The sequence below is a fragment of the Polypterus senegalus genome, chromosome 4 (genome assembly GCF_016835505.1).
Source record: "Polypterus senegalus isolate Bchr_013 chromosome 4, ASM1683550v1, whole genome shotgun sequence".
Lineage (NCBI taxonomy): Eukaryota > Metazoa > Chordata > Cladistia > Polypteriformes > Polypteridae > Polypterus > Polypterus senegalus.
In genome coordinates this window covers 55,925,036-56,213,393 of record NC_053157.1, presented here as the reverse complement: position 1 = coordinate 56,213,393, position 288,358 = coordinate 55,925,036, and the positions used below count along the sequence as shown (strand labels likewise).

Genomic DNA, 288,358 nt, shown 5'->3' with positions numbered 1-288,358 from the left:
ACTAAGGGTAAAGTGAGTACAGTAAGTGAAGTACTCTCAGTTGCTTCTGTGGAAGAAAGACGCCGAGGAAGACAGGACTGCAATTAATCAATGTTAGTTTAATAAAAAATTAATAAACAGGTGAGTAGCGAGTATGGAGCTTTCTGCTTGCAAGTCAGAAAACTTCAACTTCCCCATCCATCTTCAGGCTGCTTATATAGTTTTTTTACCTCTCTATGCCGTTTTCCAAAATGCTGTTACATTTGCTTTAGTGCTTGCATGTTTTTTTCTAGGTCATCACATTTTTATTTTTATTCCTAGACACAGAACAGTCTTTTGCTAATGGTTGCTTTTAGGAAATTACATAACATTCTTTTGTTAACAGTTGTTGTCACCCTGCTTTAAATATTCTTTCATACACACACACTTATATTAGTAAATTGCTTATATCAGTATATCAATATCAGTACACTAATAATACATATATTGTAGCATTGTATTATTTATTTTAGCTTCCACACTTCTCTATGACTAGGTTTTATCAGAGAACATTTAAAAGCTCTGGGGCCTGGAATCTGCTGCTGTCCTGAACTTTTATTTTAACATGGCCTTCTCATAACTGTAATTAAAATCCTGATACTCTGTATATCTAACTCATTATAATAACTATTCATGGTGGCTGTAAAATCTGTACTAACCCCTACTCTCTCTTCTGTTTCCTTTTCTGGTGTCCTCTTGGTGGTGGCTTGTGCCACCACCATCTACTCAAAGCACCGTGATGTTCCAACAATGATGGATGGATTAAAAGCCAGAAGTCTGTTTGACCATCAACATCAAGTGACTCCGTGAGAACCCTAACTACAAAGAGGACTATTTCATTTATGTTAGGTAGAATGCCCAGAGGGGACTGGGCGGTCCTGCGGCCTGGAACCCCTGCAGATTTTATTTTTTTCTCCAGCCGTCTGGAGTTTTTTTTTTGTTTTTTCTGTCCACCCTGGCCATCAGACCTTACTCCTTTTCTATGTTAACTAATGTTGTCTTATTTTAATTTCTTATTTTGTCTTTTATTTTTATTTTCTTCATTATGTAAAGCACTTTGAGCTACTTTTTGTATGAAAATGTGCTATATAAATAAATGTTGTTGTTGCTGTTGAAGATTCTAACAAAGAAGAATATCCACGATTAACCTCATTCTAGTCTGGGTAACTTTGCCTCTTCTAATACACATAGAGAGTATTAGGGACATTACCGGGGATACAATTATCAACACTGAAAGCACTTTTACCTTGTTGAAACACAGCTTTTGGGTCCATATAAAACAGGGGTGCCCAATGCGTCAAACGCAATTGACCAGTAGATCGCAAAGGTAGTGCAGATAGATCGAGTTGCATTCAAATAAAATTTTGTTTTAAACGTTAGTCTATATATCCTCCCTATGGCATTTGCCACTTGATTGATATACAGGACGGCCAGCATGAGATCTCTTTTCTTCTAACACACTGGTCATCCCGCATGCACGATCAAATGCGTTAGTTACTGCAAAACTCTGGCTGTGATTTAGTTAGCCTTCCAATTTATATCGACTAAAGAAGGGATTTTAAAAAAAAATTGTTTGGGGAGGGTATGGGCTGGATGTGGAATTGGAAGAGGATTTTTTTCTCACAATGTCACAATCGAAGTGCGTTTGTCTGATCTGTCAATCTATCATTGCTATTCCAAAGAAGGAAAATGTGGAAAGGCACTTTCGAACTGTTCATAAAAACTATGAAACTGACTACCTTCCGAAAAACGATATGAGAAAGAGAAAGGAGAGGGAACTAAAATCGCAGTTAATAGGACAGCCGTCATTTTTCTCTTGGCTGAATTCAAAAGCAAAGGCAGACACACTGAAGCATCGTTCCGGGTGAGTCACTCGATCACTATGCATAACAAGTCCTTCCAAAATGGAGAGATGATAAAAAGAGGCCTTCGTTGAGACAGATGGCTAGGGAGAAATTCCTGCTGAGATTTCAAGACCCCTGGCCGGAGAAAAAGGAGTTTCTCTTTGTCATTAAATATGCAGACTACAAGCAACTTAATAACGATCAATGGCCGGTAGGCTTGCCATTTTTTTTCCGATCTGACCAACATGTTGAATGAGCTTAATTTACAGCTGCAAGGAAAAGAGAACTGCATGGTCAATATGATTAGCTCAGTTAATGCTTTCAAATAAAAAATACAACAACCTCAAAGCTGCAGCGCCTTGATTTGGGGAACATCCAAAACCTCACGTCAGAGCTGGAGATGCAATGGAAGGCGTGAGCGCAAATTGACAGCATACGCTACACAGAGCAGATTGAAAATTGCCTGTCAGACTTTGACAGACGGTTTCAAGACTCAGCTTTACTTGAGCCAATCGGTACATTTAAGTGCTATTGATTTAGGGAAGATGTTGAGAGTAATTCACCCGCATCAAAAATTGCAACACTGTTTCACCTAAAACTCCTCTACAGTGGAGGATGAGATTTTGACATTACAGGATGACATTCAGCTGAAGTCTGGGGCTCTTGGACATTTTTGGAACTTACTCACAGAGGAAAAGTACCCAAACATGTGCTACCTCCTTGACTGCATTACTTGGCTCTACTTATTTATGCGAGTCAGCTTTTTCCCACATGAAGATTATTAAATCCAAATACTATAGTGACCATAAATGTATTGAATTGTTATTGTGTCATAAAGTTATTTAGTTATGCAAGGTATGACAACATATATATATGTGTATATGTATATATATTGTGGTCCCCGGCCGGGCTCCAGTTTGTGCCTCCTCCAGACCTGAAAGGGGGCGTCCGTCCTGGTTATGTTGGGAGTCTCGGGTACAGGGCTTGGAAGCCCAGCCCTGTAGGGACCCGTGGCCGCGCCCCAATGCCAGAGTATCCCGGTTTAGTGCCTAAATATCCCGAGAGCCCAACACTTCCGCCACACCAGGAAGTGCAGGGGGGAAGACTTTGGGAGACACCCGAAGAGCTGCCGGGAGGACAGCCGGCACTTCTGCCACGCTGGGGTGGCCAAGGGAGGAATGCCGGGAACACCTGGTGCTCATCCGGGTTCCCATATAAGGGGCCGCCTCCCTCCAGTCATTGGCGAGAGTCGGGTGGAAGAGGACGGAGCTGAGAGAGAGAGGGGACGGGAGGCGGCCAGGAAGGCATTTTGATTGTGAGGCCTGGACATTGGGGGAACGGTGCAAGAGGCACTGGGGAGTGCACTGTAAATAATTGAAGTGTAAATAAAGGGTGTGTGGTGAACTTAAGATGTCTGTCTGCCTGTGTCTGGGTTCAAGTTCACAATATATATATACTCCTTTATAGGGAGTATAAAGGACTGTGGGAGCTCCCAGATGGCAAGCTGAGCTGGGTGGTAGGAGGGCAACGCGTCTGGGAGTGGAGGATTGTGGTTTATTATTATTATTGTTACTGTATTTGGTTTATGAGTAGTGTGGAGTGGAGGGTGCTTAGTACACATTATTATAATAAAAGTAATTATTGTAGCACTTTTACCTGGCGTTTGGCATGGTACCCTGAGGGTTCAAGGGAGCGATAGCGCCCCCTACTGCTACAATATATATATATATATCTATACTAATAAAAGGCAAAGCCCTCACTCACTCACTCACTCACTGACTCATCACTAATTCTCCAACTTCCCGTGTGGGTGGAAGGCTGAAATTTGGCAGGTTCATTCCTTACAGCTTCCTTACAAAAGTTGGGCAGGTTTTATATCGAAATTCTACGCGTAATGGTCATAACTGGAAGCAGTTTTCTCCATTTACTGTAATGGAGATGAGCTTCAACGCCGTGGGGGCGGAGTTTCGTGTGACATCATCACGCCTCCCACGTAATCATGCAGTACATAGAAAACCAGGAAGACCTCAAAAAAGCGCTGAAGAAAACATGCATTATATAATTGAGAAGGCAGCGAAACAATAAGAAGCGAGCGAGTGACATATACAACCATATTCATGAGTTCTGCTACTTCGGAAACAAAGCACGATGTAAACCTACACTTTAAATTAAGTTCATAGACAGGCTGCCGCTGGCGTTTGTAATTTAGTGCCTGCCCATATAAGGCCGTCCGTCAGCGGCAATCCAATAGCAAACTGCCACGGGTAAATATTCACGGGTGAAGGACTGTGCTTATGGAGAGGAAGATGAGATGGTCAGGGTGGTGTTTGACACAAACTCAGCGAAACTGCAAGAGAAAGTTTTAAGTGCCAGGACTAAGGTAACATTAAATAAAGCAATGGACATAGCACGAGATGGCACCAGCACAGCTGGGAACCTTCGATGCAAGTACACTGAGCGGCTCACGTGAACTGACGCAGTGCACAGATAAAAGCAACAGTTCCAAAGAGCGCTGAACAAAACCGAATTACACAATTGAAAAGGCAGCAAAAATATGAAGCGCCTGATAAGCATATTCATAAATGCAGCTACTGTGGAAACAAAGCACACGGTGGAAAAAGTCAATGTCCCGCTAAAGGAAGACAGTGTAAAAAACCCGTGCATGCAGTGTGTCAGGTCTCAGATAAAGAAGAAGACGAGCTGTTTATTGATGCAGTAAGAAACGAATCGATGAATGAAACCTGTCATCTTTACAACGATTGACAAACACGGAATGTAACTTGAACACAACACATCCTACAAATACGAACCTGATTGAAAGAAATAATGATAATCAAATCCTTGATGACAGCAACACTCAGTAACACTCACAAAACAAATACTGTATATTGACAGTCATGTTACGTTATTTTTAAAATGTTCCCTTTTCTTTTCTACCTTTTTAACACACTACTTCTCGCTGCGATACGCGGGTATATATATATGTATATATATATATCCCGCTCTACATACTCGAATAATGGATACTTTATTCGCCATCAATGATTGTTTTGGTAAAGCCATACTCAGTGTATTCATTAGATGAACGGTAAAAAGTAAGAGCGAGGGAGGATGACTCATTGAGGCATGCAGGCTGTAGTCTTGGCGTCAACTCTATCTGAATTGCGCGATCACATTTGAAAAAATATATCTTTTCAAGTTCTATTTAGTCCATATGTGTCAAACTCAAGGGCGGGCCACATCCGCCCGGCGTGTAATTATATCCGCCCGCAAGATCATTTTATATACTGTATTATTGTTATTAATGGCCGGGTATATGAAGCGCTGGTAACACAATAAACTACAGATCCCATAATGCAGCGCTTCAGCTGCCTTGCAACACTTACGCGTTAATCAAGTCTACCTTATGATGCTGCAAGTTATTGCGAAGCTAGAGTTATTGCGCACTGAGTTTGCACGGCGCTTTGGTGACTTTGAAGAACAAAAAAAGTCCGTCTACATGCGGCTCGAACCTTGTGCATGTTTGGTAGCACATATTTGTGTGAGAAGCTCTTCTCAGTGATAAAGACTAACAAAACAGCACACAGGAGTCGCCTCACTGATGAACACCTGCAATCCATCCTGAGAATCTCCACAACACAGAACCTCACACCAAACAGAAACAAACTTGTGGCCAAAAAAAGATGCCAGGCATCCAGCTCTAAAATGACATATGAGCAAAGACAACTGAATGATTTGATTTGTTATTGCACGTAAGAGCGGAGTCAACCGTTTTAACAAACAGCGTATTGCACTGATCTGAAATAGCTGTGTGTGTATATATGTAGATATGTATGTATATGTATATATATGTTTATATATGTGTGTGTATGTATGTATATATGTATTTGTGTGTATATATGTGTGTGTATGTATGTATATGTGTGTATATATGTGTGTGTATATATGTAGATATATATGTATGTATATATGTGTATATGTATAGATATGTATATATATATATATATGTTTATGTGTGTGTGTGTAAATATATATATATATATATATATATATATATATATATATATACAGTATATGACAACAACACTCATCACTCACAACAGTGACAAAACAATTACATTGACAATCAGGTTACGTTATTTTCAAAATGTTTCCTTTTCTTTTCATTGCTTCTTTAACACACTACTTCTCCGCTGCGAAGCGCGGGTATTTTGCTAGTATATAAATATATATACAGTGCATCTGGAAAGTATTCACAGCGCATCACTTTTTACACATTTTGTTATGTTACAGCCTTATTCCAAAATGGATTTAATTAATTTTTTCCCTCATAATTCTACACACAACTAACACGTGAAAAAAAATTTACTTCAGATTTTTGCAAATTTATTAAAAATAAAAAAATTGAGAAAGCACATGTACATAAGTATTCACAGCCTTTGCCATGAAGCTCAAAATTGAGCTCAGGTACATCCTGTTTCCCCTGATTATCCTTGAGATGTTTCTGTAGCTTAATTGGAGTCCACCTGTGGTAAATTCAGTTGATTGGACATGATTTGGAAAGGCACACACCTGTCTGCATAAGGTCCCACAGTTGACAGTTGATGTCAGAGCACAAACCAAGCATGAAGTCAAAGGAATTGTTTGTAGACCTCTGAGACAGGATTGTCTCGAGGCACCAATCTGGGGAAGGTTACAGAAACATTTCTGCTGCTTTGAAGGTCCCCATGAGCACAGTGGCCTCCATCATCCGTAAGTGGAAGAAGTTCGAAAACCACCAGGACTCCTGGAGCTGGCCAGCTATCTAAACTGAGTGATCGGGGGAGAAGGGCCTTAGTCAGGGAGGTGGCCAAGAACCCGACGGTCACTCTGTCAGAGCTCCAGAGGTCCTCTGTGGAGAGAGGAGAACCTTCCAGAAAGACAACCATCTATGCAGCAATCCAGCAATCAGGCCTGCATGGTAGAGTGGCCAGACGGTAGCCACTCCTTAGTAAAAAGGCACATGGCAGCCCACCTGGAGTTTGCCAAGGCACCTGAAGGACTCTCAGACCATGAGAAACAAAATTCTCCGGTCTGATGAGACAAAGATTGAACTCTTTGGTGTGAATGCCAGGCGTCACATTTGGAGGAAACCAGGCACCGCTCATCACCAGGCCAATACCATCCCTACAGTAAAGGATGGTGGTGGCAGCATCATTCTGTGGGGATGTTTTTCAGTGGCAGGAACTGGGAGACTAGTCAGGATAAAGGGAAAGATGACTGCAGCAATGTACAGAGACATCCTGGATGAAAACCTGCTCCAGAGTCCTCTTGACCTCAGACTGAGGCGACGGTTCATCTTTCAGCAGGACAACGACCCTAAGCACACAGCCAAGATATCAAAGGAATGGCTTCAGGACAATTCTGTGAATGTCCTTGAGTGGCCCAGCCAGAGCCCAGACTTGAATCTGATTGAACATCTCTGGAGAGATCTTAAAATGGCTGTGAATTGACGCTTCCCATCCAACCTGATGGAGCTGGAGAGGTGATGCAAAGAGGAATGAGTGAAACTGGCCAAGGATAGGTGTGCCAAGCTTGTGGCATCATATTCAAAAAGACTTGAGGCTGTAATTGATGCCAAAGGTGCATTGACAAATATTGTTTTCTTTATTTTCATGACCATTTACAGCACTCCATCACTCTCCTTCTTGGTCAAATAGCCCTTACAGAGCCTGGAGGTGTGTTTGGGGTCATTGTCCTGTTGACAAATAAATGATCGTCCAACTAACCTGACTTCTGCACAACACAACTGCTGGTCCCAATCCCATTGATAAAGCAAGAAATTCCACTAAATAAACCTGATAAGGCACACCTGTGAAGTGAAAACCATTTCAGGTGACTACCTGTTGAAGCTAATCGAGAGAATGCCAAGAGTGTGCAAAGCAGTAATCAGAGCAAAGGGTGGCTATTTTGAAGAAACTAGAATATAAAACATGTTTTCAGTTATTTCACCTTTTTTTGTTAAGTACATAACTCCACATGTGTTCATTCATAGTTTTAATGCCTTCAGTGAGAATCTACCAATGTAAATGGTCATGAAAATAAAGAAAACACATTGAATGAGGAGGTGTCCCCAAACGTTTGGCCTGTACTGTATATATATATATATATATATATATATATATATATATATATATATATATATATATATATATATATATATATATACTGTGGAGGACTGCCGGCTTCTGATGCCGGTCAGCACCCCCAGGCCGCCAGGAGGAGCTCTCCCGACAGCAAGATCGTGCCCCGAGTTCCAGCAGGGCCTTATGGACTTTGTAGTGTCTTTACACAGCCCTGCTGGATACCTTGGGGACCACCAGGAGTCGCTGTGTGGGGGCTTATGGGCCCTGTGAGGCCGTATGACCCGGGAGTACGTCACAGTCACGTGACGGGAAGAAATGTCGTGCTCCCGGGTTGAGTAAAAGGACTGATTGCCCTGACCCGGAAGGAATTAGGAACTATGGATTGATGGGACAGGAACACCTCCGGGTCAGGGGCTATAAAAGGACGGTGCCTCAGTCCAGACACTGAGCTGTGCTGGGTGGGAGAGGAGCAAAGTGTCTGGGCGAGGAGGAGAGAATATAATTGTGTTTATTGATTATTATTGAATACTTTATGAGTAGTGTGGAAGGTGCTTGGTGCATTTCTGTGGGAAAAGAAAATAAAGAGTCTTGGACTTTTACCTGGTGTTTGGAGTCATCCCTGAGGGTTCAAGGGAGCACTAGCGCCCCCTACTGCCACACTGGCGTAGTCGGCAGGATTCTCTGGCCGTCTGTTGGCAGGGGACCTGCGTTAAAAATAAATATTGTGTGGGCAGACAACCCTAGGGAAGACCCTCATCACTTCACGGAGGTACAAACACCACCCATCCCGTTCTGCAGGACCATGGGAAAGAAGACTGGAAAAAAGAAGGTCGGTTCCAGCGGGCTGCAGGGCCTGACAGACGCCGAGAGGACCTGGACCTACCTGACGGGAAGCGAGGAGGACCAAGCGCTGCTTCGGGCCGAGTTAACCCGGGGAGCGCATCAATCGGGACACGGACCGCTGTCGAGAGCGTCGGCCTCTCTAGACAGTCCGGGGGTTCCGCCATCTGCTACGGAGGGAGCTGCAGGTAAAACGTCCGACATTTCGGGCATATTTCTTTCATGTTTTGCAGACGCCCGCCGAGAGACTTGCAGCGGTGCCTCGACTGACTACCTCATGCTTCGGCAAAATGGCCGCGGCTCCCAGAAGGCAGGCCAGGACACGAGACGGCTACCGACAGCTCCAGTCGACAACAGACTGGTCACCCGCGGTGGATGCCGGGATGGTGAAGGTATCCCAGAGTCCTCCGATGAGGCCGGTCGTTCCCTGATGGGTCCGAGCCTCCTGGAAGGGGAGGGGGAGGCGTGCAAAGCAATGCCGATACAAGCCGCCACCGACAAAGAGGGACGGGTTGTGGCTGAAGGGTCTGCCGGGGAAAAGAAAAAGGCAGATCTCAGCCAGTTTGTAGTAGCCAGCCGTCCCTCTGAGGACTCCAAGTCCCAGGAGCCTTTGCGCGATCCAGCTGAACACGTGCCAGGAGGGGACGTGCTCATTGCTTCCCGGCCGGAGGGTAAGCGAAACGCGGAAGCGCAAACAACTCCAGCTGTAAACATTAACTGTTTGGACTTGTGGGGGCTCGAGGAGTACCTCGAGCCCCTACGCCGTTTCTTACAGGACTTACAACAGCTGAAGGAACGTGTGGAGGACTTGGGAGCGACGACCGCAGCCCCGTTAAAGGCTCTGCAGGACTACGTGCAGCGGTTGGGCCGGGAAGCCCCGGAGATGATCGATGCGGGAGTACAGGTGAGTCCGTCCCGCGTCGTAGAGTGTAAGGGGACACAGTGCGATCGGGCACCGCAGATGATGAGTAGCGGTTGTCAAAGCACCGTGTGCCCGACAAGAGATGGGAGCACGATGACCGAATGGTTGGGGAACGGAGCAAACAGCCCAAGGCATGCGTTTGACGTGGCTTTCCGGGGATGTGCAACTCTCCAGAACCCGACCGGTATGGCATGCGGGGTAGCGCCGCTGATAGGAGCGCCTGGGGAAGGGCTGCTCGTGCCGGTGCAGCTGAATGGTGCTGTACATCGGGCGAGTCGGTACTAATGACGCCGGCACCTAATAAGCGTAGGACAACGGTTGTGCAGACAGCAAAGAGGCTCTCTTCTTTCCATAGAGAGCCTCAAGCTGAGCACAAGCCCCAGATGAAACAGGAGGTCCCCAAACCAAAGCGTGGGTCTCCTGACATATCTGAGAGAAGGCTAGCGGGCAGCCTAGTGGCCGTAATGCCCTCCTTGGCAGATGATGGGGCGGAGACGACACTGACGGAGTTCCCGAGATGTTTTTGGTCCCACAGAGGGAAGCAACCAGGAGGGCTTCGTCGGTGCTACAATTGCCGGCGACTGGGCCACGAGTGGCGCCATTGTCCCCGGGCAGACAGGAGATACACTGTCCCTCCAAGGTTCGCTCGAAGACCAAGGCAACGCAGCCAAAGCCCGGATAACGCGTCCTCCTGGAGGAGGACGTCCCTTGAGGGGCTGGACGCTTCGCCCCAGAAGTCGTCGCTAAGGGGGAGGAACTGTGGAGGACTGCCGGCTTCTCATGCCGGTCAGCACCCCCAGGCCACCAGGAGGAGCTCTCCCGACAGCAGGATCGTGCCCCGAGGTCCAGCAGGGTCTTATGGACTTTGTAGTGTCTATACACAGCCCTGCTGAATACCTTGGGAACCACCAGGAGTCGCTGTGGGGGGGCTTATGGGCCCTGTGAGGCCGTATGATCCGGGAGTACGTCACGGTCCGCGGACGGGAAGAAATGTCGTGCTCCCGGGTTGAGTAAAAGGACTGATTGCCCTGACCCGGAAGGAATTAGGAACTATGGATTGATGGGACAGGAACATCTCCGGGTCAGGGGCTATAAAAGGGCGGTGCCTCAGTCCAGACACTGAGCTGTGCTGGATGGGAGAAGAGCAAAGTGTCTGGGCAAGGAGGAGAGAATATAATTGTGTTTATTGATTAATATTGAATACTTTATGAGTAGTGTGGAAGGTGCTTGGTGCACTTCTATGGGAAAAGAAAATAAAGAGTCTTGGACTTTTACCTGGTGTTTGGAGTCATCCCTGAGGGTTCAAGGGAGCACTAGCCACCCCTACTGCCACAATATATATGTATGTGTTGTGAAAGCCGGCCCGGGCACAGACAGACGGACAGCATATTTCACCCAACACACGTTTATTTACACTATATATAAAGTCTTTTTCGTGCACTCACAAAACCCCAGTGCCTCCAGCACCGATTCCCCCAAGTCCAGGCCACATAGTTCCTTTGCCTTTCTCCTGGCCGCCTCCAGTCCTTCCGCTAGCTCCGTCCTCTTCCACCCGACTTCCGCTCTGACTGAAGGGAGGCGGCCCCTTATATAGTACTCCTGGATGAGCACCAGGTGTTCCCAGCATTCCTTCCTTGGCCACGCCCCAGCGTGGCGGAAGTGCTGGCTGTCCTCCCGGCAACTCTCCAGGTGACACGTAAAGTCTTCCCGTGGCGGAAGTGCTGGGCTCCAGGGTTCCTCAGGCACCGAGGCCCCCAACATAACCAGGATGGACGCTCCTGCCACGGCCGGGGACCACGCGGGGTATTCCGGCATCGGGGCGCCGCCTGCCGGTGGCCACGGGTCCCTACAGGGCTGGGCTTCCAAGCCCTGTACCCGAGGCCCCCAACATAACCAGGACGGACGCCTCATGGTCTGGAGGAGGCACAAGCCCTCCTCTGGTCCTCCTGGGCGTCCCGGTCGGGGACCACAGTGTATATGTGCATATATATATGTATATATATGTTGTGGAGCCGATCCGGACACAGACAGGCGGACATGTTGTTCTTCACCACCACACGTTTTATTTACAATAATATTTACAATAAATGGTCACTAAGACCCAGTCCAAAAGTGCACAAACCCCAACACACAGTCCTGGCCACACAAATGCCTCTTCTCGGGCCACCTCCACACCTCTGTCGTACCTTCTCCTTCTTCTACCCGACTCCAGCCTCGAATGAAGGGAGACGGCCCCTTTTGTTCTCTCCCGGATGAGCTCCAGGTGGCTCCCGGCATTCCCTTGTTGGCCACGCCCCAGCGTGGCGGAAGTGCCGGCTTTTCTCCTGACAGCTCTCCGGGTGTCCTTCCTAATCTTCCCCCCAGCACTTCCTGGTGTGGCGGAAGTGCTGAGGGAACAGGTCCCCAAAGCATTGGGGCGCCTCCTGGCGGTGACCACGGGCCCCTGCAGGGCGAGGCTTCCATGCCCTTAACCCGTGGCCCCCAGAGGACCCAGGAAGGTGGCCCCCACATGATCCAGGGTGGGCGCAGACCCACATCCGGTCCCTCATGGCTTTCCGGCCGGGTCGTTGCCCCTGGCATCCCTGACAATGTGTATATATATATGTATGTATACGTATACATATGTATGTATGTATGTATGTATGTATATATATATATGTATATACTAGCAAAATACCTGCGCTTCTTAGCGGCGAAGTACTGCCTAAAAATTTTTATTAAGAAGAAAATTAAACCTTTTTATATACCAATAATTATTTGTTATGGATCTCTTTGTATACCACATTGTGAGTTCGGCCCTCTGATTATAGTATGACCAAGCTGTGCGCTGAGCTTACTCTTGAGCATGCAATGTACAGTTGCCCATGTGAAAAGTAATCTTGTTTCAAATCTCACAGCTTGGATTGCTGCTGTCATAATCGGTTTGAGTTTCATTGTTTGTTTCAATTACGACAGTATTTGTAGGACTTGTGTTGAAGAGACATTCGGCATCTGTCAAGCGTTGTAAGTATACAACAGGTTTCATCGATAACTTCACATCCAGCTTTTGAGAGTTTAAACATTCATAAAAATCAAAGTGCCAACTACTGAAATCGTCACCTGTGAGTCCAAGATGTTTAAAAGGCATTGGCGGTTGTCGAAAGGTGTAAAATATTTGGCCATTTCGGTACACTTGAAAGCAACAAACAAACAATTCAGCGGCAGCCATCAACTCAGATGCAGATCCATAGGTGAAGGGCTTAAGCATTTCACTCTTATAGTGCTCCTGTGTAATATAATTCTCTCTTGTACCGTCATCAGTCCACACCTTGAACCTGTCCCAGTCAATCAATACATAAGACACAATGTTCCTCCAGATATCAAGAGTGAGCCTGATACGGCCATGCAATATGTAACAAAGAGAATGGAAAAGGGAGGTGCCATCTCCGGGCATGGAAACCACTCGGTAAGTGACAGTTCTTTGATCGATGGTGATCACCCCGATAGACATGTTAATGGGGGTACGGTTGGAATGATAAAGGAAATGGGTACCTGAACAATGTAAAGTAAGTCTAAAATAACTACACAATAACTATAATCATAATAAATGGACAATAAAACAGCGCAGAAGCCGTGGATTGAATTAAAAGGCTGTAGTTATCAGCAGGGAGACGTGAATCCCGTGGTGTAGCAAGGAAGGGAATGTAGAGACTGGAGCGATGAACGGCCTTATATAGGCAGGCAGCCAACAACGTGGGAGGCGTTGGGATAGGGGACCCAACGCCGCCTCACACGGTGACCGAGCTGCAGGCTATGGACGTATATATGTACGTAAGTAGGAATCAGTTAGCGTTGGGAACTCGCGTACCAAATTTCTTGAAGATGGGCCCATAAGTAACAAAGACCGTTGAAAAGTTCAATATGGCATCATACCACCGAAATAAGTACGTACATTGGTTTCGGTTAGCGCAGGGAAGCCACCTACCAAATTTCGTGAAGATGGGGCCATAAATAAGACAGTTCAACATGGCGAACACTGTCAACTGTTATGACCGTATGACCGTTATTACATGTAGAATTTCGAAATGAAACCTGCTTAACTTTTGTAAGTAAGCTGTAAGGAATAAGCCTGCCAAATTTCAGCCTTCTACCTACACAGGAAGTTGGAGAATTAGTGATGAGTGAGTGAGTGAGTGAGTGAGAGCTTTGCCTTTTATCAGTATAGATATATATGTTTATCCCGGCCAATACTCCCAAGCTGCCAGGTGGAGCCCTCCTTGCAGTATGGAGGTCCCCAGAAGACCAGCAGGGCATCATGGACAATGTAGTTTTTATACGCAGCCCTGCTGGATGCCATGGGGGCCACTAGGGGATGCTGCAGGGAGGAATAATGAGTATTTTCCCTACGCCCCGGAAGCACACGTAGACAGGAGGAATGACGTGCTTCCAGGGTGAAGAAAAGAATTTGTACCTGACCTGGAAGTGATTGAGAGTCACATGGACTGGGGATGGAGAATACTTCCAGGTCAGGAGATATTAAAGGACTATGGAAGTGGAGGATTGTTTATTGTTTGTGATTAGTGATTATTGTATGAGTATTGTGGAGGAGAGGGTGCTTTGTGCACTGCGGAGATTAAATAAAGTCAACAATTGGACTTTTACCTGGTATCTGGAGTCGTGGACAGGGGTTCAAGGGAGCGAGAGCGTCCCCTATCTGTCACAATATATAATGTCAATATCAATTTATTTATATAGCACATTTAAAACAACATAGTAATGCTGCGGCCAAAGTGCTTTACAATAATAGAATAAAATAAAAAACAAAAACAATAAAACATAAACAGTAATAAAATATATGAACATAAAATAAGATAGATAATAAATAGAAATAATATTATATGATCATAAAGAGGAAACCATCAGTATTACTGAAGGTCACGGAATGCAAGTGAAAATAAGTGAGTTTTTAATCTTGTTTTGAACAGTTCAATTGTAGATGACTCCTTAATATGATGAGGTAGAGAGTTCCACAGGTGAGGGGCAGCAGCTGCAAGCCCTGTCCCCTTGGTTGTACATCTGGTACGATGGACAACAAGAGACAGCTGACCAGAAGATCTAAGCACTCTGGATGGCTGGTGTAAAACACACAGTTCAGATAAATAGGCAGGAGCAAGCCCATGTAAAGATTTAAAAACTAGCAGCAAGATTTTAAAATCAATTCGAAAACTGACAGGCAGCCAGTGTAAAGAAGCTAAAATAGGAGAAACAGAGTCATACTTCCTTGCCCCAACCAGAAAGCGAGCGGCAGCATTTTGGACCAGCTGTAACCTGTGTATCAGAGATTTGCTAATCCCAGAATACAGCGAATTGCAATAATCAAGGCGAGAAAAAATAAAAGCATGAGTAGCTTTCTCAAGATCTTTAGAAGATAAAAAAGGCTTTATCTTACCTAATAGACGAAGTTGGAAAAAGCAACTCTTGACTACAGAATTTACTTGTTTCTCAAAAGAGAGGTTACTATCAAAGGTAACACCAAGATTGCATACTTGAGGTTTGGAAAAGACAGAGAAAGAGCCGAGAAGTCCAAGACCAATTTGGGCTTTAGCTGGTGGACCCACTATAAGCACCTCCGTTTTATTTTGATTTAGATCAAGAAAATTATTAGCCATCCAGGATCTTAGTTCAGACAGACAGTTGTGGAGTTGATTTGTTGCAGAGTTGCAGACGGGAATATCATCATCAACATAGCAGTGAAAAGAAATGTTAAATTTCCTAAAAATCGCTCCAATAGGGTGAAGGTATATAGAGAATAAAATAGGACCCAAAATGGATCCCTGAGGAACACCATATTTAAGAGGAGCAGTAGATGAAAAGAGGAATTTAAAGTCACTGAAAAGTGTCTACCAGTTAAATATGACCTGAACCAGTTAAGAGCAGCCCCTTTAATCCCAACAAGTTGTTCAAGTCGCATCAGCAATATTTCATGGTCAATGGTGTCAAAGGCAGCGGACAGGTCAAGGAGGACAAGGACTGCCACATCACCTGAGTCAGTAATAAGAGATGTCGTTGAACACATTCAGGAGTGCCATTTCAACACCATGATAATGCATAAAACCAGATTGGTAGGTCTCAAATAAATTATTGGAGTTAAGGTGATTAACCGATTGATTATAAATAATTTTTTCTAGAATTTTAGCCACAAATGGCAGCTGGGAAATTGGACGAAAGTTGGTTAAAACTCCAGGATCTAATCTTGCTTTTTTTAGATGGGGACGGACTGCAGCATGTTTAAAAAATGAGGGCACAACCCCCGAACTAATAGAATCATTTATAATGGCTAGTAAAGATGGGCCCAACACATCAAAGGCTTCCAGTAAGAGACGTGGTGGTACAATATCGAGGGGGCTGGAAGCTGGTTTAAGGGTGTCAGTAGATCTTTTAGCATTGAAAGTGAGACTTGATCAAAGGAATCTAGAACAATGTCATGATTAACAGTAGGAAGTTCATAGCCAGTTTGAACAATGCCACGGCGGATAGTATCAATTTTGCTGACAAAGAATGATAGAAACTGCTCACATGAATGAACAGTGCTATTTAATCCCATCATAGAATGAGGGTGAATGGCCGCATTAATTGAATTAAATAAAACCCTAGGATAGTTGGCAAAATACTAAATCGGCAAAGAAGTCATGTTTCGATTTCTTAACTTCAGCCTGGAAATTGAAAAGAGAAGTCCTGAAAATCTGTTTAGAGATAGTCAGTCCATCTTTTTTCGAACGCCGCTCAGCAGTTCGACAGGCGCAGCGCAGTAATCGCATAGTTTCATTTAGCTAGGGAGCAGGTCTTACCTTATTACTGCGTATCTTGGGCGGAGCAATTGCGTCTAAAACCGTTTCACAGGAGGAATTAAATTTGACGACAGAGTCATCGATATCATTATTTTGGTCATGCATATAAAGACTAGAGAAAATGCTTTTAAAATCAGATATAATGGAAGAATTTAAACAGCACGAGCAGTGTGGTGGACTGTTATTAGTCGGGAGATCAACAGTAATATGCAGATTCATCATTACAGAAAAGTGATCAGTGAAAGAAACATCACATAAATCAATACTATTCACTGAAATATCATGAGTAAGATGAAGGGTGTGACCGAGAGAGTGAGTTGGCGTATTAATATGCTGTATAAAATCAAATGAGTCCAATAGTGATAAAAAGTCTTTGACCAAAGGTTTCGATTGACAACAAACGTGAATGTTGAAATCACCAACAATAAATATTTTGTCATGGAAAAGGGTGATATCAGCCAGGAGATCAGAGAATTCAGAAATGAAAGTATCATTAATTACAGGAGGTCTATAAACCACGGCAAACAACAAAGAAGGGGAGCTGCACACTTTGAAAAGTTGAAGTTCAAAACTGCTAAACGGACCCCTTGTAAGGCTCCGACACAAGAGCATACTTTTAAAAACAGTGGCAATGCCCCCGAAAACCACCACGACGAGTCAAACGAGGAGAGTTTAAAAATGAATAACCTGATGGAACCAAGTCAGTAAAACATGAAGAGTCACCATTTAAAATCCAAGTCTCAGTGATGAAGAAGAAATCCAGATTATTTGATGTAATAAAGTCTTGCAGAATAAAAGTTTTATTAGACAATGATCTCAAGTTCAGGAGCTAGCCTTGATAGAAGTAGAAGAGCTTGTTACAGGATGAGCACGGGTGAGTGTGCAAAGATTAGCAGCGTTTACTGCCCGATTGCTCACCAAGGAAAAGTGATGCTGTCTTGAAGTGGACAAATTAAATCTGGTGTCCAGCGCCCATGAATCAGTGATGGATTCCTGAGCGGGAGAAGATGGGTCATAGACAACTCGCAGGCATCGGGAAACAAAGCTCTGGGACTTGAGTCGGCGTTGTTTAACAGCAATTCCGGCTCTTTTGTCAGAGGGGGACATTTTTTGTACACTGAGTCATTCCATTTCTCTCTTAGGAAAGAAACATGTCAATATTACATTTAAAACCCAGGAGATGAACAGGCAATAGGCACCCATTGTTGGCACTGAGGGTGAGAAGTTAAAAGGCTGTTTGCAGATTATAGGTATTTTCTGTATTGCAAAGGAGTCACCACTTTGAAGGTTTTGGCTAGTTCAGATTACAAACAATGCAAAGTTGTGATAACAGAACTGTCTCCTTCCTTGGAGGATTTCTGTATTTAACTGACTTGGCAATTAACATGTTTGACAATATTGGTTTCTAAATAGCAGATCTGTACTCATTAATGGTGGGTAACAATACATTTCGTTAACTTGTGTTTTCATTATTTGTTAAACCCAGGAAATTTAGATGTGCCATTGTTTAATCTGGTTGTCCAGAACTGATAATTGCAGGGACTGAAGGGGATTTAATCTCTGGCCAGGAGAAGGCAAAGAGGGGGGACGGTCCACTGAGAACGCTGCCAAGACACTCGGACAGAGCACAGGGGCTTGTAGGCAGACGAGGGTACCTGGCTGGCACGACGTGAGACACCAGGACAGCAACACTTACTTCCAGGGAGGAAAAGACAGCTTCACAAGGAGACACCAGTGGTAGGTCCAGCGAGAGAGGGAAGCCGCATGAAAGGATCGAGCAAAGCTGGCATACAAGAAACAAGGGGTGCCTAGGTCACAGCAATACAAGGAGCCCAGAGTGGAAAAAAGGAATGACAAAGAGACGCAGACAGGGATTCCACGATTTTGACACAATGACTCTTGGAAACGAGTGTCCGGTGAACAGAGTGCATCCATGGACAGTTGAACAATTAAGTGTACTCTGCACCACTAAAGGTTGTATCATCCAATTCTTGTTTTTAATGGACTTTTAGAGTGTGGACTGTGTGCCTTCCTTTCTAATAAAAAGAACTTTTCTTCCTGATACTGTTGGATTTTGTTTATGTTCATTTATCTTTTTAATGTACTTTATATTATATTGTGTAATAGAAGTTACTGTTGCTTTTCCTGAAATTACTGTTGTGTCTTTCATTGTGTGTTTACTCACCGCCCAATTTAATGAAACCTGTGTGCTATTATTGGTAAATTTCAGGAGTTCCCAGTCTCTTAATAAAACTGGGTGGCGTAATCGGATGTTTTAATGGTGTCTAGGTTAGATTACCTGTTAAGTGTGACCAGACACCTGTCACACTTTTCCCACAACGGCGGCGGGTGCGTTTGCGTCTCCGAGGAGCATTCAACTCACTGATACAGGTGAACACCGGCGTCCAGGTGAAGAAGTCAGGAGATGAATAAAACAAAGGTGGAGATTCACAAAAAATCCAATCAGAAGATGAAAATTGAGAGGAAAGTAGTCCAGAAAATATTTTTAGTAAAGACTCCCGATCATAGGACAGTGATCGTTGGGATGAAATAAAACATAAAAACAAAGCTAAAACATAGAATAGAGAGACGAGCAGACGGCCAGCCACACCAGTCGGCGCCATCTTCCATCTACTTTTATTGAATAGTATTTTTATATATAAAAGTACTTTTATATATAGCAGGAGTACCCGGCATTGCTTGGGAATCTATAACAGGTGAATTTCCCAAATGAAAGAAACAGAACATAGAAATAGAACAAACAGTTTTGTGATTGACATTTTATTGTAAGTTCCTCCACTCTGGATTCTGTCTGCTGTGGCATTTCAGACGCCCTTGAAATAAACTTTGTTGTGGCATCTGAAGTAGACCTTCCAATTCTAGGTCTTTTTTTGGTGGCATGGGTATATTAGCGAAAAGCAGGACAATTATAATGTGTTACATGGTATTATGTATGGAATAAGCACCACAGTGAGATGAATATAAGTTATTTACAATACGTTGGAAAGCAAACAAATAGCACCAGTCAGTCAGAAAGAGCAACACTGAAATCGTACTGTGAGTCGAAGGGGTGCTGCGTTTGGGGAAAATGGTGGGGGAAGGATGCTGTCTTTTTAAGGTGAGTCTCTGTTCAAATGTGCTTGCATATAACGGATGTTGGCGAAAGAAATACAGCACTATCAGTGTGTGTTGGTGTGTGACGTGTGGAAACGCGGATGTGTCAGCTGGTCACGCACACTGGGTCGTTCACGTTTTACATCAATACGGCAGTTCCCCTTCACCAGATCAAAGCAGTTGGCCTTCTCATACCTGGACAATTCTGCCATCTCTTGGCAATTTAAAGAAACATAGGTAAAGAGCGACGCACAGATACCAAAGCTGTCGCTAGATGGTGCAGCGGTGAACGTCTGTTGCAATGTGCGGCCATCTCAATTGTATCCGGCTGCAGGTTGCAGACTCGGCCCTCCACGCCCGCAGCCTTCCGCGCCTCCTGCCTTCCACGCCATGCCCCGAGCATTCCATCCTCAGTCACATCGCTTTCGTTGAAAACTAGTAACAATAACTTACCATGTAACCCTGAAAGCCGATATTAATATGACTTCCTGCAATCACAAGGCAAGAATCCAAGTTTCTCTTTATGGTATTACTCTTGTATTTACTTTTAAGAACAAAAAACAGTTTTATAATTTATGAGTCAGGATTCGATATACTGTAGTTAAAAGAAACAAGGCATAACATATTTTTAGATTAAGGAAACACCGTACTAAATATGAATGTGGTGGCTCTAACTGCTATTATAGTGCATTCTATCATTTAAAATATTTGAAATTATTTTTATGGTACTTTTGTACTAAATGGCAATAAAGGGAAATTCCGTTAATGACATTAATTTATTATGTTACAAAATAAGTGATGATCAATAACACAACATAACAATCAACAGGTATGAAAATGAAGGTCTAAACTTTCGAGTTCTCAGTAAAAGAAACTTTTGAACTTGTATTGAACAATTTTTTAAATGATCCAGCTTATTATATAGTTCATACCTTCATTTCCATTGTCTGTCTTGAATTGTGTTTTCTTAATTTTGTTCTACGCTGCTGCTATAATGTTGATAAATTTCAAGTGGAGTTATTAAACTTTCAAACGTTTAAATGATTTTTAATGTTAACACATAATTGTTCTCCCTGGGAGCCTAACTTATAAGTATGTACTTATCAAAAAAAGTGAAGCAAATCTCTTAAATTGCTTAATAGATATTATATCGGTTGTTTTTCTAAAGAAATGTAAAATTTAGCATTATTGAAAGTTGCACTTCCATAAACCGTCTTTTTTATTTATTTTGGAACTGAACTAATACATTTTAAACTTAATTTTAAAAATGTTTTGTTTGGGTCGATGCAATAATTACAAATCCATTTTTTAGTGATTTTAAATCCTTTAATCGCCATATACCATTTCTTGTATTAGGAATTTGTCATTTGTCGCATACCCCAACTTACTCTCCAAACAGAGATATACTTTTTTGTAAATAAGATTACCGTCATTAGGTCATCGATTTCACTGCTTGCTAAGGATTCATCTCTTCCCATAGTGTGTTCAGCTGTCTTTGACCACTTTGTGCCTGTGTGTGTCATCGTCTGTTTTGTCTGATTTGGTGCAATGCCTGAATCCTACAAATTGCCCCCTGGACAGCAGTGTCCCCTCTTGATTAGTTAAGGGTTTTTTTTGATTCTGCGAGACCAAGTATTGTTACTTTAATAAATGCTAGCTTGATTTCTGGTTGTGTTCCTGCTGCCTTGAAACATGCTGTGGTGCAGAAACATATTACAAAAAACAAAATAAGGACCCTCTAATGTGTCAAGTTTCAGGCCAATTTCTAAACTGCCTTTTTTTATCTAAAGTCTTAGAAAAGGTTGTCATAACTCAAACATTTCTAGATGAAAATAGTATTCTGGAAAAATTCCAATCCAGATACAGATGTTCTTGAAGCACTAAAACATCCTTGTTAAAGGTTAACAGTGACCTCTTCCCAATTACTAATGCTGGAGATTCTGCCATTCTTGTACTGATAGATCTTACCTCAGCTTTTGATGCAGTGGATCTTATGATTCTTATATCTTGCCGTGAACAGCATGTGGGCATCCAAGGTAATGCCCTGAAATGGTTTAAATCTTATCTAAGAAATAGGAGCGTTTCTATTTATTTGGGTGAGTTCTCATCCTCTGTAGCTCCTCTTACTTGTGGGGTTCCGCAGGGTTCCATCGTTGGACCAGCTACATGTATCTTTTTGATAGGCATTATTACCTTTAGGCTCCATTGTTAACGAGTATGGCTTCTCTATACTGATGACACTTAAATATGTTTGCCACTAAAATCAAAGCGAGAAAATACAGACCCTTCATGCATGTTTGAAGGATATTAAAACCTGGATGGCAATGCATCTTCTTAAACTAAATGATAATAAAACTGTGATCATGGTGTCCAAAAGTTAAGAAAGTTTGAGTGTCTCTGATGTTGCTCTTGGACCCCTTGCTATATACGTATCATAAAGCTTCAGTTAGCCCAGGTATGAAAACATAAACTTGACAAACAGATAAATTGTGAGGTTAAATGAAGCTTTATCCAGCTGAGACTTTAAGGTAAAGGCTTTTCTTTCTTTCAGTGATCTTGAAAAGGCCATCTGAGCTTTTCTAACATCTCATTTAGACTATTGCAGTTCTTTGTATGTAAGTGTTGGTCAGGCCCTGTTACAACACCTACAACTATTCCACAACTTTGTTGTTCGCTTATTGAAGGCTCTTGTAAGTGTGGCCATATTTCACCAATACTGACCTCACTTCATTGGCTTCTGGTCCGCTTCAGAATTGATTTTAAAATTCTATTTCATGTTGTTAATTGTTTGAATGGATCAGCCCCATCTTGCCTCTTGGAACCTCTTCACTTGTATATGCCAACAAGAACCCTGCAATCTACTAGCCAGAGGTTCTTAGTTGTGTCGAGGTCGAGGCTGATGCAATGTAGGAATCAGGTGTTTGCTGTGGATGCTGCTTTTCTCTGGAATGGCTCACCTTATTATGTTAGGTCTGCTACAGCACAGGCCATTCTTGCTGCCATTTGACCCTGAAAGAGGTTGACATTGTTTATACAGTATATGTTGGCTCACGTACATTCATAATTAGAAATATGTATGTATGGGTATTTTAAGTTTATCTTTTATATAATGCTTGGTTATTCTTGTAGTTTTGTGCTGTGTACATATGGTATATTTGAACTGCTTCTTTTACCGTTTCTTGTACAGCACTTTGGTTCAGTTCTGGCTGCTGTTGGAAATGTGCTTTATAAATAAAAATTGCCTTGCCCTGCTTTATAAAGCATTATTTTAATACATAACACTAAGAAGTGCAGATCTGGACTGTAAAGATGAAGTTGGTTTGCAACATTTATTACAAAAAAGTTAAAGAATATATAAAATATAGAACAAGAATTGTGGGTTGTAACTGAACAATGAGGGACATGTATATTTGTTACATTTTCTCACAAAACATAGTCATTTTCCTTTTTCCTCTCACATTATCTAAAAACAGATGTATGTCTTCCATATGTGAAAAAAATATGTCTAAAGACATATTCCCTCTCGTCTTCTTCTGGAAATTCAGATAGCAAATCAAATTTCTGAAGGGCCTCCTCAATGTCGTCTTTGTCCATTGACAGTAATGAAGGGAGTGAGATGTGCCCCCCTGAACACAGAAATGTTCTCAGCACACCACTTCTCTGCCTCGGTAAGATGCTGAAGGATTTCATGTTGCTGCAATACGTTTTATTTAAAAAAAAAAAAGAAAATTCTTTAAATGGTCATCATAGCCTTTTCCTCCACATTTACAAGGAATGTAAGTAAAAAAATAATGTACAGTATATTTAATTTGTTATACATTATTAACATTACTGCTTTCGATCACAGATGCTACAAGTCTTCAATGTTTCTTACCATACACTATTATTAACACAACACACAATACATTTCAAATGTTTTAAGGCCTTTAAGAGTTGTACTAGCACTCCAGTTTGTCAGAAGATGTAAAACAGGCTGTTAGTCTTTTGGGCTTTGACTCCTACTGCTTAACGATTAACAGTCGGCATCTGAGATAAGCATTAAGTCTTTTTGTACATTTTATTCACTATACCATAGGCATTGTAAGCCAGCATCAACAAAATTTAATTTATCTTTCTTATGGAGGTTTATAAAATGAGGTGTCTGTTCCTGCGCATCAGTGCCCTGTGCTGGATGTTAGAGAAGGGTGGCTGACGTTTCTTCTAAAAGAAAAGATCTGAAACCTGCAGAACGCAGTGCTATGGAACAGAATAGCAAGACATTTTTTTTTTTCATTTCATATGTAGTGCCAAGTGTTTACTCTGTCTTCTCATTAATGGCTCAATACGGCTTCGAGGAGATTCTGGTCCACCGTCCGACGTCTCAGGAGGGGGAAGCAGTGCACCGTATATGGTGGGGATGGTGCGCTGCTGACCTCGACTCGGACGTTGTGGGTCGGTGGGAGGAGTACTTCGAAGACCTCCTCAATCCCACTAACATGCCTTCCAATGAGGAAGCAGAGCCTGGGGACTCTGAGGTGAGCTGTCCCATCTCTGGGACTGAGGTCACCGAGGTGGTCAAAAAGCTCCTTGTTGGCAGAGCCCCGGGGGTGGATGAGATACGCCCGGAGTTCCTCAAGGCTCTGGATGTTGTAGGACTGTCTTGGTTGACATGTCTCTGTAACATCGCATGAACATCAGGGACAGTGCCTCTGGATTGGCAGACCGGGGTGGTGGTCCCCCTCTTTAAAAAGGGGGACCGGAGGGTGTGTTCCAACTACAGAGGGATCACACTTCTCAGCCTCCCTGGAAAAGTCTATTCGGGGGTTCTGGAGAGGAGGGTCCGTCGGACAGTCGAACCTCGGATTCTGGAGGAACAGTGTGGTTTTTGTCCTGGTCGCGGAACAGTGGACCAGCTCTACACCCTTAGCAGAATCCTGGAGGGTGCATGGGAGTTTGCCCAACCAGTCTACATGTGTTTTGTGGACTTGGAAAAGACGTTCGACCATGTCCCTCGGGGAATCCTGTGGGGGGTGCTCCGGGAGTATGGGGTACCGTACCCCCTGATAAGAGCTGTTCGGTCCCTGTACAACCGGTGTCAAAGTTTGGTCCGCATTGCCGGCAGTAAGTCGAGCCCGTTTCCAGTGAGACTTGGACTCCGCCAGTGCTGCCCTTTGTCACCGATTCTGTTCATAACTTTTATGGACATAATTTTTTAGGTGCAGCCAGGGTGCTGAAGGTGTCCGGTTTGGTGGACTCAGGATTGGGTCACTGCATTTTGCAGATGATGTAGTCCTGTTTGCTTCATCAGGCCGTGATCTTCAGCTCTCTCTGGAACGGTTCGCAGCTGAGTGTAAAGCGGCTGGGATGAGAATTAGCACCTCCAAATCCGAGAGCATGGTCCTCAGCCGGAAAAGGGTGGAGTGCCCTCTCAGGGTTAGGGGAGAGATCCTGCCCCAAGTGGAGGAGTTCAAGTATCTCGGGGTCTTGTTCATGAGTGAGAGAAGAATGGACCGTGAGATCGACAGGCAGATCGGTGCGGCATCCGCAGTGATGAGGGCTCTGCATCGGTCTGTCATGGTGAAAAAATAGCTGAGCCGTAAGGCAAAACTCTCAATTTACCAGTCGATCTACGTTCCTACCCTCACCTATGGTCATGAGCTATGGGTAGTGACCGAAAGAACGAGATTGCAAATACAAGCAGCTGAAATGAGTTTCCTCCGCAGGGTGTCTGGGCTTTCCCTTAAAGATAGGGTGAGAAGCTCAGTCATCCAGGAGGGGCTTAGAGTAGATGAGATGGCTCGGGCATCTGATCAGAATGCTGGACACCTCCCTGGTGAGGTGTTCCGGGCACGTCCAACCGGGAGGAGGCCCTGGGGAAGACCCAGGACACACTGTAGAGACTATGTCTCCCGGCTGGCCTGGGAACGCCTTGGGATTCTCCCGGAAGAGCTGGAAGAAGTGGCTGGGGAGAGGGAAGTCTGGGCCTCTCTGCTTAAGCTGCTGCCCCTGTGACCCGACCCCGGATAAGCAGAAGAGGATGGATAGATGGATAAAGTCTAAACCTGAAAACAGAGAAAATAATATTTACCTAAGGAAATGTTAAAAAAAGAACCAAAAGAATTAGCACAATAAATGACCCTGTCCTGGCTGTCCATTATTTCTGTACCTTCTAATTTTTTCTTTGGTTCTTGGCCTTCATTTAGAAGGACGTTTGGTCTCTCAGTCCGATGTGAGCAGTTACTTCAGTGACTAAGTTTATAATGGTAAACATTTTGACTATTTGTCTTTGATTTACAATATGGCTAAGTTTATTTGCCACATTACCGCAGAAGTGAATAAAAGTTATTAAAGGAAATTAAAATTTAATTTACCCCTTGGGGCTGGAGTTCTCAGGTAACATTCTACACCAGCACTTCCTCCAACCCGGCACGTCATTCTAAAGAGGACTGAGCAAAGTCACATTGTTAAAAGGAGTTTAATGTTACAAAAATATTTATGCAAACCATTATAAACATACATTTAAAATATCTGGATTTTGAAAGGTAGGCTTTTCTGGAACTTCAAAACCACTATGGACAGTATGCTGAAATAAAAAAAAAACAAATATAATAAAATAAGTTAAACATAACAGAAATATCCAACACAAATTGTAGAAGGTGACAAAAATGGGAACCAGCAACCAGATATAATCCTTCCTCTACAAATACTACAATAAAAGAAGAGAGTACTAAAGTTGAGACACACCTTGTTAAAACTGAAGGGGGCCTTGAGGATGAAATACAGAGACACCACAAAATGGTTCTTTGGAAACCTGGACACAACATTAAATACAGACAAACACAAAAAGATAGTTATAATATGAAATGGTCATACCATCAGCATGGAAATTCCATAGTCATGGCTATTCATCTGACTTTGAAGGCCCTAATACATCCATCCATCCATCCATTATCCAACCCTCTACATCCTAACTACAGGGTCAACCAACACAGGGCTCAAGGCAGGAAACAAACCTCGGGCAGGGCGTCGGCCCACCGCAGGGCGCACACACACTCACACCAAGCACACACTAGGGAGGACTTAATACAAGGGGTAAAAAAAATTCATCAAAAAAAAATATTAAATACTGACATACAGTAAACTGTTGACAATGACTTTTAAACAAAAACAACAATGGAACTGCCCACTTGTTACACACCCTGTGTTACATTTGTAAATAGTAAAACCTGCCAAACAACGGAAAATGCTCAGCTTTTTAATCTGTATTTAAAAAAGTTCCAGTTCAGAAATTTAAACGTCAGCATTGTTTGCAAACACACTCCTGGCATACATACACTGCCTTCATACTTGACAATGTGGTCTTCATGACAATGAAGGCAGGCAGCAGGATGCTGTATAGTCTCTTTGCTTTTTACAAAGAGGGCACTTGGATTCATTCAATGTAATTAAAGTTGTTTTTATATTCTCTGCCTTTATGGAGAAATGTGACTGTGGAAATCAAGACAAAAATAATATGTAATACTAATTTGGCAGAAAGCACTAATGTGCTTTTATAAGTAGCTAACTTAACTACAGAAAAATCAAGTTAAATAAGATATTTAACACACGTTAATGACGACGATAAGCATAAATACCTTTCATATTGTACACTAACATTGCAGATTCTCTACATAACATCTCATAAATAAGTGAAAAAGTTAATATAAATGAAATAATATGGCAAATATTAAAAAGAAATAATACAAGAGGTAAAAAATAATTAAAACGATATGCTTAAAAATAGGATATGTCAGTAATGACGATAAACAGAGAACACTTGGATTCGCTATATAATATATAATCGTACATCTCATTAGTTTTGTTTAATGAATCTAAAGTTTCTTTAAATATACTGAGCTTTTTGTTCTGTGAGTCCATACCTGGTTCTGTTGTGCCATTGTTCCGTGTCGGAAAACGTTTTCAGCTCCCTTTCTTTTTCGAATTGGAAAAACTGTACAGCAGCTCTTCTCATCTCTTTCTACGAACTGTGGGCGGTTGTGGAGCGGACTGTGCAAGGCAGGAGGCGTGGAAGGCCAGGAGTGTGGAAGGCCAAGTCTGCGACCTGCAGCCGGACCCTTCTCAGCCATCTTGTCAATGATTAGTACGGGGACGTGTGGTGAACATTGTGTCGGTGAAAAGGTGCCCTGCGGGTCACCACGAACATTTTTCCCAATGAAACATACCCCATGACCTTCTCCTGGTCACAAAGGAGCCCCATCCCCAGTTTGGTGCCAATCGAATGCCTGGTGCAGATTTGTATGGCGGACAAACAAACATACATACATATACATATAGCATTTTTAATGTAGGGTGGCGCGGTGGGTAGCGCTGCTGCCTCGCAGTTAGGAGACCCGGGTTCGCTTCCCGGGTCCTCCCTGCGTAGAGTTTGCATGTTCTCCCCGTGTCTGCGTGGGTTTCCTCCCACAGTCCAAACACATGCAGGTTAGGTGGATTGGCAATTCTAAATTGACCCGTTTGTGTGTGTCCTGTGGGTGGGTTGGCACCCTGCCCAGGATTGGTTCCTGCCTTGTGCCCTGTGTTGGCTGGGATTGGCTCCAGCAGACCCCTGTGACCCTGTAGTTAGGATTCAGCGGGTTGGAAAATGGATGGATGGATTTTTAATGTAGGTAGATCAATTCGACCTGGCCATTTTAAAAGTAGCTTGCAAGCCAAAAAAGTGTGGGCACCCCAATATAAAACTACTTTACAAGCTGTTTCAGCATGGTAAGACAATATAATACTTCCGAGTAGATGGGAGTACATATGGAGCCAGCAGCAAGGCCTCACTACAAATGAGATGTAATTTTGCAAACTGGTGCAGGAGAATGTATACATTCTGCAGGATGAGCACCAGTCAATGCCACTGCTTCTGATCCTCAACTCCATTGCAGCAGCAAGGATGATGATGCCATATCAGCTCAAGTATTTTCTGTCAGGAGATGGATTTTTTTAGGTTTGGGACAATGGAACATAAAGTTCTTAGTCAGTCTGAGATATGCTATAATTTTGCAGTGATGCACTCCTTGTTGAGGAGGTGTCTAGACTGACAAACTTGGGCATACAGATGTGGTTCATTGCTAGACCCATGCCACAATATATTTTCCTGTCCACTACAGAGGTTACTATGTTTCCCTTATAAAAAGGAAGATAAATAAGGACTGTGTGGTTCTTAAAGACAGCTTCATAGTGCCTTCTTCACCTTCCTGAGTTTCTCTTGTGGCATTGATTCTTAAGTCTAATGGGGCATATCACTTCTGTGCCAACTATCGGGTCGAAATGCCAAGATGAAAATGCCTATAATGCAAGGGATTTGAATCCTTGTAAACTGCATGGGTCTTCAGCATGTTAGATTTATGGTCTGAATAGTGACAGGTGGGGTGGCACAGTGGCGCAGTGGTAGCGCTGCTGCCTCGAAGTTAGGAGACCTGGGTTTGCTTCCCGGGTCCCCCCTGCATGGAGTTTGCATGTTCTCCCCGTGTCTGCGTGGGGTTTCCTCCCACAGTCCAAAGACATGCCGGTTAGGTGGATTGGCGATTCTAAATTGGCCAGCCTGTGTGTGTCCTGTGGTGGGTTGGCACCCTGCCCAGGATTGGTTCCTGCCCTGTGTTGGCTGGGATTGGCTCCAGCAGACCCCTGTGTTCAGATTCAGCAGGTTGGAAAATGGATGGATGGATAGTGACAGGTGTGCACACAGAAACATGGTGTTGTGAAGACAGCATTCATCACTTCTGAATACTTGTTCCAGTTCAAGGCTATGCTTTTTGCATTTAAAAAAACAAAACAGGTCACATTTAAGTACCTTATAGAGCAAGTCCTGATAGGGTTGATAAGAAAAAAACGTTATGCATATATTAATGATATCATTGTCTTCTAGCTGACCTGGGGCCTCATGTATAAACGGTGCGTACGCACAGAAATGTTGCGTAAGAACTTTTCCACGTTCAAATCGCGATGTATAAAACCTACACTTGGCGTAAAGCCACGCACTTTTCCACGGTACCTCATACCTTGTCGTACGCAAATTCTGCGCTTGGTTTTGCAGACTGGCGGCACCCAGCGTCAAAGCAGTGCTACTGTTCCTGTGTGGTTACTCATTATTTTCCTGACGCGCTTTATAAATACACCGAAACTAACCGCATATTGTTTATTAGTGTAATGCATCTGATTGTAATTAACTTGTAACAATATAATGGTAGAGGGAACAGCCATAGTATTCCAAATACCATAACTGCTTTAGTGTTGTTACTCTCACTTCTTCTTCTTCTTCTTCTTCTTTCAGCTCCTCCCGTTAGGAGTTGCCACAGCGGATCATCTTTTTCCATATTACTCTCACTGCACGACTCGGAGTATTTATATCACTGTATCTGAGTGTGAATCACAGCAGCAGCTGATCGGAAAGAGAATTATCGGTATACAGCTTTAAGGACACGCTGTCTCAGCCACTGCAAAATGTTTTAAAGCCTTTCCTGTACAGACCTCGCGGTTCAGAAACAGTTTAATCCCAAGAACTTTAAATGCATTCAATCAATTGCACCTTGTAGAACTGTTTGTACTTATAAGTACAATCACCCCACTGTAAACTTGCACTACAGTTATAATATCTCACAACCTGGGCCACTTTACATATGATGACAATATCATTTTTAAGGTGAAATGCAGCAAAATATGTTTGTTAAATTATACAGATAAAACTTTAACTTCATTTAAATAATCTATATTCTTCACTGGGAGTGTCGTGAAGGATAGAATAATTAAACATGTACTACGAAGATATTTCAATGTTCTTTAAGCGTTTTGAAGAATCGGCTAAGCTTACAGATGGCTTAACGTCTATTACAGAGCTGATTGTATGGCGATCGGTTACTTGGGGAAAGAAAAGCAAGGACTCTTGGGCAGCACGCCAATATATATTGAATATAAAACAGAAAGAGAAAATAACAACACAGCTAAAAAGCAGCGACAAATTTGACAAAAGATAAATGCTTGTCATGAGCACGAGGCTCATGAAACACATGTTTAATAATGTGCTTTAGCTCCTATCATCATGAAAATGACATCACGTATACATCTCAGTATTTTAGTTATTCAGAGAACTGTAATATCACAAATGTAATGGATTCTGTGTCCAGTTGGAGGAAGAGAGCCAGTTTAAGAAGCAAGTAGTGATTCACACACATAGATCACATACGAGTAGAAGATCAAATACAAAACAAAGCATTTAACGTGCTATACTTTAATTACGATGTGATTTGAGAAACTGGTTGATTAAACGATTTTAAGATGAAGTTTATAATGTTCTACTAAATGACAAAATAAACTACGTGATTAAAGTGGAAATGTCGAGATTGAAGTTGACATTTCGTGCTTTTTCCCCACCGTGTGCCATTTTTCTCTGTACCCTAATAAACTTTCATATGACACTCAGACAGTGGGCTTACAACTCTTCTTTTCACGGCAACTTTGATATGTGACTTCTTTTTTATTTCTGGCACTGTGCGATTTTGTGAATGTGAGCTTTCAAGTTTCTCCAACACGCTATGTCACTCGATCAACTTCCTTTTGTTGATTATACCACGGTTTATTTGAACAAATAGTATGTTTTTCCTTTGCCTCCACTTGGTATTCGCTGAAATTCTTATATTTTCCCCGTGCTTTTCCCATTGTCTTTTCACAGAAGGCTGCGCTTAAGGGCGATTTATATTGATTTGCATATTCAAATAGGCATAATTCTGGGAGGATTTGGGCGTTACATAATGCGTGCGGCGTTAGTTTTCACGCTGATCGGGATTTATGTAACGGAAGAACGTGGAAGTTGGAGTACGCACAGATTCCTGCATCTGGATTTTTCTGTGCGTAAACACATTTCGGCTTTTGTGCTTACGCCATGTTATAGTGCGAGTTCTACGCACGTCGTTATACATGAGGCCCCTGGTGGTTAGAGAGTGACGCAGTGATAAGCAAAACTGCTTCTTTCATACTGCAACAGCAATATCAGGCTTAATAAAATACAACCTGGTTCGAACATGCTTGCTAAGAAAAAGATCTGCTGGAGACTGACCTGTTGTACAGTTAGGAGTAGTGCGATATTGCATTAAGAATAATGACACTGTCTTCAATATCTAGTAATAAATGTACCAGCTTTTTTATGCCTAGTTTGAAAGTCTGTACATACCTTGCAGCTAGTCCATTGGTGGCCGGGTGGCTGGGTATCCAGGAGCACCACTGATGTGTATGATTCCATTTTGTTTCACAAAAGTTTGAAACTCCTCTGAAGTGAATTGCATGCCATTGTCTGCAACTATGTGTTCTGACAGATCATATGATGCAAACAACAGTCTCAATCTGGAAATTGTTGGTTTAGAGGTAATATTTGGCATCCTAAATACTTCTATCCATTTAGAATAGGCATCCACAATTATCATAAACATGTTATTTAAAAATGGACCTGCAAATTCAAGGTGTAACCTTTTCCAACAAGCACCAGGGAATTCCCATGGGTGAAGTGGAACTTAACGTGGCATCTTTTGTTCAACCTGACAACTACAACACTGCTTGCAGACCTGCTCAATGTCGCAGTCTATTTTTGGCCACCGTACATATTTACGAGCCAGGGATTTCATTTTTACTATTCCTGGGTGTCCATACTGCTTCTCTCAGTTTCAAGGGCACTACTACCCTCATTCCCCATGAGATGCAACCTTGCTCAAGTGAAAGTTCATCATTTTGAATGTAATATGATTTTAAATTTTCATCTGTTACTTTAGGCCAACCTTCCATAATAAATCTGAAAACCTTGGACAACTCACGGTCTGTATGCAATGCTCTTGCAACTTGATGTGCCTTTAATGGAGCATCTTGTAAATGCTCAACTAATAGGGAGCAAATCTCTTCAGACAAGCCCCTAGTTGCAGGATCATACATTTCTGGAAGGGGAAATCGTGAAAGTCCATTGGCATTGCCGTGTACCTCCGAGGATTGATACTGAATTTGGTAATCATATGCTGACAGAATGATGGCCCATCTCTGCATACGTGCAGCAGCCATTGAAGGTAATCCTTTGTGTTCTCCAAATAAAGGTAGAAGCGGTTTATGATCTGTAACCAATTTAAATTTTCTCCCCCATAAATACTGGTGAAATTTCTTGATTCTGAAAATTAAGGTTAAATCCTCTTTTTCGATTTGTGTGTATTTTTTTTCTGCTGGAGCCAATGTGCAAGATGTATATGCAATAGAGCGCTCTTCTTCGGATGGTATAGTGTGCAGAAGTGTCAGAAGCTAGGATGAGGGGCAGGCTTGGGTCATAATGCACAAGGACTTTATCACATGTCAGCAACTCTTGACATTTACTAAAAGCATTTTGTTCCCGTCGGTTCCACCTCCAGAACACATTTTCTTTTATTAGTTCATACAAAGGAGCTAGTACTGTACTTTGATATGGCACAAATTTGCCATAGTAGTTTACTAGTCCTAAGAATGCCCTCAATTCCTTCTGACAAGTGGGAGCTGGGGCTTCCTGTATGGTTTTAACTTTGTCTGCTGATGGATAAATCCCCTTACTGCTTAACATATGACCCAGATACTGAATTTGCATCTTGCAAAAATCACATTTTGTCTTTTTCACCCTTAAACCACTCTCCTGGAGACGCCCCAATACCTTCTGAAGGTTTACTAGGTGCTCTTTTTTTCCCTGTAACCAACAAGTCGACCAGATATACCACAGCCTTCATGTCTGTCATGAGATTCACCATTATTCCTTGAAAAATTGAAAGCACAAATTGAAACTGACCCCATACGGTAACCTATTCTAAACAAACAATCCCTTGTGTGTATTAATGGTTACATATTTTTTGACTCTTCATCCAATAGCACCTATTGATAAGCTGAGGCTAAGTCAATTTTTGAGAAAATAGTCTGACCACTAAGCGTGTCCATTAGTTCCTCTATACTAGGCAGAATATAAATCTCTGTGGTGCATTCCTGATTTACGGTTAAATTATAATCTTCACACAAGCAAATTGAATTGCCCTTTTTTAAAACTGGAATCACTGGAGCTGCCCATTCACTATGTTTCACCGGTGAAATGATGTTGGCTTTCTCTAACCTCTCCAACTCCTCCTTTACTCTCTTCTTCATGGCAAAGGGAAGTGGGCGATTTTTATAAAACTTAGGTGGAACTTCAGGGTTTACTATTATTGCAGCCTTAATACCTTGCGAAGTTCTCAACTGCTCCTTGAAAACATCTTTATAACATTCCAACACTGCCTCAATCGATTCAAGATGTGGTTTATCATTTTGACTTATAATTTTAATTTGCCTCCAATTTAATGTAAGTTTGTGGAGCCAGTTTCTCCCACATAAGGCAGCACCCTCGCCCCTAAATACAATGAGTGGTAGTTTTTCATTTTGTTCTTCATAATGTACAATTGCTTCCCATTTTCCAAGAACAATATTTTCCCCTGTATAAGATTTTAGTTTTACATTAGTAACTTCCAAAGTCTTTCCAGGGAACATTTCCTTAAATACCTGATCAGGCACAATTGACACAGCAGCCCCAGTGTCTATTTCCATATCTATAACCTTACTATCAATCATAAAGGTTGCTTTGAACGGTTGTTTCTCTTGGTTTGTTTGTATTGTGAACATAGCGTACTCACTCTGTTCCATTTCCACATATTTTGTACTTTTTCCAGCTTTCTGACATTTATTTTGCTGGTATGGCTGCGTCACCCTGCAGGCTCTTTTAATATGACCGATTTTCCCACAACTATGACATTTTGCATCTTTAAAATTGCATTCATACGAACTGTGGTTTTTACCGTTGCAACAATGACACTGCCTCTTCCCCATATGACCCAGAAACTGCACGCCAACTTTATGCACTGTACTCAAAGGGGCTTCCTGTCGCCTTAGCTGCTGTGTGTCTTTATCTGCCGTGTCCATGCCGAGTTCAATCTCAAACGCTCCCGCAAATGTCAGATTCGTTTCTGATAACAGCTGACGCTGACAAGCCTCACTCCAAATCCCACTCACAAATCAGTCTCTCAGTGCCTTGTCCAAATTCACCCCAAACTCACAATTTACAGCAAATTGCTTCAGCTCTGCCGTATAATGAGTTACCGTCTCACTGGCCTTTTGACTGCAGTGATTAAAACTGAATCTTTCCGCAATTATCAGTGGTTTGTGCTCAAAATGATCCTTTAGTATTTCTACAATTTTCACAAAAGTTTTGTCCTTGGGCTTCAAAGGGTTCACTAAATTCCTCAGTAGCCCATAAGTGCTAGCGCCCATTACACTTAAGAGAATAGCAACCTGTTTATCTTGTGCTATGCTGTTAGCAACAAAAAACTGCTCCATGCGTTCTACATATGCCGACCATGATTCGGTGTCAGGCTTAAATTTGTCAGTTCTACCAAGATGAGCCATTTTACTCAATCTGTCATATCTTCGTTATGACTCTTTAAATCCTCGTTGCCAATTTTTGTGATGTATCAATTCAGTATCACAAAGATAGTCAGACACGCTTCTGTTTCTAACTTAAGTTCTCCCCAAAACACCTTTTTGTTACTTTTTAGCTTCCAACTAGAGCAACACCAAAAAACACAAACATACTATCTTAATACACCACATCATGTGAAAAACTCAACAAAGTTTTACTTTTCTTTCTTGTATAACTGTACAATTAAATAATTTACTAATTTGACTGAGTATGCACTTTTAATGTGATGTGTTGCTTTACCTAGAATATTGATTCATTTTATTTTTCCAAACAAAAAGGTTACCTTGACTTTTTAAAACACATACACAAACATTTATCACTAAAAACAAAAGACACAGCCATTCTGTGGTTTTGCTCCAGATGCTTAACTGAGAGGCCCCGATAGTTAAGAAGTTTAATAAATAATGAATGCACAGGCCTCGAAACTACAGAGTCCAGTGGTTTGAGAGCACTAACTAAAACAAACTGAAATCTTTATCTTCTTCCAGGTATTGGAAGGCTCTTCTTCTTCTTCTTTCGGCTGCTCCCATTAGGGGTTGCCACAGCAGATCATCTTCTTCCATATCTTTCTGTTCTCTGCATCTTGTTCTGTTATGCCCATCACCTGCATGTCCTCTCTCACCACATCCATAAACCTTTGCTTAGGCCTTCCTCTTTTCCTCTTCCCTGGCAGCTCTATCCTTAGCATCCTTCTCCCAATATACCCAGCATCTCTCCTTTGTAAATGTCCAAACCAATGCAATCTTGCCTCTCTGGCTTTGTCTCCCAACTTGAGCTGACCCTCTAATGTACTCATTTCTAATCCTATTCATCCTCGTCACACCCAATGCAAATCTTATCATCTTTAACTCTGCCACCTCCAGCTCTGGCTCCTGCTTTCTGGTCAGTGCCACCGTCTCCAACCCATATAACATAGCTGGTCTCACTATTGTCCTGTAGACCTTCCCTTTCACTCTTGCTGATACCCGTCTATCACAAATCACTCCTGACACTCTTCTCCACCCACTCCACTCTGCCTGCACTCTCTTTATCACCTCTCTTCCACAATCCCCATTACTCTGTACTGTTGATCCCAAGTATTTAAACTCATCCACATTCGCCAACTCTACTCCCTGCATCCTCACCATTCCACTGACCCCTCTCACATTTACACACATGTATTCTGTCTTGTTCCTACTGACCTTCATTCCTCTCCCCTTTAGAGCATATCTCCACCTCTCCAGGGTCTCCTCAACCTGCTCCCTACTATCTCTACAGATCACAATGTCATCAGCAAACATCATAGTCCACAGGCACTCCTGTCAAATCTCGTCTGTCAACCTGTCCATCACCATTGCAAATAAGTAAGGGCTCAGAGCTGATCCCTGATGTAATCCCATCCTCAACTTGAATGCATCCATCACTCCTACCGCAGACCTCACCCCTGTCACACTTCCCTCGTACATATCCTGTACAACTGTTACGTACTTCTCTGCCACTCCTGACTTCCTCATACAATACCACAGCTTCTCTTGAGGCACCCTGTCATATGCTTTCTTCAGGTCCACAAAGACGCAATGCAACTCCTTCTGGCCTTCTCTAAACTTCTCCATCAGCATCCTCAGAGCAAACATTGCATCTGTGGTGCTCTTTCTTGGCATGAAACCATACTGCTGCTCACTAATCATCACCTCACTTCTTAACCAAGCTTCCACTACTCTTTCCCATAACTTCATGCTGTGGCTCATCAGTTTTATTCCCCTGTAGTTACTGCAGTCCTGCATGTAATATAGCGGGTCTGCGGCTTCCGAAAAAAAGTCAGGTTTTTTTTAAATCCGTATAGCCATGTCGTTCTCCGTGGGCGCGATTGCACAACCGCGGGGAGTTAATGGGGTGATTGGAGCGAGTCGCACCTGCACGTGAGGGTGCGGTCGTTCTTGTTTGCCTCATTGGCTTCCTGCGGTGTGTAATTAAGACGTTGTGCTCACGGAAGCAGAGAGGGGATATGTGTATATATAAACGGAGGTAGACCAGAGTGAAAAAAAAAAAAAAAGGAAAAGAAAAAAAAACTGTGGAAAAAAAAGATAAGATAAATCGCAGATAAATCGTGGAAAAAGAGAGGATATAAAATCGTGGAGAAAGATAAGAGAAATCGTGAAGGAAGAGAGGGAAAGGCAAAAGGCTGATGAAGAGAGAAAAGCGGATGCAGTAAGAGGTCGGAAAACAGCAGTCAGGTGGTGACGATCCGGCCACCTGGAAGGTGGAAACGCCATGAGCTGGGGTCCTGTGAAGGAGCGTTATTCTGTTGCGCTCTAGGGGCTAGTTCACCCCACTGAATGTACCAGTGAGTGGGGTGAGCAGGAGAGGTACCGTCCCGAAGGATCTGAGGAGCGACTGTGGGTGTGCGAAGGATCGAGGGCGGAGAGTTGACCTCGGCGGTCTGGCAGTGACTTCCTGATGGATGCCAAGATGGAGGTTAACTGAAGGAGCTCGTGGTTGTTGGTCTCCGCTGGCCGTGAGTAATGGAGAGCCGGGGAGAAAGAGACAGAGGTGGGCTGGAGAGTAAACGGAGAGAAAGATACTGCGCTTTAATTGCTGCATATATTAACCTTGCGTTTTAAAGGATTTATTGTTGATTTTAATCCCACTGGACACTTGATTTTATGGATTTATTTATTGAACTTTGACATTGCATTTTTGCACTTTTTGGTTTTTGATTGTTTTGAATAAAAGCACTTTATGGAATATTCCCAGGCCTTGAGAGATTTGTCCCTATGTGTCGGCTCATCTCGGTGACATTATCGACGGTGTTGGGTTCAAGTGCTCCTGAACAGCAATAGGAGCATGGAGTCGAACCCGCATCGTCACACTGCACATCCCCCTTATTCTTAAATATCGGCACCAGTACACTTCTTCTCCACTCCTCAGGCATCCTCTCACTTTCCAAGATTCCATTAAACAATCTGGTTAAAAACGCCACTGCCATCTCTCCTAAACACCTCCATGCTTCCACAGGTATGTCATCTGGACCAATGGCCTTTCCATTTTTCATCCTCTTCATAGCTGTCCTTACTTCCTCCTTGCTAATCTGTTGCACTTCCTGATTCACTATCTCCACATCACTCAACCTCTTCTCTCTCTTGTTCTCTTCATTCATCAACCTCTCAAAGTACTCTTTCCATCTTCTCAACACACTCTCCTCACTTGTGAGTATGTTTCCATCTTTATCCTTTATCACCCTAACATGCTGCACATTTTTCCCAGCTTGGTCCCTCTGTCTAGCCAATCGGTACAGGTCCTTTTCTCCCTCCTTAGTGTCCAACCTGTCATACAACTCATCATACACCTTTTCTTTAGCCTTCACCACCTCCCTCTTCACCTTACGCCTTATCTCCTTGTACTCTTGTCTACTTTCTGCATCTCTTTGACTATCCCACTTCTTCTTTGCCATCCTCTTCCTCTGTATACTCTCCTGTATTTCCTCATTCCACCACCAGGTTTCCTTTTCCTCCTTCCTCTTTCCAGATATCACGCCAAGCACCCCTATTGCCGTCACCCTTACTACATCAGCTGTAGTTTCCCAGCTGTCTGGTAACTCTTCACTGCCACCCAGTGCCTGTCTCACCTCCTCCCTAAACTCAACCTTGCAGTCTTCCTTTTTCAACTTCCACCATTTGATCCTTGGCTCTGCCCTCACTCTCTTCCTCTTCTTGATCTCCAATGTCATCCTACAGACCACCATCCTATGCTGCTTAACTACACTTTCCCCTGCCACCACTTTGCAGTCTTCAATTTCCTTCAGATCAACCCTACTGCATAGGATGTAATCTACCTGTGTGCATCTTCCTCCACTCTTGTACATAACCCTATGTTCCTCCCTCTTCTTAAAATACGTATTCACCACAGCCATGTCCATCCTTTTGGCAAAATCCACTATCCTCTGACCTTCTTCATTCCTCTCCTTGACACCATACCTACCCATCACCTCCTCGTCTCCACTGTTCCCTTCACCAACATGCCCATTGAAATCTGCTCCAATCACCACTTTCTGTCCCTTGGGTACACTGTTCATCACTTCATTCAACTCACTCCAAAAATCTTCTTTCTCACCCATTGCACACCCAACTTGTGGGGCATATGCACTAACAACATTCATCATCACACCTCCAATTTCCAGCTTCATAATCATTACTCTGTCTGACACTCTTTTCACCTCTAGAACACTCTTGACATACTGTTGCTTCAGAATAACCCCTACTCCATTTCCCCTCCCATCCACACCATGATAGAACAATTTGAATCTACCACCGATCCACCTGGCCTTACTCCCCTTCCATTTAGTCTCTTGCACGCACAATATATCAACCTTTCTTCTCTCCATCATATCTGAAATCTACATGAGGGGCGTGTAATATAGGGGTTACCAGCGAAACATGGGAGTGGCTGCTGGAAAGTGGGTGTCATCCTACGGGCCTCAGAACGTCACAGGTCGCTGAAGCCTGTCTCGCCTGCAGGGGACTCTATGCGTCACTTTTTCTGATGGATTCGTGCTCGCACAACTTTGTGCACCGTTTGGCCGCTCGATATCACGCATGCTCCTTGGCCAACGCCCTCCCGTGTGCAACCTCTTGTTCAGCTTTTGACGCTAAACAGCGTCAGGTGAGCTTTCTGTAGGTGTATTAAGTGTATTTTCGTTTTAGCGCGGTGCTCTTTCAATGAATGCTGACAGTAAACTGTTAAAAAAGTTATAAAAGATTTCAGTTTTTAAAATATGTTCAGTTTTATCTCCAACCATCAAGCGCATCATATACTACCTTACATTCCGTTACCAATAAATTAACATGTTTATTTCATCAGCAAAGAAAACGGATATAAACGTAGTAAAATAGCAACACTACATAAAGACGTTAAATAGTCAAGCCATTTAAACAAAAACATTCATCAGGTCTCACTCTGCCTGTGAAACAATTATCTTGGACATATACTCATGTTTTTTTGTATTCTCCGGCCTTTTCCAGTTGTTGATTTTATGATTACGTTTTTAAACAAATGTTTTGTTTATTGAAACCCTATATTTTTTCTATAACAAACATTTCTGGAGCTGAGGACTCCTTTGCCGTTTCGTACATGGTAAAATCTGTTCATATATACATTAGATACATATATATATATATATATATATATATATATATATATATATATATATATATATATATATGAAGAGACCAAACGACGCCCGATGCACGAAGCACTAATAGTTCACACACAATGAAGCCTTAGTAGGTCTGCGCTAAATCAAAGAGTTTGAATTTCTGAATTCTACTGCACGCCGTTATCTTCATAACAATCTAGTACTGCTTTGCATTACACCTCCAGTGTTCGCATAGGCTTTCTCCTACAGTCCAAAGACATGCCGGTTTTGTGACTAGGAGATACTAATGTTGGCCCGTGCGTGTGTGGTCCTCTTGATATGGACTGGCACCCTGTTCATGTGTTATTTCGGCCTTGCGCAGTACGATCGCTAAAACTGGCTCCAGCTGCCCCGGCACTCTGCCCCGAATAAGCGGGTTAAGAAGGTGGATGGATAAACACGTAGTATGCAATAGACTTTGTCGTGTAGATGGCGTTTTTGAGTAGTGGAAAAAGCTGACAAATCGCGGCTTCGGTAGGCTGCACTTTTAATACTGACTATGCACTTTCCCGCTAAGTGAGAGATGAAATTCTGGTGAAATGTCGACCCTTTGACACAATTTCATTTTCAAATAAATAAATCGGCACCCCCCACGTTGTTGTGCATTAATGCTATAACCCCGACGTTAAATAAAAAGTAAATAACCGCTGAAAATGTGTCCCTCCCGAGAACGGCTCTCTTGCTTCAGAGCTTCCTGCCGCAGGTCACTTCGCACTTATCTCAAAAGAGCAGATTTTCTTTTTCAAACAGATAACTTGCTTGCGCATAATTCATTGTTCCAATAACAGTATTCTAGTGGCGCATTTAAGTCTATTCATTAGAGTGACGCTTTGACTCACAGAGCTTAAAGTCTGGCTTGATTTCACGCTAATGTGGAGCTTTTAAGACTTCGAAAGTTTAATCCGCAATTTATTGACAAGCTGATCTGAGACCATAGGATGGCCAAACATACTGACGTCTGCTGACCGAGCAGGGCTCGGTGTATCTTAAATCAAGGGCGTATTGATATAAACTCTCTAGTTTTCTTATTTCGTAATCTTGGACTGGAAAAACAGGTTTAGAAATAGGATAAAACGAGAGTTTCTGGAAACCGAAAACAACTATACTTTTTGAGAACGTTTTAAGCATTCATACAGTTTATATTGAAATGAATACATTGGCAGATGTTACACAAATTTTTAAATTATGCTCATTTTATTTTTATTGATTTTACTACAATCCATACAAAGCAATCAAGTTTTTACAAAAAGAAGAATTGAGTTAAGAACAGATCAATCCCCACCCCTGAGAGAGAGAGCAAGCCAAACGGCGTAAAATTTAAGGCTTGTAAACATACCTAAATTAATAAATTCTCTGTGCTTTATAAACTTATTTTAAAATATTACTGATTAGATCCTGCCATGTTTTGAAAAATGTCTGTACGGATCCTCTGAGTATTTGATTTTTTCCAATTTCAAATAATAGAACACATCGGTTTCCCACTGACTTAAAAGAGGAGAGTTTGGGTTCTTCCAGTTTATCAGAATGAGTCTGCGTGCCAAGAGTGTAGTGAATGCAATCACAATTTGTTTGTCTTTCTCCACTTTAAGCCCCTCTGAAAGAACCCCAAACAGAGCTGTTAATGGGTTAGGAGGGATTGTGAGTTCAAGGCTGTTTGAGAGATAATTAAGATTTTTTGTCCAGAATAATGTTAATTTGGTGCAGGCCCAGAACATGTGACCCAGTGAGGCGGGGGCTTGGTTGCAACGTTCGCAGGTTGGATCAAGCCCTGGAAAATGATCCTCATTTTAAACTGAAAAAATGAATGGCGTGAATGCAGTGACTGCATATAGAAATGTATATCGCGCATACGAAGTCTATTTAAAATTTAAAAGCAGTTTTGATAAAGTAATAGATTGATTCCTACCTTCAGCCCGATACTGTACGCTTAAAAAATATTGGTTCTTTAATAACACTGTGGTTCTTTACTGGGTTACGTGGTTCCTCATTGAAATATTGTTTGACAAAGCACCATTCCATTCTGGGGAAGGTTCTTTGTGCTTTGAAGAAAATTCGTAATATGTAAAAAAAAAAATGAAATATTTAATGTTTGGTATGCTATCTAGCAGGACAGTAACAACGAAAATCTGAATTTAGACTGTGTTACTGTACGTATGCAGCCGGAGTCCTTTTAAAAATCAACAACCCAAAGGTATTTCACAAATCTGTTACCAGCTATTCATAGTTATTTACCGTATAGAGACTGTTATAGGTCTAAATAAACTGAGGTTATTTATGGAACCTTCATGTGGATTGGTCTTTCTGGAACCAAAATTTGTTCATCTATGGCATCTCTCTGATGAACTGCTCAGATATTTTTATTTTTAGCAGTGTGCGATAGGCAACAGGCAAAGCACAACGCGAACATGAATTGTAGTAAAAATGTTTGAGAGTGGAGTGGCAGAATATTAAATGTGTTGTAAATCCTCATTTCACTGAATCTAACATGAGGAGGAGCGTATTCTGTGTGACACTTCGCATGTGCGGAGTCCTCCTTGGATAATATCTGGGCAGTGCCAGTAAGAGCACACCTCCGCACGGCTAGATGCTAAAAACGTAACAGAACTGTAAATGCAAATTCACCATCTCCATGACTCCCCGCTGTTACTTTATTGTATATAGCTGGAAAATGAAGTAAGTTTAAGTACATTACATTTGAGTAATATATTGGCTTAAAATGTTTGAACGAAAAAAAAAATCGAGTGCATTGTACACGTTTCAGTTTATCTTGTGCTTCAGCATATCGTGCACGTAACCGTTAAAAAGGAATCAACTCCTACACGGCGCCTCCAGGGACAGAGCGCCGAGACGCATCCCTAGGCGGGCTGAGCTACAGCAGCGAGACCGAAATGATGGTAATCTAGAACAGAAGATCCGGAAGGGGGCGTTCGACGGTATATCAAGTGAAGGCGCTACGCAACTGATAAACAAACGGAGTTGTGCCGCCCTTTACTCTTGTATTTGAAGTGTAGATTTGTCAAAGTTTCCCTGCCGCTCTCTAACTGTAACAACCTGCTCTCCGTGTCTACGTTATTCAGTGTTAAGCCGACTGACTACTTTCTGCGTGCCATTGACAGAATAATCTCTTATATTTATAACCCGTCTGTGTAGCGTTACATGAGATCTGTTCGAACGACATGTGTAAGTATTAAATTTTTTTATATATATTAACTAAGCTTTTGTTAAAAATACTTCATTTAATGACAAAGGTTGGTAATTATTCCATGTTATATAATTTTATCACTGATTGCTAACAGTAGCTAACAGCAATACGACTCAAGCAGCAACAGGTACAAGACAGGGCTGATTCTTCTTTTTTTTTAAATACTGGTCTTGAGCACAGGTATACAATATGTAGTTCAGGTAAAATTCTAAAATGTATGTCAAAGTTAAAACATCGCTTTTAAAAAAGAGTTAACTGATTTCAAATGCCTTCAAGTGCGCTAATTTAACACAGGCTGAAGGCAGTCATCTATGGGTGGCGCTCCTCTCGTCTTAACCTGCCGCTGCATTTTCTCGGTATACGAAACTTAATCAGGTGCATCAGGTAACAACTCTAATTAGATTACTGGATGTGTCTGAGGCCAAATGACTTTAATATCAAACAGGTAATGTTAACTGATATGAATAAATAAAATGGAAACGTGGACTGATTATTAGGGATGGGTACAGAGAAGTGCTTCCTTTATCACCACGTTCACCGTTGTTATCCATCAGACCTAGAGAGCTCGCTTCAGCAATCGGCTCAACGCTGGTCTCTTGGCACTTCCGGTTACCCCTCAAGCTTTTAGCCTCTGCTGATTGGTGCCTCTTAATCGGTCTCGTGTATGTCCTGCGGTGAATTGACGTCCCGACTAGGGCCGGTCTCTGATTTAACGTCCGGGGGTAGCGAAGTAGGCTACAATTCCTCGTGAACCGTGAATACAAAAGGTGGGTTAAGAAAGGGGAAAAAAGGGGATGCTCGTTTTGTAATATGTTTGGAGTGTTTGCGTTTTAAACAAAAGTATCAAATGCCATTCCCGGATTTAGAATAGCACTTATTATTTTTCCAGCTCTTGTTCGTGAAGCGGACGCCAATTCTTTTTAAGATTAGGCACCTACTCTAAATTTTTAAGATTAGGGACCCTGACGTACCTGGCCTTGCCCCCACGAACCTTAAATTCAGGATAAGTAGACCCATTTTTCCAAGTATTGTATTCAGATTTTATTAAAAGTTTATTTTAGTTCGGCTGGGATGAGAAATATTTTCGGTTTCTTCCTTGCTATGCCTCATCACACCAGGATAACATTTCCTAGACGTCAAGCACTCGCTTTCCATTTAATAATTAACTCATCATGTATCCAGAGTCAAAATATCTAGTATGTTTAAGCAAAATACTATCAAGGTGAATGTATTTACATATTTTCCTAAAGCGCAGAAAAAAAAACTTTTTTAAGCAAAGTGCACATTAAAAAGTGCATAACACCTATTGACAATTGATTTATATCATCAAAATATTCACATCTTTATTTTTTAAGAGTAAAAGGTACCTGGTAATTGTCGGTGCATTTAATGATTATAAAGGGGTGAATTAATGCAAAAAAAAACACCGGCAAAATTCTTGTCAGTGTTCCGTAGCCATTTTTGCGTGTTTTCTGTGTTAATAAAACGTTGGAAAATGACGTTCTAGCCACACGGGTAGACGGATTCTTTCACATGCAGTATTAAGGGTTTTGATCTCAAACCAAAATTATAGACGACTTATACTGTGCATACATTTTTTACAGCATCAGATAATACATGTAAAATATGCACAGGGACGAGACAGAATTTCAACGTTAAACTATCGTATTTAATATTACACGGCGTCGAAGAATAAAACTTTATCAATCTGCTTGTCACAATTAAATGTAGTACAAAACTGGTCTGGGTACATGAGGATTATGCGTGGATGGGTATAACCTTGTATTCAGTGAGGATAGTATTGAACCAGGGAGAGGAAACGGGTGGTCTGTGAAAGTGAGGGTACCTGATACTGCATCTGTTGTACTCTTTTTGCCCCATGTTTATTATTCGATTTTCATTTAAGATTTTAGACTTTTACCATCTCTAAGCCCAAAAAATATCTCCCAATTTCGCTGTTAGGCACGCACATGTTAATTTCGGTAATTTTCTTGTTTTGCCGTGACGCCGTGCTTTGTTGTTGTTGCCCCGCAATTACAGCATTAATATACGACGCTATGTGGATTTGCAGGGTTTCTTATGCGCTTCACATTCCAGCGAAAGGAGTGTTGAATTCTGTGATGACTCCAATTTGGTTGCCTATATGCGCGTGCGCCCCCTCCGAATTTGCTAGAGTAGTTTCCAGCTCCTGTCACTCAGAATTGAGCATTATAGCAGAATTGAGTACTTTTTAAAAACAAAACACCTCCTAGCTAAAAAGAATAGGAAAAGTAAACCTGATAGGTTTGCTGATTTGAATAGAATGTGGGATCAGTTGTACAATACAAAAGTGTGGATTGTTTCCAGTGTAACCTGGCACTTTTGGTTAATTTGCACTATAGTCTTGTTCTTCCTGAAGGAGTACATCTTGAAAAGATTCTTAACCAATTCACTTCCTTAATGTATTAGTTCCTGTTCCACTTATGTACTTTTGTTTTGTCCAGTATGTGAACATTGTGAAATTTCAGTGACATGTGAATCATCAGATAGCATTACAACTTTGGGTTGCTTCCTGTGTCAAGTTTGCAGATACTGTACGTATTTTTCATCGGTGGACGCATTTTTTGTGTCAGTTTAAACAAATGCTGTTAGACTTGTTTAAGAGTAAATTTGCTCCCTGTATTCAGTTTTATGCACCATGAGAATACAGAGAGTACAAGATATTGGTTATCTTGTGGGTTTAGGAGCTCTGTGTGGTTTTCCTGTAGTTATTAATTGCATGCATTGTAATTCTACATTTTTCACAGAAATTGGGTTGAGGGTGAAGTGGTTTTGCAGTGATCTATTGCTACTGGTACCTCAACAGCCCCAGCAATTTACATGTAGAGTTTTCATGTTCTCCCTGTTTTTTGTTTTTTTTTGTTTTTTTGTTTTTTTTTACCACATCTCTAAGAGTAAGTTAGGTTGACTTTTTAACTCTTTATTAGTCCAGTGTAAAACGCCTGCCTTCCTGCTTTGTCGCTATTGCGGCTTGGATAGGCATTACCTGTATGTGACCCTGCAAAAGAATAAGGGTGTTCTAAGTTGAGTGGTTGCATTTTTTGGGTACAGTTTTTATTAAATATTTTTTTTTAATTAGATGATTTAAATGTGTTTGAGTTTGAAGAACAAGGCAAAAACACATTAACTAGGGGGCTCTTGAAAACTCTAAACTGACCCTACGCTTGTGTCAGGTAAAAGCAGCATAATGAATTAGCATCCAAAATTACAGCTAGGGGTAGGCTGTTTTTTGGGTTCAACTAACTTTTTTGTGTAAAATGGCTTTGAATTACCAATTTTTTATTGAATACTAGGGGGCTTCGCCCCCTGCTCGCTTCACTCGCCAACCTCTGTGTTTGGTTAATCGGATATACAATTTTTTTTTTGTTTTTTCTTTGGAATTGTTTCAATTTCATTATTTGCACTTTTACTTTAAAGCTTCATTAAAAACAATATTTTTTGGAGACACATTGTGACAATGCAAGTATAACTGCCCATGAGTGAATATTGTTTGTTTCTCTAATAAATAACCTGACTTTTTCTAATGTTTGTCCCTGTGATTTATTGATTGTCATAACAAAAGCTATTCTCACAGTGAACTGTAAACATTTTAATATGAATGGCATATCACGATCTCCTTTGGTGTGTAATGTTATTCACGGAATATATACATTGCCTTTCTTTTTGCCTGTTAAAATTTGCATCGCTTCTCCATGATCATAAATATAAACCTGACCGAATTGTGTATTCTTTAAAATTCAACTTGTTGTTGCTTTAACTGTTGTGGGACCACAGATTCTCATAGCGTATGGTCTATTATTGTGTGAATCCACGTTTTGTGCATAAGAATGATGTGAATGCAAAAAGACTCTACTCTTTGCCTTTTATTTCTGACCTTGATTTGTCCTGCTCTTTTTTCAGTTACACTTGGTTCCGATGATTAATCACCTTTTGTTTTGCGATAATGCTCTTTTTTTTTTTGATACTGTAGCGACTGACATGATAGTGACACAAAAGTTTTACTTGAACAATCGCTGACTTCGCAACCCCAAACACAACTTTCTAGCACCCTCTCCAATCCCTCATCCCCCGCGTCTCGCCCCCCCTTACCACATCAATCAATACCCCACTATCAGTGTTCCGTGCTGTACTTCACCCTCCCTAAATTGGACCGAACAGTCACTTTAAACCCAAAAAGGCCGCAACATACCTGGGATGCTACAATACTTTAGAATTTTACTGGTTTCATAATCTATCTGCCTTTTTTTCTGTCCAACGCCTTTGGGTGTCTATTCTCTGTATTAGCCTTATACGCTTTATATGTGTTGAGAGCACAGTATGTGTATGCACTTCGTGCTTTTACACAACTGATTGTTTTTGATGCATGTGCTCCTGTATGATATCTGTTGTAAGTAGGGCGTGTCTTGCAAGAATGTCATGTTCGATGGCCCTGGGACAATCTCTTGGCACCAAGCCTCATATGGGCGACTTTCTCATTCCCTATCACCTTCGGTAATCATTCTTGAGGCAGATTGAAGACTTAAGTGCCAGCGTAAGTAAAAAATTAAAGAAAACGTACTAAGTAATTGCAACACAAAAACTAACGTAATTAGATGACGACGAATGAAGAGAAGCGACGGCCGCTAGGGTGGAGAAAAGAAGTGCTGCTCAGGAAGTATCAAGCACATCAACTTCTGAGCAAACGAATGCTAAACGTACAGAGAAAGAGGATGAAAACTAGGAATGCTCAAGTCAAGTGTATTCCCTGCATGTTATCATGCAGTATGCCATTACTGATATATACCGAAAAGAAGTTTGCATATTGTATTTCTTGTAAATTTTGATTTTATTTTTCAGTTTTTTGCTCATAAGATAAAAGATTTTTGACCAAGACTCAAGTTCTCCTCCTGTTAGTGGAGATAATCATGCTGTAGATTAAACATTGCCTCCTAATCTCTTCTCTGCATGCCTGGAGCAGAGAAGCATAACTTGGGTGTTCCTCTGCACCCCACCCTGTCCCTCCAAAAGCTTTCTGCCAGTCAATCTATATGTGCATTTTAATTGTATGACTTGTAAAAACTGGAAGCTTGAAACAATTTTGTATTTTCAAACCCCTGCCATCCTTGCCTGTCAGTAAACCATTTTTTAAAGTACAGTTTTCCAGTGTTTAGGTTCATCGTAATTGAAAGTGGTATGCAAAATTCTAGACTTTCGGCGAATAGATATCAAGATGATGTTTAAAGTAGATTTGGTCCAGGTGTGAAATTGTCCCGGAAGTACTCTCTCCCCCAGCCCTTTCATAATTGGGACATCCCGACCGGGTAAGGGCCCCGACCATATGCCACAATATATATAGACAGATATAGCCTTATTGCTACTCTTATTGTTCAATCAAACTTTTTGTGTTGTTGCATGTTGACTGAGAAGGTTCAGCATCTTCCAATAATCTTAATTGACATATGAATTGGGGTCGGCTGTGTATCTGGTTTGTTCTCAGATAAAATACATGGTTATTATAATTCAATAGTCTATTATAAATAAAAGCTAGTTTGCTACTTTTTCACAATTCTGTTAAAACATTGCAAAAAGCAACAAGCAAACTCTAATGACACTTGGTTCTGTTACACCCTAGATAAGACATTCTTGAATTGAACACATAGCTGTATGGTCTGTTGTCTGCAAGAAGCACAAATCTATACACTGTATGGTTTAGTCTATTTATATTTAACAAAACACTAAAGATTTGTATCAGCAATTATATATTCATATTTGGTGAAGTGGAGACAATATTTATTTTGTTTACTGATCTCTGCCTTTTTTTTTGGTTGCAATTTTTTTTTTTTTTTGCAGATTTCTTTGTGCTTTACATGTTGGAACATAATATATAGAAGTAAATAGATTTGTGTTTTTCTGTGTGTCCTTTTATGAGTAGGAAGTAAAAAAAAAAAAATATGCTGGAGGTATTTTTCCTTCACAAAAATCACATTTTTTCAGACAGTTTGACAACCACTCCTTCAATGTGCCATCATCAAGCTGCAAAGTAAACATGCAGGAGTCAATCTCACTCTTTTAAAGCATCCCAGCAGTGAAATAGTCAAAATTAAAAAAAACCCAAACATTTCAGGAAGCAATATAAATACTATTCAAAAAGTCTTTTCAGATTGTAATTTTTTGCAAGTAAAATGTGTACACTGGGTTTGCAAATAGTAATAACATAATTATAAGCATGTTAAGAACAAAATTGCGACACATTTGCTAATTTTGCTGCAGAGCTGTTTTTGGCGGAATGCAAGAAGACCATTAAATTGCTATTTTTGACAGGGGTTTATGTTAATGGTTAGTACAGACATCTGTTAATACACATTTTCTACTTGCATTCAATGAAACTTTAAAGGGTATGGGGGATTGGGAGGGGAGATGAATGCATGATTAACTTTTCTACAGACTCAAAAATGGAAGTACATTTCTTGCCTAAACACTGCACATTCCATAACTAGCGATTATAACTAAGACAAATGTGAATGTTTTACGATCTCCTGTCCCTAGGTGATTACTCTGTACTTGCTGTATTTAAAGAGTTTGGATCTACTCTTGAAGCACAAGAGCTGCTTGAATGTAGACAGGGATGGACACCTTCATTCTTGTGCTCATAACTTCACTGTGGACCACACATCTGAACATGCCTGTAACATATGGCTTTTCTTGTTTTCCATACAATTTCAAAGGTGGAAAGTGATTTTCCTTGAATCATGAATAATATGCAGTATGCAAGAGTCAAGAAATTTATTAAATACTTTCCAATGAAAAACAAAACAAAGACTATATTCCTGAGTCACCTGTTCAGTGACCCTAACTATCCCATGTGCACATCTCTTTAACATGATAATGAGTTTTCACCTTTCTAACCCCTGACTTTCTGGTCTAGTGCCATTTAATTTAGGTTAGGGTGTTATAAGGACATTATTACTCTTAACATTGTAAGATTGTTTGTACTTGTAGTAGATAAGGTTGATTAATTAGAAAACTTTTCAATAATTTGATTGCATTTTGCAGGGGAATTATGGCGGGGTTGAAGTTTGTGCTGTGTCACATAGGTTCAGAAGCTTTGTGTGAATCTGCTTTCAGTCGCTATTTGCTCTTTGTCTTTGTAAGATCTTTCTGAAGCTGCTGTACCTTCTTCCTATATCCCAAAGCTAACTTGACCACACATGTGTGAGTCTGTCAATGAGTGCTAACTGTAATCAATGGGTTCCTCTTTTAGGGTAAGCCTTTCTTTTACCGCTGTGCTACTAGGAAAAGAAGCAACTTCCTGGAGCCCTGTAATGGAGGAAAAAAAGAGATCCACAACGTGGCAGAATAGCTGGATACATTCTTTAAGATCCGAGCAAGTTTGCTTGTGTTTTAAATGAAATGTTCATGAAAAGCCCTTATGATTCTAAAAAAGATTGTCACCAAAGTTTTTTAAAAAAAAAAAAAAAAAGGATCATGGCTTATTGTCTCCACAAGAATCTTTCTTTGGGGCCAGGGGGCAAGGGTTCTAGGGTTGTTGCTGAGTGTATTAACATTATAAATTAAGAATAATTCTTATTCAATAAAGCACATAATTTTCTTTAGATTTAGATTACAATAGTTAGACTTAAACCAGTTAAAACTTACTTTTTATCAAACTCTTTTTAAATAAACTTAATTAAAGTAAGATAATTGTTTACATGTATCAAAAGCTAATGTATTTGGTGTTCCATCCTTGTGAAACTGTAAAAACTGCACATGGGAATGCATCAGTTTAGAGATTAGGAGTCTCGTTTTAACTGATGTGTCAATACCCAGTAAATAATTACCTAAACTTTGAATATGTCAGTGTCCGCCTGCACGCTTACAACCTCCTAAGATTAGCTGATTACTTATTTTCAACCCTTTTGCTGTTCAAGTCTGTTATAATCATGTGATTTAAGATGACAGCTGCAGTGGGACTGCCCTATAAAAACCAAGAGGTTATCATTGATTGTGGCCCACTCGCAATCACATGTAGGGGTAGTGAAGTCGTAGGGAAGCCTCACATGTCTTGCGGTCCCACTTTAATTCCAGATTCCTTTGACACACTTGAGCTTTTTGTGTCAGATTCATTAGAAGATGAATGTCCAAAATGTTTTGCCCTTGAAACATTGTTGGGTGTTAATTATTGACTACGCTGCTCTCATTAGAAATTTATTCCCTTCAGATTGACGGGATGAAATTTAAACCATCTGAGATCGGGGGCAGTGTAACTTACTATGAAACTGTATACTGGATATCCTTACAGTGTGGTAAGATGGGTAAGGAAAGCATCTTTTTATACTGTCTTGTCCCCATAACTGTGCAGCAAAAATAAGGTAACACCTATCACAGTCAAATTTACTAAGAATGAAAATTATGATAACCAGGAGAGAAGCAGATTTAAACTTGTCCTGAGTGGATTTGGGCATTAGCTATGAAGTTAGAAGTGAGAGACAGAACTTCATTAAGGTCAGCAATAATACACTCATACAAGAGATTAGTCATTTTCAGTTCCTGAGCATTGACTTCTTCTAACTCCACAATAAGTTGGTAACAGGGTGAAAAGCACAAAAGGTTTTCACTTTCTGAGGCAAATGGAGTTGTCGTGGTCTGCGGATAGTCTGTCAAATCCTGTATTTTTATTGCTGAACTATATGTTAACCTGATTAATGCCATCACAGCAAGGTATTATACAGTATTTCAGAAAGAGACCGTCTACACAAATTGGGACCGGACTGCCTGTTATTTGAAGGGAGCTACACTGTCCACTAACGTAATAAAGCCTCTGTTGTTCTTTTGGACTCAACTGTCCCAACAGAAACATTTACAATCCATCCAACACCAGGTTAAGAAAGAAATCGGAATAGGATTTTTGATGCGCCGCTGGTATACATTTCCCCCTCCCCCCTACCCCCAGTCCAACCCCACCATTGACACACTGTCCTTTGAAACTGTTAAGTCATTCTTATGCACACAGTGTTCTTTGTTGGTTGTCAGATATGGGTTATTTGAAATGTTTGATTGTAATTCCATTTTGTATTTATCCTTTTAACAAGTTCAGAATGTTATTCTTATCGACCATACACCAATGCAACTACCCAATGCCATAGATAGAGGCTGTTTTATCTCTTTTATGAAAGCACACCAACATCCCTAATATCCTACAGTCTACCACCCTACTTGATAACTTACTCTGTGCGTAAAGAAACACTTTCTAACATTTGTGCAAAACCTACAGTTAACAACTGTGTCCCCATGTTCTTGTTAAACTCCTTTTTAAAGTAACAATCTCAGTTCACTGTACTAATTCCCTTCATAATTTTAAACGTTTCAATCATGTCACCTCTTAATCTTCTTTGCCTAACCTGAAAAGACTCTGCTCTTTTAATCTTTCCTCATAATTCTTCCCCTGTAGCCCTGGAATCAGCCTAGCCATTTTTCTCTGGACATTTTCCAGCACTGTTCTGTCCTCCTTTTTGAAGCCTGGAGACCAAAACTGCACACTGTACACAGAAAGCAGAGCAACACCGTCCTACTGATTGAAAGAAAATTCCCTTCCTTCTGCTGTGGATGTTTTTTTTTTTAAATATGATTTTTAGCATTTGAGCCTTTAAACATTTTTATTGTAGACCTTAGCACCAAGCTAATGTTCATTCCAAAAAGTGTAAAGTTGGGGGAAAACACAGTAGTAACTTAAATTGTTCTATGCCATTGAAGTGTCGAGTACTTTCACTCTTGGCTTCTTGATGCACAGTTTCATTTAATATAGTAAACTTCTATTCATTAGCATCTGCCCTGATGGAGAAACATATCAAATTTCTATTCATGACAATCATGCTCATAACCCTGTAAAATTCTAAAATGAGGCAGCTATCTTCTACAAAGTGTATTTTAATTAAAAATGCAGTTTTGCAGGCAAATTTTACTTTAACCAATGCCTAAATAGTAGTTGAACAGTTTCCCATTTTGGTTTTATGCCTTCATGTGTTTCTTTGTAGCCTTTGCCAGTAAATGTTTGTAATTTCGGTGCTATTGTGTGTTTTCCTGCCTTGCATTTTTTTCTGCATAGTAACAAAACAGGTTTGGTTGAGAGAATATCTTCATAGTTAAATACTCCATGTCATGTATTGGTTGGTTTGTAGAGAACCAAAAAAAAAGTATGAGATTTTCTTGCAATGAATTCATCCATCCATTCATCGTTTTTCAGTAATACTTACTTCAGTATTTCTGGTACCCAGAAGTTATCATCTCATCACTTACCTGCTTGAGTCCACCAATATAACTGACTGACCTATCACTAACCACATTCAATGTGTGGACATTGGTATTTGAGGTGGACAGGTTGATCTCAACAGAATATCCAATTCACAGAAAGTAAATCTTGGAAATACTAAATATATAAGTGACTTTCATAAATGCTAATGTCTTCGGTGTTTAAAAATGTATCACAGCTCAAACCTCCTGTGGTGGTCTTCTGTTTTGGAAATGGACCTTCAATGAAAGAGGTTGGCACACTGCATTACAAGTCTATATAGTTGGCCTGCTGAGAGTGGCAGTGTTGCCAAAAGAACCCTATCAAAATACACAATTTGGTGTAACTTGTCATGGATGGCTTATAAGGTCAGCTGGCAAAACGCTTCTGTCAGCTTTTTTTTTTTAAATTGAGAATTGGCCCTGTGTGTGTGTATGTATATATATGTATGTAAATCAATCAATCAATCAATCAACATTTATTTATATAGCACATATTCATACAAAAAAATGTAGCTCAAAGTGCTTTACAAAATGAATAGAAAAATAGAAGACACAATAAAAAATAAACATAAGTCAACATTAATTAATGGCCAGGGTGGACAGAAAAAACAAAAAAAAACTCCAAAAGCTGGAGAAAAAAAATAAAATCTGTAGGGGTTCCAGACCACGAGACCGACCAGTCCCCTCTGGGCAATCTACCTAACATAAGTCTACATATATATACACATACATACACACATATATAATTTCCCCCTCGCTATAACTTTTTTTTGTTTTGCTAGTTTGATGTTTGTCAGCTGGCCTACATTTTCTTTGCAAGACTTTGACACTCTCTCTTTAGAGCCTCACCTCAGATGCAGAGTTTTGAAGGATTTACAAAGCCATATTTTTCCTGCATCTACCAGATTTTTTTGGATATTTGGTCATTTTTGGCAAAAAAAAAAAATATCCTTTGTAATATGTACTGGGGGACTTTGATGATTCTGAAATTCCTGTAGCCATCTCTGTCTCTTTTAGAGGACTTGTTTTCAGCTTTATTATATAATGAAAATACATGCATGGCTTAAGCTTTTACCTTCATCAGTCATCCTTCCTAAGAATCTTATGAATTTTGCATTCTTGAAAAATGCAGTGTGGATTAGTGGCTAATGAATTAGCTCTTAAACCGCAGAGTTTTCAGTAAGTATCTTGAGAAGAGTTTCCTTAATGAATAACTTATATACATACTTAAATACAGTTGAAGAGCTGACAGGATATTTACTTAAATGATAATATCTCTCTGTTCTTGTAAAACACCCCAGGGCAGTGATCGCTAGAAAAAGGTGGTTGATTTACTTTTTTCATTTCGTCATCCATTTTCTCATTTCCCAGCTTATTAATTCAAATGTCACCAAATTCTTATGGTGATACATTGTACAGCCTAAAGTTTTAGATTAGACAAGTTATTAATCCAAAGCAAAAATTTAAATGTATACAGCAATAGAAACATAAAAATAACAATACATACTCATAGGATAAATCAATTTATTCAGTTGGTAGAAAAATGTGTCTAGATAAATGAAGATGTACTGTGCAGAAATAGCAAAATTAACTTGGAGTATAGGCATTTAGTTTATGACGTTGGAAGCAAGAATGAATTTGCATGATAGCAGCAGGCAGAAAAGACCCCCAGAGGCGCTTTTTAGCAGCGCATGGTGGAAAAAGATTGCCGCTACAAGTGCTCCCATAGAGCTCCTCCTGGAAGAGCTGGAGAGGGTTTTTTTTTTCACAATCTCTCCAATTTTCACTACCTTTCACTTTTCCACAGCAGCTTTCAGTGTATCCAAGATCATCTCTGTAATGGAGCAGGCTTTATAAGTTTGTCCAGATATTGTGTGACTTGAACACCAGTTGCTTCCCCAGGAGATCACAGCATAGAGCAATACACTGGCAACTACAGACAGCTAAAACATTTTGAGCAGCTTTCTGCATATGTCAACATAAAATTAAGTGTACATTATGAAGCTGCCTAGCATTCTGAAATGATTATATACATATTTTGTACATAACCTTAGTCTATTGTTGTTAAAATACAACACTTTAGAATTATGTGATACTGGAAAATGTGTATTACAAGTGACTTCCAGGACCACTGAAATGTTGCTGCTGAAACGCACTCAGTTATATCCTCAAGTAAAGGCCATGCCAGCATTTTAAATGCGGAAGTGGTTGTAACCAGGCACTATGGTTGGGAGAGCCTTTTTTGTTGCTATTTTTCTATATTTTTACAGTATTTGTGTTGGTAACAGACTGGTTTTCAAGATGTAGGCACGTGTGTGAACCTACTGTATTTTAATGGATAGTTTTACTTATGGGATGCACAAGGTATCCCTAAACACCTCTAATATCAAAATTGTGCTGGTCTGTAATGCGACTTGCTGATTACTATGTTATTAATCCAGAAAAATTATCTGTGGACTGACGGAAAATTGGATTATTTATATATTATTACCTAAATGATTATCAGGTGAACTTTTTTTTTTCTTTTTTCTTTGCATTCATAAGTAGGAATTCAATTGTATGGTCGGATCAAGTCCTTGAGTTGACAAATGTATATTTTAATTTGTGAGCTTGTCATGATGCTAAAGCTAGCCTGTAGCTGACTTTGCAATTCAAATAAATACAAATGTTGAACTTTTGTGAGGATTTAACTTGTTGTTGCATGACAGCTTTATTGCTAAAGGAAGTGATCAGCTTCTGAGAAAATCTCCAAAACCTGTTTAGATTGCACCACATTTTTTTAGAATGATATAGTAAATGTTTATGTGGATTTGTAGCAGATGATGGTGCCATTGACCTTTTTTCTATTTTTCATTTTCTTTTAAACTTTGGAAACTTCAATCATCATAATTATTCTATTGTGAAAATATGCTTTGGCTACGTATGTTGCTATATGCTTGTATTTTTGGCATGTGATTTTAATTTGCAGGTTTGGCCACACAATTTTAATTACTTTCTGACAGTTGACAGCCTGGTATGGGGTGGGTTATAGTGGTTAATACAGGATTTTCAGTACATGTGATATGGAGATGAAATATGAATAATTATGTGCTGTGTTTTCTATTTCTTATTCATGTATTGAATAGATCCAATAATTATAAAAAGTATGTGTAAATGGGTAGAGATTAAAATGAGAATATTATAGGTTGAGTGGGGTCCATATGTGACGTCCTCGCATCAAAGCAGCATGTTACAGGGAACGATCCAATGGGACTCCTTTAAAAACGGAAGCTGTCTTTGGTAAATGAAGAGACCGTTCAACTACTAATGTGGATAGACAATCTGCCTTACCAGTCTTTGGTGGCACCTGTTCGAAATGGTGCTCTGAAAGTGCTTTTACAATAGGCAGTAGAGTGTGAGAGAGAAAGAAGGAGCTGAATCTGAAAAAATGAAAGCAAACAAGGTTTCTCAACCTGTGTTCCTGCAGGTGGTTAAGGGAACAGTTAGTTAGGATGCTGTGAGGGCTGTCTGGTAAATTTCTGGAGACATAGGAGAAAGCTCTGGTAAGATGGTCCTAGCCATTTGTAAGACTATTTTTGATCTAAAAGAGATTGGTCCTGAAGTAATATATGAGGTGGGTCTGCTGCACAACACATCTTGGAGTTTGAAAGTAAATTGGAGAAATGATCATATGGTGTAGGAAAACTGTGTGGTTGCAGATTGAAGTGTTAAGGAATTGTGCTTCTAGAACTTCATCTGATAGTCAAAATATAATTATAGTTATATATGGATAAGTTATAAACCATCAACCTCAAATTAAAAGTCTAGTAATAGTTTGGTCTAATTGGGCAATTTGAGTTTTTTTGACATCTACAACCCTTCTACTTTGAGTGATTGAAGAGTTAATCCATCCTGCAGTGTTTTTGGTTTGAACATGTTATAGTTTTGTGGATATTATTGGCTTTTGTCATCGTCATTTCTAGGATAGGGTGGTATACAGAGATGCTGCTGTCACATCAGTTGCTGTTAAGTAAAATGTGATTTGTTTCTTTCATCTCATTTAATCTTAATGAGGATTTTTATCGATGACCTGTTGAGGATTAGTACTCAGTTTGTTTTTTTTTGTTTTGTTTTGTTTAGGTGTGTCCTTGTTCTATACACACTAACATCTTCAGGCAGTGGTTTTGCTATTTTAACAAAATATTAAAATTGTTGTTGGTTATATATATATATATATATATATATATATATATATATTTATATATATATATATATTTATATATTTTATCCCTTGACTGAACACTGTCAAATTTTAATACAATACAGTTTATTTTTGTATAGCCCCAAATCACACAGGAAGTGCCACAATGGGCTTTAACAGGCCCTGCCTCTTGACAGCCCCCCAGCCTTGACTCTCTAAGAAGACAAGGAAAAACTCCCAAAAAAATCCTGTAGGGAAAAATGGAAGAAACCTTGGGAAAGGCAGTTCAAAGAGAGACCCCTTTCCAGGTAGGCTGGGCATGCAATGGGTGTCAAAAGAAGGGACTCAATACAATACAATACACAGAACAGAACAAATCCTCAATACAGTATAAAAATAAAAATTTTAGAAGTACGGAGCAGAATTTAACAGTAGATGATATCACATAGTATGATTTGGATTTGTTTAGAGTCCTGGAGACCTCATCCATCAAGCTGCCTCCCCCATTTGGCCATTCCTCTGCTGAAACAGTGCTTGGCCAGCCAGTCTGATGAAAGGACCCCTCTTTCCCACGATTCCTGCGATCCTCCATCAGGGATGACTTTACCTTAGGCAGTAATAGTGTGCCCTTGGTGTGAGAGACCTATGAACTCTTTGTTGTATGCATATGCATAAGTAAACATGAAATATTAGTTTGTGCTTAGAAATTTGTATGCATGTTTATATATGTTTATGATTTATGTTGCCGTTTTTTCTATGTACATATTACATAGTGCCTCAGAGCCCCTTGACTTTTACTGCTGTTTTGAATCTGAAATCAGCTAATGGTGCGGGACAGCAGTTCCAATTCTTATCTGTAATTATGCTCTGAGCTTTTTTTTTCTGGTTAGAAAGTCAGAAAAAATATTCTTTAAGTTGTAAAAGGCTATTTGCACTTTATTGACAGTGTTCCAGTATGAGAAAATTGAAGACCTGACCCAGCAGTGAAGGGTGTGTGTAGTGTTAATCCCATTGCCACTAACTAATAATTGACAAAAGCAAGTCCAGCTTGTGTTTTGGTAAGTGGGGATTTTTTTTTTTTGGTAATGTTTTAATTGTAGTGTGAAAGATGGTCTGTGATGTCTGGTAAATTTTAAATAAATAATCACACTCCAAGAAAGGGCACTCAGAAAAAGAGAAAGAGGCTGAGGTTTAATGAAAGGATGGAGGAGAAAGTCAGGAGCATGAGAGAGCCAGTGCATGAGTGAGAAAGGGGGAGAAAAAGCAGACATCAGATAGGTGAGCCCTTTGAAGGGAGTGTGCAGCTGATGCTCATGGGCTGGAGGAGGCTACTTCAGCTGTGCAAACATGGAGCTGGCGTAACCTGTTGGTTGGGACTCGCTGTGTAAGTCCAGGTAGGCAGCGGGAGTTGTGGAGGCTTGGATTAGGAGCCCTGTTAGGGTCATGGATGACTGGAGGGACCCGAGTCTTGGTTAGGGAAGGTTTGGATGGGGAACACTGCTGAGAGCCATGGTCCAGCAGGGACCTGGAGCTGTAGAAGCTGGGTAGCTGTAACTGCCAGTTGAAGGTCTCCTCCTCCTCCTCCTCCTGTAATGTCCAGACAGGATAAGGGGAGGAGAGGCCAGGATAAAAGGTATACACCAGGGACATGGATTTTAAAGGACAGCTTCCTGCCTAGGATTTTTAACATCGATTTTAAAGAATTTATTTATTGAATTTAACCTCCATGACCATGGACTTATAAGGGATTATTTCAATTTTGATTTAAGATTGCACTGCACTTTAATTTGGACACTTTTGTTTTTGGAGTATTAATAAAAGCACTGTTCACTTTTTCACACCTACCCCTTGCCATGTATGTTTGCTCATCTCTGTTACAATATTGGAGGTGGCGTGTTCAAGAGGCTCCCAAACAAGAGCGAGAGCTTTGAGCCAACCCGCACCTCCCCATGTGGGTTTAAGATTTTTTTTTTTTTTTTACATTTGGTTACTGATCCAATACTTATTGAGCAAATAAAAATAAATCCCTGAGTTTACAAGACTAAGACATGAAACTTAGTCCTAAGTCATAAGCCTTATCAGAAACTACTAAAAGGCATGCAGCTGGAGAGCTGAAATTAATGGTTACCATGCATTGTCAGTTACTCTAAAGACCTTTTTGAGGATAGTGCGGTGAGGCCAAAGCCTGATAATTCCCCCACTTTTATAGTATGTCCTGAAAGAAACAAAACTCCTCTAAATAAATGGAGTGGATGGAATTAAATAGATTACAGAAATTCAACTTAATTTTCATTTAAGCAAACCATGTTCAAAATTCCTGTAAAAATCGATACTTTCAGTTGCCCACTGTGAGTTGATTAACCATTACAAAATGGAAATCGGCAGTACATGCAAGATTGTTAAACTTCTTTAAGACCCACATCTGTAAGGTTATTAACGTTTAAAGACTTGTCACAAATTTCTTTAGACATGCATGGTGGACTAGGCAGTTCTTTTAAGCCCTTATTTGTTCTGAATCCAAAAGGATGATACATTTTGAGTCTTTGAGTGCATTTACATGCATGTTAACTTGGTTATTCACAGAAACCCAGTTTCAAAAATGGCATGTATACCTCTCTTCTGGTTAGAGAAATTGGATTAACACACAGAGATTTCTCCTCAAGTAACCCAGTTATGTGATCATGCAAACCTTTACCCCGGTTGCAGTTAAGAATTTTGTAGTCGGCCCATGTCATTTGCACTCTGTTGGCCTGTGCAAATGGCAGAGGTGCACACACGGTCACTGGATCCAAGCTCATCACATCAATCAACTTTCTGTATACTTTTACAAATGCACTTCTTGATAACTTGATTCTTTCCCTTCACTCTTTAAAACAACTCTGTGTCACCAGTCTTTGCTTTGCGCACACACATTCAGCAGCAAAGGGCAGAAAACAGTGGAAGCGTCTATAAAGAAATTTCCTGAGGCAAATGTTCAGGTTATGCTCAGTTGCACAATTTCAAGAGCCATGTTGGGAGTAACGGTTACTTTTTAAAAGTAATATGTAACCTGACACGGTACTTTTATTGGAGAACACCTTTGTTATCATTCAGGCAGCACTAGGTGTAAGACGGGAGGCAAATGTACCTTTGCAGGGCTCAATTGCACAGCCAAGCAGAAAAGAGCGTGTTGTATTCAATCCAGTAACAGAAGCATATTAATAAAGTGTTTAGTTTTCATTCAGTTATCAGCTACATGGAGTGATTCAGTTTGCAGTGACTAGTGTTCATTTTGAGAATCTTCTGGTGCTTAGGAGTAAAAAGGGATGGATGTTATTCACTTCATACCACATGAAGGAATAAATATACAGACATTGACACATTTGTTGATAACGTTACAGCTCATTGAAAACACATTATGTCTCCTGAAAGGTGATATAAGTGAAAAGTAACTACCCCATGTATACCTGCATGCATTTGATATGTCATCAAGTAAGGCAAGTATGAAAAGGAGATAAATTATTGCTTATTCTGGAATTCTAAAATGACCTGGACACATTTGTTGATACTTCTAGAAAAGATCATAAATAGTTATTTATTTGTTATTAAGCAAATTCTTTTGTTAGCATCAAACGTCTCCAATCATGCAATCTGTTATTCAGCCTATTTAAATGGTGAAAAGTAGTCACTCTTCAGTTTGGTATAGTCTTGTGTCCCACACTAAACATGGACTAGAGAAAGCAAAGGATATAGCTGTCTGAGCAGATCAGAAAGAAAATCATAGACGAGCATGTTGAAGGCAAAGTCTGTAAGACCGTATTAAAGCAGCTTGATGTTCCTGTGGCAATCTTTGCAAATATTAAGAAGTTTAAGATCCATGAGACTGTAGGCAACATCCCTGGACATGGCCACAAGAGCAAACTCTACCCCAGAATGGTTGGAAAGATAGCAAGAATGGCAGACAAAAAGCAAAGGAAAACATCCACAGAGATACAAGCTGAGCTCCAAGGTCAAGGTCCATCACAGTGTGTCGGCACTATCTATCACTTTTTGAGTGACCATGGGCTTAATGGAAGAAGACCTTAGGGGGACTCCACTGTTAAAAGAAAAACATAAAAAAAGCAAGACTGAAATTGTCCAAAATGCATATCGACAAGCCACAATGCTTCTGGGAGATTGTCCTTTAGACAGATGAGAGAAAACTGGAGTTTTTTTGTTGTCAAGTCACAACCACACTATGCCCACAGACAAAAAATGAATCTTTCAAAGGAAAGAACATCATGTCTACTATGAAACATGGAGGGGTTTGGTTATGTTTTAGGGCTGCTGTTCTATGTCTGGCACGGGGTTCCTTGAGTCTGTGTGAGGAACTGTAAAATCTCAAGACTATCAAGACATTCTGGAGTGAAACGTACTGCCCAGTTTCAGAAAGCTTTGTTTCAGTTGCAGGTGAAAGATTCTACAACAGGATAGTGTCCCGAAATACACGGCTAAGTGCACCCATGAATGGCTAAGAAGAAAATATTGAACTATTCTGAAGTGGCCTTCTATGAGGCCTCATTTGAATCCTGCTGAGCATCTATGGAAAGAACAGAAATGTGCAGTCTGGAGAAGGCGCCCTCAAACATGACACAACTGGAGCTGTATGTTCAGGAAGCGTTGGCCAGACTACCTGTGGGGCAGGTGCAGAAGTCTATTGAGAGCTCCAGGAATTGCTTGATTGCAGTGATTGTCTTTAAAAGCTTGTGCAACAAAATTAGTTTAAGTGTCTCATCATTTTTGTTCGTGCCATTTTCATTTGTGTTATTTGAAATATTCTGTTGAATCAAATCACTAAAGCAAAGTCTGATTTTTATTAAATACAGAATACACAGTGATAGGTGCCAATTACTTTTGTCAGCTTCAGGTTATTTCAGAGACAATTGTGGGTACTTATTTTTCATGGAGAGGTACCAACAAATTTGTCCTCACGAAAATGACCATATTTGGCTTTGTTTCTGGTCAGTTTCATGAACGTCCCTATATGGGGTTAGGAATTAATAACAAATGCTGGCCGGTCAAATGTGCCGCTTAATACACAAAGAAGAAAAAAAGTTGCACAAAAGTAGTGCACTGCTTGTAATGCATTTACATTTTATAATAAGTAGCTGTATATTACCTTATTGTGTAAGTGATGAATAATGTAACTAAATTACTTTTAAAAGTAACATTCCCTACAGTGCTTGCGAAATTTGTGCTTTAACATCGGTAGAATGGCTGTGTACAAGAAAACTTAGACCATTCTGACTTTAGTGCAGTTGAGTGATGTGTCTCTTTGATGTTAGGCCTTGTTTTGTCTTGGTATAGAGAGATATTACTCTACTTTCCCCTTTTGTATTGTTATGTAGCCTTTGTCAGAATGCCTCCAATCTCAGACTTACCACTGTTTATAAAGTATTGTATAATATAACATCTCCCCACCTTCCCTTCTACATTTATAACCTCAAGCAATTAGGTGTAGTCAAAGACAAGCAGGAGTTAAGTTACACTTTAAACAATGTATTATTGATAATATTCATAAATAATAATATGCAAAGAACATTTTGAATATTGGCAGCCATACAACCTGATAAATATTGATGTGTAGTTTCAGGTGGCACACAGACTTAAAGTCTCTAGTTAAGGCATCATTTTGTGGTGAGTTTTCTTCAGAACAGTCTGCATGCCTGTCTCAATATGGCTGCTGAGCTGCGCTCTTCATTGTGTTGTCCTTTTCAGTTCATGGTGTGTGAGAGCCTTTCATCAGTTTGATAAGAGAGGGAGAGGCAGTGAGGTAAAGCAAGCAAATTTATAGGTTTTCTGTCCAACCCCTAGAGCCAATATGGCGTCATGGTACTTAACACTAGAATTACCAGAGCCTACGAAAAAACTTGTAAATCCGTCCCACCTTAAATTGCTTCTTAAAACCGTTCTCACCTCTCCGCCAGCGACTTTTGTTAATCTAAATGTGCTGATAAAAGAAAAGCTGCAAGTAGCCGGCTATTCCATCCCCCCACCAACTTAGAACGTGCAAAAACTTCTCCCAGCTCATGCCTTGATTGATTTTTCTTTAGAGTGAAAATAATAGATCGTTGTTTGGAACACACGCATTTCATGTCTGTTCCATTTCTACAGTAATCTGTGTAAACACATTGTTAAAACAGAAACGTTTTTTATATTCTAGTAGTAGATGACAAAATGTAGGCATAAACTATATAATGTATGAAGCTTGAAGTCCAAATATCAAACAAATACTTTCACAAAAGGTATAAATCTAACACAACAATTGCGCTTTTATTCAAAAATATAACTGCAGAAACAAAAAGCCGCCTTAACAAGCGACATTGACACCTGTTTATTATGACTGCCTCCGTGGCGCAATAGAATCAGCTGCCGACTGGGAATCAAAAGGTCGCGAGTTCGATCCTGCACCACTGTTTTGAGAAGTAAACTGCTCTTAGTCTTACTATTTTAGAATAAAAACATACGTTTGATTTCAGTCTGTAACAGCTGGCGTTATTTATGATACTTGTAAAGGTTAGCTTTGGGTTTTTTTTTTTTTTTGTCAGCTTTATTATCTCGACTGCGTTCACGAGCCCAAACACGCACATTTTAAAAAAGAGAGAGACAAATATATGTGACGTTTTGAAGAAATCATTTTATGACACGATTTACCTTTATTTTATTTACTTACTTCCTAAAGTCAGAAGTAGTGTGCAGAGGGCATGGTCAAAAATGTGTGTAATGCCACGAAAAGTGCCTTCTGACACTTAAGTATGCAAGCAATGGTATGTGCATTCTTGCTCCGATGTAGAAGGGAGCTGAGTTTACCTCTGTTATAGCGCATCTATTTGAAAACAGCAGTGTCAGATGCGGGGGTGGGGTGTGTTTGGGCTTGTGAACGTGGCCGAGATAATAAAACTGACTAAAAAAAAAAGCAAAGCTAACCTTTACTAGTATCATAAATTACACTGGCTGTTACAGACTAAAATCAAATGTATGTTTTTATTCTAAAATAGTAAGACTAAGAGCAGTTTACTTCTCAAAACAGAGTGGTGCAGGATTAAACTTGCGACCTTTTGATTCCCAGTCGGCAGCTGATTCTATTGCACCACGGAGGCAGTCATAATAAACAGGTGTCAATGTCGCTTGTTAAAGCGGCTTTTTGTTTCTGCAGTTATATTTTTGAATAAAAGCGCAATAGTTGTGTTACATTTGTACCTTCTGTGAAAGTATTTGTTTGATATTTGGACTTCAGGCTTCATACATTATATAGTTTATGCCTACATTTTGTCATCTACTACTAGAATATAAAAAAACGTTTCTGTTTTAACAATGTGTTTACACAGATTACTGTAGAAACGGAACAGACACGAAATTCGTGTGTTCCAAACAACAATCTATTATTTCCACTCTAAAACTCCACTCCCAGAAAATAAATCAAGGCATGAGCTGGGAGAAGTTTGTGCACGTTCTAAGTCGGTGGGGGGATGGAATAGCCGGCTACTTGCAGCTTTTCTTTTATCAGCACATTTAGATTAACAAAAGACGCTGGCGGAGAGGTGAGAACGGTTTTAAGAAGCGATTTAAGGTGGGACGGATTTACAAGTTTTTTCGTAGGCTCTGGTAATTCTAGTGTTTTTAAATGCTTCTGATACAACCCAATTCCAAACAGCCATACTTCAGACCGGGGAGGGGGGGTTTAGAAAACCTTCACACCTGCCCTCCAAACCATATGTTAAGGTAAAGCTTAGCAGTTAGGCAGCCTGGCTTTCCTGTGGGGGTTGACTGAGAGACTTTAGCCTTGAAATATTGGCCAAACCTGTCGTAAAATTACAAAGAGACTCAGTCCTAAAAGGGGGGAAGGGGTTCTTAAACCATCAAACCATTACTGTTATTATCAATAATGTAACACTAATATTACATTGCTTTGTCTAAGTTACAAATAAAAACATACAAAATATTTATCAACGTGTTTGCAAAATTTCACATCACAACAGCCTTTTTGTGTTTTGTTTTTTTCCCCTTAAAAGATCAGTTAATAACAAACACACCCAATTGTAACTCTTGCTAGTAACGATAATAAAAATTCCCATATCAAGATGTCGATCTTGTTTTAAGTGCAGATCAATAATGCGGTTGAAATTTTTGTCTTTCAGTTTTTGCTAGATTCCTTTTTTCTTTCCACCAGGGTGATCTGACTATTTTCCTAGTAGAGATGAACTGTTTTTGATGTCATCCAATTTATGATGGCAGCAGCACATTACTTGTCTAAGTCTAAGCCATCCAACTGTCATCTGGACCCCCTCCCTACAGTTCTGGTCAAAGCCTGCCTCCCTTCTCTGGTCCCTCTTATTTCTGCTATAATCCACTCTTCTCTCACTACTGGTACTGTTCCTTCATCTTTTAAAACTCCTGCAATAACCCCAATACTGAAAAAACCTGGTACCGATCCGACTAATTTCAGTAATTTTCGTCCTATTTGTAATCTGCCCTTCATTTCCAAAATTCTTGAAAAAATAGTAAGCATTCAACTTCATTCTCATTTATCTCAAAATAATCTGTATGAACAGTTCCAGTCTGGTTTTCATCCCCTCCACAGTACAGAAACTGCACTTATAAAAATTACTAATGACCTCTTATGGCAACTGATTCTGGTTTAATTAATGTTCTCATCCTCCTTGATCTGAGTGCAGCCTTTGACACTATTTGTCACACTACTCTTCGCAATAGATTATCTTTGATTGGCATTACCCACACACCACTAGATTGGTTCAAATCCTACCTCTCAGTCCGCACTCCGTTTGTTTAGCTTAAAACTTTCACATCCCAACCCACCGCTGTTACTTCAGGTGTGCCCTAGGGCTCTGTCCTGGGGCCCCTCCTTTTCATTATTTACCTCCTTCCCCTTGGCAATATCTTTCATAAATATAACATTAGCTTCCACTGTTATGCTGATGACACCCAGCTCTGTCTCACTAGCAAACCTACTGTTTCCTTTCCACCCTCCTTGCTTACTGATTGCATAGCAGAAATCAAATCCTGATTTTCTTAAATAGTGATAAAACTGAGGTCCTCCTCATTGGTACAAAATCAACATTATCCAAAACTGATAATTTTTTCATTTGTTATTGATAATTCCTCTGTCTCCCCTTCCCCTCAGGTTAACAGTCAGGGTGTCATCCTTGACAGTACTTTATCCTTTCAGTTCCACATCAATAACATCTCCCGGTCTGCACATTTCCACCTGCGTAACATTAATCGTATTTGCCCCTCCTTCACTCCCCACACCACTGCTGTCCTTGTTCATAGCCTTGTCACTTCTCGTCTGGATTATTGCAATTCCCTTTTCTTTGGTCTTTCTTGCAGATCTCTTTATAAGCTTCAACTGGTCCACAATTCAGCTGTCCGCATCATTACTAGAACCCCCTCTATTCACCATATCACTCGTCTTGCAGCGGCTTCACTGGCTTCCAGTTCAGTTCCACATTCAGTTCAAAATTCTTCTGTTTAACTTTTAAGGCTATCCACAACCTTGCCCCTCAATATCTGTCTGACCTCCTCCATGTTGCCATTCCCTCCCGCACCCTCCGATCCTCTTCCTCCATCCACTTGACTGTCCTCTTTGTCCGTCTTACCACCATGGGAACTGAATGCTCTGCTCTCATTACCATCTGAGCTTAGAAATAGTGAATCATTTTCACTTTTCAAATCTAAACTTAAAACATTTGTTTTAAGACTGCTTTTTCTCTTTGATTACCATTGCTCTGTCTGATTTTAATTTTTGTATTTTAGTTTTGTTAATAATCTGTGTTGTATCTATTGTTCGGTGTTGTTGCGTGTTTAGAAAGGCGCCTACAAATAAATAAAATGCAGTATTATTATTGTTGTTTAAAGGGGTGGCCAATTTAAAAAACGGGTAACGAAGGATTTAATGTGCTAATGTAGTTACGGTTGGTTATGGAGAAACCCTCCTAAATTAATGGTCAGTCTCTGCTGCCATTTTTCTATTTTTGTCAATTGCATTCTGTGCTGCCATTCACAAAGAGGAAGGTTTTCTCAGTCATTGTTTATGAAAACCTAATATAACCAGTTTTTATTCCATGTTACAGTAAATGTAATAAGACTGTTGCATTCAATATATTAAAAATTTAAACTTGGTGTTAATTCTTCAGTCAGTAAGGCGTACTGAAGCTCACTAAAGATGGTGCTCATATTAGGATGACAGAATTGAAATGGGAACTGAAAGGCACATTACCAGTTGCCCATACAGTTGCATGTGTTTTGGTGATTCAACTTTACTGTCATTGTACAGGTACATCAAAATGTAGTTATCACATACCCTTTGGGGTCAGAGCGCAGAGTCAACTATTGTACAGCGCCCCTGAAGCAGTTGCAGGTTAAGGACTTGCTCAATGGCCCAACAGAATAGACTCCCATCTGGCAGTAGCAGGATTCAAACTGGCAAGCTATCGAACACCAACACAGATCCTTAGCCTCACGGCTACAAGCTGACCAAGTGCTGAGCTGTGCGACTTCACTGCTTCAAGACCCAAGTCCGATTCCTGGCTTGTTGTGGTGCTTTGCCACATGTACCAATGTTGGTGGTGATGGTGATGCATCTTCTTTCTCCACATTATCTGGGTTTTCCCCACATACAGTCCATGATATAGTTTGACAATTATCAAATGTTCATATGAGCAAATATGGGTGGTTGATTGTGTTCTGCAAGAGAATGGTAGGGCAGTATTTGAAATGATAACTTGTTTGGAAAGTTTAATGTGGTTAGTTTAACATACAAACTAAAGTTGATAGGCTTGCATATACTGTATACTGTGATTGGAAATAAAATAGTTGCATTTAATGCAGTACATACAGTACATAGAGCATGTGCTTCTGCATTATGCTGCATATTTATGTGTTGATGTGGATATTGCAATAAAATTATGCAATTAGGGGGATGTCCTCTGACAGTGTGGATAAGATGTCAGTGGCAAAGCCCCTCGGAAGTTAATTGGGGTGCTTGGCTGATCATGCAATCCCATGCAAATGTGAGAAGGGCAGTCAGTTGCTTCATTAACACCTTGGGGGAAGGTGGAGGAGAGCAGCAGCACCCAATTGGGGCTTTAAAGAGAACCTGTATGGCAGAGAATGAAAAAGAAAGAAAGAGAATGGAGGTTAAGGGACAAGAAAAATCAGGATCAGTAGAGCCTGTGCCATAAGGGAAAGAGGTAGGTGGTTGGGAGTATACTCCGGAGAAGCGAGTGGCAAGGCCAGGGCAGGGCACACAGGGCAGTAGGAACGGCCCCATTGTGCAGTGTTAAAGGATTGGCTGAGGACTTGAGCAGAGTTTGGAGTGGTGTCCTGCAGACGCCAATGCACTGGCAGTGAGACCCCGAACCTGGGATTAAGGTATGACTGCACCTATCGGCAGGCATCTCCTCTTGCTGCAAGGTAATGATTGGATATGCTGAGGAGACTCCAGATTTTAGAAAAAAGGCGATAGGGAAGAATATTCTGCCTGCATTTTAACCTCTATTTTATTGGGTTACGTATTGAATATTAACCTCCATCTTGCATATCCATTTAATGGAGTATTTATTTATTGTATTGAAGAATGTGTACTGCACTGTTGGACTATTTCTAAATAAAAGCACTAGACACTTGCACCAACCCTTAGTTTGACTGCATGTGTCATTATTTGCCTGGCTGTTCCTCAAGTATGTAATTGGCAGTTCAGGATTCAAGAGCCTCCTGGAAGCAACAGTGGAGTGTGGAGCCCACCCAGACTATCACAAGTGGACATAAATAAAGGATTATTTGCTGGGTGTGGATTGTGTATTGATATGGGTTCCCAGCATGTGGCCCGAGCTTAATTATGCTGGGATCCATAAAACTGTAATGTGTATACAGGCTGCAACAAAACAAACGCCTATGAGTTTATGGAAAGCCAGCAATAAGAAAGAGAACCATTCTCAGTATAAGCTGGGGACCCCTTTATTTATTACTCAGTTATAAAGATGGGCATTATGTAGAAACGGACCACCAAACTTTTCTTCCCTTTTATATGATAAAAAGAATATGAACATTCTTAGTGTGGTAATGACAAGAAACAGTCTTGGTGCTACCTTATTAAAATGTGATTGATATAAATATTATAGTGGTCCCCTGCCAGTATGTTTTGATTAAAGGCGGCCACACATTGGTATTGAGGAAAATTGTGGACCAGTAAAACATAAGTGTCAAACCACATTGGAGCTTAAAGCCGCAAGTAAGCTGAGGCTGATGTTGGACTGTGGTGGTTTTGTTTTACTCCCTTTGGCCCTCCTCATTTTAAAATATCAGTTTTTTAATGGCAAATGCAATTGTATGGCAGGTTTGACATTTTTAAAAGGCCGCAATCTCCCCACCCACTTGCATGTTTAATTAAAAATCTAAAAAACTCCTGCCTTGTTGTTTTTAGCCTGCAAAGTTCAGTTTTGAGTTAAAAAGAACCCTGCGCACGTGCGGACGGTATCAGGTTTGCACACGCACCCCCAAGACTATTTGAGTCTTCAATTTGCTTAACTTGCATATCTTGGGATTACCCAGGAGAAGAAGAAAAAATGGGGATAGATTCCTTTTTATTTTTTGCTTTGTTGTTCAATATAATGGACATCTATTTAGTTTTGTATTCTTTCTTTTCTTCACAGAACAAAAAGTCTACCTTGTTTGAAGAGGAGCAGCTTAAATTGTCAAGAGAATTCAGTTGTACAATGCCTTTGAAAAAGACCTTACTTTGTTTTAATATCTTGTTGACTGTTGCAGTTGTTGCTACATTATTGTCCATCAACATCATGTTGCCTTACAAGAACAATTTTGCTGAACAGCACAAACTTGAGATTACAGATGAGTATCTGGACAGAGAGATTAACTGCAGTAAAATAATTGGAAGGGATACTGAAGAATTAGAAAAGGCGAAAATCCTCTCAATCACTGTTGAATATAAAAAGAGACGTCGGCTTACGAATGAAGATTATGCTAATGTCTCACAGAACTGTGAAGAATTCATTAAGGGTCACAAGTACATAAAGTCCCCTCTGAGTGAAGAAGAAAGGGAGTTTCCCATTGCATACTCACTTGTTGTGCATCATAAGATTGACGTGCTTGAAAGGCTCTTAAGATCGATATATGCTCCTCAAAACTTTTACTGCATACATGTTGACAAAAAGTCACCAGAGTCTTTTTTGAAAGCCGTAAGTGCAATTGCGGACTGCTTTGACAATGTTTTTGTTGCCAGCAAACTGGAAAATGTCATCTATGCAACCTGGTACCGAGTCCAAGCTGATATCAACTGCATGAAAGATCTATACGCAATGAGCACAAGCTGGAAGTACTTCATTAATTTGTGTGGCCAGGACTTTCCAATAAAAACCAATCTGGAGATTGTAAAAACACTGAAAGCACTTAATGGTAAAAACAGTATGGAAACTGAAAAAATGCCACCCAATAAAGAGGTTCGCTGGAAAATGCATCATGACATTGAGGATAATTCAATCAGGAGGAGTAGTACGAAGAAATCTGATCCACCAATAGACTCTCCAGTCTTCTCTGGGGGGGCATACATTGTGGCTTCCCGAGGTTTTATTAAATATGTTTTAGAAGATGAAAAAATCCTTAACCTCTCGGAATGGTCCAAAGACACGTACAGTCCAGATGAATTCTTCTGGGCAACGCTGCAAAGATTGCCTGATGTCCCTGGTTCTTTACTACCCAATTCTAAATATGACATCTCAGACATGAACTCTATCTCAAGATTTGTGAAGTGGAGCTATTTAGAAGGGGACGTTAGGAAAGGAGCTCCATACCCTCCTTGTACAGGCCAGCATGTACGTGCTGTGTGTGTGTTTGGATCGGGGGACTTGGTATGGTTACTTAAGCAGCAGCATTTGTTTGCTAATAAATTTGATATAGATGTTGATCCGTTTGCTATCCATTGTTTAGATAAACATTTAAGGCACAAAGCACTGTTTTTGAAAGAGCCAGGTTTATTGTAGGCTCATTTGACAAATATTGGCCATCAAGTTGAATTAATGGTATCGATAGTGGGTTGCATATTTGATTCATCAATTTGAAGTAAAATGAAATAATCATTAACTATTTTTTTTTTTTTATGCTAGTAAATCATTAATATAAATGTAAAAGAAATATGTGATGGAAAATCAGGAAACCTTTCCAAGGTGTTGACACCCAAACTCCTGCTTATCTAGAAATGGTGAGGTAGTACTTGATAATGGTGTACATTTCTGCAGTATATCTACACATTTCACGTTGTCTCAAGGATAGTACCTGGCAGTGAACCATAGTTTACAACTGGAAATGGGTATTGCATCTTGTGATACTCCAGTTCAATATCCAGTTTTCCAGTTTCTCAACTGTTTTTTTATCTTGTGTAGTAGGCACTCGAATATTTCCTAAACAAAATGAGTAATCCAACATTTGAAGGATACTTCTAACTCTGGGCTCTTAAAGATGACCAATAAAATCAGTTTATTTGAGGAAGTTAAGTGACCCTGAACCTGTGACCAAAGAAGTAAACCATTATGGAAAATGCAAGACCTCAACCTGTTTAAGGGGGGATTGCAAATAAACTTTTCAGACAAGTGCAAGAAGAACTTTATTGAGAGTAAGTACAAACCAGCCTGTGTGTGTGTATGTATATGTATATGTATAATACACAAATTTATTTATTTATTACTGGATATAGTTAACCATGCAGCTACCCTAAAAATAACCGGAGAGAGTTCAGTGCAATATGGAAAAATTATATTTTTATAAAAATGTGAATTTGTTTGCAATCCACAGTTTCATATCAGTATTTATTATTACTCATTTTTTGTACAAATATTCTACAGTAAAATTTAGTAACCTATTAGTTTGTTTTATTGTTTTTGGGAACAAGGTTGGACAAGTAAGTTGTAGTTGTAAGGAAATATCCTTCATGGTGCATTCCTCAGCTGTGCCCGATGGGTGCGGGCGATGTTAAACTATGCACGTCATCTGCAGATAGTGTGCAGAGCTCTGGTTTGAGTTGATGACTATTGTTTGGCAGGATTTGTTGTCACTTTATTTTTTTAAGGTGTTTCAGAGCTTTAGTGGTACGCCGGAATCTTGGAATGTGAAGTCCAATTAATGAATAGTTATTGAAATGTGCATCAGTGGTTTAAATAATGGCCTCCAGCCATCAAAATGGAAAGGCACATGAAAGTAGTCTCTGTATAATAAGTATTGAATGTGGCCATGTTAATTGTTTAGGGGCTTAAGTGCATGATTGGTGAATAGTGATATAAATGTTCTGCACAAGTTAATACTGATTTGTCAATATTCAAAAAACAGGGAGCAGAGATCCAATTTGGGAAGCATCAACAAAGGGCCTGTTTTTAACAAGCCTGCCCTCGGTTTGTGGGAGTTCTGTGTGTGTTGTGAGGGCTGCTGTGGTAAGCAACTAACTAAAGAAGCGCTGCTATGCACTCCGGCAAGAAATGCCTCTTCCTATTTATTTATTAAATTTATTCAAATTTATAGATGCCTCTTATTTTCATTCCAAATCTTTAATCAAACAAAATGCAAAACCACACTACCTTATGCAAGTAACAGCTTCCCTTGTAATGTTCAGCACCAACTCCTATGTGTTAAATTGTTTAAAAAAATTGTAGGACATTTATAAACTGTTTTTTTCCTCGAATTTGTAAGGTTTTATCCATCAGTCAACATTAACTTCAAGGTAACTGATCAGTTGTGTGATTTGGGAGCTACATGACCAAATATACTGCAAGTGCACTTAGTGAGATCTGTGGCAGCTCAGGGTTTAGTGAATTATTTATATACAGTAACTCTATTTAACTTTATTGTGTTAGAAAGAATCGTATGTCTCAAAGACAAGTGTGTGCCTTATTTCTTGGGGTATGTTTAAAAAAAAAAAAAAAAATATGTGAAATTAGTTAATGATACAAAAGTTTTCCAATTCCACAGTTTTTATATGAATGTATACATTTTGTTTTGCACTTTATCAGATTAATCGGGCAGGAGACTACTTTGTTTCTTCTTCTCTCTGTCTTTCTAATCTCCAAAAGCTTCTTGAACATGCAACTATAATACATGTTTATGTTAAGAAAAAATAAAAGATTTGTTCGAACTTCCTTTTGTGTTTGCCCTTTTTTCACTTCAGCAACAATTTAAACTGAGTGCCAGCAATGTAAGGCAGTGAGTGAGGAATGTTTTCGTTTGTCAGAATTTGCTCCTCTCCTTACCTCAACTTTATTTTTTTTTAGCAAATAAAATGCTAAAAATGTAGTCTTTAGAAAAATAGAAATAATGCAAACTGTATTTTAGAACATTAAATTGTCATTGCATTTTTAATGTAACACATGACATTGCCAGTGAGTGAGTGGTCAAGCAGTTGAGAGCTCCAGAGTCTTCTCCTCAACTCGCAGCCCTCTCATCGTCTCTGTAGCATTTGCACTTTGTCACTGTGCCCGTGTTGTAGTCTTCCACATTCCAGACGTGTGAAGGTGGGTTTAACTGGCACCTCTGACTTAGACCAGTGTATGTGTATGCACTTCTGCTGGTTTGTGAAAGTTTTTTTCCACCCAGTAAGTGAGAGGAGGAAGTAGCTAATGGAGTAAGAAATGGAGTTTTAGCTGCAGTAGGGCAGTATGATGGTGAACTTTGCTTTAAGCTGCTGCCTCACAGCACTGGCCCGAACAACAATTTTACTCTTCTCTGCTCTCGCCTAAGTTTTTCTCTGGATTCTCAGATTTTTCCTTCCACATCTCTAAGACGCGTGGAATTGCCGACTGGACATTGGGAATTGCGTCTGTGCATTTATTAGTGTGCCCGAGTATGGACTGGTGTCGCCTCCAGAGTTATTGGACTTTAGCTGGGTGCTGCAGAGAGATGACCATGAAGTGGATGAAGCTACTTAGATTATTGAACTGGAGCCCTTAGAAACTTTCTGAAAATTTTTATTGGTATTAGTAGCATATGGAAGTGTTTTTAACAAAGCACAGTAATTCATGACGCTGCACTACAGTAAAATGCATGTTTTGAATACCATTTGTATCAGGCTTCTTGAACAAGGCACCAGCTGTTTAATTTGAAGATATCTGTTAGTGTCTCACACACATTTAGACACACACACACACACACTGTCTGTCTACCTTATGAAATGTCTCCATCGGTCTTATGAAGCCACCTACTCAATTTTGTAAGGAATTTGCTCTAAATGAGACGCCACTCACTTTGCACCCTCTCTCATTTGTACCTCATTGACCTGTGAAAGAAAATGTAAGAACTTGATCGAGAGTCAGGATAAACACCACATCCAATTTACAATCGCTGACGTCGCCAGTATTCGAACCCAGGCCCACAAAGCTGAAAGCCGCACTGGCCGATGCACCACCCTTATCTGCTGTTTGTTAGTTTTTTGCAAATATCTGTAAGTAAAATATTGTATACCCTGTGAAAGCAATGGAAACAACACCCTGTCCCTGTCAGGTACCAAGACGGTGTACCGTATGTCACTTTAAGGAGGGCTGCTGTGTGATTATTATGGGATGTAGTGATGGGTACCCTGGAAGAGTTTAAAGAAAGGCGTTGAAGTAGTCTGAGAAGCACACTGTGTGCGTGAAGCGGGTTTAATTAAAACGCCCAACTCCTGTATTAAGGTCAAACTGCACTGGTCCATTCTGATGTCAAAGTCGGTGGAAAAAACAAAAATGGAAAAGCAGGCAACTTGATGGAATAATTGAAAGCAACACCAAAACCTGTAAAACAGCAACTAAGTTTTCACAGAGGGACTCGATACAGAAATAAATTCACTACAACTAAAAAAAAAAAAAAAATCAATAATTTGGCCCTAGATTTTCAACGCCTTAATGTCATGGGGCAGCCATTTGTGAAATAATCACATGCAACATAATCAAGTCAATAAATTGAGAAATAAATGTGGTAATTAATCTGTCTTGTTATGATATTTTAATAGTTGTGAAGTTTAAATTTTATATCTTAAAGTAATGAAGCACATTTAGCAAAGTTTATGATGTAATGGTTGCATTTACAGAAATCTCTTTATAAATGGTTTGTTTTGCCTTGTCCTTCCTAAACAAAGGTTTTCCAGTTCTCTTCAGAAGGGCATTTATGTGTATGTTTGGTATATTTTGTAAATCTTAAAGGATTATTTTGACCCTTACAACTCGGAGACCCTTTTAGGCTTCAGAAGTTGTGGTCAGGCTGCCCGGACAAGGCCTTGTTTGTAAATTCTTTGGTGGTCTACGCCATTTTCACTATTTAAAGTGCTCTCAATTCATAACCATTACACTGACTACTTATTGATTAAAATTAAAAAATGAATGTTCCTGTCTTAAATTTATTATAAAATTTAATTGTTCCAATATATACAAAAAAACTGTTCTTTTACAGTATTGCATGGGAAAAATAAACAATTGTATAATTTTCACAGTACATATTGTGGAAATCCAATACCTTTTGAAGTATTAAAAAGGTAACTGATCTGTGAAACATTTTATAATAATTAATGTAAGGATCATAGATGTGAGGGCTGACTGATCTCTACAATGCATTTTTGGTAATTAATGTTATACAAATCTATGAAAAGACAGGAACATTTTGACGAGAACATGCCATTTAGCCCAGAATATCTCGTCAGTCTCTGTTCACTTAACTGTTGCAAACCTGTTTGCAGTTGTTTGATGTGTGGATTCAACAAAACTCTGGAACCATCAACTGGAAAACTTGAAAGCATCACATGGGTTCTGGAGATTTTTTTTCAACCACTCATTCAAGCTGCCAGTTTCCGTTTCTACCTCATCACAAAAGAGCTCTACTTGAGAAAAGACAAGCTGGAGACGGTGCAGGCCAGTGGATTGTTGTGTTCAGGGTCCCAGCATGAGACGATATCAGCTTTGTGACGTGGTGTGTTCTCAAAAAGGGATGACCATGGCCATTCAGATACTCATCAAGAACAAAGCTTTGGTATGATATGGAATTCATATCAGGTTGTATTAAATAAAGAAAACATTAAATTACCAGACCATTAAACTACCACCATTAGCCTGAACCATTCACACAAAGTATGACAAATCCATAGAGTTATTTATGCCAAAAATCAGTAAATGTAAGTTATATGCTGCTTGTTATTGTTGCAGACGACACCATCATTGTAGACCTCTCTAACAACGATGATCTAATGGCTTAGAGGTGCCGGTCATAAAATTAGAATATCATGACAAAGTTGATTTATTTCAGTAATTCCATTCAAAAAGTGAAACTTGTATATTAGATTCTTTCATTACACACAGACTGATGTATTTTAAATGTTTATTTCTTTTAATTTTGATGATTATAACTGACAACTAATGAAAGTCCCAAATTCAGTATCTCGGAAAATTAGAATATACATTAAGACCAATGCAAAAAAAGGATTTTTAGAAATGTTGGCCAACTGAAAGGTATGAGCATGAAAAGTATGAGCATGTACAGCACTCAATATTTAGTTGGGGCTCCTTTGGCCTGGATTACTGCAGCAATGCGGCGTGGCATGGAGTCGATCAGTCTGTGGCACTGCTCAGGTGTTATGTTGCTCTGATAGTGGCCTTCAGCTCTTCTGAATTGTTGGGTCTGGCGTATTGCATCTTCCTCTTCACAATACCCCATAGATTTTCTATGGGGTTAAGGTCAGGCGAGTTTGCTGGCCAATCAAGAACAGGGATACCATAGTCCTTAAACCAGGTACTGGTAGTTTTGGCACGGTGCCAGGCCCTGTTGGAAAATGAAATCTGCATCTCCATAAAGTTCGTCAGCAGCAGGAAGCATGAAGTGCTCTAAAACTTCCTGGTAGATGGCTGCTTTGACCTTGGACCTCAGAAAACACAATGGACCAACACCAGCAGATGACATGGCACCCCAAACCATCACTGACTGTGGAAACTTTACACTGGACCTCAAGCAATGTGAATTCTGTGCCTCTCCTCTCTTCCTCCAGACTCTGGGACCTTGATTTCCAAAGGAAATGCAAAATTTACTTTCATCAGAGAACATAACTTTGGACCACTCAGCAGCAGTTTTGTCTTTAGCCCAGGCGAGACGCTTCTGACGCTGTCTCTTGTTCAAGAGTGGCTTGACACAAAGAATGCGACAGCTGAAACCCATGTCTTGCATACGTCTGTATGGTTCTTGAAGCACTGACTCCAGCTGCAGTCCACTCTTTGTGAATCTCCCCCACAGTTTTGAATGGGTTTTGTTTCACAATCCTCTCCAGGGTGTGGTTATTCCTATTGCTTGTACACTTTTTTCTACCACATCTTGTCCTTCCCTTCGCCTCTCTATTAATGTGCTTGGACACTGAGCTCTCTGAACAGCCAGCCTCTTTAGGAATGACCTTTTGTGTCTTGCCCTCCTTGGGCAAGGTGTCAATGGTCGTCTTTTGGACAACTGTCAAGTCAGCAGTCTTCCCCATGATTGTGTAGCCTACAGAACTAGACTGAGAGACCATTTAAAGGCTTTTGCAGGTGTTTTGAGTTAATTAGCTGATTAGAGTGTGGCACCAGGTGTCTTCAATATTGAACTTTTTCACAATATTCTAATTTTCCGAGATACTGAATTTGGGACTTTCATTAGTTGTCAGTTATAATCATCAAAATTAAAAGAAATAAACATTTGAAATACATCAGTGTGTGTGTAATGAATGAATTTAATATACAAGTTTCACTTTTTGAATGGAATTACTGAAATAAATCAACTTTGTCATGATATTCTAATGTTATGACCGGAACCTGTATGAAGAGATTTTCCTTTGGACACTGGTGCCATGACAATAGTCTTTCTCTTAATGTCTACAAAACCAAGTAGCTGGTCATAGGCTTAAGGAAGCAGAAGGCAGACCACACTCCCATCTGTATCAGAAGGAATGCTATCAGGAGGGTCAGTAGCTTTAAATTTTTTGTACTCGCCATCCTTGATGGCTTTAAGTAGGAATAACACATCTCTGCTATAATCAAGAAGGGTCACTAATGCCTTTACGTTCTAAGATGTCTGTGGAAATCCAGGATGTGTCATCTGTGCTCACTTGCGTTATGTGTTCTTGTCACACTTGCTGTTCTCGGCTCCACTGAGTTAATGACTAGTAGTGTTTGCATTACGTAGAAGTTTAATAAGTCACTGTACTCTGTGCAAATATAGTTTATAAATCTGCTTTTTTCTACTCACATGCACAGTTGACACAGAGCCAGATTTAGCACAGGGGTTCACCATATAAGAACTGCTAGGCAAGCATCATAAGACAAGACAGTTAGGGACAACTGCGAAATGGGCAGTCAGACTGATGACCATTGTATACTGTTTTTGTGTGCCAATGTCAGCATGAAACTGTATCCTCTTTTGCTTTGTTTGGAATGGCATGATTTACCTAAATGGGGGCCAGCACATAAGGAAAGAATATAAAGCCTTGGAATATTGCCCGGCACACCTTTGAAGCCAACGGACGGATGGGAGATAACGTCATCCGATCCTGAAAATCCTTCCACTGCAAGGTGAAACGGCAGACTGTATACATCGGGCCCCCACTCCTGAACTGGGTTCTTGCCATTGGCTTCCTTTGTCTGATATGCAGTGTAAGTTATCATTAAAGAAAGATGTTATTTCTCCTATGTGATTTCTTACTGCCGTATCACTAAGGGAGGCGTATCACCTTTTTATATTATATCTACTGTATATACACTGCTCACAAAAATTAAAGGAACACTTTTATTATTGGGGCTGGCATGAAATCAATTAAACCTGTCTGATAATTTTCTGGTTGGTTAAGCAGCTGAGGTCATTGTTAATCACTTTCAGCTGTATTGGTGTTCATGGACTTAACGACAGGTGCACTAAAGTGGCAACAATTAGAAAACCCTCAAAACAGGACTGGTTTTACATGTGGAGGTCATTTCAAGTTTCTCCCTCTTGATCTTTTTTGTCTGGTTTTCCACTTGTGCTAGTTTTGGCTTGAGTAATTATCTCTACTGGCAGTATGAGGCGATTCCTTAACCCTACAGAAGTTGCACAGGTTGTCCAACTTCTCCAGGATGGCACATCCACACGTGCTGCAGCAAGAAGGTTTAATGTGTCTCCCAGCACAATCTCCAGAACATGGAGGAGATTTCAGGAGACTGGCTGTTATTCTCGGAGAGCTGGACAGGGCCGTAGAAGGTCCTCAACCCATCAGCAGGACCGATACCTGCTCCTTTGTGCAAGGCGGAACAGGCTGAGCACTGCTCGTGCCCTACAGAATGACCTCCAGAGGGCCACTGGTGTGAATGTCTCTACCCAAACAATCAGGAACAGACTTCATGAAGATGGCCTGAGGGCCCGACGTCCTGTAGTGGGCCCTGTGCTCACTGCCCAGCACCGTGGAGCTCGACTGGCATTTGCTCAAGAACACCAGAAGTGGCAAGTCCGCCACTGCGCCCTGTACTTTTACAGACGAGCAGGTTCACCCTGAGCAGCTGTGATACATGAAAGAGTCTGGAGAAGACAAGGAGAACGATATGCTGCCTGCAACGTCGTTCAACATGACAGGTTTGGTGGTGGGTCAGTGATGGTCTGGGGAGGCATATCCATGGAGGGACGCACAGACATCTACTGCGTAGGAAATGGTGCTCTGACTGCCATAAGGTATCGAGATGAAATCCTTGAACCCATTGTCAGACCCTACGCTGGTGCAGTAGGTCCTGGTTTCCTCCTAATGCACGACAATGCCCGGCCTCATGTGGCAAGAGTATGCAGGCAGTACCTGGAGGATGAAGGAATTGAAACAATTGAATGGCCTTCACGATCCCCTGACTTAAACCCAATCGAACATCTGTGGGACATTATGTTTCGGTCGCCGCCAGGTTGCTCCTCAGACTGTACAACAGCTCAGGGATGCCCTCATACTGATCTGGGAGGAAATGCCACAAGACACCATCCGTCGTCTCATTAGGAGCATGCCCCGACGTTGTCAAGCATGCATACAAGCTCGTGGGGGCCACACAAGATACTGAAAAGCATTTTGAGTAGCAGAAATTAAGTTTTTGAAAAAATGGACTAGCCTGCCACATCTTCATTTCACTCTGATTTTAGGGTGTCTACACAATTGAGCCCTCTGTAGGCAGAAAAATTTTATTTCCATTAAAAGACTTGGCATCCTTTTGTTCCTAAGACATTGCCCTGTCGTTATTTGTATAGATATCCAACTTCATATTGAGATCTGATGTATCTAATGTGTTTCTTTAAAGTGTTCCTTTAATTTTTGTGAGCAGTGTAGATTCGGGTTCAGTAACACACTGCAATTACAAAAGAACTCTTTCCTAGGAAGCTGACGCCCCCTGTTGGATACAGTGTTAATGAGCAAAATTCCCCAAAGTGTTTTTCACGGCAGATCCGCAGTGTTTGTCGGTGACCGTGTTTACTCAATATTTTCATTGCAGTCTGCCATGTGACTGTCTTAGACAAACTTTTTTAATTTCTTCCCCAATCTCTCCATGAGGTTTTCCATCACATCACAAAGTTGTTGCAGCCAATGTTAAATGAGACAGCCCCCCAAGTATATAACGCTGATCCTAGTAGTGAGCTAACCTGCAAATATATTTAATCACAAAACACACACACTAAAGAAAACTGGAAATATGTCGATGTATAACAGTGATATCTTTTTAAATTGACTTGTATGTGACCTGTGCACAATACATGAGGCTGCCCCTTTAATAATATTACCCAGAGTGCTGCACACGTTATGCAGTCAGGCAATAGTGAAGAATCTGTGTGCTTTAGTGTTGTGTTTATTTGGTAGCAGCAGCAAAGAGCGAGTAAGCATCCAGGGAAAATGCAAAACAAAATTGTACTTATTTGCTCGGTATGAGAGTACCTGCTATCAAATATACAGCGGGCAAGCGTTAGTGAATTTCTGTGGCTGCAAGAGATTTTACTGTTCTGATATCTACTCAATACTGTATATATAAAAAAATCCTAAGCCTAAAAGTGCAATGATTTTGTGCAGCGTTTTTATGTGACATTTTTTGTCACGCATTAAATCTGGCTTATTTTAAAACCTACATATATATGTTTGGTATCGTTCTTTTCAGAATTTATCGAACTTTAATGTGATGTTGTTAGATTTTCAGATTATTACTCTGTTTTTAAATTGTAAATTAAAAAATATCAAGAACTTGCGTCCCACGAGACCAGATTTTGTGGCAAAAGATTTAACCACTGCAGGGCTGGAAATAAAAGACAAAGAGGAGGACAGCTGCTGTACAGGCTTTTATATGTTCGAAGCACCGCGTGAGATGCAGATCACATGGCACAGCAGTAGAAGCAAGCCAGCAGCTGATCGAGCAAAGAGGTGTAAAAAAAAAACTATTTGTTTCCCATTGTATAACCATTTAAGAGGGGGTTTCGGAGGAACAACCGCATTTCCTTGGGGTGGGTTCAGCCCCCGTCTTCACAATGCGAGCGGCAGAGACGTGAAGTGGCTGGCGTGTAGCGCAGGCTGGGGGGGAATCCCCTAGTTTTATTCTATAAATTTTATTGCAGGGTTAGCACTGCAGCCTCACTGCTCGGGTCACTTTTTTGGCCACAATAATCAGTCCAGGCACTTCCCTAACCCTCAGGGACACTTAACAGACCATTGCATCATTGGAATTCAGTCAAAACAATGTCAAATTCTTCTTTGCTGTTGACTTAATTTTTTCCTATTTCATTGAAGTTGATTTTCTGCAATTTCACTGACCTCACTGTGGAGCGATTTCAGTGAGGGTTGTTCACTACTAGTGAGCAAAATTGATAGTACAATTCAGTTTGCATGCTAAAAAGAATGTTTGAGGTTTTGAAAGTTTTTCAAGGATATAGTCTTGGACACACTTTTGTGTTTACGTGTGGTTTTCCTGCAGATAATCTGCTGCATAGCAGTAAACTCACTGAAATTGTATAGGGCTTGTTCACAGTGTCATAAAGGAGTGAAATGTCTTTTTAAAAATTTAAGATATGTATTTTTCACTCGAAGATTCACCAAAATGCACATTACTTCTTTTTCTTTGCAGGACTTTGCCTTTTGTCATTACCTAGCAACTACCCTTTCCAGGTTCTTAATTTCTGTAGAAGAGGCTGACGATAGGCACATTCCAGGTGCCATGGAGAAATATGTAGAGTATTATTTCTGTCTCTAATCTTCAGGGTTTGGATTGCCAAGATTGTCATTGTAATCGGAAAAGTGGGCATTATATTACCAGAACACCATAACATGTCTCAGGGCTCAACACAACACCTGTAACTGACAAGGGGTGGTGGTGTTGTTTTTTTAAAAAAAAAAAAAACTTTACATGGGAGTCGGACGCATGTGGAATAACTCATATGAAATGCTTCCATACAACGACTAAACATCTTTCTTCCTGTGTCCCTATTATGAATTTTGTTGATGTTTCATGAATTTATTTGCCAAATGAAACTCTTTAAATTTCACTGCAAATTTTGTTTATTGTGAATTGCAGGATCCTCGGTATTGGCAACACCTCAGGCAGCCTGATCCCTAAATCAACAGGCTGGCTTTAGCCCAACAATGGAGGGGTGGCTGCCTTTTACATTTTAAAAATATACTTTAAATGTCCCCAATGCACAAAACACTACTCCTCAAAAAAGACAAGATGAAACCATCAAACTTCTGGCTTCAGAAAAGGCCAACAAATCTTTATAAATTGAGAATGTATTAAATACACAAAAGAACAAAAATGTCAAAGCAAAGAAGAAAAAATAAGACAAAAGGGGTTTCCTTAAAAGGGTATCCCAAGGCTGACAAGTCCAGTCCATAACCCAAAATCAGAATCCAAAGACAGGCCAAAATAATCAAAAGCCAAAAGTCCAAATCGTACACAAGTGGACACTCAAACAGTTAATGAGCATCTGAATTATCTACAGCCCACTCTGAAATATATGGGCTGAGGACCGTGATGTCTGGGTGGCCCAACCACTTTAGGTGCTACCCACAAAACCTAAGAAAATACACAATACAGAAATTCTGAATAATAAATAAACAGAAATGTTAACAAGATTTACAGAATAAAAATAACTGAAAATCGGTGAAAGTAACTATGGAATGGAAAAAACAAGCGTAAGGCAGGGAATAAACCTTGGCTGTAACATGAGTCTGCCATTTGCCAAGGCTTCTCTCAGCTTGGCCAATTTCTACACAAGTGGAATGCTGGGAAATTAAACAGGTGATATTGTCATTTTGTCATTTACCTGTGTGACAGTCACCATTCAGAGCGTGGGTTTCTGGTATTTACTTTTTCATCTGTCTTTTGACTCTTGGTACCTAATGCTATATTTGAGGGTTTTCATGTTTATAGATTTGTCTTTTCAATAAAATATTGAAAAGTATCTGCACAAAAGTCTTTAAGCAGGTTATCGTCTTTCCCTCAGCCTTAACTCTCTGCTGCAGCATAATGTTACCACCACAATGCTCCACTTTTGGAATGGCATTTTTCTCCAAATGTGATGTTTAGGATTGAGACCACACAGGTCGACCTTAGTTTAATTAGACCAGGGAATCTTGTGTCTCATTTAGCTGCCTTTTTGAAAAGTCCAAGTGGGCTTCCCTGTGTCATTTGGCCACCCTGCCATAAAGCCCAGATTAGTGCAGTGTTACAGTGGTGAATTTCCTTCTGGAAGTTTCCCTGGAGCTCAGCCAGAGTGACTGACCATGAAGCTTCTGACCACCACTTTTACTAATGCCCTTCTACCCCAATTGCTCAGTATGCCAGGGCATCCAGCTCTAGTCTTGGTTGTTCCAAACTTAATACATTTAAGAATTATGGAGGCCAATGTGCTCTTGGGAACTTTTCAGTGTTGCTGATTTTTTTTCACCTCCCTAAGACCTGTGCATTGACACAATCCTTTCTCTAAGCTCTGCAGGTTATTCCTTTGACCTCATGGCAGATGGACTCCAAACAAGTTGCAGAAACATTTTGCATGCTAAGGAAGTGGTGCTTACCCTGTAAGGTTGCATGGCATGGCCGAAATTATCAGCACCCCTGGAATTTTCCCAGAAAATGCACCATTTCTCCCAGAAATTTGTTGCAATTACAAATGTTTTGGTATACACATGTTTATTTCTTTTCTATGCATTGGAACAACACAAAAAAACAGAGAAAAAGCCAAATTTGACATCATTTCACACAAAACTTAAAAACCGGGCTAGGCAAAATTATTGGGACCCTCAACTTAATATTTAGTTGCACGCCCTTTGGAAAAAATAACTGAAATGAAGCGCTTCCTATAACTATCAACAAGCTTGTTGCACCTTTTAACTGGAATTTCCGACCACTCTTCTTTTGCAAACTACTCAAGGTCTCTCAGATTTGAAGGGCGCCGTCTCCCAACAGCAATTTTGAGATCTCTCCATAAGTGTTCAATCGGATTTAGATCCGGACTCATTGCTGGCCACTTCAGAACTCTCCAGCGCTTCGTCTTCAACCATTTCTGGGTGCTTTTAGAGGTATGTTTTGGGGTCATTGTCCTGCTGGAACACCCATGACCTCTGACGCAGACCCAGCTTTCTAACACTGGGCCCTACATTGCGCCCCAATATCTCCTGGCAGTCTTCAGATTTCATGATGCCTTGCATACAGTCAAGGCATCCAGTGCCAGAGGCAGGAAAACATCTCCAAAACATCTTAGAACCTCCACCATGTTTGACTGTAAGGTACTGTGTTCTTTTCTTCGTAGGCCTCGTTCCGTTTTCTGTAAACAGTAGAATGATGAGCTTTACCAAAAAGCTCTACTTTCGTCTCTTCTGTCCACAAGACGTTCACCCAGAAGGATTTTGGCTTCCTCAGGTACATTTTGGCAAACTCCAGTCTGGCTTTTTTGTGTTTCTGTGTCAGCAGTGGTTGTCCTCCTGGCTCTCCTACCGTAGCGTTTCATTTCGTTCAGATGTCAACGGATAGTTCGAGCTGACACTGTTGCACCCTGAGTCTGCAGAGTAGCTTAAATATGTTTTGAAGTTGATTGGGGCTGTTTATCCACCATTTGGACTCTCCTTCATTACAGTCTTTCATCAATTTTTCTTTTCCGTCCACATCCAGGGAGATTAGCTACAGTGCCATGTGTTGTGAACTTCTTGATTATGTAGCGCACAGTGGACAAAGCAACACGAAGATCTCTGGAGATGGACTTGTAGCCTTGAGATTGTTGATATTTTTCCACAATTTTTGTTCTCAAATCCTCAGACAATTCTCTGCTCTTCTTTCTGTTCTCCATGCTTAGTGTGGCACTCAGACACACAATAGAAAGGTTGAGTCAACTTTTCTCCATTTTAACTGGACCAGGTGTGATTGCTACATTGCCAGCACCTGTTTCTTGTCACAGGTGAGTTCAAACGAGCATCATATGCTAGAAATAAAACGATTTACCCACAGTTTTGAAAAGGTGCCAAATAATTTTGTCTGGCCCATTTTTGGAGTTCTGTGTGACATTGTTTTAATTTGGGAAAATGGTTCAAGGGGTTAAAGAGTAAGTAGGCAAGAATCAGAGAGAGAAGGTCCGATATTTTAGTAAAATTTACTTATTTAATTATAGCAACATTCAAATACTTATTCAATTATAGCAACATTCAAATACATATAATGCAGTGACAATAGACATACAGAAACAAGATTATGCTTACAATAATATCAAAAGACCCAGAGCCATCATCCTAGACCAGTAGACTGAGGGAGCCCACTTGTCAGTCTCGTCAGAGGATCAACTCGTAAGCCCAGTCCAGTACCGTGCGGTGTGCACATTCCCCACGGTTGAGCTTCCAAAGAAACTGAGGGCGGAACCTTCCCTTATATACTAATTGAGTGTCCTTGCCCAAAAGCGGCTTACGTGCAAGCAGTGTATACAGAAGTGATCAGTTTCAGTACACACCCTTCCACGGGACACAGTGTTGTTTTTCCTCTACTTGGCCTTGACCGAGACGGTGCCTAGTACCAGAAGACACACAATAATAAGCGTTGCGTGCAATGAGGCCCCTCGAAGTGAAAAACAACTCCTTACATAGCCTTGGCTGTATCTTTAGAACATTCCTGGCTGTTTTCGAAAAACAAATCCTTGCAGCTGGTTTTGCACTGAAGCGACCAACACCCATCTGCACTCTTTATTCCCTCCTCCCGTCATAGAGAAAATTACCTTCCATTACAATCGGTCCCTCGCTCAGTGCAAAACCAGCGACCTTGCTCGTCTTGTCCTGATGGCAATTCTTCGTAAAGCGCAAAATACATAACAGTTGAATATAGTCATTAAAGCAATAATAATAAAACAATTGTCCATAATAAGTGCTTTTTCTTCGCTTGGAGAAATATTTTTTCCAGTGAAATTAAATTTTTTTCTTCAACTCAGGTACTTTGCGCACCGTAGAGGGTCACCTCCCTGGGGAGTGGTTACTAGCACTTCACCCAAGGAGTTTCTTCTGATTTGGTATTTCATCATCCACATTGTCATCAAGAAAAGAATAAAAATCTTTAACTGAAGATGTCCATGGTTCAAGAAATTGGATGCACACCTGTTTGACAGCAACTCTAGTAATAACTAATTAGGAAACTGGTAATAAGCAACAAAATACCATTCAAATATATGACAATACCATTAAGAGAGTAATTTCTGCTTCACTAACATGAACCCCCATGATTCCCAGGTTCAAATAAAGCTAATACTAATTATATTGGTTTTACCTTTCCTTTCTAAGATGGATTTACACTAAGCACATAATGTATGTCCTAATTCCTAAATATGTTGAAATAACTATTTAATGCACCTAGTTCTTTGTGTTCATCTACAATCAGACCTATAAATAATATTGTTGGCGATGATACAGATGGCATAAATATTTATCTTAAATAACTCAAAAGTTCTCAGTTTTAGGTTGCCACCGCTGTGCACAATGATAATCAGAGATAAAGTCCTTACACACCTCACCATGCTCACATCTTAACACACTCATTCATAAAATTGCCCAAATATACACCCAGCTGTGGTCTCAATCTTGAGCCACCTTTATCACATTAATGCAGCCATTTTGTGGACAGTAGGTGTCAATCCTCCCTTCGGAAGATGTCAGCACTACCTTCCAAAATGCAAATCACTGGGTCATTTTTGAGGTCACATTCATTTCAATTTCAAGGGTTATACCCAAGCTTCTTATTAAGGATTCATATCTTCAGAGATCTTCAGACTTCATCTGGGCTTTTTAATTCACAGACCACACACTCACCACTGTATGTATAAGACACTCCATCTCCTAAGGGCCAAATTATTACTTCATTTCACTGATTTCCATAACATATATACTCATCAAGCCATGATGTTAATCATTTGACCTGTATCACCATCAACATGCTAGCCTAAACTGTTTTATCCTATTCTAAAGTTATGGAGGTCCTGACCTATAGTAGGTGTCCCTTATCCCCAAAATACTAGTAATGTGTGTCATCCCATATTCTTACTATTATTCTTTTCAATTAATTAAATGTACCTAAATGTAAAGCTCTACATTATTTGCTATAATACTACAATCAATAACCTAGAATATCTAAACTGGACTGACCCTAACTAGTAATAGCGGAATGCCACTGCAATGACAATCACTTAACAATCTCTAATAGATCCCTTATGTTAGATTAGATTTGATTCTGATTAACTTTACAAATAACAAAATCATTGGTCCTTAAAGGTGACTTATTATCTCATACAAAATATCAGAAGGCATATCAAAACATTTATCTAAAAATATCTATTCTTAACCACTATGAATTCATAATAATTATGTAGTATTCCCATTAATACAAACATTCATTAAATACATATTATTTAGGAATCCCTATATTCTGCTTTGTTTACAAATAATTAGCTTTCCCTTCTATACCTTTCATAACTTTACAGTTCAAATATTTTTAATTTAAAAGATGTTGCCATTTGTCAAACAAGTGGACAGTCAAAGCAGACTCCAGCAAGAACATTAAGCCCTGCAGAGTAAAAGTGTGACAGATTTTCTTCTCTGATAAGGATTAAAGCAGGTGTTGGGGTCCAATATCCCAGGTAAAAAGGACCCAAGTAGGCAGATGTCATCTATGATTCGAATCCACGATGATCTTTTGGGCTCAAACATCACCAGCATAGTTGAGCTCTTGGCAGCAGGTATCCATGATGCCTGGAACTGGAATCAAGGTGCGTTGTCCAGTAGTCAGCTGATCGATGGCCTGATTCATGACTTGATTCCCTCTTTGGTATGGCTGGGTTCTCCTTGGAGTCAGATAATTAGTTTATCTGCAGACCTTTATCACAGCCCAATCTCTGGTTCAACTTCAAATGCTGTCATCTACGATGCACTAGGAAAAAACAGCTTTCACCTGCAGATGTAAAGACTTAAAAACGCTCATTTAAATAGTCAGCATATTAATTCTTCATTGGTAGCTACTTATGGATCCAAAAAAAAAAAAAATATGTCATAAGATGTCAGATCTGTTTCGTTGGGGGTACCCCTATTAAAAATATTGCTAACAGTAAAACAAACGGTCATTTCAATCCAGTCTGTGCTTGTCTAAATCAATTTGTCTTTAAACAGTCAGAGTAAAAGTTTAAATTGATAAGCACAATGTTCAAGTCCTCCTTTATAGCTGTTTCCAGTTTGGCTGCGGTTGCAATTTCCACTCAATTAAAAACATGTCCCAAGTCATTATTAAAATAAAGTCAATCAATGTATTACAAAGGGAAATGTACTCAATAATAAATCATTACAAAAATTGGTCCCAATAATATTGACATAATATTCAAATTATCTGCATTTGTTCCATAATAATTAAAAATAGTTCCAAATTTTAAACTGGTTTCAAAATGTAAAATTTAAACAAAATAAACATACTTATACCAATACTTATTATACCAACCCTTCCCCCCTTATTGACACTTGTGTCAATATTGCTGTTTTTATTTTTACAAGTAGAGGAGATGTGGAGCAAGAGGGTAACTAAAACTGATCCCATTAAAAGCCAAATTTTATAGCTCCCTTACAAGGAAGACTAATACGTCCAGGGATAGAGAACAAACAAAACCTAAGAGAAGGTTGAGTATTTATTAGTTAAAGAGCCATGCTCCGTGGTGGTTGGTGTAAAAATCAGGAAGACTTCAGTCAATTATAATAAATTTATCATACTGTTCATTGTACCCCTCCCTTATATGATCGTCAAGTATACCAGCAACCTCCAGAGAACATCTCATAGTTAGCATAGCAAGTAGAGTCAAGAAAGAAATCCACAATCTGGACGGGTAAATTCTTAATCTTTTCCTTTTTGACATTAAATATATATATAAAAAAAAAATTAGGCTCCATATTTCCTCTCTCATGTATCTAATTATAAAGCATTGATCAAATGTATAAAGTCCTAAAACATTTTTCATTTTACACAAGGTGTTCACATTTGAGTATATTTGTACCATATCTAAGATTAACAAGGTCAGTGAAGTAAAATATTTTATCCCTTCCCACTATTTAGCAGCAAAAAAATAATCTTGGACTTCATCTCTAACCCCTTATAAAAAGCTTAAGGTTTCTATACATGTATCCCAAATAATATTACTGTCCCATCTTTCAGGATCCCACTCGTGGACGTTAGCTGCAGCTACAAACGCTTTAATCTTGGCAACATCCGGTCTACGCTTCTTTTTCGCATTCACTTTGGCTATGCATAAGGCTGCCTTTTCCACCATCTCCTCGGCTCTCTGTACCCGCGGCAATAATACAGCTACCTGGGATTCGGCCATTGAGGCCCGCCCTAATGCATCCGCCAAGTCCATTTGCATTTTCTTAATCTCCCTTTCTTTTTCGTCTACCAGACTGTCCAGACTCTTAACCGCAGTTAGCAAAACCCACCCCCGCATCTGCAAGCCCGTTATGGGTTCCTTTGCAGACACCTGACATTTCTTAAGTGCGGCTAGTACATTCACTGGCGTTGGGGGATCCAAGCTCTGCCAATATTGTGCTAACCCCCCCCCACATCTCAATTCTCTAGCGCAGTCTTCCCATACCGTTTCCTCCCAGCCTAGGAGAGGTAAAGGAGCTGCGCCAGGGTTTTTATCCTTTTTCTTAAACATCTCTGATTTCCTTTGCCTCACTTAATAGTTCAATATTTTACCAGATTCCCCAGCAATCCTGCCCGACTACGGCAAAATGTTTTAATTTGGGAAAATCATTTAAGGGGTTAAAGAGTAAGTAGGCAAGAATCAGAGAGAGAAGGTCCGATATTTTAGTAAAATTTACTTATTCAATTATAGCAGCATTCAAATACATATAATGCAGTGACAATAGACATACAGAAACAAGATTATGCTTACAATAATATCAAAAGACCCAGAGCCATCATCCTAGACCAGTAGACTGAGGGAGCCCACTTGTCAGTCTTGTCAGAGGATCAACTCGTAAGCCCAGTCCAGTACCGGGAGGTGTGCACGTTGCCCACGGTTGAGCTTCCAAAGAAACTGAGGGCGGAACCTTCCCTTATATACTAATTGAGTGTCCTTCCCCAAAAGCGGCTTACGTGCAAGCAGTGTATACAGAAGTGATCAGTTTCAGTACACACCCTTCCACGGGACACGGTGTTGTTTTTCCTCTACTTGGCCTTGACCAAGACAGTGCCTAGTACCAGAAGACACACAATAATAAGCGTTGCGTGCAATGAGGCCCCTCGAAGTAAAAAACAACTCCTTACATAGCCTTGGCTGTATCTTTAAAACATTCCTGGCTGTTTTCGAAAAACAAATCCTTGCAGCTGGTTTTGCACTGAAGCGACCAACACCCATCTGCACTCTTTATTCCCTCCTCCCGTCATAGAGAAAATTACCTTCCATTATAGACATGATGTCAAACTTGGCTTTTTTTCTCTGTTTTTTGTGTTGTTCCAATGCACATAATGGAAATAAACATGTGTATACCAAAACATTTGTAATTGCAACAATTTTCTGGGAGAAATTGTGCATTTTCTGGGAAAATTCCAGGGGTGCCGATAATTTCGGCCATGACTGTTGTGAATAAAGCACAAAGATACGCATAAAGGGTTTGGGGATTTGAGCCCAGTATACTGTAACACAAAAAAGGCCTTTCTCTCAGACAAAAAATGCATGACAGACAAAATGGAGGGTTTGGAGGGACAATATAAAGGGGCGGACCGGAAATCAGACGTGATGGTTGCTGGGAAGGCCTGGTGGTGTATGGGAGTTTGACGTCATCATAGGGGGACCTGAAGAAAGAAAGGAACCCGGAAGTGCAGTCCTTTGTTTACTCTGGGTTGGTTTATGGCGGCGTTGCTTCGTCTTTTATACGGAACGAGAGAGAGAGGTTAGTACGCTGCCTTCGTCCCCTGACCGGCTTTATTGCGGTGCGCGTCGGGTCCTTCAACAACTCCTGATGCGCTCGTGCGTGACACTGTACATAACACAGGCTGTTACCTTTTTAACCTATGAGATTTTATCACATAGCGTATGCTAGTTGACATAAGCTAGCATAAGAAAACGCACCTGTTGACCACAGATTGTTTTCTAGGCACGGTCACATATATGCCTGGGGACCACCTTCCTGGTTTCCAGCACACGACCAGAGGGGGCACTGATGCTAACAGTATTCTCTTTTCCTCCAGTAGAATTGAAAGGCCACCACACCTCCAAGATTTCCTCCAATTCCATTGCAGCTGCTATAAAGACCAGAAGACCAGGGAGTCGGTTGTCAGATGTTGACTGTTGAGAGAGTAGGATGGAGATCCCAAGCCACAGCCTTAATTATAGCTATGAAGGGCCATTTTGTATGATTTTGTTTTTCCGTCTCTCGGCGGTGCTTGTGTTACAAATAAACAGCTTAACCCGACCCGCACATCAGTGTTTAGTCTGTCTATGACAATCTGTTCCTAGCCATGTTACAGGGCATATTAAAGCACTGGTGAGGCCAGCAGGGGATGCTTGACCTGTGGTCCTTCAGGTGAGATATAAAATTGAGGTCCCTCCTTTCTATGGTCGTAAAAGGTCTGTGGGCATCCTTCATAAAGAGCAGTGTGTACCCCGATGTCCTGGCTAAATTGCCCATCATCATTCTGGCCCCCTAATCAACCCCCATCTCTACTTGGCTAGCTGTTTCTCACCACTTCACCACCTAATAGCTAATGTGTGGTGAGTGTACTGGCCCAAAATGTCTGCCATCATGTCAATCAGATGGATGCTTAGTGGTAATTGAAGTGGCTCCCCACTTGCTATGAAAAAGAGCTTTATTATTATTATTATTACTATTCAGTCATTGCCAACAAGATGAGCTATCTCTGAGTCTTTTAGACCAAAAGCAATAATCTGTCTGATTAATGGGCCACACTCCTTGGGCTCCTTATCCTCTACGAACCTAAGAAATTTGATGAACTACTGGAGACCATTTAGTCTGCCAAGCCCGTTTGTTTAGCTAATAGCTAAGCGGCCCCAGTATCTGAACGAGATTCTTCTTAATGGCTCTCAAGGGTTCTGCTTCAACTACAGTCCATGTCTCGTTTAGTTTGTTCCACAGTCTCACAAATCTTTATGTAAAGAAGAGCTTCCAGGCTTCAGTTTTAAATGCACTTCCCCTTTATTTTCACTGATGTCCTCAAGTACGTGATTCACCACTAAGCTGAAACAATGTGGCTGGATCTACTTCATCAATGCCTTTGAGGAGACCACACAGTCTCCTCTGCCCGAGACTAATTAAGTTTAACTCTCCGAGTCTGTCAGAGTAGGACATGTCCTTACGTACTGGGATGCACTTGGTTGCTCTCCTCTGCACAGCTTCAAGTGCTGCTCTGTCTTTCCTGTACTGTGGTGACCAGAATTGCCCAGATATAGTCTTACTAGTGCGTTATATAGTCTGAGTATGTCATCTCTTGACTTACATTCAACAGTTTTTATGATATGAGCTAACATTTTATTTATCTTGTTAATTGTGGCTGTGCATTACTTTGTTGATGAAAACATTGCATCAACATAAACCCCTAAATCGTTTTCAGAGGTTGCTCCCCATCTTGTATTTATCATTGACATTCCTGTTGCCCACGTGTGGCATTTTGCACTTTACTACTTTAAACTGCATTTTACAGGTGTTTGCCAAGTTCTGAAGGTTGTTCAGATTTTTTGGAATTCTTTTTCTACCTCCTCAGTGTCTGCCGTCCCCCCAGTTTAAGTGTCATCTGTCAATTTGACAAATATACTAACTACACCATAATCAATGTCATTAATATAAATCAGACAAAGTAAAGACAGAGCCCTGTGTCAGTTCATAACCTGGTAAAGCACCTCCACTTGCTCTCCAGGCAATATTCACTTGTTGGTGAGTCAGCGCTGGCTTCAACGGTACTATGGAAATGCAATCATCTCAGCTCACCTTCCTGTCTTCTTTTTACTGGTGAGGGTTGCAGTGAACAGTAATGGAAATGCTGGAGAAATGGCATAAAAGGAATCTGTGGGAGAAGTGGAGCCTCACCTTCTAAGACCCACTTAATTCAATCTTATGGGCACAAAGTGAAACACCATGCAGAAAGGAGCAGAGTTAGGGCCGCTTCAGAAGAAGAAGAAGCTTTAGAATTACTCTCTGCACACAGAGAGTTACATTTTGGTGTTACACCAAAGAGAGTTCATAGTTTGGGAGAATGACGTTCCCTTTACTTGACCCTCAATTCATCTTTTAGAATAGAAGACAAAAAATCTTTTATTGTGAAATGTGCCATGGAGTTAGTTTTATGGGTGTAGTGAGTAGTAAATAGAAGGAAAACAAACCCAATTCTTGATGAACTATTATATTCAATATGCTTTATTAGTTAGCAAAGGCTTTTATTACTATTGTTGTTGGAACGTCAATAGAGCTACATGATGCGACTGTAGTAGTAGTGACCCAAGATCGGGTTGCTAAGTTTGTCTGGAAATCTCAGTGTAAATAAAAGCACGGCAGTGTGGATCACCCGAAGCAATGATAGCTGGATCAGTGGAAAATAAAAGAAAGGCTGCAGGATTTCATCGACAAGACGTTAACCACAATATTAGATTACACAAATGACTTTCAAAATATATATGCTTTGTATTTCATAAGAATAAAGCTAGACAAGTAAAATGCATGGCTTCACTTTGATTGGCGCCGCTTTTGTCAAGCAATTTCAGATCTTTCAAAGCAGGCATTTACTTGTAAAAGTTGTGACTTGCACATTTCCAATGATAGGCTAGGAAAAATATTTGTGATGTGATATTGTGATATTCCTGTGAGTCTACATTGAACGAAGAGCATGAAGAAAATAGATGGGCAGATATAGAGGTACATCTTCAATAAAAGAGGTGAAATCCAATGGCAAAGTTTGAAGGACTGAGTAGAGATAAGCTGCCACTTAAAGAGTGCTACATATTTTTACAATGAACACAGGAGACATTTTGACTTAATACAGTAATTCCTCGCTATATCGCGCTTCAAATTTCGTGGTTTCACTCTATCACGGATTTTATATGTAAGCATATCTAAATATATAACGCGGATTTTTCGCTGCTTCACGGGTTTCTGTGGACAATGGGTCTTTTTATTTCTGGTACATGCTTCCTCAGTTGCTTTTCCCAGTTGATTTCATGCAAGGGACCCTATTGGCGGATGGCTGAGAAACTACCCAATCAGAGCACGCAGTTAAGTTCCTGTCTGCTGATTGGCTCAACGACGGAGCGCCGAATTCGATTGTGCTGCGTTAACCAGGAAGTCTCGTCTCGCTCATTCAGCATCAACGTGTTTCACTGTGTAAAAAGTTAACTTTTGTGCTCTTTTGTGTTTATCTTTGTGCATAGTCAAGCCCTTCGTTATGGCTCCAAAACAATCTGTCTATCGTAATGGCTGTAACATATGTGATATCGGAGACGCTCGATATCTTTAAAATAATATTTCGGTATTACTGTATATAAACAGTGTGTTTACATACATAATTTCAACGAATCTTACCTAATATCTAAGAGAATACAAAGGGTTTATGCTGTATAACTGTGCGGGAAATGTTTATGAGTGTGGGAGAGTTTATGAGGGCTTAAAATATATAAAAATAACCATATAAACATATGGTTTTTACTTTGCAGATTTTCACCTTTCGCTGGGTTTTCTGGAACGCAACCCCCACAATAAAGAAGGGACCACTGTGCACAGGTTAGCTGACACGCGCGCATCATGGCTGCCATGTGTTCCAGGCATTTTTTTTGACCCATCCTCTGAGCACATTGTCAGAAATTAACGCAACACGTGCATGAGTTGCAGTACCAGCAGGATTATCATCGTTGTTTACTATCAACATGTGACGGCAGGCTTGCAGCTCCAACAGGATCAATTTGCGTGCTTTGATGTTTGATGGATGGTTCAATGCGGTGAAGCAAATCATCAATCTTAAATGCTGACATGCGAATGTCTTCATGGTGTTGTCTTCATCCATTCAAGTGTCACATATTTCCATTTTCATTTATAGGTCTCTTCTGTGTCGCTGTTGCCATCTTTTTTTTTTTTTTTGCACCTTCATAACAGCATCAGATGAAGATTTTTATTTTGAACATCTTTCTTCCTTCAACTCGTAACAAAGTGAAGCCAGACATTGTTTGCTCACCGTGATAATTTCTCACACTGCCACCAGGTGGAATGCTCCAGATTTACTTAAAGTACATGCGCAAGTATAGTCAGCAAACGGCTTGCCTAGCAATGGCATCCTCAAGCTCACGCATCATTTAGCGTTAAGTATATCATCGGCTTTACACAGCTTCTCACAAAGGTGCTGTTGCAATCTGTAGCTCCACTTACTGTATGTACACTATCAGGGTTGACAGGTACTGTGACTAACATACTGCCCGCTTTCCCTTATCTGTGACCTTAGGTGACATGATACGAGCACCAATACAAACAGAAGAGGTGCTTTACACTTTTATTCAGGCATTTTAGAATAACTTTGAAGCAGACACAGATTAAAAAGAAGGGAACACTTAAGTTTTACTCTCTTGGCCATGCTGTCTCTCTCAGGGATGGGGGTCGACTTGTTCTCAATCCTACTTTTTCTAAAAATTGATTGATTTGTATGGAATGATTGCAATAAAATGAATAAAATTTCAAAAAAAAAAAAAGAAGGTAACAAATGTCCAATACATCCTGATTGGATAGCAGCTCATCTCACTAGGCGTCCAATATGCCTAAACTGGGTGGCACTTTTCCTTAATAATCTGACTGGTTTCTGATCCAGCATGGTTTCTACTAAGATGGAATGAGTGAGACACTTAGGCTTTTCTATAGGCCCTGAAATTTTGCCGGTTTTGTGCTTCCTTAACTCATCTCTCTGACCTATGGGACATCATAGTGTCATGTTCAGGCCTCCTGCCCTTTGACCAGTCCTGTCCAGACACATCTTATGCCCTTAAAACTTCTACCAACTCAGCTGTAGACCAAGGGTCAAACTTTTTTTTTTTTTTACCTTGCATGTTTTCAACTTCCGAGTTGAGGCCCCTACTTCTCAGCTTATACTATTTGTGATCTGGCATTCATTAAAGATCTTATTTTTTGTCAGCTATATGGAGTATCAGAAGATGCTTTATCACATGCTTTATCACTTGTGAGGGATGGCTGGCATCTTTACCAGGCTGGGCTGCCTCCTTAAAGGAAGGACAGGGGGAGATGGCTTTTGAAGGGTGCTATCTCCCTAGAATTCCTACTTGGCAGCCCCCCAGGTTGCAACGGTACCTCAGGTTCCCACAGGGCTGTATGGGAATTATTATTTGTCGGCAGAGCCCTGTTAGGTTAGGTTAGGCCAAGGGGAGCTGTGGGAGCTGTAGAGCCCTACTTTGGGCTTTTATACCACATTGCCGACTAGAACATCACATAAAGAGATCATTTTCCTGTAGATCATCTAATGTGGTCTACCTAATTCTCTGCATGAAATGTCCTGACACTGCACTCTATGTGGGAGAAACTGGACAAACACTCCGCCACAGAATGAATTTACAGAGGTTCCATATTAAACGTGGCAACACAGATGTTCCTGTAGTGGCCCACTTCAACAGCCATGGACACTGTGAGAGGGACTTTAAAGTCACAGTGCTTATGGGCAACTTCAAAAAACAGTAAGTGAGAAAAGAATGGAAAGTTAAACTCATGCTAAAATTGAATACATCACAACATGGTTTGAATAGAGACAAGAGTTTTATGGCCAGATATGAGGATTGTTTGCATCTCTCAGACTGACACAGACAACCTGACTACAGACCCATATTGTTTTGAAAAACTCATCAGAAACTTCAAAAGATTTTGTTGGACAGTTATCTTATCCAAAGATCTTGAAATTACATTGTTCACCTCTCTTGCTTAATGAAACTTAGCCTGAAGGAGTCTATAAATTTTTTACGTTTAAGATTTCTCACTTAAAAGGTTTTCTAATGTTGTTTCTTGTCCTAGAGTGTATATAAACACAGGGAACTCCAGTTTCTGTATTACATCTTGCCTGAAGAAGGGGCCCGAGTTGCCTCGAAAGCTTGCATATTGTAATCTTTTTAGTTAACTAATAAAAGGTGTCATTTTGCTTGACTACTCACTACATCCATAATAGCTAACACGGTACAACACCCTAGTACTACAGCCACACCTGGTAGTAATTTCAGACCTCCCTACTGAGCCACCTGGACTGCCATTTAAAAAGACACCAGCAGCCTCTCAGAGACGAGCCAGAGTTGGGAGGACGAGGGATGAAGCTTTTCAGTGGAGGAGTTGAGGTTGAGGGAAAGAAGGAAGGAGGGAAAGAGAGAAAAGAAGAAGTGCTGTATGCTGTACTCTTGGACTGTACTGTAATTAGTGCTAGTGGGAATCTCGGGTGAAAAATGTTTCCCACTGAATAAAAGCCTTTTATTTTATGGCAGTTGTGTCTGTCGTGTCGGGTGTTTGGGCAGCTAGTGTGCCTCCTGGTTGTTCACAAGTGGCATCCCAGACAGGACTTCCTAGCCATTGGTTGGCAGCAGACCCACATTAACAAAAATTCTTGTGGCTAACCCGACACACAGCATGCACAGAGCTTATTGACAGAGCATTCGGCTCCACTGTGATAGGAAGAAAAAGGTGCAGGGGGTCTGAATGCAGCAAGGAGCCAAGCGCATATCATCACTATCGGTGAGGAAGCTAACACAGGGGAGCTACCTGGCCACCTAGGAGAATAGCAAACTGGAGAGCGGAGCCCACGCCAAGGTATGTGTTGAACCCAGGGACAAACTACCATAGAACTCTTTATCTTGTTTGCCAAGCTTGTACCTTTTAGAGGTGGAATACCCGGGCGTCTGTTTATGGCCACTATACATCTCAGAGAGTGATGACAAAGGAACAGATGCAGAGCTGACAAGTGAAGAAGATCTTGCCCCAAGGTTTCACGTAGAAGGCCCCAAGACTGACCCGGAAGAAATTGGGAAAGACTGGAGCAGTAGACAGCCCCCATACTGCCTGCCACCCAATCCGACAGACAACAGTCCCCCGAAGGGGAAGGGGGAGGTGAATGAAGGACTTGCCACCTCCGATACAGGTAAGGAGGTTATGGGGGCTATCTGCAATCACCTCCGATACAGGTAAGGAGGTTATGGGGGCTATCTGCAATCTCCACCACTAATCTAAAAGAGGTGGAGCCCAGTCAGCAATTAGCCAGCCCCCAGAACTCGATTTCCCATGAACCTCCAGTAAACCCAAAGCATAAGCAGAGGTGGCACATGCTCCCTGGCTCACAGCTGGCAGGGGGTTGTGATCAATGCTCGAGTCCACTGCCAGCCGAGTTAACGGTCTTTTTGCTTTATGTGAGCTGGAAAGGGTACTGCAGCCCATATGGAATGTTGACAGTTGATCAGGACTCTACAGGAGGTGCTTGTGGGGCTGGAGGAGGCCAGGATGCCACTGAAGACAGTGCAAGAGTGGCTGAGGCGACTCATCAGGGAACTCACCCGGCAAGTAGATGAGGTGATAGAGGTGAATATCACCGGTACCACACATAATAAAGGAGACCTGACTGAATTGACTCCGGGAATGACTCGTGAAGGATGTCGAGTAGCCAGGTCTCCCAACAGTTGACCGGGATGTGATGACCGATCACGTGGTGGGGTGCTAGAGGGACCAGCTCAACAGTGCTTGTGCACAAAATGTCCAAAACACTAAATCTGTGATGGTCACACACAAGACAAAAGGTGAGCAGACAGTATAGAGTCTCTTATTGCCATAAAGCAGGGGTTTCCAACACGTCACTCGCTAGCTACCAGTGGCTCACAACCCCTTTCCAAGTAGCTCGCCAAAGGGTTAATGAATCCTACATAAATTTGAAAACTTCTTGATTAGTCAAATTAGAGGTGGGCGATCTTTCCAAAAAATCAAATCATGATCCACAATCTGAATTGCAATCTATCTTTTCAATATGGCATACACTTAAGGGAATATCCAGACTCAAACTCATCAAGACCTAAGTAACACTTTATTTTAAATATCAAACAAAGTTGAATTCAATTGTTCTCTAGTTTGCTAGCTAAGTGGAGTTAAGGAACACACCCCGAAGCTGGTGAGTGAGTGAGTAAGGCCTCTCACTTCGGCCAGTTGCGTGCTTCTTGGATTTGTACAAATAAATCGGTACCGCAAGCGAACTATGATACATAGCGAAATGAGAGAAATCGCAAAATCATCCGGAATGTTCAAGCAAATTATAGAAAAAAAACAGATCTAAAACTGTTAAGTAGCTCTCTTGTGAAAAGCGGACAGACATACAGACAGTAAGACATTGAATTTTATATATTATATATTAGTAAACCTTCAAAATAATGTACAGTTAAAGTCTCAACAGCATTCTCAGCATTTCTGGAGCTTAGTAGAGCCAGATAACTATAAGAATCTTCACCAAGCAGCTCTGAAAATGTCTGCTTTGTTTGGATCTACATACTTCTGTGAATCTGCCTTTTCTGACACGAATGTCATGAAATCAAAGTTCAGAACAAGGCTGACAGATGAACATTTAAATGACTCCATAAGAGTGAACCTAAGTAGCTACACTCCACCATACACCTCTCTTGTTGACTCCATGCAGTGCCAGTCATCTGACTAACTAAAAAGAACATGACACATGCAACTGGACATGGGAATACTCTTGTGAAGTGAAACAGTGACATGTAACAAAATGACAAATGAATAAGTAATATCTGTGTATTTGTAATTGCATTGTTTTGTTTTGACAGCATTCATGTTTTAATTCAATAATGTGAGATACTCTAGAAAATGAATACAGACATACAAAATCCACTTGCAGGTGAACAAATATTTTTTTGTGATGTTTTAATGCAAAATGTGAGTTCTGGACTCCAACATTTTGTAAATGTTCAGGCAATACAAGCTTATTCGGTTTGTTTGGGTTGAAATAAGCTATGAGAATACACATTAGAAAACATGAGTAGCTCTCGGCCATTTTCATTTTGTAAACTTAGCTCTCAGGGGAAAAAAAGGTTGGAGACCCCTGCCATAAAGAGTCACAGACTGTCACTACACCCCAGAGCAGAAAGAAAATCCATGAGAGAAACTCCGGGTCTCCTGACAGTGTTTTATGTGAGCTTGTGCACTCACGTGTGCCCAAAAGCCAAAGCTGACTTTGGCTGAGCTGAAGGAGATGCAGGAATACCCAAGCGAATAATGTGAGCACCAGGAGAGGATGATTGTGGTATGAATGGTCATAGACTGACCAGTACTAACAGCCCCCTGAGAGACAAATAACCCTCACGGGACAGGGCACCTCGCCCTATTAGGCTCTGCTGAGGGAGGGGCAATGTGAGGGAATGCCAACGTCTTTATCAGGCTGGGAAGTCTCCTTAAAGGAAGTCAGGGGGAAATGGCTTTTGAAGGGCGCCATCTCCCCAAAACTGTTACTTGCCTGTCCCCCTGGCTTGCAATGGCACCTCAGATTCGCACAGGGCTGTATGGGAATTACCATTCGTCGGCACAGTTGTGACCCGCTGGGCTGGCTACTTTGAGCAGTTGTTCAAAGCGGATCCTCCGGCTAGGATGTTGGATATCTCTGGGTCCACGGTTCTTAAGGCTGAACCTCCAATTAGCTGTGAACCACCCAATCTCACTGAGATTGCACAGGTGGTGAACCAGCTGAGGGGAGGAAAGGCTGCTGGGATCTGTGGTATCTGGGATGAACTTCTCCAGGCTGGTGGTAAGGCTGTCGTCCTGGAATTGCAAGCAATCTTTGCTTCCATTTGGGAGACTGGCAACATCGTAACTAACTGGAAAATGGGGCTTGTCGTCCCTATCTGAAAAGAGAAGGGTGGTCGCCTGGATTGCAAAAACTTAAGGGGGATAACTCTGCTCTCGGTGCCGGGTAAGGTCCTTGTTAGGGATGTCCTTAAAAGGATCACTTGCTCTCCTACCAGCGACCGGCTTTACGCCTAAGAAGTCTATCATTGACCGCATGCTGGCACTGAGGGTTCTCATGTATTGCAAACGCGAATATTAGCAGTTTCTTTGCAGCCTTTGTAGATTTTCATAAAGTATTCGATCCCCTCAAGGTTGCTACATATTATGGCCTCGCCTGTTTACTGGTACTGTGAGTGCTGTGCAGAGTGGAGGCAGGACCTCTGCGTTTTTTCCCAGTTGATTCTGGGGTTCGTCAGGGGTGTGTTCCTGCTCCTACTCTGTTCAGTGCTTGCATGGACTGGGTGTTTTGCAAGGTCGTGGGGTCCAACGGCTCTGATCGGGGCACTCGAGCGACTGAGCGAGAAGTGTCTGGGCTTGCGAATGTCCTAGCTACAATACAAAATCCAGGCCTTTAATGACCTCTTGGGCACGGCCATCAGCAGTGTGTCTGTTTGCGGAGTGTGTGTTGATCTTGTTGAGAGGTTTACTTACCTTGGCAGTGACATTCATGTCTCTGGTGACTCTTCCTATGAAGTCAGCAGACGGATTGGGAGAGGTGACTCTTCCTATGAAGTCAGCAGACGGATTGGGAGAGCATGGGGGGTCATGAGGTCGCTGGAACGGGGTGTGTGGCGCTCCCGATATCTATGTAAAAGGACGAAGGTCCAATTCTTTAGAGTCCTGGTGCTTATTGTCTTAAGTATGGTTGCGAAACATGGATGCTATCCAGTGACCTAAGATGAAGACTGGACTCCTTTGGTGCTGTGTCTCTCCGGAAAATCCTTGGGTATTGTTGGTTTGACTTTGTGTCAAATGAGAGGTTGCTCATGGAGTCCCGATTGAGGCACATTACCTGCATTTTGAGGGAGCGTCAGTTACGGCACTACGGCCATGTGGCGCGTTTACCCGAGGGTGATCCAGCTCATAGGATCCTCACTGTTGGAGACCCGAGTGGCTGGACCAGGCCAAGGGGTCACCCACATAACACCAGACTGCGGTAGATAGAGGGTCATTTCTGGAGAGTGGGACTGGACCGCGCATCTGCCTGGGGGGTTGCAAACCGGGGCCCTGAGTTTTTTCGTTGTGTAGTGGGTGTGGCAACGCACTGTACCAGTGCATGCTCCCCAACTTGACTTGACTTGCTCTGTTGGGTTCCATGGATGCCGCCAGGGGAGCCGCAGAGTCCTACTTTAGGCTTCCGCCACAACTGGGAGTAATTCCAGACTTCCCTAAAGAGCCACCTGGAATGCTCCTGGCTTCAGAAGGATCCTGCTGAGTCACAGAGATGAGCCAGAGTCGGGAAGAAGAAGGATGAAGCTTGTCAGTGGAGGTGGAAAGAAGGAAAGGGAGAGAGAGAGAGAGAAGAAAAAGTGCGTGTGCTATATTCTTGGGCTTCTCTGTAATTGGTGTTAGTGGGAAAAGGGTGGAAAGCGTTTCCCACTGAATTAAAAGCCTTTAATTTTTTGGCACTTGTGTCTGTCGTGTCGGGTTTTTTGGGTGGCTGGTGTGTCCCCTGGTAATTCACACACTACATCTTAAATCTGAACCCACACCAACCCATTGTTTAAAAGTTCATCCCCTTATGTCAAACGTGCTTGTCTGCTACAGTGCCTTAGTACACATTGTGCAACTTCCTTAAGACAGAATAGTCTTTGATATGTTGTATAAGTTATTATATGTGAGTGCTTGATTATTTCAAATGTACTATATATTTATTAACTTTTTATAAAGTAATATAATTTTCACATTATTTCACAAAAGATTTTAAGCAATAGCTTTAGAAACTAAAATGCAAATTCTAAAAAGGTAAGAAGATGGAGAAAAGAAATATCATGTAGCACCCGACCATGAAAGATGCCAGTTCATTAAGTTTAGACCTGTCAACAGTGTAAGTTCTTCAACAAAAACATGAAGACACAGATTGAAACGTGTTACTTTAGAGAGACCTATAGACACATTGGATAAGTAGTGTGGTGGACAGTCACACTTTTGGGACCTTCATAACTCAACTTGACATTATTTTGGATAAGATATGCATATTAGATTGACAAATTTTGTTTGGCTAGATAGACAGTTCTAGTCAAAGACTTTCTGATGTTCTATAGCAGCTACAGAGACTATTGAACAATTATGTTTTAGGTAGCTCTCTGTACTTAAGTCTATTCTTGGTGTGCTTAGATTTATAAAAGTAAAGCTACATATAAATGAAAGAGTATGACCAGAATTCAGTAAACCACTCACAGTTCCCTAAAGATGCTCTGATTAGAGAGCCGTCTAAACTGACTACTTGTTCTCCTACTAGTTTGAGTAAATGGACTGTTCCTAATGTATGCATCCTCAAAACAAGATCAGCCTAGGGACATGATGGGGCTGGACATTAGTTTAATGTAGAACTCAAGACTTATTTGCAAGATTATTTGGTGGTGAAGAGTTTACAAAACTTTACTTGTCACATATTTAGCAGTTTGTAAAGCTTAGACAGAAGAAGGTTCAAAGTGCAGCCTGAAACAAAAACAGGAACAAAATGTTGTTTATATGTAACAGATTACCTTTATTATAGTAATTTCCTGTGCTACAGATCAGTAAATATCTAATCAGGTACAATCTGAACACAGCATTGGTAAAACTGAAATAGTAAAATCTCATTCTTGGAGATGATTGAACATGTTATTAAAGAAAAAAAGAGAAGTAAAAAATAGCCTTTTCCCAATATTTGGCTAGTGGCACTTTTGTGTGTCATATGATATTTAAAAGGAATGATCAGCAAAATATCCAAGTCTCATTTGAGAATTCTAAACACCACTAGCAAATTAAGTTTAGTTTATTATAACCCTCCGCTAGTGAAAGATCCAAGCCTTTGATTTCAGAATGTCAGCAAAAACAAAGCATATTACTTAAAGAAAGAAAATGAAGGACTTGGATTTGTGTTTGCAATCACAAAACATTCTGAAGAGTTTTGTGCTAGAAAGATTACCTTGATAATGGGTTGCAAACATCTGGTTAAACTTCTGACTGCTAGAATTTGGAGTCTATGATTTTAATTGCATATAGTCAGATCATCAATACATTACCTAGATTTGAAGTTTCAGAGGTGGTATCATGTCAGACCCAGTTTTAAGTGTCATATATTTCTTAAAGAAGCACTTTGATATCATAAATAGCAAGAGATACCTGCAATGCTTGTGATGAAATTAACATTGTGTTCTGCTCTTGGGCTGAACTTGCTGGGACAGCCTGGCCTGAACAATTTGGAAGTTATTTGGAACTTCTCTACTTGCAGATGATCTTCTGGACAGTAAAAGGTTGTTTTCCAGTGTTGTTTGGAGACTTGTAGACATCTCTGATGGCCTCGGGGAGCTCTTTTGATCTCATCAGCGTGACAACACATGCTTCAGCAACAAACAGCAAACCAATCTAAATGTCTGAGGTTCAAGTAAGCCAGGTTCAACAAAGTTCCTCTCTAATGATGTTCTAGTCATTTGCTTCTGATATGGTGCACCGGATTCTAATTTAAGTATTTCAGATAGTGATAAGTGTAGGAGTTTACTTAGTTCTTCCACAGGTGAAATTTGCATTTATGTTTATTTAAATTATTCAATAAGACTATGAAATGTAAATGTGGCATAATGTTTGTTATCTCAGTTTTATCTAAAGATTCAGTTTAAATGATGATTATTATGTCCACATACACTCACCTAAAGGATTATTAGGAACACCTGTTCAGTTTCTCATTAATGCAATTATCTAATCAACCAATCACAGTTGCTTCAGTGCATTTAGGGGTGTGGTCCTGGTCAAGACAATCTCCTGAACTCCAAACTGAATGTCAGAATGGGAAAGAAAGGTGATTTAAGCAATTTTGAGCGTGGCATGGTTGTTGGTGCCAGATGGGCCAGTTTGAGTATTTCACAATCTGCTCAGTTACTGGGATTTTCACACACAACCATTTCTAGGGTTTACAAAGAATGGTGTGAAAAGGGAAAAACATCCAGTATGCGGCAGTCCTGTGGGTGAAAATGCCTTGTTGATGCTAGAGGTCAGAGGAGAATGGGCCGACTGATTCAAGCTGATAGAAGAGCAACTTTGACTTAAATAACCACTCGTTACAACCGAGGTATGCAGCAAAGCATTTGTGAAGCCACCACACGCACAACCTTGAGGCGGATGGGCTACAACAGCAGAAGACCCCACCGGGTACCACTCATCTCCACTACAAATAGGAAAAAGAGGCTACAATTTGCACAAGCTCGCCAAAATTGAACAGTTGAAGACTGGAAAAATGTTGCCTGGTCTGATGAATCTCGATTTCTGTTGAGACATATAAATGGTAGAGTCAGAATTTGGCGTAAACAGAATGAGAACATGCCTTGTTACCACTGTGCAGGCTGGTGGTGGTGGTATAATGGTGTGGGGGATGTTTTCTTGGCACACTTTAGGCCCCTTAGTGCCAATTGGGCATCGTTTAAATGCCACGGGCTACCTGAGCATTGTTTCTGACCATGTCCATCCCTTCATGACCACCATGTACCCATCCTCTGATGGCTACTTCCAGCAGGATAATGCACCATGTCACAAAGCTCGAATCATTTCAAATTGGTTTCTTGAACATGACAATGAGTTCACTGTACTAAAATGGCCCCCACAGTCACCAGATCTCAACCAAATAGAGCATCTTTGGGATGTGGTGGAACGGGAGCTTCGTGCCCTGGATGTGCTTCCCACAAATCTCCATCAACTGCAAGATGCTATCCTATCAATATGGGCCAACATTTATAAAGAATGCTTTCAGCACCTTGTTGAATCAATGTCACGTAGAATTAAGGCAGTTCTGAAGGCGAAAGGGGGTCAAACACCGTATTAGTATGGTGTTCCTAATAATCCTTTAGGTGAGTGTATGTTAACAAGGAAAAACACTGAATTCGATGTATTCCTGACATTACCATAGAAAGGGTCAGATACAATTCTTAAAATTCTTTGTTTGACATCACAGTAATTACCCATCCATTTAGGCCAACTGCTATTTCCCAGTACAGGATAATGGGGGGCCAATGCCTATCCTAGAAGCCTCAGTCACAAGTCATGAAAGGACACATTAACTCATACCAGATCCAATTAGAGTCAAGGCCAAGGGGAGTTTTATTATAGGAAATTCAATTAGTCAAGTGTATTATAATACCAGAAAAGCAGCAGTGAAAAAATGGAAGATAAAAAGATAAAACTGGATTATAAAAACAAACTGTTTTATTATAACTACTGCGCTTTGTGATCACTGAACCTGTCTTCTTCAAGGTGAACATGATCTCTTTAATTCTCTTTTTTTTTATTTCCAGGATGGTATCGCTTTACAGAAACTTTCCATTTATAGAAAGGACGAACAGGATCATTAAGGATTTCATGCAGACTTTGTATGGCAAAGTCTGCATGCATGTACTTCACAAAAGACTGCTCAATGCTAATAATAACTCTGCTTGACAGATTCATTTGAGTTATCTTGAATTTACACATTTCCAAAAACTCAGAACAAAGAACGAAACACTGTAAGCTGTGTCTTGCTCAGTCAGTATTCCACTTAAGCCGGCATTACATTATGTGACTTTACAAGTGATGTTTAGTAGCAGCCTTCATTTACATGGTCTTAGTGAGTTGCGGTGCGTGCCCACTGTGACGTACTGAGCAAATCAGTCATTGAATCAAGCAGGTTTGATTTTGTCTTATATTATAGCGGTCAACTTTTGTGTGTGTGAGAATTGATAACCAATGGTCACTCAGCCAGAAGTACGCTGCAGACAGAGGAAGACTCTTCCATCCACTGTCACTTGTTTTGTCATTATATGACAGAATGGAAAAAGTAAGAAGATGGGCTGAAACTATAGTTGAACTCACCATACCTGGAAAATATTCATTGAGCTAACGACGCTGTCAGGCAGCATGTTAACTGTCAAAATGAAAAGTCTTTATCGTGAGCTGCAGCCCATATTTGAGAAAAGTGTCACTACCGTCATGTTCCTTCCTTTGTCTTTTACAAATTGCTCTCAAGAAATTTAATACATTCTGAGGTGTCATTTTTAGAAGACTCCTGGGATAAAGCAAACAGACTATAAAAGCTCCACCACTGTACTGTGGCACATTTAAATAATTTGTGCTTCTCAGATTTTTGAAGCTTGGATCTTTCTTCTTGTTCTCTTTTGCTTGGGTGGGGGCTGAATTTTGCCTTTTTTTCCTATGTATTTTAATCTGGATTAATTCTGAAGTTAAATCTAGAGCTAAATGAGTAGTAAAGCAGTAAGTACTATGCTGTTTTAATGTTCTGCGTTTTTAAAATAAGATTAAAAAAAGAGATATAAAGATCAGCCCTTATATGTGCATACAATTGCATTGCGAGTAACTTGGTTTGCAAGACGAGTTAAAATTTGTAATAAATTTTAACTTGATAAATGAGCGAGGTCTTGCAATACGAATAGTACATATACGCTTTGTCCGCCGAGCGTCACGTGGGGATTCTGGGTAATCGTCTCCCATGCTCGTTCTCAGTCGGTGTGCCTCACTGAAATAGTCAACATCCGTACGGGCGTATACTGTTTACTATAGTATTGTGATCACGTGTGTGTGTGTTGTAACATGTGAGTCCCTGTCATGCACCCCAAAACACGAGGCTGAGTCTCAGTACTTTAGCAAAGTCAGCTTTATTCAGCATGAAACAGGAAAAGCACGGTTATTGATTGTAGCAGGATCTACCGCACTCCTATACACAGACACAGTAGTTAGGCAAGGTCCGGGCCAGGTTAGTGGCCAAGTAATACTGTGCAGTGTGCATTTATAATGTTCCTTCCATCACCCATCAACGGCAGGCGCTTATAGCTTGACCGTGATCTTTTCTGATTCTCTTTTACGGCAACCTGCTACAGCACTGGGAGCCTGCGGTTGCTTTGGGACGCTCTTCTGCGTATCGTCCCATTGGGATCGCAAAAGAGCTTAGAAACCTTACAGTGCGTAACGCATTTTTTTTTATTTTGTGTCCAAGTGTAGTGACTCTTCAGGCAAAAGCAACTGGCACTGGACAGGATGCCTGTTAAAAGTCACAAAAAAGAAAAAAGATTCCAGTGAGCCAACAGACGGCAGGGATTCCGTTAGTTAGAGTGAAGATTTTGTATTAATCATCCATCCATCCATCCATTTTCCAACCCGCTGAATCCGAACACAGGGTCACGGGGGTCTGCTGGAGCCAATCCCAGCAAACACAGGGCACAAGGCAGGAACCAATCCCGGGCAGGGTGCCAACCCACCGCAGGACACACACAAGCACACCCACACACCAAGGCCAATTTAGAATCGCTAATCCACCTAACCTGCATGTCTTTGGACTGTGGGAGGAAACCGGAGCGCCCGGAGGAAACCCACGCAGACACGGGGAGAACATGCAAACTCCACGCAGGGAGGACCTGGAAAACGAACCTGGGTCTCCTAACTGCGAGGCAGCAGCGCTACCCACTGCGCCACCATGCCGCCCTTATATTAATCATTTTAATATAAATATTTGTGGGTTGTAAAACAAATTATCTGAGTTTCCATTATTTCTTATGGGGAAATTCGCTTTGGGAAAGTGCATATGAACTTCGCTCGGAGACCAAGTAGGCTGTGATTCAAAAATAGGTGCAAAGAGTCAATATACAACTAGCTGGGCAAGTTTAAAACACGAAACAACACATAACAAGCGCATGTGCTAAAAGTTTTTAATAGTGTCATTAAACATTAGGGTTTTGTATATTATACAACACATTTGCAAAGAGATTTTCAGAACTTCAAATGCAGCATCCTGTCCTAAAATCAATAATTTTGTGTGTGACTCCACCAGCCCAAGTGAATGCTGCTTGTTTAGTAACATAACAAGAGACGTTTACAGAACAAAACCTACTTACACATGCCCCTCTCCACTCTCATAATGCTAAGGTTGGTAAATGGACTTGAAAGCACACAGGCTGGGATTTGAGGAAGATGACAAACACATGAGTACAACAACTCCATACATTGATAAACTCTTATCAAGCAAGTACACATATGTGTTGTCATGAGAATTTCAGAAGATCAAACATGAAGAGAGAAAATTGTCCTGCAATATAAAGTGGAAATTATATTTCAAACAAATTTGTCATTTTGTAAATAAATGTTTTATTGCTAGATTTATTTTTAAAGCTTTCCAACATAACAGTCTGCAAGCTAAACAGCAGAGGCCAAATTGGAGCTACAGCATCATGGCAGATTTTTGCATCAATCCAGTTCATAATTGAGGATACTGGAAGTTTCATGCTACATATTATGCTTCTTTTGACAAAAACATCCACATTTTGATCTGCTTTCTCCAGATTAATTGCAACATGTTTCAATGTAAACCCCTGACCTACAGCTTATGTGGAAAACTTTAACCTTTCTATCTACGATAAAGTAAGAATATTAACAACAATCAAAGAAACGAGAAATAATTAAAAAAGAGCAGAATTCTGCTGATTTAGACCGCATCCATGACCAGGATAAGCTGGTTCAGAAATGGAGGAAAGTAACACTTGCTTAGTTAACTAAATTCTGATATGGTCAGAAATAACCTTTTATTCAGGATCGAAAATACAGCTATTAAAAGAAAAACAGACAAAAAAAAAAAAAAATAGACTGCATTTCCAATGTTCTTTCAAATTCAAAGAAAAATCCTAATGAGAACTGAAGCGGGGCATTTTGGTTATACCATCCAATGTCCTGACACAAATAGTCATGGAGTGATAGACATTTTTGTTTTTTTCTTTCCTCAGTTCACTTTATGAAAAAAGATTTTATGTGTGCTTGCTTATAATTTTTTAAGAATGTGTTGCTTTTTAAAATTACTGCCATTGTACTGTCAGAATTAGCTGAATTCTAGCATACCAGATGACCACAAACTGACTAGAATATTTAGAATCGGTGGCAAATGTACAAGTAAGGAATTTAGACAAAAAATATCTGCCCTTGCTAATGTGAACAAATTGAAATAAATTACACATCTTTACATATTTGTACAATTTGAAAGTTGAAACATTCCTAAAACACCCCAGTCTCATTATGGAAGAGAACATGAATAGGAAATGCACCAATATACATGGCATTAACATGCTAAATTTGTGTTAGCAGGGTTATTTTTAATTGCTGTATTTACTGACTATAGGGATCCTTATAAATACAGTCTTACACTTGTAAAAATAAAAACACAAATGCTAAATGAAAAGAGTTAACAATACAACTGCATTTCACAAAGAAATCTCTGCTTGAACAGTATGCATTTTGATTTACAGTAAGAGATAGAACACAAATGTATGTACAATTAAAGAAAATAATAATACAAAAATAAAAAATAAACACTACTAGAGGTCACCAGAGCATCTGATTTGTTGTTTTGTGAAAAGTGGCTTTGAAGGTTCAAGCTTTGCCTTCCATGGGGTTTTTATCAACTCTAAAAAATAAACAGGTGCAAAGTTGGAGTGTTAGAACAAGGAGTGTCACTTTTACAATATTTGCATTAGCCATTACTACACATTCAGTTCATGACAACACAATGAAAAACTCAATGTTACAAATAATACTAAATATTTAATGCACAAGTACGTTTTTTCACAATATGAACACAAGTACGTTTGCCAAAGTTCACACATGCATGCCAATGATGTGGCTACCATATGGAAATTGAATGGCGTTAGTGTGGCAGTTTGCAAAGTGTCCAATAATATTTAAAGCACAGTACATCTGCTTTGAATGATTCTACTCTTTTCCTAGTTTTATTAGGCATGAAGGTAAAATGTATCGAGGAGGCAGTTAAGGTCCAGATCAGACCATCAAATACCAATCATGTATCATTTTTATTTGAAATATTAACATCCATTGGGAAAAATGATTTTTTTCTGATTGTACACCGTTCATTTTAAAATCATATAATGTTTATATTCAGTTCTCTGCACCATGCTTGAATTGACTGGCCACAGTCTCAGATGAATAGTTCTACACTTCATCGTCCCTTCATTTTCAGTGTTTCAAGTGTTATAAGGAGGAAGGTCTTCTTGGAGAAGTTGGGAGTGGCAAGCATGAAGGAAGAGACAGGGAGAAGGACAGAAGGAAAGAGTTGAAAAAGCAGCAATATAGTCAAACCTTAACATGCTCAAAAATCTGCTGCGGCTTCAAAGCCAAATAAAGGCTTTCTTTATTAACACTTTTAGCCATTTTGTGGAAATGGTTTAGATATTAAAAATATACAATTTGTATAGAAATTGATTAATTAGATTAATTAATACAGCACCACACATAACACTATGACAGCACACGCTTTCACTACAAGTTTGAAAATTGTTTTACGTGGAATGTGGAATTGCTTTTTACACTTAATGCTCAATGCTTCAACCTCTGCTGTCTTAGTGGCTGCACAATTTTGGAAAAACCAAAGAACTACAGCTGTAGCTATGGACCAATGGACTGCTCCGCATTGCTGTCTTTGTGACAAGCGGGACTAAAATCATTTAACACAAAAGAGTTAACCTTCAACAGAAATAGAAATAGCATGTCTAAAGAGTTAATCTGAACACTCCTTTTCAAACTTTTAAAGGATTAAGTAGCTGAAGGTGTTGTCTTTTTCTTTTCAAACCCCACTCATTAATTAGATACAAATCTAATATCAAATATTTAATTTGACAGTTTTACCAGTGATTTTATTCTGCCACATCAGGTTATCAATACATTGCAGATCTTTTTTTCTTAGGATATCATCTGAATGATGTGTGAAGCTGAGCAGGTCAGTAAACTTTGGTACTTGCATTTTCTCTCTTCGATTTCTACTCACGTATTTTATTTAAAGAGATAAATCATGATTCTAAACTAAAATAGTCAAGAGCTCTAATGTGGGTGGGCCAGCTACTCAAAGTTTTTTTATGTATTGATTTCCACATGTAATAATAATAGCTAATAACATGTATTTACATTTTGAGCCATTTTTTAAATTGTAATGTGTCTATGATCTGAGATTTTGCAGCTAAAGAAGACAGGAGTTTCAAAGTAAGATCCTTATACTCATTAATTATGGCCCTGGAGAGTGGTAACGTCATGCAAGTTGATTAGCATATGCAAAAAGAAATTTCTGCTGTACTCTGTGAACCTATAACAAATTTATATGGCTGTATTTTGTCAGATGTGGACATGTCAGAGGGTATCACAATGATCTGTTGTCAATATCAAAACAGCCCAGGCACCAACATGCCATTGTCTGATTGTTTTTTGGGACATAAATGGCGTATGAATGTGTATGATTCACTAGTCATTAGCAAAATAGTTCCTAAGTTAATGTTAACTGTAGAGAAGATCTGCACGCACAAAGGAATGTATGGACCCATCAGAATTTTCATGCTACAGCTGCTAGGATCCCAATGGATGTTAAGTGAACTGATTATTCTAGTGTTTGTCCCCCCATGTGAGTGGGCCCTGCAATGGTCCATCCACTGCCCAGGAGCCCAGTGGTGATGGTATAGACTCTGGCTTCCTGTGATTCTGAACTGAATTTAAAAAAGTCGTGAGAATTTAAGTATGCCTGTAAATAAAATACTAGTAATTTTTGTTTTGTCCTAGGGTACTTTCAGTACTTTTTAAAAAGGTGAAATTTAAAAATTATTAAATTATAATAACTTATGAATGACTCCTTTGGCTATGATTACCTCTAGGAAGCAAAACCCACTCAGCTGTTTAAACTTTGCAAAGCTATAAGAACGTTAATTATAGCAGCGTTTCTATACCTTGAATAAATAATAAAAAGGCCTTGTCCACAAATCACTAAAATTCAAACAACATTCATTTAAGCAAATCCTTACTTTGCTCCGTGTCTGTGATGTCATTTGGGGACATAATGTTTTACATTTCTTAAAACGTGGAATCTGTCAGTGCCCTATTTTCAAAAATGTTCCTAACAATATTTGCTTACTTTTAACAATAAAATGCACCACATTCTTGCAGTTCCCTGTTGCCATTTAGTATTTTACTGATATTTTTTACTACTTTAAAGTCAAGCCAACAATCACTTTAGTTCTTACAACAATTCCATTTCTTGTATTGGAAAAAAGCCTAATTTTAATCTTCTAATACCAGAAATAAAGAGAAAAGAAGGTTTGCTAATTAAGAGGTGCTAAGATGTTTGACTAATTAAAAAGGTATTATTTTCCACTATCAGTAGCAAAAGCTTCAAAATATATAGGCAAGTATGAGTAGTAAACTAGAAATTACAGACGTTGTAGTTTTGAAAACATTATTAATATATATTATATATATTATAATACACTGCTTAAAGAAGCACAGACCAAATCCAAATATATAATGTCCCTTTAGAAAAGGTTTACTGCTTGTCAAGCTATGTATAGTAAACACTTTCATCCAGATTGGATAACACACTTTAAATATTACGTTTACATGTTATTGCTCACCCTTTTGTATATTCGACTTGAAATGGATGACCACTTTTTGTGTGAATATTATGATATGGAAGGTATGATACATATTGTAATTTTGTGCATTGTGAGAAGGAACAGTTAAAAAATACCATTCCTTAGTGATGACTAAACATCATTGTTCACTTTCAGAATTCACTGCAACTAATCATGTATCTATCAAGAAATACTGGAATTTTTACATTCCTCAGGTGATCATAAATTAGTTTCCTTATTCCTTATTAAAAGATTTCTGTTTAAAATAAACATCTGCACTACAATTTCTCATTTGTTTCTAGTCAACATGAAGAGTTTTTCAGAGAGTATTATGGAGCCCCTTTTGTATTATTATGCTGTAGGTGATTTAAATGAAGTTATAATTTATAACCTTTGGTAATTCACGGTAATTTGGTTAAGTTACTTGCATTAGATAAACATAAAAATAAATAATGCTGTGTAACACGTGTAAAATACTATAAGGTAAAGTATAAGAAAGTACTGCACAATCAGGAGATCTTATTATCCACTGTCACACACATGCGTTTAGTAGGCAGTTTATGGGCTAGAAAATAAATGTTTCTCAGTCGAGCCAGGGTGTGGGGCTGTCCAGTAATATTCGCTCCTCTTTTTCGTCTGTAAACCCTCAACAGAACCCGCTTCATACTGCCATCATTTCCACCTGCCAAGATCCCCCCTTCTGATTACATCTCTTCCAGTTCCGTTTCCACAAGCTCCATCCTCTTCCTGTCTCCCAGATACACATCGTCATTTTGACTTCTATGTAACACTTCCATTTGAACTCCATGTCTGTAAAGATCTTACTTTACAAATTCCCCAAACCTTTATGGTTGTTCCTGACTGTTATTACATCATATTATTAACATGTTCTAACAAACATCTTATTATCCTTATTATTAATTTCTATGCACAGAAATGACCTTTTTTAATGTTCATAGAATACTTCATTCTCTTTATCATAACCTGTGACAGTTGCTTCACTTTAAAAAAATGTTTCTGATTGTCAAACTAATTTCTAATCATTTTGGGGCCATACTTTCATAGTAATCTTATTGTTTATTCTTATAAAGTTTTTTTTGAACGATTTCATAATGAAAACAGCAAGGTCTTAAATTTGACCAAAAAATAAATAAGTAAAATGACCATGCATAGGAGCTGTATTATTGTTGTTTCTGTATTTAATACTGTCTGTTACATTGAAGGTGGCTTACAACTCCACAGCTTGTCAGTTCAGGTCACTCTTGTAAGTTCATGCACTTTATGCCAAACATGACATGTTTTATTGGCATTCGGAAGCTTAAGTAATTAAAGAAGGTACTGTGTAATACGGAATTGAAAGAACATTCTTTGTGAATGATTGTGCGCTGTACTCAGATATCTTAGTTCACTTTTCCTATTATGCCATTAGTGTGTCTCTTTTCTCATCTATCTATCTATCTATCTATCTATCTATCTATCTATCTATCTATCTATCTATCTATCTATCTATCTGTCCATCCGGACCAGCCCTATTCTTTCACAATGACAAATTCACAACTTGAAAAAATGCCTTTTCATTGATGTATGATGTTTTGCATGGCATTGTTGATTTCAGTGCCAGCATTTTTTTCGCACGTCACACGTGTTCTTAGAAAACTAAGTTACAAAAAAAAGGAATCTTCAGGTATTATTAGCACATTCATTCTTTGCAAAGATTAGAGTGTCTGATTTTTAAGGTCAGCTATTGTGAATATCACAGTTCTTGTGATTATAATGGGAAGCCTGTTTTTATGAAATCCCTTATTTTTTGTTGAAGAGTACTATTTGTGCTGACACTCTATCCCCCTTTCCCTTCTTTGCATGATTACTAGACTCCTGTGTTGATGTTTTTTTTTGTAGTGCTGCTGGCTGACGTACATTATATGCTAAATGCACACACGCCAAGTTCAAATGAGTATCTTGAAAAATATATTTACTAAAATTTCACCGTAGATATCCCAAAATCTAAAGGTAGTAGTTTTTTCTCCAAAAATATGAATGAAGTATGAATCAATAGATATGGTATTTCATTGCTCTCTGGTGAGGATACAAATTAAGTTTTAAATATGAAAAATATGCTTTGGTGCTTCCTGTATTGTAAATGTATTTTTTTCAAGTTTATTATCTACAACAAAATTTAAAATGAAATAAAAATGAAAAAGAATTCAAGTTTACATAACTGAATGGCAAAGAAATTAAATCACATTGTTATTCAGTCATTTATTTAAGATTAATTACATTTTACACTCAGCTGTTCATAAATTTGAAAGCTGTAGTGGTTAAAATACACCCAGTGGCCACTTTAGTAGAGAATGGGAAAGATGATATATACATAAAAATCATTATTTTTTAAAATTATTATTATTATTATTATTATATACAATGGGTTAATAAAGGATAATTTAATAATAATAATTGGAGTGCTTGGTTGAGATGGTTAGAATAGTTGAAATTCAATCACTTTTACATATTTAATTGAGTTTGAGCAAAATTTACCAGCATCATACGACTGTGGCAGTTAAACAGAAATTAGCTGGGTGTCAGCTTTGACAGTCAGTTTTAAGGAGGTTATTTAAACTTGACAGAATGTTGGTTTGCAGCTTATTAACACTTATTAACCTTAAGACCAGGGATTTCTTTCTAACAAATCTAGTTTTTGTGTAGAGGAGTAAAATTAGCACAAATTACCACTTTATTTCAGAAGCATGTAACAGAAAGCAAAGCATTCATCATAAATTTCCATTAGTTGTCTGCCTCACTAGAGCACTATATGGTATTGAAAAAATATAATGCATGACAAATTAAAAACTCAGACAATGTACTTGCTAAAATGGCAAGAAAAATACTTGTAGAAATGTACTTAATATTTACTAAGCTGTATAAAAAAAAGAAAATGCAATGATTTATGTTTAAACTGTTGAATCTCTGATAAAAACAAATTAGGCCTTTTTTCAAAGAAGGAAATAAATGTATAAAATTGAAGCACTACTTTATAATTTGTAATTTACTTAATGTGTGACAATTCACTGAACTTTGAAGCATTTACTGTAGCTTAGACTGTAAGATTTTAAAATTCTTTAATTTGTACCTCACATGTTTTTGTGCATTTATTGAATAAAATATGTCTAGAGGTTACTAAATCTGATATTTTCTTTAAAGCTGTTAAAATAAAGAAAATAAGAAAAATAATATAATTTTTATGTAATATTTTAGAATTGTTAATTCACATTTTTGATTAACTTAATGTACAAACAACAAATTACATGAATGTAAAATGTATCTACGATAAAAGCTATATATGCAGTTCATGTTGCTAGGTCCCATTTCTGCTGGTTTCTCCTTCGTAGAACATAACAAGAACTTGTTTCTAGACATTTTAGTTTCATTGTTGTGCCAGAGACTGACTCTGAACCTACTAGTTTAGATGATAAGGAGGGAAGTTATCTAATTGTAGAACAATCTTCCTAAACATGCTCAGTAATTTAATTTTTTAAATTTTTGTCTATGTCTATCTAAGGTATAAAACAATACCAAGGCTCAAAATGTTTGTATATTAATACTCTTCTTAATTTATGAAAATTTCCATAATTCCTCAACAAAAAAATACATTTTTCTCCCAAATTGGGAAGGATATATTTAGTGAGCTTAGGCATTTTCCTTTTCCATTGATTGATTCATATTCAATTGACATTTTGTGACGGTTTGCATGGCGTGTCAACTGTACAGCATTCCACATAATGAAAGGGCTGTGATTCCCCACTGAGATATTCCAGAGTAGCCAAACTACAGTAATTACGAATGAGCAGTGCTGCACAATAGAGCTGAAAGATGGGGTCATTAGGGTAGGGTAGACCATAGTTTTATTAATTGTGTCCTGTCAAGTCTAGCAGAAAACAAATCGGAAAGTGAGACAGGCTGGATCTTACTGCCTAGGAAAGTAATAAACAAAAAACAGGGTAACAGGGTGTACCAAAACCTTCCTGTAGACTCATCTTGTTAAGGTCCATTCAAAGCAGCACAGGGATTCCAGAGGCTCAACATTAAGTTGTAAATCTTATGTCCCTGTTGTAAGTGCAGGTGCAGTTCCATTCCTGGCCATGGAGATGGGATTCAATTGCCACTCTTGCCAGGGATTGCTGTGCAGAGCATCAGTTGGGGAGAGTTGTAGTGAAAATTCTTTGGCAGGTGAAAGAGTGCAGGGTCACGATGGAGACAGAGAAAAAGGGAGTGAGCTTTGGAGTACCACGGATAAACAAATCCATTAGACAGTTTGGGGAAAATGTGTGCACCATTTTTTTTAACCGTTTCTGATTTTGTTACGTTGTGTCCTTTGTATGTATTTTTATGAAAAAAAAAAGTAATTTCTGGGAGGCATAAGCAAGGCATTCTCAGTGCTAAAATATATGACAGATGGTAATGGATCAACAAGATTACAACTTGTGTTAGAATCTACTACATAATAAAATACTATACTGTGTGTTTGTGTGTGTGTGTCCAGTCCCTCCAAGAAATCTGATTGGTCAGTTTGGCTGGGTATGATGACACAATACTTTAACAAAAAAGGTAAAAGTTAAAATGGAATATTTCAACAACAGCAAAATGAATAACTTGCTAACCAAAACTTGGTCACTAAATACTAATAAGGCAAAACGTCTTCAAAGACAGGAAGTATTTGCAAGAATACAAATGATGTTTTCACAACAAGTAATGAGGGACAACTTTTATAATTGCTGGTAGTCTAAAATTGGAAAGGAGGTGAGAAAGACCCCTCAAAATGACAAGAGTCTATAAAGTAGGCTTTGTTGAGAACATTTTGGCAAGAAAGGTCGAGACGCACTAGGATACCACAGAAAGGCATACGAGCAAAGCCAAAGGCACACGAAGGGCAGCAGAGGTTGAGACATGTGTGGATACCGAGCAGTGGCATGTGAAGAACACTGCAGGTACATGTGGAGCAAAAAGGATTAGCATGAATACACCTAGGAGAGGCACAAGAGCATTCCTATTTTAAAATGTATTCTACTTCATGTCTTCAATAGGTAATTCAAGCAAGTTTATTATATGATACAATTATGAAAAACATTTTCCTCAAGCTAACAGTATAAAATCAAATGTCTATAAAATCAAATTGGAATTTATTTTTGCTTAGGCAGTAAGTAAATTTAGCTATTTTAATTAAAAAAATAAGTCTAAATATATTTTTGTGGCACTGATCACCTTTCCAACTATAGGACAATTCGTTGAGCCTAGACTATTTTTAAGACTTCTAATAATTAATGAAACAGCTCTAGTTTAGTCACTGCCTAACTTGCAGTGAATGCAGTTACACATTGTACTGTATACTGGGAGAGACCGAGGCCATGTTGTGGAAGAACACTGAAAAAGCCAAATGAATGCTGAAACATAAGATTAACCTGAAGGAGAAACTCACAAAACCGAAATGTGATCCAATCAGTGATTAAGAACGGCAGTTAATAAATCAAGACATGTATCATTTAAAATATTTTAGAAATTACTCAATGGCAATGTAATTAGATCAAGATATATGTTTTTAAACAGAAATGGTTAGGTGAATTATTACTGCAGAAGATTCTGATGTGTTTCCAACTTTGAAAAGATGACCCAATTATGAACAAAAAAAAAACAACAAATAAATGGAAGCAATAGAACAAAAAAAAAAACAAGCAAATGGAAGCAATATTCGTTAATCTTACTCCAATTCCACAGATGTAGATTCCAGTCCATTTAGAAAGCCTGCATATCTAGATTTAATAAAAAAGTAAAAGAATGCACAAAAACACCAAGAGAATTATTATTAGGTCAACAAATGTTTCAATGAATTTCATCAAAACAAAGATTGCTAAAATGAAACAATGTTCTTATGTGTCTGAATATATTCTTAAAAGGAGAGGAGCATATAAATAATACAGATGGCAGTCAAATCTTGTTCTCTGTTGTTGTTTTTAAAATCAAGACAGCACACTGCAAGAACTTACAACCATCCATAGTACATTATCAAAAACATCTTAAACAACAACAGCATTCATAGTAATTTCTTAATATTTGCTATTGTAGTCTGTATGCACAGGCTATTGCAAACAACTACCACTGATATGACAGTATGACATATATATGATATGATTAACTGTTTTGCACTATCACTTCATGTACAGTAAATGTGTGTTTGAAATAATTGTTTAATAGGGTTGAGGTAAAGACAATCCCTCACTCTATATTGTGCTTTCAAGGTCGACTCCAAGTGAATTATCCATCTATCTTCCAACCTGTTGAATCCACAGGGGTCTGCTGGAGCCAATCCCAGCCAACACAGGGCGCAAGGCAGGAACCAATCCCGGGCAGGTCGCCAACCCACCGCAGGACACACACACTCACACCCATACACCAAGACCACACTAGGGACAATTTAGTATCGCCAATCCACCTAACCTGCATGTCTTTGGACTGTGGGAGGAAACCCACGCAGACACGGGGAGAACATGCAAACTCCACGCAGGGAGGACCGGGACGTGAACCCGGGTCTCCTAACTGCGAGGCAGCAGCGCTACTACTGTGTCACCATACCGCCCCCAAGTGAATTATGTGGCTACATTTTAAATTGTGAATATTTCATCTTATGGAGGAAGATATCCTCAAAAATAACTTACTAAAATACAGTTAAATTAGTAAACTACATTCATGTACAATGAAGCCCATAGTTCCAGAGGGCTACAGTATAAAAATAATCAAATTCATAATGCCTGCATTATTTTGCATGTTCTCCCTGTGTCTGCGTGGGTTTCCTCCGGGTGCTCCGGTTTCCTCCCACAGTCCAAAGACATGCAGCTTAGGTGCATTGGCGATCCTAAATTGTCCCTAGTGTATGCTTGTTGTGTGGGTATGTGTGTGCGAGCGCCCTGCGGTGGGCTGGCGCCATGCCCGGGGTTTGTTTACTGCCTTGCGCCCTGTGTTGGCTGGGATTGGCTCCAGCAGACCCCCATGACCCTGTAGTTAGGATATAGTGGGTTGGATAATGGATGGATGGATGGATAATGCCTTTCACAACTAGCATAACCTCAAAGTAACTTCCACAAGTAAAAGGCTTTCATATTAACGAGGGGGTAAGATATTCACAGATCTAAGAAATGTTATGTTACAAAAGTACTGAAAAACAGTTTTGTTCAACATTTTGCCTCAACCACGTATCACTTCTAGCATGCAGTTTAAGTAACAATTCACAGGCAAAGTGCAATATAACATTTCCTAGAAAAACAAGATTATTTAATTCTAAATACTCATGCAAATTCAAATTGCCAAAGTAAGCCAGCACAAAAAGTAAAAGCAAAAATCATGCAAGGCATCTCACATAACAGTACTTCTTAATAAAGTCAAAGCATACAGAAATAGGTTAATAATGAAATCTGCAAACACCTCTGTTCCATTAATTCTCTTGGTGAATATAAGAAGACTTTTATTGTAAGCTCTCATCGTGTTCCATTTCCATATTGGAAGCAGATAACATTCTTGGTCTATTAATATTTTCATAATTTTTTAAACCCAGTTTTCCATTACAAGGACAAAGGGAACGAGAACCCTGCAACACTGTATGCATCATATAACCAAATCCAAACCTGGATTGGACACATTCAGCTGGCATACAGAGCAGGCCAACAAAGGATCTTCTAGCTGCATGGTGGAGCAGGCATTTCTCAAGACTTCATTTTTTTTTATATAACATACTCACTTCAACTGTTTCTAAATCAAACTAAATGTTGAACCATTTCAAGGTGTAATAATGATGACCATACAGATAAAATTAGTCAATAAGAAACTCAAAATGTATAAAAAGAGGAAAATGCTTGTGGATAGTAATATAGACCGAATTCTTATCAACCATGATAAGAGTGCTACAAAGTAACACAATTGCCTTATGAAATAGGAATTCAGCAAGTCCATCCACCTACTTCTGCTTATCCGAGGTTCGGGTCGCGGGGGCAGCAGCTTGAGCAGAGAGGCCCAGACTTCCCTCTCCTCGGCCATTTCTTTTAGCTCTTCTGTGGGAATCCCAAGGCATTCCCAGGCCAGCCGGGAGACATAGTCCCTCCAGCGTGTCCTGGGTCTTCCCCGGGGCCTCCTCCCGGTTGGACGTGCCTGGAACACCTCACCAATGAGGCGTCCGGGAGGCATCCTAATCAAATGCCCGAGCCACCTCATCTGACTCCTCTCGATGCGGAGGAGCAGCGGCTCTACTCTGAGCCCCTCCGGATGACTGAGCTTTTAACCCTATTTTTAAGGGAAAGCCCAGACACCCTGCGGAGGAAACTCATTTCAGCCGCTTGTATTCGCGATCTCATTCTACCACTACTCATAGCTCATGACCATAGGTGAGGGTAGGAGCGTAGATCGACTGGTAAATTGAGAGCTTTGCCTTATGGCTCAGCTCCTTTTTCACCACGACAGACCGATGCAGAGCCCGCATCACTACGGACGCCGCACCGATCCGTCTGTCGATCTCACACTCCATTCTTCCCTCACTAATGAACAAGACCACGAGATACTTGAACTCCTCCACTTGGGGCAGGATCTCTCCCCCAACCCTAAGAGGGCACTCCACCCTTTTCCGGCTGAGGACCATGGTCTCGGATTTGAAGATGCTGATTCTCATCCCAGCCGCTTCACACTCAGCTGCGAACCGATTCAGAGGGAGCTGAAGATCACGGCCTGATGAAGCAAACAGGACAACATCATCTGCAAAAAGCAGTGACCCAATCCTGAGTCCATCAAACTGGACCCCCTCAACACCCTGGCTGCGCCTAGAAATTCTGTCCATAAAAATTATGAACAGAATCGGTGACAAAGGGCAGCCCTGGCGGAGTCCAACTCTCACTGGAAACGGGCTTGACTTGAGGAACTCTGGTCGTATCTCATCCACCCCCGGGGCCCTGCCACTAAGGAGTTTTTTGACCACCTCGATGACCTCAGCCCCAGAGATGGGGGAGCCCACCTCCGAGTCCCCAGTCTCTGCTTCCTCATTGGAAGGCATGTTAGTTAGATTGAGGAGGTCTTCGAAGTACTCCCCCCACCGACCCACAATGTCCCGAGTCAAGGTCAGCAGCGCACCATCCCCACTATATACAGTGTTGACACTGCATTGCTTCCCCCTCCTGAGACGCCGGATGGTGGACCAGAATCTCCTCGAAGCCGTCCGAAAGTCGTTCTCATGGCCTCCCCAAATTCAGGAAGTCAAGCAGCCATTTACTTAGTGAATATACACTGTAGCCTAAAGCAAATAGTTGGACAAACTGGAAACCAAGGACAGCATCCAATCTCTAAACAACCTGTGGGAATGTCCATCTCAATAAGATTAAAAGTGAGTGGGTGTGTTGTGTCCTTAATAATATTATAAGCCCTCCTGAGAGTTCTGGTGTTACAGGCGTCCTCTAGAGCAGGGAGTGCAGTTCCATTGATATTCTGCACAAATTTTGCCACCCACTGTAAAGCCTTGTGGTCTTGTGCTGTACTGTTCCCAAACTAGACTGTGATGAAGTAGGTTAGGATACTCTCAATTGTACATCTGTAGAAGTTGCTAAGGATAGTACTTGGCTTACCAAACTTCCTCAGCCTGCTCAGAAAATACAATGCTGCCAGGTTTTCCCCAACAGGTCTGTGACATGGTAGGTTCAAGTGAGACCCTCAGAGATGTTAATGCCAAGAAATTTAAATGTGGCCACTTTCTCCACCTCAGTCTCTCCAGTGTACATTGGTGGGTACTGACCTCTCTTCCTCCATGTGTTAATAATCACCTCTTTCATTTTGCTGGTGTTAAGAGACTACTGTCCTGACACCACTTCATGAGGCCAGCCACCTTAATAATACTGGTGTTATGGTGGGAAGTGCCACAGACATGGGTGAACAGTGTGTACAGCATGGGACTCAATACACATACTTGTGGGGTTCCTGTATTTATGAGTATTGTTTTGGAAATGTAGTTCCCCAGCCTGATTGACTGTGGTCTGCCTGTTAAAAAGTCCAGGACCCAGTTGTACAGAGTAAATGACATACCTAGAGTGGAGAGCTTGTTGGTGAGCTTAACTGGTATCATAATGTTAAAAGCAGAGCAATAGTCAATAAACAGCAAACAGGCACAGAGGTCCTTGTTCTCTAGGTTTGTAATAACTGTATGCAATGCTGTGCTAATTGTGTCCTCTGTTGACCTTTTTGCTTGCTTCGCTCGCCAACCCCCCGAGCCTGCGCTACGCGCCAGCCATTTGCATCTCTGTCCCTTGCATATGTGGATTTCAGTTTCACCAAACAACAAATATTTTAATGGGCAACGTGAATTAGACGATCTGCATGTCTCCGACTTAAAGTTTAAAGCCCAACAATAACTACATACTTCTGTCATATCTCCTATGTCCATACATTCTATCTCTTTTTGGTGTTCCGTTATTTCTCAGAGTAGTAATTTCCGTTTGTTAGACTTTCAAATTTTAGTTCTTTCATAATCTCTAACCTGCTCTGCATGTGTATCATGCCAACATTTTTAACATTTTTAAGATGTTCTACTTTGTCTTCTACCTTTTGTCTTTTATTTCCGACCCCGCTTGGAGCTGAGAGCACAGGAACTGTGTCTGACAATAGCATACACACAAATAAGAAATGAATGGACTGTGGGTGTGGTTGTAAACGTTGGCGGCGAGGGTGAGACTTGTCAAAATCTCTTGGCAAAAAGTCTCGCCTCGCGGGACCTGAAATTTTCTCTTGCAGGATTTGAAATTATCTCAGAAAGTCCCAGGATCTCCTTTTATAATAGAGAGATATGCAAACGGTAGGGGGTCCATCGTGATGGGTATGAATGTCTGAATGTGGCTCATAATGAATTTCTTGAAGCATTTCATCACTATAGGAGTCAATGCAACAGGCCGGTAGTCATTCAGACAGTTATCTTTGCATTTTTTTGGCAGTGGAATAATGGTGTTTGTTTTGTAAAAGGTGGGGATTGTGGCTTGCATAGCATTAAATATTTCAAGATAGACAGTTCACCATATTATTCTTTAAGATTTATCCTGCCTCCGTATAAAATGCAAAGAGTACATATATTTTTTAGAAACTAGGGGGTTTTGGTTTACCTTATATACAATTTAAAGATATAATTTTCATGGGAATTGTTACACAAGCATTATTTTCACTTTTACTGTAAAACTTTTGTAAAAACAATACTTGTACTTTATTTCCAGCCCCAGGCATGGTTAAAATTCTTTCTCGGAGGACGTATAACGCTGCTCCTGTTGTTAAGGGGAGGGCTGAATGCACGCTAAGGAGTTGCAGTAAGATAATCTGCTGGCTTATTGCTTTTTACGAGCTGCGTTTTCTGCTTGTTGCACTTTGTGTCTATCATTTCAAAGTCTGTACTGCACACACTAAGGAGAAGTGGTCCAATCATCAGCTGGCTTCCTGCTGCTGCTGGCATATCCTGCTTGTCGCTTGTCATTGTTTTAAGAGCTGGGAGCACATTCCAACAACTGCTAGGTTAGATGTCCGTGAACTTGTTTTAAATGTCTCACTGCCTTGTCTCGTGTGACGTTAAAGTGTCTCTCGTGGGATGTCCAATTGCAATCTATTGTTTAAGAACCCCGCGAGAAGCTCCATGGCCAATATCTTTCATCTCGCGGGTCTTTTAAGTGTCTTCCGAGAAGATCACGTCTCGTCTAGTCTACCTGGTCTCCCTTTCACCAAGATTTTTTTTAATAGAGAGATAATTTAGCTACTTTTTTACTCAGTTTACTGAATTTTTAAGTGTAGGGTGATCTATTTACAAACTCATTTGAAAATACTAGAAGAACAATGTCACATGGTAAATAAGCTGCAATGACTGACACTTTATTCCTTATCTGCCACATTGAATTAGATAACTAAGTAGTCAATATTCTTTTAAACATCACCATATCCTTAAGCAGCACTAGGAAAACTAGCTTCTCTCACCTTTACTAAAGTGTAAACTAAGCAATTACAATGTCATTAATATAACCCAAGGAATCTAGTCCCTGTTTTGAATGATAATTAGTGTTTATTAACAACATGTATGCATGGAAACAAAAACATTTACTAGTTTTTTATTATATGCCCATTATTATTTATTTATTTATGGGACTGCTATCATTATGGGAATAATCCTCTTCTTGGGTCCCAGTACAATATTGATTTTCTTATCTGGGTCGTTCAGATTAAAAAGTTTAAGAACCCCTGTACTAAACTACAGATGAGAGCTTGGGATACAGGTTTCTTAAATCACCTGGTTACAAAAACATGCATCTAACTTTAATAATGATGTACTGTACATTAAATAAGGCACTCGATTCATCTTTAAGTGTTTTCAGTCCAGCCAAGTGTCCCTGGACATTAAATAAATCCAAGTCAAATCTTAACTGGATCCAGACAGAAGAGAACAAATATATAAATCAAAAGGATAAAGGAACAAATTCAGATTATTTTAAATACCAAATAACATGAAATGTACAGTTTGGATAAACACTGCACATTGTTTAATTCTAAGAAAACTAAATTCTTTTGTTCTTGTACCAAAATGTTTTATTTCATGGCAGCATGAACAATGTACAGTAGTATTGCTCTGATATCCTATTTCTTTTGTAAGTTTCCTGTTTACTTTCCTCTAAAACCAGAAAGTCCTTGCAAAACTAACCAGTACCTCAACACTTTGTACATGCATATCATGAGATCCTGAGTGTTTGATGCACTGTACAACATTCATAATGGCCCAATTCTGGGAATATTAACATTATTTTTTTCTTAAGGGTGCATGCTGGAAAGTCTCTTGAAGCAAATTGGAGGCATTTCTTTGATCCCCAAGACCAACATTTTACCCTAACTGTGGCCACTGTGCTGCTTACATGTTGTCTTCACTTGACAAGTCAGCCCTAGAATTTATTTTCTATGTTCTTTTTGTGTTTTAGACTTCTACCATCTGCAAACAGTTTTATTTAATTTTGGTTTATTTTTATCTACTGTTCTTGTTTTTGCCTGTAATAATGTCTGTAATAATAGAAGTAGTAGTAGTAGTACTGTCCCAAAACTTTTACAAGATGGAGGCTCATTTTATCTGCATATTGAATCCCTTTGTCTGTCTCTCAGCCTCTTATTTACTGTTTAGCAGAAGTTAAAAGGAGCTTTGGAGAAAACTTCAGTGGTAGGACCTTATTGATTTTTTTAATTACTACTCTTGTTTATTATTTTTGGATCTGATAAAAGATTCTTTGACTGCTTCTGGCATTATAACCAATACCTGTTTTTGAATACACCCTGCAAAACCCTTTATTGTCTTTTACTTTTCTAGTCATTTACCGTTTCTGCCTTTTGGTTATCTCTGCCTTCATAACAATTTCCATTCAGTTTAATGATTCTGCTGGCCAGGTTGTTTATGTCTCTGCATGTTATAGTTTAATAAAGTTTAATAAAGTTGCCTTTAAATAACCCCATTAGCAGATCTACTTAGCAAAGTGGGAGAGAATACATAACAGTGAATATTAAAACAGGAATTTCAAGTATGGCAAATATTTCTTGGCTTGTAGAATAAAATGTTAAATAAACTCTGATTATTTGATTTAGCCTCATTGTAAGCAAAAAGACACTGCAGTTCATAAAGGTAATACAGACAAAAGAATTCATGCGATCTGCAGACTTGATAAAGCCATGTAAGCATACTAAGAATACAATACTATGCACTGAAACCCAGGCTGTGTACTATACTATATAACCAACAAAGCGTGGTTAAATTACTTAGTTAAGGTTGCTAGGGAATCTTCAAATGACAGGCTTTAAAAAGTAAATATATATATAAATACATAAGCTGTTCACATTCTTTATGTAAGGTTTAAGTTAGTACATGTCAACAATCACTTTAAAAAAACCACACTCTTCTTTCAAACATACACTACAAATGACTTGCACACAGAAACCACTATGCCCCAGTTCATCAATCACACAAACAAATGTCTCGGTAAAGCACCTCTTTACTCTTCTCATCAATGATAAGAAAGACAAAAGACTATAGTGAAGACTGACTAATTCTTACTTAGAAGTTTCAGCTGCTTCCCTCAGTTCTTCATCCAGTCTGCAGGAAAAGGTTAGTTGAAAAGAAGAAAAGAAGAAGCAAGCATAGAGTGAGAAAGAAAGCAAAGCAGGGTAAGCTACATGCTTTACCACTGTAAACACATTTTTGTCATCTTATTTCACATTTACAAAATGAATGCCTTCATTGGTTTTTGAAATATACACACATGGGATCTCATCATGCGCATGAGAAAGAATGCCATACAGCTTTGCTTAGGCAAGAGCAAGAGCAAATGCTTTGGTTTAAAAGCTAGTGCAGCAAGAAAGGCAGAGCTCAACAGTGTTTGTGCCCTTGCGGCGGCATTAACCGTTGAGCTATGCCGTGAGAAAATATACTTGAGTTTAGCAATACTGCTCAAAATAGCTCTACACTTTAACAGGCTGTTGTTATTTACCTCAAACATTCATATCTTTTAATACCCCTTTCTTCTTCAAACCTTGTAGAGAAAATGCAACATGTGAAAATCAGGCATCTCCATATCCATAAACAGCAGTACAACTAGAACTAAAGGTGACTTTTTAAGGTTAAGAAGTGAAAAGCTGTGAAATACTGAGTTCCCTGATGAACTTAAAGTTTTTTGCTTATTGACATCAGTTTTGATACACCATACTATTTTTCACTTTTGTTAAGGAAGATAAATCTTTGCACAGATTCATTCAACAATGAAAACCGCTTCTGCATACCTTAAAACATAACCTGCTCCTTCCAGCAGGTTTGTGAAGAGGGGAATAATCATGCTGGAACAGAAAAGGGCCTTCCCCAAATTGTTCCCACAAAGGTGGATGCATGCAATTGTCTAAAATATCTTGGTATGCTGTGGCTTTCATTAACAGTACCCAGGCTGCCTAGCCCAAACCCTGAGAAACAGCTCCAGACCATTATGTCTCCAATAAATTTTACAACATGCACTATTCAGTCCAGAAGGTAGTGTTCTTCTGTAATCTGCCAAACTCGATTCGTCCATCAGATTGCCAGGTTTTAAAGTGAACACATGTCCAATGCTCTGGAGTCCAATGGGAGTGTGCTTTACACTATTGCAGTCGACACTTAGCATTGTTCTAAGTATTTTTAGGCTCATGTGCGGCTATTTGTCCAGATAAACACATTTTTATGAAACTTCCAACAGACAGTTGTTCATGTTGCTTCCAGAGACAGTTTGTACCTCTGTTGTGAGTGATGAAAGAGAGGATAAGTAATTTTCATGCACTATGCACTTCAGCACTTGCCGGCCCTGCTGTGTGAGTCTGTGTGGTTTAACACTTCAAGGCTAATCTGTTGTTGCTCTTAGACATCTCCGCTTCACCATAACAGCACATTTAAAGTCACTAGGCTTTTCAGAATGACTCCTTCCTTCTACTGCCGATGTTTGTTAATGGAGATTGCATGGCTACAGTATGTGCTTTATTTTAAACACCTGCTAACAATGTGTGTGGCTCAAACACTTGAACTTAAATTGGAGGGGTGACCAGTTACTTTGGCCATATAGTGAATACTGTATATAATAAGATACAAATGTCCACAGGTGGGAACAGAGCTAGCTTTTTGAATTTTTATCAAAGCTCCAGAGTAACCCAAAATTACTGCTGGTCCAGTACTACCATGTTAGACTGTCTGTTATTTTTACTTGATTTGAAGGCAATGGAAAGTTGCTTTGATTCAAGTAACAACTGTTTTAAACAATTCCTTAGTAATAAATGTATTTCTTAATTTGTATTCATAAGCAAACACAGCCACTCTTTCATTTCTAGAACTTAATGGTTAAAATTCAGCCAATGCCTAGAAAACATGTGCAGCATTTACTCAAAAAACTTTTCCTTACATTAAATGAGATATGATTTGTGTGTACTTACTTCATTATGCTGTCCGGAATGTGTACATACTCCATTGGGATCAGTTCCGCAAGTTCAGCCAAGCTATTGACATACTTTATTTTGCTGCTAAACTTAGAGCTAAAACACAAAAAGAGTAATGGAGCAAAATTAAAGAACTTTATCTGCAATGCAGCTGTTGGGACTAATTATATAAATCACAACAGGATTGAGGAATGAAAGATGCTTTACTCAAACTGAGTTAAGATAATCAAAAGAATACCTGCTGGGTCGTTTGAGAATGTGCTGATTGCCTGCTTATTTATGTAGTTTAGTCAGAGGAAAATAGAATTGTTTCAATAACTCCTTAAATATAATTTAAAAAGCTAAACTTGGCTTAAATGCATAAATACGTGAAAGCATGCTACAAAATAATTCCTTGGTACCTGATAAAGGGTCTGGTAATAGCCAGAATCGTTCTGATGAACCAGGAGGGATGAACAATAATAAATGATTTCAAGTTCTTTCTTAACCTAAACAATGAGAAAACAAAATGAAACATATTAGAATTTAGTTTTGTTTCGGGGAATATAATAATAATACATTTATTTTTGGAATTTTTTTTCCTCACACTGCAATATATAAAATGCTTACTTATCAAAAAAATCTTGAACATTAAGATGTCACCAAGGACATATGTGGGTTAATGCATTATGCTTCTAAGGCTCATTTAATCAGTTAAATCAATATCTGCTGCATATTAAAAAAAAATAATACAACTAACTAAACCAGTACTGTAATTGGATTTTGCTTCATAGAAATGTGAAACAATAGCCAACAGCAACATTCTACAGTCTGCTTATCACAGTTACTCAGGAAAAATGAAGTAAAACATGGTGTGTTCTTCACATAACCGGTTCTGCAGTGACTGTATCTGAAAGTGAAATTACCTCTAGGGTAGACACAATATATGATTATGATAGCATAAATATGATGTATTGTATTGTTAATAGAAAATAGCAAGGTATAACTATTGGAATTAAAAATCAAAATACTGCTGTAGAATATAGAATTGCTAAATGCACAAATTATTAACTTTATTATGATTAGTCATAAACAGTAACAATTTCTTAATCCTCGTCAGGGATGCATTCATGCACATTGGGTCATGCTTGGTTAATCAGAATCAGAAAAACTATCAATCCTGAAGGAAATTACTTTTGTTACAACTGTACAGATAGACAAAGGCGCAAGTAACATGAAGAGCAAATATAATAAGCATATAATTATTGTCACTTTTACTTTAAAACTTAAATAAAAATAAAATCTGGAATTAACTTTTCTGATATTTTTATATGGTTTTCCACTGTTAAATTTTCGTCTACTGTTATCGCTTTCTTTAACTCTGATTTGTCTATTTCTTCTGGAAGCCCAAATTGCTGCATCGTTAAATCTTCTGCTTCTAACATTTTTTTGATGATCAAAAGAGCCATTTGTTCATTCGAAATTTCGGATAATGTTTCTTGAAACGCTTCTCATAATGTGAAAGCATCAATTTCACCTGTCATAATTAAGTACACGAAGAAGTGTCTTAATTTGTCAGGCATCATTACAGAAGCGGCATCAGACATTATTTCAAACATATAGTCATCCAATTTACATAGCCTAGCTGCTTGTGTTGCTTCTTCAAGTGTACTGTACTTATTTCCATCTATAGTTGGAACATCTTTATATGACATTGCTCCTTTCGATTCACGTAACCTTTCGATTCACGTAACAACAATTTGAAATGAAATCATTCAATATCTTTTGGTGATACAATATTTAATCGAACAAGACTTTTGCAATTAATTTTTCTTGGATGCCACACTCATTTCTGCAATATGTAATGTTGAGGAATTTGTGCATACGTACAGTGGGATGCAAAAGTTTGGGCAACCTTGTTAATAGTCATTATTTTCCTGTATAAATCGTTGGTTGTTATGATAAAAAATGTCAGTTAAATATATCATATAGGAGACACACACAGTGATATTTGAGAAGTGAAATGAAGTTTATTGGATGTACAGAAAGTGTGCAATAATTGTTCAAACAAAATCAGGCAGGTGCATAAATTTGGGCACCACAAAAAGAAATGAAATCAATATTTAGTAGATCCGCCTTTTGCAGAAATTACAGCCTCTAAACGCTTCCTGTAGGTTCCAATGAGAGTCTGGATTGTGGTTGAAGGTATTTTGGACCATTCCTCTTTACAAAACATCTCTAGTTCATTCAGGTTTGATGGCTTCCGAACATGGACAGCTCTCTTTAACTCACACCACAGATTTTCAATTATATTCAGGTCTGGGGACTGAGATGGCCATTCCAGAACGTTGTACTTGTTCCTCTGCATGAATGCCTTAGTGGATTTTGAGCAGTGTTTGGTCGTTGTCTTGTTGAAAGATCCAGCCCTGTTGCAGCTTCAGCTTTGTCACTGATTCCTGGACATTAGTCTCCAGAATCTGCCGATACTGAGTGGAATATTTTTATCGTAACAACCACATTTATACAGGAAAATAATGACTATTAACAAGGTTGCCCAAACTTTTGCATCCCACTGTATATGCTTTTGCATTTATGTCTGTTTTATTAAGTTCAAAATAAGGCAATAATTTTGTATTTCTATTTTTTGTTACCTCTGAGGCTTCTGCTTCTTCGCCCTCTTTAAATTGAATTGGTAATAATTCAACAGAAAGACTTTGACCGTGCATTGGCAATTCCATTAAATGCCACCCGCTTCCATTGCACTGACATACTAAATATCTAAATATGCTTGAACTTCGTCCTGAGACTGTTCTTTCGATAAAGTTACGCATACTCTATCGTGCCCTTTATGAATGTACTTGTACATGTAATTAACACTCATAACTGATGCACAATACTCAAAATTAATATGACAATCAAATCATTTAAGCAAATGCGGGTTATATGGTACAATCACTGAATTACTGAGCATCACAATTTTACCATCTTTCTTTCTGTGGTGTGTTTTTCTTTTTATTTTAATTTTATTGTAAACATTCCATACAAATAGATCAATTTTTACAAAAAGAAAAATAGGATGAAAACATATTAACCCCCACCCCTAAGAAAGAGAGCATGGCCAACGGAGTAAACCTTAAAGCTTGTAAACATACCTAAATTGATTAGTTTAAAAGGGCAATAGAGATGAATGAAAAAAAAAAATGCAGAAAGAATTTCTTTGTTGGTGCTTTAAGAGCTTATTCTAAAATATTATTGATTAGATCCTGCCAGGTTTTGAAAAAATTCTGTACCGATCCTCTAACTGAGAATTAGATTTTTTCCAATTTCAAATAGTATAAAACATCGGTTTTGAAAAAATTCTGTACCGATCCTCTAACTGAGAATTAGATTTTTTCCAATTTCAAATAGTATAAAACATCGGTTTTCCACTGACTTAAAAGAGGAGAGTTAGGATTCTTCCAGTTTAGCAAAATAAGTCTAAGTGCCAATAGTGTAGTGAAGGCAATCACAGTTTGTTTGTCCTTCTCCACTTTAAGCAAATCTGGAAGAACACCAAACACAGCTGTTAATGGGTTAGTTGGGATTGTGACACCAAGGCTGTCTGAAAAGGCACTTAAAATTTTGATCCATAAAGATGGTAATTTGGTGTAGTCCCAAAACATGTGACCCAGTGAAGCTGGGACTTGATTGCAGTGTTTAACAAAGTTCAGAATTTGAAGACAGTGAAAGAAATGTGTAGCTGGAAAGTTAAATTTGGATTGTAATTTTTCATAGGATGCAAAGATGTTGTCTATATAAAGATCTCTAAGCAATTTAATCCCAAATCTTCTCCAGATATTAAAAACTGCATATGTTTACGAAGGTTGAAAGAGGTGGTTCTCTTGCAGTGGTGCCACAGATAAAAGATTCTACATCTTAAAATGCTTCCTACACTGGTTCCATATTCTGAGTGAGTGAAGCACAATTGGGTTATTATTAGTATATTGGCGATAACTTACATTTGTTGGGGCACAGAGCAGGTAATATAAAGAAGTACCGCAGGATTTTACTTCTATTGCAGACCAAGCCTGTGTATGTTCATCTATTCATGTCCAGGTTTGTATAGCTTGTATGTTTGCTGCCCAGTATAAATCTGAAAGTTAGGTAGAGCCATGCCACCTTCTGCCTTAGGTCTTTGTAGGGTCGCTCTTTGGATATGTGGATGTTTTGAGTTCCAAATAAATGAAGTTATTGTTGAATCTAATTGCTTAAAAATTGACTTATTAATGTATATTGGAATGTTCTGAAATAAAAAAAGAAGCTTAGGAAGAATATTCATCTAAACAACGGTAATTCTTCCAGCTAGAATGAGATGAAGAGTTGACATCTATGTAAGTCTTACTTAATTTTTTCCATACAGACAGCGAAATTTTGCTGATAAAGAGCTTTATGTTTACTTGTGATGTTTATCCCTAGGTATTTATACTGATCTGCAATGATTAAAGGTAGGGTGTTCAATCTAATATTATATGCTTGAGAATTCACTGGAAAGAGTACACTTTTATTCAAATTAATTCTGAGACCAGAGATCTTTTGAAATTCTGTGAGTGCTGTTAAGACTGCAGGCACATAATTTTTTGTCTGATATATATACAGTATTACATTAAACAAGCGTTGAATATTGGAAGATAAGTGTTGACCCTTGATAAATCCAGTTTGATCTTGTGATATTATTGAAGCCAGCATTCTCTCCATCCTTCTAGCTATGATTTTTGAGAGTATTTTAACATCATTATTCAAAAGTGAAATTGGTCTGTGTGATGCACATTGTAATAAGTTCTTATTTTGTTTAGGAAAGACAGTGATTAATGCTTGGCAAAAAGTTTGAGGTAGAATTTGATTGTCTTTAGCTTCTGTAAATGTTGATAATAAGAGGGGAACTAGCTGAGTGGAGAATTTCTTATACAATTCTACAGGGTAGCCATTAGGGCCTGCTGCTTTCCCGCTTTGAAGTGACTTTATAGCATCTAGTAATTCTGATAGAGCCAAAGGTTTATCCAGTTCCTCTGCACTAAAAGTATCTATTTGTGGTATCTGTAATGTATCCAGAAATGCATTAGATTGTGTGTTGTCTTCTTTAAACTCAGTAGAATATAAGGATTTATAGTAGTCTCTAAATGTGTACATTACATTTTTATGGTCAATGATTTCATCTCCGTTCGTGTTGGTGATTGCTGGAATTGCATTGCGAACTTCTTGCTTATGGATCTGTTGAGCTAAAAGCTTATTAGGTTTCTCTCCGTGTTCATAGTGATGATGTCTTGATTTATAAATTAGTTGTTCAGTTTCTTTAGTTGTCAAGAGGTTGAGTTCTGAATGCAGAGCCTGCCTTTTCCTATGTAGAGCCTTGCTTGGACGCCTGGCATGTTCTTCATCTGTTTTAGTAATTGTGCTTAGCTCTGATACTTTCTTGGTTTCTAATTTATTCCTGTGGAAAAGATATGAAATAATCTGTCCTCTTAAGAAGGCCTTTAGAGTTTCCCAGAGTATTCCTGCAGACACCTCTGAGGATCTATTTGTCTCTTGGAAGAAGCTGGTTTGTTTGGATATAAATTCTGTACAGTTCTCATCTGCTAATAGAACCGGGTTAAGACGCCATCTTCGAGATGAGTGTGTGGGGCCTAATGATTTTAGCTCCAAGATTAGAGGGGCATGGTCAGAAATAACAATAGCGTCGTACTTGCAAGATTTAATCGTAGGCAAGAAATTATTATCTATAAATTCTTGAGTAACAATGTTGTACTGGTGAGTAGAACGAATATGTTCTTGAGTTTGGGTTTTGAAACCTCCAGGGGTTTGATAAGCTGTGGTCAGTTACAAACTGTATAATTGTCTTAGCTGTGTTAGATGTCATCCCCCCTGTGACAGGAGTCCTATCTAAGAGTGGGTTTAAAACACAATGAAAGTCCCCAGCCATTATAATTTTATGAGTGTTCACATTGGGAATAGATGCAAATATATTTTGCTTGGATTCCTTATCATCGACATTAGGTGCATAAACATTTAACAAAATCACTTTACAATTAAATAAGTTGCCCATGACAATCACATACAGTGGAATCTCGGTTCACGACCATAATTCATTCCAAAACTCTGGTCGTAAACAAATTTGGTCGTGAACCGAAGTAATTTCCCCCATAGGATTGTATGTAAATACAATTAATCCGTTCCAGACGGTATGAACTGTATGTAAATATATTTGTTTTAAAGATTTTTAAGCACAAATATAGTTAATTACACCATAGAATGCACAGCCTTAATAGTAAACTAAATATAAAAACACTGAATAACACTGAGAAAACCTTGAACAACAGAGAAAACTAACACTGCACGAGTTCACGCTGCACCTCTATAAACCGCCGCTAAAAACACTTTTTTAAATGAGTTTTAAGCACAGGAAAAAATTAACATTTGAAAAATCCGTAATTTAATAAACCACCAAGAAAAGTAACATTGCAACAATACACGCAACAAACCGATCGTTGTAAACAGAAGTGAAGTGGAGGTTAAAATCCAATAGAAAAATACAATGGTTAAAACAATGTTCGGATCTGTCTCTTTAAAAACAAGCCTTATGTGTCCAGCCTTCTCCCTCTCTCTCTCGTGGGTGTATGTGTGTGTCTCTCTCACTCTCTCGTTGCACAGGGGTGTATGTGTGTGTCTCTCTCACTCTCTCGTTGCACAGGGAATGCACAGGGAGAGACTGAACACGTGCCGAAATCATCGGCACTCACAAACCAAAAGGGAAACTTGCTTGTTCCTATAACGAGTTTGTGGTCGTGAACAGATGCAAAAGTTTGGCAAACTTTTTGGTCGTAAACCGATTTGTACGTGTTCTGAGACATTCGTGAACCGAGGTTCCACTGTAACTCACTTCAGGATCAGATACTACATCTGATGCTACAAATAAGACTGTTCTATGTATGAAAATTCCTACTCCTCTAGTTTTCTTTGTAAAGCTAGAATAGAACATTTGGCCAGTCCAGTCTTTTTGCAGCCGGAACTGTGGGTCTCCTGTAAAAATACTATTTTAGCATTAAAACCTTTTAGGTGAGAGAATACTTTTTTCCTCTTTAATTCGTGATTCAGGCCTTTAACATTCCAGCTCACAAAGTTAACTGTCCCATCATGGAGACATTGATTCTGAATTTTGATGTCATTTTATAGTGTTAACTGGAAGTGAGATGGCTTTAACCTTAATTTCCAATTTCCCCACGAGCTATTGCCATGCAGCTAATTGTTACATTGATAGTTGTAATTATAAGGGTTAAAAGGATAGATTAGATATAACCTGCTCTCTTTCTCTCCACCCTTATTCCCCCTACCCCCCCATTTTGCCTCCCCACGTAAGGCTGTACCCCACTTCACAGAGTCCCGGTCCTCTGACATACCTAGAGACAGAGCACGTCCAAAACAAAACAAGCCCCCCAGCAGCGGCGTTTGAGGATTAAAAGTAGAGATATCTATTGCCAATAAAGTCTAAATACTATATGCCTAAATATAATCATTAACAAACTACAAGCATAAAATATAATCTTCAGCAATCTTAAAGTATTAAGATAATAAAACCCAGGGAATGGTGTTAAAAAGTAGTCCAGGATAAGCATAGTAAATCCAAATGCAATAATAACAGTAACAATAAACAAAGGTTATGATGTTAGTTAAAGAGTCTCCTTTAGGGCAGTAAAAAAAAATTATTTCTTCCACATACATGTAAGAAAAACAAACAGAAAGCGTCCGAGTAATGAAAAGGATGTATAATTATAATACCCGTATCATTACAAGTGGATCAGACAGCAGGTTATATATCCTTGCCATGCCATAACGGGATGCGACTCACTATTGTGTCTCAGAATAGTGTCGGGATCAGCTTCCTTAATTCCTTTTCAGCTTCCTCCTTGCTGGAGAATACATGGTATTGGCCTTGAAAATCCACTTTCAGTTTGGCAGGATACAAGAGGCTGTATTTGATATTGGCTTGCCGTATCCGCTGTTTATTGTTGTAGTAGGCTGTACGTTTAGCAGCTGTTGTAGGAGAGAAATCCAGGGAAATACAAATGTGGTTATTTTCAAAAATAATCTCTTGCTTGTTTCTGAGAAGTGCCATCACATTTAGCTTACATAGTAATCTCTCGAAGCGGACAATAAAAGACCTAGGTCTAAAGGTATTTGGTTTGCATATGCGATAAGCTGCTGCTATCTCGGTATCTGATTTAAATTCTTCTCCAATTATTTTAGAAAATAGTTCAACTGCGAATTTCACTGGGTTTGGACTTTCACGATTCTCAGGTAGACCTTTGATTCTAATATTATTCCTTCTGCATCCATCTTCCAGAGTCGCAAGTCTGTCTCCAAGTTTCTTGCGTTCAGAATTCGCAGCTGTAGCTTTTCCATCGGCGTTAGATGCCAATTGTTCTGCTGTTTCAATTCGGGCTGTGAATGTCTGCTTAATGTCATCCAGCCAATCGGCAAGTTTCTTCAGTTTAGACGTATTTTCTTGGATGTCTTCCTCAATTTTCCCCAGCATACCTTTAAAGGTCGCTTCAAAACGATTGTATAGACACATTTCCAGGTCTTCATTATCTTTCTTCATATGTTTCTGAATGTCTTTCTTAAGCTCACTTATGGCCGTCGCCGATGTTGTGATCATTTCCTTCAGTTTCGAGAAATCGTTTCGGCTTCGTGCTGCGCAGGTGGAGTGGCAACCCCTGTTACAGCCAATGTTTCGGGCACGTGAGGAATGAACGAAAGCACGGACGGCAAGGCCATTTCTGGCTTCAAGTGATCTACTGGAACTTGCACCTTCGCTCCCATTTTCACCACTTGCACCTTCGCTCCCATTTTCACTCCCGTTTTTGCTCTCGACAGGATAATTTGCAGTGGAGCGGATCCTGGGAAGTCTGTGCATTCGCCTGCCTGTTCCTTCTTGTTACTCATGTTTATATATTGTAGTGGAAACCCCTTGGGTCGGGTAAATACAGGATACCTCAAAATAATAAGAAATAAGTGAAAAAAATAAAGCCGCTGCTAACGGACATCCATCTCCCATAATGGACGAGATCAACTCGTGTGTTGTTTGTGATGATTATCTCTTTGGCGATAATCAGGAAAGCCAGCCTTAGTCATATCTGTTGTTTGAATGAACGCTGTTGGAAATTTCTTTAAACACTTTTTTTCTTTTGAGTCCCAGCATATTGAATCTTTTAAATGAGATCCGTGAGACATGTTTAATGACTTTGTACCATAATTCAGGATAAGTTTCTCTGTTTGTAATTTCAGCACAGACAAAGTGAACTACATCATCAGCAATTAATAATTTATTTTGCAAAGTAACCAACAAATGCATGTGAGGCAAACTCCGTTTTTGAAATTCAATCGTGTAAATGTATGCTCTTATTTGACCGAACACCGTTTCGAGTTCATTCAATAAAAATAAGACTTTCTGATAAAAACAATCGACTTATGAAAGTGGGAATATCCAGAGCCGATGTAGCCGGTAGCATTGTTCTCAAGAATCTACGGATTTCTGGTCATTGTGGATTGCACATCATTGTAATAAATAAATCTGGCTGACCGATAGTTCGGGATATTGCCATTGCATCATGATATAACTGTTGCAATGCTCTTGGAATACCTTGATATGATGATGGCAATATTACTGCCTTACCTATTGTGAATTTGTCTGAACTATTGATATTTGAATTTTGAACGTGATCAATTAGACCTTGCATATGTCTCATTCTAAGTTTTGCTTGATTAGATTTAATAAAGAAGAGATGATTAGCTTCGACCTTTAGATACGAATTAATAATGTAACTGAGCGGTTAGATGATCGTGTTCTTGTTTGAAAAAAGTTGTAAGTAGGGCGTGCCAACAACTGAGAGGTTAGATGACTGTGGTCTTGTTCGAAAATGTTCGTAGGTATGGTGTGAATTGCTTCCAAAGGATGTCAGTATGATGTGACTTGACAGTGTCGCGGGACATGGAAGTGTCTCTCTGACTCTCTTCTAATCTGTCTCCCTTCAAAAGATCACGCCTTGTTTCAAGTTTTTTTTTTTTAAAATATAGATGTATTGGCGATTCTAAATTGGCCCTAGTGTGTGCTTGGTGTGTGGGTGTGTTTGTGTGTGTCCTGCGATGGGTTGGCACCCTGCCCAGGATTCGTTCCTGCATTGTGCCCTGTGTTGGCTGGGATTGGCTCCAGCAGACCCCCGTGACCGTGTGTTCGGATTCAGCGGGTTGGAAAATGGATGGATGGATGGATAGAGGTATTGCACACTCTGAAACAAGACTCTGGACCCAGACTCTGTTCTGTCCAGACCCAGACATTGAGTTTTATTTAGTTTTGGCAGAGATTACATTTTTATCGGCGACTGTTTTCGGACAGTGTTTCTACACCACTACTCAGTGAAAGGGACCTCCTACATGTCTCTGATTGGCCAGTACTTCTTGCCTTCGTGGGTTCGAGTTGGTTGGGTTTAAGCATGAAGATTGATATTGGTCAAAGTGAAGGCAAGAATGTCAGCCAATCACAGGCAGAGTAGGGCAGGCCTTCACTGAATGTAGGATTGGAAACCTGCATTCTGAGTGAAAACTGCTGGCACTCTTGTGGCAGCGGCATTGGCATGGAGAGAAAAATATACAGGAGTAAGAAGACAAGAGAAAGAAAAGCGACAAAATAGTCAATGCGCCATGGCTTTTGATAAACGGCGGAAGCTTGACACTGAAAACCGGGCTTTTAATCCAGAATGGACCGAGGTTTTTATGTTTATACTTCCCGTGGGAAATTTGAAATCGCCGTGTCTCATCTGCTCTGAGACGGCAGTGGTTAAAAGCGGGAATGTGAAACACCACTATGATACGAAACACAAAATTACATTTGAGAAAAGTTACCCAATAAATTACCCAGTTAGGCTGCAGAAAACAAGCGATCTTAAAGCCAACTAACAATCAGGCAACAAGGATTTTAACACATTCATTTACTGTCCAACAACCCGCTAACGAGTCTTCACTCAGAGATGCGTGGATTTTGTGATGTCACAAAAAAACATTCAGTGATGACAATCTTCACACATGCATGAGGATGGCACTGACACCATTCCATCCCAGATTTAAAATCCTGGCAGACTAAGCAAGAGCTGAACAAGAGAAAGTAGGCAGTGGGATACGAGGGAAAGAAGGAGGGTAAGATATATTCAGTTATTTAAAGATGATTAGATTTACTGTGAAACTGGTTATGCCTGTTCAGTTGTGCACATATTAAATACTCTTATATATTTTATTTTTATATGAGGCCAAGTCTTTTTTTGTTGAATCGTTAAAACTTGTTATTATTATTATGAAAGTTCTTATTATTTATAATTCTCAGCTGAATGTCAAAGTTACCTTGCTTTTACTTACATTTACTGTTACTTATTTTTTCTTATTTTATTGTATGTAGCTCTCCAGAGTCCACAGTTGCACTGAAAATAAATATAGTTGAAATGGCATTGAACTTTCTTCGTTTGATTTGAGTCATTGACTTTACACAGTGCAGATGCTGATACAATGGCAATGCTACTTCAAAATATACAAATTAATTGTAATGTAAAAATTATAATGCTGCAGACCTGTACATGAGGAAATTTTCTCTATCCAGACCTCCTTAAATCATAATTGACTAAGGATCTGGGTCAGCATAGGAAATGCTGCCTAAGGTTCCAGGGGTAAAAAAAAACAAAACACAGTGGGGTAAACAATAGGGAACAACTTCTAAAGAAGGTATTAGAACAGGGCTATTCAATTATAAACTTATTTGGGGCAGATTTTCAAATCAAGAAATTTATCTAGGCAGACATTTTCTGCAGCCGGTAAGCAGCAAGTAATGACACATTTTAAACCAATACAAATTAATGTATTAATGAACAAGTAATGTTTATTTATTGTTTTCCTTTTAAATTTGGTGACATCTGACAGAGTCTCATCAAAGAATCTGAGGTAGTAGCAATACTTTTTTTCCACTTTTGAAATAAAAAAAAATAACAATTTTGGTCATATCTGATCTAGGCACATCTCAAAGTGCATACAAACAACATTTGTTTCACTTTTGAAGTCAAATATTGGTCATATAAAAATTATTTCATTTATATAGCACTTTTCTCACTACTCAAAGTGCTTTGCGTTATACCCAGGGAGGACCAGGGATGCAAACCCATGATTTCTTTACTGCAAGGCAACAGAGCTACCATTATGTCAATGAGTATATATAACCCAGTCACATCACAAAGTCCTTTTAACAGAATACAAAATAACTATCAATGCTATCAGTGCACAAACCCATAACCAGTGATAACAGTAACTAACACACATGAATACGACGACGTCTACTGCACACTGAGAGAACACAGGTTCATTTAAATCACCACAGGTGTGATTAGGCATGGTTTTGTTACACATCCCATATTATGTTGATATTGTAATGTGTTTTGTTACTGCATGTGCTGTGGGGAGTGGAGTTTTGGGGGAAACTGGTTTTTGAGGTGCTCAGGACACCTCCCTAGAGATAGAGGAGTGACAGGATCAGGGTGAAAGGGGAGTGAATGGTAAAAACACAAGAAGGCTACCTTTTCTTGTTTTGTTTTGGAGGTGTCCCTATGACCCAGACAAGGAGGGGTAGGACACTGTGTATAGTGTGGCACACCAAATGAAAAGCCAGGGGACTTGACTTTTAGTCTAGATAAAGTTTAAACTTTCACCTCAGGCAGACTAGTTAACTGGATGGGAGAACATCTAGGAAAAACTTGGGTTGCTTCCAGAAGAGGTGTTGGTGAGGCCAAGAGGGGCTGCTTAATCTGTGGTTTGTTTGTGGATCTCAATGCCCCAGTGTAGTGACGGAGACAAATTGGAACTGTAATTTGGATGAGATGTAAAATTGAGTTCCTGACACTAAGTGGTCATTAAAAGATCCCTAGGCTTCATTCGTAAAGAACAGGGTGCATCCTGATGTCCAGGATAAATTACCCTCCACGGTTTAGTCATTCTGGCCCCCTAATCATCCCGTCTTTAACTGGATATCTCTCTCACCACTTAACCACCTAATAGCTAATGTGGGTGAGTGTACTGCCACAAAACGGTTGCTGTTAAATCATCTAAGTAGATACTGCATATTGGTAGTGGTCAAAGTAGCTCCCACTCTTTATTTAAAAAATTTTGAGCAATGAGAAAAGCATGGTATAAATGTAAAAAATATTATTGTTATTATTACTATAGTTCCTGTTATCATTAAAATATAATTTTGTTTTCTAAAATGAAAATATAATGCACCTAATGATACAAAACTGTACATTACAATTTGAAAAAAAGTAAATAGGAAAACATTCTGAAGGCTAATGAATGAAAACCACTAAAGAAAGTGAATTTCAAAGTAGGCTGATTATTTCAAAAAGACAATGATTTTAAACACTTTGAAGCAACCATGAGTTATGTATAGTAATTAAAGATTCAAGTTTTGGAATGGCCCTTGTACTCTTCAGAGCTCAATATTATAGAAAATCATTGAGGATGTCTCAACCACAAATTGGACGACAGAAGTTCCTAACCTTTGACCATATTCTCGCGGATAAAACTATCTGACCTGGGGCCAGAAGCCCCACCATGAACAAGCAAAAAGTTTAATGTCTGCTTGGTCTCTAGAGCATGGACAAAGACATACTGGAGTAACAACAACTGACAGGACAAACTATGACTATAATGCTGAAGCTGGCCACCCGACCAGGCACTCCGACACCACAAGCAGACACCTATCATGAAGAAAATCAAGTCTGAGCCTTAAGAGAGTAGCAAAGACCATGTGTGAGCTGTATAATACAAAGCTGATTTTGGAAAGTCTGGTTAAACTGAGTAACCAAGAAAGAAGGGCCTTGCTCAGGGGTGTGACAAAATAAACCAACCGTCCCTCTGACAGACTTTCAGAAGTCCTATGCTGAGATGGGAGAACCTGTGAAAGGACGACTATCTCAGCAGCACTCCATCGACTTCGGGTAACTTCAAAATTTAACTTGATGTTATTTTGGAGATATTAGGTGGATGAGATTGCAGAGCTTTGTTGGGCTGAATGGCTTGTACTTTTAAAAAATTTTCAAATTTACTAATTATTTCACTATTGTAATATTCATTTTTGAAGGCTTTTGCTGTCATTTTGATGTGTTCACCTTTTTGAATTTTAGTTTAGTTAATTCACAGTTCATCACTCGAGAACTTTTGTGTTAAGGTTTTTCTGGTTAGGTCCATGCTTTAGTATTTTGGAAATGTTTCTTAGATTTAAGTTTTGCTGGCGTTAAATAATCGTCTTAATTTCTTTGTTAAATTTCCTTATTTTTTCGTTTAGTTTTCTCCCTGTTCTTGAAAAGTTCCTTTTTTTCAAAACTATTGGTTTATTCTATTGTTTACTGTTAGTTTGGTTCCTATTTATTTCTGCATTTATTTAATACTTAATTTGTTTGATTAATCTAGTAAAACTGTTGTGTTATTAAAGCCCTAATTTTCTCTGAAATAATACATTACACCTTTTTATCTTGTTAAATGTTTGAACAGATTCTTTTAATTTCTGGTCATCCTGTACAGGAATTTTCAAAAAACAAGAAATCTGTGCTCCTCTTTTATTGCTCACCTCCCCAATCCTATGAAGCTGCTGCATTGCTAGTGTTGCCTAACAACATAACAAAATTAGTGGAGCCAGAATCTGGTAGCATGTGTAGAGCTTAATAATAAACAGTACATAAATTACTGTTTGAATATAGTATAGTCAACGCCAGAAAAATTGGCACTTCTCAAGCAATTGAGTAAAAACATTAACATGATGTATATAATACATAATTTTCCTCACATGTTTGGAGAGACTGCTAATAATTCATTTAATAAGAAATAATCTCTCCAAAAGTGATGTTTCATCTTTGGAATCTTTCAAAAACATATATGGCAAAATTATTGGCATCCTTAAAGAATACTAGAAAATAAAACCAAAGGAATGTGCATCTTTGGGGAAAAATGTTTCTGGATATTGCTTTTTGTGTCTAGGAACTTTATTGTTGTCTCCAGTATGACCGTTTCCTGTTTCATAAACAAAATATAAATATGAGGCAACACACAGGTAAAATTCATCAACATTTGTACAACCAAGGAGATCTCAACTCAAATGAGAAAAGGCTGTTGAGCTAAATAGAAAGAGGGAATAGCTATAAGAAAAAAGGTATTTAGTTAAATTTACCAGTACACACAATCTGGGCCTTAGTAAAGAAGTATTAAAAGCATGAAACTGTTGTAAATATGCCAGGAAGCGGGTGTATCCACATATTGCCCCCATGTATAGTAAGGAGGATGCTAAGAGAGGCAAAGAAGACTGCAAAGATCTACGGTGGTGACTCTTCGATGCTTTGGGGCTGTTTTGCTGGCAGGGGCTCTTGTTAAGGTCAGTGACATAATGAATTCCACTCAATACCAAAACATTTCAGCCAAACATCTGGTTGCCTCTGCTAGAAGGCTGAAACTGGACCATGGTTTGGTCTTCCAACAAGGCAATGACATGAAACCCGCATCTGACCCCACAAAGAAATTGTTGCTGCAGCACAAAAATCAAGATTTGGCAATGGCTCTCTTAGTCTTCAGACTTGACCCCAATTGAAAATTAAATTGAAGAAGGCAGTTCCCAAGATAAAGCCCAAGAATCTCAATGAGTTGGAAATGTTCAGCATGGATGAGTAGTCCATTGCCTATCCCAAGTGTTCTCCAACTATGTTAAACAGTAGAGCAGGGGGCTGAGTGCTGTCATTTTTTCCAGGGAAGGTTCAACCATATACTGAAATCTGGGGTGCCAATATTTTTTGGAATCTGGATTTTTATTAAAATTTGTATAACTAAAGAAAAACATTTTTTTTTTTCAAAAATCAGTTTGACAGTAAAGCTACAATTCTTACCCATTTGTTTAAGCCCAAAATATCACTATTTTGTTCTTTCTATATATTCATTTTAGCTCATTTTCATCAAGGGAGCTACCTATTCTCGAGTTGTTGGCATGTAACATAAAAAAACAAACAGTAACTTTTGCATTTATCTTAAAAGTATAGGAACTGTGTATCTTTTAGCTGCTGTTTTGCCTTACCGTCTATCAATCATCTGGTAACACTTTTTCATCCAACCCAGCCCAGGCATCCTTCTGCGGGGAGTTGCACCATTCAGGTAAACAATCATGTAGTCTTCAGCTACCATTAGCTCCAGTGTGCTAATCACATACCTAAAAGCATTGAGGTGGGATAATATTACATTCTTTCAAAAACACTCTTTCATATGAACCTTCCAATTACAGAGAATTGCCGATAGCATGCACACTGCAAAGAAAAGAGGACTTGTATTTGACATGAGGGCAAAAATGAGGGTCTGTGTTCACATCTGATGAAGAAAGCACTGCCTACAGTTTCAGGAGTGTAACTTACCACCTCTGAGAAACCTGAACCTTTTGTAATCTTACAAAGTTACTAAATGTCAAAGTCCTGCTGCAGTGGAGATTGGCTCTGCATGGTGTCAACAAGAAGTGAACAAAGCACAATAATGGCACAAAGTGTTCGACTTGATGTGAAAAGTAATGTGAAATCTAAAACCTTGCAAGAAGCTAATAAATCAAAGACCTCAGGTGATTTTTTATTTTTGTTTCGCATGAACTATTTTCTTCTTGAAACCCAGTGAACAAGCAAAAAAAAATTAAGAAAAAGGAGTGATGGTATGCATGACTCATTCATTACATATCCCATTTCACATTATGCCTTACCTAATGTCCTCAGTGGGTGCAGGTTTTCTTTGTGGTCAGTCCTTGTTAATTAAAGGGTGTGTGTCTTGTTGAACTTGGTGCTGACTATGTCTTATTGTGTGACAGTTTTGAGTTTAAACTGAGCCGACTGTCGTACTTTTATAACACATTTGGGGATCTTTAGCTATATTTGACAATTTTCACCCAGCTTTTTCCATTTTTTCTTTTCTGCTCCCTGTGTGTGGTCTTCGAGTCACTAAGTAAGGCTGCATTTAAGTATATAATGCAGTTATGACCAACAGCATATCCAGTTTGTTCAGAATATAAACAGAATGTACTTTATTAAATTAATGTATTTAGGTTAAGCTGAACAAGTAAAAAGAGACATCACAGAAACAGCAGAAGTAGGTAGGGTTCATGCAAAATGCTATTTTAAAGTAGATACTTTAAACATTTTAAACATGAATAATAGGGACTAAATTGAAGCTGATTATGAGCAAAATTTGCATTCAGTAGAGAATATTGTACTGTAAATGGATTAAGCAATTTACTGATCATTGCAGTTAAATGCAATACTTCCAAGAACTTGAAATCTCAACATTATAGTATTCTGGACAGAAAAATTGAAATTGAGAGCCATGTTTGACAGAATAGCCCGTTGTCCTTTATTCTTATTTTGTTCTGCATTTTCAAGTAATGTATTCTAACTTTTAATATTTGTATATACCAAAACATTACTCACAGAAAGAGATTCTCCATGATATAGTGATAATCAGTCCTGCTGCTTTCTGGTAGGAAGCATGCAGCAAAGACAATAATAGCATTGAGGCCATCCCCGTAGTATCCTAAAAAAAGAAACAAAGAATAATATCCCCTGTATCTATAAAATGTTTTATAGATCATACACTGATAGTACAGAATGAAGTACACCATATTATTCAATATAGGTGACTAAGTGGCTAGAGCTGCTGCTTCATGGATCCAGTGCCCTAGTTAAAATCCTGTGTCCAGTCTTTGTGTGGACTTGCATGTCATATTCTTCAGGTGCCTTCATGGGGTTTTGTCTGGGTACTCTATATTTATTCCCACATCCCCAAGAGTGAGCATGTTAGGCTAACTGACAATATTAAATTGATCCTTGTGTGGGTGCATTTGTGAGTCATTTGCGATCAACTTCAACGCCATTTAAGGATGGTTCCTCTCTTGAACCCAGCTAAGTCAGAACAGGTTTGAGGTCCCCATGACTCTGAACTGGATTAATATTGTGGGTAACACAAACAGCATGTGGCCATGTATTAGATTAAGCAAGTTCAAAAATACAGTGATAGAAAAATGAGACAGGAGTATTTGGCAAAATGCCAAACATGGAAAGATAAATTAACATGCTGATATAGCCAGGTGTGCATGCCAAACAGAATGGATGGGAACAATTAGCTAGAGATGACTACAGACTGGTGGGATTAAAGAAAGCTAAACGAGTTTAAGCACAATGTGGGTTCGAGGCTATTACCATATAGCACACATTAGGTTATGCCTTTTAAGTTCCAGGTATAAAACAACTTGTAAGCAGCAAATAATCTAAGTTGAGCTGTCAAAGATTTCTTTATTGTTCAACATCTGAGAAATTGTTTTGGCCCATGTGGACAACTTGAAGAGTTATTCTTGTAAAGTACAATAGAATCCATTCTGGCATTTGGGGTTCAAAGTTATGACATAATAAGGTGCTTTATTTGCATGAGAATCATTTAAAGGTTTATTTGGCATGCCATTGTTATCAGAGACATAATACCATTGATACATTTTCATCTTTTCAGTGAGTGAAGTCAGTGACGAACTTTAGAAGCCTGCAACTAGAAATTCATTATATATACTACTAGGGGGTTTGCCCCTATTCGCTTTGCTCGCCAACCCCCGGCAGCCTGCACTACACACCAGCCACTTCACATCTCTACCGCTGGCCTTTTTTACTTTCTCTTTGCTCCATCAGCTGCTGGCTTGCTGCTGCTGCTGCTGCTGCCATGTCATGTGTTCTGCATCTCGCGCGGCACTTCAAACATTTTAAAGCCTGTGCAGCATCTGTCCTACTCTTTGCCTTTATTTCCGGCCCCGGGTGTGGTTAAATCTCTTGGCACAAAGTCTCGTCTCAGGGGACGTGAGTTCTTGATATTTTTTAGTTTACAATTTAAAAATGGAATAAGAATCTGAAATTCTAACAACATCACATTAAAGTTTGACACATTCTGAAAAGAATAATACCAAACACATATATGTAGGTTTTAAAATAAGCTTAATTTAAAGTATGACATAAAATCATTGCACTTTTAGGCTTATGATTTTATACCGTATATATATAGAGTAGATAAATAGGGAAAAAACATTTAGAATGAGAAAATTAAATGCTTTTGAAAAAGAATAATTCATAGTAAGGTTATTGAGTATTATACGCTTACTACACGGGACGATTTATTTGTACCATAAAGCAGCATTAAGTCAGCAATTTCAGGTACATGAATAAACCAAAATGATACAACCAAGATCTGATCTATACTTGTACGAATGCAAATACAGTGATCCCCCGCTATATCGCAGTTCAGCTATCGTGCCCCCGCCACATTGAGGATTTATTAATACTATTATTATTACTTTGGGGCTCTGCCCCCTGCTCACTTCGCTCTCCCACCCCCGAGTTTAGTTTATCGGATAAACAATTTAAAGAGAATGTTATTTTCATGGTAATTGTTGCATATGCATTATTTTCATTTTTACTTTAAAAGTTATGTAAAAACAGTATTTGTCCTTTATTTCCTGCCCTGGGTATGGTTAAATCTCTTTCTTGCGGTACTTATAACGCTGCTCGCGTTGTAAAGGGGGGGAGGGGGGGTCTGAACGCACGCTAAAGAGATGCAATCGGCTCAGCTGGTGTCTTGCTGCTGCTGCTGGCCAGCTGTGTGTTGTGCTTGTCGCACTTTGCATCAATTACTTAAAAGCCTGTACAGCAGCTGTCTGCCACTCGCTTTGTGAAGGGGGGGAGCTGAACACACACTAAGCAGAAGTGGATGGATCAGCTACTGGCTTTGTTCTGCTTCTGCCAAGATGCCTGTTCTGCTTGTCGCTCTGCGCATTCTGAAGGAGGAGGAGGAGTGTGTGTGTGTGTGTGTGTGTGGGGGATTGGGGGATGTGTGAGAGGTGAATGCACGCTAAGGAGAAGTACTTGGATTATTTTCTGGCTTCCTGCAGCTGCTGTTGGCAAGCTGCGTGTTCTGCTAGTCGTTGTTTTAAGAGCTGGGAGCACCTGAACTTTGTCTGCCAAAAGCATTCCAACAACTGCTAGGTTAGATGTCAGTGAACTTTTTTGAAATTGTTTGTAAGTAGGGCGTGACGTGCAGAAGTCACCATCTCACGGGTTTTGCTTCCTACAGTTATAATGTTTAGTCTTGCGTGTCGTCAAAGTGTCTTTCCATGATGATCTGGTCTCGATCGCTTTGTTCACATCCACCTCCAACCCCAACCCCGGAGGCACGCTATGCTCGTGAACGAGGGGAGCTGAATGCACGCTAAGGAGAAGTGGACTTTGTGCTGCTTCTGCCAAGATGCTTGTTCAGCTTGTCGCTCTGCGCATCAATCATTTAAAAGCATGTACAGCAGCTGTTCTTCTGTCTAACTGCCTTGTCTTGCGTGACGTTAAAATGTTTTATAATAGAGAAATGTTACTCATATCCTTAACCCGACATCCACATATCATATGTTTTTACAAAGTGTGTTTTATTTTACAAAGTGTATTTTAATAAGTGTACATGTGTTTAAAGCGTGTGGGATGGGTATTTTAAGGGTTAAACCATAAAAAAATATATACATTTTATATGGTCTTTCTGCAGATTTTCACCTATTGCTGATGGGTCTGGAACGTAACTGCTGCGATAGGCGGTGGATCACTGTACACATGCCCGTTATGCTGGGGAATCAATCAGAATGGGGTGTTATTATGGAATAAGTCTGAAAAGGACTAGTGTAGGTATCCTTGCTTTTTACTCTCATGAGGAACCTAGCAAGGCATATACTAGTCCATGTCTACTTGTACTGGCCTGGCAACATACAAGTTCAGTTTCAGGGATTGCTTTGCACTACATTCTAGGACCATAGAGAACTGTGACTTTCTTTCCTGTCTGAAATTTAGTAACTAAGTTAGTTAATTATACAGTTTGCCTTCATTGCAATTCTGCCTGTAGTTTTTTTGGTGGGGAATTAAAAACTAATTGTTAATTCCAGGTTGATTGAGATGTGAAAAAATTATCTCAATAAACAGTCAGTACAGAGTATAGATAGATAGATAGATGAAACAGTACTATATGAGCAAAAGGTTATGTCTTTTTGGCTAAAGCCCCACCTGCCTACACAAAAGCAGGCAATCTACACATACATAGGTAAATGGGTTACATAATACTACAGTTTGCCCTCCCACATACCAAAGAATCTAAGGTTTAAGGTCAGTGTGAAATGCAAAGCATTTTTATAATATTACACTTGGCATAATCAGGAGGATTAATTTAAAAGGTGATAAGCACCTACAAAAGTAGTAGAATAATGTCCAAGTTGTTGCCCCTGAATCAGCAAAAGTGGACTTAAGGATACCTGCCAAGCTGACCCCTGAACATGTGCAGACGGCTCTTCAACAGCTGGATCTGCACATTTGTAATTGGAACAATCTTTAAAGCAGGACAGTGAGTAACAGCAGGCAAAGTCATTGAGCTAAATGAATATATGAAATATTAGCTTGCAGGATATCCACTGCAAAAAGTTGGGGGTGTTGAAGAAAAAGTCAGAGTTGTGATAGCCAGTAATGATTGTGACCCCCAGAACTGCAGCAGAAAGATCTCAGGCACAAAGTCAGACATGTCACATAGGGATTGGGGAAAAAAGAATGGGAACATGAGGAAGAAGTTCTTCCAAAAATGAGTGCACCCTTTACAATCCCAGTTATTCTGTAAAGGGAGGCCAGACTCTGACGACTGCCATATCACAGAAGATAACGTAGGTATAATTGCACACAAAATAATAAGGAACTTCTCACAAGCTGAGCTGTTAGATGTAGGCAGACACTATAAATACAAGTCAATTTCTAACTATGCACTTTGAAAAGTGACTGTGACATGTACAGAACAAACAGGAGAGCTGGTGCAGGCAACCAATAGTGTTTGTTTGTTGAAACTGTTTAGTGTTTGTTTAGGATGCAGGAACATGGTACATTTTAAAAACAATACCCAGCAGCAAAGTTTGGGTACTGACACCAGGACAAAAACCAATGAAGGTGGTGGGGATAACAGAAGAACAATGTGACACAAGGCTGGCCTTGACTAAATGGCAAACATTCCATCTTACACCATTCATATTGCAGATTAAATCACAGAGCTGATGGAAGATGAATTAGACACAGAATGATAGTTTAAGAGGTAAAAATAAACATGTAATTATGATGGTTGGGTGAGTGAAACTGGCGTGTGGAATAGTTGAGGATTCTCAGTTGACACACAAATGGATATGTTTTTGAGTAACCTGGATAGTGATAATACAGGTCCTGAAGTAGCTATTGTTGCACGGCTGATTGTAGTGGAAAGAAAAGAAGTAGGTTGTAAGTAAAGGACTAGCCTGACCTCTAAATACCTGCCCTATGGCGTGACAGACAAGACTACAATGTGGTGTGCAATATTTTTATTCTTCACAAAAACAGTGTGAAGTGTCTCCATTGCTGACGTTGGCACTGGTACCACTATATCAATACATTCTGTAGAATTACTGTGCTCTGAGTGAAATATCATCATTCCTGAAGCATCAAAATAAATCATGAACATAGAACAGTTTCCTCTAAGTGTGAACGTCAAAGAGGTTTTCTTAATATCTTATACGGTGTAACACAGAATAAAAGGGACTGGGATATGGCGATATTATGGTATGCCATGTAAGCAAGTTATTGCTAATATTTAAGATGAAAATATTAAAGACCTGGGGCCTCATGTATAAACGGTGCATACGCACAAAAATGTTGCGTGTGAATGTTTCCACGTTCAAATCGTTATGTATAAAACCTAAAATTGGTGTAAAGCCACGCACATTTTACGGTAGTTCCAACCCTGGCGTACTCAAGTTCTCTGCCTGATTTTGCAAACTGGCAGCACCCAGCATCAAAGTAGTGCTACTGTTCCAGTGTGGTTTCCTTTTCTTTTTTAGACCCACATCCCTGACGCGGCTTTATAAATACACTGAAATTAACCGCATACTGTTTATTAGTTTAATGCATCTGATTGTAAATAACCTGTAACAATATAATGGATCACAGAATGGTCAAACTATTCTAAATACCATAGCTGCATAGTGTTGTTACTTTCACTGCACCTTTTTCTTCTTCTTCTTTCAGCTGCTCCTGTTAGGGGTTGCCACAGCGGATCATCTTTTTCCAAATTACTCTCACTGCACCACTTGGAGTATTTATATCACTGTATCTGAGTGGGAAATCACAGCTCTACAACAGCTGACTGGAAAGAGAATTATCGGTATACAGCATCTAGCACACACTGCCTAAGCCATGATATCTACTGAGTGCTCTCACACAGCAAACGGTTCAGAGCCTTTCCTGGCGGTTCAGAAACAGTTTCATCCCAAGAACTATAAACGTGCTCCATCAGTCCATCAATTGCTCCTGGTAGAACGCTTTGTACTTATACAATCACCTCACTGTAAACTTGCGATACAGTTATAATATTGCACAACCTGAGCCACTTTATAAAGCGCGTATTTACATATGATGACGATATCATTTTTAAGGTGAAATGCAGCAAAATAAGTTTATTACATTGTACAGATAAAACTTTAACTTCATTTAAATAATCTATACTGTTAATAATTAAACATGTGAGGACACGGTTCTGCAGTGCTAGCGAGGAGCTGGCGCTCAGTTCATGGATTGTTCCTGCCTCATGCTGTATTCTTGCTAGGGCTGGTACAACAAGGGAAGAATAGATGGATGGAATAATTAAACATGTACTATGAAGATATTTCAATGTTCCTTAAAAGTTCTAAAGAATCGACATTCTAAGCTTACAGATGGCTTAACGTCTATTACAGAGCTGATTGTGTGGCGATTGGTTACTTGGGGGAAAAAAAGGAAGGACAGGAATTGGAGGTTAGTACATTTGAAAGAGACAGTACTGCTGCAATACATTATTTCATCGAAGGTCGCGCACGGTGCAGCAAGCATCTTGCGTGAGGTATGAACAATCACTACACCACCGTGTTCCCATGTTTAATAACATGCTTTAACTCCTATCATTATTAAAATTATATCAAATATACATCTCAGTATAATTATTTAGAGAGCTGTAATACCACAAATGTAATGGATCAAGCCAAAGGAAGAGAAAGCCCATTTAAGAAGCACATAGTGATTCACACACATAAAGCACATAGAAGATCAAATACAAAACAAAGCATTTAACATGCTACTTTAGTTACAATGGGATTTGAGAAACTAGTTGAAGTTTATGATGTTCTACTTTAATGACAAAATAAACTATGTGATTAAAGTGGAAATTTAGAGATTAAAGTTGACATTTCGTGCTTTTTTCCCAATGTGTGCCTATTTTTTTTTCTCTGTACCCTAATAAGCTTTCATATGACATTCAGACGGTGGGCTATGACTTGCCTTTTCACGGCGACTTTGATATCTGACATCTTCTTTTTTATTTCGGGCGCTATGCGACTTTGTGAACTTGAGTTTTCGAGTTTCTCCGACACTCCGAGCACATCTCCGCTTTTGTCCGTATGCCATGTTATAGTGTGAATTTTTTGCACGCCGTTATGCATGAGGCTCCAGGTCAAGTGGCTAGAAACATGCAATGTTTCACAGAATACTTGGATCAAGTTGGCGATGTTCAGGTGTCAGTTTAACTAGGTTTTTTATTGGGCATGATTTCAGATGGTGACTTCTGCTGAAAATGAGGACACTTGGTGTCCCATGCAAGTTATCTAAGCCTACACTGGTAATGCTGGTGCCAATCTGATTTTGCACATGAATGAATAAACAGGAATTCAGCCCTCATTGATTCAGCTACCTGTGATATGAAGACTGTGACCATATGCCGCTAATTAGGCATGCCTGCATTCATCTATTGGCATAACATTGATATGTGTATACATAAACATAAACAGGACTGGTGTCTGTGCTGGTATTCCTTATTTCATGGTCTGGTCTGAACAGAACACAGAATGTGTTCCAGGGGTATTCTGTAGGAATAATAATTACATACCTTAACAATTTTTACTTATATAGTGCCTTTCCCATACTCAAAGCACCTCACAGAAATTCAAAATGAACCACAGGACACATACAACATTGCAAACAAATAATATCTGCATAAAACAATAAGCAAAGATAAATACAGGAAACACAAAGCTTTGAAAAAGACAATAATACAATATACAATATGCTACACGAAAACTCTGAACAAATAACATAATTTGTAATACAAACGCAAATCATCCTGACATCTGGACAAAGAAACAAAAACTAAAAAGGTCAGAATTTCAAGTTAAGTTAAATGCCATCCTAAACAAATATACTTTTTGTTGTTTTGTAAAAGAATTAATTGACTTGGCTGATCTCAACAATTTAGGGAGGTCGTTGTAAAGCCAGGGTACAATAGGGCTGAAGGCTCTGTCACACAAAGAGGAGCACAGGTTAGTTTGGAGAACAACAAGACCACTAGAATCAGTGGACCTTAGTGGGCAGACAGGAGCACAGCCATGAAGGAGGTTACTGATGTCTGGTTTAACGTTATTTAAAGCATTATATGTTAGTATTTTTATTCAGTAGTATAAGACACATGAGTATTTCAGAATAAAGGAAAAACATGACTAAGAATGATAAACAGAGAGATAAAGTATTTTCACTAGCTCAGGGACATGGGATGAAGAAATGTAGGGGGTTGTGGTGCCTAACATTGAGTCACCTGACTTTCTGAAAGAATATAAGTGCCTGATCCAGAGAATTAAATAACTCGAACAGCAAAAATTGGAGATTAATATCAAGTTGCATGCCACAATTCTGAGATTGTAGATGAATGTAAGCCAATAGCATTATCCATCTTCTTTTGCTTTTTGTTGACTACTGCTTACAATTGTGTTTGTGTTTGAAAAGATTATGGGATATGTGTTAAGAAGCTATGCTTCACTTAGCAGTAAGACCTGTGCCAAAGAATAAACATTCATACCAACCTAGGTGGTTAGACCTGTCCTGAGGAGTGCCTGAAAGGACTTTTTATCTTTGGGATTTGTCAAAGTGGTGGTGTGATACATTAAAAAACATTTAGGAAGTTTTAATTTTTTGGAACTCAAAGAAATCATGCCCACATGACTCATTACGTGACTTTGTTTCCTTGTTTAGACTGAAATGCTAAATGTCATTACTACAATTGCTTAACTTTAAGTTTAGATTTTTTATTCAGATTAAACACTTGCACTTTGTTTTAACATTCTTGTTAAACCTTAAACAAATAATTGCTTGTTTTTTGGCAGAAGGTTTGATAATGCATTTTTCTTTAGAACGAGAAGCATAAATCAGCACTCACAGAATAGATACATTTTTAACTAACAGGATATATTGTAACCTAATAGAAAATATAAACCAGAAAGTGTAGTTATTTGGCATGCTGTGAGTCTATCTCTGAAGAGGCTGTACCCTGTAACTAAGAAATGGGCTGCCTGGACAGAGAATAAAAATCATTTTAAAACTACTGCTATAGCAAGAGTCCAATTACAGTGGTACCTTGAGATACGAGTGCCCCAACGTATGAGTTTTTTGAGATACAACCTGTCACTAGGTTGATTAATTGCCTTGAATTACAAGCCAAAATTCGAAATATGAGCCATCAAAGAGCTTGTTGCTGCACATTCCGAGGAACTGACGATGGAGGAGTTGACGGAACTACAGACGTGCCAACATATGGAGGTTCTGCAGGAGATCGGTATCGCGGATGATGTTATCTCTTAAAGTGAGATAAAGGAAGTGTTTGCAATGTGGGAAAAAGTTTTTAACTATAAAGAAAAGAAACACCCTGAAAAAGTTGCAACTGATCGTGCAGTGGCGCTATTTAATGACACTTGCCAAACACTTGACTTTATTGAAAAGAAACACTATGAAAAAGTTGCAACTGATCGTGCAGCGGCACTATTTAATGACACTTGCCTAACTCATTTCAGAAACATTATAAAGGGGTGGACTAAACAAAGCTCTTTGGTCAGGTTTGAAACCCCCTGCAAATGAAAGTGATGAAAGCATGGCAAAAAAGAAAAAAACGAGTGAAGAAGAAAATTAAGTTAAGCAAAAGTGAAGTGAAAGCAAAAAACATTACAATACACTAATCAGCTTCGCCAACATCTGTTTATTTCTTTAGATTCTCTTTTATGTGTCAGGTTTTATTTTGCTTGTATACAATATTTGTTCATTATAAATACATTTTTCTTATGTTGAAAACATTTAACAAAAAATTGGGGTGGTTTTTTGGGGGCTGGCACGAATTAATCTTATTTCAATGGGGAAAATTGATTTCAGATACAAGCATTTTGACTTACGAGCTTGGTCATGGAACGAATTAAACTTGTATCTCAAGGTATCACTGTATATACTTTATGCAGTACTTCTGCTTATGGTATAACACTTAAGAGATTATATTGAATACAACAATAGCTTGCCTTAAGTGCCATTCTGTCTGTGGCTTCTCATCCCAGAATTAAGAGTCGATTAGTAATTCCAGGTCAGCAGATATTGTGGAGGACACTCTCAATAAATACGCTGTATATAGTGTAGTATTTGGTGAAACAGCAAAACAGGTAAGGGTGTACCTTAGTGGCTGAAGCTCCAACTGCCTAGTGAGCATACAAAGGCTGACGATCTTCAAGTTAGTTAAGCAGAAACATAAACACACAGATTTAATAGACGGTCTGTGCATACAGTAGCCTTTGGTGAAACTGCCCATTAATTGATTGATTTCACCATTCACAATTACTGGTCTCTATTGCCAAACAGCATTCAGCTGGTTTCTCTAGGAAGATTTGGCCTACACGAAAAGAGATTACAGTGATCCCTCGCTATATTGCGCTTCGACTTTCGCGGATTCACTCTATCACGGATTTTAAAAGTAAGCATATCTAAATATATATCACGGATTTTTCGCTGGTTCGCGGATTTCTGCAGACAATGGGTCTTTTAATTTACGGTACATGCTTCCTCAGTTTGTTTGCCCAGTTGATTTCATACAAGGGACGCTTTTGGCGGATGGCTGAGAAGCTACCCAATCGGAGCACGTATTACGTATTAAATAAAACTCCTCATTGATATACGATATGCTTCCCGTGTGGTGCTTCGCACACTTAAAAGCTCTAACAGCCCGTATTGATTTTTGATTGTTTGCTTTTCTCTGTCTCTCTCACTCTCTCTGACATTCTCTGTTCCTGACGGAGGGGGTGTGAGCTGAGGGGCTGTTTGCTTATAAGATACAGACACTCCTCTAAAAATGCTGAAAGACTATCTTCACATTGATCGCTTTATCGCGGTGCTTTGCATACATAAAAGCCCAACAGCCCTATTGATTTTTCATTATTTACTTTTCTCTCTCTCTCTGACATTCTCTGCTATGCGCACTCCTTTGAAGAGGAAGATATGTTTGCATTCTTTTAATTGTGAGAAAGAACTGTCATCTCTGTCTTGTCATGGAGCACAGTTTAAACTTTTGACTAAAGGGTAGTTATTTCATGTCTAGAGGGCTCTAATAATGTTAAAAACGTATTTATAAGGTCGTAAACAGCGAAAATATTAGATTTATAAATAAAAAATCCTACTTCGTGGAAATTCATTTATCTGTCTGAAGCGGATTAACCGCGATAAACAAGGGTTTACTGTATAACTGTGCAGAGAATATTTATAAACAGTGTGGGAGAGTTTCTAAGGGCTTAAAATATATAAAAATAACCATACAAACATATGGTTTCGACTTCGCGGATTTTCATCCAAAACCCCGCGATAGATGAAAATCCGCGAAGTAGAAACCATATGTTTGTATGGTTATTTTTATATATTTTAAGCCCTTAGAAACTCTCCCACACTGTTAACATTATTAGAGCCCTCTAGACATGAAATAACACCCTTTAGTCAAAAGTTTAAACTGTGCTCCATGACAAGACAGAGATGACAGTTCTTTCTCACAATTAAAAGAATGCAAATATATCTTCTCTTCAAAGGAGTGCGCACATCAGGAGTAGAGAATTTCAGAGAGAGAGAGCGCTCGCTCGCTAAGAAAAGCAAACAATGAAAAAATCAATACGTGCTTTTGTGCTTTTAAGTATGCCGAAGCACCGCAATAAAGCTGCATTTTTTAGAGGAGCGTCCGTATCTTCTAAGCAAACAGCCTCTGTGCAAACAGCCCCTCTGCTCACACCCCCTCCGTCAGGCAGAGAGAGTGAGAGACATAGAAAAGCAAACAATCAAGCACTGCGCGGAAAGCATATCTTATATCATTGAGGAGTTTTAGTTAACATGTAATACATGCTCTGATTGGGTAGCTTCAAAGCCATCCGCCAATAGCGTCCCTTGTATGAAATCAACTGGGCAAACAAACTGAGGAAGCGTGTAGCATAAATTAAAAAGACCCATTGTCCGCTGAAATCCGCGAACCAGCGAAAAATCCATGATATATATTTAGATATGCATACATTTAAAATCTGTGATAGAGTGAATCCGCGAAAGTCGAAGCGCAATATGGCGAGGGATTACTGTATTCCTTCTTTTTACTTGGAAGTTGGTTTTTGTTTTCAGTTGTGAGAGCACAAAGGTACTGCACATTTATTTTTGTTTTTATGAAAAACATTCTTATAAGTGACTTATGTAACTCATGTACACACACAATATTTATGAAGTCTTGACAAGGCTTTGCAAAGGAGTTTTAACACTATAATTCTTGGAAAAACCAGACTCCAAAAGAGCAGCCTTTACACAAATTAAGAACAGTCAAGGACAAATATGCTTGGACAATGCTGCTGGAAACTATGAAAAATTCTTAGAATTTCTCTGCAGTGGACCTCAAATTATTTGTAACATCAAGCTGTGCTTCCACATCCTATAATGGTGTCTCCAGTGTAAGTGATACAGAGAGCGGCTTCCACAGAGCACTCGTTTGGAATTTATTGTAGGCAGGCATCAACCACCTTATTACCATGAGAGAACAAAGGATGTAATGCAGAAGTAGTATCTGACAATGCATTATTATATCATACGTAAAATTTGCTTATCCATCCATCCAAATATCCATTCTTAAAGCCCACTTTTCCATTACTTGTTATCATAACTACACTTGCTTATCCTTGGGCTGATTTGGAATATGCTTTTAAGTTAAAATACATGTTGTTGAGATAAGAGCAAAAAATTAAACCATGTACTGTGGCCAAGAAAAATGCTGAATCACATAGTTTTATGTAGAACAGAGATAAAAAAAAATTCTGATGAAACAAAAGACTATGGTGAACTCTGTAGGACAAAAGCAAGACATATAAAAAGTTCATGAAAAATCTCAGCATTACTTCTGGAAAATACTCTTGTAAACTAAAATGGAAAACATTTGAAAGACTTAACTTCCTCTCGTTCATTATCACAATTCCACCCCAGTAAGAGCTTATTGATTGGCTAACATTGTCTCTCACATGATAGCGGCAATGCAAAGGTGTCTGAGAGATTTGTACATCTAGAGTAAAAGTCAAAGAAAAGCAAGTGAAAGCATTATCAGGAAGAAAATGCTGTATGTCTCAGACTTGTTCATATCTAAGGTGTTCCAACAAGCAGAAAGTCAATTCACCTATGCAGTTTCACAGCCAGCTTCTAAATAATCCATGGCCCTCCAGTTGAGGATATTTTATACATGTAAGGACAAGAGCCAGGTCTACAGTTCAAGTGCATATTTTGTGTCTGAGTGTATTCCATTTTAGTTCCCATTTTTGGTTTTAATAAAAGCACAGACACTTGTTGCACCAACCCCTTGCTGAATGAGTGTCCTCATTTGCCTGGCTCATCTCGGTACATGACTATCAACAATTTCGGGATGAAGTGGCTCCTGGAAACAACAAGGTAGTGTGGAGCTAACCCAGGTTATCACAAATGTTAAATAGTATTCAACAGATCTCAAAAATTATTATGCAAGATTTAACTGGAAATATGAAAAAAATCGCGATCGAGGAGGGATTACTGTGCAGGAAGTAAATATCAAGTAACAGATAAACCAAAAGACACACAAAACAATCTACACTCTCATATTCACCTTAATCTCTTTGTTCTTTGGCTGCATTCTCTCACTACCTGCTGAAATTTGGCCTACATCCAACTGAAAACTTTATTTTTTTTTTGTCTGGCCATTCTCACCCAGCCAGTTTATTATTGGCTAGTTTAGGATGTTTCTTCTGCTGTCTTCATGAGGTATTGCTCTTTTAAGTATCTTTTGAGAAAGTTATGGGTCATCTTACGCGAGTGCTATCTTGTGGTTCCAGATATTGCCACCATGCGCACTCAGATAAAAGGACTTAATCCCTTAAAACACTCAGAGATATATGTAATAGGCAAAAACTCATGTGTCCTAAGTGGCATCATGTCAGTCCCTTAATGTTCTGCCTTACTGTAGTGCCCTTGGAAATATTTTCTCCTTTATTGGAATTTCATGCCATTGGTGCCCTTCTTTACCCACAATCTTACTTGTGCACAGGCTCTCCATCAACAAATGTTCCTTCAATAAATATCTTGTGTTGCCTTCTTTAAATTTCTGCCATCTTCAATTCTTTTCCATCTAGGCTAACTATCTCTACTTTAAACAGACATGGCTGAAAGTATTGGTACCCTTTAACTAAAAAAGAAACCAAAACTCATAATTAATAAAACATGCAACAGATCAGAAGCTTTGCTTTGGATTAATAACCTAATAATCACTTTAAATAAATAAAATGAAAATGGTATGCACAAAAATGTGTCGCTAACATAATATTTCATAGCACAGCCTTTGAAGACAATAAGTGAAGATGATCACCTTCTGTACCTCTGATTGAGATTTCTACACTTCTCAGTTAATGGTTTAGCTGACTGTTCGCATGAAAAATGCTCTGTATCTTTTAGATTTTAATGGTTCTGTAAGTTTCAGCTCATTCCACAGGTGGAATTCAGATTAAGACTCATAGCAGGCCACTTCAGAACGGTCAAATGTTTTCTTCTCATTCATTCTTAGGTGCTTTTTAAGTTATTTTTTAGATCCTTATCTTAAGGACTTAAGACACACAGCTTTCTTACACTGGGTTGTATGTTTTATTCAAAAATTTGTTTCATCTGATCAAAGATCATTTTCCTAGAAAGACTATGGTTCATCAGCTGCATTTTGGTAAACTCCAGCCAGGCTTCATTGTGTTTTTCTCTTAGAAGTGGGATAGTTTTAGGTCTTCTGCCAGGGAGTCCATTTTCATTTAGACAGAGATCAATGGTGAAACATTTAACTCTTGCACCTTGAGCTTGAAGATCCAAGTTGTTCCTTGGTTCTTTCTTTACCATTTGAAAAATCTTTCTGTTCAATCTTGGCTCAGTTTTCTTTTTGTGGCCATATCCAATGATTTTTGGATAAAGTGCCTTTGATCAAAGAAACATTGAGCTCTTTGATAATGAATGGTCTTGTAGTCTTTACGTTGACCATGCTTGGCTATTACCATCTTTCTTGCCTTCTCACACAACTCTCTATCTTTCCTTCTCTTTTTCATTTTCAGAGTGATGCACATGGTGTGACATAAAACAAATACTTTTCTCCATTTAAACTGTCTGAATGACTAATTATTAGATTGAAGATGTTTGTTACACTAATTAAAAGAATTCAGTCTGTTTGAAGTATCACAACAGTTATTTTTTTATAACCATCAAAAGGTTCCAATAATTTTGTTTTGGCCATTGTGGAATGCTTTTGTACAATAAACAAGAATCAAGTTTTTTTCTCAACTTTTTGTTCTGTCCTACTGCAAATAACAGAAATTCGCATATGGATGACAAAGGAATGTGAATTATTTCAATAAAATGCAAGGATGGCAAAATGTTAAAAATACTGGTTAAAGTTTGAGTACAGAGTTGCAATTAGCTGAAGCCTGTGGCATTGGGTACTAGGCAAGAATTAACTCTGAATTTGACATCATTCAAATGCTTATCACATTCACACATTATCAAAGAAACAAATGCAAGTGTGAGACACGAAGAGAAGCAATATGTGAATCACTGGAAATTGGGAGAAAACCATAGTACCCAGATAAAACCCATGCAAACATGAGGAGAAAGCGTGAAAACCCTGGACAAATAGTAAAAAGGCCGTTATTCGGACCCAAATCTAAGGAACCAGGAGGCTGGTACTACTAACAATTATATCACTTTGTGACCTCTGGGCATCTTAGAAAATTTTGTTGAAAAGTTAAGGTTATAAGTTAACTATATAGCTTCTAGTAAAATTGTTCAAATAAAAATCGAGTCCAGGCCTACTGACCTCCATGTGAAATGACCTTCTGGTAAGGTTCAATGGCTTTCATATCAATTCTATGCTCTTGCTCCCCAATTACTACTGTTCTCCACAATCTAGTATCTTGCCGTTCCTCCTCAGCTGTGTATTCAGGGATGGGCTCAGCATCTTCCCTGGTTTCAACCACATTTGTAGTCTCCACCTCTGAAAAACAATTTTACAAGAAGTCATTGTTAAAATGCACATTAAAATACAATTAGTCTGATAACAATAGTACTTAATTAGAATAGAAATGGTTGGAGAGTGGTAGTGTTGCTGCCTCGTAACAAAGAGATGGGGGTTCATATCCTGGGTGCTCCCTGTGTGGAGTTTGCATGTTCTCCCTTTGTTTAAGAGGGGTTGCTTCAGTATTCTCTCACAGTCCAAAGACATGCAGGTTAAGTCAACTGGTGATGCTAAATTGGCCCATGTGAGAGAATTGTTCCTGCCTTGTATCTGATGCTTAGTTAAAAAAGTTAAAAAGTACACACTTTGCAAAAAACAACCACATTAATGTACAACTTTATCTAAGAATATGGTGAGATCTTCATCTAACATTGAACTTTCACAGGTGAAAAGTGGAAAATGTCTGAGAACCCCTAGGGTTGACGACTTCAGCAGAAGGTAACTGAAATTGTGGTTTAGAACTATTTTGATCTACGAGGGATATCCAGAAAAAAGGTTACAAGTGCCCTGGAGGGTGCAGGGCATTTTTTTTTTCGAAGGTTGGCATACCTGCGTGTAGGGGGGTCCTAACGGTCAAAATAAGCCAGAGACCGCGTCAGTCAGTTGTGAAATGTCATCACAGCAAGTGAGTTCGTCAACCTCTTCTGAGGCCGTTTGCTCCACATACCGCCGATGCAAGATTCGTTCGGTCATCAAGTTCCTCACTTTGCGTCGCGAATCCGTGGCCGAGATCCATCATCAGCTTGTGGAAACTTATGGAAAGAATTCTTGGGTGGGAAACGTTTTTCCAACGATGAGGAGGTGAAGGAGACAGTGGAGAAGTGGCTTTCGGAGGTAGAGCGCAGCGTATTTGACGAGGGTATAAAAAAGCTGGTGCCCAGGCTGAAGAAGTGCATCGAAGTTGATGGCGATTATGTGGAGAAATAAACACATATTTTGGAACATACCCTGTAAATTTGGTTGAAATATATTCATTTTTTGATTTTTAACAGCTGTTGTAACCTTTTTTTCTGGATATCCCTCGTATAAGAAAGACTCAAACTTATTTTGATTTTGCTATTCTCAAGAAACACATGCTGATATGAAGCTTGCCTTTGCAAAAAAGATATCTCAGTAGATCTATGATCAAGAATTATAGATTTGCACAAAGCTGGAAAAGCTTACTATGTAATTTCAGACAGTTTAGATAGATATTCATTAGTCCACGATTTAGTACTGTGGCTACTCTACCTAGAAGTGGGTGGCAAGCAAAGCCACAATGCAGAATGCTCAGTAAGAGTAAAAAAAACAAGAGTGACAGCTAAAGGATTGAATGCACTGAACTGGAACAGGTTAACATCTCTGTTCATGGAGTGTACAATATGCAAAGCACTGAAGCACAATGGCGTCAATGGAAAGACAACCAACAAGGAAGCCACTGCTCTCCAACAAAACATTACTGCACGCCTGAAGTTTTCGAAAGTTTGCCAAAGACCATCTTAACAATCCATTGGCAAAATTGTTTCGTGGATTGATGAAACTAGGGTTAAATATGCAGCAGTACATATGGAGTAAAAAGGGCACTAATATCAACATGAAACATGTTTTGCTGACCTGTGGTCTCGACAGGTCACCATCATCGAGTGGAAAATGAAGTTTATCGAGGTGTGCTGCAGGATAATGTAATGGTACAGTTCGCCAGCTGAAGGTAAGTAGAATATGGGTAATCCAGCAGGACAATTATCATAAACATCCAAGTAAATCCACTAGAGAATAGTTAAAAAAAATTCACCTTTTGGAGTGGCTCTGTCAGAGCCCAGAATAAAACCAAATGCTGTGGAATGACTTTAAGAGAGCCATTCGCACAAACATCCTAAAAATATGGCTCAGCTGAAGCAGTTGTGTAATGAAGAATGGTCCAAAATTCCTTGTGAACATTGTGCAAGCCTGAATTGCTGGTACAGTACTAGTAATGCTTGTTAAAAGGCTACTGCTGCCAAAGGAGGCTTGGTCAGTTATTAAATCTAAAGGTTTACTTCCTTTTTCCACAGCATACTGTGAATATCTGATGGGTGTGTTCAAAACAGACATGAAAGATTATAATTTTGTGTTATTAGTGTAAGCATATTGAGTTTATCTATATTTGTGATTCAGATGAAGATAAGATCACATTTTATGACCAGTTAATGGAGAAAATCAGGTAATTCTAAAGGCTTTGCATACTTTTTCTTACCACTGTAGGCGAGTAATAATATAGCATAACAAACATTTTTAAACCTGCTTATTCTAAATGTGGATAACACAGGGATGGAGCCTACACTGGAAGCACTGGGTGCAGTGTAGAAATCAGTTCTGGACATGGTGCCCATCCATCACAGGGGTCACTCACCCACATAATACCAATCATTGCTATTTAACCAAACACAAAAATTTATGAAATGTGCAAGTAAGAACTGGAGTACTGAGAACAAATATTGCTCAGCCATGGACAGAGCCTTGAATCTCCATGACTGGGCCAGGTGTCTGAACACAGGATGATTGATTACGTGAGGCAGAAGAACTTACAATAGCATTTTTATGTATGTTTAGAGAAATACCACAAATAAGGATAGGAAGAGATAATAATATGAATTCAGTACTTTCAGACTCTTACAAGAAAATGCTATTTTTAAAACAAACTGTGTGTTTTTAGAATAATCAAAATTAACAATGGACTGGCACAGTGATGCAGTGACTAGTACAATTGACTTCTAGCTCTATGGCTCTGAGTTCAGCCCCAGCTTGGTAGATAACTGGGTACAATTTCCACATGGTCCCTGTCACTACTGCATATACTGGTTTAAATTCACTTAAATAGCTATATGCCAGTTTTAATATGGGTTTCCCGAAATATTGTAGTGGGGCTACATAATAATAGGTTTTTTTTTTGTGTCAGTGCTGAGTTTTGTTTTGTTTTCGTCGTTTGCTATCATGTATGTGTGTGTAAATAAATGTTGTCCCTGTAACTCAAATGGGGAAAGACATTGAAGGGAGACCGCAACCCTGAGATGGGAATTTCCTGTTAACTCAACCAACTACATCTGGGACATTCAGTTTTTAAACAAGAGGAGCAGTAAAGAAGAGAGAGGCGAGGGGAGAAAGAGAGAGAGAAAAGCGAAGAGAGAGAAAGATCGAGAGAAGAAAGGAGCCGCTTTACGCATTCATTTTCCAACTCATCACTTCCATTCATTTAGCAATTCTACTGCTTCCTTTTTCAGTATCAGGATCATCATCACGACAACCAGTGCAGAGAAACCCCAGGATTCCTATCAGTCATTGCCAAAGACTTACACAGTGAGGTAGTTTTGTATTTTCGGGAAGAAGCAAAATATCACTTCAGCCAACATTCAATTATCACCGGACTTTATGAGCTTTGGACTCATTTATAACATATATATATCAACTGCCGTTTATCATTAATCTGCGTTTGTGTACCGTGTTTATTCATTTATTGTTTAGGGGCAAGGGAGGGTTTTTATAAACATCATTATTGTATATTCGTGTGTTCATATAATATATATATATATATAATCATTCACTGGTGTCTTTGGGACAGTGGTGAATTGTGTGCACATATATAGTATTGAGTATTTGTCGGCCCTCTTGTGTGTATATATAGATTTATCCACTGTCAATACATCTGCACTTGATTTTACATTTCTGACTTGTAGTGTCTGTTATTTCGTCGTTTGGGGGAAAAATTACTATTTGTAAGGAGTATGGCTTGTTATTAGCTTAAGAATCCTCAGGTTAGCCAAGGCAATAATCTTGGTAGTGTAGTTGCTGGTCTGGGTAAAGGGGTTGGCCGTTGCAATGTTACAAAGACATGCAGAGAATGTCAATTCTGCACTGGCACAGTAATGGACAGGCATGTCATGAAGTGTTGTCTCCTTCCTTATATTAGTCGGCATAAAAATATTAATATATTAGGACTCTATAAATAATAATGCTCATTACAAAACACAGACTTCAAGTCTGATCAACAAATTTCTACAAAAAGCAACTGGTTTATTTTTTTAGCAATGGATTATCAGTTTTAACATTTACAATAATTTCATTTTAGTAAGTGAACACGCACATTTATTCTCTTTAAGAGCTTTTCAGGGTTTTTTTTATGTTTAATATTAGATATTTTTGTTCACTTCTTTCTTATATGTGCTTTAGCTAGCCTTTTATGTGAACTTTCTTTATTCATATTTACATTTACATAAAATGGCTGAAATACATTGATTTTTTAACAAGTTAACAATTTCATGATCATAACTTACTATGATCTAGTTTATACATTTTCTTACAATGTTATTACATGTTTATTTTACATTTATGAAGTGCTTTATTTCAGTTTTGTTACTATTTTCTAGAATGGAAGAACACTATCTGCATTAGGAATACTGTCATCTCTGCTTCACACCTTCCTGCCAGAAAGGATAAAAGCCCACCTCCTCTATAATCCAATGTCATTTGACCAGCAGATGTTACAAAAACTGCTCCGCATTCCTGCTGCTGTGTCTTCCCAGTATATAACATTTGTGTCATGCTACAACATTGGCTTTTCCTGATTGGCCTTTGACTTGCAATTGAACAGGGTGGAGCCCAACTGATCTTTTTGACTTCCTTAGTCTTCTTTTAAAATATATAATAATACTAGCAGAATACCCGCGCAGCGGAGAAGTAGTGTGTTAAAGAAGGTACGAAAAAGAAAAGGAAAAATTTGAAAAACAACGTAACTTGATTGTTAATGTAATTGTTTTGTCATTGATATGAGTGTTGTTCTCATATCTATCTATCTATATATATATACTGTATATATATATATATATATATGTTGTTCTCATATCTATATATATATATATATATATATATGTTGTTTTCATATCTATCTATATATATATATCTCTATCTATATATACCCGCGCTTGGCAGCGGAGAAGTAGTGTGTTAAAGAAGGAAAGAGAAAGAAAAGGAAACATTTTGAAAATAACGTAACATGATTGTCAATATAATTGTTTTGTCACTGTTATGAGTGTCGCTGTGATATATATATATATATATATATATATAGCAAAATACCCGCGCTTCGCAGCGATGTCATGTGTTAAAGAAGTTATGAAAAAGAAAAGGAAACATTTTAAAAATAATGTAACATGATTGTCAAAGTAATTGTTTTGTGTATTTGGCGGCAGCGTCACAAAGTTTTTTTCGTCTAGCTGCATCAGAAAATGTACCACACGCCTGACACGCCTCCTTTTACTGTTTTCTCACAGCTTGGATTGCTGCTGTCATATATATACACACACACACACACAAACACACACACACACACATACATACATATATATACACATACATATCTTCATATCTACATATCTATATACATATCTACATATACACATATATATATATATATACATACCTATCTACATCATATATACACATACATACATACACACACAAATTATATATATGTGTGTATGTATGTATGTATGTATGTGTGTATATATATATACACATAGATATACTTGTGTGTATGTTTGTATGTGTCTATATGTGTGTGTATAGCTTTGGTCACTGAGTGCAAGGGAAAAATAATAAAATATAGTCTATAAGTTATTAAACAGTAAAACATTAACGTTTTAAGAAGTACAGGTACATTGAGCACTACTGGAGTGGTTTCAGGTAAACTACATTTTAAAGACTGTGTAACACAACAGGTAAGTAACTAACAGCAGCTAAAATGTATATGGATCATCTCTCGGTAGTAGATCCCTTTTGAAAGGCGCTACACGACGGCTGTGGTATAGAAATTACATTTTCTATGTGAACGTTCAAATTTGTGCCTCTGGTAATGTGCCTTACCGGCATTTAAAGAAAATTAGTTTTGTGTCCTCTGCAGTGTTAAGAGAGAAAGGCTTTGGTTTGGGATAAAAGGAAAAAGGTGTAAAGAAAGGAAAGTTGCCTTTTTCTTTTATATAGTATAGAGAGATGTGTTCGCTGACGTATGATCGCTTTTGGGGACAGTCGGTGGGTCTTGTGTAGACTGGTGAGACGCCCCTGCCATTAATGGGCTGTGATGGCACTGTCAGTCCTCCACTCGCGTGCGTGAATTCATAATCCGAGTGAGGACCTCATAATCGTATACGCAAAAGAAAGTGTGAATCGCCTTAATATTATTTTTCCGTGGTGTAGAAAAGGGGTCCCGTGTTTGCACTTGTCTGGGCTATAGCGCAGGGGAGGATGAAAAAATTAAAAGTGCTCACTTTGACTTAAGGCAGAAGCGCAGTCAGCGCCTCAAAGGCCGGCACAGCTATGCGCGCTGGCTGCTCGACTTTTGCTGGGCAGGAGACCCAGTTTTGCAGACACGCTCATGATATCAAAAGTCTCAGCTCTTTGGAGGTCATTCATATATTATATATATAGCAAAATCCCGCCTCGCAGCGAGAAGTAGTGTGTTAAAGAAGTAATGAAAAGAAAAGGAAACATTTTAATAATAACGTAACATGATTGACATTGTCATGAGTGTTGCTGTCATATATATGCCTGCCTAAATAAGTCACCCTCGCTTTGCTCTTACTTTATTTACCACTCATTTAATCATGGCTAGTGGTGGAAAAATTATAAAATGGAAGGAGGATGGCTTTACCAAAACAATTATTGATGGCGAATCGATTATTCATAAAGCTTGAATTGGTGATGTTTTTCTGTGTTAACCTCATATTTTTCAGACTTCTTCTCAAACTAAGGTGGTGCGAGGGTAAAATGAATCGGGATGCGCTGATCAATGTAATCGTGTACAGTACCAGGAAATCATGCATTGACAAAAGCTCCCTTTGCTTGTAATGCAAAGTGTGATTAAATGCATTATTTTTAACGTTATGGAGCACATGCATGAAGCTTCTCAGCTGTGCTTGTGCTAAGAAAAGGAAAGATTTTAAAAATAACGTAACACGATTGTCAATGTGACCTTTTGTAAGTAGTGCCTGGAGGATTCAGTGTGGAGAAACTCTAGAGACAGCGTGTGTATTAACTTGTGGATTTTTCTGTGAGTATTTGGTGGCAGTCTGACAAAGTTGCTTCGAAGACGGCATTAGCTGAGCTCAGCTCAGACCGAAATTAGATGAATGGGAGGGAGATGATGACGTGACTCCCCACCCGCCTTAACTGTCAATCCCCACAAACACAGTCTCGGAATTTGCATAAGCACACCCCTTCACCTACAATTTTAACTTAGTTACAAAGTGATCAAAACTCTCGTTTATATCCTGCATCCTCTCATTAAACTTGTATCCCGCATTACCTGTGGGCATGTGAAACGCCAGCGGTAGCCTGTCTATGAACTTAATTTAAAGTTTAGGTTTACACCTTGCTTTCTTTCCGAGGCAGCAACACTCATGAATATGGTAGTATATGTCACTCGCTCGCTTCTTATTGTTTTTCGCTGCCTTCTCAATTATATAATGCATGTTTTCTTAAGCGCTTTTTGGAGGTCTTCCTGGTTTTCTACGCACTGCGTTGACAATCAGTTCACGTGATTACGTGGGAGGCGTGATGATGTCACACGAAACTCCGCCCTTCCAGCTCAACTCCATTACAGTTAATGGAGAAAAATACCTTCCAGTTATGACCATTAGGCGTAGAATTTCGAAATGAAACCTGCCCAACTTTTGTAAGTAAGCTGTAAGGAATGAGCCTGCCAAATTTCAGCCTTCTACCTACACGGGAAGTTGGAGAATTAGTGATGAGTCAGTGAGTGAGTGAGTGAGTGAGGGCTTTGCCTTTTATTAGTATAGATACACTGTTTAAAAAAATTAAGGGAACACTTTATCATTACAGTCTAACGGCAAGCCAATTAATCTTCAGAGATATTAATCTGTCCTGTCAGGAAGCATAAGTGACTGTGAATCAGCTTCACCTGCTTTGGTCTAAATGAAAGTGACAACAGATACACTGGAGGGGTAAGAACAAGGCAACCGCCAAAACGGGAATGGTTTTGCAGGTGGTGGCCTCAGACAATTGCTCTCTCCTTGTTCTCCCTGACAATAATTCTCTAGCTTTGCATTTTACTAGTGTCCTTGTCACTATTGGTAGCATTAAGTGGTACCTACGACCGATTCTGTTTGCATAGGTAGTTAGCTCCTCCAGGATGGCACATCCATACGTGCCATTGTAGAGAGGTTTGCAGTGTCTCCCAGCACAGTCTCAAGAACGTGGTGGATTTTACCTGGAGATGGGCCGATACACGAGGAGAGCTGGACAGGACCATAGAAGAGCATACCAGTAGCAGGACCAGTGTTTTCTCCTTTGTGAGAAGAGGAACAGGAGGACCACTGCCAGATACCTACAAAATGACCTCCAGCTGGCTATTGGTTTGCATGTTTCTGAACAAACTGTCACGACTCTGTGAGGGTGGCATGAGGGCTCTACATCCTCTAGTGTGACCAGTGCTCAAAGACCATCACCATGCAGCTCAATTGGCATTCTAGAGAATACCACAATTTGCAGCTCTCTGAACAGGTGAGAGCAGGTTCACACTGAGTACATGTGACAGACATGAAAGAGTCTAGAGATGCTATGGTGAACGTTATGCAGCCTGCAACATGATCTAGCATGACCAATTTGGCGGCGGTTCAGTAATAGTCTGGGAAGGCATATCCTTGGAGGGTCGCACAGTTACAATGGCACCCTGATGAAATCCTCACAGCAATTGTCAGACCTTATGCTGGTGCAGTGGGCCCAGGGATCCTCCTGCTGCAGAACAATGCTGGGCCTCATGTGGCCAGACTGTGTAGGCAGTTTCTGGATGACGAAGGCATTGATGCCATTGACTGGCCCATACATTCCCCAACCCTGAATCCAACTGAGAATCTCTGGGGCGTTATGCGTCAGTGCATCTGACGCTGCCAAGTAATCCCACAGACTGTCCAGGAGCTCACAGATGCCATTATCCAGGCCTGGGAGGAGATGCTCAAAGATCTTATCAAGAGCATGCCCAACTGTTGTCACGGGTGCATACAGGCATGTGGAAGCCATACACGCTACTGAGTCACATTATGATTTGCCATGAAATTAAGTGTTTCCTTATATTTATCTCATCTCAAGGATGGTTCAGGTTAATAATACTATTAATAATACTATTTGCCATGTCACAGATTAATATTTTACAGTTTGCCCCATCTGAGTTTCACATTTTAATAACCAGGAGATGAGTATTGCCACAAGTACTATATGCAGGGGACTGAGTTCCTTGACATTGTAGTTTAAAATTGACCATTTGGAAACTAACAGTAAACTGGCAGCAATGACAACTTTATGTTTATGTAAAATTTCCATGCGGGGCTGAGCATCAGCAACTTGCACTGCAATTCATTCTTTCAAGAATTTTAAACCAAAGCAGATTTAGCCCTGTCGAGTCAGATACACACAGATACACATTTGCCAGAAGTGTGTATTATTTTTTGGGTAACCTGGCAGTTTAACATTATACCTTATTTGCTAATTTGTTAATTAAGTTCGATAAAAAAGAACCCTTCCTAGAATGCTGTAGTTTAATATTTTCCAATATAATATGGCATAGATATTTCTGCTTTGAAACAACCAGTTAAGATGAGGGTATAGGAAAATATAATTTGGAGTTTATTATTTAAATACAGTATATACCATTTTATTAGAAGTAGTTACTTCATAATGGTCTGCACGGTAGTGTAGTGTAATCTTTGAAACATTTGTGCTCCAGTTAAAGGTGGCTTGACATGTTAAATGCTTTCCTAATTTCCTGGAATGGGTTAGGTAAATAATATGCACAATCTCAAAATATATTAAAAGTAACATACATTATATATATAAAAGCAACTGAAAACATAGGTATTATGACGATAAATAAAATATCAAAACTCTCTTCTTTGAAAAACCTTACTTGGTTACAAAACACAATGCAGCTTGATAGTGAATCACAAAAATCTTTACTTGTACCTTCCCACCCAAGCTCATTGCCATGACCTGTATATTCTAAGGAATCAGCCTCATCAGGGGTGTCTAAGTCATCAACGTTGATGTCGAGATCATCTGGGGTATCAAGGTTATCATCTGACAAAATGGAGCCCTCACTCTGATCCAAGGATAAGTTGATTTCAGGAGCTGCTAATTTCTTCCTTTGTGGATGTGCTCCATTTACATCCAGAGAGTCAGGAGGATCTGAAAAACAAGACAACATGAAGCTCTTAAACTGTTAAGTCTTTAAAGCCATTTTATTCTGGCAAACATTTTTTTTTCTTCTTTCATCTTAACAGCAGTAACCTGACAAAATACAGTAAATCAGAAACATGCGTGGATATCTAGTATATACAAGTAAAAACTAAGTATATGTCACCTTGTTCATATGATCTCTGTCACTCAAAGTTTTGCTGACTTGAAGACATACAGAAATACTTGGCTCTCTTTACTTATCACCAGGAACAGCACCGTACTTGTATGACACAGAGTGACACTGTATGATGGAAATTAATTACAGCATCATTATGTTCTGAAATGGACACATTCGAACATGACCCACTCAAGGTCAGAATGACAGGAAGTTAGAGGTGAGCTGTGATATAATGGAAGGATGGCAGGGGACTATGACAATTAAGCCAAGAGTTCCCAATATGCTAGAGGGCGGCAGGGAGGTCTATTGTTATATATGGAACACCCTGAAATCCATAAAAGTGGACAAGTAACTTCCAACTAAATGTCTTTTTAATAAAGGCTGTGGTCTAGGAATGCCAAACACCTAGGACTAATGGAGGGAGATCTGGGAGAATGGCCATGGGAGTCCTAAGCTTATTCTTGACCTTTAAAGTGATTCCCAGTATTCACACACAAGTGTTTTCTTAAGTACTTTATGGGTTAATAAGGTACAACAATTTTAGAGGCACTGACAGATAAATATAATCTGGATTGTTTAAATAATGGAGAAAGAACACAGTGGGATATAAAATAAAAAAATCATGTTTTGTCCAGTACTTGGGAAAATTGTAAACATTCTACCATTGGTAAGATATTCATCATTTCATAAAATTACATGAGATACGGACTGCCCTAGACTCTATGCTGCTATCAAGTATTTACAATGAAGTTTGATAAAAAAAAAAAAAATTACCTAGGACATTACATATTAAAATATTGAAGGTAAGTGTATAAAAGTACTAAAACTTGGTCTGTCAGGATATAGTTGCTGAGGAAATTAATTCACACTTACTAAGATTTACCACACAAAGGCCAGGTCAATTTTTAAATATGGTTTCCAGATAAATGGATTAGTAGCTTATGTATTTGATATACAAGTTAGATGTCATTCGTGCTTAGTCTAAAGAAGATAAGACACAATCTAATGAGTTCTTTGACTTATTAAATATACCAAGCTAAATACTCATAGTGCTGTGAAACTGGATGAACCTCTTGACACTTTCAGAATTACTAAAACGCTATAAACTCAACTTCTATGTGGGAAAGCAGCTGGCCCTGATGGCTACCCAGTGAAATTTTATAAAAAAAAATTAAAATAAGTTAGCTCCACTAATATCATCAACGTTTATAGAAGCTAAAGACAGCACACAATTCTACCTCAAACATTTTGCCAGGCATTAATTTCCATCTTTCACAAGAAAAATAAGGACTTACTACAACATGCATCATACAGTTCAATCTCAATCCTAAATAATAGCGTCAAGATACTTTTCGAAGTTCTACCTAGAAGAATTAAGAAAGTGCTTCTTTCTGTAATATCACAAGACCAAACTGTATTAATCAAAGGCAGATAGCTTCTAATCTTTTGATGTTTGTTTAATATGATATATTCACCCATTAAATTTAACATACCAGAGATCTTACTATCTTTGGATGCAGAAAATTCATTTGACATGGTTGAATAGGACTACCTATTCACCACACTACACAAATTTGGGCTCCGCCCAAACATATGTACATGGATCAAACTACTCTATCCTAGTCCAGAAGTCTCAGTTTGTATTAACAATAATATTTAGGACAGCTTCAAACTAGAATGCAGTACTCTGCCCTTTATCACCATTTCAGAGGATGACTTCAACAGAGGGCTGCATGGTGGCGCAGTGGGTAGCACTGCTGCCTCGCAGTTTGGAGACCTGGGTTCACTTCCCGGGTCCTCCCTGCGTGGAGTTTGCATGGGTTTCCTCCGGGTGCTCCAGTTTCCTCCCACAGTCCAAAGACATGCAGGTTAGGTGCACTGGTGATTCTAAATTGTCCCTAGTGTGTGCTTGGTGTGTATGTGTGCACGCCCTGCCATGGGCTGGTGCCCTGCCCGGGGTTTGTTTCCTGCCTTGCACCCTGTGTTGGCTGGGATTGGCTCCAGCAGACCCCCGTGACCCTAGGATGTAGTGGGGTGGATAATGGATGGATTGACTTGAACAGAAAATATCACTAGATGTAGATGATATGGTACCATATATGCATATATCTGAACTACAACACTCTGTACCAGCGGTCCTAAAAGCACTAGAAGATTTTGAAAAGATATCTGGATTCAAAATTAATTTGAATAAAAGTGTGCTTTTTATAGTGAACTCTCTACCACACAATATTAGACTGGACACTTCCCCATTTACCTTAGCAGATTAGTTTAAATATCTAGAGGTAAATATCACAATATGAAGCTCTTTTTCAACAAAATTTTGTTGTGTGCATGGAGAAAAATTAAACAAGATGTGAATAGATGGTCCACCCTCCGTCTCACATTAGCAAGAAGAATCAACACTGTTAAGATGAACAACCTTCCCAAGCTTCTTTTTCTATTTTAAACCATCCCCATATACAATACATTAACAAATCTTTAAGAGATTAGATTCAATCATAACGTTATTTTTTTGGAATTAGAAACATCCATGCATTCAAAAGGTGACTCGACAATACTATAAAGCAGAAAGGGGCACCATCTATACTTTCAATATTATTACTGGGCGGCAAATATACAGACCATAAAGACCCAGGGCCAGACAACAGCTTTGAACAGCAACTTGAAATTTCAATGCGTCAGTCTGTTGCATTTGCATTATCTGTGCCAAGAAACTTGCCATCACAGAATGATGACAAGAAACTGGATGCATCAATAAAAGCTGAAATGGCGGTGTTTCTGAGCAACGGCAAGCACGGGCGTTGTTTAGAACAAGTGTATCAGTATCTGATCAGGTAGATCGCGTTGCATTCAAAAAAAATTTTTTTAAACGTTAGTCTATCATATATCCTCCCTATGGCATTTGCCACTTTATTGACATACAGGGTGGCCAGTCTGAGATCTCTTTCTTTCTAACACACTGGTCATTCCACATGCACCCATACAATCAGATTGTGATTCAGACTACAAATGCCATGAATATAATTACACCGATCTACATGCTGTCAAATAAACGAACCACACGCTGTGGCGCAACATAAAGGGCGAAACATGTGTCGCGTACACTTTGCATTATTTGAAAGTAAAACTATGTAATATATATTTTTTTTATCCCGGCCAGTACCCCCAGGCCACCAGAGGGAGCCATCACTACGACATGGAGATGCTTCAGACTCCAGCAGGGCATCATGGACTATGGAATTTTCCTGTTATGCCCTGCTGGATAACATCGGGACCACCAGGGGTCGCTCCAGGATGAATCAGGGACTGCTATTTGCTCTATGCCTCGGAAGTACTTCCAAGTCACATGAACGGAAGGAACGATGTACTTCCAGGGTGAAAAAAAGGACTTTTATCTGTCCCGGAAGTGATAAGGGATTATGGACTGAAGGATTAGAAACACTTCTGGGTCGGGAACTATATAAGAACTTTGGGAACTCCCAGACGACAAGCTGAGCTGGGTGGTAGGAGGGCAACGCGTTTGGGAATGGAGGATTGGTAATTGTGATTATTATTGTATTGTTTATTTATGAGTAGTGTAGAGTGGAGGGTGCTTGGTGCACATAATTATTATAATAAAAAGAATTATTGCACTTTTGCCTGGTGTTTGGCGTGGTACCTGAGGGTTCAAGGGAGAGATAGTGCCCCCTACTGCTACAATATACAGTGCATCCGGAAAGTATTTACAGCACATCACTTTTTCCACATTTTGTTATGTTACAGCCTTATTCCAAAATGGATTAATTTTTTTCCTCAGAATTCTACACACAACACCCCATAACGACAATGTGAAAAAAGTTTACTTGAGATTTTTGCAAATTTATTAAAAATAAAAAAAAAATTGAGAAATCACATGTACATTAAGTTGTCACAGCCTTTGCCATGAAGCTCAAAATTGAGCTCAGGTGCATCCTGTTTCCCCTGATCATCCTTGAGATCTTTCTGCAGCTTAATTGGAGTCCACCTGTGGTAAATTCAGTTGATTGGACATGATTTGGAAAGGCACACACCTGCCTATATAAGGTCCCACAGTTGACAGGTCATGTCAGAGCACAAACCAAGCATGAAGTCAAAGGAATTGTCTGTAGACCTCCGAGACAGGATTGTCTCGAGGCACAAATCTGAGGAAGGTTACAGAAAAGGTTCTGCTGCTTTGAAGGTCCCAATGAGCACAGTGGCCTCCATCATCCGTAGTGGAAGAAGTTAGAAACCACCAGGACTCTTCCTAGAGCAGGCAGGCTAAACTGAGCGATCGGAGGAGAAGGGCCTTAGTCAGGGAGGTGACCAAGAACCCGATGGTCACTCTGTCAGTGATCCAGAGGTCCACTGTGGAGAGGGGAGAACCTTCCAGAAGGACAACCATCTCTGCAGCAATCCATCAATCAGGCCTGCATGGTAGAGTGGCCAGATGGAAGCCACTCCTTAGTAAAAGGCACATGGCAGCCCTCCTGGAGTTTGCCAAAGGGCACCTGAAGGACTCTCAGACCATGAGAAACAAAATTCTCTCATCTGATTAGACAAAGATTGAACTCTTTGCTGTCAATGTCAGGCGTCACGTTTGGAGGAAACCAGGCACCGCTCATCACCAGGCCGATACCATCCCTACAGTGAAGCATGGTGGTGGCAGCATCATGCCTCCTGGGATGTTTTTCAGCTGCAGGAACTGGGAGACTAGTCAGGATAAAGGGAAAGATGACAGCAGCAATGTACAGAGACATCCTGGATGAAAACCTGCTCCAGAGCGCTCTTGACCTCAGACTGGGGCGACGGTTCATCTTTCAGCAGGACAACGACCCTAAACACACAGCCAAGATATCAAAGGAGTGGCTTCAGAACAACTCTGTGAATGTCCTTGAGTAGCCCAGCCAGAGCCCAGACTTGAATCCGATTGAACATCTCTGGAGAGATCTTAAAATGGCTGTGCACTGACGCTTCCCATCCAACCTGATGGAGCTTGAGAGATGCTGCAAAGAGGAATGGGCGAAACTGGCCAAGGACAGGTGTGCCAAGCTTGTGGCATCATATTCAAAAAGACTTGAGGCTGTAATTGCTGCCAAAGGTGCATCAACAAAGTATTGAGCAAAGGCTGTGAATACTTATGAACATGTGATTTCTCAGTTTTTTATTTTTAATAAATTTGCAAAAACCTTAAGTAAACTTTTTCACATTGTCATTATGGGGTGTTATGTGTAGAATTCTGAGGAAAAAAATGAATTTAATCCATTTTGGAATAAGGCTGTAACATAACAAAATGTGGAAAAAGTGATGCGCTGTGAATACTTTCTGGATGCACTGTATATATATATATATATATATCACTTTTAATGTAGGTAGAGCATTTTGACCTGGTTATTTTAAAAGTAGCTCGCAAGCCGAAAAAGTGTGGGCACCCCTGAACTAGATACATGTACTTATCGTATGACAGCATGAACTGCTTATAGATAAGGTTAGTCTTTTATTGGTGTCAACATATTGCAGTAGTTTTATTAAAAATAAGTGTCGGCCGTTCTAAAATTGTTCACATGTGAGATGCCTATGCACTGTGTCATCCCTGGGAGCCCGGGATTCCCGGGAATGACATGCGGGATTCCCGAATTCCCATGAATGGATAAACCCGTCCGGGAATGGATTCCCTAGTCAGCACACAGCCAGAGAGTCGCCCATTAGGATTTATAAAGGGGACATGCTGGGAACTTGGCACATGTACAGTTTTATGGATCTGGATTTTTTTGTGCATATACACAGTTCCAGTTTTGTCTATCCTCCATGTTTAAGTGTGAATTCTATGCGCAGTGTTATACATGAGGCCCCTGGATATCGACACAAATTGATCACCATATACAAGCCTTGTCTACAATAGGATTAAAATTTTGCAGCACTTCTCTATTTTCCCTGCTCTGTGCTCCAGTAAGTATAAACTATAGTCAGTACACTAATAATACAATTGCCCTTTATTCACTCAGAATATGGAACCAATGTAGGAAGCACTTTAAGACACTTTAGCACTTTACCTGTTGCACCCTCTCAAATATATTTAATTTTTTAATACTTATTTAATGTTTGGAAAATGTTTGGGATTAAAACATTTAGAGATTCGTACATCAATAATGTTTTTGCATCCTATGAGTAATTAAGCTTCAAATACAACTTCTCATCAACACAATTTTTCCATTACTTTCAAGCTAGAAACTTTGCTAAATGGAATGTGCCCAATTTTTCACATCTTCCACCTATTTCTATTCCAGAAGAAATATTGGTCAGTCAGTTTAAAGTCCCTTCATTTAGGCAAGATGCGCTTCTGAAATTTTCAAAGACTAAATAAAGAACTATAATAGAGGTGACAAAGAGATAATAAGTCAAGTGAAAAGCTGCATTAACATTAGGTTATACAATTATTGCAAAAAAGAGGGGAGAGGCAGACTAGAAGCAGACTCTAATTTGGTGCCACTTAAGGACTGTGTATAAAGCACAGTGCCTTTTCTGGTACCAGTCTCCTCCAGCCACCTGTTACAAAGTACTGGTAATTAAGGGTTGCCATTACTGCTCAATGTTTCCTGAACACTGAAATCTTACACTGGCATAATTGGAATATGAAAGAAATAAGTTATGGAAAATGTTACTATTTAGGGTATGCATACCTCAAGTTGATGAATTGCACCATACACACACTCTGCAAACAAAAGCTATGACTTGTATTATGCAAAAATCAACGGGTTTAACTACTTTTTGGGACATAAGCATATTGAGATGTTGTATGTGAAACCCCACCACACCTCCGTCATAATTACTTCCTCCCTTTGAACACACACTCCCTTTAAACTGTGTTCTTCCTCCTGTTGACCTCTTAGCAGTCCTGCCGATTGCAGGAAACTAGTCTTCTAAGCAGTTCTCTCACAAGTTGATCACAATAATGATATTGTCCACACACAGATGGAATGTCCTCATAGAAACATTTCCACTTTGCCATACTCACTCAATTGCTGCTTTATGAGAACTTCTGGAACTGACTGCTTCAAGTTTTAACTTTTCAGCAACTGTCCCCTTCTCAAATGAATGTGATGATGTCCATTTTGCATACCCACTGAACTGGACAAGACTGCACTCTTCACCACCCTAACCCAATACTTTTTTGCAATGCTTATTAGCTAATGAAAATCAGAAGACATAGAAATTTTAAGCTCAGGGTACTGTTAGTAGATCTCCCAGCAGCAAACAAAGATAACCCAGTGCAGTCTCTGACTGAGTCAGTAATATACATACAATATACAAAATTGTATTACTTCTTTTTTTTTTAAAGAAACTAACACATCATTAAACACAATTCAATTCAATTTCAAGTAATTGAAAGTAATTGACGGTAAAAGCAGGTGAAGTGATGCCCTAGGGTCCATAGTGGGCAAAACTCCACTGCCTAATTTGAATTCTAAGCTATTTGACTGCTAATTTGAAAATGAATAATATGGTAGCCAATAAGCAAAACAACTGTACTGTTTCCTGTTTGCCAGATATATTGTGGCATTATTTTATTAGAGCAAGGCTAAACAGACATCAGGGTTCTCTTAAGATTTAGTAACATATTAATACATGTTTACATTATAAGCAAAAAAAGACTTGGCAATTGTAAGAAAAACTCAACAATTGTATTAGTACTTTAGTATTTGTAATTACTAAATTATTTTGTCTGACATACCAGTACATATGAAGAGAATTGCTAATTTTAAATCTGTGGATCTACTGGTCTTTATTTCATAATTTCGCTTTCTATAAGACAAAGTCTACCAAATATTCAAATCTTTAAGGGAAAATTTTTAGTTAAGCGTTTGTAACACAGTGAAGTAATTACTTTGAAAATCATTACCACTAGATGGCATCCAAGAACTAAATTCAGCCCATGGTAGCTTATGCTGAGCGATGCATTGTTCAGAATTCCAGTCGCAGAATGCATTCTTGCATATTTATGTATTGTAAATTCAAATAAGCAATCAACTAGGAAGATGGCATTATATAAAACACATACTCTATAATTATTCCTACACCTATGTGCTTATTTACTCATAAAAATAAAGCAAAATCAATGCCAAACCTGAAAATGCAATGGACATAATTCTGCTTCATAATACAAGTATTTATTGCTAGCTTGGGACTTGTTGCTTATTTACAACATACCTGAAAACTAAGAAAGTTATGAATGCATTAGTTATACTGTATATCTTATCCACATTTTTCCTGAAAAAACTTGACCCGGTTTAGGTTTATGAGGTGAATTCTAAAGAAGAAAGTGTTTTTTTCTGAGATTCAAACCCAAGACTCCAGATGCGAAAAGCAGCAATGCTAACTGTTACTGAACAAGAATATACATAAACAGATGCAAGCAGTTTACAGCAAAATTTCACACAAATGCAACAAATTATCTGCTTCCCTTTTTACTTTCCCATTACAGAACCATAGAGTCACAACTTGCACCGGTAACATCACGTGGAAAACAGAATCTAAATCTGAATGGAACCTAGTTGATCACTGAGAACACTCATACATATACTAACACAATGCTAACAAGAATTTACAAATTAACATGTGCAGCTTTGGAATGTTTAACAGACTGAAGTACTGAATTATTCAGAGAAAAATGAGATGGGTTCAAGAACCAGAATTTATATGATCAGATTTAAAATAGGATCAGACTCTCGAGTTGCTCCACAGCAATGCTAACCACTGTACCACCGTACCATTCCAGTTAATTTACATGTCAGTGAAATAGGTTATCTTTTCACTGCTGCCTACCTCATATATTTAGACAAGCTAAATTTGACATGAATGAAAAATGTGGCTTTTGCTAAAACATTTGTTTAATCGCATATAGAACTTACAGACTGATATATCTAAACTCACAGGGCAAATATACATGCACTCACGTCTTTCTCTGAAGCAATATCATCAGATAAGGGAAAAAGAAAATACTCTGTTATAAAAAAAAAAAAAACTGAACCTCACAAAAACTTTTTATAATTGTCCCATTTGTTTCACTGGATTTATACATCACGCTACCAGCTCAGAAAACAGAGTTTAAGTTGTATCACAGTCTGCACTGTTCATTGCATATCACAAGTGCACTCCTTTTTGATGTGGCATCAGATGGAGTTACTCCTCTTTAATGTTTTTCTCATTTCCAAATAGAGTTAGCATGGCATCAAATACACACATCATGCTCAGTTCTAATCTAGCTAAACATAATGGGATCTGCTAACACAAAACAGAATCATAAACATTCTATAAAGAAGTTACACCACACAAAAAGCTGGGAACATACAAAGTCTAAAAGTATAATACAGTCTTTCAAACTATTACTTTTGACAAAATTCAACCACTCATTATTTCAGCTTTAATAAAGTAATAATTTATATGAAAATAAAAATCATACATTAGTTACAGAGGCAAAATGACATGAGTTCTAATGAAGCATTTACTGTACTGGGAATCCAGGGGTCCAACTGCTACTGCACTTGTACTTCTCCAGTTGGTGTATTCATGTCAAACTTTTTTTAGCATTGTCAACCAGATGAAAATGGAGCATGATGTGTATTTGTTCAAATGCAGCATATATAGTCATACTTAAGAACCCACCTAGTCTGTTGTCAGTACCATCTGGACTTTGCAGATCCTCTTCGTAAGAAATGTCCATTCCCACATTCTCTGGTACAGATCTGCTTAGAGGATTCAAAATAGAAAACCATTAACCATTATATGGTGCATGTCTTTAAAAAACTGTCATTTGCATTACTCTGGGGAGAATACTGTATATCCTAAGTAACATGATCACTTTGTTCTATAAAATGTATTGGCTCATGTCCCCAAAGTTAAACCTAATCTTGTCAAAGATACCATCGTTAAGGGGACAACAGACTTTTAACAGAATAATAGAACTTTGTTCGGAAATCATCCATAAAAACTTTCATAAGGTTTGTGAGCAATGATTTTCAAAACAGATGATAAAGAACACAAACAATATCACTTGGAAATCTTCATGTGTTAAAAAGCTATCTTGACAAAGTTGATGTCTTTTTAGGGACGATTCTTAACTGGATACAAAGCATGGATCCACCACCACAAGCCAGAAAGCAAACAAAAAAGCCTTGAATTAACACTAGAATTACCAAAGCGGTGGATGGGGGGGATGAGATACCAGGCTGCTTGCTGCTTATCGACACATTTACAGGACAAAAGACACTGACGGAGAGGTGAGAATGGATTTAAGGTGGGCCGGATTTATGAGCTTTCTCGTAGGCTCTGGCAATTCTAGTGTTAAAGAATCCCACATTTCCTGTCTTGCAAAAATGTATAACACAACCAATAGCAGGAAAAAAACTGGGTTAATGCAGTTCTAAGGAAATCATTGAGCCTGATGCTGCAAGATTATGTTAAGAATGTTTGAACAGTAAACAATGTTCATTATTATAAGATGTTGCATGACAACATGCAGCCAGGAATCAGCAAGAAAGATCTAAGTTTTCTACTGGAAGGTGTAATGTTGCTGTAACAATGTCTGTCCACACTTATGGAATTCCAAACGGTAGAAATGCTTTAAAAACTGAAGTTAGCAGTTTTACAAAAATCGATACAAGATTCTCACATCTCTTTTTTATAATGCTATGTCAGTTCTTTCAAAAACACTTTATGGGATTGTTGACATACCTGACCATGAAATGAAAGAAGTGGTCCCTGCTTGGCTCATCATATAGATGAAATCCTTTGGAAACCTGTCCAGCACTGAACAAGGTTTGTTAAGTCTTAGAACTACTCTGTTCTTTTTCTGTATTGATTTTTATAGATACTGATTGACTATGACTATTGAAATGGGTTACATTGTGGTTCCCTAAATCTTTCATGTATTTTGTGGCTTGTATCTCACTATACAGTTCCATGCAAATGTCTGGCCAAATTATGTATTTTTTTGACATTTAAATAAAAAATTGCAAATACAACTTTGACAGCAAACAAACAAAAACAATGGATTTTTTATAAAAAAATGTTAATGTACAGTTATGACTTATTTGATGAACCGAAATAAATGTAAAAAATGAAAAGAGTAAATATGGCATTTGCAAATGTTTATGCACCCTACTATGTCAGTACTTAGTAACAATCCTTTTGGCAAAAATCACAGCTTGCAACATTTTTGTAGCCAGCTATGAGTTTTTCAATTCTAGTTTTGGAATTTTCCTTTCAGATCGATTCCAGTTGTGAGATATTCTTATATCCTTTCTACCCCAATAAATATAACATTGGCAATAATATGAAATCTAGGTCAAAGCTGGTATATGTAAAAATGTACTAACTTAAGACTACAAAATGTCAACAAAAGTTCAGAAGCAATGTCTCTATGACCAAACAATGAACTTTGTAAGCTGGAATGTCAATGGTCTCAATCATGAATTAAAGAGAAAGTATTCTTTAACTTAACAGGTCTAAATGCCAAGATAGTACAGTATATTTACAGGAGACTAACTTAATAAGTAAGCACCAGTTTTAAATGCAAAGAGAGTGGATTGGCCTAATTTTTAACTCCAGCTATACAAAGAAAACTAGGGGTCTGGGAATCTTACTACACAGAGCTATTCCATTTGCAGTGTCAAGACATAATATCTGATCCTGAAGGGTGATATGTTATGGTGATGGGCAATCTATTTAATACTAAAGTGATTCTGCTAAATACCTATGTACCTAACATGAATGACAGTAATTTCATCCAAAACGTATTTGCATGCATTCCTAATGTGTACACTCATAAAATTATAATGACAGGAGACTTTGTGTTTAAAATAGGTCTTCAGCTACAGTGGTGATAACATCTAATGCTGCAAAAATAATTAAACAGTCTGTAATGTATCCACACCCATGGAGGTTTTTAAATCCTAACCTAAGAGCATATTCCTTCTTATCACCAGTACATCACTGTTACTCAAGAATTGATCATTTCTTCACAGACAATAATGTCTTGCACATTATCAAATCTTGTATGTATGATGCTATTGCTATCTCTGATGACACCCCTCTGTGCAAGGGGCTTAAATCACTATGCCCTACACACTCATCTCGTAGCTGGCGTCTTAAACCACAGTCATTAGCTGATGGGACCTGTACAGAAATTATAATTGAATTGAAAAGAATTGATAATTTTCTTGAGACAACTGCATACTCAGAGGTCTTTACAGGAATACTCAGGGAAACTCTGAAGGCATTCTTAAGAGGTTGGATTATTTCATATCTTTCTCACAAAAATAAATTGGAAACCAAGAAAGCGTCTGAGTTATTCAGCGAAATTATCAGAATAGATCTAGAATATGCCAGGTCTCCAAATGAAGCAACTTATAGGAAAAGACAAGTTTTGTAATTGAAATTTTAACACTAGAATCCCTGAAACCTGCAAAAATATTCATAATGCTGGGCCACCTTAATTTTATTGTGTTAATTAAGCACCGAAAGTATCTTTGTTTTGCAAATGTGTCAACCGGCTGCAGGCAAGAAGCCTGCTATCCCCACCCCCCACCGAGGCAGCTGAAATCACACAAAATCCTCACAACTTAAGTCTGTTTATCTGGGAGTGAAGTGTCTGGAATTGTATTGGAAAATAATATATTGTAATTTTAAATACATACATTTCATGTGTGTTCTGTGTCTACAACGATCTGTGTAAATGTTGTGAGGCAAGAAATGTTGAACATATAACTAAAACAGAAAAGTTTTTCATATGTTACAGTAATAACAACAAAATGTTGATGTGAAGTGTATAATGTCTGAAGTCCAAATATCAAGATAGATAGATAGATAGATATAGTGTCACAAACGTGTGAATAGGAGGCAGCTGAAGGGTTTGGAGATGAATGGTAATACATCTGCCCAGGGGGTGGCGTGGTGCACAAACGCTCTTTCTAAGTTCCCTAAAGACCTTTCCCGGGAAATCCCACCAAGAGCCACCGCCTTGACTCGGGACACTCCACTTCCGGCCCCGGCCCCGAGGACGACATCACTTCCGGCCCCGGCCCCGAGAACGACATCACTTTCCCCAGACTTCCTATAAAGCCTCACTCCTTTTCCCTGGAATTCAGTTCTGTTTTGGACTCTGTCTTGTAAACTTAACTCAATCTTAAACCATTTACTTTTTGCAGCCAGGATACAGAATTATACGGGTGGCTGCCCCAAACCTTGCCATGTCTCTTGTCTCTTCTTATTACAATAGATAGATAGATAGATACTTTATTAATCCCAAGGGGAAATTCACATACTCCAGCAGCAGCATACTGATAAAAAAACAGCAATATTAAAGAGTGATAAAAATGCAGGTAAAACAGACAATAACTTTGTATAATGTTAATGTTTACCCCCCCGGGTGGAATTGAAGAGTTGCATAGTCTGGGGGGGAGGAACAATCTCCTCTGTCTGTCAGTGGAACAGGGCAGTGACAGCAGTCTGTCGCTGAAGCTGCTTCTCTGTCTGGAGATGATACGGTTTAGTGGATGCAGTGGATTCTCCATGACTGACAGGAGCCTGCTCAGCGCCCGTCCCTCCGGCACGGAAAAAATAAACACTTTTGCAAAAGGTATAACAAAACAAGTGTGCTTTAACTCAAGAGTAAAATCAAAGAAAAAGAAATTGTTCAATTTACATGTTGCTGTCAATGTGTGAAAACCGAAACCCAAATATCAATCAATACAAAGTTAAGATGCTTGCATGCAAGTGTGTGTTTGCATCATTCACAGTGGAAATTTGGCACTCTCAAAGATATTTGCTTCGCTGGTGCAGGTTTAAGAACTGCTGCTTCATAGTCAAGATGTTGCTGGTTTGATCCTGGGTCCTCCCTGCATTTAGAGCTTTGAGTGGTGGAATGCTATTATTATTACCATTATATAATAAAAACATACATTTTATTTGAATCTCTTAACAAACCAACAAAACAAGTGTGCTTTTATTCAAGGATAAAACTGAATAAAAACCAAATAAAAAAAAACACACATAAAAGCACACTTGTTTCTGGAGGAGCGTGAACGTGACTGAGGGAATAAAACTGAAAAAAAAAAAAAAAACACAAACTTTTACAAGTACCATAACTTTACACAGGCTGTTAAGACTAATTTAGGTGTGATTTTTTTCATTTGGTTTTTATTCAGTTTTACTCAAAAATGTGAGAATGTAGTAAAAGGGCTTATGTAATATATTAGAATAGTACGTTAGTGAATGTAATGATGTCTCTCAGTTTTGATTAATTAACTATAGGTAACTTTTGTCATTCTGAATTTGCATACAGACTAAGCAGTAAGTAAGTCTGATCACTGATGTGAGATGTTTGGAAACACAGCACAGCAAAGGCTCTTTTACAAGAGCTCTGGATTATTGGATTCATGTAAAAAATGTGACTCATTAATTAATGGTTACTCTTTGAGTTTTTTAACAAGTTAATGATGTAAATAGAAATCTTACAATAGCAAATGTTGAGTCCAGATTGTGAAAGTATTTTGTTACAGAAACAGCTTTTATGGGTGTGTTTAAATTTATATATTCTAAATTATTTTGGAATTCACTAATTCAGCAGCACAGATATGATAATGGTTGATTTTTTTATTTTTAGTATTATTTTAAGTAGTACGTTTTGATGGCTAAAGAAAAAAAATCATAGAATAAATATAAAATGTGCACATGGTCAGATAAATCTGATAGTACATTATGATCTCATTCTTTATAAACCCCATGCTTGAATGAAATGTGTGCTGCTTGGTCCAGCCTTTTTTTGGTAAATTCTTATAGCAGCATAACCAAAGCATGCTGAAGACCAGGGGCCTCATGTATAAGCGGTGCGTACGCACAGAAATGTTGCGTAAGAACTTTTCCACGCTCAAATCGCGATGTGTAAAACCTACACTTGGCGTAAAGCCACGACTTTTCCACGGTACCTCATGCCTTGTCGACGCAAATTCTCCGCTCGGTTTTGCAAACTGGCGGCACCCAGCGCCAAAGCAATGGTACTGTTCTTGTGTGATTACTCATTATTTTCATGACGCGGCTTTATAAATACACAGAAACTAACCGCATATTGTTTATTAGTGTAATGCATCTGATTGTAATTAACTCGTAACAATATAATGGTCCAGGGAACAGCCATAGTATTCCAAATACCATAACTGCTTTAGCGTTGTTACTCTCACTTCTATTTCTTCTTCTTCTTTCAGCTCCTCCCGTTAGGAGTTGCCACAGCGGATCATCTTTTCCATATTTCTCTCACTGCACGACTCAGAGTATTTATATCACTGTATCTGAGTGTGAATCACAGCAGCAGCTGATCGGAAAGAGAATTATCGGTATATGGCATTAAGCACACGCTGTCTCTGCCACTGCAAAATGTTTTAAAGCCTTTCCTGTACAGACCTCGCGGTTCAGAAACAGTTTAATCCCAAGAACTTTAAATGCACTCAATCAATTGCTCCTTGTAGAACGGTTTGTACTTATAAGTACAATCACCCCACTGTAAACTTGCACTACAGTTATAATATCTCACAACCTGGGCCACTTTATAAAGCACGATTTACATATGATGACGATATCATTTTAAGGTGAAATGAAGCAAAATATGTTTGTTAAATTATACACATAAAACTTTAACTTCATTTAAATAATCTATATTCTTCACTGGGAGTGTCGTGAAGGATAGAATAATTAAACATGTACTACAAAGATATTTCAATGTTCTTTAAACGTTTTGAAGAATCGGCGCTAAGCTTACAGATGGCTTAACGTCTATTACAGAGCTGATTGTATGGCGATCGGTTACTTGGGGAAAGAAAAGCAAGGACTCTTGGGCGGCACCAATATATATATTGAATATAAAACAGAAAGAAAATAACACAGCTAAAAACGCATGCGACAAATTTCGACAAAAGATAAATGCTTGTCATGAGCACGAGGCTCATGAAACACATGTTTAATAATGTGCTTTAGCTCCTATCATCATGAAAATGACATCACGTATACATCTCAGTATTTTAGTTATTCAGAGAGCTGTAATATCACAAATGTAATGGACTCTGTGTCCAGTTGGAGGAAGAGAGCCAGTTTAAGAAGCAAGTAGTGATTCACACACATAGATCACATACGAGTAAAAGATCAAATACAAAACAAAGCATTTAACGTGCTACTTTAATTACGATGTAATTTTGAGAAACTGGTTAATTAAACGATTTTAAGATGAAGTTTATAATGTTCTACTAAATGACAAAATAAACTACGTGATTAAAGTGGAAAATTCGAGATTAAAGTTGACATTTCGTGCTTTTTCCCCACCGTGTGCCTTTTTCTCTGTACCCTAATAAACTTTCATATGACACTCAGACAGTGAGCTTACAACTCTCCTTTTCACAGAAACTTTGATATGTGACTTCTTTTTTATTTCCGGCACTGTGCGATTTTGTGAATGTGAGCTTTCAAGTTTCTCCAACACGCTATGTCACTCGATCAACTTCATTTTGTTGATTATACCACGGTTTATTTGAACAAAAGTATGTTTTTCCTTTGCCTCCACTTGGTATTTGCTGAAATTCTTATATTTTCCCCGTGCTTTTCCCATTGTCTTTTCACAGAAGGCTGCGCTTAAGGGCGATTTATATTGATTTGCATATTCAAATAGGCGTAATTCTGGGAGGATTTGGGGCGTTACATAATGCGCGTGCACGGCGTTAGTTTTCACGCTGGTCGGGATTTATGTAGCGGAAGAACGTGAAAGTTGAGTACGCACAGATTCCTGCATCTGGATTTTTCTGTGCGTAAGCACATTTCAGCTTTTGTGCTTACACCATGTTATAGTGCGAGTTCTACGCACGGCGTTATACATGAGGCCCCAGAAAACTGTGATGACTGACAAGAGGTACCATTATCTGACCAATATCTTTTGGAGTAAATCCTCTGAACACCTACACTTCATTTTATGTTCAATAATCATACATGTGGTTTGGCTCATTACTGTACATGTCACTATAATAGTTTAGAGGTACTGCATAATCATTGCATATTCATATGTTAAACAAGATATGTATCTGATTTTGACTGTTTGACTAATTTACTTTCTTTTAGTCGACTAAAATTGATTTACTTTTTCAACTAAAATGTATTTATTTTTTGTCAACTAAAGCTGGACTAAAACTAAAAAACTAAGACTAAAACTATATCATAATATATTGTCAAAATTAACACTGATTCACCCATTAACACTAACACCCCAGAGATTCTATTATCTTTGGATGCAGAAAAAGCATTTGATATGGTTAAATGGGACTAACTGTTCACCACGTTGCACAAATTTGGCTTTGGCGAAACATATGTGCATGGATCAAATTACTTTATACTAGTCCAGAAGCCTCAGTTGGTATTAACAACATTATTTCAGACTACTTCACACTAGAACATGGTACTCAACAAAGATGCCTCATAGGACCATTGCCTGTTTACTTTCAGAGATAAAGGGGATTTTCAGAGAAGTACTTGAACAGAAAATATCACTGTATGTAGATGATATGGTACTGTATATATCTTACCCACAAACTTTTGTGCCAGCAGTCCTAAAAGCACTAGATGATTTTCAAAAATAAATCAATTTGAATACAAGTGTGCTTTTTCCTGTGAACTGTCTAGCACACATTAGACTGAACACCTTCCCATTTATCTTAACAGATCAGTTTAAATATCTAGGGGTAAACATCACAAGTAAACAAAGCTCTCTTTCAACAAAATTTTGTTGTCTGCATGGCAAAAATTAAAAAAGATGTGAATAGATGATCTAGTCTTCATCTCACATTAACAGGGAGAATCAACACTGTCAGGATTAACATCCTTCCCAAGCTCTCATGTTCTATTTCAAAACATTGCCATATACATTAACAATATTTTTCAAGAAATTATATTCAATCATAACCTCATTTATTTGGAATTTGAAACATCCATGCATCCAAAGGATGACTCTTCAATGACTTAAAGCAGAAGGGGGCATGGCACTACTTAACTTTCTGTTTAATTACTGGGCCTCATGTATAAATGGTGCATATGCACAAAAATGTTACACACTCCCGTTTCCATTGTCAAATCGCGATGTATAAAATCTAAACTTGGTGTAAAGCCACGCATATTTTCACGCTAGCTCAAACCCTGCCGTACACAAGTTCTCCACTCGGTTTTGCAAACAGGTGGCAACCAGTGTCAAATCTTAGCTTAACATCTATTACAGAGCTGATTGTGTGGCGATTGGTTACTTGGAGAAAGAAAAGGAAGGACAAGAATTGGGGTTAGTACAGGTTAATTACAATCAGATGCCTTAAACTAATAAACAACATGTGGTTAATTTCAGTGTACTGTATTTGATTAAGAAAGTGAAAACACACTTGAACAAAAGCCCTGCTTTGACGCTGGGTGCCATCAGTTTGCAAAACCGAGCGGAGAACTTGTGTACGCCAAGCATTTAGCTGCCGTGAAAATGTGTGTGGCTTTACACCAAGTTCAGGTTTTACATGTGAGCATGGAAACGGGCTGACGCAACATTTTATACATGAGGCCCCTGGACATCGACACAAACAATATACACAAGCCTAGTCTACAATTGAACAACAATTAAACTACAATTATAATCTTGAAATACTTGCAATACTTCTTTATATTCCCCGAAACTATTTAAGGTATTTTATATAGATGCTAATCGAGTGGAAAAATAGAAATATATAGGAAGAATGGTAAAATAGTGAAAGAGCTACAAAAGAGAGAATTACTAACCTGTAAGTAACTTTCTTTCAATGGTGATAACCACACATTTGCCTTACCTCTCTCACACCCCACTCACAATGTTCAAAAATCTGTAGCTTTAAACACCATTGCCTAACACTGCATATTATTTTAACGGGTAAGAACACTCTCCTTCTTCTTAAGATAGTCCTATGGGCATTTCACATTCATAGGCCTCTCTCATTCATGTTTGCTCTTTATTTCTTATATTATCAGTAGTAAAGGGTCAATGACACCAATGCAGCACTGCACTGGACGTGTCAGGGGAAACGTTCTGCATGCATGTATGTCTCTTGGTCATGTAATCAACTGACCACAAGTTACAAGCAACAACACTAGGACATCTGAGCAGCTAACATAATTTGTTCACATGAAATTCATGATCTATCATTTAAGATTCACAGAGAAATCTCTGCTTTCCCTTTCACAGGCTTCAAATTTGGTTTGAAGCCACTGTGTTTTTTTAATATGCAGCTATGCATATTACTTTAAGGGAGAGATTGTAAGTTTCTTAAATTTATATTAAACAAGGATGTCTTTTGTCCATACCTGTTTAACTGGGGGCACTAGGCACAGCTCTAGCAGAAGCATAGAACGTCAAGATGCCTACATTTTTAAACTTGTCAGCTCCCATCTGCAGACCATACAGGAGACACAACAGTCACATGGGAGTGAGTTTTTCAATTGAAGAGCCACCAAAAACTCAGCTCCACGTGGCACCTCCTTTTCATGATGTGCATTGACTTTTCCAGAAGCCTTTATTTAACATTTTAGCAGGAAATGCATGTGTTTTGCATGTTGTGAACAAATGACTGGACAGCTGACATGTGGATTATGTGACACACGGAATGTAAATTTTGTTTTTTCCTTTGGCATTGGTTACCTTTGCATTACATCATAAACTTCTTTTATCTTTGTATTATACGAAAATGTGAGATTAAAATTTTTTTCTTGGTCATAAAAAAACAAACTCCCAAAACATGGGTTAAACAACATACAATTAAAATAAGATTATTTGGTGTAATATTTCTTTTACCCTATAATCCATTCATTAATCCAAACACTGATCTCGGGGCCTCTTAGATGGATGGGTGGCTAGAAACTTAAATAATGCTGAAGGACACTGCAAAAGGTACTGCAACAATCATACAGCACAGAACACTGCTGAATCAAAATTCAACTCCTACCATCAAATGAACACTATGCATAATTAAATGGTTTGCTTCTTTTTTAGCACAGTATATATCAGAAGTAGAAAATTATTTGATGTGAATGACAGGGAAAGCTCCTGTAGTATTCTTGTGCCCAGAATGATGTCAATGAAAATGAAAGAATGAGCAAGGAAAAGAAACAAAATTCTACTTGCCCCAGTACAGAACTTGCACCCTACAGAGCTTAAATATTGTACTCACTTCGTATATAACCATCCTTTCTTTACCAACAAAACCAACACAAGCCACTCTTCCTTCAATCAGTTCAGTACTTCCTCTCTCCAAACACCCAGCCTCAGACTAAGCTAACGAGTGAGAGGTACAGCAGCTCTAAACCCATTCTGTGGTCTCTTTTGGCCACACTCAGAATTACCTTTGGGATCAGAGGTGAGTCCTCAGCTCCCTCCAGTAGTCACTGAAACATACAAACCTTTGTGTTTTGTGTAGGCTTTAAAGGATCAGGTCACTTAAGCAACCTGCCAACTTGTAAAAGAAGCCAATTACTATGAATGCAGATTTTTTTTGAATGAAATATTTACTGAGAAGATGCTGACATGGCGGTCGTTCCCATATTTATACTGCATGTAATGTGTTGTACTGACAGATGATGAACATGATAATGGCACCTAAAATTAAGTCTTGTAAACCCAAAACATAAGGCATGAAAATAAATGCAAATTCCCTGAAACATGATGAACATGTAAACTAACGAATCGAGCTGCTTCAGCATGTCAGCATTTGCAAAAAAGGCATTCACCAAAAATAATACCATAAAACTATGTCGGTCACAGCGCCATGTATTATCTTTTAATTAACTTTCTGATTTATTTTAATTAATTATATAAGATTACATTTTATTAATTATTTGGGGGCTGCATGGTAGAACACTGCCCTCTCACAGCTCCAAGAGACTCTGATAACTGTTTATGTGGGTTTTAGTCCCACATCTCAAAGGCCCTGAAACAGAGCAAGACTGAAATTTTTAATTTGACATGGTGTGTGCAAGTATGGCTTGGATTAGAGCAGAACCCTGTCCAGAGATGGTGGATGGCTTGTACCTGATGGTGCAGAGATATACCTTGGCTCCATGTGATTACAAAAATTGGTTTAAGGATGGCCTGTGAAGGACTGATAATTGTGTGAGAAATGCACAATTTATAATAACTATAAAATCTCTAGCGTGATTCTTTCTTTATTGCTCCCTCCATGGATAGTGGACCCAGGCCAGCAATTTAATTTCGCTTTGCTCTGCAAAAAAAAATCATGAAACTAGGCTTTTAAGCGTCCAATTAAATCCACACCATTGATCCAGGTAGAACACTGTTTAATATATATAAACGTTTTCTTTCCTTATAATTTTGTCTAATATGCAGCCTTGTAGCTGTGCCAATGAGATGGTTACATTTCCCATCAGGCAGCAGGGGGTTTAAGCTACACTCTGAAGATACACTCTGTATTCAGCATATTATGTGAAAAGCTTGAATTGGAGGGTTTTTTCTCAGCTACTTTGTACAACAATTTCAGTGCCATGGATTACAGCTTTTATCTTACAGTATGCCTTTTTTGTCTTATTGTGGGCTGTCTTAGCCGTTTATTGTCATCTGCAACATTTTCTGGGTAATTGACAGATCTGAAAGGATGGAGGCATTGCTAAACCCTTAGGAGTAATGTTAATTTTTTTTTCCACTTGTGATGGACAGCCAGGAAGAATTCTTAAGGAAGGAGCAGGGGAAGGAACTTTCACAGGACAATACATCCCCCAGGAAGACAGAGGGCAGTCCCCCTGGCTTACTACAGTGCCACAGCGTTGGAGCATGGAATCTCAGCACTGCCAGGGCACATGGCCACCACCATGGGGAGCAAGGAGAACAGCTCAGCCTTCCTCAGCAGGACTGCCACCACACCCAGAAGTACACCTGGAAGGAGATCACAGGACACCTGGGGCACTTCTGGGCGCTCTATAAAAGGAGCCACCTGACTCCATTCAGGGAGCCAGAGTCAGGTGGAAGCAGATGAAGCTTGCCAGAAGGAGTGCAAGCAGAAGGAGAGTGAGAGAAATAGATAAGTACTGTGTGTTTTTTATTGTGCTTGGTGCTTTGTGCTGCTGTGGGGAGTGAGGGAAAAGCGCTTCCCCACTGAAATAAAAGTGTGCTGTGTTGAACTTGGGCTCTCCGTCTGTTGTGTCCAGAGTTCGGGGAGTTGTATGCTCCTTGGTGTCGACACACTCAAAAAAATGAGTGTTTTATGATTGTAAAATTACATATAAATGCAATTCAGCTTCAGTTGTACAAAACTATATACAAGGGGAAATATTTCTCTTTTGCTCATCACTTACTATTATAATTTTGTGATGTTATACTTTGCAAACACTGCTAGATTCACCAGGGAAAGCAGTTTTAGAAAATAAGATATTTTACCAAGGGTGGCACGGTGGTGCAGTGGAGTGGTAGCGCTGCTGCCTCGCAGTTAGGAGACCTGGGTTCACTTCCCGGGTCCTCCCTGCGTGGAGTTTGCATGTTCTTCCCGTGTCTGTGTGGGTTTCCTCCCACAGTCCAAAGACATGCTGGTTAGGTAGATTGGTGATTCTAAATTGGCCCTAGTGTGTGCTTGGTGCATGGGTGTGTTTGTATGTGTCCTGCGGTGGGTTGGCACCCTGCCCAGGATTGGTTCTTGCCCTGGGATTGGCTCCAGCGGATCCAGCAGTTCACAGTGTTCAGATTCAGTGGGTTGGAAAATGGATGGATGGATATTTTACCGAACCAAGTGAGATTCAGCAATCCTACAAGGACAGTGGTGGCATGGTAGCTGTTGGTCTTGGCAAACAGGAATGTCATTGTACCATATACACAAGATAATAAATTTGAAATAAACTGATTTTTTATCAAAGCGATGTCTTAAATTTTTAATAAGCCAGGGGAATTACACACCTGCATTGCGAGTCACCATATCAAACACCATTCAGAGCTGCACACCTTTTTGTGTCATTGTTTGCATGCATTATACAAAAATCACCAAAGAAATGGGGGAAAAAATGCAAATATGCAATATAGCCAAGCCATGAAGAAAAAGAATGAAGTACAATTTGTTATATAATTCATGCTCTGTCACTTTTGGTCAGAAAGTGGTAGAAGGAGAACAAATGAGGATGCTGTGTTGAAGTAAGTAAAGGCAATTTTTCTGTTCCTTGTTGGTAGACATTTATTTAAATTCATTTTATGGTAACGCAGATCTAATTTAACTCTTTCAGGGCGGATGTCGGCTTTTGTCAGCAGGGAGGGTTTGAGAGCAGTAAGCAACTGCAAATGGTGACAATACCCACCATTATGTTTTAGTTTGGTGACTCTCTTTGCCAGAAGGAACGTTAGCTTTGTTGGTCTGACCGAGATTCCCCTGTGCTTGCGGGAGCAGTGAAGAGCAAACAATGAGAAAAATGGCATCGACATCTGGTGAGAGATCGAAGCGAACTACTCCCAAGGATGATGTTTTGTATATCATCACTGAATTAGACTCTGACCTGTCGCAAGTGATCTGGAGATCGAGATCAAAAACAAAAAGTGAGGTACCGGCATCCACTGATCAATCTCCAGCTAGTCGTGGTGCCGAACACGTTTGTGTAAATAATGACATGAGGTACAAACCAGATTGTGTTGCGCTGTGACCATGACTGCTGCTGCTGTCCCCACCCCCATCATGCAAAGACAGACTAGCAGCCATCCTGCCACGCGTTCCTGCCAGCCGTCATGCTGCCCGTGAGCGTCCCCAGCAACTGATATTTTAGGTTGATTTATGTGTAAGTAAAAACTGTGTTTTTAGAAAAAAATATTCAGCCCTCAAAGAGTTAAGAATCTGATGCCAGTATTGCATCTTGATTTGTAGCAACTTTGAAAGACATTTGAATCATCTTTACATTTCTAAATACTCAGGTGTTCCAATCACTTCCTTGGTCACAGGTGTATAAAAAAAGCACCTAGGCATGCAGACTGCTTCAATAAATATTTGTGAAAGAATTGGTTGCTCTCAGGAGCTCAGTGAATTCAAGCATGGTACCTTGATAGGATGCCACTTTCGCAATAAGTCCAATCGTGAAATTTCCTTGCTACTAAATATTCCACTGTCAACTGTTAGTGGATTTATAACAAGGTAAAAGCAATTGGGAACAACAGAAACTCAGCCACGAAGTGGTAGGCCACGTAAAACCACAGAGTGGGGACAGCACTGAGGCATACAGCGTACAGAAGTCGCCAACTTTCTGCAGAGTCAATGGCTACAGACCCCCAAAAGCTCAAGAACAATGCATGGAGAGCTTCATGGAAAGGGTTTCCGTGGCCGAGCAGCTGCATCCAAGCCTTACATCACCGAGTGTAACACAAAGTCAGATGCTGGGTGTAAAGCACACCGCCACTGGACTCTACAGCAGTGGAGATGTGTCCTCTGGCATGACAAATCACTCTTCTCTGTCTGGCAATGATTTGGCGGTTGCCAGGAGAACGGTACTTGCCTGACTGCATTGTGCCAAGTGTCAGGTTTGGTGGAAGGGGGATTATGGTGAGGGGTTGTTTTTCAGGGGTTGGGATTGGCCACTTAGTTCCAGTAAAAGGAACTCTTAATGCTTCAGCAAAAGATGCCATTTTGGACAATTTCATGCTCCCAACTTTGTAGGAAGTTTGGGGATGGCCCCTTACTGTTCCAACATTACTGCGCACTAGAGTACAAAGCAAAGGATATAAAAAAATGGATCAGCAAGTTTGGTGCGGAGGAACTTGACTGGCTTGAACAGAGCCCAGACCTCAAATCGACAAAACACCTTTGGGATGAATTAGAGCGGAGACTGTGAGCCAGGCCTTCTTGTCCAACATCAGTGCCTGACCTCAAAAATGCTCTCCTGGAAGAATGGACACAAACTCCCGTAAACACACACCTAAACCTTCTGGAAAGCCTTTGCAGAAAAGTTGAAGCTGTTATAGCTGCATTGGTGGGCCAACTCCATATCAAAGCCTTTGTATTAAGAATGGGATGTCATTAAATTTCATGTGTGTGTAAAGGCGGTGGTCCCAATACTTTTGGTAATATAGTGTATTTGTATCTGTTGAAAAATTTCAAGAGACGCTATTCCATGTGAATATTCATCATACATCTACTCACACATTTAACCAGTATTTGGTTTTATGGAGCTGAAGCTTCATTTTAGAAGATAACTACAGTATGTCAACAAGAGAACTAGTGCACTGCTGCATTGCTCTTGTGAATTTAACTACATCTAGAAGAGTGAAAATGAAGAAAGAAGAAATATCTTTCAGAATATGGAAGGCATGAAAGTAAATTTCAGATATACACAAAATTTAAGGACACTAGAAAAACATGCTGATCGAATTAATGATACTGAGCCACAAAACCTGAAACTAGTAAAAGCACAAAACCAAGCAGAAGCTTGAAAACATAGAAATGTAATACAGTTTCTCTGTTTTATGAAGAAAATATCCTTCCACAGTAAATTACCCCTATACAGACCATACATCATAAATCTAATCACATAGTTAATATTTCAAATGTACTAAAGTATACTAGGAAGTGGACAGCATGGTAAATACACACCAACTTTCTTTTCCCCTACCATTCAATAAAGGGAAGAAATTGCATACTCAATATAGTTGATTGTACTCCCCCCACACACATTTGCTTAAATTTATAATTGCTTTTGCTTAAACATTTTTACTACTTCTGTATTATCAAGCTTGTTGCATAGGGCACATGCATTCTTCACTATTGGTACCAGAAAGCACCAGAACTGAACCTTCTTAACATGTGTGGCATGAAAGCAGCCATCATTTAGACTATCTGAATTAGTGCTGTACTGAAAAAGTGTCAGAGAAGTATTTTCTCTCATTTTAAAGTTAGCTCTTTTACTAAGCTTCATACAGTTTGTGTCATGGCAGTTCAAATGTAGTCCTGCAGACCTGGAATTTTCAACAGAAGAACTTAGCAGTGAAGAACTATGGTTGACAATGGATTTCTCGGCTGTAATGTTAGCCTAAACTGATGATTTCCAAATCATTTTGAACAACAACTAAACAATCAAAAGGCTGTTGAATACTACCACACTATGGCTGCTGGTCTGCTTTCTAACCACCCTAGTTAAAGACACATCACTGCTTATAAATGACAGTCTTGGATTAAACAGGCAGCTTACTCTGCTCTTTACAGGATATGTACAGTTTACATTTGTATAAAAATTAACAGATTCCCTAAAATATTTGTCTGCCTCAGTCATAAAAAAACACCCGCATTACTGTTATACATTAATATTTCACACACTTCATTTTGTTATATTTTCTTCTTAAATAGCCAATAACAATACACACTGGACAATATACTTCAAGTAATAACATCATCGATGGAGGAATTCAAAATTTGACATTACTGTTATGTGGACACTGTAGATAACATTGGGGATATTCTGACCACTTGTTCTAAAAGCAATCAAGTTCTTGTCAACTCCTTTCAACCTTGCCCCAAGTTGATTTAAGGCTTGGCTGACACCCTCTGGTATCAAAGGTGCCCTCCATTTGCTCCATGGATAGTATACTAGAGATCCCTCTTAGTAGCCCCTATACCCCAGGCCACCAGCAAGTCTCAGTTTGCCTTTTCATTATTGGGTCAAACAATCCTACCCAGCTCTACACTCTCTATTTTCTAGGACCCTGGGGCAAGATAACATGTTTTCACCTATGGTCGCATTTCCTGTCTGTCCTTAACAGTGTCTCTAGGTGGAAACATGTTAGGTTCTCCCAGAGGCCTAGAGGGCATCTCACATTGGTACTGTTAACATCTCATAGTATTTATAAAGATGCCTGCAAGTCTTCCGATGCAATGCATTTATCTTAAGTGCTTACTGGTAACATTGAAAGATTTAGACAACAATCATGTAAATGTTTATTTTACAATTCTCATAAATATTAAACATACACATTTTTATAATGAAAGAATGTAGTGTGCTGAGCCACTCAATTAGACAAACATTATTTCCTGAAATAAAAAGCAACAGCGTCAGAGTAGTCTCAGGACTAACTTTTGTCTTAAGCCATAGACAACTGACAGGAGAAACGGTGGTACGTAATACGAATTTGAGGGAAATAAAAGTAAAAGCATTAAGTGTATTGAACACATATATAAAAGATAATAATTACAAAAGGAAACAAGAGGGCAAAAAAACAAGAATAGTCAGAAAAAAGGCCCCACACTTATTAACACAAATTTAGTAGATTTAGTTTACATTTAACAACAATATTCAAATATTTCCAGTAGAGCTTTTAATTTGAAATCATACGGTGTATTAAGTAATGTAGGCTGCAGCTGCACTTCAGTAATGTTATGAGCGAGCATAAACATGAACATGCAAATTCTAGCTAGGCATTTAAATGCTGAGCTTCATATGCTGGGCAAATAAAGTCAGCATTCCTTGTTTACATGTTTACTGTATAATTAAAACCAGGAATAAAGTAAGTAGTTTTAAATGGAGGAGGAGATTCCAAGGTCAAATGTGAAATATTTCATCTGGACTGCTTGCTGATTGTATTGCAAAGGAAAGAATAATAATAATGCTGCTCAATTAGCCTCCTTTAAATCAAACAAGAAACCACTAAAGCACAGTCAGACATTCACAGATTCATTCACATTTAGGCTTAAAAACATTTTTCTTGCTCATATTTTATTTCAGTACAAAAACAAGTTTTTTTCCTCAAAATGCAGTGACAGTTTAAAAGCTTGAGGAAATGAAGGTGCTGTTTTAAGCCTACAATTAATAACAGTAATTTTATAACTTTATTGATCAATTGCTATATCACAATTCACATGGAAAGTTGTCTGATCTATTAGGAATAAAAGAACTGATGATGAAAAAATCAGACTGCAACTGAATCCTGAGAAGACATTAACTGTTTTACCTTTTATTTCAATAAGGACCTAAATGTAAGCACTGTCAGAATAGATGCAAAGCTTTTACAAGATAACTTACCAAACTGTGGGATTAAAGGAGTTTCTGAGGTCTTTTCTTTCCTCGTGTCTGTGATGCTTTAGTGCAGCATCCCCCCAATGCAGCAGCTTAACAAAAACACATCTCTTCCACCATTTTGCAGTCACATGACTCCTGCATCATCTAAATAAAGATGATCACCTGCTTCCAGATGGCCTTTGTGCTACACTCTTCTGACAATAAAGCACATGAATGGCTAGCAGCACAGTGCCCTTGGGAATCTTGGCTTTTGTGCGAATCATAAACAGTCACTTGGTGGTGATGTAGACAGATTATGCAGACTGTCTTTGTTTAACTAGCTGACGCTGAAAGGGTGCAGAAAACTGAATTCAACAGCCCTGAAAAAATGGGCTTGGGGTGGGGGGTGGGATCAGGAATGCAAACACAACATGCAAAGCAGCCAGGCACCAAATATTACAGGAAAAGTAAAAGAACAAAGAATAATTCATACAAGCTTTTTAAGTGTTCTAAGAAAGTTCAAACCAACACACTCAAGAGGTCTTATGAGTAAATTGCACACACAGACATGAACTAATTAATTCAGATTTTTCAAACATGTTCAAATTATAATAGATATAATAAAACATATTTCCTATAACTATTCTAGGAACTTCCCAAAAATTCAAGTAAGAAAAAAATGATAGTTGGCAAAAATATAGGCATAGGGAGAAAGAAAGTATCGCTGACTATTTATCCATTCATCCATCCATCTTCCTAGCCCACTTATCTATTGTAGGGTCACATGGCAGCTGCAGCCAATCCCAGCAATCACAGGGTTCAAGGCAGAAACAATCCTTGGACAATGCGCCTGCCCATCACAAAGACATCACTGACTAAAACAACAATATTTAAAAAAAAAAAGTGAAAGAAAAATGGTAGTTCATTAGGGTTTTCAGTTTCTACTATAACTACTAGTCATAAAATATTGCTGTACTTAAATCTATATATATATATATAAAAGTCAATGTGTGAATGTTTGTTCCAGCATCACCTCCAAACGGCTGGAGCGATTTTCATGAAACTTGGTACACATGTTCCTCATTGGTCGACTAAAAATACTGTAGGGTGCAATCAGCTGTAACCCACCCCCTTCTGGGTAGGGTGGGGTGGATCTTGCAGTTTTGTATGCATTCTTTACGTTTGAGCGCAACCGCACCCCTGTTGCTTTTGAAATTAAATAGAGTTCTACGCGTGGAAGTGTGTGTGTCTGTCCGTCCCAGAAGTAAGACGTTGAGTCGGGGTGAGGGCTCCAGCTCCAAGGATACGCAAGTGAGGCTAGTACACCAAAAGGAGACCTCCTAAGAAAGACAGTCGCTTAGCTGCTAATGCACAAACGATGCGAGCACTTCAGCAACATGAATCCTTCTAGCAGAGAGATGCCCAGAGTAGTTCTGACAATTTAAATACTTTCTAAGATCTGCTTATACAGCTATTATATACCAGGTGACTGCCAGCATTCTTTATTTTTGAGCAGCACCGTGCTCCTGTTGCTTTTCAAATTAAATAGAGTTGGCCGGTTCCGAGCGTCAACTAGATGATAACATACATACAGGACCGCAAGACAAGGACTTTAGTGAATCTTTGTTTCTAAATTTATTTTTATTTTTAACATTGTGTTTTTTAAATTGTTTTTCTCAAACAATTAAAAAAAACACAAGGTCAAACTGGAGGTGACTGCCAGCATTCTTTATGTTTGAACACTATTGTGCCCCTGTTGCTTTTCAAATTAAATACAGTTGGCCAGTTCCGAGTATCAGCTGGATGATAACATACATACAACACCGCAAGAGAAGCACATTAGTGAGTCTTTATCCATCCATCCATTATCCAACTCCCTATATCCTAACTACAGTGTCAAGGGGGTCTGCTGGAGCCAATCCCAGCCAACACAGGGTGCAAGGCAGGAAACAAACTCTGGGCTCCACAGAAAACCCACGCAGACACGGGGAGAACATGCAAACTCCACGCAGGGAGGACCCGGGAAGCAAACCCAGGTTTATTGTTTGTTAATTTCTTTTTATTTTTAAAATTGTGTTTTTTTAATTATGTTTTTCTCAAACAACTAAAAATAAACTATTCTCCTCCCGGGCAATACTGGGTATTTCAGCTAGTTTTACACAATGCTTCAATATGCTAGCCAATTCAACGAAGAAACAATTGGCACACAGAAAAAAATCCTTCCATTGTTCCATCATTTCTGTAGGGAACTACTCTTTATCCCAACAGCACTGGAAATAAGGCAGGAACCTGTCTTGTATAAGGTGGGCACCCGTCGCACATACATGCACATACCAAAGCTCACACAATCTAAAGAAATCAACAAGCACGCTAAAAAATGGCCTGGAATCTATTCAAGATTTGCACTAGTGGGCCTCAGATAAGATATGACACCTCCATCACTAACAGAAGTGTTCAATGAGGTAGAATGTAGGGCAACTGTAATCCTTAAAGACCCTACTGCTGAACAAGACAATGGACAGGAATTACCCCCATATTTCACCTAAAAAGACCCACGAAATATGCGCAGGGACATGGCAAACCAGAGCCTGTCAAAGACTATTTATGAACGAGCAGCCAGTCCATTACAAGGTGCGCTCATATGAACACCGTTAATCACTGACATGGGGACAATTCAGAGTTACCAATTATTCCATCAAGTTCATCTTTGGGGTGTTTTACAAGGAAAAACAGTTTACCCTGAGAAAACTCATACAGAATGTGCAAACCCTGCCACAGACAGGTCCAGTTTGTTAAACAACAAAAAACACCAAGTTAAATGGATTGTATATAACCATTTTATGCAGAGACTTTACGTTTCAAAAGGTTTTTCTTTAAATTAGCACAAGGGGAGCTTTGTGGAGTGCTCAAAGCTTTTCAGCTATATTGAAGAGAAACACAAAAGTTTAAATTTTCAAGTAGCTCAAGTGTATTTACCACTTTGAAAACAGAAAGCAAACACAATATAACAACTTGTAACTGCTTCTTTTATTAGAAAAGATGTATTACAAGTTTTGCCTTCCTTACAGATTTCACATTTACAGTCGCACACAGTGCTGATGATTACAAATACGGTATTTATGTGCCAGTCTATGCTTACAGAAAGAAATTAAGACACGCTTACTTGCCTCTGAGTGAGACGTGCATACAACTTTTAAACAGCTTTAATTGAAATTCACAATAAAATACACAGTTCACAACAACAGTCCCTTCTATAATTATGTCATGGTAAGATACTTTAAAGTTTTGGGGTTAACTAAACACACCATACATAGTTATATTTTAAGTAACACATAACAAGTGTGGTTTAATCTTGAACAAAATAGTGCACACACTGTACACCAATTATAATATTTTTTGTAATGAATGTTAAGCTCACTACTAATGTGCTGTTCATGTAACATCTCAAATTGTTTGATGATGTTCACTTTTCTGCTATAAAGGTTATTGGCCGATTGAAACAGAATATTATGAACATACAGAGTAGTCATGTTTACATGAACATTGGTGTTAAAGCAACTTTTTCATTTATGTAAATACATAAAAATATTGTGGAATTTCCTAAAAGAGGAGTTCTTTAGTGGACAGGGTGCTTTGAGAGCCAAGGGGTACCCAAAATATAATGACAAAGAGCACATCCTGTATTTAAATGACAGTGCTATGCTAGTATCACATGAAGTTTCTACTGGAGTCAGGATTGAGATTAAAGTATTTAAAGAGTACTGATTCCTCAGAAGTCATGGACTACAAAGGTGTCTCTCTCTCTCTCTCTCTCTCTCTCTGTCTCCTTAAAGCTCTTCCATCAAATTGTCTGTTACAATATCTGGGAGCTCAAGATATCTGAAATACATTTTAAAGGGCCCTTATAAAGGCATCAAGTTACAAGTTCTGAAATATAACTAAAGAAATTTCAAAAGTGTTTCCAAATAATTCAAAATAGCTTTGTATCTGTTAGCAGATATCATAAAATGGATAGGTCCATTATCAGATACATAACTTCCCATGTATTTCTAGACATCTCAAATGCATTTCAAGATATCTTAAAATAGACAGGAAGTTCCACTGAAAGAACAGGATGTTTTATAGAAATTGATTTTGACATCTCTCAAAATTAACTTCAGATACCTAAAAATAAGTCACACATAAGTTAACCAAGTTATTTGTTCAGTTCTACAGCTGAGGGTGGGACAGATTAGTGGACTGACCACCTTAAGGAGACTAAGTCCTCCCTCGTAGTCCCTGTCAGACTGTTGTAAGAAGCATAAACACATTGCACAGAACAAAGGCTAGACAAGAAATGGTGCAGCCCACTTTATTATACAGAGATAAAAACATGTCACCCTGTGGCTACGTTTTGCACATTGACTCTCCAATACTATTCATGAGGTGATTTGCCTTTATGAGTAAAGAACAGAATACAAAAACAGAAAAGGTCTACTGTTTCTCTCCTCCAAAACAATAAAACTTCTATTATAAAAAAAAAATAATGGGAGAGAAAGACGGGAGATGAGATGTGATCTTCACATTGAGATCACGGAAGACACTTAAAAGACCCGCGAGACGAAAGAGATTGGCCACGGAATGTCTCGCAGGGACCTTAAACATGAGACTTTGTGCCAAGAGATTAACCCAGGATCATCTCGCGATGACGTAGAACATGAGATTCTTGCAAGACACCCCCTAGTTACAACCAGTATCAACAGGGCCGTTTGAAGGAATTTGGGGGCCCCAAGCAAAATGGACATGGAGGCCCCCCGCACACACGCACGCACGCACGCAAAGGAACCACAGCATAGCCATAAAGTTTAAATTCACTCACACTTTATATAAATAAAAAAGGTTTACAGTGCAAATACTGCTGTTGCATATACTGTGCATAAATAAAAAAATGTTTAGAGTGCAAATATTGCTGTTGCATATAAAGTGCATAAAATTTGAACATTTTCAACAATTGAACATTTGCAAAAAACACCACTGTACAAATAAACAATCATTAATAGAAGGTAAATTGACAGTTAATTAATCTTTAGTCTTTAGCTATGCATTTACTGAATGAGCACTGTGCAGCTGTTCGTCCGACTGTACTGTATTTTATTTTTCTAAACTGTTTTAATTATTCTTATTTCTTTTTATTATTTTAATTTCTTCTATGTAAAGCACTTTGAATTGCCATTGTGTATGAAATGTGCTATATAAATAAACTTTTTACTGTTAACAAACAATGAAATTATAATTAAATGTTTACTAATTATTAGTAGTGCTGTGAGTCGACTACCAATGCTTAAAAACATCCCAAGCTAATGTTTGATGCGCAGAATTTATTGTGTGGTTTTCCTAAATAGATTATCACAGTGGAATAGTTAGTATAGCATGCTATGCCACTTTCATCAAAACCTATTAGAACGCTATAGCAATGTAATGTCATTTATGTATGATACATAAACATATTTCTGCTAGCCTACCTGCTGCAAAATTGCACCATTTGTACAAGACAAGTAGAGCTATTTTATGTGTCTTGTTTTTTCTTATCCTCCACTTCCTTTCTCTTCTTTCTTTTTTGGCTTCCTGAAGCATAATTCCGCTTCATGACTGCCGAGGAAGTTTTGTATTTTGCCGGCAGCAGAGATCGCGTTGTTGGCTGGCTGCTGTCAGCGAGGGGCCCCTTGAGGGGGATCCCGATAACAGTGTCATTGCACTTTACTGCATTCACTATCAATGGGACGCTCACACAGTTTGTCGCTGCATTTTATTCTTAACCAGTCGTTGTCTTGGGGCCCCAGGCCAGCTCGGGGCCCCAAGCAATTGCTTGGTTTGCCTGCCTTGTCGCGACGGGCCCGAGTATCAAATAACACCACGGGCAGCAAAACACTCAGTCGTGTAACGGCTGCACACACAGATCCATGGCTCTCAGCGCATACAAAGTGTATAAGGACAATACGTTATAAATGAAACGTTGACGACTAAGCGAAGAAGAGAGCAGCGCGGAGAAAAGAGACTCAAAAGCGTTGGAGACAAAAATGAGCATAAAAGAAAAAGAATAATCTAGGTGCAAATTCAGAAAATAAGGAAAGTAATAATCAGCCTGGAACAAGTGTAATTAAAAAAAAGCACGTCCAATTGGGCTCAGAATTAAAAGACAGAGAGTAAAAGACAAAGTATAACTTCATAAAGACGTTCACAAACATTGGCGCTATACACATGCAGAGCAGGTTAGAGATTATGAAATCAGTGGAATTTGAAAGGCTCAAAAAAAAAACCATTGTGATACACATGTGGAGAAAGTTAAAGAATATGAAAGTAGGAAAATTAGAAAGTATAAATAAAAGAAAGTAAAGATTGCAGTACTGCAAACAAATGGAAATTATGACTTGAAAAAGGGAAAATAATCACCACGGACCAGGTGTCATTGAAAGAAAAGCAGAACAAAGTGAGGTCAGAAATAAAAGACAGAGCAGAAAACAAAGTAAAACGTCATAAAGAGGTTAAAAAACAAAGGGGCCAAACACATGCAGAGCAGGTTAGAGATAATCCATCCATCCAGTTTCCAACCCGCTGAATCTGAACACAGGGTCACGGGGATCTGCTGGAGCCAATCCCAGCCAACACAGGGCACAAGGCAGGAACCAATCCTGGGCAGGGTGCCAACCCACAGCAGAGGTTAGAGATAATGAAAACTGTAATTGAAAAGACTCAAAAAAAAACGTAGACGTGAAACATATGCAGAGCAAGATACAAAATATGAAAGCAGAAAAAAAGACAGTGTCAATACAAAGAAAGTAAACATCGCATTAGCGCAAAAAAAAGAGAAATCATTACTTGGAGAAATAATGAAAAGGCGACTAGAGATCGAATATATGGATATAGGTGAAATGTCAGAAGTATGTAAATATTGTAAGGCTTTGATTTGAAGTTTAAGTCAGAGAACTTCACAAACGTGGTTTACCTCAAATGCATTTATTGGTTACTTTACAAAAAAAATTATTAACTGCTGATGTTGTAGATCGTTTTGTCTGTGCTGAAATTCCAAACAGAGAAACCTATCCTGAATTATGGTACAAAGTCATTAAACAAATGTCTCACTGACCTCATTTAAAAGATTCAACATATTGGGACTCGAAAGATTCCAAATATTGTTTTTACAGAAGTTCTGAAATAAAAGTGAAACTAATGAAATAGCAACAATTCAAAGAAAAAAAAATCGTAAAAGTGTGTATCCGGAAAACTAAACACGGGGGTTGGCGAGCGAAGTCCCTTAGTTGTTCACAAAATCATTCAAGAAATGTCAGTCAGGTCAGATGCCTCATGTGACTGATTCAACTACGTTACCTACTTAACACTTTGCTTACCTACATTAAACTTCAGCATAAACCTAATTACAAATCATTGTTTATGCACAGTTGTGCATATGAAAACCTCAAACACAGCTTTATTACTTAAAAAAATTCCAATTTCCCTGTTGCTTCTCACCACATAACAATGGACTCAAATTCACCAAGCATTGAAAAGCTTATAAAAAATGCAACATGTAATTATTGATCTTGAATTTACTTGCCATAAATGAGCAACAATGTGTTAATTAATCAGATCTTCTACTGTTGTTCTTTTATTGTTGTAAATAATCACTTTTTTCAATTGAATGTTTGTCATGACTACAGGACTACATGTAATGGCAAAACAATATCTGAACACGGTGCGACAGCATGGAGCACTGGAGTCGTGTAGGGCAGGACAACACTCTGTCCGCTTACAGATTCATTGAGTGTGCAGTGCATCATATTGCTATTAAACGTGCTGCACATACGAGAAGATTTTTATGATGACAAATGAGGTTAAGTGAGGAGTTTGCAGCTTTTCCTCACAACTGCAATTTACATTCATGTAAAAGGAGAGAATAAAACCTGTTTTTAACTGTGAATGAGAATTGCACTATCTGACTTGTCACATCATTGACGTCATGCCTGTTTTCCGTACATGTTTAGCGATCACACTGTTCCCGAATGCTACTGAACTGTTTTCGGTCCCACCTCTTCCAAGTGGCACAGGGCACGGTATGGTTGCTCCGGCATCGAGTGATCACTAGTCAAACTTTGCAATGTTACATGCAGACAAACGTGCTCGGGAACTGAACAAATTGCCAGTGTGAGTACATCCTAATTCATAATTCAAAATTGTATGTTCTCATTAAACATCTTTATTATTATCTGAGGAACAACATAAAGGTTACATTAAAAAAAGTTGCCAGCAGTGAAGAGGCAAAAGCAATCTGTAACTGTCTGAGGCCACATTTATGGAGGAATATTTCAGATAAAATGAAATCAATAAATAAATTTAAACATGCTAATAAATAAGTATATTGTTAAATGTGACTATATATAAAAAAATCACAATAATATCTGAGCACAAAATATTAAATACTATTAAAACACATGGACCTATAGTCTTAAAATAAAATGCACATAAAAACAAAGTTAAAGATAAGCAGATACTGATACTTCTCATGCTGTGTTGGTGCCCCAACCATTTACCCCCATGTCCAATGAATTCTTCACTGTTTTTTATAACTTCTGGTGGCTCATACAGAGCCAGCTGATCTTTTCTATTTTGGCAACACATTCTTTTGTTTTCAACATTATAAAACATACCTTGACATTGCTCTCATTGCTGATGGAAGTTTGCTAACTACTGGTGTTCAAAGAAACATTGATGTAAGGATATAAACAATACTTTCATATGGTCAAATGTTTCGACTACTTGACAACCCTTGATTGCTGCTGTACATTTCTGACTGTTGCATACTGCTTACTGGACTTTATCTTGCATGTGTATGACCCATCATTTTTGTCTGCTTATCAACTGGCCCAAAAGACAACTTCTTTCCTAGGTACTTCAGTGTTCCTGTCGTCTTATTCATTCTTGTTCTTTGTCACTTAATTGCCTTATGCAATTTGCTTAAAGCTCAGGAGATGTTGCTGCTCTTTTTTTTTCTTTCTGTCATTATGATGATTATCACTTGGTTTTCCAATTACTTTGCTGTAAACACATGACCATTACTTTGCAGTTCTTTATGGCTGACAGATTACCACTACATGAACTGTTTTGAATTTCCAGGACATATCAACTAAGACCAATATCAAGGCTCTAGCCCCACTAGTTCATGAGTAATCACAGTCTGACAGAGCTTAGTATTTTATATATACTGTATATATATATATATATATATATATATATATATATACACACGCACACACACACACGCACCCACACACACATATATACCCACAGATGTCATGAAATGTTTTTTTTATTGCTTATGTGTTTATCGATTTGTTCACTTGTTTACTTTAGTGACATCCTTTGCAACATGAAGTACACCTTGACAAGGTGGGCTCTAGTAATTGTTTTTTCATTGGTGAAGTTCTAGAACAGGGGACACAATTGCAATTCTGCACATGCCTATGAGTCCCAGAATCACCAAGACAAACAAAGCACATGCTTCAAGTTGAACCCACACATATAAATGATGGATATGAGTGCAAGACAAACTTGCCCAGAATTACTGCACAGAGTAGCTACTTTAATTCAAGAAACCCTGAAATCACCATCTGTAGTGTCTGCTGTCAGTCAGTCAGTTAGTGTCCAACCCGCTATATCCTAACACAGGGTCACGAGGGTCTGCTGGAGCCAATCCCAGCCAACACAGGGCGCAAGGCAGGAACAAATCCCAGGCAGGGTGCCAGCCCACTGCAGGGCACACACACACACTAGGGACAATTTAGGATCGCCAATGCACCTAACCTTAATGTCTTTGGACTGTGGGAGGAAACCGGAGCACCCGGAAGAAACCCACGCAGACACGGGGAGAACATGCAAACTCCAAGCAGGGAGTGTGGTGTTATGGGTCCACAGCTCGTGGAGAAAAGGCCATTGATTTTAAATAAATAATCACCGCACGCGAGGCGGCTTGGTGAGGGGCGTTGTTAGCGAGCAGCGGGGCAGTCGTCGATGTGGGTGTTTCTCACCGTGTGCACAGGTGAGGAACTGCCCACATTCGTGATTGCTCCCGTGGCTAATGCTGCAGCTGTGATGGCCCCTCACGTTTTTAAAAGAAGCGAGTCGGTTTTAGGGAGAGGTGGAAAGGAAACGATCGAACAGAGGAAGAAACGATCGGAGAGAGAAAGGAGAGGACGGAGGTTACAGGGAGCGTGGAAGCAAGCGGTGCAGGAGAGAGACGGACACGCGGAGCGTGTGGTGAGCGCGCGATCGGCGCCGTGGGCAGCGAGGAAGCTGGGTGTTAGGCCGACACCCAGGTGTTTGTGTAGATGTCGCTCCCGCTGAGTGATCTGGTAGCGGGAGTGACAAGGTGAAAGCGACGGGCCGCAGAGAGGCCATGGAAAAGGCAGCGGAAGTCGGAGACTTGGTGGTTGGAATCCCCAACGTTAGCGACCTGGCCGTTGGTGGAAACCAAGTTCTCCGAGGCTGGGATGAGTGCCATACCGGAGCCAGGGTTCGGGAGGTCTCCAGTCTCATGCGTGTGTTTGAGGAGGGCAGCTGTAGAGAGCGTCTTGCCTGCTGCTTGGCCCATACGGGATAAGCAGGTGAGACGCTAACAGAAGAGCACCAGATTTGTTTGTTGGGTTTTAAGACTGCTTCCTAAAAAGATTTTAACCTCTCGTTTTTAAGGATTGTTTTTTCCAATGGTTTTAACCCCCACGTGTTCGTTTTATGGATTATTTATTTAATGAATATGAAGATCTGCACTATTTATGAACACTGTTTTTGTTTTGTTGACTGCTTTTAATAAAAGCACTATTGCACTTTTGTATACCTTCCCCTTGCTGGAATCATTTGCCTCCATTGACTAGCTCACTCGGTTACATTATCGACGGTGTCGGGTTCGAGTGCTTCCAATAGCAAAGGGAGTGTGGAGCCAGAACCCACATCGTCACATTTGGTGGCAGCGGTGGGATGAGCTAGCAGTGGAGGCCAGAAGAGGAGACAGAGCAGCAAGTGGGATTGGTAACTGACTTTGAAGAACCCACGTACCCAAGCCGGAGGAGGACATTTTAAGGACCGAGCTTTTAAGTACATTTATTTATTGCTGGTTTTATTTGTCTTTTAAAGTTCTTATTCTTTTAATGTCCTGTTTTATGAAGGGGGCTTGGGTTGGTTTGTTTTAGTGGGATTGTTTTAGTGCTTTTATTGTTTTAGTGCAGTGTAGAGTGGCCGAGCTGTGGACCTGAGCTCCAGTTGCATTGGGTTGGCAGTGGAGTGGAGCCTTCCCATGCAACTGGAGTTTTATGGGGGGTGGAATGTGGTGTTATGGGTCCACAGCTCGTGGAGAAAAGGCCATTGATTTTAAATAAATAATCACCGCACCCGAGGCGGCTTGGTGAGGGGGGCGTTGTTGTAGCGAGCAGCGGGGCAGTCGTCGATGTGGGCGTTTCTCACCGTGTGCACAGGTGAGGAACTGCCCACATTCGTGATTGCTCCCGTGGCTAATGCTGCAGCTGTGATGGCCCCTCACGTTTTTAAAAGAAGCGCGAGTCGGTTTTAGGGAGAGGTGGAAAGGAAACGATCGAACAGAGAAAGAAACGATCGGAGAAAGAAAGGAGAGGACGGAGGTTACAGGGAGCGTGGAAGCAAGCGGTGCAGGAGAGAGACGGACACGCTGGCGCGTGGTGAGCGCGATCGAGCCGTGGGCAGCTGCGAGGAAGCTGGGTGTTAGGCCGACACCCAGGTGTTTGTGTAGATGTCGCTCCCGCTGAGCGATCTGGTAGCGGGAGTGACAAGGTGAAAGCGACGAGCCGCAGAGAGGCCATGAAAAGGCAGCGGAAGTCGGAGACTTGGTGGTTGGAATCCCCAACGTTAGCGACCTGGCCGTTGGTGGAAACCAAGTTCTCCGAGGCTGGGATGAGTGCCATACCGAGCCAGGGTTGGAGGTCTCCAGTCTCATGCGTGTGTTGGAGGAGGGCAGCTGTAGAGAGCGTCTTGCCTGCTGCTTGGCCCATACGGGATAAGCAGGTGAGACGCTAACAGAAGAGCACCAGATTTGTTTGTTGGGTTTTAAGACTGCTTCCTAAAAAGATTTTAACCTCTCGTTTTAAGGATTGTTTTTCCAATGGTTTTAACCCCACGTGTTCGTTTTATGGATTATTTATTTAATGAATATGAAGATCTGCACTATTTATGAACACTGTTTTTGTTTTGTTGACTGCTTTTAATAAAAGCACTATTGCACTTTTGTATACCTTCCCTTGCTGGAATCATTTGCCTCCATTGACTAGCTCACTCGGTTACATTATCGACGGTGTCGGGTTCGAGTGCTTCCAATAGCAAAGGGAGTGTGGAGCCAGAACCCACATCGTCACAGGGAGGACCTGGGAAGTGAACCCAGGTTTCCTTACTGAATGGCAGCAGCGCTACCACTGCGCCACCGTGCCACCCATGTCTGCTGTATATGTGGGATTTCACTATCAAAAAACAGCACTCACTAGAGTCCATCCTCTCAACCTAGATGGATGAAAACAATAGCTTTCATTTCATGGTGTAGTAAACATCGTGAGCAGTGTTATTGAAATAAATAAATAATTGAAAAAATAAGCTACAAAAAAACATATTTCAGGAGTGGCCAACTCCAATCCAGGGAGAGCTGCAGTGGCTGCAGGTTTTTGTTCCAACCCAGTTGCCTAATTTGAAGCCAATTATCATCAATAACTGATCTTATTTAATTTCACAGCTAATTGATGTTTTAATTCTACCATGTCAGTTCATTCTTAAATTACAGATTTTTTTTTCCCTTTCTAATGATACATGTATCATCCAACTGATTTGAATCCTAAAACGGATGAGTAATTTTCAGTTCTTCACTTTCTCTTCAGTTTCTTTCTGAATACTTTGTTAAACCAAATAATGAATCATGAATACAATGGAAAATGGAAACAAACTAGATGTAGAAGTGCTGGTTCTTTTGTTATTTCCATCTTATTGTTAATAAGAAGCATTTAAAACAATGAATACAGATGTTTAAGACTAAAATAAGCAATTAACGCAGACTTATTCTGATAAACTGGAAGAACCCAAACTCTCCTCTTTAAAGTCAGTGGGAAACTGATGTGTTATATTATTTAAAATTGGAAAAAATCAAATACTCAGAGGATCCGTACAGACTTTTTTCAAAACATGGCAGGATCTAATCAGTAAGATTCTAAAATAAGCTCATAAAGCACAGAGAATTTATTAATTTAGGTATGTTTACAAGCCTTAAATTTCACGCCGTTTCGCTTGCTCTCTCTCTCAGGGGTGGGGATCGATCTGTTCTTAACTCAATTTTTTTTTGTAAAAACTTGATTGCTGTGTATGGATTGCAATAAAATTAATAAAAAAAAAATAAGCCATTAAGGGTTCAAAATCTAAACAACCAAGACAACTAAAATGAAGCAGAAAAATATAATTTGAGCAATAATTGCTTCATTAACAATGAATGATTCCTCATGAAGTGTTGTGACGTGAGATTTTGCATATACTGTAAGCAGGGATAGCCTGACACACCAGTTTAGCATCAAGTGTTTACTCCTTCAAATATGTTTTTTGTTTTCATTGCTGTTATGTTTGTGTAATTATTAGGTGGCAGAATAGTCAAGCTGTCAATATCAAAGATAACAGATTCTCAGTTTTGTATGTGGAAGGCACATTATGCATATTTTTACAAAATCCTGCATCAGCAAGGAAATTTGCTCAGTGTGTGTGACTCCTTACAAAGTAAATCAGCACACTTCTGTAAAATGAAACATGAAAATGCATACACCCTTTTAAGGCAAAAAAGGAAAAGAAGTTAAACAGAAACTCGCCTACTTAAATTAGTTTTAGAAAATGTAATTACTGTGAAGAAAGAATTTCCCTTGTCTAGTTTTACTTTTAATTAGGCTGTTATGCAGATCAGAGCCTGTTTTGGGAGAACAACAGGCCAAAAAATAGTACACTCACTCGTGCTGAGAAATGTAGAGTCACTGATTAAGCAATAATTAGTGAAATAGAAAAAGAACACCTGGGAGGAAACTGGTTGGGTGGCACTGGCACTTGGGGGGGTCTTGGGGGTCGGCAAGGTTGTATGCAAGTGTAGTTGGGATATCCAAACAGCCGTCCCTCATTAGCAGTTCCAGGGAGTAATCTGTGCAGTGTTTATACACTTTTAGTATTTTATGTAACTGAGAAATTAGGGTAAGGAATGAGTACAGTTCTGAGAGAAGACAGGAAGGAGATTGATGATGACAAATTTACTGGCAGCATGCTGTGCCTTCTGATGAAGGAGTGTCAAACCTCCTGAGGGAGCAATGGATACAGATTATCCAGCATTCACCCTGTGGATACAAACTGAGGTGGTAAGGATGGATCTAGGTGAGAAGTTGAGTTCTTATTCACTGGTAGAATGCAGAGAAGACGAGTGAGGAACTGTGGCCGGTAGGGCCAATGTAGCAGCAGTGTGAGGACAGAGTAAGTGGGGCAAACATTATGCCACAGGTAGTATTGTTGGTCATCACTTAGAAAAAGAGTGCTGGAGGCCTGCATTGGATTACTGGTGTTTTGCGGAATTAATGAAGAACTGCTTATTGTTTTTTAACAGTGTTAAAACATTTAATATATTTTCTATTGGAGCACTGTGTTTGTATGAAGTTTTATATTTATTATTATTATCACTTTGATACCTTTAATTTTTAATAAACTTACACTGCTTGCAACTGAAAACTTGTTATCGTCTATCCTCAGTTATGAATTATAGGATATTCCCCCAGGGGGTATGTGGCCATGACTGTGGGCACCAGGCATTACATCCTTACACTTTGACATTTTAAGAGTGCATACAGCATAACTTGTTAACTTGTTAAAATCTTACACAGAGAATTAGAAAATGTAGATTGATTTAACTTAATGTGTAAGAGGGTTATTTTTTTATTATTCAGCCACACTCTTATACTGATGAAAGAATCAAACTATTCTACATTAACACCTTAACTGTGTCTGTGGAATATTTTTGACTGTATTTTAAATTGAACTTTTTTTTTGTTTGCCCTTTTTTACTTTTTCTTTATAGACATGCACGTTTAATGGTTTCAACACATTTCTGTATTTTACATTTTTGGAAATAAAATTGATAAAATACATATTCTCTACCTGATAGCATGTATCACTTGATAAATGAATGCGTATGGATTTAATTGTGCAGGAGTGATTGATAATTATCATAGCTTGCTTTGCCTCCTTGGATGAAGGGTGTTGGGAGTGTAGGGCAAGCCACAAAGAAGACAATTGCCTCCTGTTCAACATTTGAGAGGAAAGCAGAAGTTTTCACAAGGGAGACACCCTTAGAGAAATACTAGATACACAGGAGAAATAACCTTATGTTGGATGGTCTAAGAAAATATGGCAGGACTCCCCAAAGATGTTAACATAAGAGGATTTTTATACAATACACCTGGGCCAGATAGACAGCAGTTAATCGTAGGGCTGAAACACTGCCTGAATGATTGCCCCAGGCACCCAGAAGAAACAATAAATTGCCTCATAGTCACTTATATGAAAGAGAGCAGCCCACTCTGTAAACTGGAGATTGGAAATAAAATCAGCATATCTGGTTTTAAAATATTAATATGTTGCCCTGAGTCATGGTTTGCTATTTGTCCTCTAACAGTGACATAAAGAAACCATGCAGCTAAATATGGCTATATCATTTTGTTTATTTAAGGCTGATAACATAGTATATGCTTCACTTCTTCAATTATTTATATCAGTTTTCCAAGTACTCACAATTCATGTTAACTACAGATGCACAGCTGTTTTGTTTCCAGGGGGAGGACATGTATAGTTTATTGTATTTAGTTATTATTAATCATAAATTCAATGTTCTTGCGGCAACAAAATCTTTTTATTTCAGGATAGATGTTTCAGAAACTGCACTGAAGCTATATAAACAACACATACATGCATACAAAGCATATGCACACATTCTAAAGCAGCCCCATTTTAGACATTTTTATCTAAACTTTTTTTTTCAAACGGACATAGGCTTCAAAATCATTTTTTTAAAGCATTTCATGATATATATAAATTACCCTCAATGTCCCACAGTAATGCACATTTAGTTTATGATACACAAGCGCTTACCCTTCAGAAGTTTCAGCAACCTCCCCGGAAGTGAAGCTTTGAGTAGCTTGTTTGCACTTTGTGCCCTCAGTACCGCCAGAAGAAGTAAAAGCACACGACTGAAAGTCTAAAGTCCTTCTCTGAAAATTCTTTCAGCTTATGACTACACTACATACAAGTATCTATTTAACAGGATTTAGTAGCATGCTCTGTACTAATCCAAGTGGAATACCAACATGAACAACCCTACAGTGCCTCAAAAATAAATAATTGCTAATTATAATTACTTAAATTTAACTAACTAACAATCAATGCCTCTGGGCTCACATTCTATTCAGGCTGCACATTATTATTTTTGTTAAGATGTAGCCAGCTACACTGCAAACTACATATCCTGATTATTATGCTTTACTTTGGGTTTCAGTGGAACAGAAATTATTATGCTTTACCTACAGATACATATGGATTGAGCCTATCCTGCCAACAATGGCACAGAAACAACCCCCACTACAGATCATACTTTTGTAAACACCCACATGGGGGCATTTCAAACGCACCAACTAACCTAGTTGACATTTTTGGGTATATGGAAGGAGTATTTCAGAAACCAGAGGCTTAGTCACAGAACGAACACACAGACCTCTCATAGACAACAACATTGTACTGTATTGTTTTTCAATCCAGGATACTGGATCCATAAGACAGCAATAAAAAAACTACTGCAACACTATCTCACCTCTAGCACATTTTATCTGTTAAAATTATGCAAATATCATTCCAGAATTTTGCTTACAAAATAAAAACATTTTATTTTAGCAAACACTCATTCACATGGGGAAAACAGAAAACCTTCTCCTCTTTTACATAGATTTATAAGTGAACTTTGTATAAAAAGTGAGAATACCCCTTTAGGAAGTGAACCCTATAAGTGATGTGTGGTTCAACATGATTGGTAAGTCCATGCTGGCTCTGCCTTACAGCAATCTTTCATTATGTGAGTATAAACATGAATGATATATTCAGCCATGTCAAACAGGGAGAAAGGACAGAAAAAAGCAGCGTCTTGTCCTGTGTTTGGTTGGTGGCAGTGTGACTGAGCAAGTGATGAAGAAGCTGCACTTTCATTAGTTTATGCTGGAGAGGTAAATACCTGCTATCGAAACCATTTGAGGAGCAGAGCATTAGCAAATGTATTGGTGGATAACAGATGTTTCTGTGTGGACAGTTAATCATTATTATTTCTGTTATTTGTTAATAAATGTGTTTCAATCTGAAAAGTCCATAAAATACATTATAATGGCATCTCCTGAAACAGTCAAGATTTTTAATTATACAGTAATGACTTTATGGCAATACCACTCTCTCCTGACGTAAAACATGTTTGCATGAGTCCCTTTAAAATACATTTACAAGTAGCATAAACTAACGGTTAAAAGTTGTATGCCATCTTCACTGCCACATAAGAGACTGTTTACAAATATGTTACCACATTCCTATATGGCATGAAATCAGAAGTGTGTTTAGTTTTGTGTTCACTAAGTACTGCCTCTCTGTAGATTCTTTTTTCTATTTTGCAATTGAAAAAAGGTCTATATTTTCCTTGACTAGGCACAAAGAATTGCTATGTTTGAGTGTGATGCGCATTGTAGTTGAGGGGTGCTACAGCAAACCTGAAGTGCAGAACACAGAGGGAACTGAGGAAACAAAAGAAAGGTGGTTTTATTTATTGAAGACATACACAAGTGAGAAATTTGCTCAGGATAACAAAATGTAGTGAAATGAGTTTGATTTGTCACTTGCTATTATAGGTTTTTTGAGTCACTGAATTTAATTCTGGCATTTACTTTTCGCTAGAATTCAAATTTCCCGACTCCAATTTGTTTACTTCAGGGTGCCAACATTTTTAGAAACATCACTACAGCGTCACTGGGGAATTTTACCAAAAATACCCATCACTGATGTCTTAGAAATAATGGTGTAAGTTTTAATAATCTGCAAACTCGCACAAAAAATTCTTGAAAGTGTAGCGTTACTTAGGATGTTTTATTTATGACTACAATTTCAGGACAGCTGTTTAGAATTGGAAAACAGAGCAAAACTGGTTAGTAGATTTCTGGCTTGTTTCTCAACCTTTCCTCTTCTGGTAAACTCCATGACTTCTCACTTTCTTTCTCTTTATTAGGTACAATGGAAAAGATATTATATTAAAAGGACAAGATTCTCCCTGATCCTACCTTAGGTTTTACCTTTTCTAGCCTGTGGAGTGGTAGGTCAGTACCCAACATGAAACACTCTCAAAGCTATTCATTAACTCCCTCTTCTTCTTCTTCTTCCAAGGAGACCCTGGCCTACAAGTTTATTTTCCTCCAATACATGCCTAACTCTAATCACCTGGATCTATATGTGGTGACCTCAGGAGAGCTTCTGGTCTCTTCTGAAGCATTTGCTCAGCCAGATGCAGCCCTGCACCTCTGATTTTTTATGGATCTGTCAGACTTATGGCCCACTTTTATTAAAAGGGACAGATAATCCTGCAGAGACCTACTGTATATAGTATGAATTGCAGCAGCCTCTTTCTAAGTATTGATAATGCCCTTTTGTTATATTCTCATCCCTGGCCCTATTTATTCTATCACATTCTGACATACCTGTAAGGATAAGTTGGCATCTCTTACATGATACATGTGCAAATAGAAGCCCTGACCGTACTCACTTTTACACACAACTATTGGATTTATAAAATGTCCAGGCAACATGAAGCTGCTTTCCTCATTGTTGTCAACAGCTGCCAACTGCCACTACGGAACTAGAACAGACTTTAATTTTCAGTTATTTGCAAATTTGACATTACCGATGTTCCCCATAAGGAGTAGCATATAGTGAGCAAAAAACATTTTGTTTATGAGCGACATTCTGTTCAAGCCAAAAATTTATGAGCACCAATTTTCGCGTACCAATTCTGGGGTTTATTTCAGAACAATGACAAGTTGTATTGACATTTGAAAAATACTTACACATTGAAGAAGCAGGTTTACATAAGCAAAATATTTATATTAAGTAAATGTACTAAGTTAAACTTACTAAATTAGTTCCTCAGTCAAATTCAAATAGTCTCTCTTCTGCTTTCCAGATGTTATAAACATTATCTACGTCTACAGCCTTTCCAGAATTCAAGAAGAGTTTAATTCTCATTAAATGTTCCAAATGTTCAACTTCTAAACGGTTTCTGGCTTTAGTCTTTATACTGTTCATCAGGCTAAACCCTCTTTCACAGTCTGCACTTGAGGCCTGGAATGTGCCGCAAATATTCATGATTAAGAAGAGTTCATTTAAGTGATCCTGTTGTTGAGTGAATGTAAGAATATCTGAAAATGTCTTTAATGCTCCACATTTTAACTTCTCATTAATAAGAATTTTGAATTCTGAATACTGTTTACAAAGATCACTTTTAAGAATATCTTCATCTTTCTGTAGGAGAAGACAGTATCTGGCTGCAAGGCTTTTCATCTGCTCATGTCCAAATGAATAGTCCTCCTGATTTGCAGTGGCACAGAAAGAGTCTTTTTCAATTATTGACCAATCTTTTAATTCATCATCTGGAAATCGGCTGTCCATATGGTCACACATCTGCTGGATAAATTTTATTATTGATGTTGTGTTCACTGGGACTTGAAATGAAGAAATTAGAATGCTTGTTTCTTCAAGGAAATGCTTATTCTCTCCCAGATACTGTGATCGCAATTTCTTAATTTTTGCTTTTGTAAACTGAAAGGCTTCAACAGTTGAAAGCACACTTCTTTGTAGAATTTTAGTTAATTCTGCTAGAACATCATTAAGTATTCCAATTGCTACATGGTGTTCTGGATTACGTAACTTCTCCAAGCAATATTTGTGAACAGGATCATTGTCTTCCTCCACTTTTTCTTGGCAATATTGCAGCAAAACATCATAATTCTTTACCAAAGCATTTACTGCGAAATGTCTGGATAGCCACCTAACCTCATTCAGTGGTCTAAATGCAATCACATCTGCATCAGCAGCTTTAGCTAGTTCTTCAAACTTTGCCATCTTAACAGATGATCTGCAGAATATTGTGTAAACAGTCCTTAGTAAAGTTTCTATCTCTCTCATCAAGGGTATATTCTTCCATGCATCATCTATACCCAAATCCTCACGATGAGCTATACAATGTTGCTCTGATAAATGTGGAATTTACTGTCGCAATAGTGCAGCTACACCATTTCTTTTAACCAGCATGACCGAAGCTCCGTCAGAAGTAAACATAACCATCTTGTTTAAATCAAACCCGTTTTCAAAGTAAAAGTTCTGAATAGCTTGAAAGATTGATGTACTATCGCATGCTATTAACTTCAGGATTCCCGCAAACACAGTTTTATAGACGGATTCATTTTCACTCCTGCACTTTATGTATAAAATTAACATCTTCGAAACAGAAATGTCAGTTGACTCATCAACTATCAAGGTATAAAAAGCTGCTTTCCTTATTTCGGTATACATTTCAGTTTTGATAGCTGAGTTTATACACTCACTAAACTCAAAGGAATAGTTCTTACTTCGCCAACTCTCTGGGATTTTGACATATTTTCCGACGTGATCATGAATATCCTGAACTGACAGCATTGAAGAATTAATTCCATTAGCAAGCAAAACGTTACCTCATCCGGGGTTGCTTGTTTTCGCTGTGTGGTCTCTTTCCTGGTTTCACGATCTTCTTTTGATTCAGTTAGCATGCTTTTTAAAATCCCTCTGCTTTGATTTTTAAGTTTTGTGACACAATCCACATGAGATTTCTGACCTAAATGTTTTTTTAGATGATCAACTTTCCAGTCAGTCCATGTTTTTCCTGCCGTCCATTCACTGTTGGCACCAGCTTTCACGCAAATTTTGCATATAACACCACGTGCTTCAGAGTACGCAAACATTTCACCCAGCTGCACGTGTTGTCCAGAGCCATGTGGCAAGTCTGCGTCTACTGAATATCCTGTCAACTATTCTTTTTTGAATTCCAAACATCGCTTTTTACTCTCATTTCCTGAACAATTGTCTGCCTGACGCTTAGACATGGCTCTTGATTTTAAACTCCTAATATAAACTGATGCGCCTAGTTCTATGTAAATCAAAATATGTGCGTAAAGAAAGGCTTTAAACACGAGTCGGAAGTTGGAAATAAATAAAACTTTCGATCTTCGAACCTATGTTCAAACAAAGATAATCACATACGCAGAGCCAAGCAAACAGAAACAAGTTTCAAACAATTTTTACCAAAGTTAATCACATACACTGACTTGCTGAGACAAACAGAAACAAGTTTCAAACAATTTTTATAACCCAAGCACATTTCTTAGGTGGCGGCCTAAAAGAATAAGACCTTCAGCTTTAGACTCTGACGGTCGGAGTGAGTGATTGTGCGATAAGTATGAGCGACGCTCTGAATTCGTGTGAGCGATCGCTCACGCGCTCAGCTTAGAGGGAACATAGGACATTACTATTTCAACTTAGTCTTGATTCCCTCATTGACAATAAGCAAATATTAAACATAACATGAAAATGGAGGTTCATTTGTGCATTTATTGGCTGCTACAAAGCACATTTATAAGTTTTGAAGTTTGAAATAATGGAACTTTACTTGTTAGATGCAAATTATTTTGCATTTGGGGCCTCACTATGATGGGCATTGCCTTTGCTGACAAAATAAACGAATGTCAGTAAGCTAAACCATGTCACTACAAATAAATTGCACCTATTTATTATTCATTCCAATGCTGTCCTGGTAACATAAGACACATCACAGAAACCAAGCCTGAATTTTCGAAGCAAAAATGAAACAATTTTTTAATGCAATGACGGTAAACAATGCATTTCAACAAAGTAAAAAACAACTGTGTTTTATGAAGACAAATGATGCTGTGGTCAAATACAAGGTTGGAGCATGTCAGTTTTTTGTGAGCAGATTTAATTTTCTATAACAAACATGGACAGATTTGTTGATACCCTTTCAGCTTATTGAAAAAGTGCTGTATGCCTCCTGAAAAGTGAAAAAAATGAAAAGTGATTTCATACTGGTATACCTGAATGCCATTGATATGTCATCAGGTAAAGGAAAGCAAATGTGAAAAGAGATAAAGTATTGTTTATTCTGCAAATTATTCCAAAATGGCCTGGACACATTTGTTAGTGTCCCTAGAAAAGATTATAAATAATTGGATTAGAGAGATTTTTCAAACTAGCTGTTTTGTTTAATGAGTATTACACATGTCCCCAATCATATAATTCAGTCATTCAGCCTATTTCAATGGAGAAAAGTAGATACTCTGCTGTTTGGTATAATCGTGTGTCCCACATTGAATATGGCCCGGAAAAGGTAAAGGAGAGTTCTATCTGAGGAGATTAGAAAGAAAATCATAGACAAAATATGTTAAAGGCAAAAGCTCTAAGCCCATCTCCAAGCACCCTGAACCACTGTGAATTTCCCGTTGGGATTAATAAAGTAAGTATCTATCTATCTGTCTATCTATCTATCTATACAGTCGCATTTACAGAGTGAGCCAAAAAAGAAGTGCTACATTTCAAATGTTTATTCTACAAAAATGCTACAAGATAAAATAAATTTAATTACGACACAAGAAAGGGTATATAAAATAGATCTTTTTCACTGTGTTTTAAAAATGATATCTCCAAGGTGGTGGCCATCATTAGTGATACAAGTAATCGTTCAGCCATTTCAAGGGGAATTGCGGCAATTTTGTGGTGAATAGCATTCTTGAGGGCATCAAGGTTTTGAGGTTGTTGTGTCTTTGACCTTAGATAGCCCCACAAGAAGAAATCGCACGGAGCAAGATCAGGCAAACGTGAAGGCCACCCAACATCGCCAAGCAGGGTGATTAGCTTCTCTGGAAACATCTCATATAAGCTGTTCCTCCATCCTGTTGGAACCAGGCATCCATCACATCCATTTCTTCCAGTTGGGGCCGCAAAAAGTTCCCTAGAATTTCAGTGCAACTTTCTGAAGTGATTGTTGCTCCCTGCTCCTCAAAAAAGTAAGGGCCTACAATGCCAAATTCTGCAACGGTGCACCAAACTGTAACATGTTCACTGTGCAGGGGTCTCTGATGAAATTCACGAAGATTGGTTTCAGCCCAATAGCAAAGTTTTGCTTATTTACGCAACCATTCCAATGGAAATGTGCTTCATCGCTTGCACATGACAACGGAATCTCGATGAGCGGTTTGCAGAATGTTCACACACAACTCTCTGCGGCTCTCCCAATCTCTCTTAATGAGTTCCTGCACTACCATCATTTTGTATGGATGGAAATTAAGGTCCTTATGCAAAATCCTCCTCAAAGACGTGTTGGAAATGCCTAAGGCAGAAACGTGTTTGCACACTTGGATGCTTTCAGGTGTTCGTACAGTCCAAGGATGGCCTGGAGATTTTCTGTACAATGTTGTACCCATCTGTCTAAACTTAGCCACCCACTGAAGAATTTTTTTCTGGATTGGGATGTCACCATTAGGAGGAATGCTGAAGAGCCTTCAAAAGGTGTGTTGCATAGTGATGTTGGATTTGTTGTTTTTGAAGAATGCTTCCACAGCCAAAGCACAGTGCGCACAGGACCAATGCATGTTGCTGACTGAAAACTACAAGGGATCGACCTTTCAAAAGACCCCACCCCCAACCCACTCGGGTACCACTACCTCACGCAATGACCTTAAGAAATGTGGGGCTTCATTTTGGCTCACCCTGTATTAAGAAGTTTAAGGTCCATGGGACTGTAGCCAACCTCCATTGACATGGCCACGAGAGGAAAGTTGACCCCAGAATTGACGGAAGGATGGTGAGAATGGTAGACAAAAAGCTAAGGCTTTCTTAGAGATAAAAGCTGAGCTCCAAGGTCAAGGTCCATCAGTGTCTGATAAACCATCTATTACTTTTTGAGTGACACTGGGCTCAATGAAAGAAGACCCAGGAGGACTCCACTATTGAAAAGTGTAAAAAAGACTGGAATTTGTTAAAATACACATTGACAAGCCACATTGTTTCTGGGAGAATGTCCTTTTGTACAGATGAGACAAAACTAGAGATTTTTGGCAGGTCACATCAGCTCTGTGTCCACAGATGAAAAGTTGTCCTTTAAAGAAACAAACACCACAGCTACTATAAAATCTGGAGGAGGCTTGGTTATGTTTTAGGGATGATTTGTTGCTTTTGGCATGGGGTGCCTTGGGTTTGCGCAGGGCACAGTGTAATCTCAAGACTACCAAGACATTCTGGAGCGTAAAAATACTGCCCAGTGTTAGAAAGCTCTGTATCAGTCGCAGGTCATGGATCCTCCAACAGGATAATAACCCAAATCGTACAGCTAAGAGAATCCAAAAATGGCTAAGAAAAACAATCAGGTAAAGGAAAATATAGGCCTTTTTTCAATTGCAAAATAGCAAATAGAATCTACAGAGAGGCAGTACTCTCTGTAATGATTCATCAAATTCTAGATTATCTCCCAATCCACCTAGCTTGGTATCATCTGCAAACCTAACCACCTTGTTACTTATATCCCTATCCAAATCATATATATTAAAAAAGCAGCCGCCCTAGCACTGACCCCTGTGGAACACCACTCTTAAAGTCAGACAATTTTGACAGGTTACTCTCGCACTATAACCCTCTGCTTCTTGTGCCAATATTCCATCTCTATCTATAAACAACTCCCTGTACTCCCACTTCTTTTATTTTGAAACTTATTAAATGCTTTCTGAAAGTCAAGATAAATATTCTATGCTCCACTTTGATGATATCCTTTTGCTGCATCCTCATTGAATTCCAGCATGTTAGTAAAAAACATTACCTCCCTCTTCTGAAGCCATGCTGACTGTTCAGTAAAACTCCTGTGTTGTACAATCTTATCCTTAATAATTTCTTCCATTAATTTACCTATGATGCACATTAAGCTTACTGGCATACATTACATTTACTTATTTGGCTGATGCCTTTATCCAAGGTAACTTACAACACTGAGGATACAATTGGTTACACTTCTTTTGGATTACCAGATGAAGCACAGACAGGTGACTTGCTCATGGTCATACAGTGTCAGCAGTGGGATTTGAACCCAAAACCTCAGGGTTTGAGATTCAAAGTCTTAAACCACTTCACCACACTGCCTGCCTTAGTGATATATATAGGCCTTGGGCCTATACTTACTTGGATCTGCCCAGCCCCCTTAAAGGCCCCCACCCAACCTTTAATACAGAACAGGATAATATTTGCCATTTTCAAGTCCTTCAGAATTTCCCCAGAGCACAACGACTTCATAAAATTAGGGTTAAGGGTTTATATGCATACTATCTAACCTCCTCAAGAACTTGAGGGTAAATATTACCTGATACTGGGGATTTGTTTGATTTCAGCCTATTTCATCTACACACTACTTCTCCCGCTACAATTTCCAACACACTCAGTACCTCCTCAGTAGCCACATTTAATGCTGGGAGGTTAATTACTTCCTCACATGTGAAGACCTCAGAAAAATTTGAGATTAGAGCATGTGATATTTTACTGTCTATAGATAGCATAGTATATAGTACAGTATAGACATTTTTAATCCCTCTTTACTATTCCTGATGCACTTCACCTCTTCCTTGACTGCTCTTTTACTACTGAAATACTTAAAAATGCTTTGGGTCATCTTTGCCTTACCTGGTATATATTTAGTCTCTCTTGAATCTGCCCTCTTCCAGAATACTGAGAACTATATTATATTATGGTCATTTGACCCTAATGGTTTAATCACCTCCTCAATTATCCAAGTTAATATATGGGTAGATAAAGTCCCCCATGACTGTAATATCCCCCTGTAAATTTGACTTTTAAAATTACTAAAAAGATGAAATTACTGTCTGCATTGGGCGGTCTATAACACATTCCAAAAAAAAGGCCTCTTTCCTTAATGTTTTTCAGACAAGCCACATGTCCTCATTAAGATGGGGCTCATTTAAATTCTTTTTGACATGAACAGCAATCTTACTTCCTTCTTTTTGACATGAACAGCAATAAAATGTGTATCCCTCCACGTTATACTCATCCCCATCTTTGTTATTTAGCCAGGTTTCTGTTATTGCTATGATATTATAATTGTACTCCAGGACATATTCACTCAATTGTGCTCCACTCCAACTCACTTATTTTATTTTTGATATATCTAGCATTATGGCAAGCTATTTTTAATGTGTTAACTAATTTTACTTTTTCAGTTAAACATTCGATTAGAACTTACATTACTATGCATTTGTAATTTTACACTATTGTTTGTTCCTTCATCTACAGTTCTAAACCTGGCCTGTCATAAACTCCCTGGCCCCCCATACCCTAGTTTAAACAATCCTTGACTAACCTACTCATACGCCTCCCCAACACGTCGGCAACCTTCCGGTTCAGATGTAAGTCACTGCAGAAGAACTGGTCCCTTCTGTTCCAAAAGAAGTCCCAATGCCCCATAAACCTATACCCTTCTACCTTACTCCAAGATCTGTGCCAGGCTAAATTGTCAGTTCTGCTGCACAGCCAGGCATCTAACTCTATGTATGTCATTTATTCTAACATGGACGATGATAACTGGATCCACCCCAACTCTGGCCAAGGCACTATCAACCCTTCCAGGGAGGTCTCCCACCTGTGCACTCAGAAGGCAACATACCGTGCAAGACTCGTCGTCTCTGGAGCAAACCTATGCATCAATCCCCCTAATGACTGAGTTCCCAAATATCACTACTTCTCTCTTTGTGGAAACTGGTTTTGAGGTTGCCCGTTGGGGCTCCTCATGCCTGCCAACCACCACAGACTATTTAGAGACACAGTCCAGCTCAGCAAGGACCTGAAAACGGTTGAACACTTCCAATTCTTTTGTTGATGCCCCTGGACAGTGTGCCCTTTACTTATGAGCACCTTGTGACTGTGATCCACTTATCTCTACCTATCTGGTAGACCTTAGGGGTGCACACTATCTCTCTAAAGGATGCCTGGGCCAGGTTCGCCAATTTTTTACAACAACGCAGATCAGCCAAATCCTCCACCAGCTCAGTGACCAGGAGGTTGAGGTGCTGGAATAGCTGGCATCTTCTACAGACGTAGCCCTCTTAGAAGACTGGCTCCTACAAGCCATCCCCTAGAAAGTCCAATATCCATATATACGATGGGGGACCCAAAAATAACCAGAATTTTGTTGTAGTACGTGGTTGGGCCACTAGGGCGAGCTAGTTACACTCCTCACAAGTCAGTCTGCCAAGTGCCATCAGTCTGGAAGGTTGTGCTTGTGTTCAGTGAATTTTGTAAAAGTAGTTTTGTGCAACCGTCGTTTTTTTATGATGGCCGATTATCGAGAGCAACGCGCGGCAGTGAAATTTTGTTTTCTAAGTGCTGCAGAAACTTTTGTTACTGAAACAGTATGACAACCCTGAACCACCCACTCTACTCACCAGATTTAGCTCTGTGTGATTTCTTTTTGTTCCCTCGGATGAAAAAAGACTTGAAAGGAAGGTGTTTTGCTGACGTCGAAGAGGTAAAACAAGAAATGACCAGAGCATTAATGGGCATTACTTCAGACGAATTTCAAAAATGTTTTGAACAATGGAACAAACGGTTAGATAAGTGTATTTCCGCCAATGCAAAGTACTTTGAAGGAGACTAATTGTAGTTTGTACAGAAAATTAAACACGTTTTAAAAATATTTCCGGTTATTTTTGGGTCCCCCTCGTATATTGTTTTTCAATTAAGTAATTTAACTTAAATGGTAAAACAAAAAAAATGTAACCCAAAAAATTTTAAGATTAAAGAACTGCTAGTTATTTTACACCTTCTAACCCATTAAGCTCCTGTAATATTCACCTTAACTGCCTGCTATTTGCCCTTCCATGAGGTTAACTTTACTTTTCTTTGCCTACTCTCCTAACCTTGCGCTCCTCTGATTCCTCACTTAAAAGTGTCAACTCGCACTGCTTGTATTCTGTCATTTTAATGAACACTTGCTCATTCACCTTCTTAAATGCTCTACTTTCCTCATCGCTAAGAGCTGTTCAATCTAGGAAAACTTGCTGAATATTCGCTGCTAGTTAATTTCTTACTATCTTGTCTGCTCCTACAGCCACTTGTGCCTGATCAGTGCCTTAATGCTAGTCGCCTGCCTCCATACCACAGAATCTTTCTCTTCACTGCTTTGAAGTCAGCTGCAGATATTTTTGTCACTAAGGAATCACTGTTTGTTATTTCTAACTATTCATTTCTATTATGCTGGTTATTTACTGACCGATGCTAGTTTGAATACAAATAAGAAAAAGTACAAGAAGTAATTTTTCCAAAAGCTTCCCCGAACACTCAGCTGCTTTTGCTCCTGTGCAGGTGAAAAAAAAGCAAAAAACCCTTCTTAAGGGGAAAAAAAGCTTTAAATATTCCCACACAGCTCCTTTGTGGCAACCAAAATAAACATTTTTTTTAGAAGCAAATTTATTTTTTCATTTATTCTCACACTACACAACACAAAAACTCAACTGCTTAGTGCATCAGTACATGTCAGTCTCCCATCAGTCTCCAATACTCACTCCAATACTCGCTTAATCGTTTCAGTCTGGGACCATAGAAACTCCATGGAACCATCACTGACATGTTTCAATACCTTGTTTGGACTCCACATGTGGTCAATTCAGTTGATTGCATATGATTAGGAAAGTCACATCACCCAGTAGGGAAATCTTGACTATGCTACCTAGTGAGTTTATGGGCACTAGGACCCCTCCTTGCAAAAGAAATTGTCTTCACCCTTTTATTCCCCTTTTGGTTCAAAATCTATAATCCAGAGACAGGCACAGACAGTAATGCTGCAACAGGCCGATTAGATCCTTTACAAGTTTAATTTAAACTGTTAAAATCAGTAAATAACTTTTTTCCTTTTTTTAACTGGGTAGTCCCCAAAGACAGTCAATCACCCCTGCAGTCTTTAGCCTGATCTTCTAGCCACCAGAGATTCCCAAAAACCCGCCCTGATGTTCCTGCTGTCCACTGGAAAGCTGTCCTCCTCTCATGGATAAAACTGCAACATAAAAGGTAAACAGCTGAATCCAAGCTGCCAGTACTCGATCTAACAAGGTGCCTATTTGCCACTGTCTGTGACTCTGTCCCCGGAATTTTAATAATACTTAACTTCTACCCTGACAGCTTCTTGCTTCTTCAAGGAAAACCATACCAATTTCAGCTCACAGATCTTTTGGTAACAACCCTCCAGAAAATTAATATGCATTGCTGGATTCCCTGTATTGACTGCCACCTCTTTTATGATGTCCTGTAACTTTTTTTTCCCACTTCTGTTTTTTTGTATCATTTTCATTGAACTAAATCCAGCAACCTTCCATCCTCTCTCTGCCACAAAGAGGCCCCCTTTTTGTTTTACTGCACCTGCTTCATTCCGATTCCCACCCAATTAGGTACAATTTCAAAAATGTGAAATACCCAAATAATTAAGAACTAATTAAATTAATAAACCAAGTGCTCAATCAAAGAAGAAAAAAATTACCACAAAGTGCAAATCTATCTAAACAAGCAATAAAATATACTTTAACAATAAAGAAGAATCCTCTATGCATTCTAATACCATGACACACACGTTTGTCTATAGAAGGTCCCTCAACTGAAAATATGTATTAGAACAAAAGCCAAGGAATGAAGTCAAAGGAATTGCCAGCAGGATTGTCTCTAAGCATAGATCTGGGGAAATGTACAAAATATTTCTGCAGCATTGAAGGTTCCCAACAGCATAGTGGACTCCATAATTCGTAAAGGAAAGAGGTTTGGAACAACTACAAATCTTCCTTGAGCTGGCTGCCCAGACGAACTAAGCAACTGAGGGAGAGGGGCCTTGGTAAAGGAAGAGACCAAGAACCTGATGGTCATTCTGGCTGAGCTCCAGAGAACTTGTGTGGAGATAGGAATAACTTCATGCAATTTATGGCCTTACGACACATGAAACCCATTTGGAATTTGCAAAAAGGTACCAAAAGGGCTCCCAGACGAAAGAAGATTCTCTAGCCGGATGAAAACAACTTGAACTGTTTGGCCTTAATTTGAAGCATCGCGTCTGCAGAAAACCAGGTACAGCTTGTCACCTGACCAATCCCATTACAATGATGAAGCATGGTGGTGGCAGGCACTGAGAGACTAGTCAGGGTTGAGGGAAAACTGGATGAAAACCTTCTGCATAACGCTCAGGTGATTTACCTTACAACAGGACAACAACCCCACGCACAAAACAAACAAACACAGGAGTGGCTAAGAGTCGGCTCTAAGAATGCCCCTGAGTAGCCCAGCCAGAACCAAACCTGAAACCAATCAAACATCGCTGTAAAAAAGTAAGAGAGTCTAAATCATGAAAAAGAAGCATTTCCAACAAATCATCTTCATTTTCCAACAACTCATCCATCCATTTTATTAACCTGTTTTTATTTGCATAGCCCCAAAAATATCATAGTATTTTCCACCAACATTGACCACAAGACAGGGGCCAATCTTAAAAGAAACAGGTAGCATATTTGTTAACACTGTAACCTTGCAGCTGCAGACCTCATCCTGGTCATTGCAAATGTGGAATTTACTTCTTCACGTTTATTCCAAAACCATACAGATATAGTTTAACTGGTGACTCTAAATTGGACCAGAGTTGGTGAGTGTGGGTGAGTGTGCCTTGACACAAGCCACCATTCTTCCTTGGATTAAGCAGTAAACAGATCCAGAAAGGTCTGATGAATAAAAAGATAAGAAATATTTGCCAGCTTTTTTGTAAGGTTTCCTGTCCTGGTTTGGTTCCTCATTTACTCCTAGTGCTGACTGGATAGGCCCCAGCCACTTGTGACCATAAGCTACTTACAGATTAGCACTAATGCATTAATGGTTAGTGTTACAGTTTCATAGCAAATGAAAGCACTTTTTAAACCCTTACCCGTTCACCATCTGTTTGGACTCTGCATGCTCTCCTTGTGTTGTGTGTGCTATTTTCACACAAGTTGAGTTAATGGTGACTCTATAAAGTCACATGCATCCTGTGGTGGACTAGCACTGCATCTAGGCTTAAGACCAGGGCAGTACTGTAATAGGCCAGTTCAGACAATTTAAAAATGTTTCAGTTTTATTTGATTTATTGCTTAGCTCTCTGCAAACCAAATCTTCAATAAATGATTGATGTATGGATATCACTAAGCTAATTACTAAAAATATGTATATAAGTAAAAAAATATTTAAATCTAAAAATAATGTATTTAATCTAACACCATTAATTGTGAGTCATGCTACTTAAAAATATGCTATTGCATACATGTAAATAAAAATATATTAAACACAAAAATAAATAAAAACAACAATATATTAGTCATCGAACCACTGGGTATCAACTCATTGATAAGCCACTCCTGAACTGGTCCCACAAATCAGATTTGTATAAAACTAGGAAATCAGAACATGAGGGATAAAACAGACACTGAAACAAGTGCAAACGAGTTATGAAGTTAAATAATGAGAAGTGCCTCAAAGGAAAAGTGACAGCAGGAATTAAAAGTTTTTGGTCTGTGTTTTAGCTATGGAAGCGTGCAACCTTTTGAGGAAGGCACATAATTTCCCATCATTCCTCCAACCATCTGCTTTTATAGACTGTGCTGTGAATTGTTCATTAACATAGATCTGCTCCACTCCTCCATTTACATCACTGGGTTTTCAGTTTTAATTTTTTGATCAAGACTGAAGGGGCCCGAACATTCATAGGAAGATAGTTGGCACCATCTAGTGGATAACTATATAAACTGTACAGATGGAAATCTAAAATATAACATGTAAGAATGCAATAAAAAGGGCAATGTTTTAAACTTACAGTCTTAAGACTTACAGATAACTTACATTACCTGAAAACCAGAAAAAATTATCATAAATTTGAAAGATTTGTAGCTTTGGGTTATATACTGTGTAAAATAAATGTCATAATATTTGCCTGCTATAATGAACATCAACATACTACATTGTCAATATTTTTTCACAGATTTTTATCACTATTTGTAACTCCTACAAATTCTGAAGTGGAATGTGCTCAAGAACTCGTTTTCTAAATGCTATGTTTGTCTGTGAAAAAATGCAACATAATTCATGCATGCCTAAAAAGCGGCAGGTGAAGAAGATCGTTTGCTGTGAATAACATAAGGCACGCCATATAATTATTAAACAGCTACTACTCCTCAGAAGGTTCAGAACATTTATTTCATAGCACACACACCTCATAAACATTTTCCTCCCACAGGCCCTTTTTTAAATGTAAATCTCACTGAATCTCACTTAACCTTTTTATTTTTAAGGGAATTGCAACTCACGGCTACATGTCTATAATAACTCAAGTCAATTAACTCCCACAAATGCCTCTGAAGTCTTCTCGTATGTAAAATCTTTTTGCAAATATATTAAAAAGGCATGCAGCGTAAAAACAAACCTTGCACTCTCACTTCCCCATGGCCACACTAATACCCTAAGCTTATTTCTATCATGCATTTTAAATGAATATTTATGGCTTAATAGGGCAGCCATGTGTGCAGGGCAAGGTTTGCTGCTCTCTCTGATCTGTATTATTTTCCTTTATTACTTTTATCTCTGCTTTAGCTGCATTCAGGCTTTTAAATCTAAGTCCTTCAAACATACTAGTTAAGTTTATTAAGATTAAAAGAATGTTGTCTGGTAAACGGTGTTGATGGGTACCACTTTTACTTATTATATGCTTGCATGCTTCTCTTTCTTCTTACAATGTCTGACCTGACCTTTAAGAGAGTCAGCGATACCAGGGAGCAAGTAGAAAACCCTCCAGAGTCTTTATTCTTCTGGACAAGTAATGATGGGGTGAACATAGAAAAGGAGGCGTCTGAGGGAGACAAGTGGAAACACTTATGGTTAATAACTAAGAGAGAACCTCATTCACAGCCAACACTTTTCAAAGCTATCCATGAAATCAACTGGGAAAGACCACTACTTGTACAGTTCCTAGAAAAGCTTGGATACTGGTTTACAGCAATTAATGCCTAATGGAAAAAAAAAAAAACAGTGTCTATGAACCCAAAGTCACACCTTATAAAAATACTTGATAAGGCAGACTATTTCTGAGAGCCCAAAGAGCTACCCGTCTCATTTAATCTTTGGTTTTTTCAACTAAATATGGAAACTATGCTTTGTCAGTTGTGTTCTGGCTGACTGAGCAAACTCTGCTAACATCACAGTTATGGTATGCCGTGTGTGTCAAGAAAATGCTATTCAACTTCTGCTTTATGTTGGCGCAAAAGACAATTTTTAAAGAAAAAGTGTTATATACTGGAAAAGCCTGTTTGATATTCATTATTTAAAATACCTTCACACTGTTCTTCACATTCCTTCACACAGTAACAAGAGATACTAATGGTGCTAGTAGTAGTAGCTGTAGCTGTATTACACATACGGAGTACTATTAAAGTCTTCCTTGCATATCCAACCAGCAACTAACAGTCTCCCTAAGGACTGCCTAGTTAATATTTGCTCTTATAAAGAATGTAGACAATCCATAACATGGGGTGTTAAGATTGCAGGAATATCTAGGGTCACCAGGGAGATCTCTGGTGATCCGATCCCCAGAAGTGATGAGATAAGATAAACCCCAGAAGTGGTATAGCTGGAGCTTTGAAATTGTTGGGATATTTTGTCATAATTACATTTTTCCAACTTGCCCTGGCCCTTTGGGTACATATTTGCAATTGATCTGGGGATCTTTTACCCCTAGGAATTTGATGATGGCATTTTTTTTTCTCTTTAGAGCTTAGTTTTTTGGCTGTGAAATATTTTCAAATGTTTCTGCCTCCATTATTAAGTACCATTTTTACAAACTGTCAATCACGATGCAATAGGGCAAACTTTCACCACAAGATCACAGAGCTGAGTTCCAAGTTCACAGATTCTAAATAATAAAAACAAATCCTTGCTGTTCCTTTGTGTAACTATCTGGTGACTAACATCCATCCATCCACCCATCCATTATCCAACCCTTTATATCCTAACTACAGGGTCACAGGGGTCTGCCGGAGCCCCAGCCAACACAGGGTACAAAGCAAGAAAAACAAAACCCGGGCAGGGCGCGCACACACACACACACACACCAGGGACAATTTAGAATGGCCAATGCACCTAACCTGCATGTCTTTGGACTGTGGGAGGAAACCGGAGCACCCAGACGAAACCCACACAGACACGGGGAGAACATGCAAACTCCATGCAGGGAGGACCCGGGAAGCAAACCCGGGTCTCCTGTGAGGAAGCAGTGCTACCCACTGCGCCACTGTATCTTTGTTTTAATATCTTCGTCTCTTATCTCAGGATTTAGACTTGATTGCTGTATATTTTTATTTCCTGGTATATGACCCATTTCTGTTTTTTATCCATGTCTTTTCTCCTGGTAATCTCATACAATTCTTCACACTGTCTTGAAAAGAACTATAAAAATTACTTCCAGTCACTCAGTAAGATTAGAATTGACAGGTTAGTTTAGATAGGTGCTTGACTAGTGCAGAGTGACACCTGAAAATGAATGAGAAAATGTACAGGAGTAATGTTTTATGTGGGAAGGCCTAAAAGTCCTGAGGTGTTTTTTTGTGCTTTTATTATTTTCCCCTGTATGCTTTCATTTGGCGTAAAAAAGAAAACATTTAAGTTTACCTCCTTGGTGTAATTCTGGCATACTGGTTCAAAATATATATCGTACAAAGTTCCCACAAACAAAACCAAAACATACACATTCAAATGTTCCTTTCTTTTATTATCAGCTCTTAATCTATTATCTATTTAATCTGTAACCAGTTATTACCAGTTAATGTTATTATTGTTAACTTGTGATAAACTCTTCAACAATTTGATGACTCATTTCTGTTCACCATCTTGACCTTCCCTTCTAATTTCTATCAAAGATGTGCCATTCACCCATGTAGGCTATTCCAGGGCAAGTGTAAAAAAGCTGATTCACAGATCCATTGAAATCCATCTCAAATTATTTCAAAAGTCAAACACTAGTATAATTCACAAAGGCAAAACATAAAATATACTGCAAGTTCCAGGTGTTCATGTTGTAGTAGCTGCGAGGCACTCATTCTTACTGTCTGTAAAACGGTAATTTATTTACAGTTGAGTCTCGCTTATCCGACATAAATGGGTCGGCAGAACGTCGGATAAGTGAAAATGTTGGATTAGTGGGGGGTGTTAAGAAAAATCCTATTAAACGTCAAACTATGTTATAATTTTACACATTACGAACCTAATAATCATGTTTTACAACAAAACAACAGAAAAAATTCAACTTACAGTTACAGAATTGTCTGAAGTTAAATACAGTATGTACTGTACTTACAAAGTTCAGTCCTGTGATGATTTAAAGAAATTTTTGATCGTAGTTTGCTTTCCTGACGAGTGCTGTTTCTTTGCTGCCAAGTCTCGCCATCTTTGCAGCATCATTATGTCTTCTTCTTGTTGCTCAATGTATTTAATTGCAGTTTCTAGAGCCTTAACTCTGTCACTCATATAGTCCACATCCATACGAGTGTATACTGTTTACTACAGCATTGTGACTGCGTGTGTGTGTGTTTGTGCTGTGACGTGCAAGTCCCCGTCTTGCACCCGAAAACACAAAGCTGAGTCTCAGTACTTTAGCAACACCAGCTTTATTCTGCTTGAAACAGCAACAGCGCAGTTATTTATTGTAGCGGGATCTGCCACTCTGCTATACACAGCCCTGCGCATTTATAATGTTCCTTGTTCCTTGTATCACCCATTGACGACAGGCGCTCATAGCATGTCTGCGATCTTTTCGGATTCACTTTTACGGCGAACTGCTACAGCACTGGGAGACTGCGATTGCTTTGGGATGCTCTTCCACGTGTCGTCCAGTTGGGTGGAATCCCACAAGAGTTAGAAACTCACTCACACCAGCCACGATTCTTTTCAAAGGCCAAGTGCAGGTTAATTTGTTTTATGTATTTTTACTTTGTATTAATCATTTTTTTATGAATAGTTTTGGGTTGTGGAACGAATCATCTGAGTTTCCATTATTTCTTATGAGGAAATTCACTTTGATATACCAGTGCTTTGGACTGCAAGCACGTTTCCGAAACGAATTATGCTAGCAAACCGAGGTTCCAATGTAATTAGCTGCGGTAGAGTCAGGAGAAACAAAAAATAGACTATGCTAATGCTCGCAACTTGCAATTCTTGTTGCCTATTGATGCGTTTTTTTTTTTTTTTGCGGTGGGACATTGGATAATACGGAATGTCGGATAAGCGAAGGTAGGATAAGCGAGACTCTACTGTATTTTAATTTGGGGATGCCAGGAACGCACCCATCCTTGACTTAGTAGATGCATGCTCAAATACAAATAGACACGAAACACAGAAAGTAAACAGTTAAGTGTAAAAGAATATCTATACTAATAAAAGGCAAAGCCCTCACTCACTCACTCACTCACTCACTCACTCACTCACTCACTCACTCACTCACTCACTCTCACTCACTCACTCACTCATCACTAATTCTCCAACTTCCCGTGTAGGTAGAAGGCTGAAATTTGGCAGGCTCATTCCTTACAGCTTACTTACAAAAGTTGGGCAGGTTTCATTTCGAAATTCTACGCCTAATGGTCATAACTGGAAGGTATTTTTCTCCATTAACTGTAATGGAGTTGAGCTGGAAGGGCGGAGTTTCGTGTGACATCATCACGCCTCCCACGTAATCACGTGAACTGATTGTCAACGCAGTGCGTAGAAAACCAGGAAGACCTGCAAAAAGCGCTTAAGAAAACATGCATTATATAATTGAGAACGCAGCGAAAAACAATAAGAAGCGACGAGTGACATATACTACCATATTCATGAGTGTTGCTGCCTCGGAAAGAAAGCAAGGTGTAAACCTAAACTTTAAACTAAGTTCATAGACAGGCTACGCTGGCGTTTCACATGCCCACAGGTAATGCGGGATACAAGTTTAATGAGAGGACGCAGGATATAAATGAGAGTTTTGATCACTTTGTAACTAAGTTAAAATTGTAGGTGAAGGGGTGTGCTTATGCAAATTCCGAGACTGTGTTTGTGGGGATTGACAGTTAAGGCGGGTGGGGAGTCACGTCATCATCTCCCTCCCATTCATCTAATTTCGGTCTGAGCTGAGCTCCGCGGCTAATGCCGTCTTCCGAAGCAACTTTGTCAGACTGCCACCAAATACTCACAGAAAAATCCACAAGTTAATACACACGCTGTCTCTACAGAGTTTCTCCACACTGAATCCTCCAGACACTACTTACAAAAGGTCACATTGACAATCGTGTTACGTTATTTTTAAAATCTGTCCTTTTCTTAGCACAAGCACAGCTGAGAAGCTTCGATGCATGTGCTCCATAACGCGTTAAAAAATAATGCATTTAATCACACTTTGCATTACAAGCAAAGGGAGCTTTTGTCAATGCATGATTTCCTGGTACTGTACACGATTACATTGATCAGCGCATCCCGATTCATTTTATCCTCGCACCACCTTAGTTTGAGAAGAAGTCTGAAAAATATGAGGTTAACACAGAAAAACATCACCAATTCAAGCTTTATGAATAATCGATTCGCCATCAATAATTGTTTTGGTAAAGCCATCCTCCTTCCATTTTATAATTTTTCCGCCAATAGCCATGATTAAATGAACGGTAAATAAAGTAAGAGCAAAGCGAGGGTGACTTATTTAGGCAGACAATGTCAATCATGTTACGTTATTATTAAAATGTTTCCTTTTCTTTTTCATTACTTCTTTAACACACTACTTCTCCGCTGCGAGACGCGGGGATTTTGCTATATATATAATATATGAATGACCTCCAAAGAGCGCTGAGACTTTTGATATCATGAACGTGTCTGCAAAACTGTGGTCTCCTGCCCAGCAAAAGTCGAGCAGCCAGCGCGCATAGCTGTGCCGGCCTTTGAGACGCTGACTGCGCTTCTGCTTTAAGTCAAAGTGAGCACTTTTAATTTTTTCATCCTCCCCCTGCGCTATAGCCCAGACAAGTGCAAACACGGGACCCCTTTTCTACACCACGGCAAAATAATATTAAGGCGATTCACACTTTCTTTTGCACGTATACGATTATGAGGTCCTCACCTCGGATTATGAAAACACACACGAGTGGAGGACTGACAGTGCCATCACAGCCGATTAATGGCGGGGACGTCTCACCAGTCTACACAAGATGATCATAACGTCAGCGAACACATCTCTCTATACTATATAAAAGAAAAAGGCAACTTTCCTTTCTTTACACCTTTTTCCTTTTATCCCAAACCAAAGCCTTTCTCTCTTAACACTGCAGAGGACACAAAACTAATTTTCTTTAAATGCCGGTAAGGCACATTACCACAGGCACAAATTTGAGCGTTCACATAGAAAATGTAATTTCTATACCACAGCCGTCGTGTAGCGCCTTTCAAAAGGGATCAACTACCGAGAGATGATCCATATACATTTTAGCTGCTGTTAGTTACTTACCTGTTGTGTTACACAGTCTTTAAAATGTAGTTTACCTGAAACCACTCCAGTAGTGCTCAATGTACCTGTACTTCTTAAAACGTTAATGTTTTACTGTTTAATAACTTATAGACTATATTTTATTATTTTTCCCTTGCACTCAGTGACCAAAGCTATACACCTAGATAGGTATATATATATATATATATATATATATATATATATATATATATATATATATATATATATATATATATATATATGTAGATATGTATATAGATATGTAGATATGAAGATATGTATGTGTATATATATGTATGTATGTGTGTGTGTGTGTGTGTTTGTGTGTGTGTGTGTATATATATTTGACAGCAGCAATCCAAGCTGTGAGAAAACACTAAAAAGGAGGCATGTCAGACGTTGTGGTACGTTTTCTGATGCAGCTAGACGAAAAAAACTTTGTGACGCTGCCGCCAAATACACAAAACAATTACTTTGACAATCATGTTACATTATTTTTAAAATGTTTCCTTTTCTTTTCATAACTTCTTTAACACATGACATCGCTGGCTGGTATTTTGCTATATATATATATATATATATCACAGCGACACTCATAACAGTGACAAAACAATTACATTGACAATCATGTTACGTTATTTTCAAAATGTTTCCTTTTCTTTCTCTTTCCTTCTTTAACACACTACTTCTCCGCTGCCAAGCGCGGGTATATATATATATATATATATGTATAGAGATAGATAGATAGATAGAGATATATATATATATAGATAGATATGAAAACAACATATATATATATAGATAGATAGATAGAGATATATATATAGATAGATATGAAAACAACATATATATATATATAGATATATATATTTATATATATAGATAGATATGAGAACAACACTCATATCAATGACAAAACAATTACATTAACAATCAAGTTACGTTGTTTTTCAAATTTTTCCTTTTCTTTTTCGTACCTTCTTTAACACACTACTTCTCCGCTGCGAAACGCGGGTATTCTGCTAGTATATTACTAAGAATGCCAGAATAAAACGTACATTGATTAACCCACCTGAATAACACCACCTGCAGCTAAAGACATTTACAAAAGAAACTCAATGAAACACTAAGCACTACACTTATGATAAAGTCTAAACATAGTCTAGTACAACAGATTCATTTTCCATGGTGCAGAATTTGAAAGAGAGCCAAAAGAAGCCATCAGAAGGGCGATTGTGTTGTGCATTTTGTGTTACCATCACTTTCACCACTGAAGTGAAGTAAATTCACCTATCGGATTACAGTTTTCTATGAATTTATGTTCTTGTTCTGTGCCCGATTGTTCATAGAGTATCATCTGAGGTAGAAATCGTCTTCATCTTGGGTGGCCTACAAATCTTCAAGTAACATCTGTATCTGGTAGGACAAAATTTTCATACCATTCTGGAGACTGTTCACTTGGGATTTCATTTCAATTCTCATCTTCATCTACATCTGTTGTACCAGACTGCTTTTGGACTGTGTCATGAGTACTTATCATTTATCATTTCACTTCTTCTGTTAATTATTGCCATTGAGGTTATTAGGATGGGTTCCTGCATTTTTATTTATTTGTGTTTGCCATCACAGTTTAATATATTCTTATAATTTACTGAACTGCTGTATTACGAGTTTCCATGTATGAGTTTATACGGGCCCGAATTAAAATAATAATTCAGTTGTAGTTCCATGAGAACCTGAATACCTATTGACCACCACAGTAACCAGTGAACCAATTATGGAAGACTTCAGCAAGTTGCAAGTTTGTTTTCTATATGAACCCATTTAAAATGTATCTGTAAATTACATGGATTATTAAACCCAAAAATATTTTATCATCCAAATAAGGAGAGTGTTGAGCCCAGTTACCAACATACCCTGTCATGCACCACTTTAGTTAAATCTGCTTTCCACCAGCCACGAGAAGAGTGTGCTTATGTAGTAATGAAACTGTGTTTGGTGGAAAATGAGTTTCAGAAAGCTTTTAGTAACAGTAAAAATGCCATAGCATAAGTCTTCAGTACCCTTTTCCTTTGTATTTGAATATTTTTTATTTTCTTGTCTATCACACTGCTTAATTGTATCTTTGTGATTAGAGTTAATTGTGCAAGTTATTAAATTATAATAAAGAATGAACGCAGCACTCAAACATTTGCAAAAAACATTATTATAGACAAGGATAATAAAATTACTACCAACATTCTTCTAGACAAATATAAAATGTTGTGTAGTCTGTGAGGACAACCAATGAGTTACTGGGTCACTCTGGTATAGTACAGGAGAATGATGACTATCCCCATGTCCTTGTATATTTTCCTCCAGGTGCACCAGCTCAATTCTGACATACCAGTTACTGTAGGTTAGGTTGTGGATGTGGGCACATGCAAAATCTAGTCCAGATTTGTTTCCTGTATTGTGACTGGTGTTTCCAGTACAGGCTTCAGTACTGAGAATGTTATGTGATATTATTTCTTGGCAGAAAACCTTGAACATTTTAGTTGTCTTTCTTCATACTCAATGGAGGCAGAGTGATTCAGTGTCTTTTATCGTTGTCATGTCTAGATAACATGCCCACACTGGAAGTCTTGCATCGCTACATCATTATTTGTTAAATTTGAATCCTATTATGAAATAAAAAATACAACTACAATTTGAACTAACAAAATAAACTACAAGAAAAAAACATGTCAACACACAATAAGGACTAATAGTATCACAAACAAACATATTAACAGATTGTTTATATGTACAGGATTTTTTTTTATATTTCCATAAATATTTAGTATCATTCAAGTAGGTCTTTCTGCATGACTCAAATATGTAAAAACAGTTTGTATGGTGTTATAGCAAACTAAATGTCTGTTTAGAATCTAACAAAACTGAAATTGTCATTCTTTTAGTTTTTAGGGTTTTTTAAAGAATCTTTGAATAATGGAAATTTTACATAACCTGAACTTGACCACAGCCTATTTTATAAAAAAACTTTGAGTGATTGCTTGATCTAAAACAATACCATCTTTACAAAAGACTATTAAAACACTCTAGGCTTCCTTAATAGATGAGCAATTAATGGTGTCTTTTTAATTGTATCAGTGATTGCTAAAGCTATAACCATCTGGTTCAATTAATAGAATATTGAAACTTTTTTCATGCCTCTGTTAAGATTTTAAAAAGTTTTTTCTTTTGTATAGCTCAAGGTTCTATCATAAATAACTCTGTGGAGAAAGATACATGTGATAGATGATGACTGGGTAGTGGGAACACAAAAGGTGTACATATCAAATAGGCAAAATAGGCTAAACAAATAAAATATTTACTACAATAATAAGGGTTGCAATATATGTTCAAAAGTGTCACAGTGAGATGTACATCCACTTTTTTTGTTTGAAAACAGTGAAGTGTGATTCTTGCTGTCTGCCCTGAGGAGCAAGGCACTGCAAAGGGCAGTAGCCCTGTGAGTACATCTATGGCCCCAGAAGTGGATCATGGGAAGCAACACTCATTTTAAACAGGGTTCTTGTTTTCAGGACTAGCAAAAAGTACAGCTTTCTTTCCAGTTCAAGGTGGGTTAATGCTACCTTTCTAGGGACAGAATATGGTAAGACTGATAGAACCATTGCTTTCATGCATGCAAAGCTGTCTAAATGACATCTAGAAATTATGAGTGTAGTATACAAGTGTACATTGTCCTGAATCACACTATTTAGCAGCCAGAGGGAGCATTATTAATTCTTTCTGTTTTATTATCATTTTCCATATTGTATAAAAAAATCTTCAAATTTTATACGGTATTGAGCAATCTGGCATCAGTTTGTTTCAAGTCCAAAACAGTCTGAGAAGTACTTTTTTTCTTTTTTACTATACCGTCTCTGTGTGAAATATTTTACTGATCAATTGGATGTCTAAATGAGGATGGCGGCTGGCCTACTTTGGAGCATAACAGGATTGGAAGGCTATCAAATGATATATGTTTACTGGTTGAAAATAATGAGAGGACACCAGCAGGGACATATATGGGATAGCTTCACACATTAGTTAACATCCTGCTTATACAGTATGTCATTCAAATGCACAAACAAACAGTCTACACAAACTCTAAGAAGGGTCAAAGATAATATTTTGACCAAACTGAAACTGAATATAGATTTAGAAGTCATGGTTGATGCTTAGTGTGCAAGCAATCAAAGGAATGGACTTTGCTCTTGCTTGGTAGGGCATTCAGTGGGACTGCAGATTTAAGGAGTGTCATAACAGACACAAGACACAATACAGTATATGACAGATACTAATCTCTTAAAACTTTACTGCAAACCTGCAAATGTGAAATTACAGTTATATGTCACAGACATGCAACATATACTTAGTTAATAATGTAATGTAAAATTACAACCAAAAATGCACTCCTTCTCTATTTCAATTTGTACGTTGTAGCATGTTGTAAACTGGATCTACTCACAAAATCTTATCAGCGAGAATTACTTTTAAAGATTGATTTTAAGCGACATAGTTATACTTTACTTTTATTTAAGCACTTCTGGTTAATAAACTTGCAATTTTTAGATAATTTGATCCATTTTAAAATTAGATACTTAGATAAACACCTCAACCTTCCATTCCCTCAGTTAATCACATTTCTGTGATTTTATATTGGAATTCCCTTTAATTGCAGACTTTACTTGTGTAGCAGACATAGCCCAGCATACAGGAAGGGATATTGCCTCTACAAAAAGGAAACACAAATACAAAAGCAAAAAGGGCTAATTAGACATTTTAAATACTGTGCACTAATGATGCATTTAATGCATAATTGATGAGGCATATACAGCTTTATAAACAGTTCTGTTTGTGTATTCCCCCTGGAGATCAAATGACTCCCTTGCTAAAGAAGGCAAAACATAAAATTACCCTTTCATCTGGACCATTACCATCATTTACCTAGGGTTTTCTCCTGAAATCTTCTCTAAGCCATAGGGTATAACTCATATCTACACATGCATACTGAGTTCATGCATACAGCCAGAGCTATGGATAGAAATTCTCTTGTGTCGTTTTTTTCTCTTCAAGAGGATAGCCACTACATAAAACCCAAAATTAAGACCTCTAAAAGATTTACATACTCATACATAACAGGATTTTTATAATTAACTACAATTTAGTGCCCTGCTTACCATAATAAACAAAGCTGCTAAAAATGTAGCTTAAAAATTCCTGAAAAGGGGTGTTCCATGAAGGTGTGCTTTTGGAGATTTTGTGCATATTGAAATGTAAAATGGATACACTATGAGCTAAAAGCAAAAAAGCTACAACCTTTAGGTCATGATTTCTAGTTCAGAAACAAATCTCTTTAGTTTTAGAACTACAGTATAGCCCTTTTCAAAAATGAAAAGATTTATTACAAGATTAAACTCTCATCAGTCATGTCCATAATGGCTGTTGCCAGGCAAGTATGGTATAGTATTATTATTGTCTAAAGTATAAATTTATCAATATGCATTGATTCTGAATTTAAATGAATTTTAAACAAAACTCATTCTTCATAGTATCGATTTTATGCAAATGTGCTTTACTGCTCACTTTTTCTTTTGATACACACACCTACTCATATACATACACTGCTCTTCTCTCACTCACTGTTGCTGTTGTTCCAAAACTGACCCAAGGATTTCACTGCCACTTTTAAATCAGCAAAGGCATATTAACACATGATTGTTTCTTATCTCTCTGTATTTATGTACCTTTGCTAGTTGTTTTTGCTTTTGATTTAACAGATGAGCTGCCTTTAAATTATATATCATTCTTAGTTTGCAGGCATATTACCTGTTCTTATTTTTAAATGTAATATATGTAAATATTATAAAGGTGTAATAAAATTACAATAGTAATTATAACTTGTTTCTCAACATCCAAGAACTCTGTACCTTAAAAACTTACTACATATTATACTTGGCCCCTTACTCTCAAAACTTTATAGCAAAAATCCTATCATGTATCAGGGTGAACAAAATAAGGAAAAAACTCATAAAACTTTTGTTTTGGTTGCCACTAAGGAGCCATGGGGGATTTTGAAAGCTTTTTTCACTTTAGATATTTTTTTTTTGTTTTCACCTACACAGGAGCATTTGGAAAAGTTACTTGTTATTTATACGTGTTCTTGTTATTTGTATTCAATCTAAGGTTGGCAAGATGGGACGGTAACCATTAGCTGACATCGACAACTCTGAAAGTAAATAACAGTCGTAGTGACAAATAGTTAAATATTACATTGATTCGTTAGTGGGAAAAAAGTCAAGGCAAATAAAAAACAATTAGACAGAGCACTATGTAGCACTTGTATACTTAAGCATTTGTGCTAGTAAGAAAGCATTCATTTTAGGTACAGGTAGGCAGCTGACGCCAAACTGCATGAAGAGGTTAGTCACAGAATATTTAAACTAGAATATGGGGGTCAGGGAGTTTAGGACAGGCCAGGTTAAGATCAGTACATGAAGTTACAAGCAATAATGTACAAACAGTAGTATATATTAAAATTGCACTGTAATGCAAATTCAAACCCAAAGTTTAAGTGCAAAAGTAAATTGAGTAACACATTAAAAATAGCTTGCCTTAATGCTAGAAGCATCCAAAATAAATGAACCCGATGTTAGTGGGGTCATCTGGCTTCATCTGGAAAGTATTAAGGAAAGATGCCTTACTTGAGGAGTGTGTTATATACAACACAATGCAGACAGTATTTCATTGAACATCCTTTTTGTAATATTAAAAAGGCAAGTTTACAGGGGCACATTATAGTCAAAGGTTAACTGCCCAAATATTAACTGGGCTAACCTTGCAAACAGCAGAGCACATGAGGAGTTTTTACATGCAATCAGATATAATCAGTCAGTTTGTAAAAACACCAAGGTAGGGGGACATTATGTTTTGCACATAATGCAGGAAAGGTACATACGTACATAGGAAATTAAAATAAAAAATAAAAAAACTCCACATTGGGTTAATAAAGAGTTGAAAAAGAAACTGCAAAGGAAATACTGCTGTATAAGGCATATAGGACTAATAACTACAATTTAAATCGTACGGCATTTGAGAGCATTAGGGCAACCTGTAGGAAGGATATTAGGGAATCTAAAAGGCAAACAGGAATAAAGCAGATAAGATGAAAGATGACACAAAAAGATTCTTTCAGTGTTTTAGTGGTAAAAGAATATTGAAGGAGAAGGTGACGTGCCTCAGGAATAGAAAAGGGAAATTAAAAAATACAGAAAGTGAAAAAGCAGATGATCTAAACTCGCATTGTTTTAAGGTCTTCGCATGTGAATAGCCTCCCAGTGATAAAAGTGACTACTAAGAAGGTACTGAGTTTTTTTGGAAATTGTATAAGGAGAAGAACTGCTTAGGTTAAATAGTTTGAAATCAAACATTCACCAGAACCAGATAACATTAATCCTTGAGTTCTCAAGGAGGTTAGCAGGTACATATATATAACCTTGGCACATGTTTTTAGAAAGTCATTACACACTGTGGAAATTCCAAAGCACTAGAAAATGGCAAATATTATCCTGTTATATAAAAATTGTGATCTGGCAGATCCAAGCAACTATAGGATAGGCCACTAAGCTTAGCATGCATCATAGGTAAATTAATGGAAGGAATTATTAAGGAAAGGATCATGAAAATACATGGCAAGAACAGGAGTTTTACTGATATGCTGGAATTATATGAGAAAGAAACAAATGAAAACAACTAGAGTGGTGTATATAATATTTATCTTGACTTTCAGGAAAATCATTTGATAGGGTGTCACATGAAAGGTTGGGCATCAGAAATAAAAGTTGGAGATCAGGATGTTGTTTGTAGATGGGTACAAAAGTGGCTCGGACACAGGAAGCAGGGGGTTATGGAGCAAAGAGTATTTATTAGAACTGGGCGTCGTTAAGGGTGGTGTTCCTCAGGGGTCAATGCTAGGATGGCTGCTATTTTAATACTGTATATATACTGTAAATGATTTGGATAGCAATATAAATGACAAGCTGTTTAAGTTTCAAAAAAATACCAAGCTAGGTGAATTAGCAGGTAATATAGAATCTTAATTTATTGCAGAGGGATTTGAACAGCATACAGACTTGGGCCAATTTTGTTGCAGATTAAATTTAATGTAAGTAAATGTAAGTATTACATGTAGGAAATATAAAAGTTAGGTTTGAATATATAATGGGAGGTCTGAAAATGGAAATTACTTTGCAAAATGTATCTCGATTTTAACCTTTTCTACACTGCTGCTGGGGAGTTCGTGTTGTTCTGGACATGTTGGCATGTCAGAAGACTGGGACTTTCATGAAATCTGATCTGAAAAATGGGAGATGAGGAGGTGAAAGCATTGCTATTTCTTATTTATTCTTTCTACAACAATAACAGTAAGTACCAACACAACAATAGGCTTCATAACCTTAACATCTGGCAATAATATGAAATCTATATCAAAGCTATCATATGCAACAATGTCCTTAACACAAGACTACAAAATGCCAAAAAGTTAAGAAACAATGTTTTTAAGACTAAACAGTGAACTTTGTGAGCTGGAAAGTCAAAGGTCTCATTTAACAGGTTTAAATTCCAGAATAGTATTTTTACAGGATACTCACTTAATAAGTAAGGTCAAATTTTGGTTGCAAAGCTAGTGAACTGGCCAAATTTTTCACTCCAGCTATAAAAAGAAAACTACGGTTGTGGGAATCTTAATACATAGAAGTATTCCATTTGTAGCATCGGACATAAAATCTGATCCTGAAGGTCAATATGTCATAGTAATGGGCTATTTATTTAATATTAAAGTGATTCTGATAGATATCTATGCACCTAATGTGGACGATATGGATTTCATCTAAAACGTATTTGCCTCTATTCCTAATGTGAACACTCATAAAATTATCATTTTAATTGTGTTTTAAATTCAGACCTGGATAGGTCTTCAACCACAGGGACGATAACATCTAACACTGCAAAAATAATTAGACGGTTTATAATGGATCAGAATTTATCAGATGCCCATGGAGATTTTTGTAAGTACGACGCTACTGTAATCTTAGACGACTCCCCTCTGATCATGGAGTTTAAATCACTATGCCCTACACACTAATCTCGTAGCTGTCATCTTAACTCCCTGTCATTAGCTGATGAGAACTGTTCAGAATTCAGAATTCAGAGTCAAGCAAATTGAAGGCATTATAAGAGGAAAGATTATTTCACATCTTTCTCATAAAAGTAAATTGGAAACCAAGAAAGCATTCGAGTTAATCAAAGAAATTTACAGAATAAATCTAGAATATGCCAGGCCTCTAAATGAGGCACTTTATAGGAAAAGACAAGTTTTGCGATCAGAATTTAACCTCAACTACTAAAGAAATGGAACACAACATCATTATTACGAACATGTAAAGAATGCCACAAGCTGGAAGTTTGCAATGTAATAACAGCAATTACCAACACAGATGGAGATAAAATCATTGATCATAAAAATATAACCCACACATTTAGAGAAAATTGTATGTGCTTATATTCTATTCAGTCTAAGAAAGGCGAGACACATTCTAATGAAATGTTATTAGAAATGTTTATAGTAGCTAGCGACTACAAAATTCAACTTCAAACTTTTCACCAAGCAGTAATTTCCATCTTTCCTAAGAAAAATAAGGACTTACTACAATGGACATCATATAGACCAGTCGCACACCTGAATAATGACATTAAGATCCTCTCCAAAGTTCTAGCTAGGAGGACTGAGAAGGTGCTTTATTCTGTAACATCACAAAATCAAACCAGATTTACTAAAGGCAGGCACTTAGATTGTAATCTTTGATATTTGTTTAATACAATATATTGACCCATTATATCTAACACCCCAGAGATCTTACTATCTTTGGACGCATAAAAAGCATTTGATATGGTTGAATGGGACTACCTATTTACCACATTGCACAAATTTGGGTTTGGCCCAAATATGTACATGGATCAAACAACTCTATACTAGTCCAAAAGTCTCAGTTTGTATTAACAACAATATTTCACACTACTTCAAACTAGAACGTGGTATTTGCCAGGGATGCCCCCTACCACGATTGCTCTTTGCAATCAATAATGAGCCTTTGGATGTTAACTTTCAAAATGCATCAGAGACAAAGGGTAATTTTAGAGAAGGACTTGAATAGAAAATATCATTATATGCAGATAACATGGTACTGTATAAATATGACCCACACAATTCTATGCCAGCAACTCTAAAAGCTCTAGCAGATTTTTAAAAGATACCTGGGGCCTCATGTATAAACGGTGCGTACGCACAGAAATGTTGCGTAAGAACTTTTCCACGTTCAAATCGCGATGTGTAAAACCTACACTTGGTGTAAAGCCACACACTTTTCCACGGTACCTCATGCCTTGTCGTACGCAAGTTCTCCGCTCGGTTTTGCAAACTGGCGGCACCCAGCGTCAAAGCAATGGTACTGTTCTTGTGTGATTACTCATTATTTTCATGACGCGGCTTTATAAATACACAGAAACTAACCGCATATTGTTTATTAGTGTAATGCATCTGATTGTAATTAACTCGTAACAATATAATAGTCCAGGGAACAGCCATAGTATTCCAAATACCATAACTGCTTTAGCGTTGTTACTCTCACTTCTTCTTCTTCTTCTTCTTCTTTCAGCTCCTCCCGTTAGGAGTTGCCATAGCGGATCATCTTTTTCCATATTGCTCTCACTGCACGACTCGGAGTATTTATATCACTGTATCTGAGTGTGAATCACAGCAGCAGCTGATCGGAAAGAGAATTATCGGTATACGGCATTAAGCACACGCTGTCTCTGCCACGGCAAAACGTTTCAAAGCCTTTCCTGTACAGACCTCGCGGTTCAGAAACAGTTTAATCCCAAGAACTTTAAATGCACTCAATCAATTGCTCCTTGTAGAACTGTTTGTACTTATAAGTACAATCACCTCACTGTAAACTTGCACTACAGTTATAATATCTCACAACCTGGGCCACTTTATAAAGCGTATTTACATATGATGACGATATCATTTTTAAGGTGAAATGCAGCAAAATATGTTTGTTAAATTATACAGATAAAACTTTAACTTCATTTAAATAATCTATATTCTTCACTGGGAGTGTCGTGAAGGATAGAATAATTAAACATGTACTACGAAGATATTTCAATGTTCTTTAAACGTTTTGAAGAATCAGCGCTAAGCTTACAGATGGCTTAACTTCTATTACAGAGCTGATTGTGTGGCGATCGGTTACTTGGGGAAAGAAAAGTAAGGACTCTTGGGGCGGCCACGCCAATATATATTGAATATAACACAGAAAGAGAAAATAACAACACAGCTAAAAATGCAGCGACAAATTTCGACAAAAGATAAATGCTTGTCATGAGCACGAGGCTCATGAAACACATGTTTAATAATGTGCTTTAGCTCCTATCATCATGAAAATGACATCACGTATACATCTCAGTATTTTAGTTATTCAGAGAGCTGTAATATCACAAATGTAATGGATTCTGTGTCCAGTTGGAGGAAGAGAGCCAGTTTAAGAAGCAAGTAGTGATTCACACACATAGATCACATACGAGTAGAAGATCAAATACAAAACAAAGCATTTAACGTGCTACTTTAATTACGATGTAATTTTGAGAAACTGGTTAATTAAACAATTTTAAGATGAAGTTTATAATGTTCTACTAAATGACAAAATAAACTACGTGATTAAAGTGGAAAATTCAAGATTAAAGTTGACATTTCGTGCTTTTTCACCACCGTGTGCCTTTTTTCTCTGTACCCTAATAAGCTTTCATATGACACTCAGACAGTGGGCTTACAACTCTTCTTTTCACGGCAACTTTGATATGTGACTTCTTTTTTATTTCCAGCACTGTGCGATTTTGTGAATGTGAGCTTTCAAGTTTCTCTAACACGCTATGTCACTCGATCAACTTCATTTTGTTGATTATACCACAGTTTATTTGAACAAATAGTATGTTTTTCCTTTGCCTCCACTTGGTATTCGCTGAAATTCTTATATTTTCCCCGTGCTTTTCCCATTGTCTTTTCACAGAAGGCTGCGCTTAAGGGCGATTTATATTGATTTGCATATTCAAATAGGCGTAATTCTGGGAGGATTTGGGGCGTTACAAAATGTGCGTGCACGAGCGTTAGTTTTCACGCTGATCGGGATTTATGTAGCGGAAGAACGTGGAAGTTGGAGTACGCACAGATTCCTGCATCTGGATTTTTCTGTGCGTAAGCACATTTCAGCTTTTGTGCTTACGCCATGTTATAGTGCGAGTTCTACGCACGGCGTTATACATGAGGCCCCTGGTCTCTGAATCAGTCCAGAAGATATCATTATATGCAGATAACATGGTACTGTATATATATGACCCATAAAATTATATGCCAGCAACTCTAAAAGTTCTAGCAGATTTTCAAAAGATACCCTGGCTCAGAATCAATCTGAATAAAAGTGTGCTTTTTCCAGTGAACTCTCTCTATAGCACACAGTATTAGACTAGGCAACTTCCCATTTATCTTAGCAGATCAGGTTTAAATATCTAGGGGCAAATATCACAAGTAAATATAAAGCAACAACATGTTGCTGTCTGCAAGGAAAAAATTTTAAAGGAAAAAATTAAATAAGATGTAAACAAATGGTCCACCCTCAATCTCACATTAGCAGGGAGAATCAACGCTGTTAAGATGAACATCCTTCCCAAGCTTCTTCTTCTATTGCAAACCATCCCCATATACATTAAGAAATCCTTTATTTAAGAATTTAGATTCAATCATAAACATATTTATTTGTAATTCAAAACATCCACATATCCAAAGGGCTCTACAATGACCTAAAGCAGAAGGGGGCATGGCACTACATAACTATCACTTTTATTACTGGGCAGCAAATGTACAGGGCATAAAGACCTTGACATTGGAACAAATTGATGAACATAAACAAGCCTGGACTGCAATATAATTAAAATCTTGCAGTACTTCTTTATATTCCCTGTTCTGTGCTCCACTAAATACAAACTATCGTCAATACACTAATAATCCAATTGCCTTTCATTCACTTAGAATATGGAACCAATGTATGACACACTTTAAGACAAAGAAGCTCTTATCAGTTGCACCTCTACATGACAACCCCTTTTATCCACCCTCTCATACATACACAGTATTTAATGTTAGGAAAATGCCTGGGAATAAAACATTTAGAGACTTCACATAGATAATGTATTTGCATCCTACAACCAATTAAGCTTTAAATTTAACTTCTCATCAACACAATTTTTCCACTACATTCAAGCTAGAAACTGCTAAATGGAACCTAACCAATTTTCTTCACCTCCCACCTATTTCTATTACAGAAGAAATATTGATCAGTCCTGAAGAATCAGATAGCAGCTCTACAGTTTATAAAAATACTATCTGAAATACCCAGCGTTGCCTGGGAGGAAAATAAAATGTATTTTTTTTAATTGCTTATAGGCTTAAAGTGAAGGAGGACAAATAAATTGTATAATAGTATGTAGACTTATCTTGACTTGAAGAAGCACACCCCACCACTTTTAAGTCAGTGGGTAACTGATGTCCCGATACTATTTGGAATTGGAAAAAGTCAAATTCTCACTTAGAGGATCTGTTTAAAACCAAATATGGCAGGATCTAATCAATAAAATTTTGGAATAAGCTTCTATATTGGGGAAAATGATACTCTTCCTTCTTTGCTGCTTTTAAAAATCTGCTAGTTGGCCCTCCTCTCTTTCTTTTGGGTGGGGGTTGTATTTTGGTTTGTTAAGTTTAAAAGATTGTTATTTGCTTTTAATTACAATCAATAAAAAAGAAAACAAATTAAATTACATATGTTTGGCACAAAATTCAGGTGTGTTAAGAGACTTAATTGATTAACTAATGTTTTACATTTTTTAGTTACTTCAAATAGTCACTTACCGCATTTTTGTTTATTTAGTATTTTTATAACACTTAATTATATTAAAAGGTGACAGTGATAATACAGTAGAATGTAATTACACATATTAATGGAGTACATTAAATACATGCTTTTTAACAAAACTTTATAATATCATGTAATAAACATATCACAGATAGGCCTGTGGTGGCTAAATAGCTTTAGAGTCCAATTCAAGTAATGTATCAATGGAATCGACTGATGCGCTTTTGCTAGGTATTAGTTGTGGAGGTCGATGATTAACTCTAGTTCAGATGTCTTAAACATAACTTTTTTCATGTATTCTAACAGTAAAATCTGTTGAAATTTCAATGTAAAATTATTGGCTTCTTCAAAGCATGCTGGAGAGCAGGTCTGGAGCTTTACTGATAAATGACAGTGTCAGAGAAATACTAAATCATTATAAAGTGCAGATAATCTAGCTATAATGTTTTTACTGAGCACATACTTGTTCACTCTATGCTTACAGAGCTACTTTTTCCACATACATTCATTTCACAGAATGTTTCTCTGTTTTAAAGCAGTGAGTTTTCAAATTTATTAATACTTTTAAATAGAAGGTTTTAAAACTTAAAAAATTTGTAAAAAAAAAACAAAATTAGTCAACTGGTAGCCAAACTGATTCATGAGGAAAGTTCAAAACAGACACATGGTGTTTTATGGAACACACCTAAAATAAGGAAGTGTCCATTTAATTAGTCAATTAGTTTGAAACAAACTTACAACTGCAGCCATGGATGACTAAGTCGAATGTTTCTAGAACAAAACAACCACCAAATAATGTCCAGTTTTTTTTACATCTCTTTTTCTCAAGCCCAAATACCATTTTGGGGCATCTGTAATAAATTTGCTGACTCCAGGATATATCCTAAACCCTTAGCTTAGTATCATGCAGAGTTAAAAAATTAAACAGATCTGAACTTGAAGATTTAAGACCACACTTTTAACATCACCTACAGCAATGTGTAAAATGTTTTCTACACCATAATCCCTTGTTTTCTGTCCCTTAATTGATTTCTGCCCCATGGGCATAGCCTTACGATTTATGGCACTGCCCACTTTTTTGTAGTCAAATAATTTAGATGTCATGAGATATGTGACACAGTGAAGCCTCCACTAGAAGACATGAATGGCAGCCACAAAGCAGTGTCTAAACTAGAACTCTTTAGGCAAAGAGAAAACCAGGTGTTTCAGAGGCTAAATGGGGCATCCAAACAATGCTTTTTGGTTTAGGTTTTTTTGGTTATGACTTACCGTAAGAACTCTGAATTTTGCTTTTTTTTATTAGACATTTAAATGTTTGATAAATGAACACTGCCTGCCTGCTCTCTGGCCATTCCTATAAATCATTATTTTGCGGTGATCATTTCCTGCTACTGTTTAAAAGCAATCAGGATACCCAGTCCTCCAAATCAGCAAATACATTTGGGATCCCTAGCTTCAAATTATTCTGTTGGTCTTGAAAACCTACTTACCAAGGGTACAATATTTGTTGTCATCTAACAGTAATGTCTAAAGCTGATTGTGTATGTCTGTTTGTTAGTCCAAAGCTGATCGTGTATGTCTGTTTGTTTGTCCAGTGTGCAAACCGTGTTGTGTGTCGAACTAAAGCTTGCACAGATTTCCATTTGTACAGAGGAACACCACCAGCAATGTTTAAATGTGAGTATTTACCCCCTTGGTATACACAGTTGCTTCCCATTGTGGGTTTAGTCAGTGAAATTTTGGTTTGAGGCCAAACTTTTCTCCCCTGGGGCCTCATGTATAAATGGTGTGTATGTACAAAAATGTTGTGTATTACTGTTTCCACGCTAACATCACAATGTATAAAAACTAAACCTGGCATAAAGCCACGCACATTCTCACGCCTGCTCAATCCATTTCGTATGAAAGTTTTCAAACTATTGGCCAAACTATTCCAAATACTATAGCTGCTTTAGCGTTGTTACTCTCAGTGCACCCACTCAAAGTATTTTAACCCACTGTATCTAAGTGTGGAATCACAGCTGTACAGTAGCTGATCGGTAAGCTCTACAGCGGGCAGTGTTGAGAGTGGAGAGAATTATTGGGATAGAGCTTCTTGCACATGCTGCCTCAGCCATGGGCACAGTCTATTTGAGCACTCTCTCATTAGGCAAATGCTTCAGAGACTTTCCTATAGGGACCTCACGGTTCAGAAACAGTTTCTTCCCAAGAGTTATAAACGCACTCAATCAGTCCATCAAGTGCTCCCAGTAGAACTGTTTGTACTTGCACTACAGTTGTAATATTGCAAAACCTGAGCCACTTATACTTTCATATTGTATATTTTTCATTGTTTTTTATCATATTATTATTATTGCTATTGGTGTTATTTTATTATTTTAAAGGAAAACAAGTTTATTGAGTATTTGCAAATTGAATCTCATTGTACCATACAATAACAATAAAGGAATTAAATTCAATTCAGTGGAAGAGTGCTTATTTACAGATGATAATGACTGGCATCTAAGTCAATTTAGATTTCCAAGCGCTATCTTCTTGGAGCTCTTGATATCATCTTTAAGATGAAATGCAGTAAAGTACGAGGGGGTACCCAAATATAACAGGAATCTGTACCTGGCGCACAATCTAGACTTAGTTGCAAATTTCGCCACTAAGTGTAGCATACTTACTGTATTCTGTGGCTGTCTGCCAAGTGGCGTTGCTCTGTATTGTTTGTACGGCATTCCATGTCTGTTTTTCTTGGTGCTTATTAAATGTGTTCTGTGAATTTTTTTATGGGTGATCATAAAGAACAATGAGTTTGCATTAAATTTTGTTTTCTCTTAGGAAAAACAGCTGCTGAAACTGTAGTGATACTTGAAACTGCTTTTAAAGAGGAAGATTTAAGTAAAACACAGGTCTACAAGTGGTTTTCGCGTTTCAAATGAGGAGCAATGTCACTTGAAGACTAACAAAGATCTGGCTGACCTTCCATAATTAGGAATGACGAAAATCTTGAACAAGTTCACAATGCAATTTAAGGAGATTGTTGGACTATTAAAGAGATTTCTGAATTGACTTATATGTCTTTGAGTTCTTGCTGCCTTTCCTACTCACCTGATCTTGCTCCATGCAACTGCTTTTTATTCCTGCATATGAAACAACTCAAAAGAAAGCATTTTGTACTGTGGAGGAAGTCAAAGAAAAATTACATTCCTCTTCAACAATCCCAAAAATGTTTCCACCAGTAGGAAAACTATTGGGAAAAGTGCATTCATTCACATGAAAAATACTTTGAAGGAGACTAAAGTTTCAGTAAGAAAAAATTATTAAAACAATTTTTTTTCCACTTCCGGTTATTTTTGCGTACCCCATCATATGTATATTACATTATACAGATACATTTTTAACTTCATTTAAGTAATGTAAACTGTTAATTAAATGTGTGGGTATGGTGGCGTAGTGGTAGCGATGAGCTGGTGCTTTGCTCATGGATTGTTCCTGCCTCGCACTGTATGCTTGCTGGGACTGGCACAACACTGGATGGATGGATAGATGGAATAATTAAACATGTACTACGACGATATTTTTCTTGTAGTGAAAAGTCAAGCAAAATGACACCTTTTTGAAGAATCGCCGTTCTAAGCTTACAGATGGCTTGATATTTATCACAGAGCTGATTGTGTGGGGATTGGTTACTTGGAGAAAGAAAAGGAAGGACAGGTATTCAGGGTTAGTACATTCAAAAGAGACAGTACTGCTACAATAAATTATTTCATCAAAGGTCACGCACGGCGCAGCAAGTATCTTGTGGGAACAATCTCTGTATGGGGCACCAGCTCATCGCCACTGTGTCCCCATGTTTTATACATGCTTTAAATCCTATCATAATGAAAATGATTTCAAGTATACATCTTAGTATTTAAATTGTTCAGAGGGCAGTAATATCATGAATGTAATGTATTCTTTGTCCTGTCGGCATAAGCGAAAGCCTGTTTAAGATGCACATAAGTAAATCACAAACACAGATACACACACACACACACACCCACACACACACATACATACATACATACATACATACATAGAAGAACACATAGAACAGGAAGCATTTAACATGCTACTTTAGTTAGAATGTAATTTGAGAAACTAGTAAATTAAAGAATTTTAAGATGAAGTTTACAATGTTCTGTTTCAATGAGAAAATAAACTACGCGATTAAAGTGGAAATTTCAAGATTAAAGTTGACATTTCGATCTTTTTATCTCACTGTGTTCCTATTTTTTTTTCTCTGTAGCCTAATACACTTCCATATGACATTCAGACGTTGGGCAACGACTTGCCTTTTCATAGTGACTTTGATATCTGACCACTTCTTTTTTATTTCAGGCACTGAACAACTTTCTAAACTTGATCTTTCAAGTTTCTTCGCCACTCTGTCACTTGATCAACTTCGTTTTGTTGTTTTATACCACTGCTTAAACCAACAAATAGTATATTTTCCTTGCCTCCACTTGGTATTTGTTTAAATTCTTCTGTTTTCCTGTGGTATAATGGGTCCACAGCGCTCTCAGTAAGGGCCAGTTTTAAGATAATCATCATACTCGAGGCGGCTTCGTGAGGGGGCGTAGTGGTTGTAGCTGGCCGCAGGCTGATCTGCAGTGTGGGCGTTTCTCACCGAGTGCACAGGTGAGAAACTGCCCACATCCTTGATTGTTCCCGTGGCTAATGTGCTGCAGCTGCTATGGCCCCTCGCATTATAAAAGAAGCGCAAGTCGGTTGGGAGTGGAAGAAAAAGATGCAAAAAAAGAACAAAATGGAAGGAGTGAGAGAAAAAGAGGGAGGTTGCTGAAGAAAGCAGGAAGTAAGAGAGAGAGCGCCAGTATGGAAGAGCGAGCGAGGGTGGGGCTGAGAAAGCGGTCGCTCCAGCTGAGCAACTAAGTAGCAGGAGTGACCAGTGGAGGAATCGACTTGACCGTAGAAGGAGCGGGAGTCGAGAAGGCTTTGGGCTGGTGTAGTCCCAGCGTGAGCGCCTTGGCCGCTGGGAAATAACCCAAGTCTTGGTCCGGTTGGGAGACTGACAAAGCCAAGAGTCGAAGGGCTACCGGACCTGATTGAAGGGTAGCTGATCCTGCAGGTAGGCAACTTTCCTGTAGAGCAGACCAGACGGGCGTAGCAGAGGAGCCACCATGGAAGCAGAAGACACCGGGCTTTTGGTTTTAACATATTACTTCCTGTACTATTTTACCTTGTTGTTTTTAGAGGATTTTTCTATTTATTGGTTTTAACCTCCACAATTTCTTTTAAGGATTATTTATTTATTGAACTTTTGAAACACTGCACTTTATTTATTTGAACACTGTTTTTGATTGACTCTTTAATAAAAGCACTTCTGCACTTTTTGTACCATCCCCTTGCTCGATTTTTATCGAGTGACATTACTGACGGTGTAGAGTTCAAACGCTCCCGAACAGCAATGGGAGCATGGAGTCGAACCTGCATCGTCACATTTCCCTGTGCTTTTGTCATTGTCTTTTCACAGAATGCACAACTTAAGGGGCTATTTATATTGATTTGTATATTTAAAGAGGCATAATTCTGGGAGGGGTCGGGGTGGGACAGCAGGCGTGTGCACATGCGTTACATTTCATGCTGACCAGGATTTCACGTAGCGGAAGAATGTGGATGTTGGCAGATGCACAGATTTATGCATCTGGATTTTTTTGTGCGTATGCACATTTCTGTTTTTGTCCATACACCATGTTTTAGTATGAATCCTAAGCACGGCATTATACATGAGGCACCTGGAAAATAAAACTAGTATCTGCACCTGCACTTTATTCCACCCAGGGATGTGCCAGTTTTATAATAATTATGCCACTATGCAACAGCTTCTTAGATATGCTATTTAAGGATTTGGGTTATGGCAGTCTCAAGTAATGGTAATTCTGCAAATATTAATGAGCACGTAAAGCTCGATATTTTTTCTTTTCAGGTGAATTTCAATAGTTTTTATCTAGTGACTACTGATTTCACTTATGAACAAAGCAAATTACTTTTCACATGGAGGATTAAGTAGCAGCCATCATTAATGGTGAGGAATACTACTGTACATTATAGACTTTATCACTAATTTTTTTTTTTTACTTTTATGCCCATGTGTCACCAAATGCAACCTGCAGCAAATGCAGTAAGCTCTTAGTGTCCTATGTACACACCCCATCTATGCTGTCTCAGGGAGTATAACTATTGGCAGCGGAGTAGAAACTCTTAGCTATCCCCCTGTTAATACAGCACATGGAATAAGTTCTGTCACATATAAGCAGATAGATAGGAAGCTGTTTGTTTAGCTGAGCAGAGATAGAAACTGTTGTTTTCATTCCCAACACCTTAATTATCCTTGCAACCTTACAGATGCTGGGAAGGAGATGTGGCCCTCTTAGTGATGCCTAAGCAAAAACATCACGTTTCTGCTGAGGCATCAATCATCACTTAGAGGTAGCTTTTTGAGCCATTATTATGACTTTTCCAAATTGATGATGTATTGTATCGTTATCAAAAACTGTAGTACATCTAAGTATAAAGTAAAAAAAAAAAATTGCACATCTCCGTGGTTCACTGTAAATTGTTTGCATTTTGTGATTTAAAGCACAGTAATGCTGCTTCTGTCAGTATTTTAACAAGTTTGAAATATTGTATTGTTAAATAAGTATTAGAACATTATGCATCATTCTGATATTTCCATTAATGAATATTTTAAATGCAAGTTCTGAATGCCATATAAAATCGGGTTATGACTGATGGAAGGTTCATAATCAAAACAATGCCTGTACATGTAACATGCAAAGCAAAGACTTACATTTAACTAACATTTACATTCCACCTAAAGGTACACAATATTCTGCTAAAAGGAACTTTACCTTTTGGTGTTTACTATAGCAAAGTAACAATATCCAGATTTATTCTATTTTTCTTTGCAGAATTGTACTTTACAAATGGAGGGCTTTTAAACATAATTCCTTAATTAAGCTGCAGTGAAAAATGTCTTCAAAAAGAATTCTGCACAAACAAAAGGAGAGCATGCAAAACACATTACATCACCAATGGTCTTATATATGCAGGGCTTGCAGTACTCCAACAAGTTGGACTTAAGGACTATTTCCTCTTTAGGAGTTTATTTAACTCTTGACAGGAAAACATTGTAAATTTAAATATACCAAAACCACAGTGAAAACTTCCAAACTCAGTGTTACTATTTTGTTTGTAATGGAAAGGCAACAATGGCTAATGGCTACGATATGTATGCAATCAATATACATATATATTATATATACATATATATAATCAATACCTCAGCTTACACAGGATTAAATGTTCTTTTAATTATGCTTTCTGGTGCTGTTTAAACTGTATAGACACTTGCTTAGCTGGAGGAGGGTTACAATTAAAAGGGCAGTCATACTTACCTAAAGACCTTATCCTTCAGGTTTTCATGCTTTGTGATCTTTGGAAGACAACTAGCTTCTTTTCCAGAGTTAATGAGCTTGGTTTGTGGAAAATCTTCCAATGTACTTCCATATTCTTGGGAATTGGTGTGATCTTCATGGAATTTTGTTGATAAATGAATAGAATTAGAAATTCCTTTCTCTGTTGCTATAAACGGTTCACTCACAACTATGCTACTGTCATGTAAAACAAAACCAGTATTGTGCTGAGATGGCATAGTACTACCTGCATAGAAGACTTCTTTAACAGAGTCCCCCGATTCAGATCCTGCTGTGTTTGTAATGCTTGAGTTTTCTTCAGGTGAGCTATCTATGGTTTCATTTTTGTTTCCTAGAAAACAGACTGGCTTTTCTCCAAGTACTTCTGCCTTATTTGAATTGGACTGAACTAAACATTTAAAGTCTTCATGAGATGATGTGATACTGTCTCCTTGAGAGGAATGATCAGAATTTTCTAATGTGTTAAGGCTCTCTGAATTGACTTCTATTAGTGTTTTCCTGGAGGTTCCTTGCAAATGCTCGTTAAAAATTTGGTTTGTTAGTGGTGAATCATTCTCTTTATTCATTTCAAGTTGAAATACTGAACCAAGCTCACTACAGGACATCCTGTCTTTATTGTATACAATAATATAATCCATTTCAAGCCCACAAGACTCTTCTTCAGGGGTTAAGTTAACCTCTTCATTGCCTTCCACTTCAAAGAATTCAAGGCTTGTTTTATTTTCATCTAATGAATCAGTGTCCAGTGAACCATGGCCCACTTCAGCAAAAGAAAATGAGGATGCATTTGAAGTAGCATCTGTCATCATAAGCTGGTCACTTCTTTCAAAGGCTACTGGAAAATAGCTGCTTTCCCCACTCTCGCCCAGATCAAAAGTCAGAGAGCTGTTGTCTTCTTGGGAATTACCTGCCTCAGCATTTGAACATTTTTTTTCATCTCTTGTAATTTTTGAGTGTACAGTCCTTAGACTTTCCTCATAAGAGAGATCTTCCCAAGCGTCAACATTTCGGATCTCAGGTGACATGCTGAAGTATGTTACTTTACATTCTGATGGGTGTCTTGAGGTATGCTGAGACCAACGGATACTTTCTGAGGCAGTAGCTTTGCCGAATGCTTGATCTTTTTGATTATATTCAGGTAATGGAGATTGTGCTACTGCTCCTTCATTTGGAATTTCTGTGAAACTGTCTTGTATATTATATTGTGAAGATAGCATACTGTCATTAATTCCAGGAAGGGCATCTTTGTTCTTACATGTGTTAGCAACTATTTGATTGCTGAATGGATATTTTGATAACCCATTAGTAGTACTACTATGAAGCTCTTGAGAATTATCCTCCTTTCCAAATGCTTCTTCAAACCAAAACAAGTTAGATTCCTTTTTTTTCATGAAGGGGGATTCTTGAATTATAGTAATTTCATCTTCTGTTGTTTCTAGTCCACTTTGATCTAGTGCAGATAACTCATTATTGGGTGGTGCCACAAAGTTTGATAAAATGGGTAACTCTTGTGTATGGTTGGTCTCTACAACAAGTTCTACTGTACTGGGAGGTTTCTGTCTAAACCATGAACTGCCACAGATTTCTATTTCTGATTTAGCATCATCATCATCACTTAAACTGACCATGTCCATATCCCTGCTCTTCTGTCCTTTCATACTGTCTATTTGTTCTATTTCAGCTTTTTGAAAAACCTGATCATCATTGTATTGCCGAGTAAGTGTATTGTTAGTAGTTATACACATAGCCTTCATGTTTTCTTCTATTTCTCGCATTCTGTCACTTTCTATTGCTCTTTCAGTCCATAAAACCTGAGTTTCACTCTCAACACAGACATCACATTTTGCATTTAATTCTGTTTCTTCATCATCATAAACAAGTTTAGGCTCTGCATCCAAGGTGTTCGATGTTTGATATTCAGTAAATGATTCTGGACATAGATCAGGGCTTTGAGAGGTTTCAGAATTTTTATCTGAACTACACTCATTTATTACATCAGGATTTTTATGGGCATGCTTTGTAAATGTGCTGGTAAGTGCCGAATTTGTGCAAATATCTGGATCTAATGACAGTAGGTATACTTGTGAATTGATTAGATCTGGTTCCCTAGTACAGCTTACCTCACCAGTTTCTGCAGCAGTATTTTCTTCAGAAGCCTCCATTGTAATGCATTCGTCCAAAGGTGTGGATTCCAAGAGTGAAAGGTCAGTTGCCTCTTTTGTGAATTCAAGTCTATGCATACTTGACTGATCACAACTGAATTCCAGTTTCACCTCGGAAGAAATGTTTAAATTTGTATGTCCGCTGATTTGATTTTGAGCAATGATATTTGCTTCAATGTTTTTAAAACTAGTCTCATAATTTGTACTGGAGTTGTGAATGGATGTACTTTCAAATTCTTTGAAAACATCTGTTTCTCTCACATGCAGTATTTGCTTTGTATCTTTAGATTCTGTTTGCATCTGCAATTGTTGTCTGTGCTTTACAAGACTTTGGTCAATACATAAATCTGATGTCAGGTCATTAGTTGTATTTAACAACTTTAGACCTCCCTCTGGATCATTTAAGCTTCTCTGGTATGTTTCTTGTGCTACATCACTCCAATTCTTGTCTTGACTCACTAATGAATCATTGTGAGCTTTGGAAAATTCTACACCAACACTTTCTTGGGGTTGAACATTATAAAAGCTTGGACTTTTACCAGCTGCCAAACTGGCTTCAGCTGGACAATCATGTGAACTTTCAAAATCATTGTGAAATGAATCCAAATTGAATGCAGTCCACAAATCAGGATTTTCGCTGGTGCTTTTTTCATCAGGACTAGTTGTACTGGATGGTGTGTCATCTTTTATTGTTGTATTCCACATGCCCATACCTTCTTGGACCATTTGCAAAGGGCTAGCTAAAGAACTTCTTTTAACAAATGGATTCCATTTGTCAGAACATTCAGAAGATTCACCAGTCTCAACACTTGAGGCACTAGATTGGGTATCATCCTGTATAGTGGTGTTCCACATGCCTAGGCTATCATGCAATGGCGAAACAATAGTTGACTCAACATTTTTTTGACAGAAGTTACTCCATCTGTCTTGTTCACACGATTGTTCTGTGAAGGGTGAGGAATCTTTAGACTGAGGAGCATCCTCCTCTATTGAACTTAAACTGGCCTCAAGTGAAGGGAGACCTTTTAGTTCCAGACAAAAATCCTTCCCCTGCTTATCAATGTTCCACAAGTCAGAAGAGCACACAGAGTTCCAAAGATTAGTGTTTGTAGGATTCCAGGCTAGTGGCTTTTCTTGCATGATATATTTTTCTTTGTCAGGTGGAGAAACATCATGATGCTTGAAAGGTGAAAAGGTACCACTTGTCTTATCTTCATGTTTAGATGAAACAAATGATGATGGCACTGTCTTTCCTTCTCCAGTTGCTGTCACTGTATTACTTTCAAATGAGAGGAATTGTTTTTGATCATCTGACATTTCTTTGTCAAATGACACTTTATTTTTCCAAATATCCTGGCCTGATAAATGGGGAGCATTCAACAATTCTGAAATATCTTCTTCACATACATCTTGCTTATTATCTTGTATACCTGAATCAATTCTTTCATTTTGTTCACAGCCTCCCATCTGTAGTAATGTGGTAATAGGTACAGCATTGCAAGATGCTGGACCTTCACTATTTAATGCGTTACGTTGCATGTGACAATACATTATCTCATGAATTAGCTGACTTTCACCAATTCTTTCATCACATATTAAATTTCCTTGCTCAAATGCAGATTTATCCTGGATAACTAACCCAATGCGTTCTGTAGGGATTTCAGCTTCATCTAATTCATCTTTTGCAATGTCAGATTCATATTTACTTGTTTTTTCCACATCTGAACAAAAACTACTATATATTTCATGGCTAGATAAATCCAAGTCAAACATTTCACATACATTATTTTTTGGATTGTAATCTACTGGTTTCTCCCAGTGATCCTGAGGTGCATTGCTATTTAATAATGGGTAAAAAGATGAATCTTCAGGATATACATGATAATTTTCCAAAGGATTTTGCATTTCTGTATTTTCTTCTTTTTTTCCATAAGTTTGTTCCAGTGCATCTAATATTGAAGGCATTTCCATAGTTGGTGTTTTATCAGATATATCCTCAAGAGTATATTCCTCTGGCATACTAAGATCTGAACATTGTTGTATGTGGTGAGGTATAGTTATTCTGAATGATTTGTGGTCTACATCTTCTGCTTGCAGAATGTTGGTCTGCTGAGATAATTTCTCTGTGCCTGGATTTATTCGATCAAATTCATTCATACAATCAGCAATATCAGCAGTATGATTAAGAAAAGACTGCTCTTTACTTGGTTGCCATATGTTAGAATTTTCTGAGGTGACAAGACTAATGTGTTCTTCAAAATCATTCCAGCTGTCCAGTTGTTTTACATCAGCAGAACTGTTACTGTACCTGTCCATTTCATTAATTTTTTCAATTATATCTTCAGGGAAAAATCTTGGCAATCCATCAGCCAGAGGAGAATTTTCAACAAGGCTATTCACTGGTGTTGGAGGGACCTTTGAGTCAAATCTGTCTGCTGGACAATTTTCAGGATAATGTGGTCCAGGTGTGGCACACGTATCGGTAGTTGTAAATTTATCATCATCATTAACTAAATTACTGATAGATTCATCATATAATTCAACCAGGCATCCTGCTTCAAAAGAAGAGTCTCTCTCTTGTGCTGTAATATCATCTACTTGCAAAGGCTTACTTTCTTCAAAAATCAAAAAGTCACTTTCTGAAGGCAAATCAGCAACCTCTGGCAGGGGTGAAAGGTTAGCTGCATACAGTGGGTCAAAGTTTAGGATGCTATTATGCCCATTTTTACTTTCATTTTCAGACACTGCATTCACAGAAAGAAGACTAAGAATTGAATTATGATGAAAGCCACTAGATTCAGCAACAGGACTCTCATCACTCAGAAACACTGAGCTCTCTTTAGAGGAACGACTACTTCTAACTGTCACCAAGCCACTGTCAGGACTGACTAATTCAACATTCATTTCAGTAAGGTCAGGCACAGCTTCACTTAAATCTTGAGAATGTTCAGTAAAATTCATGAGCTGTGGTTCAGCATCAGAGCCGTACATGTCAGTGAATCCAGATGAGCCTTGAGAAAGTGGTGCACTGCCAGCTACTGCCTCTGTTGAAGATGTTCTGCTGTTAGAAATAATGAAAGCTTGTCTAGACTCAAGCAAATCTTTAAGGAGCGCAAGAATTTCCTCAGTACAGTTGCAAAAATTCCTTTGCTTATATACTTGAAACCCATCCAACAAACACTCAGCTGCTTCCAGTTCTAGACAGGAATTAGGACTTTCTTCCAAAGTACAGCAGATCTGTAAAAAGAATGAAAAAAGGAGATGTTACCTTATTTACTTATACTGTATCTTTCATATTTTATGACCAAAGTAAAATCTCTTGATAGATGAACCACCTATCATTATTTCTGCTCTCAAAACAGGGAAGGACAGAGTATATGTAATGAGGAACAAGGATAAAGGAAGAATTCACAACTATAGCACATAAAAAATCCAAAAGGCAAGTAAAATTTGAAGGCTGCATGAAACTTATTCTTAAAGCCACATTCTGAAGTATTGTGTCTCCCCCTTATCTGCTTGTGCATAGAATCAATCACAGCCTGGCTCAGCAACACCCACAGCATACCTACTCCTGAAAACATTGGTTTTGACATTGGCACACTATTTTTAATTTTGAGATATGGTTTAGGGCAGGGGTGGGCAAACTATGGCCTGCAGGCCACATCCAGCCCATTGGTCTTTTTAATCCGGCCCGCCGAAGATTGGTATAGAATTGCCCAAATCAAATCATATCATAATTATGACTGCATTCATTTGACCTTGTCCTGTAATGCCTGCCGTTCCACCAGGTGGCGCATTAGGCGCAGTGATACATTGACTTGATTTTGCGGAGCCCGGGTTACTCTCTGTTATTACTCTGCTACTGCTCTGAACCCACCTACAACAATGAGTGGGCCAAAGAAAAGAAAAGTCGACAGTGAGTGCCAAGTGTTTAATAAGGAATAGACAACTAAATACTTTTTCACTGAAGTCCGGTCAAAGGCTATATGTCTTATTTGCCAAGAAACCTTTGCGGTTTTAAATGAATACAACATCAGCTGTTACTTTTCCACCAAGCATGCAAATTACGCTATCAACCAGTCAATGCAAGAACAGACGGCTAACGCTCAGAGGTTGGCAGCTAGTTTGCAGGCTCAGCAAAACACCTTTATCCGACAAACTGCCATCCAAGAATCAAGCACGAAGGCAAGTTATGTGCTGGCATTCAAATTAGCAAAGACCAGCAAGCCTTTCTCCGAAGGGGAGTTTCTCAAAGAGTGCATGGTAAAGACAGCAGGTATCTTGTGTCCTGAGAGCAAGAACAAATTTGAAAAAATTAGCTTATCACGCAGGACAGTGACTCACTGTGTTGAGCTAATTGACGAAGACTTAGCTAGCAAGTTAAACAAAAAAGCGGAGTCATTTACATTATATTCCTTGGCACTGGACGAAAGTAATGACATAAAGGACACTGCTGAGCTTTTAATTTTTATCAGAGGGATTAATGACAATCTTGAGATAACGAAGGCGTTTTTGGCCATGGAATCCCTAAAGGGGAAAACACGGGGAGAGGACTTGTATGACAGCGTGTCAGGGGTCATCAATAGGCACAAGCTACCTTGGAGTACGTTCGCCAACGTTACAACAGATGGATCACCAAATCTGACTGGAAAAAACATTGGGTTGCTCAAAAGAATCCAGGAGAGGGTGAAGGAGGACAACCTTGAGCAGGAGGTAATTTTCTTACACTGCCTAATCCACCAGGAAGCACTTTGCAGCTTGACTACATAGTGAAGCCAGTTGTAAAACTCATTAACTTTATTCGAGCGAGAGGACTTCAGCATCGTCAGTTTATTACGTTTCTTGAACAAATTGACGCTGATCACCAGGACTTGCTTTACCACTACAATGTCCGCTGGTTAAGTTTGGGGAAAGTATGTCAACGAGTGTGGGAGCTCAAACAGGAGATTATCTCATTTTTGGAGCTGCTTGAGAAAGCTGACGATTTTCCTGATCTGAGTGACGCAGATTGGCTTTGTGATTTAGCTTTTGCTGTGGACATACTGACACCCATGAATGAGCTGAATGTGAAGCTACAAGAGACCAGTTTGTGCATGAAATGTATACAAACGTCAGAGCCTTTAAAACCAAAACCAAGCTATTCTCAAAGCAAATGTCAAACAACTCATTTGTTCATTTCCCCACACTGGCTACGCTGAAAGGGGCCCCTCGACTTGTGAAAAAATACAGGAAATCACTGGACAATCTGCATGGAGAATTCTGCCATCGGTTCTCTGATTTTGGAAAAATTTACAGTTTGTACAGTTTTATGCTTCATTAAGCGCAGCCAAATTTCCAAACATCCAGAAGATGGCACAGAGGATGCTGGTGTTGTATGGCTCTACGTATGTGTGTGAACAGACTTTTAGTGTGATGAACACCAACAAAGCATCCCACAGATCCCAGTTGAGCGATGAACCCTCAGATCTGTTCTTAGAATTGCCACAACAAAACTAACACCAGACTTCGATGCACTGGTAAAAAAGGGTGATCAACAACACTGTTCCCACTAAAAGTGAATGTAAATATTAACACTGTAATTCCTTTTTTATGTTTATGTTTGATATGTATGCATCTACTGCTGACCCGGCCCATCTGTCAAATTTTAAAAGTCAATGTGGTCCCTGAGCCAAAAAGTTTGCCCACCCCTGGTTTAGGGCTTTAGTTTTTAGAACACTGGTCTCTGATAGATGACTTCATTATGCTTTCTTAATACATTTTCGAACTCCCTCTAAAAACTATATTCACTTTCATGTCACTAAAAATATTTCAAATTATGTAATTTCGACCTACTTAAACTGCTGAACCATTTATACACTGCCAAAATATAATGCATCTTTTATTGAGTAATTTTCAGACTTATAATCCACAATAATAACTAATGATGACAGTGCCTAATTTGTAGGCTATTTCAGTTGTCATGTGGATAATCATTGCGACCATTAACCTAGAGAATTTATAAACTTACTGTTTCTCTTTGATCTTAGCGCAAACACTGGAGTTAGTAATATAAAAAGGGTTAAAAATTAACACGAGGCAAGTCCTGGATATTGGTACAGTGGAACCTCGGGTCACAACCATAATTCATTCCAAAACTCTGGTCGTAACCCGAAGTAATTTCCTCCATAGGATTGTATGTAAATACAATCAATCTGTTCCAGACCATACAAACTGTATGTAAATATATTTTCTTTAGAAAGATTTTTAAGCGCAAAAATAATTAATTAAACCATAGAAATCACAGTGTAATCTATACTAATAAAAGGCAAAGCCCTCACTGACTGACTGACTGACTGACTCACTCACTCACTGACTCATCACTAATTCCTCAACTTCCCGTGTAGGTAGAAGGCTGAAATTTGGCAGGCTCATTCTTAACAGCTTACTTACAAAAGTTGGGCAGGTTTCATTTCGAAATTCTACGCGTAATGGTCATAACTGGAAGCTATTTTTCTACATATACTGTAATGGAGTTGAGCTCGAAAGCCGTGGGGGGCGGAGTTTCGTGTGAAATCATCACGCCTCCCATGTAATCACGTGAACTGACTGTCAACGCAGTACATAGAAAACCAGGAAGAGCTCCAAAAAGCGCTGAAGAAAACATGCATTATATAATTCAGAAGGCAGCGAAACAATAAGAAGCGAGCGAGTGACACATACAACCATATTCATGAGTGCTGCTACTCCGGAAACAAAGCACGGTGTAAACCTAAAGTTTAAATTAAGTTCATAGACAGGCTGCCGCTGGTGTTTGTCATGCCCACGGGTAATGCGGGATACAAGTTTAATGAGAGGACGCAGGATATAAACCCGAGAGTTTTGATCACTTTGTAACTAAGTTAAAATTTCAGGTGAGGGGCTGTGCTTACGCAAATTCCGAGATACTGTGTTTGTGGGGGGATTGACAGTTAAGGCGGGTGGGGGAGTCACGTCATCATCTCCCCTCCCATTCACCTCATGTCGCTCTGAGCTGCGCTCCGCAGCTAACGCAGTGTTACGACTTTGTGACGCTGCCACCAAATACTCACAGAAAAATCCACAAGTTAATACACACGCTGTGTCTAGAGTTTCTCCACACTGAATCCTCCAGGCACTACTTACAAAAGGTTACATTGACAATCGTGTTATTTTTAAAATGTTTTCTTTTCTTAGCACAAGCACAGCTGAGAAGCTTCGATGCATGTGCTCCATAACACGTTAAAAATCATGCATTTAATCACAAGCAAAGGGGAACTTCTGTCAATGCATGATTTCCTGGTACACCAATTACAATGATCAGCGCTTCCCGATTAATTTTAGCCTCGCACCCCTTTGGTTTGAGAAGAAGTATGAAAAAATATGAGGTTAACACAGAAAAACAGATCACCAATTGAAGCTTTATGAATGATCCATTCGCCATCAATAATTCTTTTGGTAAAGCCATACTCAGTGTGATCCTCCTTCCATTTTATAATTTTTCCGCCACTAGCCAAAAGTAAGAGCGAAGCGAGGGTGATTTATTCAGGCAGGCAGGCGACAGCTCAATAGCTCGAATTTGGATATAAGTAGCTTCTATTTAGTCGCCAGAAATATCTTTGTTAGGAATGGAAGTTGTATTTAGTCTTTAAATTTCTATAGTAAAGAAAAAGTTATGCAATGATGACTACATTTAACTATATAAAGTCAAAACTTGTATATATAAAGTCATTCGTGAATATATAAAGTCAAAACTTGATTATATAAAGTCACTGTCAGAATAAATAAAGTCAAAACTTTAATATATACCCTAAAGTCATTCCCAAATATATAAAGTCAAAACCTGAGTATATAAAGACGGCGTTGGAATATTTCGGAATATATAAAGTAAGCGCTGGAAAATATAAAGCCAAAACTTGAATGCATAAAGTCAACGTCGGAATATATAAAGTCAGCGCTGGAATATATAAAGTCAAAACCTGAATATATAAAGTCTGCGTCGGAATTTAAAAAGTCATTCCTGATTATATAAAGTCAACATCGGAGTATATAAACTCATTCCTGGATATATAAAGTGAAAGTCAAAATCTATTGATTGAAACGACTCTGAACTGAACTAAGTTAACAAAAACATATTCAGAAAAATAAATTAAAAAAACACTGTTCGGTTAATGTTTTGAAAATGATGCATGTGCCCTGCCCAGGATTGGTTCCTGCCTTGCGCCCAGTGTTGGCTGGGATTGTCTCCAGCAGACCCGTGTTCGGATTCAGCAGGTTGGCAAATGGATGGATGGATGCTGCATTATATATAAAGTCAAAACTTAAATATATAAAGTCAGCGTCGGAATATATAAAGTCAGCGCTGGAATCTATAAAGTCAAATCTTGAATATATAAAGTCAGCGTCGGAATACAGGCTATAAAGTAAACGCTGCAATATATAAAGTCAAAACTTCAATATGTATAAAGTCAGTGTCGGAATATACAAAGTCAGCGCTGGAATATCCATCCGTTTCCCAACACGTTTATTTTGTTGACACAAATTTGTCAAAAACCAGTTAGCAGGGTTGTTGCCGCTCATTTATCGGGGTGCATATGTCTATCGCACTTTTGTCAGTGAACCGCAAGACACACACACTAGGGCCAATTTAGAATCGCCAAACCACCTAACCTGCAGACACGGGAAGAACATGCAAACTCTTAGAATCGCCAAACCACCTAACCTGCAGACATGGGAAGAACATGCAAACTCCACGCAGGAAGGACCTGGGAAGCAAACCCAGGTCTCCTAACTGCGAGGTAGCAGCGCTACCACTGCGCCACCGTGCCAGGCTCTAACGCAACATGAAACATTATTTACTTTCAAATCATTATGTTTTACTCTTTTTTTTAATATAATTACTTGCTGTAATGTAAAATAGTTCTATTATGCATATGAAACAATTCCCATGAAAATAAAAATCTGTTTAAATTGTACATCCACATCCTCATATGCGAGCAACAGAACTGCAAAGAGGCTAGCGCGTAGTGCAGGCATGGCAAGCTCCCTAGTCCTCTGAAAAAAATGTACCTTGGAAAACTCAGACTGTGTCTGATCTTAAAAGAAAATGCAGTAGAGTGGCGTGTAATTTGAGAAAACTAAATTAACAGTACATTATGAACTCAATTATTAATCTCTATTTTTCTCTTTCTTTTTCATTGTTTACCATCGTCACCACCTGATCAAAGCACTGTGCAGTTGCGTGTCAATGAAATTGGGTATCCCAATTTTCCATGAGGCCCACTGTATCAAATCTTTTAAGATAAAGACTAAAAAAATTATAAGGAACTATTTAAGAAAATTCATGTTAGGCAGAATGTCCAGTTGTATCTGGGCAGTCTTTTGGTCTTGGACCCCCCTGTAGATTTTGTTTTTTTATCTAGCTTATCTGAAGGTTTAATTTTTTTCTGTCCTCCCAAGCCATATGAACTTATCATAGGACTCATCTTTAGGGACTTAAAAATTATTATATATATATTCTACATATATGTGTGAATTACATATTTTTGTACATTATTTATGCATTATTATTCTTACGTAATTTTTAATTTGCTTTTCTTTGCTTGAAACTATTTGACTTCTTGTAAAACCCATTGAGCTACATCCTGCGTATGAAAATTTGCTATAGAAATAAATGATGTTGTTGTTAAATCAAATACTAATTACAAACCTGACTGCAAAAAGTAAACTTGAAAATAGAAAAAATAGAAAACAACATTGATGCAAGTATTAAACTTCTCATTTAGTTCATCCTTGTAATTCCAAATTACACTCACTAACCAAATAATTAGGAACACTGTACTAATACTGGGTAGGGCCTCCTTTTTTCTCAAAACTACCTCTGTTATGCTGAAAACATTCCTGTTTGTGAGATTCTAATCTATTTTGAGATGACTGCAGCACACAATCTTTTTTAACAATTTCTTTTTTATTTTATTTCAAAAGCAATATACATTTATAACAAGACATAAACATTTAAAAGGACTCTTCAGCAGTAAAAGGCACAAATTAGGTGTTTCCTACATGCTTATACTTCTTGAAATTGTTTAATCTTCCTAGTGTAGAAGCAAGCTCTACCAGCCTCCTGGTAAGCCTGGATTGACTTACCTCAACATTCTTTACTTTTTTTTTGGTATGTTAGGTAATTTATGATTAGGAATGGTAGGCATATAACAATGTCTAAGTGAACATTGCTCCCTTAAAAAATGCGCAAAATGTGTACAAAAAGTTAAAGTCCACTGGAGCTCCTTTACTGTGTGGAGTCAAGCCCGGGCCTTCCTCTCACACTGGCATTGGTAAACTGAGCTTGTTGCCGTTAAAGACTTTAGTAAGTAAGAAAAGTTGCAGCAGAAGATGGTCTGCACCATGTCAGACACCACTGCAATCTGGTCCAAGAAGCATTACTAATAGTAGCGCCAGATAGAGAGTCCAGTAGAGACCCAGGAAAAAGAGGTAGTGAGTAGTGATGGACTCTACTTATTTAGTTTTCGTGATCATGAACAGCTGTGGAAGAATTGTGACCGACTCCAGGTAGATCAAAAAGACATTCATGCTGCATATCTTCCATTTTACCACATCCTAATGGTGTTAACATTCATATCTAGTGATTGGGAAGGCCACTGAAGGACACTGAACTTATTGAAACTTCATGAAACTAGTTTGAAATGACTTTGCTTTGTGACATGCTACATTATCATGCTGGAAGTAGCCATTCCAAAGACTGGTCAATTGCAGCCATGAAGGGCACACATGATCAGCAGAAATGCTTAAAATAGGCCGTAGCATTCAAGCAATCAATGATTAGTATTGACGGACCCAAAGTGTACGAAGACCATACCACCACCAGCAGCAGCCTGGACTGTTGACACAAAGCATGTTGGGTACATGGATTAATGCTGTTGGCAGCAAATTCTATCCATACCATCTCTGTTCCTCACCATAATTTGAGATTAAACAGACTAGACTACATTTTTCCAGTGTTCGGCTGTCCAGTTTTGGTGAGCCTGTGCCCACTACAGACTCCACTTCCTGTTCTTGGCTGACAGGAGTGGAACCTCACGAGGTCTTCTGCTGTTGTAGCCCATCTACATCAAGGTTTGACATGTTCTGCATTCTGAAAAGCTTTTTTGCTCATCACATTTGCACAGAGTATTTATCTAAGTTACTGTAGTCTTTCTGTCAGCTCGAATGAGTTTGAGCATTTATCCCTGAACTCTTCAACAACAAGGCTTTCCCATTTGAAGAACTGCCACTCACAGAATGTTTCTTTGATTTTTGCACCATTGTCACTTAATTCTAAAGACTGTTGTGTGTGAAAATCTTAGGACAGCAGCAGTTACATCAAGTATTCAAACCGGATCGTCTGGCACCAACAATCATGCCACGGTTGAAACCATTTTGGTGTTTTATGTGAACATTAACTGACATGTCCTGACCTGATTCTGCATGATTTTAGGGGTTGTGCGGCTGCCACTTGATTTGATTGATTAGATAATTGCATTAATAAGCAGGTGTACCAGTGTTTTACAAATGTGCTAAGTAAATGTATAACACAATAATGCCAAATAATGAAGATAAACATCTTTAAATAACCAAATATAAGTTGAGAAGTTACTTACCTGGTTAAAAAGTTCAGCATTCTCAGAATAGACTGCAACTTGTAACCACTGCTGATTTTCCTCTTCTGTTGAACTGGCAACCAGAACAAGTCCTTCATAACCATGCTCTTCAGATAACACTTTCAAATCCTTAATTAAACATTGCACATTGTCCTGGAAATAACAGAAAAAACAGGTTTAGAAAAAGCTTTAATATTCTAAAATGTGGATTAAACTTACTGCTTTTTGCCAAAATGTTTGTGTGTACTAAAATCCGTAGTAAATCAGACTTCAAATCTAGTATTAGCAAAATAACTACTGTAAATTGGGCCTCTGACTGTAATACTAGTATCACCCACAAGAAAGAACTAAACCTCAAAGGGATGCTAGTCTATCACAAACCATAATAAAGCACACATCCACATGAACTCCCAGCATCTATATATATAATTCACTAAGGCAAGACAACCATGGAAAGCACACCGGAAGAGGCATGGATTCACTAAGCTGCCGACAAGTGAGACACCTATGGCGCACGCAGGAAACAGCCACGCCCACCAACTCCAAGACCATTGGATACGACGACAACTCGCAGGGCCACGCTCACCAACTTGGACGCAACGACACAGAAAAAATGGCGTCATTTATATTCGTCTGTCGTAGAGGCCACATGCAGTGCAGGTCAGGTTAATGTCATGTACATGTCATGCACCTCCGAGCTACGTTGACTGTTCATAGAGGCATGTTTCTCGCGGAGGTGAATTGCCATATGCAGCGTGTGAAACGGTTTGCGAGGGGTATCCCATGGGATCCTTAAAACAATCCTTTACAACTGAGGTTGAAGCACAATGAAGTAGGCAGTCTTTAAAAACCAACTTTTCGGTTATGATGCATGACCGCGTGCACCATAGCAAACTGTTTTACACACTACATACAGCTATTCGCTTCCGCGACAAACATGTGTCTTCTTAGATGCTCCTGCAGGAACACGGAAGACGTTTTCCTGCCCACCAACGCTCCTTTTTCACCGGCCGCCGTCTACCCTTGCTCTCTAGGCATTCACACTGCCTGCCCATTTGCCCAGACGCAAAAACTCACCGACCACCCAGTTAGTCCCTTTCGTCTGCGGTAAGAGTCCACATGCACATTTGAGCCACGCGGCGTTTGTTATGCCGCGGGTTCACTATTGTGTTGTATTTTGCTCTCTCCAGAGTTCCACCTTTTCATTCACTTACTGTTGTATTCTCACACCAACCCGTTTTAGACATCTGTGTCTTTCCAGAAGTGTTTAGCATTCAATAAATAATTATGCATGAGATTGACCGTGTGTCTACCCAGCGCAGACAGGCATGGGTAAGCCGTTGAACCCCATTTGGGCTGCAAGCAGTGGAATTCCCACTAAATGTGACTCATACGCTCCCACTCATTACGTCCCTACCCTTTGTGCACACCCCCCTCCTACCGTCGTCGGGTATCTTGGTGGATTATATATAGAAAAGCAGCCAAAACCGAGGGGTATCCCATGGGGTCCTTAAAACATTCCTTTACAACTGAGGTTAAACACAATGAAGTTGGCAGTCTTTAAAAAAAAAGAGGTTTCGGTTATGACGCACGCCTGCGTGCACCATAGCAAACTGTTTTACACGCTACATGCAGCAATTCGCTTCAGCGACAAACATGCGTCTTCTTAGATGCTCCTGCACTTTGTTCACACCCCCCTCCCACCTCGCTACTACCGTGATCTGGTGTCTTGGTGGATTATATATAGAAAGGCAGCCAAAACCGCACAGAGCAATGAAAAGTTCCATCTTTTCATTCTCATTCTGTTGTATCCTCAAACCCTCCCTTTTTAGATAACTGTATCTTTCCAGAAGTGTTCAACCATCATTAAATAGTTATGCTGTGTTTGTTATGCCGCGGGTTCACTATTGTGTTGTATTTTGCTCTCTCCAGAGTTCCATCTTTTCATTCGCTTACTGTTGTATTCTCACACCAACCCGTTTTAGACAACCGTGTCTTTCCAGAAGTGTTTAGCATTCAATAAATAGTTATGCATGCCAATGAGCGTGTGTCGACCCGGCGTGGGTAAGCTGTTGAACCCCATTCAGGCTGCAAACTAAGTCCCACTAAGTGCGACTCCTACGCTCCTACTGGTTGCGTCCCAACCCTTTTTACACACGCCCCTCCCACCTTGCTAATGGTCGGGTGTCTTGGTGGATTATATATAGAAAAGCAGCCAGATCCGCACAGAGCAATGAAAAGTCTACGTCACCCACAGGTACATCTGGATTATGTAAAGACGGCGACTTGACGAGTTGGAGGTGGGCACATGAGGGGTCAGTGCATACTGAACGAGAAATCAGCAGACTAGCAGGACGGACGGAGCTGAATGGACGTTATTCTCCTTTCCTCCCGTTCCACACTCCGTGCCGTGCACCCCCATCCCTCCGTCTGGCAGGAAAAGGCGCGAGGACGGTGCGCCAGTTTTCAGTCACTTCAGACGATTGTGTGTTGGTTCGTTCCATGTTACAATGTTGCTTTTCTTGCTGATTTATTACATTACCGATTTTTCAAATGTTAATTTTCTCCCTGTGCTTAAAAATCATTAAAAAACCGGCCTGATTATATGGCGTATGGTACGCCGCGGGTTGGCTAGTACCAATTAATCTAAGAAACAAGACTTTAGGATGAGGAAAGAAAACCAGAGTACATAGATGAAACCCTCATAAACACATTAGAAGCTATACTGTTATTCTTCTCAACTCTGTAAATCTGTCTCAATATGCTGTATCTGTGCTATTATGATTGCAAAGAAATTTACAATTTACAAGGATACAGTCATGAAAATCTAGTATTTTAAAGAATACATGCAAAAATACAAATGTTCAAAATATAATACAATAATTTTTACAATAGGATGTAAAAACAAAAGCATTGAGAACCTGATCAAACATGCATTATCACTGAATACTGGGTTAGGTTTAGGATTCATGCTAATATCGTTAACTCATCCTAATGCACTGACTCAGGGCAAAACAGTAAATTTTTAATGCAGACGATCAGGAAAGATGCATAGACAAAAGGTAAGCTAAGGTTGGCATCAAAAGCCAATCCTAACTTTTAAACAAACTGGAAACGCAATTACAAATTAGTAGTTAGAAATGAGGGCAACTGATCAATAAAACGTGTAGTCAAAAGGAAGAAAAGGTTTCGAAGGTTTGAATGCAAGTATGGTCCATATACTTAAAAGATATGTTTGGAGCAACTTTTAAACCGTCGCTCTAATAACCCTTTTAATGTGGCGCACAACTGTGGGAGAATGCCATGAAAACAGGAGACGCCAAACAATGAGAGTCTTCCCAATTTACACCAAAACAAATACCAATGAAAAAAGTTCTAAATACCCTAAATCAATGCATAACCTGTATAAATCCATTCTGTAAATTCTACAAAAACCAAACAAAGTTACAGACCACAACACATAGATACTATATATTTTATACTATGTTTTCATTCAAATATTTTGAAACAAGCAGAAATAAAATTGTCTGGTGGCATCAGGCCCACTCACCAATTTGCAGTAACTGAGCTTAGCATAATAGATAATGTTACAATGAGACATGCCTTATGGATATTAATCATAGGATAATTTGGAGCAGGGCGGCACGGTGGCGCAGTGGTAGCGCTGCTGCCTCGCAGTTAGGAGACCCGGGTTCGCTTCCCGGTCCTCCCTGCGTGGAGTTTGCATGTTCTCCCCGTGTCTGCGTGGGTTTCCTCCGGGCGCTCTGGTTTCCTCCCACAATCCAAAGACCTGCAGGTTAGGTGGATTGGCAATTCTAAATTGGCCCTAGTGTGTGCTTGGTGTGTGGGTGGGTGTGTTTGTGTGTGTCCTGCGGTGGGTTGGCACCCTGCCCAGGATTGGTTCCTGCCTTGTGCCCTGTGTTGGCTGGGATTGGCTCCAGCAGACCCCCGTGACCCTGTATTCGGATTCAGCGGGTTAGAAAATGGATGGATGGATAATTTGGAGCAGAATAGACAAATGTGTATAGGGTTGGGGCTACAGCAGAATATTACTTCATACAAATGTCGTTTTAGTTAATGAAAACCACATGATAACATCTCAAAGCTGCATCAGTCAAATCATTGCTGTAGAGGCCCAGAGCACGTACTGGTAACAACAGTCATTCATATGGTGGCCATGCAAGCTCAAACTGAGCAAATTTAGATTCACTAATTAAAAAGTCACCAATTACCCTAACATGTACATATCTAGTATGCTGAAAAATTGTGGTACCGGGAGGGCACTTGCAAGGATCAGATGTGGGATTTAAACCCAGGGTGCTAGACCTATAAGAAAGCAGCACTAACCCCTAAAACATTGCACAATCCTTAACTAAAAATAAATACAGTCATATGAAACAGTTTGGGAACCCCTCTTAATTCTTTGGATTTCTGTTTATCATTGGCTGAGCTTTCAAATTAGCAACTTCCTTTTAATATATAATATGCCTTATGGAAACAGTAGTATTTCAGCAGTGACATTAAGTTTATTGGATTAACAGAAAATATGTAAGATGCATCATACCAAAATTAGACAGGTGCATACATTTGGGCACCTCAACAGAGATAATTACATCAATACTTAGTTGAGTCTCCTTTCGCAAATATAGCAGCCACTAGACGCCTCCTATAGCCTTTGATGAGTGTCTGGATTCTGGATAGAGGTATTTTTGACCATTCTTGCATACAAAATCTATTCAGTTCGGTTAAATTTAATGGCTGCCGAGCATGGACAGCCTGCTTCAATTCATCCCATAAATCTTCAATGATATTCAAGTCAGGGGACTGTGACGGCCATTCCAGAACATTGTACTTCTTCCTCTGCATGAATGCCTTTGTAGATTTCAAACTGTGTTTTGGGTCATTGTCTTGTTGGAATATCCAACCCCTGCGTAACTTCAACTTTGTGACTGATGCTTGAACATTATCCTGAAGAATTTGTTCATATTGGGTTGAATTCATCTGACCCTCGACTTTAACAAGGGCCACAGTCCCTGAACTAGCCACACAGCCCCACAGCATGATGGAACCTCCACCAAATTTGACAGTAGGTAGCAGGTGTTTTTCTTGGAATGCGGTGGTCTTCTCCCACTATGCAAAGCGCTTTTTGTTATGACGAAATAACTTAAATTTTGTCTCATCAGTCCAAAGCACTTAGTTCCAAAATGAATCTGGCTTGTCCAAATGAGCATTTGCATACAACAAGCGACTCTGTTTGCGGCTTGAGTGCAGAAACAGCTTCTTTCTAATCACCCTGCCATACAGATGTTCTTTGTGCAAATTGCGCTGAATTGTAGAACGATGCACCATCTGCAGCGAGATGTTCTTGCAAGTCTTTGAAGGTGATCTGTGGGTTGTCTGTAACCATTCTCACAATCCTGCATATATGCCGCTCCTGTATTTTTCTTGGTCTGCCAGACCTGGGTTTAACAGCAACTGTGCCTGTGGCCTTCCATTTCCTGATTCCATTCCTTACAGTTGAAACTGGCAGTTTAAACCTCTGAGATAGCTTTTTGTAGCCTTCCCCTAAACCATGTACTGATCAATCTTTGTTTTCAGATCTTTTGAGAGCTGCTTTGAGGATCCCATGCTGTCACTCTTCAGAGGAGAGTCAAAGGGAAGCACAACTTGCAATTGACCACCTTAAATACCTTTTCTCATGATTAGACACACCTGTTTATGAAGTTCAAGGCTTAATGAGCTAATCCAACCAATTTGGTGTTGCAAGTAATCAGTATGGAGCAGTTACATGCATTTTTCCACAGCCAGTTGTTCACATTTGATTTAATTTCATACAACTAAATACTGTTTCACTAAAAGTCTTTATTCGGAAACATCCCAGTACTCAGATGTTCCTAGGAAATGAAAGACATACCACTCTTATCTTTTTTGTTGAAAGTAGAGTAAATTATTATGCAGGCTGAGAGGGGTTCCCAAAATTTTTCATATGAGTGTACATAAATAAATAAATAAACTATTAACTTAGTATATTTCAGTAAAAACAATAACCAACAAAATGTGTTAATGTGTGAATTAGAGGACTATTACAAGATGTATCTTATTTACTTATTTGTTTTATATTATTTACCAACTACAATTGCAAGAAAAAAAATATTTAAGTCACTTCACATAGTATAGTTTCAAATTCGTATGTATCAGTGACTGATTTTATTAGACAGCCTGTAATTATAGCTAGATACTGTATATGGCAGCACCTAGCATTCAAATGACAACACTGTTAGCTGTTTGTATTTTTAAACAGGTGGGTGGTGAGATAGGAGTTCAGTGTTTTGGCAGGGGAGTTGAATTCATGTCAATCTAAGATTAAACACTGAAAATTTATTTTTTTTGTTTACTGTTTTCTTGTCATACTATAGACAGCCTTTAATTACATCCAATTGACAAAGACCTTACTGAACAATGTGAGATACATCAATGGAGTGAAATTAAACTCTGCTTGAAGCACAACCATTTTATGTGCACTGAAATGGCATATTTTCTACTGCCTATCATTCTCCTTTATGTTTTGTAGTGATGCAACAGTGTCATCATCACAAACAGTAACATAAGCAACATTAAATAACAAAGAAGGGTGTAATATGCAGAAGCATCTATCAGCTGAAGATGGAAGGACAGCAAAAAAAAAAAGCAAACCTTCAATGATTAAAAATGCATTTGATTTTACTAATGAGTTTAAAGGAAGGTACTTTCAATATTTTAATGAGTTATGTTATTCGAAACATCTTATGATGCTCTCAGACACATCATCAGTGATGTTCCTGGGGTCACAGGGTGTTCCGAGTCTTACAATATAACACACCTTCACACAGGAAACCTAACTGAGGCTGATCAGACCTCAGCTTGTGTGTTAGTAGCAAGCCACTAGTCATTTCTCTTTATCAAGAGCCATAGTGAGGCTCATCCAGCTGGCTCAAATGTTCTCTTAATGACTATTCTGTAGTGGGCTCCTTTGATGTACAAACAACTCAAGGGTTTTTGGCAGAGAGATTGGCCAACAAATATCCTGCTGCCTACTTTGATAGACAGGTTAGGTTGCCTTCCACCCTGCTCTTCCTCTCATATACCTCCTTGATCCTGTCTTCCCAAGGACCAGTTAAGTTTCAACATAATCAACTTTCTCGCTGACTTTGACAGCATGACTATGTGTGGCCTCGACAATGTTGTGACTAAGGAGATCTGTTGGGAGTTTGACTTGATGTCTGAGACCCCTACCCTGCCTTCACAAATCTTATAGCTCTTATCACCTGGCAGTTTTTATGTAGGGATATATGTGTGCAAATTGGCTCAAACACTGCTTTCAACACTTGTTCATGATGAAAGTGATAGTGCCCTCTCCCAGGGCTCTAGGATGGCTGCAAAGAATGTGGTCTAGGGTCCCTTTTCCCTTTGCACAATCTGTAAGAAGCTGTCTCAACCTTCCTCCAGAGGTGCAGGTTTGTGGGCCAAAACATCACAGACACATCGGAGGAGGAACTTAACACGCTGCATTTTTGCATGGGACAGGTACCCCTATGCTATGTTACAATCGACTGTCTGGTCCCACCTTGTCCATGGTTCTTGCTGTCACATTCCAGATGTCTTGCTAGCTTGTAGTTCCTCCATTTGCACTCTCTCTTCCTGTTGAACCATTTGTTGCCTCTCTATCCCCTGGACTTTGTCATAGCTGGACTTTGGGGACAAAGCCAGCCCCAGTCATCTGATGGTCATCATGCCTATCAGTGCACCGTGGCACAGTCTTGTCTCTGCCTGTTCCACATCATCCTTAGCCTTCCACTTCTTACTGCTCTTTGCCTTAATGCTGGTTGGACACTCTGTAATGCAGCATACCCTTGCACAGATGACCATGAACTTTTTCATGACAGACGTAAGAGGGAGATTCAGCCTGTTCTTCCCACAGAGGGCCGTCCTGCTCAGTGATCTTCAGAGTCCAAATCACCTCTGCAGGTACTGGCTAATCTTCTTTTCCAGTCTTTTCACATCTAAAATTGAGGACTCATAAATGAGCAATGGTCACAAGATGTGTGAAGGATCCCATGCTGGTAAATCCAAACCTTAAACTTGCCTGGAAGCTCTGGTCTTATCTGCTGCGGTCAACCATTGATGGAGGATGGAATTCCTCTATTGAGGTTCTGTTTGTCCCTGTATCCTTTAGTGAGCTGTTAAAACACTTTCGCTTGCGAAGGTCCTTCATAGTCTTCTTCGTAAGACTTGGTATGGAGGTCCCTTCCACTGTGAACTGGCACCAATTCACCACTTTACCACCTCTGAGTACAAGTGACCCAGACAGCTCTAGTCCCTTCAGACTCCATTTACATCCTGGAGATACAGTTAGGTCCATAAATATCTGGACAGAGACAATGTTTTTCTAATTTTGGTTCTGTACATTACCACAATGAATTTTAAATGAAACAACTCAGATGCAGTTGAAGTGCAGACTTTCAGCTTTAATTCTGTGGAGTGAACAAAACAATTGCATAAAAATGTGAGGCAACTAAAGCATTTTTTAAACACAATCCCTTTATTTCAGGGACTCAAAAGTAATTGGACAAATTAAATAACTGGAAATAAAATGTTCATTTCTAATACTTGGTTGAAAACACTTTGCTGGCAATGACAGTCTGAAGTCTTGAACTCATGGACATCGCCAGATGCTGAATTTTCTCCTTTTTAATGCCCTGCCAGGACTTTACTGCAGTTGCTTTCAGTTGCTGTTTGTTTGTGGGCCTTTCTGTCCGAAGTTTAGTCTTCAACAAGTGAAATGCATGCTCAATTGGGTTAAGATCAGGTGACTGACTTGGCCATTCAAGAATTTTCCACTTCTTTGCTTTAATAAATTCCTGGGTTGCTTTGGTTGTATGTTTTGGGTCATTGTCCATCTGTATCATGAAACGCCGCCCAATCAATTTGACTGCATTTAGCTGGATTTGAGCAGATAGTATGTCTGTGAACACCTCAGAATTCATTCGGCTGCTTCTGTCCTGTCACATCATCAATAAACACTAGTGCCCCAGTGCCACTGGCAGCCATGCACGCCCAAGCCATCACACTGCCTCCACCGTGTTTTACAGACAATATGATATGCTTTGGATAATAAGCTGTTCCACGCCTTCTTCATACTTTTTTCTTGCCATCATTCTGGTAGAGGTTGATCTTGGTTTCATCTGTCCAAAGAACGTTTTTCCAGAACTGTGCTGGCTTTTTTAGATGTTCTTTAGCAAAGTCCAGTTTAGCCTTTCTATTCTTGAGGCTTATGAGTGGCTTGCACCTTGCAGTGCACCCTCTGTATTTACTTTCATGCAGTCTTCTCTTTATGGTAGACTTGGACATTGCTATGCCTACCCCCTGGAGAGTGTTGTTCACTTGGTTGGCTGTTGTGAAGGGGTTTCTCTTCACCATGGAAATGATTCTGCGATCATTCACCACTGTTGTCTTAAGTGGATGTCTAGGTCTTGAGTTCACCAGTGCTTGCTTTCTTTCTCAGGATGTACAACAACTCTTGTTTTCCCTCCACTACATTTTAGGTCAAATAGCTTACTTTTTACTTTGTTACATGTTCTAGCAAGTCCTTGTTACTCATTACACATACCAAGTGTGGTCCCCGGCCGGGAGGACGAGAGGAGGGCTTGTGCCTCCCCCGGACGGCTTCCGGGTGCGCAGCTGGCTGTGACGATGTGGGTTCTGGCTCCACACTCCCTTTGCTGTTTGGGAACCCTTGAACCCAACACCATCGATAATGAAACCGAGAGAGCTAGTCAGTGAAGGCAAATAATTGAGTATCTGAACAAGGGGATGGTTAAAAGTGCAACAGTGCTTTTATTAAAACAAACAATCAAAACAGTGTTCCATAAATAGTGCAGTTTCAAAGTTCTTCATTAAATAATCCATAAAAAGGTAAAACGTGGAGGTTAAAATATTAAGAAAAAACAATCCTTTAAAACGAGAGGTTAAAAATCTTCTCATGGAAGCAGTCTTAAAAACAACAACAAATCCGGTGCATCGTTTATTAGCGTCTCACCTGCTTATCCCGCTTGGGCCAAGCAGCAGGCAAGACGCCTCTGCAGCTGCCCTCCTCTACACTTCGCGAGACTGAGACCTCCCGATCCCTGGCTTCGGTATGGCACTCATCCCAGTCCCCGAGACTTGATGTCCACCAATGACCAGGACGCACACATTGGGGACTCCACCACCAAGCCTCCCGACTTCTCTGCGGCCCGTCGCTTTCCTCTAGGCACTCCCGCTACCTGGTCACTCAGCGGGAGCAACATCAACTCAAACGTCTGGGTGTTGGCCTAACACCCAGCTTCCCTACAGCTGCCCTCGATCGTGCGCTCACCACACGCACGCACCGTCTGTCCGTCTCTCTTGCTCCGCATGCTTCCTCGCTCCCTGTAACCTCCGTCCTCTTTCCTTTCCTTTTTCTCTCCGATCATTTCTTTTTCACCCCATTCAACCGACTCGCACTTCTTTATAAATAACCAGGGGCCATCACAGCTGTAGCATTAGCCACGGGAGCAATCACGAATGTGGGCAGTTCCTCACCTGTGCACACGTGAGAAACGCCCACATCGACGACTGCCCGCGCTCGCTACAACATCGCCTCACGAAGCCCCCTCGGTGCGGTGATTATTTAAAATGAATGGCCTTTGCTCAACGAGCTGTGGACCCATAACACCACACCGGCACTTCCGCGACACAGGGGTGTGTCCCGGGAGATTGCCTGGAAGCAGCTGGAGCCCATCCAGGTTCCTATAAAAGGGGCCGCCTCCCTCCAGTCAGGAGCAGAAGTCGGGTGGAACAGGACGGAGCTGGAGTGAGGACTGGAGGCGGCCAGGAGAAAGAGAGGCACAGGACTGTGTGGCCTGGACATTGGGGGAATCGGTGAGAAGGCACTGGGGTTTGTGAGTGCACTAATTGTAAATATTGTACAAATAAACGTGTGTTGGGTGGAACTATGTTGTCCGTCTGTGTGTGTCCGGGCCAGCGTTCACACAAGCTATTATAAATTCATAAAAGAGGGAGTTGTCAACTTGTGTTATAGTTCAGGATTGGTCAGACACAACCAATACAATGTCATATACCATTCAAAAATAAAAGCACCGTAGCA

The 288,358-nt window shown here is 39.0% G+C and overlaps 2 protein-coding genes across 22 annotated transcripts; one reads left to right on the top strand and one right to left on the bottom strand.

The window, feature by feature from the left end:
- The first annotated feature begins 43,134 nt into the window (after positions 1 to 43,134).
- On the top strand, positions 43,135 to 74,236 carry LOC120527357 (beta-1,3-galactosyl-O-glycosyl-glycoprotein beta-1,6-N-acetylglucosaminyltransferase-like). Of its 5 annotated transcripts, none has more exons than XM_039750681.1 (3): positions 43,137 to 43,554; positions 59,008 to 59,119; positions 70,751 to 74,236. In XM_039750681.1, exon 3 carries the CDS (start codon positions 70,814 to 70,816, stop codon positions 72,092 to 72,094), a length of 1,281 nt encoding a protein of 426 aa, XP_039606615.1. In that variant the 5' UTR covers positions 43,137 to 43,554; positions 59,008 to 59,119; positions 70,751 to 70,813; the 3' UTR covers positions 72,095 to 74,236. The 5 variants fall into 5 exon arrangements, with proteins under 5 accessions (XP_039606614.1, XP_039606615.1, XP_039606617.1 ...); XM_039750683.1 differs by lacking the exon at positions 43,137 to 43,554 and adding an exon at positions 43,614 to 44,021; XM_039750682.1 differs by lacking the exon at positions 43,137 to 43,554 and adding an exon at positions 44,040 to 44,343.
- A 36,053-nt stretch (positions 74,237 to 110,289) lies between these two features.
- Positions 110,290 to 266,572, bottom strand: LOC120527354 (protein prune homolog 2-like). 17 transcript variants are annotated; one of them, XM_039750664.1, is made up of 12 exons: positions 263,343 to 266,572; positions 184,678 to 184,760; positions 174,624 to 174,845; positions 164,442 to 164,618; positions 148,598 to 148,700; positions 147,214 to 147,345; positions 131,462 to 131,548; positions 131,058 to 131,156; positions 129,602 to 129,643; positions 129,169 to 129,207; positions 120,797 to 120,844; positions 110,290 to 112,645 (listed from the first exon to the last, which is right to left on the bottom strand). In XM_039750664.1, the coding sequence occupies exons 1-12, from the start codon at positions 266,396 to 266,398 to the stop codon at positions 112,627 to 112,629; spliced, it is 4,107 nt and encodes a 1,368-aa protein (XP_039606598.1). In that variant the 5' UTR covers positions 266,399 to 266,572; the 3' UTR covers positions 110,290 to 112,626. The 17 variants fall into 17 exon arrangements, with proteins under 17 accessions (XP_039606598.1, XP_039606599.1, XP_039606596.1 ...); XM_039750665.1 differs by having other exon boundaries at positions 110,290 to 112,642; XM_039750662.1 differs by having other exon boundaries at positions 110,290 to 112,045.
- Positions 266,573 to 288,358: the final 21,786 nt, after the last annotated feature.

What these genes read in the sequence shown, in the direction of transcription:
- LOC120527357 (XM_039750680.1), top strand. Translation starts at nt 43,531, where the DNA reads ATGAGATCTGTTCGAACGACATGT. An exon ending in GATCTGTTCGAACGACATGT is followed by an intron (nt 43,555 to 70,750) that starts GTAAGTATTAAA and finishes TTTTCTTCACAG; the next exon opens with AACAAAAAGTCTACCTTGTT.
- LOC120527354 (XM_039750662.1), bottom strand. Translation starts at nt 266,398, where the DNA reads ATGTGGAACACCACTATACAGGATGATACCCAATCTAGTGCCTCAAGT. An exon ending in ATTCCGGACAGCATAATGAA is followed by an intron (nt 129,644 to 131,057) that starts GTAAGTACACAC and finishes TTTCTCTACAAG; the next exon opens with GTTTGAAGAAGAAAGGGGTA. An exon ending in TCTACATCTGTGGAATTGGA is followed by an intron (nt 112,046 to 120,796) that starts GTAAGATTAACG and finishes TTTATTTTTTAG; the next exon opens with AGTTGATAAAAACCCCATGG.